The sequence below is a fragment of the Vanellus vanellus genome, assembly GCF_965231255.1.
Source record: "Vanellus vanellus genome assembly, chromosome: 3".
NCBI lineage: Eukaryota > Metazoa > Chordata > Aves > Charadriiformes > Charadriidae > Vanellus > Vanellus vanellus.
In genome coordinates, this window is record NC_138907.1 from 77,819,338 (window position 1) to 78,107,695 (window position 288,358).

At 39.7% G+C, this 288,358-nt stretch overlaps 5 protein-coding genes and 1 long non-coding RNA gene across 9 annotated transcripts; 4 read left to right on the plus strand and 2 right to left on the minus strand.

The window, feature by feature from the left end:
- Positions 1 to 5,539: 5,539 nt before the first annotated feature.
- FIG4 (FIG4 phosphoinositide 5-phosphatase) lies at positions 5,540 to 78,302 on the minus strand. Its single transcript, XM_082481325.1, has 23 exons — positions 78,122 to 78,302; positions 65,789 to 65,887; positions 64,267 to 64,390; positions 61,128 to 61,284; positions 59,756 to 59,806; positions 57,935 to 58,083; positions 56,623 to 56,751; positions 54,980 to 55,080; positions 52,826 to 52,988; positions 52,112 to 52,209; positions 49,665 to 49,798; positions 47,587 to 47,703; positions 46,056 to 46,101; positions 44,801 to 44,949; positions 41,029 to 41,195; positions 34,436 to 34,574; positions 31,583 to 31,641; positions 30,858 to 31,005; positions 29,908 to 29,991; positions 27,911 to 28,106; positions 24,293 to 24,375; positions 19,845 to 19,934; positions 5,540 to 6,027 (listed from the first exon to the last, which is right to left on the minus strand). Exons 1-23 carry the CDS (start codon positions 78,191 to 78,193, stop codon positions 5,850 to 5,852), a joined length of 2,733 nt encoding a protein of 910 aa, XP_082337451.1. The 5' UTR covers positions 78,194 to 78,302; the 3' UTR covers positions 5,540 to 5,849.
- A 1,742-nt stretch (positions 78,303 to 80,044) lies between these two features.
- On the plus strand, positions 80,045 to 158,772 carry AK9 (adenylate kinase 9; the record flags this gene model as incomplete). Its single annotated transcript, XM_082480732.1, has 37 exons — positions 80,045 to 80,161; positions 82,581 to 82,644; positions 86,015 to 86,067; positions 86,152 to 86,248; positions 91,138 to 91,250; positions 94,405 to 94,578; positions 95,283 to 95,408; positions 97,550 to 97,624; positions 99,080 to 99,178; positions 101,132 to 101,271; positions 101,352 to 101,532; positions 101,969 to 102,113; positions 104,872 to 104,991; positions 106,684 to 106,817; positions 107,479 to 107,635; positions 111,487 to 111,601; positions 112,035 to 112,099; positions 117,483 to 117,584; positions 127,088 to 127,294; positions 128,249 to 128,367; positions 129,359 to 129,571; positions 130,169 to 130,435; positions 135,035 to 135,153; positions 136,817 to 137,036; positions 140,382 to 140,444; positions 141,260 to 141,466; positions 143,582 to 143,800; positions 146,596 to 146,809; positions 147,762 to 147,963; positions 149,128 to 149,274; positions 150,887 to 151,107; positions 152,307 to 152,503; positions 153,031 to 153,200; positions 153,925 to 154,023; positions 154,105 to 154,207; positions 154,760 to 154,874; positions 158,410 to 158,772. 37 exons carry the CDS (start codon positions 80,045 to 80,047, stop codon positions 158,610 to 158,612), a joined length of 5,382 nt encoding a protein of 1,793 aa, XP_082336858.1. The 3' UTR covers positions 158,613 to 158,772.
- A 180-nt stretch (positions 158,773 to 158,952) lies between these two features.
- Positions 158,953 to 168,573, plus strand: ZBTB24 (zinc finger and BTB domain containing 24). 4 transcript variants are annotated; one of them, XR_014268968.1, is made up of 8 exons: positions 158,953 to 158,970; positions 160,807 to 161,806; positions 162,216 to 162,383; positions 162,515 to 162,598; positions 163,289 to 163,372; positions 164,337 to 164,437; positions 165,589 to 165,670; positions 166,662 to 166,679. XR_014268968.1 is itself a non-coding variant. In XM_082480964.1 (7 exons), exons 2-7 carry the CDS (start codon positions 160,834 to 160,836, stop codon positions 167,387 to 167,389), a joined length of 2,205 nt encoding a protein of 734 aa, XP_082337090.1. In that variant the 5' UTR covers positions 158,953 to 158,970; positions 160,807 to 160,833; the 3' UTR covers positions 167,390 to 168,573. The 4 variants fall into 4 exon arrangements, 2 of the variants coding, with proteins under 2 accessions (XP_082337090.1, XP_082337091.1); XR_014268969.1 differs by lacking the exon at positions 166,662 to 166,679 and adding an exon at positions 166,576 to 166,618; XM_082480964.1 differs by lacking the exon at positions 164,337 to 164,437 and having other exon boundaries at positions 166,576 to 168,573.
- A 12,308-nt stretch (positions 168,574 to 180,881) lies between these two features.
- On the plus strand, positions 180,882 to 197,765 carry PPIL6 (peptidylprolyl isomerase like 6; the record flags this gene model as incomplete). The annotated part of the gene is made up of 9 exons (XM_082480733.1): positions 180,882 to 180,968; positions 182,271 to 182,366; positions 182,812 to 183,000; positions 184,266 to 184,328; positions 184,497 to 184,644; positions 185,994 to 186,050; positions 187,256 to 187,398; positions 189,580 to 189,715; positions 197,578 to 197,765. The coding sequence occupies 9 exons, from the start codon at positions 180,882 to 180,884 to the stop codon at positions 197,763 to 197,765; spliced, it is 1,107 nt and encodes a 368-aa protein (XP_082336859.1).
- A 995-nt stretch (positions 197,766 to 198,760) lies between these two features.
- CD164 (CD164 molecule) lies at positions 198,761 to 210,589 on the plus strand. The gene is made up of 6 exons (XM_082480821.1): positions 198,761 to 198,913; positions 201,454 to 201,549; positions 203,002 to 203,073; positions 205,182 to 205,412; positions 206,440 to 206,520; positions 207,489 to 210,589. Exons 1-6 carry the CDS (start codon positions 198,817 to 198,819, stop codon positions 207,647 to 207,649), a joined length of 738 nt encoding a protein of 245 aa, XP_082336947.1. The 5' UTR covers positions 198,761 to 198,816; the 3' UTR covers positions 207,650 to 210,589.
- A 2,159-nt stretch (positions 210,590 to 212,748) lies between these two features.
- Positions 212,749 to 218,761, minus strand: LOC309670205. The gene is made up of 3 exons (XR_014268978.1): positions 218,663 to 218,761; positions 213,273 to 213,403; positions 212,749 to 212,930 (listed from the first exon to the last, which is right to left on the minus strand). It is a non-coding gene; the product is annotated as an uncharacterized lncRNA (long non-coding RNA).
- Positions 218,762 to 288,358: the final 69,597 nt, after the last annotated feature.

Below are 288,358 nucleotides of genomic sequence, written 5' to 3' on the forward strand. Positions count from 1 at the left end.
GCCCTCTGCATGCCTGAAGTGCTGAAGTCGAGGAAGAGGCACTGGGAAGGAATAGAGGCATCAGAACTGAAAGGAGAAAAACCCCTAAAGGACCTGAGCCAGGCTTGTCCCTGCAAAATCTCTCCCTGGGCATGGCAGTGAACTTTGACAGGTGCCAACACTAGCTTATTCAAACGGGCTGGATCCACTTCCTCACGAGTACGAGAAAAAAAAAATGCCTCCTTCCCCCTTGGATGACTCCAGGCAGTAGGTTGCAGAGTGCCGCCATAGCAAGACTAGAGACAATCAGAGGGGACCACTTTAAACGCTCTCTTCCTTTCTTAATCAGAGCAGCGCTTGACTTTCTCTAGAGGAAAAGATTTTAAGTGATGCCTACAATTTGTTCAAGCACTAACATCCTGTAGCCAAGCAGAGCACTTCTCAAGAATGTGTTCCTAAGACACAGAGAACCCAAGAGAGACAACGTGCATGTCTGTTGCCACCGCAGGAGGTGGGGAATTGGGCAGGGCAGACAATGGCACAGCCTGCATTGAAAAAGGAGGGACATGGGTTGCTGAAGAAAGCATTAAGGTTTTTCAATAAAAGGATGAAATTTACAGAGTTTTCCTTCAGGAAGTGAAAGCTCCAAAAGGATATGGATATAGTGGGCAAACTGCAACTTGTGGCGCAGTTCTGGGTAAGAGGAAGGATGCTAAACCACAGGTGGTGAAGATGAAAGGGGAAGGGAAATCAAACAAACTACCAAAAAAACAGAAAACAAAGAAGGAAAATAGGGTAACAAAAAATAACCCTTATCAAAAAAAAAAAAGTACCTGAGCTGTCAGGGAATACAAAGTAACAGCGCTCCTCAAGGCTTAGGGTTTTTGAGAGGACTCGGAGGTTGCAGCGTGAAGACTATCTGGTATGTGCTGCGTGCTAAAAATGGGAAGATGACCACAAATGCAATACTCCATGGCTATTGCAATGCCTAAAAACCACACTGGGCTTTAGTGCCAGCAGCACACCTACACCTACAATGGGAAAATGCAAATCATAGAATCATATAATGGATTAGGTTGGAAGGGACCTTGAAGATCATCTAGTTCCAAACCCCCTGCCACGGGCAGGGACACCTCCCACTAGATCACATTGCTCAAAGCCCCATCCAGCCTGGCCTTGAACATCTCCAGGGATGGGGCATCCACAACTTCCCTGGGCAATCTGTTCCAGTGCCTTACCACCCCCATAGTGAAAAATTTCTTCCTAATACCTATTCTAAATCTTCCCTCTTCCAGTTTGAAGCCATTCTCCCTCGTCCTATCACTACATGCCCTTGTAAGAAGTCCTTCCCCAGCTCTCCTGTAGGCCCCCTTTAGGTACTGGAAGGCTGCTATAAGGTCTCCCCAGAGTCTTCTCTTCTCCAGGCTGAACAACCCCAATTCTCTCAGCCTGTCTTCATAGGAGAGGTGCTCCAGCCCTCTGATCATCTTTGTGGCTCTCCTCTGGACCTGCTCCAATAGGTCTATGTCTTTCCTATGCTGGGTGCTCCAGAGCTGGAGGCAGTACTCTGGGTGGGGGTCTCGCAAAATGCACCACCAAAGATAGTTCATTACATGCTGCTTGCCTGTCCTACCTTTATTACACTGTCACTTTATTCTTCACAAATGAATAAATTCAAAAGAATTTATATATTACATTCAAACCTTGGGTCAGATACAGCAAAAAGCACTAATTGCTCCTCCAGAAATACTTCGTAACGTTAAACATTGTTTTTCATGCCTTTTCTCAGTCCTCTTTTACTTGAGTCTAGCAGACAGATTAGCAGCTGTGATGCTTTTCTTTGTAGCACATAGATTTAAGAACTCCAGTAGGGAACTGCCGAGTATCAGTATTTGCAAGGGTTGCAATTTCAATGTATGATTTTTGTCATTAATATTTTGTAACATATTGCACTAGATCCATATTACTTTTAAATCACCACCAAAAGTGACAACTTTAATTAGATTTCTCTAAATCTATAGAAGACAGAGGGAGGCATTTGGCAGCCAAGCACATTATATCTTTTCCATATCAGACTCCAGGTGAACAATCTGATTCAATCTATGCCAGAAAACGCAACAATACTTTATATGTAATTCCACACTAGCGCAACTGCCTTCAAACTGGAAGAAGGAAGATTTAGAATAGATATTAGGAAGAAATGTTTCACTATGGGGGTGGTGAGACACTGGAACGGGTTGCCCAGCGAAGTTGTGGATGCTCTATCCCTGGAGGTGTTCAAGGCCAGGCTGGATGGGGCTTTGAGCAATGTGATCTAGTGGGAGGTGTCCCTGCCCATTGCAGAGGGGTTGGAACTTGATAAACTTCAAGGTCCCTTTCAACCCAAACCATTCTATGATTCCATGCACAGTATTTTTTTTGTGTAATTATTCAAGGGGTACTGATAGGGTGAAACTCTCATGGAGGAGAGTTTCCTCTCACTTCTCCTGAGTGAAGCTGGTAAAACATGACTATTTGACAGAGCACATGCTTTGGAGTTTATATAAGTGAAGGCTGGCCTGAGTCTGTGAAAGCCAGCAGAACCTTCCCTGGATCCTGTGCAAAAATCTCAAAAAACTTAACACCCAAACAAAGACCTACCAGAAATACCATTCCAGAACTACGTCCAGCTCTCTCACTATCTCCCCTCTGGTAGCTGCAGCTAAGGATCCTATTTCAGGGTCACATCTGCATCTCTCTGGAAAGGAATGAGAGCGAGAGAACAAGGTCAGTGGGCTTTGCAAGTGGAAGCAAAACTCACAAGGAGAGGAAGCTACCAATGAAAGCGCTGGGGAATAACTGCTCCAAAGGGCACAAGTATCACTCTGAAGAGGGTCACAGAACAGAGCTCAAGCTGTTGGACGGGCACCAAAGAACCATCAGCTCAGAAATGATGGAGCCATAATCTGACATCTGTGCCTGTGAGTCCACAAAAAGAAGGACCCAAAGCCGTTATTTTCCAGGGGTACGTTTTAGTATTGTATTTCAGTGTAACCTTCAAACACACTGAAACAAACTAAATATATTTTGGAGGAAAACCAACACATTTCTCATAAATATTTTATTTGTCAATATAGTTTAATGTTAAAGATGATCATTAGCACTTCAGAGTCAAAGAGTACCATGTAAGTCTTCAGAGCCAACACAGCCCATTCTTTTCATGTTTATACTTATTTAACACACTTTTTCCTCAGCTTCTGAAAGGGAAATATAGGCATCTATTCAGAACTTCTAACACGGTTGAGAACTGAGCCGTATTATCAAAAGAACAGAATAAAGTAGGTAGATGCAGAGGCAGCATCTCCAGAGTCCTTTGTACAACTGAACTTGTTATATGGGTGATGAGCGTATTTTCTTTTTAAATTAACCCTTTACATACATTAGGCAGCGGTTCTATTCAGCCTGTTGAAAGTATCTCACTCAGTGTTAAGCTGGGAGTCTTGGTTTGTGTGTGTTATTTTTTTTTTAAACAAACAGTTGACTTTAGCACCCTGAAGTATTCTTAGCAGCTGTTAAGAGTACACTGATGGGAGATCATACAAGCTATCACCTGAATATTAATACCCAAGCATATGAAGTAATGGACATGGCTTAAACTCCCATAAGCAGAAGAAACAAGCAGCAGTTACACATACTAAAAGATTCAAGGGGACACCATGATAGGACTGTCATGGCACACATTTAGAGAGACACTGAAAAGCCTGGCATTGTATTACAGAGGATGGGCCGAGATGCCATTCATCTCTCAAAACTTCATAAAAATGAAACCCTTTAATCCTGTTTCCTGAAGAGTGCTTGAATCGCTGAAGCATGAACATATTTTCTCTTAGAGCTGTAAAATTATTACAGTTCCTGTATTTCACAACATTAGATGTTGAAAAAGAAAGCATCATCTTTTGCCTTATCTGTGGTTACGTGGTACACTTTCAAGAGCAACTTTTATGAATGACCAGTATCTACAAACAACAAAAGTATAAGGATTGTGATAGTCTAGGAAACATTCTTTGAAATAGTTTAAGTGCAGCAAGAAAAGCATGCGTTTGCCTCATTAGAATAAGGACTCCAGCTCTACACTTTTCCAAAGCAAGCATTTATTCCTTCCAATTATTTTTCATATTAGACAAAAGAATTCAGTATACTTTTTTCAAGAGAAAAAAAAAATGTTGACAGTTGCAATGAACTATTACCTAAAGTGACATTTCATTCTTGCATCTCCTAAAATACATTCATTTATCTCAAGCAGTATTAATCAATTAACAAAAGAGAATGGACACGAAAATTTTTCGGTAGCTTGAGGTACCATGTTCTCTCACTGACTGTGTACAAGTCACTCCCTGAAACACACTCACTTCTATCACAAGAAACTCCTATCTTTTCCCTTTATCCACTGCATCTTTTCTTTCATTGAATTACTGATGAAAGTGCAACTTACTGCATAAAATATGCAAACATATTCAGAATATGTTTGCAGCATGCAGCCAAGAATCTGGGGTAGCTGCCTGCAAGCCTTTACTACGAACAAAAACATGTTCTCTACATCTAGTACATGCAGTTGGCTGACATCCCTAAAACAGTTATTTAGTTATTCCAGAAAATCCTCAAATATGGTCTGTACAAGCTTACGGAATAACATGATTTGTCAAGGATGCTGCTGACACTGTCAATATTCTTCAAGGCAAAGGGCTACAAAGCAGTGTTGGGAATTTTAGCTTGTAATTGCAAATAATAGGCTTTCCCCTCCCCTCTTTTGTTTTTTAAATTTCAGAAGTGTTTTAATAACAAGCCCTAATTAAACAACCTATTTCAGATACCTGCTGCCTTTCCATTTCTTACTTAGCACTGGGCATGATAGATTCAGTCTTGCCTAACCCAAGGTTCCTCTTGCTTGACCTCTTCTGCTTCCTCTTGCATGACCACCCCAGCTGATCCAGCCTCTATACCTCACTTACCTATAGTGGTTTCTTGGGAAGCTGTAGGCTTGAACCTGAAAGCATCTTGCAGGAGCACACACATGGGGATGGAAAGAGTATGCCGCAAAAAGGGTAACACCCGTCATACAGAAAAACGACAGGATGGTTTTGCGCCCTCTAAGACTCTAATCCCAGTAAAGTGGAGCGCATCCCTTCATTTGCAGATGCAGTCAGTAAGTGGTTCACCTCAGATTCCTACTAGAAGCCCATGATAATTAGTGACAAGCCATTTTCACCCTGCATGTGGCACAGATTCTGTAGCTACTAGCATCAGCGAGATTAGTTTTGACACAAATTAGGGTTAAAAAGTTTGTTAGTCTAGAAGCAAGTTTTGATTTTGAAATAAGCCACACATTTTTTACTTTTGCTTAAGAAAGCAGTAAAGTACAAGCAGTCACTTTAGCACTCAATTGCTAAAAATCTCAAGAAATCTCAGAAAACATTTTGTTGTAAAAAAAGATTGATTGTTGTCATGGAGCAAAGAGGAAGAAAAGTATTATCTTCTTATTCTTATGTACAAATCACTTCAACTTTACTAGCAAAACATAACAATGTAAGAAATTAATATAAAACCGAGAGAAGCAATATTTTCTTTGCCGTGAATTGCTACATACTCTTCATTGACTGTAGGCACTCTTAGTCTCTTAAGATACACTTTCTCTTTCAGCTGAAGAGCAGATATTAAACCATTTTTTTTTTCCTGTAAAGCACAATACTGTAAATGTATAATAGTAAAGCATTATAAACAGAAATATTAGATAATAAATTTATTACTGCAAAATACCAAACTAGGTTTCCTTTCTAAAATTATTTTTATGACCTCTCAGTACAGTAGACTTGGCAGGAGAATCCAGTTTGTATTTACAGGTATCTGTTTCGAATGTACTCTCTGTACATGAGGAAGTCATCTCTTCCCAGTGGCTGTATGTTTCCTCTTCCAGCCTGAATGTGTGCATGAAAAATCTCTATTGATTTCTTATCAGCTTTTGGAGGCTGGACTTCATAAATATTGTCTTGAGAAAAGGATGAGATGGGTATTCTGGAAACAAACAAACAAACAAACACACAGAATATTTGGAACTTTAGGTAAAAATTTTCCACAGACAGAGAGGAATATTTCTTTTCCTTGAAATATACATCAGAGTCAATGAAAGGGCAACTTCCCACTAGATAATTCATTTACCTAGATTTTTATCACTACTGCAGACCTGATAAGACCCAGCTTTCCAAGTAGGGTAATTAGGTAAGTTGACACTAATCACATTACAGAATACTTTCTCACTTCCCTCCACTCTGTCCTCATTTCTTCATCCTTCCTCAGATCTGCCACGGTCAGTAAGTACGCAAGCTGAAACAGATCTGTGCCATGCATTATAGCAGATAACAAGAAAACTTTATTGAGCTCTCCACTTAGTAGCAATTATAACAAGCAAGTGGTTATACTCTGAACCAACACATAGAAAGGATTTATCAGATAAGAAATTTCCATCGAATTATCAGGAAACAGCCAGTTTATTACCAGCAACAGCACTCCATACACTGAGACAGCTAATATTTTATGAAAGTATTTTTTAAATAGCTTTGTACCATAAATGCTATCTTTGAATCCTAATACATAAACTTACTCATCTTATGAGAAAAACATGTAGTTCGAAAGTTTACAAGAACCTGAGTATGTCAGACCTTTTCTAAATACTGTTGTAAATCAGACTCACTCATAACAGTCTTTTTTCAATGGTGCCCAGTGATAGGACAAGAGGGAATGGGCACAAACCGGAACTTAGGAAGTTCCATCTAAACACGAGGAGGGACTTCTTTACTTTGAGGGTGGCAGAGCATTGGAACAGGCTGCCCAGAGAGGTGGTGGAGTCTCCCACTCTGGAGACATTCAAAACCCGCCTGGATGCCATCCTGAGCAACCTGCTGTAGGTGATCCCGCTCTGGCAGGGGGGTTGGACTAGATGATCTCCAGAGGTCCCTTTCAACCCTGACCATTCTGTGATTCTGTGATAAAGTAGAAACTGGTATTTTAACTGTAACTCTTGAAAACCTGTATAGCCAACAGGTGAAATAAAGCGATTGTTTCCCCCTATTCAGGGCTTGAGCTACCACATTTGGAGAACTGTGCCTCCAGTACATGATAGACAATTAAATACTTGGATGAGTTCAGCAAAGGTCACCAAGATGATTAGAGAGCTGGAGCACATGGCATACGAAGAGAGGCTGTAAGCACTGGGTTTGTCCAGCCCTGAGAAGAGAAGCTAAGGGCCACCTTCTTGCTGTCAGCAACTACCTAATGGGAGGGTATAGATAGCGTAAAGCCAGACTCTTCTTGGAGTGCATGATTAAAAGACAAATTTCAAAAAGGGAATACAAATTGCAACATGGAACCTTTTGATAAGATATAAGGGAACTTTTTTTCCACTGTGAGGGTGGTTTAACACTGGAATGGGTTGCTCAGAGAGGCTGTGGAACCTCCATCCTTAAGGACAATCAAAATGCAAGGGTACATAGCCCTGAGCAACCTCATCTAATTTGGTCCTCCTCTGAGCAGTGGACGAGATCAGATGACCTCCACGGTCCTTTCCAATTTATAATATTCTATGGTTCTAAGCCAAACACTTCAGTAGTAATGTGTTCTCCACAATCAACTGCAAGGTAGCAAGAGAACTATTTATACACAATACATAATAAATTAATAAACATTAAAAGTATTGTGTAGTAAATCACTTTCATTTTAAAGCACTTCAGCTATTGTGAAAACTGTATTCACAAATATACTATGTACATTTCCCAGCAGTATTTTACTAATTTATTTATAAAATATTCCCAGCACTGAACAGTATAGATGCTTAACCTGTATAATAGCAGATCAGTTTGGATTCCATAACAGAACATTCAAAGACTAACACGTTGCCACCTGAAGGTAACATATGCATTAACTTTTCCTGCTGTCAATACTATTTGATTTAGAGGAAATCAAAGTTTGAAATGAACTCTAGGGAAAAATGATCCGACAGAACTATAATTATCTAGAACAGTGGATGCAATGCATCTATAAATACTAAACCGGAGAAGTAAATTCTTTCTCAATTATGAAAAAAAAATGACATTAATGTTTTAAATAATTCTCTAAATCATCAGTTTCATACATTTTTAGCTCCTATGTCAGCTGGAAAAGCTAATTTACTTTCTAGCTAGCTACTAAAACACTGCTGCTTTATAAATACTCTCTATAAAAAAGCTGCCCAAGTATTCAGTACAACACAAAGATTTCATTTCTAGAGACTCACCTTCCTACCACCACATACACTGAACACTTCTCTAAATCAGATCTTTCCTTCTAGGTTGAACCAAAATTTCATGGGGCCAATTAGCCTGTCTCATGGAGTAGCTACCAGCAATTTTTGAGGGCAGATTATTAAAACAGAACAGGTACTTAACAATCCCTTCTCCAGTATATCCTCCTGTATTTGAGCAAATGGGATTTAGGATCTACCTCAGGAAAAATTTGAAACTATAGTACTGTTTCATGAAAAGTCATTTCCACAGGTTTCCACTGTTTTGTCTAGTATCTGATACTCATAGAATCCTGTGGGAATAAGTTCCGTTACTTGTGTCTGACGTGACATTCCATTCACTTGTAACCATGGGCCTTGGTTCCTCGTAATTCTTACACTGGGAGAAATGGTGAACAGTCATTCTGTTTGTCTCCTCCACATCACTATCATACAACCAAGTGTATTCCATCTCTCCTCATATGCTAGTTATTTTCTGATCAACCTTGTCACCTTAGTCTGCCATTTATGCAGAGTTCCAAGGTCTTCTCCTTCCTCTTAGATAATGCAGTGAGGACCAAAACTGTATTTAATACCTGAGATATTTTTAACTAGCTTTTCATTTGTCAGCTACTATTTCAGCTACTGAAGACAAATTTTCTAAATACTTTACATAATATTATATTGGAATAGTAGCCAGTGCCAGTGGCTGAAAAACAGTCAGAATGCCATTGTTAAATATTTTATGAGCACATGCACATATTTTTGGGCTTAAAACTTCCCAGGCAAGAAATTACAGCAGCAACTTACTGTCAAAGCTCACCATTTCCAAAAGCAAACATCAACCAGCCCAAATGCAATGAAGATTCGTAGACAGATATTAGCATCGCTGTCATATTCCACAGAAGCCACAGTCATGAGTCACTATCTGTGTGCTCTTCAAGAGACAAGAACTTTTTTTGTGTGTGTATAATCTCCTCTTTCAAAGGGAAAAAACAAGGAACAATGACTTTGAAGAACTGGAACACTCAAATGATGGCAGACCCCTTCTGTAGATGAAATGCAGTAATAATCTTGTAGATGCATTATGAGCATAAACTAATGTTTTTCACTGTCTCTAAACCAAAAAACTTGCTCCCTTATTTTGTAGTCTTTTATTTTATTAAAATATGTTGGATTTCGGATGTTTCATCATGTAATGGTTTGTTAGTTTTATAGAATGACTGCAATGTGTTATGTGATATAGTATGCCTAATATTCTACTACAACTGGAATATGGTATAAAAAGTAAAAAGATTTCAATATTAAAGTAATATTTTTCAATTTCATATTTAAATTTGTATTTTTCCATTTTACATAGCAATAAAGTCAGTTGATTATACTTTGACTGCAATGATAGAATTACTTATACAGGTATTTGAGACAATAAAATCACACTGTTTGGCTGTGTACTTAAAACCAAATTACATTTTACCAGGATGGAGACAGAATTTGCTAGGTTAGGTCATAGAAACATTTGGCCATTCTAGAATTAGAGAAAAAAGTAAAGCTAAAGTGAAGCCTTACTGCATAGAATACATCTTTAATTTTCCTTATTTTAGATGATATGACGATTTTTATGTTTCTCTTAAACAACACAAAACTCTTATTTCAAAGGAGTTGAAATTCTTCTGAAGACTTCAACCTGTGCTATTATGCTCTCACCAAATCAGTGTTTTATTTTAGTTTCTGTTGGTAAACTCTATGACTAATACCATGGAAATTCTGTCATACTTAACCTTTTCTTTCTTTTTTTTTTTTTGCCGAAAGAGTGATAGTTTCTTCTCATTATCACTATCAAATTCTTCTTAAAAAAATAAGCTGGGTCTTTTCAGACCTGGTACCAAACATTAGTCTATCTAAATTTATATCTAGATGCTTTAAAAGTAGATTGCTTTTCAAAGCACCCACAGCTTCTGCAGGTACTTACTTATCTAGTTTAAAGCATTCGAACTGAGACTCTAGCAATGGTATTTGACAGCAGCACACTGTACTAACTTACCAATGTTACTAACACCAAAAGATGTCGCTTACTCAAATGTAGCTGGCCTGTCTGGTCCGCTAGCAAGTGAACAATTAAGTAAAAAAACCAAAGCCGTAACACTAATTTGATCCCTTCTCTATTTATTGATTTGTTTCTAAAGACATGACATTTCTGAAGCACTAATGAGTCAAAAGTCATCTCCTAAGGCACGATGGAAATTGGACAGCAAAGTGTATTTAATTTTGAGCCTTTAGTAACAAAATCCCAATTTTCCACTTACTTGCTTCAACATGATAAAAATATATTGAAAGAACAGCATGCCAATTTTGATTAATAACCCTGTATTAAGCTGTAACTATTTGTAGAGTGCTTATATTATCCAGTCATTTAATTAAAGTCATTTCTCTAACACTATTCATGTAAAAATCTAATCTACTTAATAAGTTTACTATCTTACAACGGAGTCATGAAGGAGAGCATATTATTTATGACTTGGCTATCAGGTCTCCCTAGAGACCTGTAGCTCTATGGCCTCCCAATGAAAATTACATAGATAGGAACATAAACACCATGTGGTGAAGGACAGCACCCTTGACATGCAAAGTACAGTTATTTTCATCCCACCTGTGAACAGGCTTCATGGTGTTATGGTTTCACCAAAAGTAACATTCTGTCTACAGTAAAAGAAGATACAACTAAAATCTTCAGTTACAACAACTATGTTCCATACTTTGAAGGAAAAGCACATGGTGATGTGCTTAGCTCTCAGAAATACAGCAGTCACTAGAAAGCCACCACATTCATTTCAACATTGATTTCTTTCTCCTCAAGGCTCTAAAGTATATCTAAAGGAGACAAAATGTACTCTGTTGCCTTGTTTCAATCCTAAGCAAATACATCCGACCTACAAAACTCGAGCAAATCCAGAGTTTTTGTTTGGGCCTCCCGCCTCCCCCCCAGATGGCATCCCTTCAAATTGCTGGCCATCCTCTTGAAAGAGCCTTCAACAGAATTTTCCTTCTGTAACTTACACAGCTGACCAGCAGCAAAACCTGGACTGCATTCAGGACCCACAACAACTACCTGAAACTGCAATGGCATGTACAGTTTCAAAGGATAGAGAAAGAAGAGGCTCTCTTTACACAGGTATACATTTAAATGAGCATTTTACAATCCAAATTAGAAGGCGCTTCTCTACAGTGCAAATAGAGGGAATATGAGAGAAGGTCAGAACATCTGATACAGAAAGGTGATCTCTGAGGAAAGATAAATCTTAAGTAGGGATGATTCATGCTGACCACAAACTAATTCAAAATTTAACGACTGAACACACGAAGTAACCTAGGGGTAGTGCAGGACAAAAAAAAAAAAAAAAAAGTATCAGAAGAACTCACAAAAAAATAAAAGAAGGAATACTGTGTTTCTTTTTGGAAAGGAAAAGCTTAGACTTACTTTTTCAAATAGGATTACTTGAGGAAGACAGTTTTCTTAAATTGATGAACAGAAATTTATCAATTCACAGAGAAGACAGAGGGACAGGTTGAAGAAGGGTCCTGAGAATTTTCATTAACAATTCTAAAAGTAGATGAGCTAAGGTTGCATATAGTTTAGCACTCTTTGATTTTAGTTAGAGATTTAATACTACAAAATCCCAAATTCAACAAAACCATAATATACAATATAGAAATAATTAGATTTCCTGTCATATTTCACAGGAATGTTTTACAGTCACATTTTTAGAGGATATGATCTCAATGCTGCTGACGTTAGGATCAAAATGAGACTTCATAGGCCAAAGTGAGAAACATCAGCCCTCTAACCCCAAAATAAAATTAAAAATACCCCACAAGTTTCAAGCCATGGAACCTCTGAAGTATTTTAACAGTGATCACTATAGTAAAAGACACAATAGTTCTTTATTTAAAATTTGGAACAAGGCAAATTTAATAACAGAACATATTTTCACACATTAAAAAAAAAAAGAATTGAAGGCCAATTATAAAACTCAAAATGTTTTTTTTTCTAGTCTTGTGAGACTACTGCATTAGCCTTTAAATACATGACCCATGGAAACGCTAAACCAGGTAGACAGCAGATACAGACAAATTAAATTTTTATGTGTGTTGCAGTGACAACAAGGTCGCTGTCACGTCAGAATTGTACTGAACTTTTGTTTTATAGCTCAAAGTACTTTTTCAGGTTAAAAAAAAGCCCTTGGGTTTTGACAGATGATGGCTAAATTTCATCACAATTCACATATTCTGAAGGTATGCATGCCACTGTTAGAGGCTTTTTTTTGCATTAATGGACGGTATGAAATTTGAGATGTATAGTTTTGTTCAGGATTCAGTGTAGATAGGGAGGAAATATAGAGGTCAAGTGTGAACATTCAGGTAATTAAAATGTATTTATGGTTCTTAATTTGAAACAGACATCAATAACTGAATATTATTATCTAAATCAGTATGACGCATATGAATGCTAACAGTTTCATTGTTAAAATAACACAGAGCATTCAATTGACAACTCTACCAAAAATACCAGGCACATAAGCTTTTTCATCTGAAAAGTTCAGAGCTCAATATTGACAGAACAGATGAATGGGAAAAAGATAATTCTTCCTACATACATGGGGATCTGAAGCACAAGGAGTTCAAACCATTTTCCCAAGATCCCTGGAAGAAGCACATGCTCTGCTCCCCAGTCTGTCAAAAGGGTGCTATGCAAGATGACTGACCCCATCTAACAAATTGCCAGCAGACACATAAGAAAGTTTTGCTGCATTTCACCCTGTGGCTCTGCCTCTTCTGGGCTGACCCTGGTGATAACGGGGACCTTCACTGGTCTAAATAATCTTATTAATCTACCAGGAAACTATTTGCTTTTTTTGCTGAATTAGTTTGCTGCAGACTGATGAGCTGAACTGATTTATGGAGCACTGGAGAAAGTAGCAAAGCTTGAACAACTAACTGAAAAAGTATGTGATAAGGAAGGAGGGAAAGAGCAGGACCTCCCCCTCTTGGTGGCAACGAGCTGTTAGAATTGGCTCAGCTATTTTGCTAACTTCTCCCATCAAATCCAGTAATGCTGTTACTTAAACCATAATACCAAACCATTTCACCTGTCAAACTTCAGTACAGCATACCCCCTCTATGCCAGGGGGTGGGGGGGTGGAACTAGGTGATCTTCAATGTCCCCTCCAACCTAAACCATTCTATGATTCTATGATTTTATAAACCATCACAACATGGACTTACTTATTCCCTTCACACCCCAGCCAGCTCTTTTCTGGAGAGTCCTACAACTCCGATCATACTTTTTGCTTTTCCCCAGAGCCTTCCTGGTAGTATTCTTTTTGAGATGTGTGACTAAAAATGAACAGAGCATTCAAGCCCAAAATGACAAAATGATTCCTTTTATGTGGTGTTGATTCCCAATACTCTTTTGTCTTTTCTAGCCAACACGAAGTACCGAGTACTTTCAGGAAAGTGCCCACAGTGACTTTAAAACCACTTCTCCAGAATATAAAATGAAGATACTCTCAATAACAGTCAGCTTAGTCAAGCCATTTTGCAAGAGACAAACACACAGACAGTACCAAAGCCATTCAGAATCTCAATGAAGGGCAATCTTTCATCTTCAGACAGAACACAAAATCCAGGTAATTTATAAACAGCCTGAGCAGTAAATTTCAAGAGAATTCTCACAGGCAATAAATGCTGGAGAATCACAGAAGTGCTTTGTTTAAAATACTGTTAGTCAGAAAGAGGAAAGATTCAAATTAAGTGAGGAAGACTAATCCTTAAAGCTACTTTTAGAATACAAGAATAGTGAATATATGTGAGTCAAAAGAACAAGAGAAACTAAAGTTGTAACACAACTATATTGGATCAGTTAACCCAAAAGTGGTTAATTACCCTCATCTCTGCTCTGAATCAAGTGCTAATAGTGAGCTAATAGTGAGCTACATACTTTTATTTTATTTAGAGGTATACAGAGGTTTAGATCATACACGCTTCTTAAAATACAGCTGCTAAATATGAGATCTAGTACAAGGACATCTCAAAGTAAAATGAATCCAAATAATCACCAAACAGGAAAGGATTTCATCCATCATAGAGGCAAAGAGTTTTTAGTTAAGGAGGGAAGTAAGGTAGATGACTCCAAATTTAACAGAGATATTTACATCTCCAGGGACTTGAAGAAGTGCTTGTTTTAATTAAGAGGCACAGCTATCCTGTTTCCAAGAAAAGGAAGAAATAAAATGGGTTGTAGGTAAAACCACAGTATCTATTCAGATCCTTCTCTGGAGATTTCAAAGGGGAGACTACAGATAAAAAATCCTGCGGAAGATGCTGCTCTGACAAAGGGTTGTCTAGCAAGAAGAGCAGAATATGTGTTTGGTTATTTTTGAAGAAAAAGGAAACCCCGACTGTCATCTTATCAGTAGAAGACAGCAACTAGATAAGACACCTTTGTGATTAAGCTTAGTGTAAACAGATGACAGAATATAAACAATTTATTCACCTACATTTTCCATGAATATTCATACAATTCCATACTTTGTGAATAAATCCTTTCATTTAAGTTTATCTAACTTCTGATGTGAAGCAACATATTGGGGTGCATATTTGAAGCAGAGAGCATGCAAAAGAGCACTCTACTGTGAAACTATCAACACACTTGATAACTTGTAATTTCCACAAGTGAATTGTTGACTAATTATGGCGCCTTTTGATTCACTGTTTCCACAGCAGTGTCAAGAAACCATCTAGATATTTCGCATGGGCTTAATATGAAAAATAAATATACTTAACACTCTGAACATCCTTTATTCATTTACTTCTGCCTTTCAACATAAGGAACTCCCCAAGAACTCCTAAGATGTGAATACACAGAAAGATGTCAAGTTCAATACCGTTTACTTTAGTACAGTAATAAATGAGTGATAATGCCATGTTTACAAATATAAAGCTATTTTTTATCTAATCCTCTAAGAAATAGACCTTATGCTAACAAAGTCATATGGAAGTACGGAATGAACAACAGAATTGCTCTAAACTGAGGTAACAGCTTTCAAAAGTAACTAGGGTTGTAAAACACTTCATTAAAATTAGAAAATTTTCTGCTCTATTTTTACTTAGATATTTTATAGTGGTATTATAGATTATACTCCAGTAGAGCATTTAATTAACAAAAGTGTTGGTCTCTTCTCCCAAGTAACAAGTGATAGGACAACAGAAAACAGCCTCAAGTTGCACCAGGGGAGGTTTAGATTAGATATTAGGAAAAAATTCTGCACAGAAAGGGTTGTCAAGCATTGGAACAGGCTGCCCTGGGAAGTGGTGGAATCATCATCCCTGGAGGTATTTAAAAGATAGGTAGATGTGGTGCTGAGGGACGTGATTTAGTGGTCGTTTTGGCAGTGTTAGGTTGATGGTTGGACTCGATCTTAAAGGTCCTTTCCAACCTAGACAATTCTATGATTATAAAATATAGGGTGCTCCACTGTTCACTGAAATTTGTTTCATTACTTTTATCTTGGTGAGAAAATAATGTATACAATCTGCACATTATAAACACACAAACAAACAGTAAAAAAGCCCATATATAACTTGTACATAGCTGCTAACTTGTCGATAGATAGTTGCTACTCAATTTGAGTCATCTTTGATCAACACTTGGATGACAAGCAGAATCTAGGTAGTCTTGATTTAAAAAAAAAAATACAGATTTAACATCAAGGGAACTTTTGAAAACACAGACTATATTATATATTTCTTAAGACACAGCATGTGTTTCAAATATTTAAGGAGAACATAGCCCTGGATCATGCTGGTCCAGGTTCTCCTGCTTGAGCATCATTAGTGCCCTGCAAAACCGAAGAGGAGAGTAGATACTTATGTATGAATTAAAGTTGGTTCACAAGCATTGTTGCTATATTGCATAGGCCACAGTGGGCACGGGCACAGCACTCTTCTCCAAAAGTGCTGCAGTGACTCAAAACACTCGATTCCCTGTTTGGAAGGGAATCGAATTTCTCAAGAGTCCTAGATGCAAGAAGTACATTTGGAAAGTGATTGAGAGTAGATTTTTTCTACAGTATTATTTATACCATAACACAATGAGTACTAGGGAACTAAGAACAGGTGCACTGTGTCAGCCAACAGTAATTACACTACAGTACTCAAAGTCTCTCTTCACATACGTGATAATAGACTGTGCTAAAAGTAGTCCAGCTCTGTTTAGCTCTAACTAAAATTCTACCCTTTTTTCCTTCATGGAATTTCTATGAACAAGAAGGGGAACTTCAATATCCTGCCACATTCTCCGCTCCTCTTCATTATTATTTCACTTCATCACTGTAGTCCCTGTATAAGTATCCATTTTTGCTTCTAATCTATCCTTACAGTTTCTACATTTAAGCCAGAAGCTTCTCTTCAGTATTTCTACAATGCATATCTGAGTTCATAAATATCATTGAAGTGACATTGTAAAAATAAGAAATATTTCTTTCGATATTAGCTTTATGTATTTGCTAAAAATGGCCACAAGATTTAAGGTTGTGAGGTGTTTTCATTTGTTTTTTTTTTTTTTTAAGATTGAAAAAAGATGTAAAGAAAAAAAAAGATTTTATTGAAAAGTGTGGAAATAACAGCAACTAACCTAAGTCAAAATTGTATCTCACTGCTGATGAGAAACCAAAGTTTTAGATTGCGTACTTCATTTTACCATTAAAAGAAATGGGGTTTAATTGCATTTGTATCTAGAAGGAACCACTGGAGAATCAAATTTGCCAGATTTTTTTCACTTTAAAATGCACCTAACATCAAATAAATACAAGTTACCATAATTTTTCAATTTCTTTAGGTGCTCCTTGAGAAACAAGGAAATATACAGTCCAACAAGAGCAAGATGTGCCTCAGCTGCTGTAACTGCAAACCCTCTCTCAACCTAATCTTGAGTATAGTATGTTCGTGCTGTTTTATCTCAAAGAAGTTAGTGTATTCTCCAAGAAAATTCCTGATTCAGAGCAGCAATTCAAACTCATAAGAGAAAGCTTCCTTCTTTCAGAATTGAACAACATGCTTTAAAGAATAGCTACGGTTATGACTTTTCTTGAAAGAACAATCTATCATCATCCAAATAGTATTTAAATGTTTTTAAAAAGTTGCAAAACAAAAGCTGAAGAATTTTTTTAAAGCTGTATAAAGATATACTTGCAAGAAAAAAAAATACTGACTGTAAGATACCCTGTTTCCTCTCAGATCTGCACAGAATGGCATGCTTGGTAGAACTGGTAGAGAAAGATGATCTACATGACTTCAAGAGGAGGAGTGAGAGAAGGTAGAGAGTTGTGTGCTTTATGACTTTTACACTTCCACTATTCAGAAGCACATGGAAATTACACTTGGGAAAGGAGAAAAATGAACATCTGACTACCCAAACCCCGCCAGAATTATGTGTATAGACTCTCTTTACTGTATTCATTTTAAAGCAGCATAGCATGTGGAATAATTTACTCCACCTTAAGGGGGCAAGAAAAGAATGATTATCTCCTACACTGTCAAACATGCTGGGAGATTTTGCAATTACAAAAAAAGGAAATCACCTTTGTTGATAGTAAAAGTATTCCTATTATTATACATTAATTTCTTAATAACCATTTCCCTTTTATTATAAAACTACAGGCACATTTACCTACGAAGTATAAGCTTATTAATGATGAACCACGCATGGTGGTATCATCACTTCAAACGTATATAATACCAAATGACTAAGCACTGATATTAGGCAGTATTGTCACATATACAATATTAAATCTGTTTCATGTTATCCTGCTCCCTCAGCCCCACTGAGACACCCCCAGGCTCCATCCCTGCTTGGGTAAGACCTACGTTCAAGGTTCCCTCACTTGCCCAGCACAGAGGGGGTGGACTAGAGGCAGTGCAGAAAACAAAGCTGAGGCTTCTGTAAATCAATGGATTGCAGTAAAGGTCTCGCAGTCCTAGGAAGTGGCTGTGCTGTTGGGTAAGAGATCACATACCCCAGAGACAAAAGTAAATAAAAGCCTAACTTGGTGAAACTTTAAGCTGCCTACAGTACAGGAAGATGTCAACTGGGAAGATAGGACTTGATCATCTAAATCCTAAGACCCACTTCAATAATAGTATGGCGTTTGGATAATATCATAATATCTTTTTTTATATGAGTACTAGGAAATGATTCAAATGATCTAGCCCATCACTAGAGGCCATTCTTGCACAGCAACAATCAATCCATGATCACGAAAAGTTAAATTCCTTATTTTGGTATAAATTAAATATGTGCACCTATTGTCATTTAATGTTAGAGTTATTTTTCATATTAGTGGAAAGTTATTCCATTCACAACAGAATACATAGAACTTACTCCACATGGCAGATGGCCCTGGGGAGCAATCCTCCTACCATCCCACCACAACTGGCTCTGTTGAATATGGCTCCCACACTAATCTTTGGGGATTAAAGTATTCAAGAACTGTTTCTTTGACAGGAAGCGTTTGGAGCTTGATCTTTCCTTACAACCTACCATCACCTACTTACCTGTTTGGAACAAGATGCAAAAATTTCTATTGTAACAAATGAACTCACTGACAAATGCATACAACCAGTATGTAACAAAGACTGGACAACCAAAAAACCCAAGGAGATATTTCTGATGAAGACGTAGCAGACTTTAATTGTTAAAATAACATCTATGCAAGATTCAAGATGCTCTTTTCTTCAGTAAAAACACTCTGCATACCGATTAAAGCTAGCCTAGATCCTCTGACTTCACTAACACAAATGGACGAGTGCACAAAACAAAGCAGGAATCAATTCCCACTTTACCCTACTCTCTCCATCACTCACCAGAAATATAAAAATATAAAAATATCCCATTTGATCTCTCCAGACTCCTCAAATGTCCACTAAAACAAATACAGTGCACTTGTAGCCTTCTCAGAACAACTAAATTCAAGTAACTGCACGCTAAAGACTGAATTGCAACTTTGAATGTTTTTTTAATGAACAATACGCAAGTCAACCAATCCCTTTCAAACTACTGCTTTCAAAAGTAACCACAGGAAGAAGAAATTGCCATTTAAACTCAGTAGCTTCAGCACTTTGTGTTGTGATAACTCAGGATTGCTAAGAATTTTGAATACAAAAATCTTGGCATTTGAAAAACTAAAAACCCTCCAAACCAAAAACCAAACCAAACTAATAATAATAATAATAATAATAATAATAATAATAATAACAACAAACCACAAACCAAACAAGCAAAAAAAAACCCCAAACCTAGAAAAACCCACCAATCCCCCCAAACCACAAAAAATAAACCACAAAAAATACACTTTTTTTTTTAAGTTACAAGGGAGAAGTAGGAACCCAATTCTTCATGCTATGCAGTAAAAGCATCAGAAGTATGACTCTCAAACAATTTAACATCAAATTTACTTGATGATTTTTCAGGTCTAATGACAAAAGCAAAAACAGGGTAAAGGGAAAAAGAAAAAAAAATACTTACAAATTTATAACCCTATCCAAGTGGTGTTTTGAGCAGAATTGCTGGCTGCTCTTGTCTTGTTTATGCTGACTCTGTCCCAGCTGAACAAACCTGTGGAGAGCAGTAGATAGGAATATAAACCAAAGAAATACAAGAATTATCCCCCAAAAATTCAGCAAATGCAAGAAAATGAAAGAAAAAAAAATGAGTCTTTAAGTCATGTTATATGTCACTGATCATGATCTACCTATCTGGTAAACAAGAGGAATTTCTAAAACTTGACAGTAGGCGCATGTGAGAAGTCAGCAGGTCCTTTTAGCTTGAAGAAGATTTGGTGGATGTCACCTAGTATGTCATGGGATAGAAACAGGCCTCCTCTCCCACAAAACAGACAGCAACTTCCTATGTCTTTTTCAAAGAAGTCAGTCAGATGAATAGCTTATGGGAAAAATCAGCAGAAGAGCTAGAAAGTCTCTCAAGTTTCAGATTTAAGTCAGTCGTCAGCCACATTCAATCTACTTTATGCAGCTGAAATGCTGTTAGTCCAGATCACTTATTTACAAGCACAACCTTTTGGGAGAATTCTCCCATCTACAAATACTTGCTGGAAGACACTGGACGTGGAAAATACTGTGATGGCTTTTTTTCTTGGCAATGAATTGGAGCAAAATCGAAAAAAAATATAGTTAATCACTAATCTTATTCACTCAGTCTAACAGGAAAAGTCAGAGGGTTTCAAATATATGTATATGTAGTTATCTCACACTCAAACTCAATTTGATCATGTTCCAACGCATCTGTGCTACTGAAAACAGAAGTGTTGTGATTTAATACTTTAATTTTTTTGAGGTGGAGGGTTTTTCTTAATAGTTAGCTTCCATTTAGCTTAAAAATAGTCTTATTTGTCTATTTCAGAATTATTTACTACATTTTAACAGGGGACAATTAACAGTGCAAAAGCAATCACATGGAAGAGCATACAGAAGACAAAGGAACAATAAATTCCTAAACAACTTATTGTGGCTTTTATTTCTACTCCATTCAGATTTTATACTGTAGAAACAAAAGCCTCAGAAACATGTGACAACACTTTGGATGCTGAAGGAATAAATACTTACATTTCTAAGAGAATTATAAGTGGAAATAAAGAAAATTAAGATCTTCTAGTGCAGGAGCTTACCATTGAAATGAGCTTAAAAGAACAAATAAAGGCAAACTAAAGGTGTAAGTATTTTTATTAATTGCTTCAAATTATCCACTATTCTGAAACAAACAACGCCTAAATCAATACAAGCAAGTTACCAGACATCAATAAGATACCACGCACAGCTGATCTGCAGTATACATCTGCAAATTATTTGAGGAACCTCCTCTCCCTTCCAACCTCAACCAAACCGTGCTTCTGTGATTTCTGTTTTGATGACAATTAACTTAAGTTACCTCAGCCATCAGTGAAAATCGGCTGAACGCATTCAAATTACTTCTCATTTGCATATAGCCTTAATATAGATCAGTTGACATAAAGTGACTTAACCTGAGGTACTTTAAATCTGTGAGTGCCTGATGCTGATAAAGAAAAAAAAATACATAACGTGTCCAACGATGTCAAGTAGAGTCATGATCTTACATCTCCATTTCTTTATTACAATAATAGAAAAAGACTTGAAGTGAGAACTGTAATCATACTGTGAAATAAATTGCTGCTATTCTCAAACGATGTACATTGTAATAAAGGATGTCAGTAAAATCTATACTTTCCACATAAATCAGCACATCAGACCATAAATAGCACTATGTCTTGTTAGCTAAAAGAGGTATGGAATTTGTCATTGTTATATTTTTAAAACCTGCATTGCTTGAGGGAAATGAAATAAATGCAAGATATTTTTTTTTTGTCTTGTAAAGGATATTAATAGGGAGCTTCAAAGCCCCCATGGAGTTTACAGTGCTACTGTAAAAATAGATTAACATTCAGTCCAGTCTAAGAAATGATAAAATGGGAAGTAGCTCCAATTCCAGATTTTATGACAGAGTTGCTCATCTGCTCAAAGTGACTTGTTGTAGACACCAGCTCACAATGGGCCATTTCCAGAACAACAATAAATATCCAGTATACCAAAGGGGAATTGTCAAATTGGCATCCATTTTCTACTGGTTAAAATAAAGTACCAAAGTTAGAGGCATAGGTGAAGCTAAAAATTTCAGAAATAATGAGAAACATCCTCTTCAACCCTTTTCAAGAGTACTATCTTCAAACTAGGAAATAGGTAGACGTGGGAACTTCAAAGAACTAAAAAGTGGAAGCTACCCCTAAAGAAAAATTAACAGAAAAACCCTTTTAAATAAAAAGAAAAAAATAATGCTTTGAGAGGACTAATGAACTAAGGCAGGATTAATCATCACATATCACCACAGTGAATCAAAACTTCCCTCACAAATTGAAGAGGTTTCACATATAACTGCTATTACAAATTAGAAAATAAAAAACAAATGCACACAAGCCCATTTCAATGCATGCCTCACAGGTATTCACTTCAATATACACACAGTGCTTACCTGAGATGACATGCAGTTTTCTTACACCCCTTTGCTCAAACTCCAATAATTCTACATTCTAAGCAGGTATTTGAAAGATTGGCTTATGAAGCTAATGTAATTGATTTGCACTCCTGGTGTCTTGCATAAGCAATCGCTCTCTTGGCAACAGCACTATAAGTCTTTAAGAACTAAAAGGGTTTTCGATTTGGATCTAAATTTTTCCAACTGATCTCCAGTACTGAATTCCCATTATTCTGACTAGTTTTCGAAGAAAAAGATCGCAGTTTAGGAAAGAATCTCCTCCACCAGGGAACTAAGTAACTTTTCAGTTCAGTTCTAGTTCATCTATAACTGAAATTATTCTAGTTCGGTTTTGGTTTGAGTTAAGAAATTACTTTGAACCTTCTGAAATTTTGTGATTTAAGAAAAAAAAAAGATTTGAACCAGTTTATTTTTGTTTTCAGTGTTATTCTGTGACATTGAGGAGAGAATTTGAGAACAATAGCATAAGTACACATTTTTTAACAGCAGCAACACATAGCCAGAGCTCTATGCAGGGTTATGGCAACTCAGAAACAGCATTCCTGATACAATGGAGTCATTGCCTTTTGTTGTAGAAAGATACAATTAATTTGCTGATTGCTCTTGGGGAGCTAGCAGTTCATGGCTCCCGTGGAGTGGTGACAACTGTCTTGTACAGGATAAAGGCCAGGTTATCCTTGAATAAAAGCAGAAATTTTTGTGTAGTTGGAACCGGGAGGTGATACCTTGATGCTTGCCTACCAACTCCTACCTCCAACTGCTCACAGCAAGCCAGCAGCTCCAAGCTCCTGAGGAGAGCCTGCAGGTGCTGTGCAGCATGCTGCCTCGCATTGTAGCGGTTTACCTCAAAGGGCAGGATCTGAGTGGGAACTTGCCGGACCACCTAAGGAGCCCTATTTTGTCTTGCACCACGCTGTATCTTACTCATTTCCTGTGCGCATGGTTTGAATTCACAAACTCATTTATTAAGAACAAGCGGCTGTTCAAAACGCAGCATGTAAGAGCACATGACTACACACACTATGCTTAGTGCCGTGCACATGTATACACACACGTGCAAACCCACACCCCACAGATTTGCATGTCATTACTTCATGAAACTCTGATAACGGCAGGGGCCAAACTGACTTCTCCCTCTCCTGAAACTTACAGTACAAATATGCATCACCTAGATATCCATACTTCCATGGTGTGAACTATTCTGGCTGCTTTTCTCAACGTTTCTCCTCATAGCCTATACCGGATTTAGCAATGGTCTCAAGGTCTCCCTATAAAATCCCCAATTTTTTTTATTGCAAGCTCAAAAGGCCAAGATGTTTCGAGAAAAAGGCTGAATATTATTCAGAAAAATAATTTTCCTTGAACACCAAAAGTCACAAAACTATTTAAATTTGAGTAAAAGGTAAAATTTAACACATATCTATGAATAAAACATTATGTTAAAAAAGACTTAATTTCTGTGTTCCGTATGCATTTTTACAGAAGAGGCTATTGGCTATTTCACTTATGACTGATTTGAATTAGCATAATTCAACATTTGAAAAATGCAAAAATCACAGACTACATAGCTTAGAACCATGGAACCACTCCTAATATGGAATCTGCTTATTAATTTCTAGGACTATATTAAGTGACAAGAATTTCTATTGAAGTATTTTTCATTCAAGTTCCAGATTTTGCATTCAGAGATATCTGCATAACTTCCACTGAAATCAGAGTTGACACAGACATCCAAAACAAGCTTGACTTTAAAAAGAGAATAGTATGTATATCCAAATATCTCTAAGTTTTATAATTTAAAGCAGTTTAATCAAAGGCAGCACTTTGACAAGCTGTCTTTAACTAGCTCCAATTATCTTTTACTGATTACCACTGAAAATTTATCTCACCTAGCGTATATTGTGAGATCATCTTCCGAAGGAACATCTGAAAGATTGACTCCATACACATCTTTTGTTGATTGCACTACATTCTGGAACATAAAAAGACAGATTCAGACTGAGGATACAGTAACAACATCCAAAAAAAAGCTTGCTTTCAAGCAAGGAATTCTTTCTAAACTTGAAAATAATTTTCAAAGTGCAGGCAAAACCAAATAAGTTATAAATATAGAAATCATAGCCCATGCATGTTTTGGTTTTTTAATATTAAAATCATTTATTAAAAATATTCTTCAAGACATTTGTTCAAAAAGTAAAGTAAAGGATTCTTGAAAGATAACATGAGATAAAACCACATATTAGGAGAATAAATTATATTTATGGGACAATATAATGATGTAGACTTTAAGTTCTGTTCCGTGTTGAAATTTAATACAGAATAAATCATATTTGTTCAGAACATGCTCCCACATTTGCCTTCACATTTCCTGCTGTCAATTCTGAAATAATTACAAATGTCAGGTTGAACAAAACTATTTTTATTTTATATGTTACACAATCATGTCAGTCAACTATAACAATGCACATGTAATACTTCACTAACTATGTCTAATGATTCAGTGTTAAACTGAGGGGGTTTACTGACAAGACACGAGTGACTGCAAGTAAGTCAACTATAAAAATAGGTTTTTTTTAGTTCAAAAAGTCAAAGAAGAACTTCGGTAAGATAGTCCTGACCAGAAGCATTTTATTATTAACTTCTCTGAGACATGAATAGAAAGGACTAAGCTATTTGGGTTATGCCCCCCACCCCACAACGATGTAGTTTTTCTCTACTCTATGGTTCCTGATGTAAAAAATACCAAAATCCAAATCACTCACCAAACATCCAATCGTTCTGGAATAACAATATTTACTCAAGAATGCAACTAGAAATATAAGCTTACAAATATCAACTCTTCTACACAAAAAAAAACCAAACCCCACACTACTGTTTTTCACCCAAACTTCTAGTATTTTTGAACAATTCTAAACACAATCAATTTTCACAAATGAGAAAACAGTAAAGTGCAGAGTGACACTGATTAGAGTGTTAGTAAGTTGTCAGGTTAGCTAACAGAGACATAACATGGAATATTTGTAAGCTTAGGCTTATTTAAGTGCATTTTTCATTAACGTTTCTTTTTTAAGCTAAGGTTAACTTGAGAAAGATGAAAAAAAGTGTATCTGTAACATTTCTATGGTTTATTTAATGAACTAGATATATTATCACCATTTCCAGTCATAGTTTTTTTGTTTCTTGTTATGTTATTCAGTTTAGCCATGAAGTTCTGAAACCCTCCCTTACAGGCCTTCTTTTTAAACTTTTACCTACATGTGTAGACACAGCAAATAATTGCCATTGCCAGAAAAATAATTTAAAAACATTTCTTGAAAAGCCTATATTTGATCCTCTACTTTGCCTTGTAAGGGAAAAACACCACTTAACGAGCTAAATGAAGATCAGCTAGTCAACACGTGAAAATCTAATGTCTAACACAGTCTTTAAGATTACTGATTTTTATGTTTGGTTTCTGAACAGAAAGTTTCCATAAACATCATGCCCTCAAAAATCATGTATCTAAGAGAAGCTTTGTACTTTTGAAGAGAATAAACAAATTTATAATGGCAGGCAGGCTTTATCGATAACCCAAATGAAATGCTAACATAGCAATTCAGCATAACTGAATAGGTAATCCTTTTCAGCACTGCAATCTTAATAAGCAATGACACAAATTAACAACACAAATTATGACTAAAATCTGATGCATGAACTAATGTTAATAAAATGGAAAATATTTCTTCACATGCATTACTAAAAGAATCAGAATAGCTTACCCAATTGTAAGCCATTCAAATTCAATACTATCTTAAAGCATATTTTGTGTTTACATGCATCTTTCATTTAAGTATCTTAAAATTCTAAAAAAGCGATCTTAGGTCTGAGTGTTGAAGTATGTTCAACACACAGATGGAAAAACTGAAGTGAGGTAACTTATGCAATGGTGAGAATCAAGAATAAAATTTCAGGTTGGATTTCTGTTGTTAACGCTGTAGAAGCAATCTGACTTCCTGGAAAACAGGTACTCTATTAATCAGAGATAATGGAAAATTTTCAGATAAAATATCTTGCATAAACAGAAATAAATGCACTTGTACTGGCATAACAATTAATCCAAATTGTCCAAAATTAATACCACACAACTTCATAGTTATTTTATTGAAAATGCTTAAGGTTAGGAAGAAGACACTGTTGTACAGAAGGCTGAAAATCCATTCTCTGAGAACAAACAACCCCAGGCTAAAGACTGAACGGAATGAAAATCTGAATTGTAGCAGAAAAAAAGGGCAGTTTTATTCTCTGTTGCCTATCAGGCACTACATTTTATACTAAGGTCATAAATACTGAAGTTTCTTTAAAAGTGATAGTGCGTACAAGCACAACATTATAACCATTCAAATTAGCTGTGACAAAAAAAAACCAAACAAACCCCCTCAAACCTCCCAAAACAACATAAGCATTTTGCAAATTTGTATAATCTCCATTAGCATATCCTTTTGCTAAGACATTTTCAGTGGTACCCAAAATGGGTATCTATGAGAAAGATTTTGAAGAAGTGTTACATGAATTAATAAAATATGTATTTCCATAATACTTCATACAAATTAATATTTTCATTAAATTAGCACCATTCCAACAGAATTAGAGTTATGCTAGCAAAAAAAAAAAAAAAAAAGACTAGTAGCCCACAACTGAGATTACATGTTCTTTTCATACGACTGTGCATACATGATTTCATTATCATCCCGCCATTATCTTCAACCTTATTAGCAGTAACAGCATAGAACCAATGTGACAAAATTATCATGCACATTTTTGGAGTTAGTTACTTTTTTCCAATATCAGACCATATAATTATGAAACAGCAATTTAAAAATCTTCATACAAATCAGGTTGAAATTTAGCCAGATTGAACATTAATTTACAGTTATATCCACCTGAGCAAGTGGCATCATTCAGAAGGAATAGAATTGTAACTGAAAGAGGTGGTGCTCAGGACCTCAGATCCATACTACACGTCTTTCAGGGGAGTTGCTCCAGATTATTTCCCATGGACTAAATGTTGGTTAGGTAGGTAGATCAGGTACATTCCTGGAGAAGCACCTCCCAGGTTAGCTTCACCCAAAAGGAATCCCATTTGCACGCTGCAAGACCGCACCGTGATGCAAGCCAGAGCACGGTAAGGAGTGCACTACTGCTCTAAATTAACACACTAACATGGATATATTTTATGCTTGATATTATGGACTACACCTGACCTGAGTACCTTTCAAATGCCGTAGGTTTCCAACACTATTTTTCATTTTTTGAAAATGTTATCTTTCTCTTGTGTTTCACTATAACACGACAAGAATAATAGTGAAGTTTTACAATCAGTTCTGCTAGTACCTACACAAGGAGATCTTTTTCACTTAATTTCTCGGTGCTTTTCTTCTGACTGTTCTGTAACATTTACTGGTTGTTTTAAGGAAATGTGAATTTTAAATCCATCATTAGCCTTCTTGGCTACCACAGTAGTTTCTTACCTCTGTGATTTTTGTATTATCTCCTGTATCAGTCACCTTTACTGGAGTTGAACGCTGAGAAACAGCACCTTCATCTTCTTTGTCTGTCCCAGAATCATCTTCAGAACTACTTGACACCGCTTCCTCGCTTGGGGGTGGTGGAGCACTAGCCGCTGTCTTGCGCTGTAGCACGGTTTCTTCTCTATTACTTTTGTTCCTATTATGAAAAGCAGTGTGCATTTACAAAATCAGCAAGATATTAACAACAAGTATTTTAAATTCCTAATTTTTTTATTACAATCTTACTGGGGGAAATGAATTCTATTCTCTGGAACAACTTATTGCTCATCTTGTTAATCCCCCAAATTGATTTACTTTTCACCAATCTCTTCTTATTCCAGAGCACTTAAAGAAAGCTCACAGGATTATGCCAGCTTTTCTCCACCAATTCTCTGACTCTTTACTAAAATCCCTCCCTCAGACTGACTGAATGAAAAGGAATAAAAAATTCATTGAGACATATCATCTTTGGTTTTGATCTGGGAAAAAGTTTCACTTTCTGATTAACATTATCCTCTCCACTTTCTTATTCTTGGGCCCAAAAATCTTAATCATAATGTCACTTTTTTCTCCCTTCCTTTTCCATACCTCTCCTCTCAATTTAGTTCTTTAAACAGTAACATTTCTTTATGCAGCATGTATTTCTCACTCTAGAAATTCTAGTAAATATAACGAGGTGCTTTATTTGTAAGAATTCTACAAGATACAGCATCTATATTTTCATAGTGGGTTCATGCACAGTGGGTTTAACTGTACAAGCTCTGAAAGTTATACATTACTCTACCCATCAGAAATTGTACCACCCTTATGTCCCCTACTTCCTTTTCTACTGGCCATAGAAGGGTATGTGGTTGCAGTTTCCTCTCAGACATCATTACAACCTTTCAGGGAGTCTGGAGGAAGAGGGACTGGAAGGCAGGTAATGAATACATTTATAGGCAAATCAGTTCTGGAAAAGGGAAGCAACATCTCCTTGCTGAGGTGACTGTCCATACATACATTGCATGTGACTTACTGTAAAGGAAGGCCCTAAAGGAAGACAGCAGCATGCTAAAAGGCTTTGACAAGAGCACGCAGTTTGGTGCAAATGCTGTTTTGAGTTGCAGCTCTAGTGTTCTCATCAGCAAAGGCATGGAGGTCACCAGTATCATTTGAGCTCTAGTGGAGCACACCATGACTGTCAGAGAGTTCTGCCTTTTGCAGTCAAACTCATACAGCAATTTACCCCTGTGGTGAATTAGCTAACCTTTATATACTTCAGGTACACACATAAACAAGTTGGAGAGTCCTCCTAAAGGTTCTTGATCTGAGAGCATACCCCACCCCCAAGGACATGAATATATCAGAAGAATTCTTAGAGCTGGAACAAATGCCTTAGGGGGAAAAACAACACGGCTAAGTTTAATTTCTGACTTAGCGGAAACTGACATGTCCTTAGATCGAAATTTACAGAAAGTTATGAAGACATATTGTATTTTTTTAGAGAAAATTAAGGTTATCTTCCCTACTTTTCTAAATAAGGGGAAGGTCACAAGAAAAGCAGTCCTTTCTGAAAGCTGAAGAACGGAGCAAGTAGCCAAACACTGATACAAGTGACATCCCCACCCAATAATATATGCATTCCTGTCATCTCCAATAGAGAATACCGTTGCCACTAAGAGATGATCAAATTTTAACAACCTTCTAGATAAAATTTTCTCGTGGGTTTTACTCTGAGGAGCAGAAGAAAACAGAAAAGACTAAACAAGTTTGAGTAAAGAATTCCCAGTGTCAAATAAAAATCACAAATTAGATATGATTTTCAAAGTGTACATTTCTACAGTATAGGACCAATGATTTTTTTTTTATTTCCTACGTAACAGAGAATATGCTACACAAACATACAGATAGAGTTTATATATTTGCATTATAATTTCACTATTACTAAACCAGAACAAAATTTTGTATTTCAGACTTACCCCAACACTGACTTTCCAGTTTCATCAGGTTTACGAACAGTAAATGGACTTGGATCAATCCCCACATTCTTAGGCATAAAATCTCTGGCAAAACAGAAAGGAAAAACTGTTCATGAGCAAAGGTCAATGCATACATTTTTTTAATTTTCTGGAAGAATCACCTCTAACATCTACCTTTGAATAAAAAACCCCAACATTATAAAAAGAAACATCAAGTTTAACTTCATAATTACAAGTTAGTCATGTAAATATAACCCCCCTAGGTATATAAAAAGCTTTCAGTTGCATTATTTAGTTGCATATCACAGCTGCAAACGCTACCAGTTGCCAAAGAGGCGAGAGCAATTTGCTCCATTCCAGTGCTGAAGAAACCCTGTAACTCAGCTCCACTATTTTCAAAATGCTGCCAACACTCAAATTGGGTCAAAAAGCTACATGAAACATAATCGGCCTGGAAGTCTTTAGCTAAAGTGTGACTAAGATTATGCTTAGAATATCCAGCTGATTGCTGCCAACAAAAAAAAAAAAAAAAATTATCTGGCCAGCTGTGAGAACGTGATGAACTGAAGAAAACAACTGTAAAACAAAAGCAGAACAATTAAAGAACAACTGCTTTGAAGGTAGCCTCTGTGATCTAATGAGTCCACACAGAAAAGCCCATTTCTCAGCCTTCAAATGCCCAAACTTTTGGCACCCCGTAACAGAAAATAATTGGAAATTAAAGTGCTATCTTAACAGTTGGTTTTAGACTCACATTTCCATTTCATCATTGTGAATTAGTTTCTAGAAGTTTGCTAAATTTGAAGCCTAAAAAAACAAAGAAAACCACCAAACACCCCACAAAACCTATCATGTTACATAGATTTAACAAAATAAACCAAACGTACATTTAATTCACACCAAATCAACTTCCATTTAAGGATATACATTCCCAAAACATCCCAATATACCGTGTAGAATTGGTCATTGCCAAGCAGAAGGTCTCATCAAAACTGCTCAACTCATACGGCCGGAAAAACTCATTGTGGATATCAATTTCCTCTTCATACTTGTGGAATTTCTTCACTGTCAACTTGTGTCTGTTTTCAGCACATGTCACTGGGGAAAAGAAAAAAATTAATCTATTTAAACTAGTGAATCTGCATAATCTAAACACTAGCCTGCTTACCTAGCCACCCTACCAGGCATTTTTCTACAGCCATATCTCCTCTAAAACAAGAAGATATGATATGAAGATGATGCACCACACATCTTTAATAAATATGCATTATCAACCACCATAATTTGATTTCTCTTCATGATGACAATTCCTAATAAAGCATGCTCCACAGTGTTCTCTTCCCAGAGAAATGACACACTAGCTATACCCTGTCATCTGCAACAGGAATGTAACCACCAGTATAGACTACAAATGTATGTCAATAGGCAAGGAAAAAAAAGAAAAGAATTAAGTGTGCCTGACACATAAACATATGGAGGTCAGATTTTAGCCAATTAGGTATCTCTTGCATTGCAGCTGAAAAATCATAGCTCATTAGCAAGGGGGAAGTATTTCACAATCATTATGGAAACTTTTTTTTTTCAGATTTGGAATCTAAAACAGTTAAAAAGCATTTGCGACTAAAACTTCTTTTTCAAGATACTCTGTAAGGCAAGGAGCAAATATAGTTCCTACCTTCATCAAAAGGAAGAGGTAAATGCTTTAGCACACCTGTGGTCCACCAGAAGGTATAGCTGTACAGGAAAAACAGACACACAATTGATACTGATCTTCTATCCAGTGTAAACTTTTGCACATAACAGTTACTCAACCATACAGTCTCACTTCAGTAAACATTTCTTTATAATTCAAGTGTGGAAGAAAGTAAAGAATTCTCCTTCAATGTAGTATTTCAACAGGCCCCTACCCTACTACTTTGCTCTCGGGCCATGAAATGAAACTCAATACAGGTATAGAGGGAAGAGTGGTTTTGTTCCATTAAGCAAAATACATTTCAGGTGCCTACCTCTACAGTACTGAAAATTAAGGTCTCAGTACTTATAGAAGGTATTTATGTATTTCTCTTGTTCTGGTCTTTAAAAACGAAACAAAACAAAACATCAACCCACACCCACCACTTGTTATTCAGATCCTAAAATTTAGGAAAAGGGTATGAAGAAATGAAGGTCAACAATAATAAAATCGGAATATTGTCAAAACAGCTGACTTCTACACATAGAAATACATTTTGATGTGACAGCTGTCCTGTGTCTAAGAACTTTATGTTGGCATAGCTAACAGCAAAAACCAGGCCCTGCTGGAAGCTTATTCAGGATTTCTGAAAAACAAGAAAGCAAGCAACATTCATAAAATAAAGCATGTTTTATCTTTCATTCATGTTTACATATTGTTATTTTCTCTTCTCAAATATACTTTAATTTCTTCTCTAAATTGTTCTGATAGTTCCTTTAATTTAATTACTTGGGATGAAAAGACATTTATCCTCATCGATTTTTATTTCAAATATGTGTGTATTCACAGCACTGTAAGGGCTGTAATCGGAGTATTAATGCGGTTATCTCCCACTCATGTCAGTGTAGCCATCTGGAGCAGAAACAAGGGGTGTATTCCCATGCCCAGAGACAGATTAGTTAGTGGGACTTAGCAAATGGTGCAGAACAGGCAGGGCAACACACTTCAGTTCCAAGAACTATGTACGTCCTAGACAGAAAGGAATGAATTATGCCTGGCGGTCACGTCTCTTCTTGAAGTATCATTTCAGGCCATGCTAGCAAGCCATTTTCTCCAGTGCCTTCAGAAACTATGCAGACACACCCAGTTTTGCTGTTTGCATAAATGATAATAATGTGGCAACAGAAAATCTCCTTTTCTGTATTCACTGTCCTTTCAAGTGAATCACAAATTATATAATAGTATATATGAAACTCATTATGAAATCTCTTCTTTCTGATGGAGAGGCAAATACAATATAAGAAAAGCACAGACAGTCAAAAGAAGTTTCAATGACAGGAAACAACATCTTCCTTCTCTTCCTGTATTCTTGATTTCATTATGAGTTTTCATTATTGCCTTTGCTGCTATGCCCAAGGAATGCAAGAGAGGCACTGCACAGAGAGGCAGGAAGAAGTTATACAATGGATTTGTCCAATAGTTTGGTAGAAACAAAAAATTACTTGGAAGAGTTTTTTTTTCACCTAACTCCTTGTAACATGGAGGAATCATGTTGTTCACATGAGAAAAAGTCTTGGTTGTACGAGTGCTCAGAAGAAATTCTGGCCAGAATGAAAGGTAAAGATAATTAACAAGTAAATGAAGAACACCAACTTTTTCTTTTTTTTTTTTTTTAGTGTTCCACCTCATTTGAGAACACTATCTGTGACAAATAAGAGACAGTTGTCTAGTAGGGTGACAGATGAAAGACAGACTAAGACATTTGTATATTTGAAATATATCAGCTGAATTAATTTTTGACATACAATAATGTTCAGAATCAGTAGGCAATAAAATTAATGTTACATGTTTCATGTGTGCCTGCAGTAGCACTTGGTTGAATGGTTGATATGAGCTAGCATCAAGAGAAGCCTCAGGAGACAATACGAAAGGACTGAAATTTAGAAACAGTCACGTCACATGCCAGCTGCTATGACAGGTTAATGGAATAAACAGCCAATAGGGACTGAATACAGTGTTTTAAACACTTGCAATTTTCCCCAGACAAAAATCTACATGCAGCTATTCAGATCTACCATTTGTGATACTGAGCTTTAAGACCCAGAGAATGAACAGAAGATATAAACAGTGAAATTCCTAAAAGATATAATTTAGTTAACAAGTCTAATACTACCCTTATTATCAAAGTGGATTTTTTTTTCACACAAAGTATTTATAATCCTTAAGAAATTCATTCCACATTGTGAGAAACTATAAAATTACTTTAAAATTTTTATGCTCTGTTATTTCTATATATTACCGTTCAACTACAATGGAATGCAAGTGAAGACAAAGTATTCAAAATAGGCAAGACACGGCTGAAAGGAAAGTAGAAAATCATGGGCTTCTTGGCATGCACAGCTGCAGACTAAGTGCATTACACAAAAACATAAACAAATGTTATCCTTATCACCTGATCTCAAATATAGCACTGACTTAATAAATCTGACCATCAAAAATACACCTGCATACTGCTTAATGAGACAGTGGTAACCATACTTCAGTAACATAGTGAAGCATTTCACACTGCAAGCTAGTAGTTCATATGAAATGAAACATCTTTTTTCAGTACAACAGGAAAATAACATGCTAAAGCAAATCCTTCAAAATACCAACATCCAACAATTTTGGTAATCTCTTGAAGGTTTTGGTTTTGTTTGTGGTTTTGTTTTGGGTTTGTTTTTTTTTAAAGTTTTTGTAAAAACTTAAAGACAGTAATCTAGTTTTTGACAGGCTGCCAAATTATTTGGTTACCAGCATGCATTCTTTAAATTCATTAGAGCAATACCAAACGAAAAAAACAGAACAGCAAAATACCTTCTCCTGGTCTGTGACAGACTGAGGGTGTTCTTGTGATGCAAATAAAAATCAGTGGGAAGTTCCCAGAGATGAGGTTTTCCTTCTGTAGGCTTGAATACTGCCAGAAAGAGATTGATAGAATCTTGCCTGTCTGCATCTGTTAGACAAGAGGGACACTTAACACCAGGAACATTGCAGAGCTCAAGCCTATTCAGACATTTGCTTTTTACGTTTGCTCCTCATGGACAGAGTGTGTATGTCCTACGACTTCTACAGGGACCTCTGGGCTTCAACCACCGTAACGAAACTTCATTTAGCCCTGACCACCTGCCACACTGCAGTGCATGTGGGGCTGGTATCAGTGCTCCCCCCTCTTCTTGGCTTCTCTCACCAAGGAGCTGAGGCAGAAGCTCTGCTTAGCGGCTTTGCAGATCTCATGCTGCAGCTCTGTCTCCCACCTCTGCATACGTGCGTATGCACAAAGCATGTGCATGTATTTATCCATGTACCAGGGAATCTGACCTATTATGATGAATTGACTGCAGTCTAAATGACAGAAGAATGATGTGTCCATACAATACACAAGTTTCCCACAAGACACACAAATTATGAATTCTTTGGGTTTTTCTAGCCAAAATGTAATCAGTAAAATGCTTAAACTTCACAAACACTTTTTGGTAATTTGGACTTTTTTTCTTGTTGGCTTAAATCATCAGTTTCTCTTGCCATATTCTAAGCTTCATGAAACTGAATAAGGCAAGTGCTAAAATCCAGTAGTTACATACCACTGTCGAAGAAAAGCATGACAAGAAACGTTGTTGTTCACTTACATCTTTAAAATATCTCTGGCTACCTAGCTGCAGATGGGATGAGTTGCAACAGATATGAAGAAAAGCTGGAGTCAGATGAGGGCTTGGGGATGGTGAACCATGACATAGACAGCTTTGCAAGCAGAGTTGTAGGGGCAGAGGAAGGACCTTCAGATATGGGGGAATATGTGGAGAACTGAGCTCTTCTTGTGCACTGAGGAATTAGCACATGGAAAGCTCTCATCTCCACTCTTGTTTGCACTTCAGTAATCATCAGACAAGGAATAGTTCAGACTAGTTCAACAGATAGTGTTACTCCTTCAGTTGTCTCCACATTTCACAAAGAGTATTATGAGAGCTGAGTGTCCTTTTAGCAACACACTGCATCAAAAAGTCAAACTGAAGTCTTAAGCAGGAAAAAAAAAAAAAAAAAAGAAAAAAACAGAATCCACAAAGCAGTGGTATGACAGCAAGAACAAAGTTAGTTCCTGGCCACCACCAAAGTTTCAGTCAATGCCTCCTTCTCCCCAGAATTCAAGTCTCTTCCCTCTGTGCAACATATAGTATTTTTTTACAGGGAATTAAGACACACAAGCAGCTGACAAATGAAGTACTATGTAGAAATTTCGTGACAATAGGATTATAGAAAAGTATGGTACTTTACAGAAGTGTGCATATGTGGAGGTCGATATTTGGAAGTGAGATCTTCTGTATAAACAGTCACATGGTGTAATAGGGCAAAGCACCAGGAAAAGGGAAAGGCAGGCAAAACCTCATGATGTTACTTGGCTCCCTTTCCCTACTTAGAGGGTCTTTCATCTGCAATCTGTCTTTTTTCTTCCTTTTCTATCCACTCATACTCCCTCCAGATACTTCTACTATCCCATCAGAGCACTTGTCCAAAAAGATACTTATTTTACATTCTTTCTTGCTCCTCACCTTCCCAATTTTCTTAAGAGGATCAATGTATAAACACTAACTCTTCTACACAGTAATATTCAAAAGCATAGGCTGTTCAGCCTGGAGAAGAGAAGGCTCTGGGGAGATCTTATTGCGGCCTTCCAGTACCTAAAGGGGGCCTACAGGAGAGCTGGGGAAGAACTTTTTACTAGGGCATGTAGGGATAGGACGAGGGGGAATGGTTTTAAACTGGAAGAGGGCAGGTTTAGATTAAACGTTAGGAATAAATTTTTTACTTTGAGGGTTGTAAGGCACTGGAACAGATTGCCCAGAGAGGTTGCTGATGCCCCATCCCTGGAGGTGTTCAAGACCAGGCTAGACGTGGCCTTGGCCAACCTGGTCTAATGGGAGGTGTCCCTGCCTATGGCAGGGGGGTTGGAACTCGATGATCTTCAAGGTCCTTTCCAACCTAAACCATTCTATGATTCTATGATATGTAGGTCCTTATGGTTTGCAGACCATTTTGTTTCTGCAAAATAGTGTCACAGTTTAACCAAGACAGAAGGAGAGAATGCGGAAGGCCAGAAATAGTGCAAGAAAGCTATGCAAAATTCAGTAAAAAGGTCTGAAAAAAAAACAAAAACAAAAACAAAACCTTGTTGAGGACACTGAGAATTAAAGAGAAAGGAAAGGTCACAAGCAGTAACATGTATTCTTTCTTCCTTACAAGTCATTTAGTTAGTGGTTTAAAGAAAGTGCTGAACAAAACCCATGGAAACTCTCTAAGCAAAGAAACTGGAAGAGCCCTTAAGACAAAATTAGTTAACATGAGCAAACAGGTTAAAATTGGTGGTAACTTCTGAAAGCTAAAGGCAGAGATGAGCCTCCTTTGCTCATTTACCATTGTTTCACCTGCCAGGAACAGAAGGTATACTGAAACTGTTAACTAAATAATTGTAAAACAATTAGAGTAAAACAAGATAATTCAGTTAAACTATGTCACTACTTATATGACAGATGCTAAAATTAAATTAAATGAAATTTGTTCTGTGAAAAACAGCTTGAATTTAAACTCATACCAACTGAATTAACCAGGTCATTGTCTGAAACGGCCTGTAGTAGCAGTTCATTGAAGCATTCTTACCTTTCTTCCATAGCAAAACAATGACTGCTGTTAAACGTCACATTGCAAAAGGACTCAAGCTCTCTTTTGCACTTATTGTTTCAGTTGTGCAGTTGTGTTTTAAACTTAACAGAAATACAGGATATTTATCAGAAAATGTCTTTTTACTGTCTTACTTCTCAACTTGTAATTTAAAAGTAGGTAAAAAACTGTAACATTAAAGATTCGTTGTGCCTAAGTCTTCAAGTAGGTACAAACATGCAAGTGACTGGGGAAGCAGAGAGTTAACTTCAAAGGTGACAATCCTCCCCTTGCCTTACTTTAAGGGTTGAACAATTTTATGACTTAATTTTGAAGAAAAATAATGAAAGCTTTTGTCTTTCTTTGCAACACTGGCCAGGGAAAACAGGATATGGAGCTTTTTAGATCAATTTTCTTATCTAGACAGAAAAAAATCTCTCTTTTCAAAAATAAATAAGAAGGTCAATGCCCTGTGGAGCACAGACAAAAGAGCAAAGAGGTTTTCTCTCTACATCGTTAGCACTGATGTTATAATTATGCACAAGCAAGTAGAAAGACTGCACTGATTTTTCAAAAGATACTGCAATGTACGTGTATACTAGCACATTTTTAAGACCATTTGAGAAAACAGGAACTGAAGGGGCCATTTAATTGAATTAGCGTAGAACAATCTACCGCTCTCAATCTGAGTTTGCAACTGCACTACATGACAAATTACTAAATCATGAGAGATTCAACACAATTGGGACTGTAACGTCCCATGACTAAAAGGTTATAGTAATTAAGTTTACTTTCATACAACACTAAAAGGTAGTTTACTATGTCCAGTCCTGTTTGTGGATAAATAGATTATTCCAGATTCCAGAAGCTTATTATGCATGTTGTAACTCTAGCACTGAAGTCTGCAACGTCACATTACTTTCTAAAAGGCATAAAAGATAGAGGAATATTATTTGGAATACTATTTCCTAATTTCTTTGACAATCACAAGTGAAAGAAAAAATGCTAGAATTCAACTCATCACAATGCCTGCCAGAGAGGGTGTTGAAGGAACACTTAATTCTTAGGTGGATGATGATCTTTTTTTTGGTACAACTCATTTGCTTATAACCGGGGTACTTCAAACAGTTGACTTCCCAAACTACACTGCACCTTCTACTTTTTCCAAATGCTAGAATTAAAAACAGGTATGAAAGTAGTCAAAATTTTTGCCTAATCCTGTAAATTTTTTGCAAATTACCCTAAAAGTAATTGTCTCATGCTTTTAGGAGGAAACCTTGGTTTTCTTCTAAGCTTCAGTCTCTAACTTGATCCGGAGAACATTTTTTTAATTCTTCACTCTCCTATTATATAGGCAACATATTACAAATTTATAGGTACAGAATATCTATAGAAAAGCTAAGCTACTTATCATGAACCAGAGTGAAACTGCATTCCAAGTTATCTTTCTTACAAGTCCAAGTTTTATCTACTGGATCAGTATCTCCAGGCAAATCACCTAACTGATATATGTCTTTTTCTCATCTGTACAACTTAATTAGTAGTGATTATCCTAAGAGCTCTGAGGTCAACAGATGAAACCATTTTCTTAAAAGTATAAATTAATTTTAGTATGGTGTATTTTTTTTTATAATAGACAAAGAACAAGTGTGGCTAAGTGATTTACTTAGGAGGCACTGTTAGCAGGCCACTTGTTCTGAATATGCTACACAGTATGACTTCAAGCAAACACACTAAAATTTTCTGTGTCTGTTTACTACCAGTACATAAATTTCATAAGCATTAAAAAAAAGTTTCTCAAAATCAGAACCACAAGGAAATGCTGGCTCATGAATTGGCTAGCCCTCAGATTTTTATTTAACGATATATGATGGATAGTAACAATAAGTGCAGTACAGCAAATCAGAATCTTACTCTAAAAAGGCTTCCTTTGTCTCTGTTTTCTGAGAAAACTTCAAGAATAAAATGATCTCTCCAAATGTGTCACATTAACAGCCTTGCAGATGCCACTGAACAGGCAGTGTTGGACAGTGAACCTTTAAATTTCACTGAAACAAATCTTCTAAAATTTCATATTAAAAAGGCAGTAAATACAACATTGAATGCTATGTTTCAACAATGCCAACTTCAAACACAAGGAATGCATAAAGCATCAAAAATATTTGGCTCAAATGGGATCAAATACCAAAACCATATGTAAATTGCAGAAAGTGTGCAGCACCTTTATGAAAATTTCATTTTCCCTATTGACTTCAGTAAATACTAACATCTGTTTGTGCACTCAGCTACAAGTTTGCCCAGGTGACAAGATGGACTTTTTTCAATCAGTATTCTTTCTTCTTTTTGTAACATCTTTTCCAGAACAAATTATTTTATTACTGAAACACATGCATATCTTGACTCTCCTTGCAAGCAGACGACATCTCCAAATACAGATCTGGAACTTTGCTCAAGCTTCCACCTAACCTAAGTGGCTGGTATAACAGTGAACAGCTTCAGAGATTTGTTCCATCTTGTACTTATCAGTACAGGTGATACCGCAAGCTTGCTTCCTTTTGCACATAAGAATTGATGAAGCCATACCTTATTGCCACTGCAAACAACAAGAGACCATATCATTGAAACAAACAAGCTCTCTGTTTCTCATTTAATTTGGGAAAATATGATATACAAATTACATGAATTACATTCAGAAACAGTACTTTAAACACTGTGCTCTCACATCTTGTTACATGCACAGAATTGTCACTAACAAAAGCAATAACTTCAGCCAAAGAAACCAGAGATTACTTAAGTATTTCTAGCCAGTGTCCAACTCTCTGTTTTAAAATTCACATAGTGTCTAAATAATTGCAGTCTACTAGAAAAAAAAAAAAACCTGCAACTTCCTGCCCTGCCTATGCAGCTTCTGTGAAAAAGAGTAATAGAGGACTAACACAATATTTAGAACACAGTAGCACTCAACGTTTGTCACCCTGACATATCTTAGACTGTCCTTTGATCATTCTTTTAGATCTTTCTCCTGACTTCTAAAAACACTAAGCATTTTTTTCAGTTATTTTGCATAAGGTATGGCTCAGCATTTTTCAACGAGTTTTTTTTCTTAGCAATGTTGTCCAGAACAAAGCTTGTATCAGTGACTGATACGAGCTAGTAAAGGAGTAAGTTAGTATTTCACAACTTACTCACAAAATAGCTTATTTACTTGATGCACCTTGCTTTTTAGATTTAATTTTGTCTTTTCTACGACAGATTCAACAGTTAGTAGCTTCTATTCATGCAAGACAGTTACATGCATCAGAGATTGCTTTTTGTTTGAAGTCCCCAGGAACATCACAAGAAATACTCCACTTGAAGCCTTCTACTTGTGTTTAGATTTGCCATTTTCCTTCTATTTGTTGAAGCCATTCTGTTCATTACATTAACAGTGCTATTACAGCTATCTGCTTCTCTATTGACGTACAAATGTCACTGGCAGTTTCAGAGCTACATGTGTACATTTTCTAATAGTTCTTACTTCAGTTCACTAACTTTTATCAAATAAGTCTGCATGACACAACATGCATTTGCATAAGATATGAGATAAAGACTTCATCAAATCAGAATGCTCGTTTGATATCCATCAGATTTTACTGAATTATTTGGAAATTATAGTATAAAAGATCTCTGTCACAAGATCATAGTACTGATTATTGAAATATCAAAAGTAAGATGTTTTTCAAATAATGGCTTAAAAGAAAGGACTTAACTAAATTTACCTGAGAAAGCATTACTATAGTATCTTGAGAGTGTTTGCATAATATCTTTGGAATGCTGAGTCCATGGAGCTATCTTTCTATAGGTTTTCACTCTGTGGACAAGCTGAGAACCTCCGTATTGCAGAGAAAGCGTGTCTCCATGATCTTCATATAATTCTTCAAATAATCTGAAGAAGAAGAAGAATGTGACATCTATCAAACTGCTGAAAAGAGATTTTTAAGAGAAAAAATATAAAGTATTACACTAATAAAGATTTTCTGTTTAACAAGTAATGTTTTCTTCTCCTAAGTACAAGTATTCTATTAAAACATGCTTATTAACTTACGAACACTGAAATGTAAAGCTGTGTCTCTATTCTTTAGTCAGATAAACACGTGGGAATTTTATTCAGCTATAATAATTACTAAGAAGGATTAGACTGTAAGATTTTCACTAATTTACAATATATCAGAATGAATTCACACCACAGAACATGCACTTCTGTAGATTCAGGGAGATTAACACGTCCTACTAGCCCGTAGGGAGAATACAAACCATATACCTTCACAAACTAAGGTATTCTAAATACACTAAATGGGACAGAACATGCCAATATCTCAAGGTTATGTTTTCTGTCAAGTCCACTGGGAATGAAGTTAACATATCTTTCAAAAAATCTCCCTAGTTATTACAACAATGGCTCAAAGGTACAAAGAGAATAAACGTGACTTGTAAGAAGTGTGAAAGGTAGTCAGATATCATTTGCTGGGGCTGGAAAAACATGATGTAAGAAGGCAGAAAGAGTCAACTGCTAAGATGAACAAGGAGACCTGGCTAAAATCAATACTGTCCTCTAGCATCAAGTAGTTGACAGTAGACTCCAAGCTGAGAACAGTCCAAATAACAAAAATTATCAAGAAGCACCCCATCGATGACAAAAACAGGACAACAGTCTCAGAAAACAAGGCTATCCTAAGGAGATGACATCCAGTCTAAAAGATAACATTGAAAAGTGCTTCTCAGAAATGGAGACTGCAGCCTTGCTGGATGGAGCAAGACCAACAAGGACGACATCTTGCTAAAAGAGGCTGAAAGTGTAACTAAGAGGCAAAAACCCCCAAATAGAACAAAACTAAGCAAACAAACAAACAAAAAAAAAAAACACCACAAAAACCCCCAACCACTAAGCCCATGGAAATTTTTTTTACATCAGTAGATCAAGACACAGTAACTCAGGCATCTGCATGTGATGATACACCGTAATATCAGAGAAGAAGTCTTTAAGGAGTGGAGAGGAGAGTAGAAACGAACAAAACGAAACAACAGCAACACCACAACCACCATAAAAAAAAAAACAACAACAACAAAAGCATTCCTTTAAGAAAGCTTCCAACAAAGGGATAGTACTGCATAAGTAACCCAGCAACCATCTGACTGAAGTCCTCCTGAAAAGGTTCTGTATGAAGAACACTTATCTGAGCAGCAAATCTATTTCTGTAAAAACAAAATGGCTGTCCAGCAAATCTTCTGCCCAAGGTCAACTACAAAAAGCTCCATTAGGAAGAAACAGCTGCAGCAGTTTCTACAGCAGTTAATAATAACTTAAAAAAAACCCCAACCCACAAACAAACCAAACCAAAGCAAACCCCCCAAACCACTTGCCTCCACACAAATTGTTAAGAGTTCATGATACAACATATGAGAATCTTCTGTTTGCTTCTTTGGTTTTGTTATGTTTTTTTTTTTTAAAAAAAACAAGGGGAAATCCTGGTCAACTAAAAGCTAAAAAAATGGTTGAAGACAACAACTGGCAGGTAAAAGGATGATACCTCTCAGACATTTCCCAGTCAGCCGTGTGGGATTGATGAACAGAGTTGCAATGACCCTGCGATAAAGGTTCACAGAAAGAAGACAACTTTAAATTCATTAAGGGTGTTGATCCACTTGATTTGGAAAGGACTTGTAGAATTAAATTACCCTTCCACAGCCTCAAAATATTAAGCCTGCATTCAAACCAAGGCAAGACTTCTGTAGAGAGAAAAGCAGTTAACTACATATGATAAAATGAGTTGCTAATGTACACTTTGTCTAGGAAACGGCCTAGATAGGACAACAATTACACTAAAGGAATCACTAAGAAATATAGCTTGCAGAAATGGTCCTGTGCAATAAAGTCATTAAGATTATTCTTGCTAGACACAAAATTGAACTGTTCAAGATGCATGGTTTCTTCATCCTTCAGGATGGATAACTGAAATAAAATGCTGACTTCAGAAATTTAGTTCAATAGAAATTCTGGACTGTAGCCAGCCAGTGAAACTGTATGAGTAAAATCAGAAGTATAAGAAGGACAGTCAAAGAATGTGATGAAGAAAAGTTAGTATTTCAGACACATAAGCTAAATTAAGGAATACAGACCACTACAGATTACCTTTTTGGCCAATTAGAAGAGTGTAAATGAAGAGGCAAAGTATGCAGGAAGCAGATATTGGATGTGAGACAATGACAATGCAGGGAACAAGGATGCAGCAGGTCAAGTGAAAGACCACACAATGGAGAGACAGTATAGCACTTGCCTGTCTTCAGAATTTGTTGCATTGTGAAGCAGGAGTTTTTAATTATTCTGAATACAGTAAATCAGAAACAAGTCTTAACAGATGACAAAATCAGTTGCAGACAAGCATACATGTAGTGCAACAAGAAAGAAAAAAAAAAAAATTAAAATATGGCCAGATAAAAGCAACCTTTTATGCCAGACTAATAGCTACATTTCAGAGAAATAATGAGAAATGAAGTATCAGGAAAATCAGAGACAAAGCAACTACTATAATGGTAGTGAGCCAACGTGCTGCAAGCGAGATGGATTTTGTGGCACGTGTCTGGTGCCAGGAGCAGGCAAGTGCTCAAAGCTAATAGGAAAAAGGAGAAGAGCTGAAGGTACATCTCAAGTAAAGGGGTGGGGAGACCGAGTACTTTGTCTTTTTTGGAATACAGGTTATATCTCCACATTCTAAAACTAGCAAACCGCTAGTCAAAACCAGCAATGAAGCCCTAAGCTTCACAGTCACAACACATACAAGGAATAAGACCAAATCAACTCAAGGACTCTTACATTAATTTCTCAAGCATATTCACAATTTAAGTGGTTTAGTTGCCCCTAGCCCCCAGGGCATTTCAATTTAAACACTGGGTTTTCTTAAATGGTTTGAGGATGCTTGAATAAGTATCACTGATACTTGATCTGAGAGAACAACTTTGCTGAAAACTTTTCTTCAACAAATCAAAAGCACAACATTATTCCAAAGGAAAAGTAGGAAATAGCAAAGTAAGATGTACTTCTATACAAATATCAGTTTGGCACTCTGCATAAAAGCATGTACTTATTTCAGTTTTCTTTTTGTTTTCTTTTTTTTTTGTTTTTTTCCTTTTTTTTTTTTGCATTTTGCATCAAGCAAGCAAATGTAAAAGACTGGGGTGGAGGTTTTGTTACATTTATTTAAAAGGGAAACTCTTTGCTTTAAGTTTAGGCATTTAAAAAGAATGAAGTCAAGCAGTTAACTTGGAAGAAGCCTGATTAACATACTTTTCCAGAAGAACACATTTTCAGTGTGACTGGATTTTCTCAAGAAAATTTCAAGCACGGATGATTTTTCAAACTTACATGAATAAACATTATTAAATCATTCCAAAAGAAAGAATTGCACTCTTCTTCTATATAGACATACTTTTCCTAAATCTCTTGACGTTTTATTAAAAAATAAAACCATGACACGCTTTATTAATATATCTTACCTAACAGCATCTGTATCAAATTGTAAATTAGGTTTATCAATCAATCCCAACGAATAGAGCTGGTATGCCAAAGCACATTTTCCCACCATAAATTGGGCTGTGTTAGTGCGATCCAAACAGTCCACACAATTGGTTCGGAGAACTCCAGTCTAGTAAAGCAATCCAAATAAGAGACTTTTCTTAAAGAACAAATTACTACACTTATGATTTTTACTTTTTTCCCTACTATCCCAAGACTTGTCAAATCTCAAATACTGAATTTTATGTCAGTTCAGAAAAATTAAAGCAAATACATTTTTAAAAAATATTAAAAAGCCAATTATCTCTAGCAAGCTACATTAGACTGCTCTAAGTCTTACTTTCAAAATATTCTTTCTTCTGTCATCACAAAAACTTCATCTCTCCTTCAACTTACAAACAACCCTAAAGATTTACCTTAAAAAGAAAGTCTGTATTATTTCAGGGAAGATGATTTTATTTTCAAGTATGCTGTAAGTACTGCAAAAAACAATATCGACTCCGCTGTTTATCTGCTCTCAAGAAACATACCCCAGCGATTAGCTAGTAAAGGAATGGTCACATGCTTTCCAACGTGAACTGCAAAATTATGAATGGCAAGTCAAAAGCAACTAATGCTTCTTAAGAACACACCCTGTGTTCAGAGTATACAATCGTAACATTCAAGTATAAATTTGTTGCTCTATAATTTAGTCAGCACTTTTCTGACCTCAAAGAAAGCAGTGTTTCTAGGTTTACTTTCTTTTAGTGACAGAAATTAGAACAATGTACAGAATATTCAGCGGTGGTGAAAATGCTTTTAAAAACCCCATTTTAATGTGTATGAATATGTCACCAGACTTAAGCATGTTTCTTCCTCACCTCTCCTAACATTGTATTATGCCATTTGTTAAAATCCTGCTGCTGTTAGCTGTAGTGCTACCAGTACTGCTACACTGGTAGCGCTACAGACTTAGTAGTAATGGAAACTAGTTCAAAATGTGAGCATTTCTCAGACTAACTCCAGCAAAAATCGTTTCAACAACATACGGTTTTGTGGTACCTCCTAAGAACTTTAAGCCTTATTTCCCAACTGGGTTTCTGGGATGGACCACAATAATGCTGTTTACTATAAATATTAATTTAAGACCAATCTGTGAATCACCAACTGGATATTTAAGTAAAATGGTTCACTGGCCCTTTGCGAGTGCTGATCTACATCACTACAACTATGAATCAATGAAGTATATTTTAGTACCTGCAAGCGACCAGTGGAAACAACATAACCTCCCAGTTCGTTCCACCTGGAAGGGAAATAAAACAGAATTACTTACAGATCTTTAAAAATAAATAAAAAAAAAAACCAGATCATACCATGTATTGATCTGCTCAGTGAAAAAGGGTGACAATTAAAAACCTGACACAAAGCAAATTTTATATCCCTGAATAGCAGATAGCAGTGAAAGCTCTACGCAACAGTAAGATTTTGTATTTAAACCGCATTGCAAGAAAATCTGGCCTTAAAGGAGAAATATTCCAAATCTATACAAAATATTTCCTTTTCTCCACATAAAACAGAGTTAGGGCAACACAAGCATTGCTAGATTGGGTCCTGAATACACAAAAATTGCAATAGGTGCAATGCCAACAATTAGAAGGTAGAGGCATAACATACACTGTAGCACAAGCTGGTTGATTTAAATCTCGCCCTCATACTGATTCTAGGCATACAGGCTGAACACATAAATACGTATTGTCCAGGTCTTGCGATTCTATACAGGTCTCACCTGTACCCCAGAGCTAGAGAACACGAATAAGAAACTAATGACATTTTGAGGTAGAGGAGCAATTATGCTTGGTGCAAGTAACCCCTGAACTACTGAATACTTTTTAGTTAGTAGGGTTGCCCAACCTGACCAGAGCACTGCTATGGCAAGTCTATATACTACATTTGAGGGTCACTGGACTCTCTCTACAGAACACAGCATTATATGGACGTATTGATCTTGTTCATGCTAGTTTGCAGTCACCACGTTTGCTGCACTGCGGCCTAAGAGAGTTTTAGCTCAGACTGTTTCTACATGAATATAAGCTAAAAAGGCAAGGATGGTCTTAATGTAAAATATGAACGTCCATTTGAGTAGTGATGAATTAGGTGCCTAACATGGAAACTTGAACCAAAAACTCACTGAACTTTTAATGTGGAAGTTATTTTGCTTCTGAATTTTTAGGACTTGCTAGAATTCAGCTGAATAAATCACTGTCCTTTTGCAGCAGTCTGAGCAAATACAGTTTATTTAAAAAAAAAAAGCTTTGAATCTTGTATGTATGAATACCATGAAATCCATTGGAAAACACTGGACTTGGTAACATTTACATGATAGTTATCTTATTAGTCAGCCTCAAAAGAAGCCACTTATTAAATTCCAAATGGTGTTTGCTTAGTTAAATTTACCACCAAATTTAGGATTACTTTGGTTGAAGTGAAAAAAAGTCCCCAAAACTTTATATAAACACACATGGCATACGGATTACAAGTTACAAATAATAGTTCAAAGTAAGAATTCATTATAAGTAGAACAGCAGCAGCATAATTGTACTCTCTATAGATTTTTCAGTGTATTAGTATTTCTTAGCATGTCTCTTTTATCTATAACTTCATAATGCATTATATTTTTTCATATTAGTTTAAGCCTTAAAATGAGAAATAATGTATTAGAGACAGAAATTCCAGACAACTTTCCAAGGAACAGACGTTATTTATTAGGCATCAATTAAATTATACATACTTTTCATCTGGTCGCAAAATACTGCAGTAGGAATCAGGTCGATTTACAAAAAATCCAGTCTTCTTTACTACACTTTCTGCAATCACATTCAGTCTATCAAGGACATTGCAAAGTTTGCTGAGGGGAGAAAAAAAAAATTACACAGTCAAGATACATTAATACTAAAAAAAAATTCACTGTTTGGAAAGTCTTTTAAGAACAAAAATGATTTAAAGGAAAACTCACATCACAGCTTTATTTACTCAACAGTAATTATGTCTATAGTTTTCTTAGATTTTACAGACTTAGGAAACAGACACTGATGGTATCTGAGCAATTGTGTTTATTTATTAATAATACATGTTGCATAAACTAGAAGACTTAAAAAATCTAAAACTCCTTGACTTTTATATCACACTAATTTTCCTCTACCAAACTTTCTGTCTTTCACAAAATAAGAATGAGGCAGAAAAAGATATATGATTGTGCCAAGTCATATTCCCTCAATTTGTTTGCAAGACACTGTTCTGTTCAGTAACACTTGTTCTTGTGTGTGGCCTTCATGATGTCCTGCACCTCCTGCTCAGATCAGGGGATCCATCCATTCATTGTTGGGGACTTTAACTTCTGTTTACTTCTGTTTACCCATAATTTTATTTTCAAAGCTTTTATTACAGTGTTTACATTTCAACTAACAAAACCAATTATTTATTTTTTAAAGATTGCTTATACTGAGACGGAAGCAATATTTTGGAACATTTCCACTGGTACTACTTTCCAACAAACTTACTTCAAAACTACGTGTTAAAGCAAACACATTCTCAGTTTTCCTGAAATTGTCAATTCCTTAGACAGACATACACATTATCTTCCATTCTTAAATATCTCTTGCTTGCATAAACAATTAATCTTGTTCAAAGTCATGAGGTATTTTTCATATCTGCACTAGGGTTGATGGGTATATAAATATACCTCAAGTTTACAGCTAGAAGGGGAATCCTTTGATCCCATATAGGACAAACCACTAAGCTTCATCCGCATCACTCCATATGAAACCCAAGAACTTGCATCTAGCATATCTTCAAAAAGGAAATCTAGCCTTATATTGAGATTTGCTATTTAATCGTAACACGAACAACTGCACATACACCTAACTGTACACAATACCATTTTAGAATAAAAATGTAGTGTAAAAACACGTCAAATTTTAAAGTAACAATTTCACACCCACATGACCAACTATATCAGCCAACCTGTAATCTCAAATAGTGAATTAGGATTGTTTTCAAAGCCTTTTTCATAAAATTTTATGGACAAACATTAATTATATTCCTGCCCTTTGAACTATACCAGTTTTTCCGTTGCTACTGATATAGTAACGGATACCTGAAAGTTGATCCAACAATTGGCATTCTTCTAGAGTTTTTGGCATTATAAGACACAGTAGACATACGTCTGTCAGAGAACTTTACAACAGAGTTGTGTGTTACTTAAGAATAGCAACCTATACCTGTAGATTTAAAATGTTGGTGTCTCGTAAATATTTCCACATTTAGGAAAACATTCATCCTTTTCACACGGTACTAGTACAGCGTTCTACTGTCCAAAATTATAGAATAAAAAGTTACAGAATATATTTGCCTAAGATACATGCTTCTAATAATCTAAATATTTTATAACATTGAAATTAACGCCCTCACTTCCTTTTGGAAGAGGAAATGGAAAAGACTGATTGATATGAAACCCTTTGTTTTCCAAAATTTTGTAACTCAAGAAATTCAATGACTAAAATGGAACACCTGACAAAATGCAGTGTTTTGACTAATTCGAAATAAAACATGAATGTTGGTAGGGTTTTTCATAGCATTTCTCTAAAATTTTCCTTTGCAGAGAATTTCAAAGTTTTCTGGCCTTGCTCCACTTTGGTAAGAAACCATAGAAAATCCTTCAAAGAGCTGAGGTTTTATTCTGTCCATAGATCTTAATAAAATTCTCACTTCATTCCAAATCTACGTTCAACTGAAAAGGAAGATACTCAGTAGCATACAATTATTTGTATTGTGGCTAACAGCACTATTACAAAGACGGATCTTTTCTACCTTTTAGTGTATTTAGCCATATCCCAGGGTATATATATAATGGCATGCTCTGGGGGTAAAAACTGGTTGAGATATGTCACGGCAGCAACAAGTTCTTCACTAAGAATCCTTTCGTGCTTTCTTTTTTCACGTTCCTTTAGCAAGAAGAAAAGGAAGTTAACGTTACAATTTTCATTAACCAATCTATGTAACATGTACTTGTATAAATATACATGTATGTATATATAACAGAAATTAAAAGTGGAAGCTGTAACAACAGCAGGCAGTTCTTCATAACTAATACAATTAAATTAAGAGCAGAAGAGACAGAAAAATCTAAATGTTCTGGGTTTTAAACAATTGATCTGTATTAGGAGCAGAAGTCACCTATCTCAACTGTGCATAATCATTGGCTGAAAATGGAACCCCATAAGAGCAAAGAAGAGCACAAGGAAACAAAAGTGGTAATACAGAGGAAATGGACAAAGACAAAAGAGAAGGAAAAAGATAGGCAGAAAGGAAAGTATCCCATTCAATTCTGGGATACAAGAGGACCCAGGCAAGTTCTTCTCCATCACTGACAGGAGATGGGGAACAACAGCTTCCATCTCCCAGCCTTGCAATAATTTTTAAAAATGTGAATGATCTTGCCATTCTCCAAATATATATGTTTTGGCACTCTCTATATTAGTATTGCTTTCCTCTCAACTTCATCCAAACTAAAACTTATACTGAACTTATGTTATAGAAACTGCTTTAAATATGTAACAGCAGTCACAAATAAACAAGCCCAAAGGAAGCCTAATACATTCATTACTAGTTAACAAGTTTCTAGGATAGATAAAGGAGGATGTAGAATTATGTTTTATCAACATTTAAGAAATCAAATAATAAAAGTACTGGAGATAGAAACACTTAGCATTTGTGTATAAGCAACACCAACACCCAAAAAAAGGTGTTCAGGCTTGGGGGCTTTCCCTCCCTTTTTTTTTTTTTTTTTTTTTTTTTTTTTTTTTAAGCAGTACATGAAGTCAGAAAGGAACTGGAATTTTAGCATCTTATTGAGCACCTACAGAGAGGGGAAGAAAGAGGTGCCTTTTCAGCCACCGTATCAAAAACCCTGTGAATAAAAGCATATAATTCATGTGTCAAGGTTATGTGAGCCTAGACTCACATTATAACAATGGCTTTTGAAAGCTATGGCTGCAAGAGATATAATAATTTTCTTGTCAACAAATGCCATCCTAAGTTGATTCCACAGACTATTGGAGAGTTTTAAAAGCACTCCTACACAGGAAAGCTGCTAGAAATAGAAAATAGGTTATATAGTTGCCATTTATTACAACTGAAGAGTTTTAAAAGCCTTCGTCTATTATTTTCCTTATTTTTTCTATTAGGAAGAGATCCTACATGCACATAAAAGATCCTTCTTTTCTACTGACTACACATACAACATGATTTTTTTAAGACAAAAAAGAAATAAGATGCAATTCAAGCAAAACAAATCAATATATTAAACTCAAATGTGGAAACAGACACCACCACAGAAAATGACTGGATCAGAACAGAAAAAAAACCCAGCCAAAAAAAAAAAAAACCCAACACAAATACAAGATGTAATAACCAAAATTACAGTGCCACCCAGAATACGGGCTTTGTACCATAGCCTCTCACACAGCAGTGAACTGAATTACTGCAGCAATCATGAAGCTCCCCCTACTAGTCCAGCCCTGCTGCCAGTGGCACTGCCTGATAGCTAGCATCACATGCTTCAGTTTTCTCTCCTGCTCGTACTTCCATGATTCTACCAGACTGAGCAAACAACAGAAGACAAGTCTTTATCATAACATTTCAAATAACTCAGTCATCTATGTCAAGAAGCATACACATCTCACTTGGCATGGAACCATACTATTTTAGCATTTTTTAGTGCTAAATTAAATTTAGTAGTTAATTTATTTGGACTTACTCCTATCAGATTGAACATTAGGAAGAAGTTTTTCACTATAAGGGTGGTAAGGCACTGGAACAGGTTGCCCAGAGAGGTTGTTGAGGCCCCATCCCTGGAGGTGTTCAAGGACAGGCTGAACGTGGCGTTGGGCAACCTGGTCTAATGAGAGGTGTCCCTGCCTATGGCAGGGGGGTTGGAACTCGATGATCTTCAAGGTCCTTTCCAACCTAAACCATTCTATGATTCTATGATATCTAAAGGGTAGCAGCAAAAACCTGAAAACAACAACAGAAGGATGCTAGAAGTCTATCAACATGGAAAACTTCTTTTTTTTGAAGGCTGTAGTGGAAGCACTGAGAAAGTTATGTAGTATTCCATGTAGCATGAGATTTATGGAGAAAATATGCCATTTACAAGCTAGTATTACTTTAGAGCACAACCAAAATTAGAGATTGTACAGAACTAAGCATCATATTAAAAATTAGAAAACATATAGAACATATTCAAAATATTGTACCTTCACAAGATTCAAAATAATAATTGGAGAGCCAAATCTCTGAAGCATTTGGTCAAAGTGAAGAGCAGCGACATGTGCAAAAGGATCTGCTTGGTCCACTGCAACAAATACATATATTCAGGACTATATTAGGTGACCTGTAGTCATTTTTCCATTAAAAGTACTCTTCGCAAAACACATACTAATTCTCTAACAGTAATGATACAATTACATACTCCCCCCTCTTTTCATGCAAAACCTGTTAAAAAAAAAATCTTCCCTTTTCCAAATTGGAAGTGGCTTAACCAAACCTTTCACGAGATGCTTACAAAGTGCAATTATTCTGTCCCCACTAAATTTAGTCCAGATGTTTTCCACCATTTTCAATATGTTCAAAATTATATCCACAATACTAAGATAAACGTAGCTAACTTTGTATACAAAATAATAAGCACAAAGAAAGCAGACATCTTCAAACAGAAGTTTTTTGTATTCCATTTCTGAATGTGAAGTCTAAGATGGAGACTTTTTTCTTTTCCATTTCATGAAATGCAGCTTTTGATACGTTGAATAGTTGTATGCCACAATGTTTATTATGAAGAATGTTGGTTTACCTTAAATTATGCCTTCCCAAAGAACAAATGCATAGGCAATTTGTTCATTTTTGCAAATTTAGTTTTCACTTACTCTCTCAGAGGCAACCATAAACCACCACAAAGAATAATTTGTACATACACGTTATAGGTGGTTTAGGCATCATAGTTGAAATATCTTGAGACCAGTACAGAGGGACAGATCCTCGAACCTGAACATAGGAGGAATAACTTCCCGCAGAAAATGACATAACTGAAGCATCATAAAGTATTTGTTCAGTTTCCACTTCATTAGCAACATCTCCCTAAAACAAATAGAAATACACATGATGTAGACATGACACTTCAGAGCTGCATGCATTATAGAGAACTGATCATTACAGTGTACAATTAAATTGTAAACCACTAAATCATAGTAGTGAGAACACCACTGAAGGTTAAATTCCCGTGTGTCTCTAAATTTTATTATTAGATTTTTTTTTTTCCTCTAACTGTAAAAAAAAACCCACAAAACTGCTGGTTAAGACTTCTTATTTTAAGAACAGCTTTATTATCTGAATTAAAAAAGTTATGATGTGTGATAACTTTATCTAATACCATAATTTACAACCAAAGCTCTAACAACCCTCTAAAACATTTCAGTTCTCCAGTCACAGAATCATAGAATTGCTGAGGTTGGAAGGGACCTTTAAGATCAAGTCCAACCATTAATCTACCCTGACAAAACCACTTCTAAACCATGTCCCCAGGTACCACATCTACCCTTTTTGTAAACACCTCCAGGGATGGTGAACCCACCACCTCCCTGGGCAGCCTATTCCAATGTTTAATAACTCTTTCAGTGAAAAAATTCTTCCTAATATCCAATCTAAACCTCATCTGACATAGCTTGAACCCATTTCCTCTCGTCCTATCACTTGTCACCAGGGAGAAGAGGTCAGCCCCCACCTCTCTACAACCTCCTTTCAGGTAGTTGTAGAGAGTGATAAGGTGTCTCCCCAGCCTCCTTTGGGCTCCTCTGGAGACCAGGCTAAACAACCCCAGTTCCCTCAGTTGCTCCTCATAAGATTTGTCCTCCAGACCCCTCACCAGCTTTGTAGCCCTTCTCTGGACACGCTCCAACACCTCTATGTCCTTCTTGTAGTGAGGGGCCCAAAACTGAACACAGTACTTGAGGTGGGGTCACACCAGTGCCGAGTACAGGGGGATGATCACTACCCTAGTCCTGCTGGCCACACTATTCCTGATACAGGCTAGGATGCCATCGGCCTTCTTGGCCACCTGGGCACACTGCTGGCTCACGTTCAGCTGGCTGTCCACCAACACCCCCAGGTCCTTTTCCGCCGGGCAGCTTTCCAGCCACTCCGCCCCAAGCCTGTAGCACTGCATGGGGTTGTTATGACCCAAGTGCAGGACCCGGCCCTTGGCCTTGTTGAACCTCATACCATTGGCCTCGGCCCATCAATCCAGCCCGTCCAGATCCCTCTGCAGAGCCATCCTACCCTCAAGCAGATCAACATGCCCACCTAACTTAGTGTCATCTGCAAACTTACTGAGGGTGCATTCGATCCCCTCATCCAGATCATTGATAAAGTTATTAAAGAGAACTGGCCCCAGCACCGAGCCCTGGGGGACAACACTTGTGACGGGACACCAACTGGATTTAACTCCATTCACCACCACTCTCTGGGCACGGCCATCCAGCCAGTTTTTTACCCAGCGAAGAGTACACCTGACCAGGCCATGAACAGCCAGTTTCTACAGGAGAATGCTGTGGGAAATGGTGTCAAAAGCTTTGCAAAAATTCAGGTAAACAATACCCACAGCTTTTCCCTCATCCACTATGTGGGTCACCTTATCATAGAAGGAGATCAGGTTTGTCAGGCATGACCTGCCTTTCAACAAAGCCATGCTGACTGGGCCTCATCACCCTGTTCTCCTGCATGTGCTGTGTAATGGCACTGAGGATGATCTGTTCCATGACCTTCCCAGGTACCGAGGTCAGACTGACTGGCCGGTAGTTCCCTGGATCCTCCTTCCGGCCTTTCTTGTGGATGGGTGTCATGTTTGCCAACCTCTAGTCAGCTAGGACCTCCCTGGTTAGCCAGGACTGCTCATAAATGATGCAAAGTGGCCTGGTGAGCACTTCTGCCAGCTCCCTCAGTACCCTCAGGTGGATCCCATCGGGCCCCATAGATTTGTGCAGCTCCAGGTGTTGAAGCAGGTCCCTCACCATTTCCCCTTGGATTACAGAGGCTTCATTCTGCTCCCCATCCCTGTCTTCTAGTTCATTTACCTCACAGTTTGCTCCTCGTTTCAGAAAACGTGTTCCAGCAAATTTGCTTGATCTTCTGGCTATCAGAGTGACGTATATAGGGCGACCGTATATTAACAATTCTTGAAAGAGAAGTTAAGGCTTACAGGTCACATGCAATTTTTCATTCACTTACTTCATGCAAGCAAAAATAAATTCTAAAAAAGATATATGAAGGTGAAACATATGATTTACTAAAATCTCCTTAACAGTAATGAGTATTACTTCCAATTTTTTTTTTTTCAGCTGGGAGAGAGCATTGCTCTTTTCAACAATCATTTTGAAGAACTTTGAAAAGGGAATCTACATTACAATACATCAGCCGCTTTTCACAACATTCAGAAGAAAAGTATTTCTATTTTATGAAGTAACAATGGAGGTGAAATAGGTACAAGGTTCACCTTGGCCTGCAAATACTGCTTTTGTGAATACTAGAATTAAAGCCTGTGAGCTTCTATTTTCAGATCAGGTATATTAGTCACCTTCTAATTATTTGTCTGGAAAAGTAGATAAATTAGCAACTAATTAAGTAACACCAACTGAAAGCCAGAAGGAAACAGCTACGGATGCAGTGGTGGCCTTCTTTCAGGCTTTTTATTTTTCATTAAAAACAAAAAAGGTAGAATCAGATGTCTAGCATGACTATCACTGCTTCCTTAGCAGAAGGGAGGCACAAGAAAGAGGAAAGACGACATTTGCTCAAATACCTGCAAAGACTGTTGTCACTCACAAAGCAGCTTCAGGCATAATGCTGGTGGTCAGACACACAGCTACTACTTCGATTAAGTAAGACATCAGATGAAATAGTGTGATAAAAAAACAGATCTAGCTTTCTGTCTGGGGACCAAGCGAATGACTAGCAGCCTTACAATCATGATAAAACAAAATTAAACTTTGCAAACACACCACTAACCTTAACTTCATAATTGTATTTGCTTCCCCAGATATTTTACTGACAGGCTTTGGAACTAACATGCTACTGTTGATGATTAGCATATAGTGTCTCTGTAATATACAAAATTCTTATCAACTAAGATTTTGAGATGGCATTTCTTTGGAGCATGATATGCATTTGTTTTTTTCTCCTCTTACTACAATGTACACAGACCCATTTACTCATTTTAAACAATATATAGTCAGGAAAAAAGATTTTCAGATGTTCTAGTGTTTATTTATCTCTCTTCACACAGCAGGTATGAAGTTCTACCATCATCTTCAACAGAAACAGAATTTTCGCAAATCTCAGTTACTAAAAAAATGTATTAAAGGAGATTAGTATGACAACATATTTATGTCAGCAATTCAGTTCTGTTTAGTTTTTTTCCCCTTCCTCAAATATCAGTGAAAAGTACAGCTGAGTTGTAAAATCCTCTGAAGTTCTTTATTACTAAACCCCATCCTTATAAACTGCCTCACTGAGAATGCAGTCTACCCACGTCAAGATCCTCTTATAAGAACATAACCATATTTCCTGTTTAGCCTAGAAAAGTAATGAAAGTAAAAGCTAACAAATAATTCTAAAATTTAAAGTATTTACATGACCAGGAAATAATTCAACGTATTTCAACCCTTCAAACTTTTTATAAGTTGATAAACCAACATTGGCTACAACAGTAAAAGGATACTTGATTGCCCACAGAATCCATGAATAATATACAGCAGCCAGTCACGATGAACAGTATTTTTCACTGCCTCCAGAAGCTTGGCATTCCACACATACTTTTCGTAGGGCTTACTGCAAACCCCAAATACACCTAGGAAGTTGTTACAATGAAAATGCATAAGAAATTAAGAAACAAGCTTACCTGCACTGGACTGGTTTGAAATCCAGGTGACTGGACCTTTCTTTTGCTTTTCCCTTGACTGCAACTCAGCATATCATTTACTTGCATCCTTGAAGTTTGCCAAACAGGCAACTTCAGGCACAAGTTAAAGTTCAGCATTTACAGAGTTTTCCAATTTTTCTATGTTTGCCACTCGCTGTAGTATTTGAGTGACTTCATGCAGAAGTTTCTGATACTTCCAGAACTGAAAAGAGATCTCTGCATGGCAGAGGATTTGATAAAACAGGAAATAAATCAAGTTGCGAATTACAGTTAAAGCAAACCCATTCTCATAGGAGGACTTCATAAGCTTTTCAATTCTGGGTCACCTCTGGCATTACCTGTTAGTCTCTGGAAGATATTTCACGATTAAACAAGGAAAAAAGTGGTGTCATATGTACAATACTAAAAAGTTAAAAAAATTAAAATGTAATTCAAGCATCATATAATTAGTATAAGTCACGGGGCAATAAAACATTAAAAATAAATCAACTTCAGCAGAATGAAATACAATATTAAGATTTTTTTGGTTTGGTTTTTTTTTTGAAATATGAAGCAAGAGGGAGAGAAAATAGTTTTCCTGGCTGGCTGGCCATCTTTACACTCTTATGAACATGTTAGATCCAAAGTGAAGGCTGTGGTTTTCAACTGAAATCAATAACTTTTCTTAGACTTCCTGATAGAGCTTACTACAGCTAGTTGATACTAACTTCATACAAGTCGTCTATTGTCAATGTTTTCCAACTTGAAACAAAAAAGATTGAGTAGTACTTAATCAGTTATTGCTTCCCACTGTCTTTGTAATTCATTCCTATTGGGAGTCTTACAAGTCCATTGAAGAATCAATTGCTGAAAAATGTCAGCATGCGCAATTATCTCCCTGAGTTGCAATGTAAATTAACAAAACAATGATTAATCACCTCTAGAAATTGCATTGTTCAAAATCAAATGTCTGTAATTGGCACTTTATGTAATCTTTTATTAACTCATGACTGTTATAAGACTACTGATCAATAGAGAAGACCCAAGTGTTTCTAAAAGTAAGCTTAAGTAGAATATATTCTAAATATATTCATGACCAACAACATTAGTTTAATTAGGCATATTGGCTTACCACTTCCACCCTGTGTTGAAAGTCCTTCATCTTCAAATATATCAAAACTCTCTTGTCGGGTCTGAGTTGTTTCAGTTCTTAATGTCTCAAGTGGCATTCTCAGGACAGTAAGATTATACTGAAGGGAGTGAGACAGATCATAGCTGTAACTGATAGACAGTTATCCTTTATTAATAATTGTAGAAGCACAGGACTTTTCTGAAAGCCCTTACTCTCCATCTGTATTTATATTTAACACAGTACTATTTTATCCATTAAAAAAAAAGACGTTTAAACAAGATACACAGATTCTGATTCTGTAATGGGAAATTATACAAATGATTTCCAAAGGAAGTTTTACAAACATAGAAACTGTTTACAGTACAATAGCTGAAATATCCATATGCATAGACAACCTTATTTTTTCTGAGATTTAAGTAATACTCTCTAACTCAAATACTTTCTTATAACTAACTTGTAATTCTGTTCAGGATTTATATGAAAAACATGCAGAAAAACATGCTATGATTTCAGCCAATAACAATTTAAATTAAGTTGATAAATGTGTTTATCAGAGAGTCTGTAATAACCTTCTCCTTTCCCCTCTACACACAATCACAGAAAGAGTATACATTCATCATCTGCAAGCAAAAAAAAAACCCAGACAGTTGTATAATGTTAGGACCAGGAGACAAAGCATGGAAGAAAAACGCAGGCTTTACACTGTGAAAAACCTTTTACATGCAAAACCACAAAACACATAAAAATTTGGTACATTTTGTCTTCACAGATACAGTTGTGACAAAAAGCCTTTATTTTCCAAAAGGAAGTGTGTTCTAGACTGATATACCTTTTGGTACTTGCAAGGGGTTTTTTTTTGTTGTTTTTTAAGTCTTAATGTCTTCTAACTGCTACTGCCAGGTTTATCACCACATTTCCCTCATTTTGCTGCTGTCCCAAAAATCTCATGTGCAATAGTAGCTGGAACACAGAAGCTTGTCTCAGGTATGGCATTTATGAAGCAGTAAGCAAGAGAACTAGTAAGGCTTAGAATCATAGAATGGTTTGGGTTGGAAGGGACCTTAAAGATCATCTAGTTCCAACCCCCCTGCCATGGCCAGCGACACCTCCCACTAGACCAGGTTGCTCAAAGCCCCATCCAGCCTGGCCTTGAACACTTCCAGGGATGGGGCATCCACAACTTCTCCGACCAACCAGTTCCAGTATGTAACCACCCTCAGAGTAAAGAATTTCTTCCTAATATCTAATCTAAATCTACCCTCTCTCAGTTTAAAACCATTACCCCTTGTCCTATCACTATAGTTCCTAATAAGGACTCCCTCCTCATCTTTCCTGTAGGCCCCCTTTAGGTACTGGAAGGTTGCTATAAGCCCTGGAGGAGGTCCTATGAAAGATACACCCTACACAGGGTGTATCTTCGATGAGGATCTATTTCTGTACCTTTGTTTCTGAATCTAAGCAAAGTTTTATTTCAGGAAAATGAGACTGAGAAAGAAAAACTGACAGGGCAAGCAAACCCCCTGAAATATGCTACTTTTCCAAAGAAAGAACTTCTGCATAACCTTATATAGGTGAACAGTCAGTGGCAACAGTAATTTCAGTGTTGATGTTCTACCACATCACTAATATTTCTGCAGTTTTTCAACATCATAGATACTGCATTCCCAATCAACTTGAAGGAGGAAGCAGGTTCAAAAGACACAGGTGAAAATGGACAAGCAGTGTGATCACGTCTTATTTCCCCAAACACCAACCGAAAGCAGAATCTTAGAGCAAGTGTAAGTATACAATTTTTTAAAGGGATTAGTAACGAATACTTACCTAAAATAGAAGTTGCTAGAAAGGTCCACATTTTGAAAGATTCTCAGATACCTAGCAAAATAATTCAAGTTAAAGGGAAAGTTATCACTTCAACCAGACAGACCCCAAGAAGTGATTCAGAGGATCTCAGAAATTAAACTACGGATAAATATTGACTCTTGCCGTAAGTTCTCTAGCTATCTTACTGTAATTGTTTTGACAAGTAATTCCACTAGAATGTCAGCATCTGAGTCAAACACATCAAATAGCTTTTTTTTAATCCAGTGTCTACTTGTGAACATATTCTGTTTCTTTAGGCAGTTGTAGATACAGTTATAGTTCTATTTTCCACATATGTGGGTAAAATTCTCTAGGACTTACACAAGTAAATTCCCAACAGTACTATACTATAATTGAATATTCTCACAGTTATTCTCCAATAAAAGAACAAGAAAATACCTACTTCACTTGCAAATTCTCAGAAGAAACCATAACACTGTCTTTGAAAGATAAAATGGCTAACACCATAAATATATAGGTGTCATCCAAACCATGACAATAGGTCTGCTGCATTCTAAGAGGGGAGGCTGAAGTTTACAATCAGTCATATCTTAAAGTGAAAACTTTTTTAATGGTTATCATTGGCTTGATTTATTACTTGACATCAGTTTATCATAATCAATCACATCTTTTAGACTATTCATACTTGGTACAGACTGAAAAGCAGTTTATTGATATCATTTGCCTGGAATTTCATAGAAGTAGTTACCCATCCCTGAGAAAAACACCACCAGGATGCACTTCTACATTTCATACAAGATTCCCTGCTGATCCAAATTTCTTTCCTTAGAAAGAAGTCACAGAAAGAAAAAAAGAAAGAAAACTTACTGGTGGGTCAGTTTATCACCCTTTACAACACCAATATTCACAAAATTCTGACAGCACAGAATCACTAAATTAAATAATCTGCTCAGCACTTCTTGAAGGGCATAAAAGATGTCTTCAAGTGAGATTAACATGATGCTAGAGCTACTAAAGAGCAGTACCCCAATCAACATAAACCAGTATTAGCATTACTTTGCTCTTGTAAGAACAATGTTTATATTGGATGCTTCCTGGTGCACATTTACAAGGATATAGCTTTGACATGTAGATGACATGGAGATGTGGACAAAAAGCTCTGAAATACTGTAACAGTTCTATTTACCCTCCAGGTTAGAGGCCACAGAACTTGTGGCCCACTCGCTATTCTTCCAGGCTAATTTATCAACTAAGATAAAACAGCTTGAATGACATATTAACAAAAGGAATTCTATGGCTGAAATGTCTAGTTGCAGTTTACTATTGCTTGGAAAATATTAAAAAGTACACACTGTTTACCACCATTATTTACCTGGCTTCATCAGGATGAGTGACCCTCACAGAGTCATTTGGAATGTAGATCATATTTGTATCTTCTATTTTATATATTGCATGACCTCCAATATCTGCCATTTTTCTTCTTTTTGTTATTAACACAATGTAATAGCCTTCTAAAAACCTGACAAAACCTGTTAAAACAGCATTCAAATGCTATTAGTTGGGTGACTGTGTTTTATCAAACATATTTTAAAAAACAGTAACAATTGTTTCAAGACTTGATGGAATTTTTGCTTGTTCTTAATGTTATATGTATAATGTGTATATATGTACACATACACAAATATACATAGACAGAGTCTTACAATTCACCCCCAGTAAGTGTTAATCAGTGAAGTACATAGTTTTTACTTTTTTTCCCTTCCATTGTGCATATTTCTAATATTAGGTAGCAGAGTTAAGACACTGAAAATTCAGAATAAGTTGCTGTCTAAAGATACTTGTATTTGCTTTTTATAGGACTCTCATTGTTCAGAGTGAGACATACTCTAATTACTTCAGATACCAAAAGGTTAATTTTTCAGGGCAAGGAGGAATCCCAATCTCCAATTTTCTTTCCAGGTTTATGTATTCCCTGCTGAGGTGGGACACAGAACAGCAAAAGGAGTTGAGGGTACTACACCACCTTTGTGCTCTCTCTCCTTAACAGCAGGGAATTAAATTCCCCGAGTACAGCAGCATCTCCCCCAAACTAGCCATTCAGAGCATCAAGGGTAATCCTTTCTTTTTATTTCCTCTCTCAGATACCAACACTTGACCCTGCTGAAATCCAGAGGGCTAAGGAGGTAGAACAGGCGGCTTCTAAAGCTCCCACCCTCATTCCTTAATGCTACAGGGCATAGCCATGCTTCTTCACTGAGTTGTTTCTTTGTATGTCTCTTATTACTTATCACTAGGAAAAAGCATAACAAACCTTTAAATCCAACACAAATGTATAAATTAAAATTAAAATTAGAAATATGTAACCCCCCGAACACAAATTTGTTTCTACTACAGTATAGGCAGTGATACAGCAGTACTAAGTTTTAATAACTAATAAATTACATGAACTAGCTCTTGGAGGTAGCTGCTTTGATGGGTTGCTACTAACAAAGAGCATGAAATTCAGTCACTGCTGCACTGCCAACATATATATTAATATGGGGGGAAAAAACCCTCACAGTTCACATTTTTACTTGTATTTATAATCACTTCTTTTAGCTTTGCATTATAAATTAAAGAAGAAGGATGAGCAAAGCACACATTTTGCTCTCTGTCACTGCTGGAGGCTGCAATGTGATCGAATGAACTGCAATTCTTTTATTCTGCCTTATTAGCCCCCCTTGGAAAAACGCTCTCACCTGCACAAGGACAGGAGACCCTGCTGACAATAAGAAAGTCTTCCATTTGAAGCAGCCAGACTATTGAATTTCAGTTGTTAAATAGCAGTCAAAGTTCTTCCTGTATCCTCCAGGTACCAAAATTACTTACGCGAACAGTCTCTATCCTTTGAATTTCACCAAATGTTATACCAAAGTCTGATAAGAAACCCAGCCCTTCCCCTTGGCCTGGGTCTCTCCAAGGCCACGCGATTTCCACTTTTATAAACTATACAGTGAACCACAACTTGGCCTATCAGCCCCCTCATTTTGAGTGCACAGAAAGCACTGTCTCTGGTTAACAAAATACCCAGAGAATAGAACAAAGCTGTCCTTTCCCATTCTACAAAAAATAGCCCTGTCCTTCTGACCTGAGCCAGGAGGCAGAAATAAATGACCAGCTCCATTCCCTCAAATTACGTGTTTATACAGATATGATTAGAAAGGATCAAGATGGAAAACATCTAAAGCATATACTTTAAAAGTGCAAGACAATCTGAAGATCACTGAGAGAGCATGTTACTTCTAAAATACAATCTAGAAATCGTACACCATATCTGATAACCAATACATTTGTCTAGCTACGGAATAGAAACTCTCCTGTTATGAAGAGTACATACAAATGTACAATTGGGATGCAAAATTTTCATTGAACGCAACCACTTTCCAACCAAATATATTATCACATATTTAGATAATGAGCACTGATGGCTTGTGCAAAAAAAGTCAATGCTGCAAGACAGTTAGAAGCTTCTTTAGGCTTACCCATACTATTATTACTCTTAAATTAATAAGGAACATAAGCCTCACTTTAGGAATATCTGAAAAGTGGATCCATTGATAAGTTACAAAATGCTTCATGGGTAAAAAGAATATAGAATAAAGTTTGCTTAATCTGCCACTTTAGAGTAGGATACTAATAATACTTTTCTATGTTTTAGTTGTTATGCAAAAATTCAGGAGCATCTTTTAAAGTAATTGCATTTTCCACCTCCTCTGCAGCTTTGGATTTAGATGGTCAGGTGTATATTGATGCCAATAAAGCACAAAGTATTCTTGGGCTGTCAGAGCACACATTAACATTTACTTTGGAGACATCACCCATCAATATATCGATCTCAGTATCTGACAATAGGGAGGAAAGTAGTGACTTTCAGATGAAGTTAGAAGTTATTAAATCCTTGAAGCAATTCTCTAGGATTACGGTCATCTGATCAGCATTTAAAAATTCAGTTGACCTACTCGTCAGTTGTACTTTTTCAAACATGAAAAAGAAATATTTAAATGTGTCACTGCAAAAAAAGTTAACCAAAAAGAAAGTTAAGTCATCTTTCTGAATAATGTGTTATGAAGAAATACAACCTAATAAAGGATGTCAACTTCTGTTTTCTTTTAAAAAAGGCATCCTCTGAGCTCTGGAATTCAGGAGGCCAGATTCCACACAATTTGTATCCTATAATCAGTTGAGCTTGGAGAGATCACCAATCAAGCTTCTAGAGTTTGGGTATTTCCTAGATCTCTCCCTTGGTTACAGAAAGGAGACCAGCTACAGCACAATTCTCACCCCTGTACCGGCCACCTGTTTTCACAAAATACATATAAACTTATTTATCTTTGAGAATGAAATTTCCCTATCCTCTTCAGTTTAAAAAAAAATAAATAAAATCAAGCAGAGACAGCAAGATACACAGCGCAACATGGTAAGCCTTACCTCTTTAAGAAAGAAGATTTTATAAACCCAAACAAAACACTTACCTACTACTCCAAAAGCAGAGACAGCTCGAGATAACCCAGAGGAGCCCTTCTGCCCAATTTTTGTTCTGTTTCCCAGGTCTAAACGGCCAAGAAGTTCCCTCACCTCTTGCTGTGTATACACGTGCTTTAAAATAAAAAGTCACTTAAGTTACTGCTTTGGTAGTTAAGTGTTATTTCGTGTCAGGGAATAGTAGAATTTAATTAATATACAATAAACCAAAGTTCTGCTGTATGTTCTCTGTTTCCTGTTTCAGTCCTACCAACAGGTACAAGGTTTTTTTATGCACAAAATTCACCATTCACTGCAATAGAAATAGTTATGGTCACATGTGAATTCAAACATTTCTAAATTTCTAGATTTCAAACATTTCTAATTAGCTCGGGAAGGACTTTTTACTAGGGCATGTAGTGACAGGATGAGGGGGAATGGCTTTAAACTGGAAGAGGGCAGGTTTAGATTAAACATTAGGAAGAAGTTTTTCACTTTGAGGGTGGTAAGGCACTGGAACAGGTTGCCCAGAGAGGTTGTTGAGGCCCCATCCCTGGAGGTGTTCAAGGCCAGGCTGGACGTGGCCTTGGGCAACCTGGTCTAGTGAGAGGTGTCCCTGCCTATGGCAGGGGGGTTGGAACTCGATGATCTTCAAGGTTCTTTCCAACCTAAACCACTATATGATTCTATGATTCTAAATCTTAAGAATTAAGATTGTAAACCATAAACTTCCTGGAAAGGAATCAAGTCTTGTTCTACTACATACATTAAAACTCTTGTTGTTGCTGTTTATTTGGCTTCAGAGATGATAGATCAGAAACACTAAAAAATTGGCTAGATAGTAATTAAACATATTTTGCACTTAGAACAGCATAGCTGAACATAAGAAAACCATTGGGAGCATATACATAATAAACTGAAAAACTTGGGAAAATTTCATTAATGTGAATGTGCTGTTTGGAGATCTTGTGGCCACTCTCATACTGTAACTAGCCATTATCATGCTAATACTGTATGAATCTGACATACGAGGAGAGGCCGAGAGAATTGGAATTGATCAGCCTGCAGAAGAGAAAGTTCAGAGGGGATCCTATCAATGTGTATAAATACCTGGTAGAAGGAATAAAGAAGTCTGAAGCAGACTATTCTCAGTGGTATCCAATCAAAGGACAAGAGCAATGGGCACAAATTAAAATATAGGAAATTTCATTTGAACATAAGAAAAAGCTTTTTTTACTGTGCAGATGGTTGAACACTGGAACAGGTTACCCAGAGACGTGGTGTCTCCATCCATATCCAAAAGACAACTGGGCACGGCCCTGAGCAACCTGATTTATTTGACATTGCTCTGAGCATAGGCATAGGACTTGACAACCTCCAGGGATCCCCTCCAACCTCAATTGTTACATGACTCTATGATTCTGTAGGATAACTTTGTTGAAACAGATTAAATCTGTAATATTTAAATTCAGTTCAATATAGTCAGTATTATCTGGAATAACTGAAAAAAGCCCTAACTAGAGAGGCACTCACCTTATCATCAATTATAACCAAATCCTTTGGTTCAGTGCGATCTATTTTCAAAACACGGTATTTTGTTTCTGCAGGATTACTTCCAACAAGAAAATATCGCTACATTTAAAAAAAAAAAAGTCAGAATATTATACAGGATAAAGCTACCAAAGTCCATTGTAACATAAGACATCAACAATGCTATTTATATAGTTTCTAGACTAGATCCATTTCAACTAACATCAAATATCTAATACTCCATATAGACTGTTAATAAACTGGTTTAGACACCAGTACCTTAGGTAGGTATTTGTAGACAGTCAACCTTTACAACTTAAAGGACCTCATTCTCTCCATTGTATAAGGAGGAAAAAAATTAAAAAATTAAGAATGGTGAAAACCTGTTTAGAGAGGAAAAAATGCAACTTACACTAGGCACTGTCTCAACTATGCCCTGCCCTAGCCATTACTGTCTTCCCATTTGCTTTGTAAAATTTAGCAGAAACTTATACATATGAGTTTGTAACTTTTCATGATCTAAAACTACTGTTGCCATTGCTATTTCTGCCAACTAACATTCCCTACTCCATACTAAACAGAAAAAAATCAAAGTACTGGAAGTTTTCTTCATTTTTTATTCATATTTGTTACGATAAACTTCTCACCAATATTCTTCCACAACACTCAAGTTTAATGTTTAACCAGCTATTCTGGTTAAAAATATTAGTTTTTTTAAAAAGACTAGCTTTATTTCTCATTTAAAATATGAAAGAAAGACCACAGATAACCAAATGTGTCCATTTTGCATTTAAGGGAAACAAACTATAAATGAATTTTTACATTTAGAGGAATTAGCAGTAAGCACAGGTTGCAGGACTGACTTGCTATAAGTAGCTCTCATTTTACTAATTCATTTAATCAGTGTGGTGCTACCACACAGCAAGGTGTAACTCATTAATAATGCTCAGCCTAGTAGGAAAGCATGGCAAATTCATGTGGATCTATGCAGCCAGCTCTTAACTTTAAAAGTCACGTGGATTTAAGATGTGGGAGAAGAAATCAATAACAACATTCACACCAATCTCAGAATTTCATAATTTATACCAATTAGATGTTAAGAAACATCTTTAATGTCAAAATATTTAAGGTGAAAGAAGAACCTAAAGCCCTCTTCAGCTTCCTTGAAATCACAAAAACATCTAGATAGTCAGTAAGCTCTAAAAAAGAAAATAAAATATTTAAGAGCTATAAAAGGAAACCCTACCAACTCCCAGCTCCACCTTGTACACTGACATTACAGTGCTTACTGAGTGGCAAGTTTTGCTGTTTACTCTTAAATGCAAGCAAAGAAGTCCCTTCAAAGCCATATGCCATCGCGGCACTCCCTCACTGAAGCCTTTGAGGCAGTACTTTGGCACAGCAAACTGTTCCCTACTGTTTTTTTAGCAGGGATGTGCTGCTGTGCACAGCCCAGGCTCCCCAGCCTGCCCCCCTCAGAGTACTCTCCACAGGAAATCCCTTAGTGCCAAGATCTGCACTTCCCCAGAGGGAAATCATAATGACAGGGAGTGGGCCAGAGCCCCCACTGTGTGGCACTGAATGGCACAAAGGTGGAGGATGGAGCTCTTATGCTGATATCACCCACCAGCGAGAAACACCAAACCACTGAGACAGTCACTTGCTTAGACCATGCCACCGTCATGCCACCTTCTTCTTCACGTGGTAGAAAGTGAATGGGCAAAGGGAAATATCATATTCATTTTTAATACACAGATTATAAGTTAGTTTGCATTTTAATAGTGCTGCTTCTCTATTTCTAGAAAATTGTTATTACTTAAAGCTAAACAATTTTAAGTAGTCCATAATACTGCAATACAGCTAAGCGATCTCGCCCCACGTCCAGCTCATTAAATATGCATAATTTCTTCCCAAAGTAACACCTATGGTTACAGACAAATCATCCTGAATAAAAATAGAACAGTACAATTTTAAGATGCTTGTCCAAACAGCAGTTTGGACCAATGACCATATTTAAAACTGGAACATGGCACATGATACACAGGCAGGGGGGAGAGGGAGGGTGCGAAAAAAGAGCAAGAGAAAGAGAGAGAGAGATGGATATAGAGTTGCAAATGGTATTACTAAGGAAGTTCAGCTGGATATTTATCCATTTCCATTTTAAAAGACCTATAAAACATAAGGAAGTGCTATGAGGCATATATCACTCATGTCACCTTGGCAGCTGCTACAGTGAGCTATGCACAGCTAGAGTGCCAGCTTTAAACGCTGGTGCTGCTTAGAACAGCAGCAGTTAGATTCGATGAGATGTAATTGTATATGCAGACTATGGTAGCAACCACCATTATGAATGGTACTTAACAAGTTCTCTTTGAAGTCCTTTAAGGACTAATTTAGTTTTTTTTTTTTATCAAGTTAGAAAGCTAGGCCATCTAACATATTAAGGAAGGTCAGTTGGACATCAATGGACGCCACCTTCTCAGAAAGCCCAGCAGTGGGAAATCTCTATTTAGCAAACAGGAATCTTACCCACTGCATGCTAGAGGATAGTCTTGTGGAAGTAATAAAGGAGGAAACATGCAAAAACTTCTGAATTATGACTAGTCCTCAAATACTAGGAATCCAAAATTAGACTTCTACTTGGGAAGTTTTCAGGACCGGCTAACAATCAACAACCCCCAAATTACTCAAAAAACAGCATGATATGCCAGCTCATAGTAAACCTTTAAGATCTGAAATGAAAACAAAGATGATACGAAAACTAACAATGTAAAGATTTAACAAAAAAAAAAAGACATTTCAGCATTAGCTGCTTCTGCTACCTAATTTATGCATCAAATGAATAAATAAGCCTGTCTTACTGGATGATATGGAGCACAAATAAAACCATATCAGTGACGTACTGCAATTAAATTTGCCATCACACAAATACTAGGAAAGAATAAAGAAAACTACCAAATCAACACAACACTGAGCATGTAACATCAAACAAATTAATTTCGGAGGTTGTAATATAATTGAAAAATTAATCAAAGCTAAAATGCACTGTACTGTTTACAACTATTTTGATTAACAGAAATCATTACAGTAAAAGAAATGAGAATCCACATGTAAGCTACAGAAACCCTTCTGGGAGTTTCTATCCTTATTCTCTTATTATGTTTATTAATAAGTTGTACTGAATAAACTGAAGCATTTTTGCAAATGTCTCAAACAATTCCACTCTACAGCAAAGCCACTGCATTTAGATAAATGGACAACACTGACCAACAAAGTACTCTCTCAACAGAACAGTACACAAGGAGAAACTGCAGACTTCCTCATGCTACTCTGCCAAAGTCCTTCAACCATCACCTGAGATGAAATAATGCTTTTTCCAGGTTTAGTCTGTCCTTGAAACTTGTTAACAAGTGTACTTTACCAACCACGGCAGTGCACCATGTAGGTACTTGCCTATGGGATCTGGACTGAAGCTTAATTTATTGCACAATTATCACTAAGCAACCACAAGACAGGAACAGTCATTAGTCATTTCCGCCTGGGACTGAGTTTTAACCAAAGCAATCTAATTGAAGGTCTTTACACCCTCTTTTATCAATCTTTTGATTCAGTCAAACATATAAAAATAGCCTTTTCTAAAAGGAGTTTAAACAAAATAAAAAACTTCTTACTGCAAATTGTTGTTTATAATGGCAGGATAATATTTCTGAAATCAAACATTCTGCCCACAACTTTTTTTTTTCTTTAAGAAGATTACTTCTTAAAACTCCTGGTCTAAAACTATGATTTGCTTCTTTGTATAGACTAATTATCAGTAAGAAATGTTAGCACTGTAAAGAACTTATTTCACTCATCAGTTAAAAAGCAACATACAGCTTAATCAGCAGAAAAAAACCCCAAGATATTAAAATACACTAAAAGCTACTTGAAAAATACAGAGTGCACTACTAATACAGCCAATTTTTAAACCTGCAAATAGCATAAAGAAAACACTTAAGAACTTACACAAAATGCTTGCAAAACATACCCTCAATGGGTCTGTCTCAAACTACAAAACCCTAAGGAAGCATGGTAGGTTGACCTTGGGCAGCTGTCGGACCCCCACCCAGCCACTCTCTCACTCCCTCTCCTCAACAGGATAAGGGGAGAAAATAAGACGGAAAAGGTGATGGGTCGAGGTAAGGACAGGGAGATTGCTTAAAATTTACCGTCACAAGCAACACAGACTTGACTTGGGTGAAATGAATGTAATTTATTCACAACTAAAATAGGTTCCGAGAGCAAGAAACACAGATAAATTAAAATACCTCTCCCCCCAACCCTCCCTACTTCTCAGGCACAGCTCCACCTTCCCCCTGCCCAGAGCAGCGCAGGGGGGTGGGAAACAGGGGGTTTGCAGCCAGTTCCTGACAGTTCCTCTCTGCTGCTCCTTCCACCTCCAACTTTTGGCTGCTCCAGCGTGGGTCCCCTCCACAGGCTGCAGCTCCTTCAGGGAACATTCCCTCTGCTCCACCGTGGTCCCCCCCAGGGGCCGGGGGGGGGGGGGGGGGGTAAGGAGGGAGGAGGTGTCTCTGCTCCGGTGCCTGGAGCACCTCGTCCTCCACTGACCTCGGTCTCCGCAGGGCCCTTTCTCTCACATTTTTTTCTCACTCCTCTCTCTCACAGCTGCCACATAGCTTTTTTTTTTATTTTTATTACTCTTTCTCAAATACATTATTACAAAGGAGCCACCATCTTGGCTGCTGGGCTGTGGTGGGTCGGCTGGATCCGGCTGTGCCAGGCCCGGGGCAGCCCGGGCCTCTCCTCACAGAGGCCACTCCAGCAGCCCCCCAGCATCTGGGTGCCCGCAGCCAACATGGGAAGGTCATTTACGTGCCAGTCACGCTTTCTGTCAGACTAAAGAAACACACTGGGTTGCCAGGCGAGAAACCTTCATGCCAGTGTTGGCTTTGGATCGGCACGCTATTATCTCTGCTTTAATTCATGCTGAACTGGGCAGCGGAATGGTAGCTACCACCTGCCATCAAACCTCCACCCGCCTTCACAACAGGCATAAAGTTATGCAAGAAAAAGCCCCTTCCTCAAAATTTTTATGGTAGTTTTAATATGTGCTGAACTTGACTGTAGATGAGAAATCTTCAAGGCAAAGCCAAGATATTAAACAGGGTTAAAAGAGGTATAGGTTCAGCCTTTTTTCTCTATTACACCAAAGAAGGGGAGAAAAAGAATTACACCTGGATGTAAGGTACAGCAAAAACTCTACTTTGTTCTTTCTTTCTATAGAACCTAAGGCAACTCAGGGAATATCTGTCTTTCATCTCTCATAGAAACTGGCAGAATGACACGAAGAAAGGAAGAGATGATAAAGGGCAAAGAGAGGTACTTGAAAATAGCAAAAATTCAGTTGGCCTGTTGTCTGCTTCCCGTCATCTGTTGAAACTCTTCAAAAGAAGGTCTTTCAAGATGAGAAATTTTAGTAACACCAAGCACCACTCTCAGGACATGTAGGAATAGCTACCAACTCTGCATCCTTGGGGATGTGTGTAAACTCCTGTTTAGTATCTTTATTAATGATCTCAACAAGGGGACTGAGAACACCCTCAGTAAGTTTGCAGATGACACCAAGTTAGGTGGGAGTGTTGATCTGCTTGAGGGTAAGAGGGCTCTTCAGAGGGACCTGGACAGGCTGGATTGATGGGCTGAGGCCAATAGTATGAACTTCAACAAGGCCAAGTGCCGGGTCCTGCACTTGGGTCACAACAACCCCATGCAGCACTACAGGCTTGAGGAGGAGCGGCTGAAAAGCTGCCTGGCAGAAAAGGACCTGTGGGTGTTGATTGACAGGCAGCTCAACATGAGCCAGCAGTGTGCCCAGGTGGCCAACAGCATCCTGGCCTGTATCAGGAATAGTGTAGCCAGCAGGGCTAGACAAGTGATTGTCCCACTGTACTCATCACTGGTGAGGCCGCATCTTGAGTACTGTGTTCAGTTTTGGGCGCTGCAGTATAAGGACATTATGGTGCTGGAGAGGGTCCAGAGAAGGGCAACAAAGCTGGTGAAGGGTCTTGAGAATAAGTCTTATGAGGAGTGGCTAAGGGACTTGGGGTTGTTTAGTATGAAGAAAAAGAGGCTGAGGGGAGACCTTATTGCTCTCTACAACTACCTGAAAGGAGGTTGTAGCAAGGTGGATGTTGGTCTCTTCTCCCAAGTTACAAGCGATAGGACAAGAAGAAATGGTGTCAAGTTGTGCTAGGGGAGGTTTAGATTGGATATTAGGAAGAACTTCTACACTGTAACGGTTATCAAAGACTGGAACAGGCTGCCCAGGGAAGTGGTTGAATCACCATCCTTGGATGTATTTAAAAGCCGTCTAGATATGGTGCTCTGGGACATGGTTTAGAAGTGGGCCTGGTGGCGTTAGGTAACAGTTGGACTTGATGATCTTAAAGGCCTTTTCCAGCCATAACGATCCTATGATTCTATTCTACAGCACAGCACTCGGTAATTCCCTTTTGTCCCAGGGCAACAAAAGCTTCTTTGTCCCAAACAGTATTTTGCTCTTGCTGCTCCACTGAGGGGTTCCTCAGGATTCTCCCTTCTAATTTTCAGCTAAGCCTATTAATCATCAATCTATATTTTCCCTTATCCAAATATTTCTCCCCTCTTTAAGATCTCTTCTGCTGGAATACTTTCAGAAATGTAAGTAACTGGATGCCTTTTCAGCACTCACTTCAACAGGCTAAAGAAATCTTGCTGTCCCTTTGCTCCTCCCAATACATCTCTAGCATCTAGGTTACCGCAATAGACCTTCACTGGACCTGTTCCTGGTTGAATTCTTATCTCTTAAATGAACATGGACAGAAAGTGTACACAATATACTATACAAGATCTCATTATAGAGATACATTAGTATTTCTCATTAATGACCATGCCACAAAAGACCACATCTGCCTTCTTCAGAGTTGTACTTCACCAGCGGCTCAACCTCCCAACAAACTTTTATTGATGTGTAATCTATCCTAAGGTGCATGAAGTTTCATAGTATACCAGTCTATTTCAAATTATTTATCTACTCCTAAGGGCCGTCATAATTTCTTGCTATCTTGTGCACTGATTATCCTAATTATCGGCAATATTTCAAAACTCTAATCAGAGCTGACCCACGTTTTGGGCTAATAACGTTATTGAAAATAATGAAGTATATTAGTCCTAAAACTATTACTTGAAAAAAAAAAATCAACCCCATGAAATGATTCCTTGCTCACTTCACACTAAATTCTCTACTAACCTCCCTTCTTTCATTAGCAAAGCCAGATATTTCCCTTGTCGCACTGCACTCCTATAGAAGGTTTGGTTTAAATACATAAGGCCATCTAATTTTTATCTGAAGATGTGCAAAACAACCAGGTAAATCTGATAGCATCTTTCTAAGTCTAGACTGCATTTTATGTCATTTACCTCAATTTTCAATTACTTTCCTACAGAAAATTATGTACAGGACTTCAGAATGGATTAAAAATTCCGTTTGTCATGTTCTAGTCACATCACCATCTTTAACTTCAACAACTTGAAAATATTTACAGTCATTCCACTATTTAGTATGCCCACGTCTTCAAATTTGCGTGTTAAATATATTTAGTTTTATTTCTACCCGAACACTGATTGTTCCCTTTTTCATACCCTTATTCACGTTACTCATTTTATCCTCACCCCTCGTGCAGTACATTTGTACTCATAAAGTAAATTCTTACTTTAAACAAGGAAAAATACTCTTTTTAATTCTTTAATTTTAGGGCCATAACAAACTTCATTTTCAAAGTAAAAAATAGCAATAGAAAATGCCTATTTTATTCATCCTTCTGTTACTTTTAAATACCTCAATTTGTGATCATTTACCCACAACCGCCTCATCACAATTCCATCCAAAAAAGTGGATTCACAACAAAACCAGATCTATAAGAGTATATCTCTCCTGTAGATCTACCAACTACATGATGACACCCAGGACAACACAGGACAAAAGAAATAAAACATATGTCACCAAAATGACTTAGGCAGACATTTGAAGGCACACCTTTCGCATTCAGCGTGGTGCTACCACTTTTGAACTTTATTTTTGTTCTGCCTGAATAGCATATTCCCTTCAAAACTTGCAGTGTTTTTTATCACTGCTTTTCCACCAAGTATCTGCTGTACTCATAAATGGTCTCAGATCCCACATACACCTGTTGATTAAGTTTCTCTATTTTATTGCCCATATATCTGGCAGTATAACAATACATTTAAGATAGAACAGTGCTTTCCTGAGTTTCACAAAACTTCTCTTGTCCCAACTCCATCCTTTGCTCCATTATATCATTGCCATTCCTGGAATGCCATTACAGAGGGAATAGGACAGTCAGCCAACAGAGACTGTCTTCTGCTAATGAAACTATTCCTGACAGGCCAAATTACACAGCCACTTCTAGCTCAAAAATTATGATAGCTAATGGTTGCACAGTAAATTGTTCACTACTTTCAACATTTTATAAATGCGTCAGATAACCATATATATAAATCAGTGCACTTCATAATTCTGTAGCTTTTTCTGTGAAATCATCTTCCACATTAAAGTCTCTCCAATTTGATCACAGACTAACTTCAGCATTAAATAAGCAAACCTTGTTTTCATTAATATAAAAATGTTTAAATTATTTTTAAAAGAAATTTAATTTAAAAAAAAAAAAACAAACCCACATTGTTTTCCTCAGGGAAAAGGGCAGAAAGATCTACAGGTAATTATGCTAGTCACATTGCTTAATAAGCTTGTGCGAGTCATTTGGATACTGTGGAGATGGAGACTGTAGAAGAACCTGATTAGAATAAAATAATATTAATTAAGCCTGATAATATCCTGAAAGATAGGCAAGTGATATGCCTCTATAGAGATGGCACAAATTGTCTTATTCAATGTCACAGCACCTCAGGGGAATGACAATTTCCAATGAAATAACCTACAGCTTTCAGGTGGGCTTCATTTGGGGGATACACAGAAGTTTCATGTTCTCCTCAAGAAGAGAGAAAATATCTTTCATTTCTTATTCAGCATACTGCTGAAATATCTTTACTGCCCTCTGGTGTGCATTTCAGCAGTAAATATGTGCATAAAATGAAAGATAATTTGCATTGATTTGAATACAACTGTTTCAGTTCATTTTTCTGACTACTTCTAAACAAGCCCTCAACTTCCCAGGACAAACAGGAAATACAATTTACATCTCCGTGGTATTTATTGACCCAAAGCATCAGTTTAAAAAGGTAGGTCTCAGCAACTACCCTAAATATAAACATTAATAGAAAATATAGAATTTGTCTCTCTGTTGCTTCAATTGACACTGTGAATTCAGTTCTCCACACCTCTAGGAGTCTTTCCTGTTTGACTCCAATAACGCTACCAGAGCCTTCCCTGTTTGACTTGAATAATGCTACTGTATTCTTAAAAAAAAAAAAAAAATAAAAAAAAATCTCCCTAACCATTTCCACTTTCTCATGTATTTCATCTCTTCCTCCTTTAAGAAAGAGGGTTTTTTACAGGAATAAGCACTACAATCAGTGTAAACTCCACTGTGCCTCTCCCACTGCTGACAACTTAAGTCATCCCTTCCTTGCCCACTCAAGGTCTCCACAAGGAATCTTAGGATACAGTTTCATGTTACCCCACATCTGCTATAACTCCTGGTCCCACATGCCGACATTGATCTAGCAAGCCTATGGCCTTAGGAAAATCAGAAGAGTAACCTGAACCAGGAGAAAGCTAGTCAATTTTGTGTCTGGGTCATGCTTCCGTCATACCAGTGACTAACTGTCACAGCTGGTGACTGCATGATTGTGAGATTTTATGCAGAGGAGGCTGCACGAGGGGCACCTCAGGAAGAAGTGGGAACTTTTGCCAGCAGTCCAACATGACACTGAATCAGCTGTAACAGCAAATTTCCCTCTAAAATTCTCTGCAACTTGATCAAGTCTGAAGCTCCGTTTTGGGGTCCCCAGTACAAGACAGACATTGACATAGCAGAGTGAGTCCAGCAGAGAGCTACCAAGATGATCAGGACAGAGCACATGATGCACTGGGAGGGACTGAGAGAACTGGGTTTGTTCAGCCTTCAGAAAGCTTTGGCAGGACCTTACTGCTGTCACAGAATGGTCAGGGTTGGAAGGGACCTTCAGAGATCATCTAGTCCAACCCCCCTGCCAGAGCAGGGTCACCTACAGCAGGTTGCACAGGACAGCATCCAGGCGGGTTTTGAATGTCTCCAGAGTGGGAGGCTCCACAACCTCTCTGGGCAGCCTGTTTCAGTGCTCTGCCACCCTCAAAGTAAAGAAGTTCCTCTTCACGAACACTGGATGGACAAGATGCAACCAAGACAAGTTTGAACATGCAAAATTCTGACTTAATATAAGGAATTTCTTCGCCGCCCACTCCTCCTCGTTTGTTGGTGTTTGGTTTTTTTTTAAGCCATGAGGGTGGTCAAGCACTAGAACATGTCTGAAGAGGCTGTAGAATCTCCATACTTGGAAATATTCAAAACTTAGCTGGATACAGCCCTGACGTCATGCTTTCATTGAAGCTGCTTTGAACAGGGGGCTAGACTAGATGATCTCCAGAAATCCCTTCCAACCTACATGAATCTGTGATTATGAAGTGCATCAACTCTTTTCAAATAATTACTCCAAAATGACTCCTATGTCTTATTTCCTTTGGGAAAAAAAAAAGGACTAGAATTTGAATTTCAAAACTCAAAGAACTGCAACTCATGGTAGTATAGCATACTTTTATTTTTTAGTAAGAACATATAACCATATTCAGGGAAAACATTTACATCCCCCATGAGAAGTGACTGAATCAACAGCTTTGAGACACCATTAGTCAGCTGAGACGTTCCAAGTGACACGTGCTGATCCACAAACCACTGCCTCTCATGGCCGATCAAAGCCCTCTTGCCTCCCGGAGTTATCAGGACTGCTGGCTCTTCCTTCCCCCTGCTGAATTCTAAACACAGCAAAGCTTTCGGGCAAACCTGCCCATTCGGGCAGATACTTCCAGCTACCACCAGCCAGATGTGAAAGACTGGAGGCCAACTGGAGATGCCTAGAGAATTGTAGCTAGCTGACAGAACCCTAAAGCGTAATACTGTCTCTGTAAATAGCAGGTCGTCTCTCAGCAACTGAGCCTTAAAGCTCAGAGAAAATTAAGCTCGGTATCCACGCCTGCCAGTCACAAAAAGCCAAATCTCAGCTATCTGAAGAGCGGGCCAAGAACAACCAAATTCAGCAATTCAGGACCTGATCCAGCAATCATACTTCCCCATTGCCCTCCTCCCATATAGAAATGATTTAGCTGAAAATAAAACAACTAACAGTGTTTTCCAGCCATGCTGAGAAAGATGCATCAAGGCAACCATCAAAATTCCTTTAGGCATAGGTGAAAACAAGCAACATCCTGGAAAGCAAGAGGAATCTCAATTTTTCCATTTACTGGTACCAATAATTCTGCATGCTTTAATCTGCCATTTTGGTAGGTGTTCAAGAGGCTACACTGACTTCAGTGTAAAAACTGTCTTGCCGTGACCACTACAGGTAACAGCTGAAGTTAGAACTGGAGGTAATCGTTGCGCTTAGAGCCACAGTACCTCACTCTATCCAAAACCACCCCTAGTGAAAAAGTAACACACTATGAAAGAAGACAGAGACTACCCAAAGACATTTATTTAACTGGGATCTAAGAGATGATAACCTGAGGCAATACCACTGTGTTTATTTACACCAAGAATCGGATTCTGACACACACGTGGTGGCATGCTCATCACATGGCTAAGGAAGCTGTTACCACTCGAACCTCCAGCCGCCTTCACCCATGGCCGAGTACTGTAAAGAGCACATCCCTACAGATTCTGCAGCAGAATGTCAAGGAATGCTAAAAACCTTCAACAGCTTCCTTCCCGAGGTCAGGCTGAACACTCTGGGAGTTGCTCCACATTGAGAACTGAAACCTCTACGAAAAACTAAATAGCCAGGCAGGGGTGATAACCACTTCAGCCACCCTGTTTAAATTCTTAACTAAAAATCTTAATTCTGGACAGCTTCGGCTGTCCAGTTTTAATTCCCCACGGCCCAAGCCAGCACCGTGCGCCGGGCTGAGCGACAAGGGCCGCACAGAAAAAACAGCAGGTCGCTGCAGGAACACCACCACCACCAGCGCTGCGGGGCCTAAACCTCCCGGCCCCAGCTGCCACCAGGCGGGGCTCCTCCCGGTCCCCCGGGAGCGGCGGCGGGGTGGGGGGGGCAGACGCTACTTACAGCCCTGGTCTCGTACAGCACCAGCTTCTGCACGGAGCTGATCATGGGGACGGCGGCGGCTGCCGCCGGCATGGCGGCGGCGCAGGGCTCGGGCCTTGACGCGGCCCCAAGGAACGTCGGGGGCGGGGAGGGGGAAGGGGAAGGGGGGCTGCCCGCCCTCCAGCAGCTGAGGGAGGGAGAAGCCAAGATGCCGCCGGGCGGGGGGAGACACGCGACGGGGCTAGGGACCGAAGACCGAGAACCGGCCCCAACCACCCACTGCCGGGACGGGTGGAAGCCGGAAGTGCCGGCACGCCACTGCGCAGGCGCGCCCACGGGCGGCGAAGGGAGAGAGAGCGCTTGCGCCGCCGCCTACGGGGGCGGGGGAGCCGCTTCCCGCGTGGTCCCTCGGCAGAGCGGCTGTTGGCGCGGCGGGCACGGGCCGCCGGGGCAGGCGAGGTGAGGACGCCGGTGCCGGTGCCGGTGCCGGTGCCGGTGCCGGTGCCGGTGCCGGTGCCGGTGCCGTCAGCCGCCCCTCCCGCCGGCTGCTGGGTCAGCACCAGGAACAGCTCCGAAAACCCGTTCCCTCCACCGCCTTCATCCGCCTTCCGAGGGGGGCGGTGCTCTTCGGTTGCCCGGGTTACGGGGGTACACAAGCCGTTGGCGGAGGGGCGCGCGGTGGCCGTTGAGCCTTCATTGCCCCCGTCCTCCCGTCCCCCTGCACTCCGCTTGATGTAAGTGACACTCCCCACTGCCCCCCCCGCCCCGTCCCTGAGAGGCGCCGGCCGGGGGGGGGTCGCCTGGGCGCTGCCGGCCAGGGGAGTGCTGGAGGGGCCGGGGGGAAACAAAGGCCCCGCCAGTTCTTTGGTGAGGGTGGGGTGGGTCTGGTTTATTTCTTTGGCTCGGTTGAGGATGCTTATTGTAGTTAAGAAGTCGCCCTTTCATTGTAAAGGTTTGGAAACTAGTGAAACTGCCGGAAACGCCAGGTGAAGTTCAGCCAGCGAGTTCCCATGAGGGAAATGGCAGGCTCGTTTGTGTGTGGTGTTTTTTTAAATATTGAAATGCTGTCCTTTAGGTCGTATTCTGAAAGCATCAGAACGTTTTGGTTTGATGTTTGAAAACAAACTTTTTCAGATTTTCATCCCAAAGTATTTTTTTTTTAATTTAAAAATGACTGGGGAAAGAGGGGGTTGAGACTTCAGTGGCCCTCTAAAGAAAGCAAGGTTTTGTTTTGCTGTATTCAAACCATATTTCACCAAGCTCCTTGTGGTTTTGGACTCCATTTCTTTGAAAGGCCCACTCAAATTTTGCTCCAGCTTAGCTTAATTAGAAACTTGTTCACTTTGTTGCATAGCACTGGCTGTGCGATCTCTTGCAGTCCTGGAAGAGCTGAGATTTATGAGAGGACTACAGAACAGATCATGAGCCATGATTTAATTCTGCAAAACCTTATTCGTGTACATAGCTGTGAACACAGCAAGTAGTTCCATTGACCATGATGGGGCTCTCCTGTGTCTGAAGCTCACAAGTGAAGGTCTTAGCAGGGCCACGGTCCTTTTCAGGGACCAGAGAGAAGTTACAACTGTGTGGTAACTGCAAAAGGAAGGAAAAGGCAATGAAACAAATACATGCTGTTTAAAAAAGAGCAACAGGCAGTTTGAGAGTCAGGAAGAAGTCATTATCAACAACCATATAGTTGCAGCTGGGGATCAGGGGTGGTTCTGACAACCCCTTACTTTTCAGAAGCGACCCTTCTCTTAGTAATAGGTGTATTGTATATGTTTTCTAAATGCTTTTTCTTCTTATAATAGTTTTTCTAACAAAGCAATTTGCCTTGTATCACTTTATTATTCAGTTCCACTTTTAAGTATGTGTCATTTTACACATACGTAAGCTACTGTATTTTGTAACAAGCTTTCTTTTTCTCCCAGTCTTAGGTAGTATATGGCTTCACAAGAGGAAAACCAACCTCAGCCCTTTGCAGACATCTTCGATGAAGATGAAGCTGAAAAATCCTTTCTGTTGTCCAAGCCTACATGCTTAATAATCCTTGGAAAGCCAGTAAGATGTCTGATGGAAGTTTTTTCTTCAGATATTCTGCTAACAATTTTACTTTTCCTTTCAAAACATTAGTTTAGTAACACTGCCAAAAAGATCAAAGACCTACTTTTTTATCTTTTCCACTTTGCAAATCCTGCAGCGTGTGGTAAAGATCTCAATTAAATGAGCCATTTTTTGGCCTGAGTGACCATTCAATTACAATTAGAAGTGCTACTGTAATTAAAAGTCTTGTGCTGCTCAAAAAGTTTCTTCTCTTTTCACATTGGCAACTGCATTGTTTTTATGCTATTTCAGTATTCTAACTTTTAAAAAAACTTGACAGGTTAAAGACATAAATAGGCATAAAAAACCCATTCAGGTTAATGTACTGATTTACAGACATTAAATATTTTAATGAACTTAATGACGTAATTATATGTCATATATTTGGGAATAACTGAAATCCACCAAGGTGTTGGGAAATTTGTACTATATTTTAACTATAATTCAAGGTCTGTCTTTTTCTCAAATAATTTGTGGCCTCCTTTACTTAGGAAAATTTGATGTTTTGTAATTGTAGACTTCTCAGATTTCTTTTTCCCAAACGTAGGAGATTCCATGGGCAGTTTTACATTAGTGCCTTAGTTTGCTGAAGAGGGATCTTTTTTGGTGCAAGTTTGTCTTATGTCTATACTGAATCTGGTATGCACATAAACACAGCTCTGGTGCCCTGAAAGCTGCTTTTCTCTTGAACTTTGCAGTTGCCCATGAAAGGTGCCTTCAGAGCACCCCACTTCCAGTGTAAACACAAGGTCCTCTAGCAGCTTGCCCTCTGCATATGTGTGTGATTCTGTTAGGAACCACAACAGATCATGAAATGACTGTATGGAAATCAGCTTTGCATTGCCTAGCAGGTAGAGAGATAAATGGTGTGCACCTAGAACTGCAAACCAACCCAAACTTCAATGCCATTTGACCCACCCAATCAAGCCCCAAATCAATGCCATAGTGCTAAGTTTTCTTCCTTCAAAGACTTTCAAGACTTTCACCAGTCAGGCTGGAAGGCTCCCAGTCCCCAGTGTTTTCATAGGTCTGCATTCTTTCTTATTCCTTGGCTCCAGTTGCTGGGCAATGCTTGGCTGCAAATCTTTACCTCTGACCAAACTGAGAAAGGAGGCAGGGTGGTGTTTTGCAAGGGGATGAGATGCAAACATCACAGTGAGACTGTATACGGTGATAGCCAACAAGTCAATGCTGCCTTATGGTCAGCATGAGACTTGAAAGAGTGCATTCACCTCAGTAGAAAACTACAGGGGACTGGCTCACCTAGTTTTATAAAATTGTCCAATTTCTAACTTTATATGAACAAGGTAACCACATTTTTATAGACCAAACCAGCATAAAATACTCATTGAAAGACAATTAAAAAAAAAAGGAAATTATCTGAAACCATTGCCTTCAGTAAATGCTTGACATTAATACAAATTTTAATAAAGGTTTGAAATTGCACAGGCCTGGCCAAGAGGACAGGGAATTAAATATTCTATTTTTACGATAAGATCTTTTATTTATATGAGTGATGTGTAGAGCATCTATCTTATTTAAGATACTTCTTTTAAGCTAAAAGCATAGTGCCTTTAAAGCAAAATGAAATACATATATTCTCATCACATCTGTAAGATGTAAGGTATGACGGGCCTGGAGTGGTTGCTGATACACTGTTAACTGGAAGTGTGATTTATTTGTGGTTTTTTACTATTTTTTTAATCACAAAATTTATCTAGGGCAAACAGACTATAAAAAAAGTCTTCTTGTATGCCCTTGAAAAAAGGGCATAATCCCAAGGGTGGAAGATGGTGAGTTTTGCAAAATCCCATTCAGGTAGCTGTACTCTTAGAGGCCTCATTACTTTTGGTTATGTTGGTTCCTCAGGTTTCATGTAAGTGATAAAATAAATGTTTTGTCAGTATCTAAACCAGATTTGTGGACTAACAAGGGCAATTTTTATGTATGCATTCTTTTAGTCAAAGAATACTATCCCTATGTATCTCAGAAATGGCTGAGCAGGTTTGTGTCATAATTTGCTTTGAGACTGAAGATAACGAATTTTAGTCCTAAAGGATTTCTAATAGTAATTTATGTGCAAATCATAGCTGAGTTTTAGATAGAGTTACTTAGAAACAAAGCCAGTATAATTATTTTGGAAATAATTAACTGCAAAGGACAGTAACAGTATATTAGCAATGCTATGCTGTATAAAATAAAGGATGGTATTAAAAAGAGTGTTTGTGTTTGCCCGGTGCGTAACTCAGAGATCCTAATCATGTTGGTAGCTTTTAATTGTTTTTATCAGATGAAAATATATTCTTCATTGTGTAATATGTTTGAGGTTTTTTCCTTCTGCCTATTTTTCTTTTAAATGTGTATTTTTCATTTTAAGGGTTCTGGAAAGAAAACATTAGCTAGAAAACTAGCACAAATATGGAAATGCATTTTCATAGAAGGTAAGCATAAGCTATATTTGGAACATTGCATTGGCTTCATAATATCTTTTGGTTTAGAATAACTTCACTGTTCCCTGTAATTCAAAATGACCTTTCTGATGACAGTAAAGACTACTGGTAAGGACCAAGTAACCATTTTTGCCAGAAATGCAATTGCTGAAAACAGTTTTTTAGTTGTAGAGAGGCTTAGAAAATCACGTGTGGGGTTTTGGGATGTTTTTTGTTGTTGGTTTGTTGTTTGGGTTTTTTTTTTTTTGGTTTTTTTTTTTTCAGAAGGGCACATAAGTAACACATAATAATCAAGTTCTATTCCCGGTCCTTTAAGGTGACTCATGTGACCCTTCTTGTTCACGTGGAGGCAACTCATTCAACTCCAGAGAGCACATAGATTTTCCAATACAGGCCATGAAAAAATAGGAGGACCCTTCTGTTTATGCAGTGCCTAAAACAAGGCAGGGATGTACTCCAGGAAACAGAAGCATAGCTTTTATGTCAGTATTAGTAAGAATGGAAGGAATAGGAGCTGGCACTTTCAAATTTCTAAAACAAAAATATTTCATGGCTTATTTCAGATGAGGTAGTTAATTTCTCCCACCATGCCTTTACCAGAATTCAAGATATCGTTTCATTTTCTAAGCTATCCGGTTCCATTTCTGACAGTCCCTCTGATCAAAGATTTTTGAAGATCTGTAGAGTAAAATCCGTTGCTTACAATATTATCTTATTCCATGTCAACACATCACTAGAGGGTTTTTTCTAGTTTTGAGGCATCTCAGTAAGAAAGTATGTTCCTGCTAAAAATAATTAAGTCTCTGGCAGTTTTATTTTGTGCTAATTTTGTCAGCAGTAACTAAAGAAAATTTAAAATCTGTAATTATTATAAAGCCCTGGTAATATTTTTGTATCCATGACATTATAATTCACAAATCTTGATTCATTCACATAAGTTTTGTGAAAAAAGAAAACTCTTCCACCAGATTTGTCCTACCAGTTTGAAGGCTAATATAATCTTTTTAAGTAGAAGAAAAGAAAGCACATAATAGCTTTAACTATGAATTTCTTGAGTGCCTCTTTGGGGACACCAATTTATAAATCTGGTTTTATGGTATATATGTGTACAGTTGTTCTGATTATGAACTAACTCTTTATATATTAATCTTCATTTAATATAATAATAATATATATTAATCTTCATTTTATATATCAATCTTCATCTTTATATATTAATCTTCATTTTTTTCTTTAAAAGGCCCCCTAGTATTTTTTTATTGTTCTAATAAAACCCCCTAGTGGATGGTGTAACACCTCATATTCCTGTGAATACACAGACTTCTTTATCAACTGAAATATCTTTACCTTATTTTGAAGATTTGGAATTATAGTATGGTAAATTTCAGTTTTAATAAAGTGCTTTTTTGCTTTATGTAAATATAGAGTTTTTAATTCATAGGATTGTCTAACAAAAATTAATACCTGGTCTAAAACATGGATCAGACCAAAATAAGAAGGGGCCTTAGAAATGAACTTAAGCCAATCCACACTGTTTGAATGTATTTAAACCATTACTGACAAATGTCTATCAAATTTGTTAGATAGACAAACTAGGCAGTCTATCTCTGTAACACAGTCTTTTCCATTATAAATGACTGATGTAAATCTCACGGCGTTTTTCTGCCTTATTTCTAGTAGACTCAGAGAATTATTCTTTTCTTTCTTTCTATTCTATTTCTTTCTTTCTTTCTTTTCTATTAATTCTTCTCATGGTATTTCTTTTAATCTTCTTTTGTCTAGGGCACCCACATGTGTACACACAAACACATTCCTTCAACTTTTGTTAATAGTTTTTTTTCATTTTCCACATCAAAAAAAGAAAGAAACAAAGAAAATCACCATACAGAAACATGAATAATATAGCTCAGAAAGGATCTCCAGAGGTCATTGAGTCCAACCTTCCACTCAAAGCAGGGTCAATTAGAGAAGGTCGCTCAGGGCTCTGTCCAGTTGAGTCTGCAATACCTCCAAGGGTGGAGACTCCACCATCTCTCTGGGCAATATTTTCCGATGTTTGACCACCTTCATGGTGAAAAATTGCTTCCTAATTACCCCATTGGAATTTCTCATGTTCCTACTTGTGTCTGTTGCTTCCTGTCCTATCTGCACTTCTGTGAAGACAGTGGTTCTGTCTTTGTGCCTTCTCATTAAGTAGTTAGACAGCAATAAAAGCTGGCCTGTTTTTTCCAGGCTGAACAAGGCCGGTTCTTTTGGCTTCTCCTAGTACATTCAACACTTTTGATCATCTTGGTGCCCTCTACTAGACTCGCTCCAGTGTATCTATTCTGCCCTGTGGTATTTATTTTAAATATAATCAGAGAACTATTAGATAGGAAAGGTGTTCACAGACTTTTTAATTTGACATAATACTTTCTATCCGTTTACCGAATGAATTGCTCAATACTCATATATAAAACGGTGTCAGGGTACACGTAGAGCACTGATTTTCAGTTGCCTGTGTTGTTTGTTGCTACATTCCCTGTCTCAATTTGGACCCTTGGCAAATAATGCTCTCCCAAACACCCATTCATGGTATGAATGATAGTACATGTGACAGTCATTATTACTAGTAGGAGCAGTTTGAAAACAGCCACTGTGTTCTGGGGGAAAAGATTTTAGCTGCATAGGCATGAGCTACCTGGCTCCAGGATCTTTTCCTGGCCTGGTTTATTAATAAGATAGATCTAGCCTTAAGGGTCATTCTTGAAAACTTTCATGAGGGTCTGCTTATTTCAATGGCATAGAAGTGTGAGAGACTTCCAGGATCATTCTGCTGTGATGTCACTGTCAACAGAGACAGAGTTTGAATTTGATAATTAGACTATATAAGGAGTAGTTTTTTAAGGGCTTTTTAAAAAGCCCTTAATGCCCCTTTTTAAAAGCCCTTTAGACACCAACTGGTTTTGTGTATCTAAACAGTTCTTTTTCTAAAATTTACTTTTAAAATTTGGGAAGTGTTTGAGCTCAAATGCCCATCTCTGAATTACACAGCAGTAATGCTAATTTGATATAAATCAGTAGTTAAAATAATCATGCAAGGCTGCTGTTGTGCATTTGTCTGTAGTATATGTAGGGCTAAATTGTAGGGAAAAACATCTACCCAGACATTGCTAGAAGGCACCAAGTTCTGGATGGACAAAATATAATAATGGCCCTAAATACAATGGCTGTTCATTCAAAAATAGTCTGGATGCTTGGAGCACACATACATATTCATATGTGTGTGCGTGAATGTATGTATCCCTGCATATACACATCTGTATATAAACTATTTTTTATGAATTATTTTAATTTTATTCTGTCTGATGTGCTTTCTCAGCTTTGGAAGTAATTCAAACAAATATTCGTGAAGAAACAGACTATGGGCTTAAGGTAAAGGTCTAATCTTCTATTAAGTTTTGTCAGATTTTTGACAAATATATATTATATAAGTCTATGTTTTGCATTTTATCTTAGTGTCAAGAATTGCTTTTTAAAGGTCAAAGTATTTCTGAGGAACTGGTTACAGAAATGATTCTGAAAAAGATTGAGTCACCAGAAGTTGCTCATTACGGTAAGTATATTTATAGCCTAAAATTCTTAGAATGAGAGAGCTTTAGTTTTGACACACTTTGCATCCATTATTGCTCTAATATAATTAATTTGTATTAGAAAGTACCGTCTTTCCTTGTGCTCCTTAGGTTGTGGAATATCAGTGAACTGAGAGTGTACTTAGGGATTAATTTACCAATATGGGACATCAGAAAGTGTCATACCCATCTTATGTTGTGATAATTTTGAGAAAATTAATTTGCCCCAAATTTTAAGTGTTGCTATGAGTCTCATTTGACAATATTATCTGGTTAGAAAAGTTTTAGGATTTAAAATACAGATTTTTTTTTTTTTTTGCATGAATACTTCTGTAACAACAACAACAAAAAAAACCCACCAGCAAAAATATTTTAAACATTTAAAATAATGAAAAAAAAGGAAAACAGATTATTTAAAATAAAACAAATTACTTAATTATTTTTTTTTCCCCACAACATGGTTTATTCAATGATCCATAGAACCATAGAATGGCTTAGGTTGGAAAGGACCTTAAAGATCATCTAGTTCCAACCCCCCTGCCATGGGCAGGGACACCTTCCACTAGACCAGGTTACTCAAAGCCCCATCCAACCTGGCCTTGAGTGCTTCCAGGGATGGGGCATCCACAACTTCTCTGGGCAACTTGTTCCAGTGCCTCACCACCCTCATAGTGAAACATTTCTTCCTAATATCTAATCTAAATCTACCTTCTTCCAGTTTAAAACCATTACCCCTCATCCTTGTAAAAAGCCCCTCTCCAGCCGTCTTGTAGGAGCCCTTCAGATACTGGAAAGCTGCTATAAGGTCTCCCCAGAGCCTTCTCTTTTCCAATCTGAACAACCCAAACTCTCTCAGCCCGTCCTCATAGGAGAGGTGCTCCAGCCCTCTCATCATTTTCGTGGCCCTGCTCTGGACCTGCTCCAACAGGCCCATGTCCTTCTTATGTTGGGGACTCTAGAGCTGGATGCAGTACTCCAGGTGGGGTCTTGCAAGAGCAGAGTAGAGGGGCAGAATCACCTCCCTCAGCCTGCTGGCCACACTTCTTTTGATGCAGCCAAGGATGCAGTTGGCCTTCTGTGCTGCAAGCGCACATTGCTGGCTCATGTCGAGCTTCTCATCAACCAACACCCTCAAGTCCTTCTCCTCAGGGCTGCTCTCAATCCATTTTCTGCCCAGCCTCTATTTGTGCATGGGATTGCCCTGGCCCACGTGCAGGACCTTGCACTTGGCCTTGTTGAACTTCATGAGGTTCACACGGGTCCACCTCTCAAGCCTGTCAAGGTCCCTCTGGATGGCATACCTTCCCTCCAACATGTCGACCGCTCCACACAGCTTGGTGTCATCAGCAAACTTGCTGAGGGTTCACTCATTCCCAACATTCATGTTACCAACAAAGATATTAAATAGTACCGGTCCCAGTACCAACTCCTGAGGAACACCACTTTTCACTGCTTGCTGCTTGGGCATGGAGCTGTTGACTTTACATTTTGTCACTGAGAGTAAATTGGATGAGAATAGTATTGGTAGTGGTAATAATTCTTCTTTCTGAGGACAGATTATGTTAATTCAGGCTGTTAAGACTAGTGCTGTAGATCTTGCTAGAGTCTGAACCTGCTTTCCTGAAGTGAAAATAAATATAATGCTGAGTGGAAAGAAAGTAAAAGAAAATGTAGTTTCTTTTTCTGGTGCTGACTTTTATTTGAAATTCACATTATAGGAAAGAGACAGGTATAGTGCCAAGAAAATATTGAGTTTTTACTGCTCTGACAACTAGCGTGCTTCTATAAGATTTCAGTTGCAATACTTTTTGTTCCTTCTCTAGTCCAAGACTCAACAGTTTTGCAAAAGATGCAGCCTTACCTGGTGAGGCTTTTAAAACAGTAGGCAAAAGACAGAGAAATAAGGAAGAAAAAAAAAAAAAGGAGAGGATGAGAAAATAAAAATTTGAGGGAAGAAGTAGCAGCAGAAATGCCAGCCTCTTTGAGTCAGTTTGATGATGAACGACTAAGATGTGTGTATCACAGAGGACCACAGAGATCCTAGAGACTGTAAACATCACTATAAAGTTGACTAAAGTTTGGTTCTTGTAGCCAAGCCATTTTCTGTATAACAGAAAGTAGCAAGGAATAGAATAACCTACATCCTCGCTATTTTTCCTGCCTACTAGAACTCATCTCCAAAACCAACTTTTAATAAGTATTTTCTAGTTCTAATCACTTTTTATTTAGCAACTATTATCTTAATATAATCCATGGAAAACTTAAGTAGGCTTTCAGCAGGAACTTATCAGTCAATTTGCTATTAATTATTCATTAAAAATTTTAGAAAGTGTTGTGTGAAAGGCTGAGTTTTTTACTTTTAACGTTTGTTTATAACATCGTAAAATACAAATTTCTAAACAGTACACACAATGAGGAATTCTTTTCAGTTATATTCTTCTGACTTTAATAATAAACACATATTATGTTGGAGAATGATGTGTCAGAGATATTTAGAAGTGCTAATATTTAAAAATTGTAAGTTGCTAAAACCAGATTATTTTTCTTTTTTTTTTTTTTTACTTCTGAAAGAGGTCAGGTATGAAGCTTCTAAGCTATTCCTTGAAATAAACAGCATCTCTTTTTAAAATAACATATGCACTGGAAAATAACAAGCACACTTGGTTTTTAGGGTGTTGTAGGTAAGAAAATGTAGAATTATAATTTTTATGTAGCTGATGTGCTTGCTTTTTTTTTTTTTTTTTTAAATAGAACAAGAAAACAGCCAGAAGTTCATATCATGTTAACCTAAATAATATTTGCAAAGGAAAAAATCTATGTCATTATCACCGGGGAAAACTGCTCAATTAGCATGATTTAAATCAAATCAGGACCACAGTTGTTTATTGATTTATTAATGGCAAGTAATTAGCTGACAATCTGTGAACTGGTGATCAGTGAAAAGGTTCAGTATCAGACACACAAGAGACAAGCGACACAGCACTAGGCACTTGCCAAATATTAATAAACACCTGAAAATTTCTAAACGCTTTCCTAAAACTAATTCCGAAGAGGATACTAAAATTTGCATTGTTATGCATGCAAACCCTCTCTCAAAGATGGGTGGAAGTTAAAAGCACACATTCCCTTTTCTGAGAATGCATGTTCACCTATTTAAGCACACTTTCTGTTGGAAACGTGGGTGTTCTAGCTTTGTCTGTGCGTGCCTTTTCCTACATTCTGCTAATCCACGCACCAGTGAGAAGGCTTCCCATGAGCTCACATACGCACACGGCAGGTGTGGGCCGATATGTGTTTAAACCTGTTCCGTCAGTCCAGCAGTTGAAATGCAGGTTACTCGCAGCATTCAACAGGGAGGCTGCTCTGTCAGGCCTAGACAGAAGGTTGTAGAAGGTTTGCACATCAAACCTGATTTGGCTGCTGTTCTTTCACCTTGTTCTCTCTCTAAGGTCTCTTTTCCCCAGTCACAAATTTTAATGCTTCAAGATGGCTCCTTTTCTCCTCAAAAGTTTCTTGGTAATCCCCTGGTTACTATTTGATTGGGTTGATGGTTGCCTTAGGTAAACTTCATCGTTGTTAGTCTCCTCACAACATTACTGGTTTGAGGGGAAAACACCCTCTCAGAGAACAAACAGTTTGGGATAGTTTTTTCCCATGTTACTCTCCCATTCCTCTCACCTCAGCTGTTGTTATTCGGGATGTGTTGAAAAGCAGAGGCTGTGCAGACTCCCCATATCTCACTACCTGTTAGAATTCTCTGAAGGTATCAACAACTTAGAATGCAGGATTTTCGTTTCCTAGAGGCATGACTATATATTATGCTCTGTCTTGCTTATCCTCTTCTATAAATTTGCATCCATGGATAGTAGCTCCCCAAAGAAGGAGGAGTCTGCAGTCTTAATACCTCTTGCAAAGAGTGCTGCTATGTTTTTGTGCTCCATAGATTTGCATTTAAATGTTATCACATAAAATTCCAAGCATTTGGAGCATGCACCATTTCTCTAAGGGAATATTCTCGTTATTAGGCTAAAAAAATCCACCTCTTTCATATTTAGTCTCACATTCTGGCCTCGTCAATATTGAGTGCCTTGTTGTACAGTAGTTCTTACTGCACTGCATGCAACCATCAGTAGTTACAATACACTCCTAGAACGTGAAGCCACAAGTTCATTTGTGGGGCTGAGCAGTCTAATACTGGGAAAAAGGTATTATTACAACTCTGCTTGTCATATATAGTTGGTGTCTGTTTGCCAAAGAGAACTCAGCACTGCGAATCCCGAGTGAATGGGTGCTTGCCAAGTTAAGTGCCTCAGTACGCATAGCGTGTGCACAGTGCTCCTTTTGAGAGGATTTAGTATCCAGGAGCACTATGTATCCCAGAGAGTTGTTCAAGCTCCTTTTATTGCCCGTAGACGCGAAGACCTTTAAAGGTTCTATAAAAGGCCTAGACTCCTAGTTTAAATGCTTTGTATCATGTGGCTACGTTTTGCAATGCCTTTTACAAAGTCTTTTAATGGCAAAAATGGTCACTAAAAGCTTGTTACTTTTAGTCACTACGATGTCAGAGCTAGGCACGTGAAGCAGGTAGTCTGAGTATGATCTTTAATGTCTACGTATTTCTTGTATTTCTTAACTGAATTAACAAACTGTCCTGGTTTGAGAGTCCTGTATCAAGTTGAAACCAACACACTTTTTTGTCTGTATTTCACCTGAAGTAGACATGGGTGCACAATTTTTTTAATAGTGCTGTATCATGTACATGATTTAAAATTGTGCCAACAAAGAGATGTATTGTTTAAAGGAGACAAGTATAACTAGTCCTATATTTCAAATAACCTCCTAAAAGATATATTTAATAAAATGTATTTGGCAGGTTATGTTCTCAGTGGATTTCCTTCTCTCTCAGAGGAATACATGACTGTTTCACAGCAAATAGAGAAAATAAAGAATCTAAAATTAAAACCGGATTTCCTGATTAACATTAAGGTAATGTCACCTTCAGTAACTTGCTAGTCATTTTCCTAATTATTAGTAGACTCATATGCTGCATAAGTCAAATGATAATATTTTCCCCTGTGCATTTGAGTATAGTATTTATTGAGGTAAAGGAAATTGTTCTGGTTTATATTGGAATGGAATTAGGCTAGTTTGTTCCATTATAAGCTTCGCTCATGTAAAATAATGAACACCTAAAACTTCAGTAGCAGTTACAGTCTTTGCACCTCTACCAATTAGAAGATAGAGATTTTCAAGAAAACAAAACTTTGAATACATGATTATTAGGGGATTTTGGATACATCATGCCATTTTGCCATTCATGTATTTCAGGAAGAAACTTTTCATATATGGAAGTTAGAAAGCAAATTCTTTTTTCTTTTTTTACTCACTAATTGTGAAACTGCTTCTTAGTCATTATTAATTCATCTCATTTACAAATCTCAGTTTCTTCATGAGTAGTAATGTGACATACTAGTGCTTCACAAGAGTGACACTTATATAACCAGAGAAACTTAAATCATTGTTAGTGTAGGATTAAGAGGACTTTCTCAGTGTAACTTAAAATAATGGATTTGTTGGCTATGTCCATATTAGTAAATAAAATGAGGCAAGAGTGACTCTTCAGTCATCAGGCCAGCTGGTTTGGCAGAACACAGCTAACCTGTCTTGTCAGTCAGAATAGGGAGGTCATGTCCAAACTGCCCACTGGGAAAGGCCCTAGGCCTGTGCCATTCTCCAGGTTGTGCCCAGCTGTTATCGACCAGGGAGAATGCTAGCTGTCCCACACCAACTTTACCAGACTCCATGCAGACAAAATAACAGCATGTATAATCATGAATAAGGGTTCAGATCTTTCCTCTTGCAATGTTTTATTTATTATCATCTAGATTATTTCCATCTTTTACTCTGAATGTGCAGAATGAGCTGCCAAGGCAACTCTGAATAATCAGCTTCTGGTGTTGTGCTCCATTCTCATTGGGATTTTGATTCTAGTTGTCATATCTATGTGGTTTGTCAGATGCTAAGCTTCAGTGCATGGATGTAGTCTACCACTTTGCCAGATTTAAATCTGTGTTTGTTGTAATAACAAGGTTCTTCACATTCTGTACTTTTGAGACTTAATTTGTTTGACCATGCATAATGAAAATTTGCTAAAGCCTACCTTAAAACTATTTTATTTTGCTCATGGAAAAATCTTAAAACATCAGAGAAACATATTTTTGTGCTACTTTTCAGGAAGCTTTGATTTTTTCAGCTACAGAAAGTCAGTCTTTGTTTTAATACCAGATAGTGAGAAATCCCTGTTCTTGAGAATATATGTTGTATAGTATCATGCACAGCGGTACAAATAGAAGAGGGATACTAACTACAGTAGAAAGAAAACAGAATTCTTGACTTCATGTAGTTACATCATCTCCTCCTCTGGGAAGAAAAGTGAGACTGAATGCTCATTAAAAATCTTTGCCCCAAAGTCAAATGAATAATTTTGCCTTTGATTTCAGTGGGTTCAAGCTGTTTTCACAGATATGTCAGAATTGTAACCATTTTCAGTATATCAAAAAGAAATGAAGAAGGGAGATTCTAGATAACTCTGGGACTAATGAAATACTGCTATTAGCAGACCAATTTAGAGAAATCTTGTCTCTCCAAGAAAAAGGACAGAAGATGCACCTTTGAAGAAAGAACCATATTTGATCAAATTTCTCCTTCCCTATTTCAAAATGTGTTATGTCATATAGCAGTCTGTATGACTCACCATAGAATTATAGAAATATCCTATTTCCTATTTTCTTGAAGTATCGTAATACTTCAAGGGATACCTCAGGAAATGAGTGTAGTGTGCCTGTTGCTCGCAATGTGATTTCAAAAGATCTATATTTTCTGTAGAAATCAATTTTCCATTTCTGTAACAATTTGACCTTAACAACTATAATATTTTCTTGTTATCTCATGCTTTTCATATATGTTTGAAAGGTAGGCGTTAGTGATTTAGAAAGGAAGAATTATTATTTATTTTTTGTTGTGCTTCACCCCCAATTCCATAGTAGAATTTTAAGATAGCCATCTTAAGACCTGTTTGAGATCTGGGGACTCCAAGTGCATATTAATGCAAGTACAATTTAGGACGGGTCAGATAGAAGCATTATTAACTTTGATCATAGTGAGCAAACATTCAGACAGCATCTCCCCTTCTGCTTCCCTGTCCCCTGCCAAGTGGTTGCAGAGACCCAACCAGCTTTTGGTTTCAGAAAAAAAAAAAAGAAAAAGGTGAGGAAAAACAATCCTTTCAATGTTAGTGAAGTCAGGTATCCATCCCTGGAATGGATGAACTCCTTAAGTAGCTTGCTAACAGCCACAATTCTAAGGAGGAATCAAACAGTAAGTAATAGGACAATGTAGAAAGAAGGGTCTCAGTGGAACCTATACGAGTGACAAACCCAGTATTATCTTAGCTCAGAAGTGAAGGTGGGAACAATCATAGACTGTTAGCTTTTAGTGGAATGTTTTAGTTAAGATAAACTTGTTAGGCAGACCTTTCAAATCTTAAATATTAATAATTTTACCACCACAGACTACATCCAGATTTATCTGTGTTTAATACTAAACTAAATTTGTGTCTCCAGGGCTTTTTCTGGAAAGACTGTTGCTTAGTCTTCCAGAGCTCCAAACTGCTGAACTCCTTTAGCCTCTGACACAATGGCCACTATGCTTTTGGGTAATAGTGGAGCTCTGAGAGGTCAGAGGCACCTAGTAAAATTGACTTAATCTTGTTCAAGTCCAAACCACTTTGACATTAATTGCAAGAGCAATCACAAGCCTGTCTGCAAAATACTTTTATCCATAATTTACACCTACAGTTGTTATATCACAAGGTATAACTTGCATGGTAAAATGTGCTCAAGTAGTGGCTACACTCCTGGTCAAATGTCAAATGCTGGTGCGGAAAAACTATGCAAGTCTTTCTTTAATATTTGCTGCTTGTGAAAATTTTGTGTTTACTCAGAACGTTATTGGAGAAGTTGTTTATGAATCCAAATATTTGCCAAACAGACTCCTACCCCCCATTCTGCAGTTTCAGGAAAATAGTATTATTATAGCAGTACAATAAACACATGATTTCCTTTTAATTATTCCTTGCTAGTGTTCAGACTATGACTTATGCCAAAGAGTATCAGGACAAAGGCAACACCCTGATTCAGGGCAGGTATATCAGAGGAACCAGTGGGATCCTAATGTTATTGAAAAGCATAAGAAAGAGACAGAGCAGCATGAAGAAGAGAATGAAGAAGAAGATGAGGAGCAGGAAGAAGTAGAGGTAAATATTGCTAATTTCTAAAGAGTGCAAAGTATTATAATGTACTCTAGACAAAGGAGAATAAATTCCAAAATTCTGAAATATCACCATACTACATTATGAATTAATTTTGCTGAACGCTAATCTAATTCAGTTTATGTTCTACTTTAAGAGATGTGGAATAATACTTAAATGGTAGGTTTAAATGACAGCAAATGGTGATTATTCTATAGCTTAACATGGATTCCGTCTCTAACTCAGGATTAGAACTGTTTCTTTCTGTAAGTTAAAAGGGTGTATCAGGATAACAATCACTATATTGTCTGTTTCATGGTCTAAGCAAATAAGAGAGTTCTAAATTTTTGTTTATTGTAGCAAGTTTTACTAGCATTTGCAGCATACTTGCTTGTTTTCTGGTTTTGGTGTTAGACTACTGCAAATGCATTTTCTTTCTTTTTCATGAAGGTATTAATTTTGAATTCAGGTTGAATTTTTCTGGTTTATAATGCTGGCCAGAGACTTATCAATGCAAGTTCTAGGCACGTTCCTCTCAATTTGCAGAAACTATGCTTCATCGGGATAGAATCACGGTCAGCAATCGCTGGGCTAATACTCATTACAATACTCTGGGAAACTACTTTATTTACCTTTGAGTAAAGACAAAAATTAGTTTAGTACATTAGTTTATTTCTGTATCTTGAAATATTTAACTTTTCATTCTGCAGACTGCAGAAGATCCACTTACGATGTCAGAATTTTTGCATCAATTAGTACAGAGGCCTGAAGATATTCTTGAAAATGCAGAGGAAAGAGTTGGAACATATAAAGATATAATGCTTCATCCTTTAGAAGTAAGAAAAAGCAAAATATTATGATTATGCATAACAAAAGATTGTTTTAAATATCTTGCACTATTTTATTTTTATTTTTAGTTTGAAATTTATTGTATGGAGGTGGGTGCAAGGCACGCTACAATATATCCCGAAGTTTTGAAATTCATACTAAAGTCAATGATACAAAGTTGTCAGGTATTGTTTGTACTCTGTAGAGTAGAAGATAAAGTAATCTGCTTTGAGTTTTCAAAGTGAAACTATACCTGCCACCACAGACACTTCCTTAATCTAGGAAGTGAAATATTTGAAGAGCCCAGTGTATCATCGCTATTACCAGAGTCCGTTCTAGCATGCAATCTGATGAGAAATCTGCTCTTTGCATCCATTGCCTTCCACTCCAATAGATTCCCTTTCTTACCTGCTTCATTGCATGCAGATTTACATACGAAATAATTGGCCCATCAGTTTGCTTTATCACCTATTTAATTTCTGCAGCTGTGACATTGTTTTTTTTCTTTCCTTGTTGTGTTCAGGAAAGTTGGATTTACTATGTATATTCCCCACCCCCCGCAAAAGAAGAAAACAAAGCCCAGAACAGGTCCAAAGCAATAATTCTTTTTTCTTTTTTTTTTAATCTCCTGGTACAAGCAACTGGAAAAGCCTCATGTTTGCTGTGCCCTTGACAATTACTGATTATTTATGCCCTTCAATTTCCCTGTGGATTAACTAAACCTATAGATAAAATTGTGTAAAGATTGGTATAATGCTCTTTGCTAGAGTAACAAGCCTGCAAAGGGGAAAGCAGAAAATGTGATATCTTTAATCATTATACAGTCTCACATGGATTTCTCTTAAGCAAACTAATGGAAAGTTGTTTAGATTAAATTACTTCAGGATGTACACCAAGCTTCAACACCTTCAACATGTTCCACTAGTTGGTAGGTCTTACTTAGGCTTCACTAATCATGAATGTATTAGTGAATATACTTAGTGGTCCACTAAGTAAAAGAACATAGGGGTCTGTCGTTGGCCCAGGTAGAGGTTGAGATGATGAAATTGAAAAAAAAAAAAAGCTTATAAGATGTGCAGTTTGCACTGAACTGGGATAGCTAGATAGAAAGAACTTTGGAGAACGGATGGATTTCTTGGTAAGTTATTAGGCTGAAATTGAGTAAAAATAAGTGTGAAGTATTACAGTTAGGGAGGAAACCTAATGAACAACTACAACGTGAAATAATTGGCTAGACCTCAGTACTGCAGACAGTCTACAGTCTATGGGGTTTTAGTTAATCATAAACTGAGTCAATAAATGTGCTGCTATTGTATAAAAGCAAATATTATGGATGTACTAATAAGACCATTGTATATAAGAGAAACACAAACTGTTATCTTCTCTGTGGAAGAGTATTAGAAAGAAGTAATTAGTTATTATCTCTTTCTACCAAAGATAGGACAAGTAATTTACTTTATAGCATAGACGTCTTAGACTAGATGCAAGGAAATGAACTCTGACCATAACTGGAATAGAATACTTAGAAAGCTGTAAAGTCACTTACATTATGCTTCTTCAGAGCTGGGGTTAGAGCAACATCTGTCAGGAACAGAGCGAGTGTTCTCAATCCTCAGACAGAGACATTAACAACGGACATGGGGTATCTAATTTAGCCTAGTATCTTGTTTACTAATGGGAAAATTGAAATTGAAAATAAGAAAAATCAAATATATTGTTCAAATTTTACAGAAACTGAAAGTCAGGACCAAAATGAAAACGTTGGTCTCATGGCTGGTATTGCTAAGAAATCTGTTAATTGACATTGTCACCATTGTCCAGCAGAGAATTAAGATAGTTAGACAACTAGAAGTTGAATTCATACACAAATTATTACTAGATACTTTGTAGTGGTCTCGCATTTGAGCTAGCATATCTAATTTTTTTTCTGAACCCATTGTAATTCTGATTTTGGAATTCTCTTTGTATTTATCCACCAACAACTAAAAGTTTCCCTCCAGAAGATTTTATAAGTCATCAGTACAATGAATCTTGGTTTTGCTGAAATCCACAGGAGTCCAACCTTTGATATGTCTAGAAGCAGAATGACCTTCAATGTCATTATCTGGTTATCTATACTCAGTTGATGAGTATGTCTGTTCTTAAACAGGACTTGATGGCTGAACAAGATTATCAATATCTTATTGAACTGGATGGAAATCAGCAACCAGATGACCTCTTTGTAGTAAGCTATGCACCAACTTAGTTAACCTCCACTAGCAAATAATTTCTCAATTCTGTGGATTTTTTTTTAAGTAATGTGTTCGCAAAATTTTAAGTTCTGTATGAAACTCATTCAATTACTATTAGAAAACATGACCTTTGAAATGCTTACTTTTGCTGCTCTATTAAAACAATTATAAGATTCACTGCACCACCCCTAGGCTTACATATATGTTACATATTTTCAGGCAGGCTACAAACTCTTTTTTGTATATCTTTTTTTTGTATTGTATTCATCTGGTTTTAACCTCTTTATTTTCTGGATTAGCATAAAATATCATTATTAACATGACAACTTAAAACACTTTTGGTATTATGTATTTACAGAATTGGCTTATTTTGTTCTGATGTCTAAAAAGTTAACAGAATGTTTATGAGCTTTGTTATTGTTTTACAGTGTAATACAAGACACTTCATTCTTTTAACAATTCTGCTGAGTGCTTGTGTCTAGATTTTTAGGTCTTAACTTAGAAACTCATTCTCCCTATTAAAAAATGCAATGATAAAATTTGGAGATAAATAATCTTATCCTCTGCCTCAGAAATAAGAGTTGCTTTAAATCAGAACCTAATGTATGGGGTTGAAAATGAAGTGAGATTGTCTTTGACAATGTAGGGAATAAGCTGCTCCTGCAGTTTCCCCTCTGTTGTATGAAACAAATTGAATCAATTACAATTCTGTAAGTATTATTTAAATTTATGCTTAACTTTACTACCAAGAGTAGTCCTATGGAGAGAAAAAAAAACATTAATTTTGCAGAGTTGGAAGAAAAAAAATTTCCTCATTTACGATCTCTTTGTGAACATTGCAACAAAAGATTTATAGTAAAGGCAATCAAGCTGTATAATGATTCCAACCATTTTACCTACAAGTAAGGCAAAGACCTCTTATGAATCTTGTCTAAACATGATAAAATTTTCTTTTTCATTTAAAGAACACTTGCATTCAAGCAAGATTACATTCAGCAAATACTTCAATTAAACTTAATATCATCTGATTCTCGTTGGCAGACATCTGGTTTAAGTATCTTTTTAAATAAATTACGCAAAGCTGTATTACTTCCGAGTGTGCATAATCTCATCTCCTGAAGAGATTTTCCTCATTTTCAGATTGGAGCTATTCTGAGTACTTCCACTGCTTGGTGGGAAAGAATCCTTCACAGCCTATTCCTTAAGAAGGCTAGGGATTCACAACATAATGAGGAGAGGCTGTAGTTCAGCATTTTGCACTGCCTCTATCTACCAAATAGCTTGTTAAATCTCAACTCAATAACTAGCTTGACTCCAAGCTACAAACTTAGTGTATGTGTAGCCATTATATAAATAATAAGTTACAATTTCAAAGATACTTTGGGGATCCTTTCGGATCACATATGCAGTTCTGATTAGTACTAAGTCAAGAGTTATTTTCTCTTCAGTCACTGGTAGTTCGACTTCAATCTCTGGGTGTTCGAAATGGAGCTCCTATAACTAGACTTCAAAGTCAGCAAGAAGAAACGCTGGAGGGACTAGAAAATGTAAGTGTGCTTTTCTAAAATGTGATTAAATGTGATTAACTGTAATAATTATAAAAATATTTTTTATTTTCTTCTGTGAGCTTATAACATCTTTGTTTCACAGCAACCAGGTTTTTTAACCATGCAATAAGGCATTTTTTGAGCCTTGATTTTCCAGAAATGTGAATTTCTGATAATTCTGGGACTGAAATCCACTTAAAAGAGCATGAAAAGAAAAAAGTTTGTCATTAAAAAAAAAAAGTTAGGTGATTATAATAAAATTTTGGAAAAAAAAGTTTGTTTTAGCAATAAAGGAAGAATTAATTCCTTCCAGGAAAATAAAGAAATTTTAGCCAAAGGATAACAACCTCAGCAGCTGAATCTTAGCTCAGTCTTTACTCTCTTCCTGAACAAGAAACAGCATGCTAATACAAATTTAGCACCATCCTGCATAGCTGAAATCACATACATTTTATTTTCTGTAATTAAATAGAACATGACAAGTTAGTGCTGAATTGTTCTGAATCATGACAATTGTAATTTGTGTCCCTTAAAACTGAAAAACAGAAGTCTTTGCATAAATGTCTTCACCTATATTCACTTGCAGTCATCTTTCCTATTTCTTAAACAAAACTTTGACTATATGAATGGTACTGTAACTGGGAGAACCCACTATACATTTTCAGAGAAACACCCCACCCTTCACTTTTCTGTTTTCTCAGTCCCTGACAAATTCACAAGTGAAGAGGTCATCTATAAATTCACAAATGTCAGAGGTCATCTATATTTATTATTTAGTTAGTCTGTGTGTTTGTGTTAGTCTGTGTGTAAGCTTTTAGCATCCACAGTATTTGGGGCAATGAGTTCTGCAGCTTAACTGGACATTATATACAGAATTGTTTCCCTTTGTGTTGAACCTGCCACCTTTTAGCTCAGTGTCCTCTAGGTGTTGATATGCAAAAGTCAGTAACTAGTTTTGTTCTCTGTATCTGCCCTTTAATAGCTCATGATTTCAGACTTCTGTCCTGTTCTTACGCAGCTGTCTTGTTCCTGGACTGAAGAGTTCCAGTCTACTTAATATTATTTCTTCTTACATGAAATTCTTTTTATGTGATTAATCAGTCATACTACCTTTTTCTGAAATTTTTCCAATTGTACCGTATACTTTTTGAGATTAGGGTAGCAGAATTTACATAGCAGTAAAGATGACAGCAGGATTTATACAATAATAAAAAAAAAACCTTTATCTTCTATTCTGTCTTTGCTAAACATTCCTAACATTCAGGTTGGTTTCATGGCTGCTCTTGGGCACTGAGCAGATGTTTTCATGGATGCATGTATTCTATTCCTGGATGTCACTATTCCTGAGTAGTGACAGTCAATGACAACTCAGCATTTTCTGTGTAAAACTGCTATTTTAGTGTCTGGCTTCCTAGATTCAGTTCTTCACAGCCAGCACTTGTCTGTTTTAATCTGAATAATTTCAAGTCACCATAAACTTTAGGATTCACTCACTATTCACCATCTGTAAAAGGTCCACTAAACTCACTTATATCGCATGACATTTCTGCATACCTAAGACAGATATTTTGGCCTTGCTATTCCCCCACACAGATCGTGGTCCTTTCTTCATCACCTGTAGAAGAAATCTTGGCCATTTTCTGTCATCTTCAGTAAATGGCTGATTTGTACCTCTTTATCTTTTTAAACTTCTGAAAATAATAATAAAGGCTACGGGAACTTTATAAAGTACAATTTTTATTAAATAAAATCGAAAAGCTAAACAGTTTCTCTTTGAAATTGTCCCACAGTTCAGAAATATGGATTTTTTTTAAATATTCTAAAAAGTGTGATGTAGGTTTCTTTTTAGGTTTGCTTCTTTTCCAACAAAATATTTCAAAAAAGGCTAAGAACAAGTCATATGTAGCTTCAGACAAAAGTCACATATGCTGTTATTGCTGTTTTAATAAACAGGATGAACTTTTCCGGGTTCTATCATCTTACGAACTAATAGCACACAGATACCGATGGCGTAGAAGCAGGTGGGGGCAAGCATGTCCTGTGGCTCTAAAGGAAGGTGATATTGTAATGGGAAACCCAGACTTGGCTGTCAGGTTAGCAGAATTTGACACTTTATTTTTATTTGTTTTATAAGATAACTGTCTATATCTATTAGCTTCTTTTCCATTTTAAGTTTTCTAGGTAAAATGTACGTACTGTCATCCCCAGAGGCATTGAAAACATTTATGTTGAATCCACGGCCTTACCTGTTACCACCAATGCCACTTCCTCCTTGTAAAGTACTAGTATTTGGCCCTCCATTCTCTGGAAGAACAACTATTTGTAACCTAATTGCACACAAATATAAAGGAAAGGTAGGTTTATAAATGTCTTGTATAACAAGGGTATCAGCTGAGGCTTGGGAATCAGTTAAGCACATTCTTAATCCTGTTGGGTTATTAACATACAAATTACAGAGGAAACATAGTAATTTAGTGACATTCATTTATATAACAGTAGCTAATTTCTAAAATATTTTTATTTACCCTCTTATGTAAGACAAATATTTATGTGTCAGTTCTTTGTCTTAGCATAAGAATATTATGAATAACTTCTGTATCTAAGGTAATTAAATGTAAATGCAAATTAGAAATTATTTTTTCCACAAAGTAAGCCCCCTGAAATTGAATTATATGTAATTTTTTCTGAAATTTGCAGAGCTTTTCCAAATTCATTTCATTGTATAGAAGTCGGATCAGATGCTATATTTCTCTTCTGTGATATTTTTATTTTTTCAAATCATTTCACTAGGTTCTTGATATGGCCAAACTCATTCAACCCCATATGGAAGCATCACAAGAAGAAACCATTGAGCAACTGAGAAGGGATACAGTAGAAAAGGCTATCACAGCAGTAAAAAATAGGTTGGAATTAGAAAAACAGTCAAATGAATCAGGTGAATAAGGTGTTCCATGGTCTTTGAAGCTATCTTATTTGCTTTAGATTATTTAACTGAAGCAATTGCTATGACTTCAACTTATAAAATACTACAGAAGTTGTTACGGTTGTTGTGCATTAAATATGAACTAAAAGAACATGCAGTGAAGGGAATAGCTGAGTAGAATTCAGTATTTTTGATATTCTATATAAATCCTCTGAAGTTGAGTGCTGTCTGTTAGAAAGAGTTTTATGAGGAATTTTTGAAAGAAGTTCTGACTGATACCGGTTGGAAACTTTCCATTTGAATGACTTTCTGATAAGTTAAATCTCTGCAAAATTGAAATTTTCTTCAAGAGAGCAGCTTGTCAGCTGGACTGATGTGAACCCATAATCTACAGATTTTTCATGTTGGAGCATTCTTCCAAGTATGCTGTCTCAGATGGTACATTCACAAGACTTTCCACCTCTGGTCACATTTAGATTTCTTAAGCTGCCCAGGTTTTTGCAGCTTGATGAATTCAGAAAATATTTTGAAAAGGTGAAAATAACATGTTCTTTTAATATCTGTTAAACAAAATTTGGATTTTCTTTTTGCGGGAAATTTTGTGGGTTTTTTTCAAAATTACTGATTTTTAAATGAAAATTTTCCATTGGAGTTGCCCTTTCCAGTTACCTCTAGTTATGGTTCAAATGGACAATCAGACCATTTTGCCTTATTCAACTAAGCAAGGAATTACTGTATTTGACTTACTCATGAGTATCACAGAATCACGGAATTTTCAGAGTTGGAAGGGACCTCTAGAGATCATCTAGTCCAACTCCCCTGCTAAAGCAGGATTGCCGAGAGCACATTACTCAGGACTGCATCCAGGCGGGTCTTGAAAATCTCCAGAGAAGGGGACTCCACAACCTCCCTGGGCAGCCTGTGCCAGTGCTCTGTCACCCTCACAGTAAAGAAGTTTTTCCATGTATTTGAGCGGAACTTCCTGTGTTCTAACTTGTTCCCATTACCCCTCGTCCTGTCACTGGGAACCATTGAAAAGAGCCTGGCTCCATCCTCCTTCAACCCACCCTTTAGATACTTGTACGCCATAATAAGGTCTCCCCTCAGCCTTCTCTTCTCCAGGCTAAAGAGTCCCAGCTCTCTCAGCCTTTCCTCATAAGGGAGATGCTCCAATCCCTTAATCATCTTAGTTGCCCTTCGCTGGACTCGCTCCAGCAGTTCCCTGTCCCTCTTGAACTGGGGAGCCCAAAACTGGACACAGTATTCCAGTTGTGGCCTCACCAGTGCCGAGTAGAGGGGGAGAATGACCTCCCTCGATCTACTGGCCACACTCTTCCCTATGCAACCCAGGATTCCATTGGCCTTTTTGGCAACAAGGGCACATTGCTGGACCATGGATAATTTACTGTCTACTAGGACCCCCAGATCCTTCTCCTCAGAGCTACTTCCCAGCAGGTCCGCCCCTAACCTATACTGGTGCTTTGCATTCTTTCTCCCCAGGTGCAGGACCTTGCACTTGCTTTTGTAGAACCTCATTAGGTTCTTCTCTGCCCAGCTCTCCATCCTGTCCAGGTCATTCCTGTATATTCCTCTGGTGCTGCAAAACAGCTGACAGTAATACAAAACCCATTGGTGTTGCAGTAAGAATAATGGTGAACTATGACACCAAAATTGGAACTATTAAACAGTGTTATGTTCCAGAGTCCTGGCTCTGTAAATACTTTTGAGGAACGGTATGTGAAATGATATTAGGATTAATGAGAACTTAATCCTAATTAATAACCTTGGAGAGCTCAAACAATTTTATTACAAAACAGAACTACAAACAGATGAAGGATATAAATTGTCATAGAAAGTCAGAAAGCTTCATAGGGGAAATTAAATATTTTTGGAAGCTTGAATCTAGATCTAGAGGTAACTGTCCCAACTGTCCCAGAAAGTATTTCCTATTCCTAACATTTAGTTAATTACCCAGTAAATTCTGCCTTTTGAGAGAGTTACAGAGAATCACTAAAAATTATGCAAAAGATTGAGATAAGTTTAACTAGGTAAACGACCCCCTGACTGTCTGCAGGGTCTCTGTCTACTGTCAGGGTAGGTCAGGAGATTGAAGCAGTTGGTGCTAAGGACTCAATATCCATTTCATGCATGGAGGACTTTCAGACTAGCTGTATTGTGATCTCATGGGCTTAACACATAATGGTTTCAGCATAGTAAATGTGCATTTGGAAGGTATCAATTAGTTTGCATGTTCCAAGACTGCTTTGCCATGTGTACCAAAGCATGGGAAGGATCAGGAGATTCACATAAAACATATTCTTCTGATTCAAACTAAAAAGGTAACATATACATGCTCAGAGGGTCCCATTTTGTTTGTGTGTTCAAAAAGAACCACATTGTTCTGTTTGGGGGGAAAATAGGGGAGGGTATTAAATCTGTTGAACTGAAGAAGTGTTCAGGACTTGTGTATTTTTTAACTCTGTTCTGGCTTTTGTCATATTTCTGATCTCTTCTTTTAAGGGGAGAAACAGACATATAAAAACTGGTACTGCTAGAGAGCCATTTGTGTCTTGCCTTCACTAGGGCTGGAAAAGTGCTTGTGATTCCTAGGAGGTATGTTGGGGGATTCCACAGATTGGGAGGCTGTAGATGAAAAGCAGGCTGACATGTAGCTGGTTTAGTCAGATAGATTTTGTGGTGAAGTATTTGTATAAAAGGGTTTTCTACCAGTCTAGTTTTCTATGAATTTAATATGATTTCATAACTATAGGAGAACTGCAAGAAGATAGTAGTGTCAAAGAAGCAGATGATTCTGAAGAAACCACTAAAACCAAAGAGGGAATAAACTTGGACGAGGGGAGTACAATAAAATCTGCCATCATACAAAAAGGTAAAAAGTAAATCTTGGCTATTTTAAGCATGTCATTCCATGCCTTCAGTGTGTCTTGCAAATTAAAAAGTGAAAGATAATCTTTTTTTTTTCCTCATTTACACCTATAAGACTATTTTAATTTTTTTTTCTTTGCTGCTGGTACTGTTGTTTTGAGAAACCTAAAATGAAGTGGTTAATTTTGTCATTGAAAGATATTAACCCATTAATACCACATTAGTGCCCAGGGGAAAAAACTCACACTGACCTTTATAGGAACAAAGCGTGTGTTTGATGAAAAGTTTGGTATTTTCACTTCTGTATCTTTTTATAGCATAAAATTGTTTCAGAATTTTTTCATAGATAAGGCGAATAGGTGTTAAGTCACACAACAAAAAAATAAGCGAAGAGAGGATCTGAATTCAGGAGTGAGAGTTTTTTCCACTTGAATATGAGAGACTTGAAAGTATGGTAACTTTTAATTAACCTGTTGAAATATACTTAAATTAAATATGTCTGTAAGCCTGACATGGTTTACAAATAGTAGTATTTTTTTCATACAGAACAGACTGACCTTTCATCTCAACCAAGGAAGACAGACTATTAAGTAGATTCAATTAATGGACATTAATGAAATATATTTATAAGGATCTAAAGTGGAAGTGAAATAAATGTGGATTGTGAGAAATTTACAAATTTCCTTGTCTTTTTAAAGAAAAAAAAATTCCTTCAGCTATATTCTTCCTTTAATTTATGACGTTCTATACCAGCAAAAGATACTGAAGACAGCACTAGAGGAAGATCTATTTCTTGAACTGGAGAAGCAGAATATTATGTCTTTAGCTATGATAACTGTAAAGTCTGTTTGGGTTTAGGTTTGGGTTGCATTGATTTTTTTTTCAGAATGGAAACACTTACTAAGATATTGTCCCTTTCCCAGGGAGCTTGTAACTTGGCAAAAATAACCTGATAATGTATAAATTTGTGTATGTAAAAAGCATCAACACAATCAGTGAAAAATCTTGGCATAATTACAGAAAGTAAATACAGCATTTTTTCCAAATTATACTCTTCACATAGTGGATATTGTAGTTGCTTAAAACAGTCCTCCACCAAACTTTATCAAATTAGTATGTAAACTGTGAACTAATTCTGTGTAGCTTAAAAAATGTTTAAACAATTAGTCTGTTGTGTCAGCAATTACTAACAAAATATGGATTCAATATGAACATTTTGTGCATCTTAGGGAATGCAGGCTTCTTGACAATATACTGGCTTGATCTATGATTTGTATTGATTTTTAAATTAATCTGGTGAACCTTTTGATTTAGGAATCAAAGAGAAATCAAAGCAATTTTCTGCAGTTGCTGCAGGTGCCTGATTGTTCTAGTACACAACTGTAATTCCATTCATATTGAAATAATATTTCACTTACTGGTAGAAAATACTGTACAGTTAAAGAGGTCTGTTTTTTTTTAATGAGAGAGAAAACCAAGATCTTAAAACTTATCTTTATGAAATACCCTCTAAAACTGCATTCAGAAGAACTGGTATTTGGTCTTTTCTCAGTATGATTGTGTAATATTGCTTAAAATGACTACTGCACTGTAGTTATGAAGCAGCTGGATTTAATTGCCTAGCAGTTATTCCTCACCAGAGGAAATAAGTATTTCAGAATTTTTGTGAAGCACTTCAAAAAATCTATATTGTTAGGAATGTCAGAGATAACTGCTGACCACCCAGAAGTTCAAGCAATGGTAGAAGAAGCCATAAAAAGTGCATCAGTCTCTGAAGTTACCCTGGCACCTGAAATATATGCTGAAGTACTGGAAAGAGCTATTGCAGAGGTAAAACAAGTACTATGTAGGAAAGCACTTTTTTTCTAAGGGCAACCTGTAGCAGTTTTGACATTGTCAATATATGTTCTTAATTTTTCCATTTAAAAGATCGGTTTAGCTTATATCACATAGTCTGAAAGCTTACATAGGATTGACGAGAGACTGAGCAAGATCATGAAAGGCAAATCTATTGAGGACTACTACATATATAAATACAAATTATTTCTGTTTTGCAATGTACTTGGGCTACAAATTGTTAAAGGCTGGGAGCATTATCTGAGGAAAGTATCACTATATAGGCTTGCCCTAGTCTTATATTCTTAGTCACTGTTAAAGAGCTGAATACAAGTGTTTGAAAGCATATGAAGGTTTATACGAGAATCTTGAATTGTTTTAAATTTGTTCACTGGTTTGTAACTATTGAAACTAGAATCTAATTTCTTTATAGGCAACCTCAAAAAAACACTGGACATAAATCTCTCTTTGTTTAAAATATTTTTATTGCATTCAGACATAGAAAGTTAGAAACATCTTACTTTTTATTGACCTGAAATGACAATAGGGAAAAATAATAACATTTAGAAAATCATTTTGTATTGTGCAGTCTTTTTGAACAGCTCACAGACTATCGTAGTCTTTTTATGTTACTGAACCTGACGTTTTATAACAGCTTATGAAGAAGAACAAAGACAGGTTTCCTGGTGCTCCAGAAAAAGGAGGATGGGTAGTGGATAACTACCCTCTGTCAGTAGATCACTGGTCAGCTTTATCAGAAAAAGGACTTTTACCTGACACTGTTGTCTGTCTGAAGGATACAGAAAAAGATGGTTAGTAAATTCACACTAATGAAACTTAATCTTTTCTTTTTTTCTGTGTTGATATTTGTATTTAAAGCACACTGATAAGAAAAACTAGTAGTTATGTCCCATTTATAAAGTTTCAGGGGTCTAGAGACGGAAGAATCCAGAGAATCAACAAGAGTACCCCAAATTTCTTACAACTTAGATTAAGGGTATTACACAGAATTGAAACAGGAATGCATTACAAAAGCAGCAAAGAAAATTCCTCCTATTTATAATCCTACTTACAGTTTCCTCCTATTTACAATCAGCATTAAATACCACTGCGTTCTTACAGTTTCAGACTTTTGTATTCTGTGTCTGGCTGGCCACCAGCTTGTGGTGTGGCTCCTAGTCAAATTTCCCTGCCTGTGCATTGGTTTCTCCACTTGCAAAATCAGATTATACATATGAACATTCTCTGCCTGTATGCAGGTGTATCCTGCTCCCCATCCTAGGGTCAAAAAATGTTGAGCAACTTCTTATCCAGATTGATACAATTGCTTAGTACCCATGAATTCAGAGGAAGGGATTTTTACTTTATTGTTTCAAGCAGGAAGGAAAGTCGGTACCAGACATGAAAAACTGAACAGATTTATACACTGATAAAAGTTTTGCCTGCCAATGTTTGATCATTGTTCAAATCACCTGTTCAAATAGTCCATTATCAAAAGGTCTTTCAGTAGTAGAAACTTCCCTTCAGGAAAGGAATGATAGGTCTATTCATACTTAAGAAAGCTCAGTAACTGCTTGATATTAGAATCAGTCCAGAGAGGTTTTCAAACCCTTGTCCCTGAATATAAAAATCAATGTGAGCAAAAAAGGTTACACAGTTTACTCGGAACAGATTTTGTATTTAAAAAAAAAAAAAAAGCATTCCATAAGCATGCCATCTGATCTGCTAATCATCCTCACAACTCAACCACAGTACCTACAGTACTTAGTCACATAGCTTTGTGAAATTTCACACCACCTTAAACATCTTAATTAAAAGTCTTCTAATGTGGCTCAAACTCATATACAGACTAAACACAGACTGAACATTTATATGAGAAAGTTCTAGATCCAGTGTTTGTCAGAAAATCATATTTGCTGTTCCTACCATTCAAGAAGACCTCATCTCAGATACTTCCAGAAAGAACTTAAGGACAAATTGCATTTCCATGCCTCATCTTTCCTTCCTGGACATTTCAAGCATATTGAAATGCTCATTAACCTAGTTTCTGGGACACAATGCATTGTCCTTTCTTAAAACCACAAAAAGCACCTTATTCATGTAGTTGGCATGCAGTAATGTAATGTTAATACAGTGTACTAAATAACAAACTTCAGGAGTCAAGCTCTAGCCTTTTCTGTAGGGAGAGAACTGAGGTGGGAGAGATGCTTTCAGAATTATGTTAACTTTCCCTTCACTTCTCAGAATTTAACAAATTAGTGAATTAATTGGACAAAATAAAAGGTTGTCTCATCATAACTGAAAGGCTTTATTATAGATCAGACACTTTGGCAACAGATATTTCTTCATGGGAACCATGTTGAAAACTGGTCATTAGTAACTGCCCTGTTTTTTCTTTTGGGAAGGGAAGAACTTGTAAGTCCATAGCAGAAGCTTTCAAATTAAGATCTCTCTAGGGCATTCAAATTATGTGCTTCCTTCCTGCAAATGTACACCTTTCTGCCATTCCCACTAGTTCTCAAAACCTAGCTCTGAATTACTTGTTCTAATCTGAACTTTTGGTAGCCATCTCTTCCACGCAATCACCTTCTGTTTCTGTAGTCTGATAGGTGGCAGATTCTTTAAAGCACAAGTGTAAGGCTTTCCTAGAAGTTAGAGAGATCCTTCATGAAACTTAAATTTTCTGCTTACAACCTTGATGGTACCTCTGTTTGAACTAACACTGTTATAGTATTTATATCACATAGCAAAAAAAGACTGCTTTCTTAATTACAACCCATTTGGCCCTATGTACAAGTAGATTTCAGGCTTGAAATCCACCATTCCCATTTTTAATGTATTTGAGCTGATAATGAGTCTATATCCTAATTTTATCCCTGGAGCTGTATCAGGCTTTCATATGAATCAATGACTATTTTTCTTCAAAGTTTCATTCACTGGTGGGAGGAAATCAATTAACATACTTTAAATGATAAAGCATATATTTTTACTGTCTTAGCTTGAAACAAGTCGTGCAAATTGAACACAAGTCATACTTTTTGTAGCCTATGATAACAAATTGAAGTGAAATGTAATACTGGCACAGAGATTTTCTTAACAGACTTCCAGCTACATTAAAACAGGACAGTACAAGAACATTGTTCTTTCAACCAAGCTAGCTTATTTCTGGTTAATACCAGTAGCAGATATTCTCATGTCAGCCACTTAGGACTTTGCTAATTTATTATCCATTATTCTAAAGGCTTATAGGTCACTTGCTCAATTTGATCAAGTAATATTGGAATCCTTCATCAGATGAAACAATATTGAATCCTTTAAGTGAGGAGCACATGTGCCAGTACCCAAGGAAGAAAGAATTCTTCGTTATAGTATAGTAATTGTGATTCTTCTGGACATTCTGCATATAATAATTCTACAATTAAAGCTGCTTCAATTCAGATCAATATCATTTGGACTCTGAATAATGAAGTAAATTAATTCTGTTTGGCATTGCTGCTCTTTGTAATACTGTAAGAAAACACAAAGATGGGAAAGTGCATGCCTGGGCCACCAGGCAAAGCCATTGAAAACTCTCACAACTGTTTTGCAGAAGAATACTGAGACAGAATTATCTAAAAATGAGTTTACCAAGTACATTTTTAAAAAATTCCCTTCACTCACCCACCCTTTTTCAAAAACACATTTAATTGAAAGTGTTGGTTTGAAATATAAACCGTTCACACAAAATTATCATCTGCTTCAAATCAACACCAATGTTCCTAACAATAGAGTAACGTGTTTCTCACAGTTCAAATTTAGATAAAAATACATTTTATGTCAGTTAATGATAGTGATAATGTGAGATATCAGAGGAACAGGTATGAATCAAGTGAGCTGAAAGAGGCAAGATCATAACGTCTGCTATAATGTTTCGCTAAAAGTGTAGCTTTTTGCTTATGGATATATTTCCTTGAATTTAGCTATTTTGTTTCATTTTGTTCTTTTTATTTTTTTTATTTGGGCAATCATGTTTATTCTTTATTTGATTCCCATTAATTTCTATTCCTTAAATAATAATGTAGTTGTGGAGTTAACATTTTCACAGCATTTTGAGTCATTATTTTGCAAGCTATTCCCTGAACTAGTCTAAACTGGCATAACTCCACTGGTGGAAATGGATTTCAGCCACATAGCCATACATCATAAATCTATTTGCCAAAGCAAATAAGTCAGTAGGAATAAGTCAGTAGGAACAGCATATTCCTCATTTCTGTCAGCCAGCTGTAGTAGTATAGACATGTACATTCTTTATATTTTTATTTTAATGTTTTTTAATTTGTTTCTTCATAGTTTTCTTCATACACATGCAAACAAAAGAAATACCAGAGTAATGCATGACATACAGAAATATAAGACAAACCCTTTCAGTGCTGTCTCCCCTTATAGCCTTCATCATAACCTTCCCATATCCCAGACTCAGTTTATTACATGCTTGAAATGGAAAACAAAGCTCTAAAAACTTAGAAAGCAAGAGCATAATAACATTTCAGTGGTATATGTGCCTTTTCTTGGCTTTAAAAAGAAGTAAGAAAGTTGTCTATGATTTATTAAATAATTTTCCTAACTCAACTTTAGTTTTATACAGATGCATAGAACTCATTACTGTTGTATAACTGTACTGCAGGAGTCTGTATACTACGCAGGACATACTTAACAAATAGGGATGAAATTAATTCTAAGATTTTGAAAAGACTAACAGATGAAGCATTAGAAAAGAAAGAAGAAGAAGAAGCAGCAAGGTAAAATATTCCCAATATATGAATGTATAAAATAAGCACAAGAAAATTCTAGCCTTACTTTGTGTTAAAGGTTTCAGTGCATTTATCAACACAAATGTACTAAAAAAGTACACTAAGACTAGTTATGATGTATAGGAAATAATCTAATATGTGTTAACTTTGAGGAATATCTCATTTAGATCTGTAAATATGATAGCAGAAGATTCAATTACTAAATGCATTTTCATTAGCCTTTCATTAGTCCAGCCTTTTAATGCAATAGACAGTAACATTTTAGATGATAAAATATATTTGATTTTTATTTTGTACAATCCAAATTATATTTCAATTCCCAACAGTACATTTCCACATCTTTCCTTTACATTTAATATATCTGCAACTTGCTTCAGTAGTATTTATATATATCTTAAGATGAATAATCTTTTACTTACAGAAGAAAAGTGCAAGAAATACTGACATCAGAGGAAGAGCAATCTTTAGAGGCTGCTGAGGAGAGAGGTGAGAGTGTGTATCATTTGACTTCTATTTTACCTAATTATGTGTTTCAAATAATTTAGCAATTTCAGTTTTATGCAGATTTTACAGTTTTGATTTCCTTTTTATATTCAGCATCTAGAAAAATTATATTACTATCTGTGCTTCCTCACTGATTCAGGCGCTCATTTCTATGTGTCATTCTTAACGATTGTTACAGAATAGAGAAGTGTATTAAATCAGCCAGTACAGTTATGATTTTCAATAAATCCAAAGGACAGGACTCTTTATCTCCTCTAGAAAGTTTTCTAAGTGGGTTATTAACTGTATTGAAACCTCCTACTCATCAAAAAATATGTATCCCATCACAAGTTAGAAAACATGTTAGCCAATAGCTAATGAGAAAATCACAAAACTGGCTGATTTTCTGCTCTTCCTCCAAGAAGCTCAGCCTGAAGCAATTAAAGGGGATTGGAAATTATTTCAGGAGATGCTCTCTCAACATGCATTAAGAATTGCTGAATCTGGTAGGAACATATATTATAAATTGCTGAATACAATAGCCCAGCAGAGGTGAGGCTGCAGCAGCTCCATGGCCCCAGGACCGTGCAGTAATGTATCTGAGCATGTATTCCCATTTCCCCTTTCATCCTCTTCTTACTTTTTTATCCATGTTTGTTCCTCCCCAATCCACTTTGATCCCTCCTTCTCCTTCCCTTTGGTTCTTCTCAGAAATAATGTTATAAGTCTCTCACAATCCCAAACTGCTTTTCCTGGCATCCCTTAATGAATCTCATAAGTTGTAGGCAGTAATCCCCCTCGGACAAGGAGAGAGTCTCTGGTTGACTCATCTCAATAGATCTCACACCCAGACAATTTTTCATTATCCTCTTTTAATGACCCTGAGGGGAGCCAAGTCAAGGTTATATTTGTTCTTTTTAGGTTATTGGGGCTCCTCCACATGTCATTTTTCCTCTCCTCCTTTGTGCTTATGGAGATTAGCCTTTAATAACAACTTAACAACAAAAAATAACAGAATTATGTGTATTACATCAGGTTACCCCTGTAATAACAACGTTAATAAAGCATTTTGGGTAAAGACTTCCTTTGCTTCTTTATGTATTGACAAAACCACATATTATTTTTGTTTAGCCACTTTTCTGTAAAGATCCTACTTTCATATCAGAACTGTGCTATACTTTGTTTCCAGCAATGAAAACATAATTGTCCTGGGCAAGAGTGAATAATCTGTGAGGAGTGGGGTTTTAGGGGCAAGCCAACTGTCACAAATAGTCTGGATTTTTGCACCTCAGACAATTCTGTCAGTTGGGTTGAGGTTTAGAATTAATTCCAGTTCTTTTCAATGTTTTTAAACCTCAACAGTCAAAAAAGTTGCAGGGTTGTACTTCCCTCTTTACCTTCTTTAATCACTGCCTACTTTCTTAGAAGAATCTTGCTGTCTGATTTGGATTTGCCGTCAAGATGAAGTACCACGCATGGGTATCTGTCTCTACATTAAGAACAAGGTTGGGGACTTTATTTTCTTCCTCTGCTGTGGGACCTCAAGGTTTCTCCATCATAGCCTAAATGATCAGCTAAGGCTTGGAGATGAAATTAAAAATTGAAGTGCATGCATTCTCACTTTTTTTTTTCTCTCAGTAGTGGGGGCCTAGACTGCCATTACTGTCTTCCTTTCAAACATAACATAGTTTTCTGTAGAAAAATATGATGACCAATCTTAAGTTCTGTATTGTCAATATGTCTCGTGCTCATTTTTTCATTATGTAGTCTGGTGTTTATTTTACTTATATATAATAAGGTCTAAGTCATAAAGGTAGTATAAGATAGACTGAATATGATAACATGCTTTTAATTTTTAATTAGGTAACATTTCACCTACTCTGAAAAAATAATCTAGCTTTGTAGTGTTCATTAAATTACATATAAACTTTTAAAAAATCCTATATATAACTTTTTATAGTTTCTGATAAAACATATAGCACTTTTCAAAGTGAATGAATTCTAAAGTATTAAATATAAAGGGTTCTACACAGATACTCTTTCATCTCTGTCAAAGTTCAAAGTTCATCTTAGTTTTGAATATCTAACTCATTTTGGTCTGAGTACATCAAAACAACAATTATTAATGATAGAAGTAATAATATATACACACTTGTGCTCTTAACACGTGATAAGTCCTTGTTCAGAGAAAATAATGTTTTCCTTTTCCTACACCTACATTTGATTTCAATAATCAAATACTGACTCACCGAAACACTTGAGTCATGCTGCTCTTAGCCTGACATCTGTTTTATTTCACATGTAGTACCATCAGCACATTGACTGCAGCTTTTCTCCCATGTGACACGTCTTTACAAAAATAAAATTAATTATATGTTCACAGCCTCGGGGAGTTTTATATAGCAGTTATGGTATAAAAATGAAAACTCAAAAAAATACCGCACTGCCCCAATCATGCTCTTTTGATGTCTCATATAAATAAATGTGCATTTCAATAATTGCAATTTTTGTAACCTCAGCGGGAAATTGAAGTAACTGGGATTGCTTCAGGACTAAACATATTCAAATTTATAACATCATTTGTGTTTAAAAGGAAAAAATTGTTCCACTAACGAGTAAGGTACTTACATGTGTCTTAATGAGAGTGAAAGCAAATAGAGAAGGACACTTTGGGTAAATTTAACAAATGTATTTAAGTGAGTTAGGAAGCTAAGTTCAATGCTGAATATGTCTGTTGAAGCTACACAAAACAATTTATGTAGTAACTCTTGCCTGTAGTGTCTAGCTGAAAATTAGAGCCCCACATCTTTTTTAATGTCCCTTGACACAATTGTTCTGAGCTTAAATTATTTTCAGGAATTTCTTACTGCATTTAAGCATTTTTGCAGCAGCTTTGCATGTGTATGGATTTATTTATACTAGGAGACAGCTATATGACTTCATGAGAATATATTTCAGGTATCATAGAAGAGTTATACAGCTTCAGGTAGATCTGTGGATTCGTTCCAATCTTCCTGAGGTAAAACTTGGCATATTTCTTTCCTGCCACGTTTCAGCAATAAAATATCACATACAATTGATCTTATCCACTGAAGCAAACAGTTGTCATGGTTTAAGACTTTATGTTCTGTACTTTATTTGTCAGCCCTGCTTTTCTGCCAGAGATTACCCCCTTCATATAGCAGACTCGACTGAAGCACATGTATGCCTATGCCTCAGTCACTGTAGCTCAGGATGGTGTGTTAGTACAACCCTATCTTCACTGATACCTCTTCTGCTACTCTTGCAATTTAGGCAGAAGCTCTTGCAAGAAATCAATGGGTAGCTGGAGCTGATAATTCCAGCTGTTGCCTCCTGTGCTTGTCCTTCACCACTGTTAATATCAATATTTGTTATAACCTCTTTAATATTGATCCCAATCCCCCCCTTTCTCATATTACAAATGGTGGAGGGTTGAATCAATACCCATCTCTTTAGGTTTTATTTTATGTTCTTGCTTTTTTATTTTTATCAGTGTTAAATTCAGTAAGATATTTTAAACGACAACAAAAAATAAATAGAATAATAATAAAACCTGTACATGTTAGGATATTTCCTCTTTAGTCTTTGAAGATAAATGCTTTTTGGAATCAATTATAACATTTACCAGATAGTTGATGTGTGCTTAGCCCTACAGCCTCTCAATATATTTCCTTTGTTTTCTTGGCTGGCTTGCATCCTGATTTGTTGTTTTGTTTTTTTTTTCTGCCTCTAACTGGAAGCTTTTCAGTGAGAGAATTTGAACAAGGACATCTTATTAATCTGCAGACAAGGGATAGCAAATTACTTGTACAACAAACTTCAAAGCAAGCTGTAGTGATATTAACTTCACAGTTCGTTCAGTCTTTGAGCAAAGTTCCGTGATCTTCAAAGCCACTTTCTGCCCTCCTTCATAAGTCAGATATGATAATTATAATTCCTGTAATCACAGCATTTTAGGTAGAGACATTTCAGAAATTGAAAGAGAAAGGTTGTAAACAACTTTCTCAATTAGATCCCAAATACCTTCACTTCTAAATTCTTCTAGTCTCTCATTCAGAGAAACAAAGGCTAAGGGGTATTGCTTTAGTACAGCTATGCATTCCTTTGCAGAAAAAAAAGAAAACCTATGATAGAGCTAGCAGCCTCTCTGAAAGCTCTTATCACTTTCTGAACATCTATAAGAAAAAGGACATCTTAATTTACTTTGTTTAATGTCTGTGCATCTATCTTCCTTGACCCTATCCAGCACCAGTCTTGTAAATGAAATCTCTAAAATGTTTAAACACACTGTAAAAATTTAGACATGCTTAGCTTCTGTGCTATAGCTATTTTCCTTGAAGTCTCTAGGACTGTCTGTGATTAAGTTATGTATTCATGTGAGAATTTGCATGTTGACAGCCTTAACAAAGCATCTTCCATTTTGCATATTTTTCTGCATGTCATTTTTCCCTTTGTGTATATTACAGACTCCTGATTTATTTATTACAGAGCATCAAAACTCATTTTGCTTGACTGCATTCCTGTATATAACAAAAGGAAATAAAGGACAAGAATAAGTGAAGAATTTTCTCAGTTTGACACATGCTAAAAGTTGTGGATTTTCATCTGCTAACCATATAAGAAGATGATGCTTTTTTACGAGATGAAGTTTCCTGATTCTGCATAAATCAGAGATTCAATGTTTCCAACCTGTTTTTCATGTCGTTTGTGGTTTCTTTGCCAAAAAAGAGATATACATGAAAACAAATGCCATAATTTCAGATTTTAAAGTACACGCTTGTTTAATATGATTTGAGTTTTGGGTAATCATAATATGTTGAGAAGTACTAGTGGTGTCTTATTACTCTAACAATGGTCTTAGGACATAAGCAAAACAAGGCTTGTAGGAAAAAGTTATATACTTTATTGAACAACTGATATAGTTGGGAAAATTACACCAGCTTTCAGGTGCACAAGCTCTTCTTCAAGTCAGAAGCACTTTTGCCCAATAGAAGCTGTTCTGTAAAACACCAAGTGCGCTCTTTTGTAAGGTCTTATTTTTGAGCATAGTTTGAGCCCAGAACACATGTACTATAATGAATGAAAAATATTCTTACATAAAAGCACTGAAGAAAGTACTTCTCCGTTTTATTCAGTCATGCGGCATCTGATAGATGATCTGCCTTTCCTCACAGATCAAGTTGCTGATTTTATAATGTTTTGGTCAGTGTGCAATACCTGAACATTAAAATAACTAACTCCTTTTTTGCAGGGGATCAAATATAAGTTTTGCAGTGTGATCCAAAAATATCTTTATTTCTGTAGTGCCTCCATCACCCCTCGATGGGTTTGTTAAAGTTACTAATGGTTTTATTTCTGCCAGCAGAATTTGAGGACAATGTTAAGCAGCTTCCACCTGCAACGGAACAAATGCCCTGGAAACAGTCCAGTGACTCTGCAGTTTATAAAGAAGACTCGAAACCTACAGGTTGGCCTTGTAGCATATATAAACTCTCTTACTTGCTAGTATCAAGAATTGTATGTCTTCCTTTTCTGCGATACTTTTATATTGCAGAATAAATTTTATTTTATATTTTACTATATTTGAAAATTGGCTGTAAATATCATTCCTTAGCTTAACTCTTTTCTTTTAAAGAAGTTTATAATTGAATAGTCAGGTTCAAGTTATTTAAACACTTATAAAAGCAATTAAAGGCATGTTGTTATTTCCTGTTAAAAATAATGCACCAGGTATTTGGACTTTGAGAAACAACAAAACAACAAAATCCCACTATTGCCTCTACTGCCTAAACACCAAATTAATAAATATGTTCTGAGATCTATGGAAATAACAAATAAAGTGAGTGTTGCTGAAATTCCAGGTTGACATAGCCTCTTGTATTCGGAAATCCACATGCACTCTCTAAAGGATGAAGTGATAAGGAAGGGAAATCAGAGAAAAAAAGCTTTAGAAAGTCACTCGCGTGGATTGTGACCCCCCAAAAAAGAAAAAGTAGAAAGAAGAAAATACCAGGGGAAAAATAGGGAAAAATACCCCTGGGAAATAATCAAATTGCAGTATTTACAAACACCTGCATGTGATTTTAACAAACCCTTGTTCTACAGACCATTTTAAAATTAATAATATATCCACATTAATCAGAAATTTCTAGTCCGTTCCCTGTGGCAAGGGACGTTGGGAAAAATGGAAATGGATGAATTTTAAATTTGGATGTGAATGATCAAAATATGTCCTGTATTTTCCTCAGTCACCTATTGTCATACTAACAGCTTGCCGGATTTCACAGCGTTTTCTTCTTTTTGGTATAAAGTAAAATTCTGCAGCACATGGAACTCCAAAGAACCATATGCTAATGAAAAGATATATGAAATCCTATAGTAGTCTTCTCTCAAAAAACACGTTGAAGGCAACTCATCTTTAATGGAGATGGTCTGCTTTAGTTTATAAAATATAAATTTTAGCTTTTATCTACTAGAATTTTTAGAAGAGAACAAAATCCAACAGAAAACATTTTCTTTTAAATAGCAAGTTGTTAAGTATACATATTTTTATGGATTAGAAAGAATCAACTTAATCTGTAAAATGAACTGCTTTTTTTTTTTTCAAACACCATAAATTAGTACACTCAGTATGTTTGTCTACTAAGTACATTTCATTGTAATATGCTGAAAGTTATTTGGCAGCATATATTTATAAGTAATGAAAAGCCTGTATAAAAATTCTACATGGTCTGTTTCAAAAAGACAAATGAAAATATGTTCATAATGAAATACATATCAGTTCCAAGGAATGGAAGTGTCACTGTCACCCTACATTTTGCCTTTCTGTTTATTTTGATAGTTAACCCTAATGAAGAAGACATGCTGGCTTCTGGTGTTTCTGTCTCAGCTTTGGCAGGGTTTGAGAGGGGGGGAAAAAAGGATTTTTTTCATCTTTTTTGTTGCTGAATATGGACTGAGGGCAAAACAAGTCATATCTAATACTAGCAGAACACTGGGAAAAAGATTAATAAAGCCTTTCCTTCCCCAGCAACTCACTTGGAGAACGTGGGGGCAGAAAGCCTTTGAGGATTGTTTGTCTCTATGGTAACTATGCTCAGTAAAAGCAAAGAAGACACAGAGCAAAAGGATATGAGAGAATGCCATATAGGCATTCCCTGTGAAAGCTCCATATTTAGGGCTGGAGAGGATTGTTTCCTGTCACCTCTGCGATAAGGAAAAGAAATTAAGAACAGCACTGTTAGACAGCCACCTCCTCTGAAGAAAACTTGTTTGCATTTTTAGATACATTTATTTTTAAACCAATATACTTGAAAAGACAATTTATCTTGACTATGTTTCTTATTTCTTTTAAAATATCTTCTCACTGTAAATCACCTCTGCAAGCAGAATTATTATAACTTATATCTAATAGCAAAGGTACAGCTGCCTTACTTAAAAGTATTTTCAGTATTTTTGATCCCTGAGACGCAGTTTGAAACAAATCAAATGCCAGGGAAGCAACATTTCTGTCATAATAAGGTTCATACATCTGAACCAAAACCAAATAATGTTTGGGTTGTCCAATTTTTGTGTTGTCCCTTTTCCCTAGGAATGTAATCCTTTTTTCTTTTGTTACTTCTCCCCTCTTTCCAGCAGAAAGTTTCTCCAGGTCACTTAGGCCTGTGTAATCTATTTTAAAACTCCGTAACTATGCAATAATTGCTGCTAGCTAAGTTTCCTTAAGCAAGAAAACTCTCAGATAGAGGTAATCTGATGGAATTATATGCCTAGAGTAGAGAATCAAAGCTGGAACACATGCTGGACCATCATTTGCTAAATATGACCTATCAGGAGAGGTGTAACGTGAAATGTGAGTTGAGATTAAGGTTCATATGGGAAGCACTCTATTGACTGGATTTGTTACCATGTTCAGTCTTCTGTCTGTCTCAGATAATGTCAAACATTCATTTAAATCTATTATTCTGCCTGTATATTTCCAAAGACCTTCTCAGAACTGAGAGGTTTTTAAAAGGCAGGACTATAAAAGACAGTCTGTTGAAGGCTAGATCCAGAGAGCCCGCATTACCATCTTCCATACGTTATTTATTGCTTTGAATAGGGCTGTGGTTCACAAGGCAGCACATGTGATTTCTACAGTGTGAATGTGCCAGGGATAACACGTGCAAAAAGCAGTTAGTGTTACCTAGGTATTAATGTATCCTTTGCTTATTTTCTTAAAATCTTTGTTCCTAATGGGATCATCATTACATAATGCATTACAGCTGTCCAAATTTAAGCAGGTTTTACCTGGCTACATCTCTGTCGCATTCAGAATACATCACTGCACAATACAACATAATTAAAGGAAGGTATTTCCATGTTCCTATTTAGAATCATGGCAAGAGACGGAACTGTCATTGCAAGGGATAACTAATGTAATAATGTATATAGAATGAACGTGTAGTTTAGTAAAATATAAGTGTTTACAAACATTAACTATAACAATTAATTTCTAATTCAAGATCAGAGTATTTTAAATTTGCAAGGTGTTTCTGCTTAATAATATGCCCTTTTGCACTTTTGGTTTATGTTTAGACTAATAATCAGATCGAGGGAAGGTTAGCCACTGAGGTGTCAGTCTAATAGTTATAGTGTTCAAAGCTGTAAAAAGAAGAGGGGAAATGTATTAAGTATTCTTTGTTACAAAAGATCACAAAAATAGTTGCCAAAATGCTTATTTGTTAATCTATTATTTAAAAGTGGCTCAACTAAAATAAAGGTTTGCTGTTCATCTTGGGGACAGCATGTCAGGACACTGCGGGGGCCAACTGCTCCCAAAGGAAGAGGGAGCTGGGAGCAGAGTGTGGGGCCACCTGAATAGGGCCACAGCCCGTCCCACCACCCCAGCCAGGAGCAGGGCAGCTCTGGCCCTGGGCATCGGGCACCTCCCTGGGGACAGGAACAAGCAGAGGCTGGGCTGGGATGTTGGCCCATGGACAGGCAGGGCTGTGGGGAGCTGGGGACTGGCCCTGCTGTGGCATTGCTGGAGCAGGGGCTGATGGCCCTGGGGGGCTGACATGAGGTCCTGGGCCATGGGCAGGTGCGGGGAGCCCCAGGGGCCTGGGCAGGGACAGCCAGGTCTGGGGCTCCCCTCAGGTCCCTGAGCCAGCATATGAATTGCCATAGAGTGTGTGATTTATTTAAAATCTCAGTTTATCGTATATATAGTAGAGGTAAATGGAGGTGTTTGAAAGAATGAAAGTTTCAGCCTCATAAGTGGAAGAATAAAATTCTTAAAAGCACCTAAGTATCTAGAAATTTACTATATTTCTAGAGGACTACACATTAAGACCCAGATCCATAAGAAGATGTAGACATTGCAGTGCACAAAACTGCCATACTTTGAAGTGCCTGGCTTCATATATAGAATTAAGGGTTGTAGCAATAAGTGCAACAAGTAGTAAACTAGCAAGGGGACAACCTTCATGAGCCACGAAGGAATGTCAAAAGGAGGCATGTATTTGAAACCCTGCATCTTTTTAAATTTGGCCAATGACAAAAGAATTGGAGCTCCTAACCCTAGCTCTTTAGCATTTAAGTCACTGGAGGCAGGGCACTGGCTTGCTTTCTTCAGTGCCACTACTGTCTTCTAGACCTTTGATATAGTAGCTTCATAGGTAGCTTAGCCATTAAAGTCAGAAAAATTTCTTACATGTGTTTCTTGTCCTGCAGGTCCTTACATATTCCAGCTGCTATTGACACTTCCAGATGTTGCTTTAGTCGGTAGCACGTTAAGCAGCATATCTACTCTGACCATTATGTTAAGTCCTGTTTCACAGAATCACAGAATCATCAGAGTTGGAAGGGACCTCTAGAGATCATCTAGTCCAACTCCCCTGCTAAAGCAGGATTGCCTAGAGCACATTACTCAGGACTGCATCCAGGCGGGTCTTGAAAATCTCCAGGGAAGGGGACTCCACAACCTCCCTGGGCAGCCTGTTCCAGTGCTCTGTCACCCTCACCGTAAAGAACTGTTTCCGTGTATTTGAACGGAACTTCCTGTGTTCTACCTTGTGTCCGTTGCCCCTTGTCCTGTCACTTGGAACCATTGAAAAGAGCCTGGCTCCATCCTCCTTCAACCCACCCTTTAGATACTTGTATGCCATAATAAGGTCTCCCCTCAGCCTTCTCTTCTCCAGGCTAAAGAGTCCCAGCTCTCTCAGCCTTTCCTCATAAGGCAGATGCTCCAAGCCCTTAATCATCTTAGTTGCTCTTCGCTGGACTCGCTCCAGCAGTTCCCTGTCCCTCTTGAACTGGGGAGCCCAAAACTGGACACAGTATTCCAGTTGTGGCCTCACCAGTGCCGAGTAGAGGGGGAGAATGACCTCCCTCGACCTACTGGCCACACTCTTCCCTATGCAGCCCAGGATTCCATTGGCCTTTTTGGCGACGAGGGCACATTGCTGGGCCATGGATAATTTACTGTCTACCACAACCCCCAGATCCTTCTCCTCCAAGCTGCTTCCCAGCAGGTCCGCCCCTAACCTGTACTGGTGCCTAGCATTCTTTCTCCCCAGGTGCAGGACCTTGCACTTGCTTTTGTTGAACCTCATTAGGTTCTTCTCTGCCCAGCTCTCCAGTCTGTCCAGGTCACGCTGGATGGCAGCACGGCCCTCTGGGGTGTCAGCCACCCCACCCAGTTTGGTATCATCAGCAAACTTGCTGAGGATACACTCTGTCCCCTCATCCAGGTCATTAATGAATATATTGAACAAAATTGGACCAAGTATTGACCCCTGGGGGACACCACTGGTTACAGGCCTCCAACTAGACTCTGTGCCGCTGATCACAACCCTCTAAGTTCTGTCCCGCAGCCAACTCTCAATCCACCTCGCTGTCACCTCATCTAGCCCATACTTCCTCAGCTTCCTAATGAGGATGTTTTGGGAGACAGTGTCAAAAGCCTTGCTAAAGTCAAGGTAGATGACATCTACAACTCTCCCCTCATCCAGCCAACCAGTTATAACATCATAGAAAGCTATCAGATTGGTCAAGCATGATTTATCCTTGGTAAATCCATGTTGACCACTTCCAATAACTTCCTGTTCCTCAACGTGTTTGGAGATGACATCCAGAATGAGTCGCTCCAATACCTTCCCAGGGACAGAGGTTAGACTAACCGGTCTGTAGTTCCCTGGGTCCTCCTTCTTGCCTTTTTTGAAGATTGGAGTGATGTCGGCCTTCCTCCAGTCCTCAGGCACCTCTCCTGTTCTCCATGACCGTTCAAAGACGATGGAGAGTGGTCTAGCAATAACATCCGCCAGCTCTCTCAGCACTCGCGGATGCATGCCATCAGGGCCCATGGACTTGTGAATGTCCAGCTTGGCCAAGTGGTCTCTGACACGGTCCTCCTCAACTGAGGGAAAATCTTCCACTCTCCAGACCTTCCCCTTTGCCTTCAGAGTGTGGGATTCATGAGGGACAGCTTTAGCAGTGAAGACCGAAGAAAAGAAGGCATTCAGTAACTCTGCCTTCTCTGCGTCCTCCACCACTAGGGCACCTGTCTCATTCACCAGTGGGCCTACATTTTCCCTAGTCTTCCTTTTTCTATTGATATATTCAAAGAACCTTTTCTTATTGTCTTTAACTGCAGTGGCCAAGCTGAGTTCTGACTGAGCTTTGGCCCTTCTCATTTTCCCCCTACATAGCTTTGTTATATCTTGATAGTCCTCGTAAGTTGCCAACCCCCTTTTCCAGAGAATGTAAACTTTCCTTTTTTTTCTGAGGTCCAGCCAAAGTTCTCTATTTAGCCAGGCTGGTCGTCTTCCCCGTCTGCTCGTTTTTCGAGACAAGGGGATGGCCTTCTCCTGCGCTTTTAAGAGCACCTGCTTGAAGTATGCCCAGCCTTCCTGGGCACCTTTGCTCTTCAAAACTGCCTCCCAAGGGACACTCTCGACCATGCTCCTAAACAGGCTAAAGTCTGCCCTTCGGAAATCCAAGGTGGCAGTTCTGCTGGCTCCCCGCCTTACGTGATCAAGAATTGAAAATTCTATCATTTCGTGATCACTCTGCCCAAGGCGACCTCCAACCTTTACATCCCCCACAAGACCTTCTCTGTTAACAAACAGTAGGTCCAATAGTGCACTTCCCCTAGTTGATTCCTTCACCAGCTGTGTTAGGAAGTTGTCTTCCACACACTCCAGGAACCTCCATGACTGTTCCCTCTCTGCTGCATTGTATTTCCAGCAGACGTCTGGGAAGTTGAAGTCCCCCACAAGAACAAGGGCAGATGATCGTGAGACCTCTGCCAGCTGCTTATAGAATACTTCATCGGCTTCTACATCCTGATTAGGAGGTCTATAACAAACTCCCATCACGATGTCTGCCTTATTGGCCTTCCCCTTAATTCTTATCCATACACACTCAGTGTTGTCATCCACACTGTTAAGTTCCAGACAAATCTTTTTTGGCAGTTTCCTGCCAAATCTTACTGAAATCCACCTACATTGTACTTAGTAATAGAATATTTTGATCTGGCTCTATTTTGGAAAACTAAATGTGGCGTTTGTGAGTTTCTTCAACAATCAACAAGAGAAGATTGGGAGACATTCACTGCTGGGAGGAAATACGTTTTCTTAAAGAAGAAATTTGTAACAGGCAATCTAACTCTTCATAAGCAAGAAAAATTGTTTGGATTTTTCAGTTTGGGGCAAACTTAAAATGAACGTTACAGTCCTGCAGTTTCACATAGGGAGCACTGGCCTGCTTCATGCCAGGGAGTAACTGTAAACCACTGTCTTTTTAATGTTTTGGGGTTTTATATTTTTAAGAAAATGGTCAAAGCTTTTAACATACAAGGCATTAAGTAAGGCTTTCATTTTTAGTAATATCTCTCCTTTTTATGTGTAGGAAGTTATATAAGGAAAAATAGTAGTAATGGTCCCTTTTTGTAAAACTCAGTAAAAGTTCATTGGAATAGGCTGAACCTGTTGTTGCTTGTGTCAAAACCTGTTCCTGCTCTTTCAAAGTCAAAACAAGACAGAAACAAAAAGAGGAGGGGAAAATTATAGCAAAATAGAAAATCACTCCATCCACTGTTCAAGCTCTTTCTTGTGCCTTCATTTCTGGCAAGAGACAAACACAGCATACACTGTAAGTCCCAGCAAACTTACAGTAATACCACACCGTTTAAGTCATTGCTCTCAACTGCTTTTCTGTGTTAGCTGAAGGCACTGATGACAGACTTATTAAACAGAACACAAAAGATAAATTATAAGAAAAAGAAGACAATCAGGGTTGAAAATTATATGAGTGCAGGGAATGGGAATAGCAGCAACACCACCACATTGCTGCTGCCAGAGACTGTTCATGCTTTAGTAAGGACAAGGTGGTGATGGTGTCATCTAGGCACCTCTGTATCTTCTTCTTGCTGAGACAGAACTTTGTCTCAGGACTTTCAGGACTTAACAATGTCTAAATGGTTACTAATTGCAGCCCTAGGAACCAATTAATATTTTTCTCCTTTTCTGTTTATGTGTCAATATCAAGTTTTTCATTCACTATCTGATGTCAATATCAAGTTTTTAATTCCCTCTGGCTTTTTCAGCAAAATGGACGGTGGTAGAAGCAGCTGTCCCTTTTATATTTTCCTCACCAAGTATGTCAACACATTTGGTATGGTTTTGTCATGTTTACCATGAGTAGTAACTGTGAATTTCTTATATATATTAATGCATTCTTTAAATCTCTAACTTTTGTTTACTTTTAATGAGACAGTGTTAGGAGACAGGCCTGGACTTCTCTGGTCTTAAACAATTGACACTATAAATTTCTGCACAATGTACCTTAAGAGATTAAAGTCTTTTCTTTCCCTTACTCATTAAACAAGTTATTGTATGCAGACATGGTTTCATTAAAGCCAAAATTTTTGTGAGAGTTTCTCAGTTCAAGTATCCACAGAGGGAAGCCATGATATATTTTTTTTTAATTTTCATTTATTTATTCATTCATATTTGCTTTACTATTATTTTAAACATTTATATACTCCTTTTCCTGGAGTGTATTGACTGTCAGATGGGATTTACATTCAGTCTTTATTCTTGTATAACTATGGATGACTTCCAGCCTCCAGAGAAATGGGTTATGCTTTTGCATCTCGTTGCTGGTACTTCTTAGAATTACTACACACACACATAAATATATGGGTATTGCTTCATAGCACCAGTTTTGGGCTTCTGTAGGTCACAGGTATAACATGCCTTTGTCTGCAAAAGTAAGCATATTCTTAAGATCCCTGTAAATGTATACCTGAGAAAGTGCAGAGGGAAGAGCACACAAAGTCATGCTGCGAGAATAGGGTAAACCGAGGCTGCTGCTACTTGCCGGGACTGTGCCAATAGTGTAAGAGAAGCTGTTCCTGAGAATCCCATGAATAACACAGTGACTTTCAAGTATGATGCAATGCCCCGATTTTTTGGGAGGACCTTCAGCCTTCAACAGAGCATGAAGTTGCTTCTTCACACTGTATGCTAGTTTTCCTGCTCTTTATTTCTTCCTATACTGTCATGTTCCATATGAGGCATAACCATATGGATAACCTGTCAAAAACTGTTCATCATTAAATCATAATTTTAAAATTAATGTATATTCCTTATATTTATTTGCAGAAAGAGTCATTATATTTATTTGTGTGCTGATTTAAATAACTATGCAAATTTAGTTAAGTAATTTGACCTTCTTTATTTTCCTGGAGAATCATCAGTATATACTATATCAACATAATTAATTTAATGAATTTGGCATTTTCAAAGTGTCTTTGTAAACTAATAATATAATAATTCATAATTCCAGAGGGGGAGGGGGAAGCGGCATTAAAAATAATGCCACCATATTTGAGGAAAATAAAAATAATCCTAAAGCATAATGATAATTTTAAATGCAAAACCATTTTAGAGAAGCATTGCTTTCTATATACTATTTGATTTTCAGAAGTCATACTACCTGAGTTTGCAGAGGATGATTTTCCAGATATACCAGAAATGGAAATAATTAAAAGGAAGATTGAGCTTTTCATGCGTGATTGGCAAACAGTGGAGTCAGAAATCAAGCGGTCATCTCTAGTACAGGTTGTTGTTTTAGAGATTGCTGAGCAAACTCCAGAAAGTCTGCTTAATCAAACTGTGCTGGTTATGGAAAGTAAGTAATACTGTTTATGTGATTTACACTTAACCTACCAAGAGGGATTTTGGAGAGCTTGTATGATGAATATATTGGAGGGATAGGTTGTACTCAGTTCTGTGTTACTCACATGAAGTGGAAACGGGACATGCTGTGTTCTGTGGGTGAGCTGAAAAGCACACTAGCAGCCTTTAAGACATAGGAAGAGTGGGGAATATATCTATTTGAAAAATGTACAGATGGCTATACAAATATGTACATAATAGCTCCCTAAACATTCTAACAGCACATTTCCTCAGTTACTTGCTCTATCTGTTCATGTCAGGATACTGGTTTGAGAAATGGAGAGATAACAAATGTTCACTAATGTACAATATGCATTGAAGTCAATAAGATTTTCAGGGTGTGGAATAATCTAATCTACACACCTGCATAGATTGTGTTTCAAGACTGGATTTTTATAGTATTGATATTTTTTTGGCAAATTACCTTTCTCCACTTGTGTGCTCAAATCTCTAAGAATTTTGAGTACCGGATAAATAATATTAATACTACATTTTCCCTATAATTTCTACAATGCAAGTGTTTTAGTAAACAAAATATTTATTGTGCTAGCTTTACAATCAAATGAAATTCAACTGATTATTTTCCCCAATGAACAACAGGAAAAAAACTGTTGCAAACAGTACTGTCTGTGTGTGTTTATATAATACTTTTGTACTACAAGTTCCCATTTAAAATACCAATTTACTTCAACCAAAAAACAATGAGTACAGTTTCCATTTTTGGAGGAAGCAATATATTAATTCCTACATCCAGGGAGAACCTTTTGTTCTATGAGTAGGAGAAATGCAATATACAGTTGGCACGATTTACTTTCATGTATGTGCTTACACTTATGGACAAAGAGAATATATTATGGCATAACCAAATGAAATATATTGAAACATAAAAAAAATTTAACCTTTTCAGAACCTTTTAAATATCATGGTTGGGAATTATCTGCTGAAGACTTAGATGAAGAAGCAGAAGATCTGGCTGCTGAAGGGGAAGATGAAGAAGAAGTCAAAGAGGAAAATGAAGATGAAGAAGTAAGCGTGCTGGCTTTGTCTGTTAATGCTTTTATTTTAACTCATTTATATTCAGTTTGAACATAACCACAGAGAAGTCAGATTTCACACCTGGTTTTGTATGATCCAGTTTCAGCCTTCTTACAGAATATATATCAGCATATGCTTCAAGAGCGCTTTCATTGTATTCTTATGTTCTGGCTGATAGTAGTTTTATTCCAGCGAAAAGCATAAATACCCCATGCTAATAGAGAGAATGAACGTACTTACTTTTGCCAGATGTCAAAGAGGGGTTTTATTAAAGAAACAACTGTGAACTTAGATTTCTGTCAGCTAACAATGATTCTGTGAGCCATCATGTAAACATCAGAAGATGCAGAGTCCTAATGGGCAATCCTCTGTTTCATCTCAGCTATTGATAATTTTCAAACACCCACTTTAATGCAATTAGAGGTCTAGCTTCATGGGTTTTTTTACTTTCATCCTATATTGGAAGATGCCCACCCCCAAATTTAACAGTACAAGATATCCATATACTGTACTGGAGCAGTATTAAATAGGTTTTTTTAGAAATTAGTTTTATTGGATAAGTTATCTGACTTCATAATGCCAGTTCTCATTGCCTTTTCTGAAGAGGTCTACTTCTGCACATTTAGAAGCAACAGAAAGTGAGTTTCAAGAACATGGCTGGAAAAGATTTTATCATAGATACTTCTAGCTTAATTTTGGTCTTAAACAGCTAACTATGATATTATAATTTCAAATTTAAAATGGTCATTCTTCTCTCAATAATTGTCTTACTTGACTGGACATTTTATTTTCTGACTCTGAATCTAAAAAGTGTGTATATTCATAGACTTATATTCAGCTTACAAACTATCTTGTGAATACCATTTTCATTCAATGCTCAGTTGATGTATTTGACATTACCTAATTTGATCCACTTGATCTACTTAATCTAAGTGAAATACTGAATTCAAATAGTTTTTGAAAATTTTCATATTATTTTCAGGATGAAGAAAAAAATAAGGAAAAGAAAAGGCACATGGGAGACACAAAACACTTTTGTCCAGTCAGTCTGAAAGAGAACTTTGTCCTTCACCCAGGACTTGATGAACATGCAGCTAAATATCAAGAAAAGATTTATTATTTTTCAACTTCTGAGAACAAAGATAAATTTTTGAAGAACCCTGAGGAGTATGTGGCTCACAATGAACCAATACAAGTGAGAATCTTCAAAATTGTTTAAAGCAGATAGTAACACATTAAAATCACTATTTTCCATTCCTGTTTATTTGTTTATTATTGCTGATTTTTTTTTCTAGGTAACAATAAATATAACAGGCAAGTTCTTGAAATGAATAAAACACACTGTTTCCCTAGTGGCTTTTTAGCGTGCATTTAAATTAACACATTGAATTAGTGGTGCAAATAAAGCAGGAAAGAGAGGAAGATTATAAGGGTTTGCAATAATCATAAGATGTGATTACCAAATCACAAAAATTGGAGGTTTTATTACTATCTTTAAGTGAGGGTTTTTTTGTAAGTGGAAGAAGGGTAAAAGAAGGGAAGATTTACCAGAGTTGTCTAACGAAGTTTGATTTTTACCTACTGGCATTAACTGCCATAATGTTTTTGTTCAGTATTTCCAGAGAACAGGTAGTCTGTTTGGAACAGCAGTAGAAAGCTTGAAAAATTAAAATGCAAAATGATGTGACTGCTTTTGATGCAATTTTTATAATGATATTTTGGAAATGAAAAACAGTAGGCAATGCACTGTAGTCTCCAAGTTGTTATAAAATATTCCAATTCTTTCCTATAGGCTCCTCCTTTACGGGTGTGCTTACTTGGGACTCATGGAGCAGGTAAAACTACTTGTGCCCGACAGATAGCAGAGAAGTTAGGCATTTTCCATATTCAGTTTGAAGAATATCTACAGGAATTGATCTTACCCAAAACTAAAGAGAAAGTTGGGCCTGATTATGATGAAGAACCTGAAGAAGATTACAATAAAATGCTAATTCCATCACAGGAACTGAACGACTTCTCTCAGACAGTGACTAAAACTGAGATTGAAAAAAGCAAACAGGTAAGAATCTGATCGCTTTAATGTCCATACAAAAAATAACCATTTTCAGACCAGAATAGCAATTTCCTACAAAAGTTTAGCTTGATAAATATCACTTATGTTAAATTATTTTCTTGATGAAATGTGGAAACAATAGTTCTTTACAGTGTTTTCTTATGAATGACACAAATGTTCTTCAAAACATTTCTAAGAATTATGTATAGTTTTTTTCTAAACAGTAGAGATAGATGCTAAATGAGGCAAAGGAAGACAAACAGAGGAAGAAAAAATGAAGGTCAGAATAAAAACAGGAAGGTATGGCTTCCTTCAAGTATTAATAATATGTAGGTTCAGTCTTGTGCATACACTCCAGTTGCATGAAACGTTCACCAGCAGTGCTCTCTGCACTCTCTTGGGACAAAAGAGTAAAATGCCTCTACCAGCCCTTCAATGTGATCATAACTTGTCAAAAAATCAGAATTATTTCAGTGTTCATAACAGGATAAGCTAATATTTATTTAATACAATAGGTTCTGTAATCTGGATTGTAGTGTTGTTTTTGCCTATTGGCAGCAGAGTTTCAAACCAGAAAGACCTCTTAGGTAGCATAAAATATGCCTTGAAGGTAAAAAATTGTTTAAAATAGCTGGATATTCATGATACTGGTAAAATAATTAATGAATGACAGTTTTCAGAAAATTAGTTCTTTTTCTTAATCAGATTGAATACTGGTTGAAAATTGTTATAAATGCGCATTCTAAACCCCATCTCTTATGGGGTGTAATTTCCCCGAACAATAAACATTTACATTTTCTTTTATTAGACAGTGATATATTGGGAAAACCAGACAAGGTTTCAATGCAAATGAATTATTCATTAGACAACAATGGATATGATAAAAGCCTTTATTGTGTGGAGAAGTCTCAACACACAGGTGCACAGCAACTTTCAAAAAATGCGTAGTACAAAGACATTGAAAATCTACCTCCTAGGCAATACAAATAGGGATTTATCCAACTCTCAAAGCTTCAGGATGAAATAAGTTCCTGCGTCACATTCTAAGAGCCTTGGTTTTGTGCTCCTGATACCTGCTATGTTCCTTCAAGTCTGACCTCTGTGCCTGGGAAGGTCATGGGACAGATCATCCTCAGTGCCATAACATGGCACATGCAGGAGAACAGGGTGATCAGGCCCAGTCAGCATGGCTTTGTGAAAGGCAGGTCATACCTGACAAACCTGATCTCCTTCTATGATAAGGTGACCCACATAGTGGATGAGGGAAAAGCTGTGGGTATTGTTTACCTGAATTTTTGCAAAGCTTTTGATGCTGTTTCCCACAGCATTCTCCTGGAGAAACTGGCTGTTCATGGCCTGGACAGGTGTACTCTTCGCTGGGTAAAAAACTGGCTGGATGGCCGTGCCCAGAGAGTGGTGGTGAATGGAGTTAAATCCAGTTGGTGTCCGGACACAAGTGTTGTCCCCCAGGGCTCGGTGCTGGGGCCAGTTCTCTTTAATAACTTTATCAATGATCTGGATGAGGGGATCGAATGCACCCTCAGTAAGTTTGCAGATGACACTAAGCTAGGTGGGCATGTTGATCTCCTTAAGGGTAGGATGGCTCTGCAGAGGGATCTGGACAGGCTGGATTGATGGGCTGAGGCCAATGGTATGAGGTTCAACAAGGCCAAGTGCCGGGTCCTGCACTTGGGTCATAACAACCCCATGCAGTGCTACAGGCTTGGGGCGGAGTGGCTGGAAAGCTGCCCGGCAGAAAAGGACCTGGGGGTGTTGGTGGACAGCCAGCTGAACATGAGCCGGCAGTGTGCCCAGGTGGCCAAGAAGGCCAACAGCACCCTAGCCTGTATCAGGGACAGTGTGGTGAGCAGAACTAGGAAAGTGATTGTCCCCCTGTACTTGGCACTGGTGAGGCTGCACCTCGAACACTGTGTTCAGTTTTGGGCCCCTCACTACAAGAAAGACATAGAGGTGTTGGAGTGTGTCCAGAGAAGGGCAGCAAAGCTGGTGAGGGGTCTGGAGAACAAGTCTTATGAGGAGCAGCTGAGGGAACTGGGGTTGTTTAGCCTGGAGAAAAGGAGGCTGAGGGGAGACCTTATCACTCTCTACAACTACCTGAAAGGAGGTTGTCGAGACGTGGGGGTAGGTCTCTTCTCCCAAGTAACAAGTGATAGGACAAGAGAAAACAGCGTCAACTTGTGCCAGGGGAAGTTTAGATTGGATATTAGGAAAAAATTCTTCACAGAAAGGGTTATCAAACATTGGAATAGACTGCCCAGGGAAGCGGTGGAATCACCATGCTGGAGGTGTTTAGAAGATGGGTAGACGTGGTCTTAGGTTAATGGCTGGACTCAATGATCTTAAAGGTCCTTTCCAACCTAGATGATTCTATGATTCTAAAGAGTGGTACTACAACTCACAGCAGAATAGGATCAAATTTGGGATTGTTTATGGCATCTGAATATATCCAAGTCAATGGGGTGCATTCACATGTGCTGAGGAAACTGCCAAAGGTACACTCAAGGTCACTCTCTATTGTCTTGAAAAGCGGGAGAGGTCCCTGATAACCAGAAGGTAGTGTTCCTGACAAAATAATACAAGAGCAAGTAATATTGGAAACAAATGCTTCAACACAGACGGACTACAGATCAAAATCATGGATGTCAGAACAAAAATTCAGGTTTTCATCAATTAAATTTAACAGGAGGCTCTTTTGTCAAGTCAGTTTACAACTTGGTCATGACAGCCAAAATATGGCAAGTGTTCCTGGCACTGATGGTTATGGCTGGCTCTCTCAGCTTTATTTTTTTGGCATCAATACATGTCTTACGCTAAGGCACTTCTGTTAGTATTTTTCCCTCATCATCTTTTTATCTGCTGGTAAACAATCCTCTTCTACATTAGTATTTTTTTCTCGCATTTCTTGTAAAGTGCTTTATCTGATGGCATGACTGCACAGCTGATGCAACTGCAATTCAGTTTAGAAACCCATTCATTGGTCCATGCACAAAACTCTAGAGGATAATTTTCCAAGATTGTGGACTCCCTAAGCACTTCTCTGGGTATGACTACCATCAGACTGTCCAACTATCCTGTTTTTCACTGACCCACTACCTCTCGGAAATAATTTCATTTAATTTCATTTGTATTATTCTCTCTCACTTTGGCATGAGACACTAGAAGCGTATTTATCAAGCTTAAGGTAAAGGTCAGCTATACCATTCAAAGCAAAAATACTAAAGGCAAACAAAACATATCATGCAGTCTGGGAAGTTTAACAAAAAGATATCGTCCTGGTTGTTTTAGTATGTGTCAACAAAAGCCTTCACAGCATTGACAGGTCTGTAGGGCAACTTTGTCCTTTGAACCACTGCTATGCGGGGTATTCTCTTTTCTGTACCCAGAATATACATCTCGTGTTTCTTTTATCAGATACAAATGCAATTTCAACAGCTCATCTGAAGCGGTGGTGTCACTGATACACTTTGGTAGAGGTTTTACTGTTTTCTCCACTTTCACATATTTCTCTCAAGATGCCTCTGTGTTACAGGTCTGGCAATGACTTTGCCTTCTTAGGTATCCATTATGCCAGACTAACATCTTTTAATATATACACTGTGTCAGGCACTAGAGAAAATATTACTCACACACACACTACATTAGACTTGTGGCTTCCAGCATATTCTCAAGTTCTTTTGGCTACATTATCAAAATAGATGTCCTGTTTTCAGGGAAAAAAAAAAATCAACTAACTAGAAAATAATATACTTTTTTCTGTGAAGTTTACCACAAAAAATAAACACAGACGGACAGAAACAGTGGTATTTTCTGACTAATGTTGTCTTTTATCCGGTATACTTGTAAAAGCTGTGACTGATGCAAACTAATCCAGAATTACCAAGCTATATCCTCTTTTCATTCTTTTTTTACTGTAGTTTGTGTCAGGAAGCCTTTATATAAGTGCATCCACAGCCATATCAATCTCACAGTGTTATATATTCTGAAAAAACAGTTTTTCACAAGAATTTAACAGCTAGATTTGGTATTTGAATGGTCATAAATACTACCACTGCTCTGGAGAACAATGCTGTCTTTCTGATTTCTGGTCATGTACCAATACCCAGTAACCCTACATATCTTTCTTTGACATCTTTTTTTTAGATTGCATCAAAAGATAAAAACTTGCTTTTAAAAAGTAAAAAAACGTTCTAATGTAGAGCAGATGATAGTCTTCTGGTATGAGAACACGTATAACTAAGTGGAAAACTTCTTGTGGACAATTAGGAGAGGCTGTGATCTATTTCTATTTCTCTGAATGAGCATATGTATAATTAAATACTTAACAATTGTGCTTTGTTTTAGGTTTCATTAGAACTCATACGGAATTGGCCCAGCTCTAGGGAATTACCCAACCCCAAGCATGTGGAAAATATCCCCAAATGTATAATGTAGTACAGTGAAATGTGGCAAATGAGTTTAGTTTCTGCTGGTTTCAATCAAATGAAGGCAGTACCTTACTTACTCAAAAATAAATAAATTTGTCATGTAGATCTCTCTTTCTGTTACTTTTTTTCCTTTTTTTGGGTGGATTTTCTTCATATAAAGGAAGTGGAGTTAACTGATGAGGAAGAAGCAATCAAAGCAAATCTAATGGATAATGAGGCACTGCCTCCAGAAGTCCTTGATAACATTGTTCTTGACTGGTGGAGGAAAGAGCCATTCCGGTAACTGTAATTAGATTCTATTTCTTTAATTAATCTTAGGAAGTATATCATCCATTGTGTCCACAATTACAAGTAGCTGTTGCAGAGGTTATTTCAATGTTCTTGTACTTCTTATGAATTATGACGTATCTCTCAGTCTTGGTTATTTACTCTATTTTGATTGATATTTTGACAGTAATATAATGTCTTATGTGCTTTACACAGGACTGGACAAAAGTACTTGAACTGGATTATATCTCCTGAATAGCCGGATAGTTTTTGTGGGATTACAGGATAGATATGTAACTAAACTCTTAATGTTTTCATGTAATTAAAAAACATGGAGAGCTGGACTCCAGCTGTAACTATTGGTATCCATATATTGTAAATGTTGTGCAGAAAGCAAAGACAAAGTATCAATGGTCTCCAGAATAACACAGAATCAGATTATTTTGTGCATTCATCACAATCTGTACTCCAGTGATGTACCCACAACAGACATCCTTTCACATCTGAAAGTACATCCATAAGACTGTGATAAATGTGGATTATTGTTGCATAAATAAATAAGATCATCGACTTCTAGAAAGCAGACTAGCTTTTTAGGATGTAATTACAGCAGGGAAAATCCCTTTTTCCATGTCCTGTCTCTTCCATCCATTTCCGTCCAGATTATAGCTACTGGCAACTTGACCGTTAGGTTTCAATTCCCAACAGCACAAGAAATGCCTTAAAAAGAATAAACAAGATAATCAAATAAACTTTTGTCCTGTCAGCCCACAGATAGGGGACAACATTCTCTTAATGGTGTAAAAATAGGGAGCTCAGTTTCAGGAAAAAAAAATGCACCAAGACAAAAAATTACCCAGCATTACACATAATGTTGTGATGTTATATAAATTCAGTTTCATCAGGGACTATATAGCAGAAGAAAACCTTTATCCTGATATATATCATGATACCCTCCCCCCAGCATCCCCTAGCTTTTTCCCACAGCATCCAGAACCATCTGTTCTTCCATCCACTCCCACTCTTTGTAGCTTCTTTGGTTTTCTGCAGTTTTACAGTGTATCCTATTAAGGTCTCAAATAATAAAGAGAAATACTAACTTCTTATTAACACGACATTCAGCTTTGCAGAACTACTCATCTAATTTGATGAACTCCAACAAGCCATAGTTTTCCAGCTGTATCTGACCTGTTTTTAATATCTGCAGGAACGGAGATGTAGGTCAGGCTGAGTGGTAAAATTCTCATCCTATACTAGAGAAGAAACTGTCAGGCATTTCTGAAAAAAGAATTTTCAGGCAACAAGCTTTCTGTGATAGATGTTACCAAAGTATATGTGGGGCACCTTCTAGTTTTCTGACAGTAGTGGCTAAAAGTACTGGTTTTAGAATCACACAGGCAATACTGAGGAAACAATTTATTTTGGTTTATTTTAAAGTTATTTTAAAATAATAATCTCTGCACATTAAAACCTAAGAATACATAAATTTGTTAGCACACCAGTTAAAATACATAGTGAAGTATCAGTTTTACATTGTCAAAAGATAATACCTGAAAGTATTTTTTAAGTCTACTCTTAACATGTACATTAAATAAGGGAGGGTTGTTTTTTTTTCAAATTAATTGTATTTTCACTGTACTGCACTTTAATGATAAATATCTTATTTTGCAATTAGGTCCACAGGATTTATACTGGATGGTTTCCCTCGTACTTTACATGAAGCCCAGTATTTGTCAGAACAAGGACTCTGTCCTGATGTTGTGATTTATATTCAAGTAGAAGAAAGTGACATTCTTGACCGTCTTTTTCCTCCACGTCTGAAAAAGTGGAAAGAAAAACAGTATAAAAAAATGGAAAATAAGAAGAAACTGAAAGACCTGAAAGCAAAAATAAGGGTAAGTTTTCAGTCCTGTCTACGTTTTTTATGATTTCAGCAGCACAGGTCTGAACACAGATTCTAAAACTCCCAAAACAGGGAAGAGCATACAGAGAAACAGATATGGGAGCCAGGAGACACAGCCCCAGACATTCACAGCATTCCCAGATTTACCATAGGAACCTGAAAGAATTTAGGGCTCCTTTCTTCCTCTGTGCAATTAATTTGTGCAGGAGTTTAGATATCTTGCAGCCCAGGAAAAGCGACTGACAGAATGCCAGACATCTGGAAAGTACTGGGGAAAAGGCAACTAGATGGAGAGAGTGACTATGGTCATAAAAAAATCACATACACAGCTCAAGCACGCTATTGCCGTTGCATCCTGGTTTCCCTAAGCATGGGTTGCTGAGTTGATCTGCATCTCATAGAAACATAGAATGGTTTAGGTTGGAAAGGATCTTGAAGATCATTGAGTTCCAACTCCCCTGCCATAGGCAGGGACAACTCCCACTAGACCAGGTTGCCCAAGGCCATGTCCAGCCTGGCCTTGAACACCTCCAGGGATGAGGCCTCAACAACCTCTCTGGGCAACCTGTTCCAGGGCCTTACCACCTTCGAAGTGAAAAACTTCTTCCTAATGTTTAATCTGAACCTGCACTCTTCCAGTTTAAAGCCATTCTCCCTCATCCTATCCCTACATGCCCTAGTAAAAAGTCCTTCCCCAGCTCTTCTGTAGGCCCCCTTTAGGCAATGGAAGGCCGCAATAAGATCTCCCTGGAGCCTTCTCTTCTCCAGGCTGAACAGCCCCAACTCTCTCAGCCGCTCCTCATAGGAGAGGTGCTTCAGCCCTCGGGATCATCCTTGTGGCTCTCCTCTGGACCCACTCCAACAGGTCCATGTCCTTCTTATGTTGGGGACTCCAGAGATGGATGCAATACTCCAGGTGGGGTCTCACGAGAGTGGAGCAGAGGGGCAGAATCACCTCCTTTGACCTGCTGGCCACACTTCTTCTGATGCAGCCCAGGATACCGTTGGCCTTCTGGGCTGCAACTGCACATGTTGAGCTTCTCGTCAATCAGCACCCCCAGGTCCTTCTCCTCAGGTCTGCTCTCCAGCCATTCCCCATTGAGCCTGTATTTGTGCTTGGGATTGCCCTGACCCAGATGTAGGACCTTGCACTTGGCCTTGTTGAACTGCATGAGGTTGGCTTGGGCTCACCTCTCCAGCCTGCCCAGGTCCCTCTGGATGGCATCCCTCCCCTCCAGTGTGTCTACCTCACCAAACAGCTTGGTATCATCGTCAAACTTCCTAAGGGTGCACTCGACTTCACTGTCCATGTCGCCAACAAAGATGTTGAACAGTACAGGTCCCAGTACTGACCCCTGAGGAACACCACTCACTCGTCACTGCTCTCCACCTGGACATCAAGCCATTGACCGCAACTCTTTGAGTGCGACTGTCCAGCCAGTTCTTTATCCACCGAGTGGTCCATTTGTTGAATCCATGTCTCTTCAATTTAGAGACCAGGATATCGTGTGGGATGGTGACCTATCAACCCATCAACCTATCTCCCATAGGATGACTTCATAGGTACTCTATGATTTATGTGTCTGTGTTTCTAACTGATATTCTGCACAGAAATGTCATAGCACTAAGCCACATTCTCAGTGCTGCTGCAGCTGCACAGTCTCCTGTTTGAACAAAGCTGTGCCTACTGCTGAACAGGTTACAAGTTACCTGAAGTAACCTGAAACCTCTTTGCAGACATTTACAATCAGCACATGCAATATATTCAAGGTTTCTAACTTTCTATAAATGTGAGATAAAGTACTTTGCATGTACTATCAGAAAAGATCTGTGCATAAGTTACTGCAGAGCAGTTGACGCACTGGAAGTTAGTACAAGAGAATTTGGGACAAGGCTCATACAATACCAGAAAGTTTTCTGAACTGCTTGTGCCAGAGGTTGGCTCTGAGAATGCATATAATCTAGGAGAGTTACAGTGTTTTTTCAATTTAGTCCTTCCTGATGCAAATTGGAAATCTTGCTGGAAAAGGTGCATTCTAGAGACCAGCCTACGTTGCTGTTCTAAGCTCACCCTGTAAGCAGTTACTCTGATAATTCAAGTGCCAAATACTTGTGCTATGGATCCTAGGGTCCAACCTTTTAAAGAAGTTAGAATATGGCTCCTGATGACAAACAAAAATAACAGGTTCCTACTTAAAACACATACATGAAACAGTGATACAAAGTGATAAAGGCATTAAGAAGTAAGGAAAGATCAGAATCCGGATTTCCTGAATAACAGTAATTTGATATTGTTGCTTATGTGTATTGCAATATAGTTTTTAGTTGCACATCAAGTATTTTTCCACAGCATCCAGTTGGTGAGGAAGTCAGATGGTGCTATGAGAATGCTGTGTTGCTGGGTGTACTGTTACCCCTTCTTTTGTTATTAAAGCTGGAGGACACACAGAGAGTTTGGGAAAAGCTGACAGACCAGTTGAACGCTACTCTAGTTTCCTTCTCTGCTGAAAGAACCTGGCAACAGGATACTGAGAGCAATGAGTACACCTGCAGTGCTGTGTCATTCTGGAACAGCAGAATATAGTCACAAGAGTAGAGAAAATTAGTCCGTGTGAACTTTCTTGCTGCTCTGCTTAGAACGCCCTGGTATCCAGGCCACTTTGCTTGTAGTTAACATGGATTTCTAAAATTGCACTATTGCCTGCGTGTTGACATACTCAGTTTTTCTGATCTCAGTTCAGGTGACAGCATTACAGTGTGCAAGCAGCAATTACAGGTTGAATCCCCATCAACCCCACTGGCCTTAAGTAGAATGGTCCTGCGTATTACTTCTGAGTTAGGATTTAGCCATCAGGTATTTGACATGTATCTACTGAGTCAGTATGGGGGACTGTATTTCAAATGCTTGTAACTTGGTCAAAATTGGACAGTTTTAAACAGGCATAGGGAACAGAACACATTTAATACTATGATCAGTCACCCCTTTGCCAAATGGCAGAAATCACCTATAAATCTAGAAATTCTGTAGCTTTCCAATAAAAATACTATAATATTTTCAGTGTGATTAGAATCACAGGCTTTCCCCCCCCCGCCAATCTCAATCTCAGAAGTTGCGAAGTTCGTTTTACTAAAATTTACTTACATGTTCACTTAGTAGAGAGGTATAGCTAGTCTGCAAAATTTCAAGCTGCACAGATCTTTTAACGTTAGAAGCAACTAGAAAAAGAGTTTTAAGGTGAAAAGAACAACATTAATTCTAGGTCACATTACCAATACTCAGAGGAGAGCTTTTAATAGCAAATATCATTGTCTTCTTATATCTTTTTTTCACTAACAGGATGAGAGGATTGCTAGAAGAAGGGAAGAACTTTTAGCGGAACGAAAACAAAAGAAACAGGAGGTAAGAAAACAAGCTAATAAAAATAGTTTAAATATAATAGTTTGCATTCATATCTTAGAAATTTCTAGAGCTTTTAGTCAGAGTTTTCAGGGCAACGCAGAATAGTAAAAATGCAATAGCCATCAGAAACTTCTACGTTCAAAACTAATTTGGCATGAAGTTTAAATTGTTTTAGAAACTATTGACTCATGGACACTAAAAATAATTTAAAAAGAATTCTCAATGTGTGCTCAAATGCAGCAAAATACTTACGAATGTGTTTTATGTATCTAATTTGTAAACGTAAGAGTGGCCCCACTAGTTGCAATTAGGCATGTGTTTTAAGTATCCTGTCAAATCCATGGTTAACTCAGTTTAGGATTGTACCAGGATTTCTGCCCAAACTCAATTACATAGTATATTGATAAATGCATTAATGTACTACTTGACTGCTCATGAAACTGTCAATGACGCTTTCAACTAAGAAGCTTGTTTCTCATGAAGTCCTGTCAAACGACAATACTATATATGAAAAAAATACTCCTCTTATCAAAACTGCAGTGTAGCACTTCAGTTTTTTAAGCACTCTTGGAACTGGTACAATGCTTCACTGTGAAATACCTCTGTACTTTCTTCTGAAATATGATACTAGAATTTACTAGATTTTTGCTTACAACAAAGGATACCCCAAAATGAAGTTGTGTTGAATTAATTATTTTTCTAATTAAAAAAAAACAAAAACAAAAACAAAAACAAAAAACGAACAAGAATACCAAATGTTCCTTCAAAACATCTGTATCATAGACATGAAACAACAAAATACTTTACCTTTATAGGCTTTAGCAAATAAGGAGGATTATGAGGCCTTTGAGGAGGAAGATGAGAATGAAAATGAAGATGTTGAAGCTATACTTGAAGAAGAGTTTGTAGAAGAAGAAGAAGAAGAGGCTGAAGAAGAACAGGAGATTGATGCTGTTGACCGCATAAAAAATGAAATCGCAGAAAAGTTTGATTCAGAAACAGATGGTTTACAAGGTGTAGAGGTACCTAATCCACTGTTTATTTTGTTAAATTATGTGATTGCATGATGCAAGAAGAGTTTTCAGATTTATTTGAGTTGTCAAAGTCAAAAGTTATAGTGCTTAAACAATTGTGCTGCTGTAATCATGATCTGAATATGTAAGCAAGATGAAGGCTGTAGTGAGAAAGTATATACTTTAAAAAGTGTGTAATTTATCAGACTAATATTGTGGGGAAAAAGCAAAGGAAACTTCTGGGTAGGCCCACCCATTCTTGCTTGGGATCCTTATTTCCTTTTTGATAGGTCAGTTGATGCAGGCAACCAAACTAGAAAGTCATAAACACATGAACAGTATTTCAAATCATGTTAAGTTCTTATTAGACAACTCTATTTTTATATACAGTTCTTAGTAATGTAATTTTCTTGAAATTACCTATGCAATTATCTGTGGTGAGGTAACCTCATCTAACTTTCGATATCTGCAGCATTAATGCCCACGTCCAGGGCAGTAAGTAGATTGGTGCCATTTGTTCACTGTAAACTAAGTATCTTACCTCAGGAGGAAACTAATCATGATTTAGAAGAAACTTTATTCAGTGACTAGAGAGAAAGTTTACAGAAGTAGATAGTGAAGACATAGATGTAAGAATGAAATGCAAAATTAATCCTTTACCAACACCATGTGACTGATTCAAGGTTCACTTTAATTTAAAATTTAATGGATTAAATGTCAGATGGATCACTGCTAAACTGCTAACATTCTTTGCACTACAAGGAAGCATAAGCTGTGTGGAAAAGATTAATGTTTTGTGCTCAGAGATTCACCTGTCCATTAATTTTGGAAGAAGGTGAATTAAAAATACATTCAACTTTCAAAAGTGACTGTAAAATATCATAATTTTAGTGAACTATTCAATACATATAATCATGTATCCCAATGATAATCACAAAATAATTTTAGGGGTTCTGAATGAAGCTTGTTGCTAATTTCACTTTTCTGAGTATAAACTGAATTTGCAAAATAGAATTGGAAAGAATTTAGGATAAGGCCCACGAGAAACAATAAACAAGAAATCCTAATACCAGCCTTAACTCTTTATATGAACAAAACAATGTTTCATGTTAAAGCTAGTGAACTACTATAGTTCTTGGAGAATTTGTCATTTGGGAGCACATTGTTTGTTGCATTAGTAAACGGACAAAAAATTTGATCGGAAAAGGAACAAGCAATTAAGAGAGTCAGCAACTTGTTTTTCTTTCAAGAAGTACACAAATCTTAGTGACAGGAGAGGTGACTAGTGGTGTAGAGTTCATTATTATATTGAGTTCTGCTTATGACAGTAAGTGGAAAGGTCCAAGACTGTGGATCTATATAGATACTATATGTAAGTTGAGGAATTACACAGAAATAGCATCATATAATCAAATTACATATTGGGATAGATACTACTAATATCCCCCAGTTACAGCTTACTCAGTATTCTTCCCATTATTTTTTTAATTCCAAAAACATTTATGCCTTTATAAATAACTTACTATTTATGATTCATTATTCAAGACTCTTCTTTATCACTCTCTGATTCTTTAATTGTTGGTCCTCTGATGTTGTGGAATCATGGTCTTTTATGGAAAACTAAATGATGACATTAAAACCCAGTAACATTTGTAAAAGTATTAGATTGTAGAAAAAAACTCTGTAGAAAATGGATTTTTTTAATGTTTTAGTTGAATAAGCTGGGGAATAATAAGTCACCAGAGAGCAGAAATATTTTTAGAGAGTAACTAAACAAGCCATCCTAAATTGTTTGGAGTAGGGAAAGAATGATATTTGAGTCTTTTTTAATGAAAGGTACTTCTCAAGCTTTAGTTTTATCATAGTAGATTCCTCAAAGTTAACTGTCAGATCATCCTTTTTTTTTTTTTTTTTAAAATAGTGGGATACTTAATATAGCCTGGGTAATTTAAATTTCACTGGGGCAGGAAGACCAATTCTCATTGCAAATCAAATTTGGCTGATTTAGTGACAGAACATGCTCATGAAATCCTTGATTGTTCACAGAAAATCTAGCTGTCAGTCATTATTAAAAATCTGATCATGTTTATGAATCTAATATTTCATTATGTTTTCATTAACCAGGAAGAACTTGAAAAATTATTAATACCACAAATCAAGATCAATGGAGGACGGAAGCCTCGCATTGTATGCTACCAAATATATAGCAAGCTGAATTCTCTAATGGAAAATCGTGGAAGCATTTTTGAGAAATGTTACCCAATAAGTTTGCCACTTGCACATAAGATGCTAGTTTTCTCATATAAATTTCCAAGTTCTTTTGGTCAGTGGGATCCAATCAAGGTAATGTTCTTCAATAGCTGAAGAATCTTTTCAAGAAGTAATACTTTTAAAATATGTATTTCACATAAAAATATTATTGGACAGTAGCAACTAATACCAGAAATACTTAATGAAAACTACATCACTGAATCAAAACTACACCATTGAATCTACACACACTGAATCTAAGCGTTGATAATGAAAGGTGTGAGTCTTTTCAACGTTACAGCTAAATTAAGGCTGAGAGGTATTTAGTAACATCTCTTACGTTACCATTAGTGACACAATTAAATAGCACCGAATCAGAAATAAATGCCTAATTCTTAATGATCCACAAAATACAGGACAACAGAGAAGGTCTTAAAGCCTTCCAGAAGCAGTGAAAACAAACTGGAAGGATTTGGGTGTTGAATTTGTAAGAGGCCACACAAGTGGCCACCAACCCTAGAAGTGGCAAAAAAAAGTAAACCAACAAATGTTAAATGTACGTAATTCATCAGCAATAATCCTCTGTTGTCAAAATGTACAAATTTTGAAGAGCAACAAATCTAATTCCATAGTATTTTACTAGACATCTGAAAAGTCGAGGTCAGAAAGTACTCATGCCTATCCCGAAAAGTGGGCTGATACAGTTTTATAGGTAGTAAGTGAAATGTTAGCAGGAAATTTTTTTGTTTTAATGCTAGAAATAAAAGCAGGTTGGACTGTGAGTAAATCAGAAATAAAAAGGAGGATTTATTAAAAAAAAAAAAAAGCACAAACCCAAACACAACGAACACGATACAGAAAACGGGAAGTTCCTGAAGCAAACATGCTTGGGCCTTCATTTTACTATGCTAATTAATCAAGTAAGTTTTATTCCCTTTTGTATAGCCATTATGTTGGGTTTTTACCTGTTCCAGATCACATTTATCTTTCTTTCACCTTGGCAATCAGAATTGTATATAGATCAGCTCTTTTTGCAGCTTTATATAATCAAAATATTCACTTAAAATGTTTTAGGATCAGAATTGCTTTTCCCATGACTGCATTAAATCGGCATCTAATAATCTAGGGACATATTAATAGAAGTAGATATTTCTTCTGTCATTTCCAGTGACTGAACCCCAGCTTATACGTGAAATCCTTACTAGTCCCTACATGCTAGACATTGCACTTTGTCCTACTGAATTTCACTACATTTTTGTCATTCCATTTTACCAATTCATTCATTTATGCTGTATAGTATTTTTTTACCAACCAAAAAGTACAATTCAGTTAGAAGAAGGAAGTCATAGAAAGCTACTAGATAAAATCAGAGTGGTATGCTGACAGTGGAAATGTATGTGCTGACAATAATGAAAGGGAAATAGGATCATTTTGATGGTATTTTAGGATATAATAGAAATGATGAAATTGATTAAGGACCAGAGGCTTTTTTGTAGAAAGGTAGATAAGAGTATACACCAATTACTTTTAGATTAAATTGGGGAGGAAGGAAGTAGTTATGCAACTGATTAGATAAGCAGAGAATAAAAATGGTGAGTTCAGGGAGAAATGGGAGCAGATATACAGTAGAACAGACTCTTGAAATCTTATACATTCAGGGCAAGCACCCTGAAATGACTTAATGCAGGAACAGGAACCCAAGAATCAGACAAGGGTCTGGCAAGGTAATGCCATACAGTAGAAGAGTCTCATCTCTTATCTATATAGATCAACTTATCTATATATTTACTGACTCCTTCAAAGAATACTAATATGAGGTATGAGGTATGAACAAGAAGCCAAGTTGGCTCTTCCCCATTATTTCATGTGTATGCCTGTAACTACTGTTTTTTTCCTTAATGTGTTTCAATTTGCTCAATACGGGGTCACATTTACTAGACTATGTTTGCCACGATCCATCCTGGAGACCTTTTCAAAAAATGGTCACTTTCTCCAACTTTTTCTGTGGGAGGAAGGCCAATATGAGCAATAGGTTAAACATTAGTGAGTAATAATTTCACTTCTGAGTCCCTTTAGAACTGTAAGATGAATGGCAACTGGTCTTGGCAATTTTTTCTACAGATATCAACAGTTTGTTCTAAAACATCTTTTATTGGCACTTTCAGGCAGTTCCTCCAAGAAGGGCTGCAACAGGGACATTACTAAGCTCTTCTGTAGTGAACAGTGGTGCAAGGAATTCATTTAGCTTTTCTGCAACGACCATTTCTTCCACTAGTGCTCCTCTTACATCTCAATGATCCACTAACACTACAGACTTTCTAGTGGACTGTCTGATGTGTTTGAAAACATTTCATCAGCAGTGTATGTATTCTACCAAGAGCTTTTTTGGCTTGCCTTGTTGTGGTTTTACAATTCACCACAATGTAAGTATTGATATTCTGTTCTGTTTTCTTCATGTGTACATGACTTCTGCGGAATACAATATTCTCAGTGTATCTTCTACTGTCAGGCAGAGAAGTGGTTTTGATTCACAGAGGAATAAAATTATTTTCTTTATTCTTTGAAAATTAAAAAAGTACTGTTAGACTTTTTGACTACAGTCTTATGATGGACAGAAAGTGTTACGGTACCACCTACTGGAAACAGTGAATATTCTTTCTCTCTTCAATGTTTACTTCATCTTTTTGTACAAGAATTGCATACGTATGGAAGTTCCTCAGACTCGGACAATATATTACGCCCATATGTATGAATTTCAGAATGCTTTGATGGTTTGTTTCATACAGTTGGTACTCCTCTACCTGCCTATAAAGCCACTTTGGTAGCATGGAGGGAGAGGATGCTTTGTCAAACCTAATCAACTGCTTTCCATTTTATATATGCTACAGCTAAGCGAAGGAGATGTAATCAAACCACAACAAAGCCGTGAAAACACAGTCTTTCCTGTAATCCATCGACAATATATTTATTTCTTTTCAAGTAAAGAAAATAAAGAAACATTTATGAAAAATCCCATCAGATACATTCGTCAGCCAAAACCTAAACCAGCTGTGCCAGTTAAGATTGCAATCGTGGGACCTCCAAAATCTGGAAAGACTACAGGTAGGAGCCAGTATTATCTATAAAGCAAAACCTTATCTAATGACTGAAGCTGTATCTGTCATTACTGCTATTTAAAAATCATAAACCATTAATACTGTTGGTCTTCCTGCTTTTCTTGCTGGGCATAGAATTCTTTAGTTACATTCTCTAGTATCTCATTTTAGTCAGGTATTTATGCATTGTCCATCTGAATATTATCCCAGCTTCTTAAGAAGTTAGTGATCTGGACTGGCACTTAGAAAATACGGACTTATGCTATTTATACCGCTTGTATTATTTCTGATTATTTTCTAATTGTTTCTTATTTCTTACAGTCAATATGATCTAATGTAAAATGAAGAAATATTCCTAGGACCAAGGACCAGAACCCCAAACTCCACATTTCCCAGTCTGCTTCCAAACTTCTAGATTAAAAAAACAAGATTTTCATCTTTCTCCCCTCTCCTTCTTCCTCCATGACTCTTTCAATCCACAGGTCTCTGGCTTTAACTGGAGGAGAAAATTCAGCTTACACCATAGCTTAATGATTAGAATAGGGTGTTAGAAAAAGAAGAGATAGGTTCAAATTGTCTCATATTAAGGAGAAAATTTTAGCCATATTTCCTATTTCCTGGATAAATGATCTAACTGCTAGGTTGTTCTGTAAAAAAGGCAGCAGTGGAACCATATTTTCTAAGGTATTTTGTAATAATATTGACTATTGCTGATGAGGTTTGTGCTGAATTGAATGCTATTAGTGCACTGGGCGTGCTTTGCACACATGCAAAGGTTTGAGCCCTTTAGGGGCCTGAGCAGGGTTTTAGGTACCCACTTACCAAGATTATGCATTGGAAATGACCCAGGGAATGAGCTGAGCAGTTAGCTTCTAAGGCTGAGGACATACTTTAACAGACTGCTGGGTTGTGATGTTGCTTATGTAAAAGTTGTGTGTTGAAATCAAAATGTTTTGCAGTTGCCAAGAAATTTGCAAGTGTATATGGGTTACTGCGCCTCAGTATGGGAGATGCCATACGGCTAGTGTTAGACAATCAGCCAGAGAGTGAGTTGGCGCTTATGTTAAAGTGGCATCTTCACAAAGGACTGACCGTACCTGATGAACTGGCCATCCAGGCTCTAGATGTGGCTCTGATGAATCACGTGTGTAATACCACTGGGTAAGAGTCTTGTTTGGGTTTCAGGGTATTTTTCAAGACATGCCAGTCCCTTCATAGGCAGTGATTCCCATGTTATCACTATAAAACAAATTCACTAAAACACATCAGTGGTTTATGCATTAAGAAAATAATCCATAAAAAATGAGGTTCCTCGCATTACTCTGGGAAACCAGACTGAAGCATAATTTTCTGCAATTTTCAAGTAAGTATATTACAGTAAATCCAAGTAATTTGCTTTATGAAAGTTACTTTTTTTCAGTCAACAAGTCAGTATTTTCTATTACCTTTGAGCATTACAATTTTATGTCTCTTATACCAACTCCAGTACCAACTTGGACACATCTGATTCTCTTTGCTCATGCAGACTGGTTCAGTACTCAAGGGGTTTTCTGGCTTAACAACTAAAGTTATTAAGGAGGAACAAAAACCAGTCAGTCTTTCCATCTCATTCATATGTGATCCTGATTTCCTAGGCTTTTTCTCCACCACTGAAACACCTTCCAAACTGGACAGACTCAAAAAGCTTCATAATCATGATTTCATGACATTCAACTCTTCCCCCCAAAAAGGAGAACTGTTAGAAGGAAATGCAATTCTGGAATAATCTCTGAAAAATAATTTGAGCTTGAGATCACAATTCTTTCAACTTTTCTTTTATATTAAATACTGGAATATTGTTTCAGTACATTTTGCCCCAGTATCGCCTAATATGTGAAAAGCATTTCTTCTTCAATATGACTTAAAAAACTCTTCAAGTACTGCAAATTATTTTACTTTTCACTTTGAAAACTACTCCTCCCACTCCATATGGAAATTTCCCATAGTTAAAATTATGTTTCTGAATGATGATGTGTCAGAATTTTAAAGTCCACAATTTTTGTAAGTCAGATCCATCCATTTACATTCTTATACCTTTTGCCATTTGTGTATTTCCTTTACTCTTTATTATTTCTTATTCTATCATCTACTTGATTTTTAAAAAAATTTGATTGTAAATTCTTAGGAGTGAAGACTGTCTATCAAGTCAGGCAGCGATAGCTCTTCATGGCATGGCTGTAGACTTTTGTCTCTATTAAGAATGTAGTAGGAATACACATAGTCTTAATGGTTAATTAGAAACTGACTTCTTAGGAAAACTGTCTTTCTGTTTCTGTTTGTATGCAGAGTTGTAATTGATGGATATCCTGTAACAAGAAAACAAGTAAACCTCCTGGAATCAGCTAGGATAATTCCAGCGAAAATCTTTGAATTGGAAATGGATGCAAAGGAAGTGTTCAGAAGAGCGTTGTTGGATAAGGAAAGCACAAATAGGTAGTGATGCTCCCTGATAGCAGTATTTTTATCCACACACTGTTGTCATTTCTCTATTCATGTGCCTCAGTGCTGTACCCAGAGAGGCTGTATCTAAGCTGATGCACAACCCCAGCTGTCTCCAAACTCCACATATGAAAAGACATGGGCACCGGTCCGTCTACCTTCTAATGCTTTGACTTGCATAGACCAGAAATGGAGACATAAGGAATTTGTGGCATGCTCTGGCCAGATCCCCCAGTTGCATGACTGAGGCCACAGATGTGCAATGCTGTGTACCCACTGCTTAGCTTAACTGGTTTTAATGAAATTGTACATCAGAAATGTTACTAGTTCACTCTGCTGCTGAAGTTTATGATTCATCAGTTCAATTATTATCATCATAAGGGAAATGATACTTCATCTAATAAGCTCTCTTTTAAGTCTTAATTGGAGTTCTTTTTAAAAGCTGGAAACATAGTATATTTTAATAATGTATACAATTAATGAGTTGCTTATCTAAACCTTTCAATTCAGCTTGCTCTTTATTTTTCTAAGAAGATAAATATTCTGTTTAAAGAGCTTTTGGTTGTTTTTGAGGAAGAGCAGTACATAGTTTATAAATGGACAGAGAATTGAAAGGAACAGAACGTTCACCTTAAAATTAAATTGTGTAAGAACCTGGTTCTCATTAGAGGAAATGTTTCTAAGAAGTTCCAGATATCTTAGAGCATTATTGTATGTCTCTTTCATTTTGTCTCTTTCTTTTTATCAAGTAATCAGTACAATGCTTAATTGTTTACTGAAAGCCTAAAGACAATTTGCATTGCGAAAAATTAAATTAATGCTGTCTTTTTCAAAGTATTTACTTGAAACTTTTCATTTTAATTGCATTAAAATTATCATTTTAATGCATTTAAACTAATTTCATTTCATAGACTTAAACACAAATCAAATGTGCAATATCAGATATTTCTGAAAGGTACAACTTACAGAGAAATTAATCCTATCAAAACAGAAGTTTATCTTTTTTTTGGCATCATTTAAATTAAGAACAGGAACAGGAAATGCTTCTATGTTCTAGTCAAAATATCTCTTCTGGTCTTGCATAATATTTTTAGAGGTCAGATGGATTATTTTTATTTATGTATATGTACATATGACAGATGGTTTTCAAAATCTACCCAAGGATTATGGCTACATCTTGTTTTCTAACAAGAGCATAATTCAAAATTAAGCCTTTTTTTCAATAAACAATTTACTTCCATTTTAAAAGTCTCACAGCATTTTGTCTAGGGTACTATTTAATGGTGTATTGGTAGTGTGTGTTACTTAATATCTGCTGACACGTTCCAAATCCTTTACGAAATTATTGAGTTGTATATGGGACATAAATAGCAAAAGTTTTGTTCTTTGTTCCTGAACATAACTGTCTGATCATAAGTATGCTGCTTTTCATATGTAACTGGTAACATTCTTAATAAGAAAGTTGTATTTCTCAAATACGTTTTACAGTTTCAAATAAGCAAAATTTTTTAAAAAGGACTTAGTGAACTCTATGATTTACACCCGAAATTCAATTAAATGATCTTCAGACTTATATTGAACCAGTGTTATTTTTCACTGTTTTCAGACCTCCCTACCCCAAGCATGACAGCTCACAGATTCTAGCTATTAAAAATTCCTGCTATAAACAGCACATTGATGCAATTAGGACCTACTATAAGAAGGAGCATCAGAACTGGTGTGTGATTGATGCCTTTCGGAGCAAGTGGTGGATCTGGAACAAAGTACTGCAGGAAGTTCAAGTGGTTGTTAAAGAAATCCAGATATACCTGGAAAGAATAAGACAAGGTAAAAGAAAAACAAAGTTTCACAGAATAATATTTGTTTCTTTAAGAAGCTGCAATGTAATAAGTGCACTTCAATTTCAACTTGCTTTGGATGAAGCTAATTCTTGGGCACATGCATACCCTCGAATTCTTTGATGTCATCTGGAGAGATCTTGAAGACATCTCTTAAAGAGACCAAAGAAAAAACCAACCACAGGGCAGTCTGAGGCCATCCTCCAAAGAACAGGGTAACAGAATACAGCTGAAAGAAGTCAGAGGTGTCATGGTCTATGGCAGATTCCTCAACATTGGGTGATAAATCACAAAGGGTAGCCCAAAGTATACAAGGGGAACTATGACTTGCAGCTTCACTTAAGTGTGAAGCTTAAGAGGAAGAGGGAAGGAGAGGGAAAATGTTAATTTTAAGTTCCAAATTAAGGTTAAATATGCCATTTGACTTAATTTCTGTGCTGTGGGAGAAAAACCCCTTTAGTCTAAATTGGCACAGTTCCTACTTGAATTTTTGTGTGTCAGCATTGGTCAGGATTAAATGTGCCTTTTAAGCATGCCTGTACAGTTTAACTAGAATTCCTCTGAAGGGCAAATAGACTTCCTTATCTTATATCCACCTCTTGGTTTTAACTTTTACAGGTCTGTGGCTGCACCCTTCTCAAAATTGCAGTCATAAGCCAAAAAAAATTTAAAAGACATTTAAGTTTTTCACATCAAACTAGAAAAGCACAAAATCTAAATAGTTTGGGTTTTGTACAATATTTTATTCAAGATTTTGGATATATTTCATCAGACAGATTGCAGCATTTGCAAGACAGGGATGAATAAATAGTACTCTTTTTCACCGATGTAAAGAAATAAAATAATAGCTGAAATGTTCCTTAGCAACACAAATGAGTAAAACAATAAATCATAAATAAAACTGTCCTAGTGACTAATAAGTCAAGCATACAGAGTGTGCCACATCATTAATAATTATTATATTTCTTAAGTGCTAGAAAAATTTTATTAAAATTAATGGGTAAAATGGGTTGCAACTGCATTTTAATATCAATCTATAAAAATGCTATTTTAATTCTCATTATTTCCTATCATTTTCACATGATGAATTATAATGTCTTCTAAACTGTAACATTTCTGCATAGAAACGTTTCATGTTTCTATATCTTTCATTAATAAAACTTTATCATTAATTGCTTTTATTAACAGGAAAAGCAGCTGGCATTGCTGATTTATGCATCACTCCCAAAGAGCTGCAGTATCGGCTGGGGGAGTTTGGACAGTACTGTCCCGTCAGCCTTGCAGAAAAGGGTGAACTGGTTGACTGCTCTGTAACACCGTCATTGCAGTTTGCCGCAGAATTTCGAGGACACTATTACAAAATGGCTTCACAGGAAGAACTGGACGTAAGTGACAAAAAGCAGGTCAGGAGGGGATTATGGGAAGAGGGAACATTGCTAGTTAGATTCTTTGTTTCCAGACAGAAACAATCAATATGTAATCTGAACTAGACTGGTGGTGTTAGTATTCAAGCTTTTGTTCTGTATACTTCTGCTATCAAACATCAAGGCAAACAAAATGCAGCGGAGAATCCATTCAACCAAAGCTCCTCTTACAAACTGCCATAGATCAAACACTCATTTTAAAGCCAGCATTTCCTCCTTTCTCCATCTGTTTTGGGGAGACTGGGGATAGAGAGTGGCTAATGATAGCAATGGGTAGCGATGGATGGTGGGCGGATAGTGATGACTTCAATAGAGAGTGGGTTGGAAAAGAAATGACTTATGCAAGAGCAGCAGCAGCGCCAGCACACTAAGAGAGGTGTTGTAGAAGAAACAAGCACCCAAATTGCGTGAGCCAGTCCCCAGGTGTTTGACTAACAGTCTTACAGTGCTTCTTTCATTATAAAAACACTTAATTTCTTTTTCTACAGAAATTTTTGAGTAGACCAGAGGTTTATGTGCCGCCATTGGCACCTCACCCTCTCCCACTCCCAGATATGCTACCAAAGAAATTGACTGCAGCAGAAGTGAAGGCCTTATTCCCTATAAGTGCTGAAATGCAGGGATACTGCCCAGTCACTTACCTAGATGGAAAACAGAGGTACATCGCTGCAGTTTTCATTATCTGAATTACAGACTATATGTCCTATACTAACCATTAATGAGGAAATACTTTCAAAGTACCTTTTAATAGTGTTCAGGGTTTGGACAGGAAAAGCTATTACAATTCTCTACGTTGTGCCTGTGGCTTTAGAAATCAATGTAAACATTTTGAAACTCATATGGCTACATCTTCTACACTAATCTGTGTTGGTTTACTGTCTTTTGTGATGAAGACTGCTCAGATACAGTTTGAATTTTCTCTGTCATAAGCCTTCAAAAGCTCAAACAAATCTCACAAAACCTTAGTAGATGCAAAACTAGCTATTACAGTTTTCATAAGAGATCCATAAAGCTCCACCATAAAGTTCCACTGATTTCCTCAGTGTGCAGGAATTTCTCATCAAGATAGAACTGTACTAGTCAATTCTATGCTGTCCCTTCTTAATATCCTGAACAACTATGATTGCCATTTTAACTAGAGGAGCTCTAAAAAAGTTCCTTAATAAGCAGATTTTGAGGCAGAGACTCTCTCAGGTTTTGAGAGAGTAACTTGTAACTGTCAGTCACGTGGTAGAAACATGGATGGTCCAATTGCTACTTTTTTGTAGTTCCTACACTTGCTGAATTATCAGAAGGCTCCCAGTAGCTCATGAATTTACATCACACAAATGATGCTTTACATTTCTTGTGAATTAATAGACTTTCTCACTCTGTCTCTTCAGATATGAAGCTTTGGTGCCTGGCAACATCGAGTATGCAGCAAAATATCAAGATAAGCTATATATTTTTGAAAGTGAAGAAAAACTTCTGAAGTTTATGAGGTGAATATACCAACTGTACTTTAATCTTTAATCATGTCACGGTTTATGTATCTTGAAAGTCCTTACATTTTATCTGGTTAGGTTACCAGAGAAGTACTGGAATCTGAAGCTTCCACGTAAACTTCCTCCAAAAAAGGAGCCAATACTACTCACTGCACTTCCTTTGGCTGGATACCTTGAACAGGCCAGTTTTTACTTTTCTATTTCAACCCATGATTTTGCAATGTACAGTACATCCCACTCAGTTTATTTCATTTTTAATGCGAGTCTTATGTTTATTAATGGGATTATATTAAATTGAAAATCATGTACTTACAATTGAGAGGAATTTTTTAAAAGCTTTACAATAATAGGTATCAGTAGCATTAATGGAAAAAATACAAGCAACACCATCAGAGGGGAATAATAAACTACAATATTATAGGATGGATTTTCTGAATCTTGTTTATAAGATCTTGTAAGACTACATTTTGCTTTGATTTTTAACACCAAGATAGACACAAGCCTATCTCGAATCATTTAAGGGTAGTTGGTTACATTTTGAGGCATGAATATGAAATAAGAATGATTCATGGTCACTTCCCTCCCTATTTTATACTATTTGTTATCTTCTACAACTCACCAGCTTAGGTATCATCCTATATTGTTAGAATTGCATGACAACAGGATCAGGCTTTTAATATATTTTTGTTCTAGATTTTTGTAATGGTCTTATACAACTGTTTTCTTTCTTTAGGGAGTAGCAACTTCTCTAATAAAAGCTCTGAATGAAGTAGGCTGCTTAAAGCCAAAGTTTCCATTTCTAAGTGTGAAAAAAACTGCTCTGCTGTTTGTCGCCTGCCATTTAAAAGGTAGCGTATAAAATAATGTGCTATAAAAAGAATGAGTTATAGAACCACAGTAACTTATCTGATACAACATTGATAACCCAATTGTGTAGTTGTCTTATGTCCAACTTGGGAAAATACCATTATATACTGATTTAAGTACATACTGCCAAGTTTCTTGGAAATGTGTAAGGACCAGGGAGGAAAATAAGGTTAATACGACAGGTAGATAGGTAAGTGATCTCTCACAATTCAGGAGACTTTAATGACATTTTATCACCAACCACCTGATGGCCTTGAAAACATTTCTAACATGCACTGTTGGGGTATGTAAACAGAAAGCAAAATTTTATAATCTAGGTGGTATTACATTTTAAACTAGTCATAGACAACCTGAATTGTCTTAAAAAATGATTAAAATTACTGTAATAGAAGGCTGCTGAAATACTATGTGAGGAATGGTTTAGGTGCCTGAATGTTGCCTTTTTTTCAACTGTATCAGGTGGTCAAATATAACTTATTAACAAACCTTGCCTTACAGATAACCTGAAGACAACTTTCTCATCATACACACCTCCAACAACATATCAGCTAAATATGTAAATGAGAGGTCTAATTGTATTGAAAAACAGCTTAAGTGCACACAGAACACCTGTCATTTTCAAGAAAAGCCCTTCTTTTGCATGGGCTCAGTACCGATACACAGTACTAAAGAATAGATATGCAGTTTAAATTATATTTTTAAGTTTTTAGCACAGAGAAATTAGATGTTATTTATCAGTCTGCTTATTTGTGAAATTATTCGGGAAGATCTCAATATTAACATGATTCAGAGTATCAGTATGTTATTAACTTTTTTTTTTATTTAATCAACAGTCCAATTGATCGCTTTACTTTTCCATAACAAAGATAAACAATCCAAAATTAAAATCAGGTGGTTTGTACTCAGCCCACAAAATAATGATAAAGTAACACATCTCATGGAGCTACCTGGGGTTAGCACTACTCCTTCGCTGAGGAAAGCTGTTCAAGCTTGGTCTCCCGCATTCATATCTGCTATTTTTTAGAATTTTTCTTTGTTTGTTTTTTTGCAGTCCAAGATAGCAGTTGCAGCTAATAATCTTTAATAGTTTGCCATCAGCCTAAATAGTGCCAGCTTTCAGGATTCCAACAGCCTAATTTGCAGCTTTGCTGTAGCTTTGATCTGGTTTCCAGTACTACTGGAGATTTCTGGAGCCAGACTGTTCTGCCTTTTATCAGCCAACCTGTGAACTTTACCTTGCCTTTTCTTATTTTGAGTCTTTACTTATTATTTTAGATATTATCTGTATTATTTGTCTAAAGTTTTACACATGATATGTTTCCTCATGCAGTTTCCAGAGTCCTCCAGAATTTTCTTGGACTATCACAGATTTTTACTAGCATAGCTTTGTTAAGGAAGACCACTGAACAGTGTAGGCATGCGATAAGCCTCTGTATAAAAGCACAGTTCTTAAGCCAGCAAAACTGCTTTTATATTGTAGTTTGTTTCATCCACAAAGACTGTGTTCATTCTATTGTTAGCACAGCTTTGCTAACATAACAATGTCCACGCTAGGAATGCTTTGCTCATATATTGCATCATTAAATCATTATTAGCACTGGATGATGAACTGGAAAGGTTATGCAAGTGCACCAATCTCTTCTCTTCACGCAGTGACAAACGGTTTGACCGTAGGAATCCAGGAAAACAAGTTATCTTCTTCTAATACAGGGCAGAACTGCTTCCAACTTTAAGATACAGTATTCCAGTATACTGAAAAATCTCCTTTGCAAATACAGCATTATTTATTATTGTGTGTCTCTCCAGAGTAGTCACACTGTCCTTGATCAAAAACGTGATCGAAGTGCTTCAAGTTGTGGTCCCTTGGAAAATTTTTAAATCCTATTTCTGTCTGAAGTAAGACTTTCTTGTTTTTAACGTATGTCAGTCTCTAATCTCACATTTAAATAGGGGACAAGAAACAGTGGTTTAGTTGCTCCTGCAGCTTTTATGACGATACTGGATTGCTTTCAGTATCCAAGACAAGAAGGTACAGGTGATCAATCATAAATGCAGAGAGATTTATTCCTGCAAAAAAGAGCGGGAAACCATACATCACTAGAGTGATTCAGTGCCCTTCAAACTTGACTCCTGTAAGAGCTCTATGTACAACTCTGCTTGAAAAATCACTCAGAAGCTGTTAAATGCAGTTGTCTACAATTTAAAGCTAGTGGGGTGAAGTGTCTCATAGCATATTCTTCATACTGTCCAGTTTTTGTAATGAGATATAAAGTACCATTTACGGGAGAAAAATGGTTATGATTTGGCCATCTTAAATCACTCCTTCCCCTTTACCTCAGTCTAACAATTAAAATAAAGAATACTCTGAGGACTGGCACTCAATACTAAGGTACACCAAAATACAGCTTAGGGCAGAGAGGTAGGAAAGAGAAGAAACAAGACTATCTTCACTGTAAAGTTCTTGGCCCTGATGTTTCCTCCCTCCCCTGAAGTACAAGTCAGCTCTTGATTTTTTTATGGGCATTTAGATCAGAGTACAGTTGTGCCAGGGGCACAGCGGCCCCGTGCCAGCCACGCTGTGCATGGGCTGTCCCTGCGCAACGCCATCTCAGGGTACGTGCCACATCACCCACATCGGCCATTGCCTCACGGCTCCGAGGTATGGGAAGTTGGTGGTGCCTGAGCCTATGTTCCTTACTTGTTTACAAAGGTTATCATTACCCTTTTGGAGTTAGGAACTTCTGAACGACCAGACTTGATTTTTGCATTGGTTTTTGCATCAAAAAGGCCAATGGAATCCTGGGCTGCATAGGGAAGAGTGTGGCCAGTAGGTCGAGGGAGGTCATTCTCCCCCTCTACTCTGCACTGGTGAGGCCACAACTGGAATACTGTGTCCAGTTTTGGGCTCCCCAGTTCAAGAGGGACAGGGAACTGCTGGAGCGAGTCCAGCGAAGGGCAACTAAGATGATTAAGGGCTTGGAGCATCTGCCTTATGAGGAAAGGCTGAGAGAGCTGGGACTCTTTAGCCTGGAGAAGAGAAGGCTGAGGGGAGACCTTATTATGGCGTACAAGTATGTAAAGGGTGGGTTGAAGGAAGATGGAGCCAGGCTCTTTTCAATGGTTCCAAGTGACAGGACGGGGGGTAATGGGCACAAGTTAGAACACAGGAAGTTCCGTTCAAATACACGGAAACACTTCTTTTCGGTGAGGGTGACAGAGCACTGGCACAGGCTGCCCGGGGAGGTTGTGGAGTCCCCTTCCCTGGAGATTTTCAAGACCCGCCTGGATGCAGTCCTGAGTAATGTGCTCTAGGCAATCCTGCTTTGGCAGGGGAGTTGGACTAGATGATCTCTGGAGGTCCCTTCCAACTCTGATGATTCTGTGATTTGGTGTCAACGGGCACAGCCCATGGCAGGATGAAAACATCAGGTGTGGACTTGAGCCCTTTCACAATTTCTGTAATGTGGTTCCACGGAGTTAACCGGGGGCGCTAAGACACCGCTCCACTTCTTGCAGGCCACAACGCCAGGAGCTCGGAGCCGGCGCGGCAGGCCTACCAGAGGAAGCTGGGGCGCTTCATGGCGCACTGCCGGCTGCTCCCCTACCTGGGGGCGGCCATGGCGGGCCCGTACCGGGAGCCGCGGCACAGGCCCCTGGGCTTTGACGCCAGGCTGCGGGCTTTTCTGTCCCTGAAAGACGCCAGCCCCGGCTTGTGGTAGGGCGGGCGGCCAGTCTCCCTTCCTCCCTCTTTCCCCCTCATCTTTCCTTTGATTAACGCACGAAGCATCGCCCTCAGCCGCCCGCGTGGCCGGTGAGCAACGTCACCCTCTCCAGGACCGGTTTCTTCGGCACGAAATTTTAAAAATTAAAATCTTTTTGTCTCAAGTCACGCCTCGCTTAACACTTATTACGGCAGCCCACGCGTGCACCACCGCGCCGCTCCGGGAGGGGGGGCGGAGCAAGGAGGTGCGGCTGGCGCCGCGCGCTGCCCGCTACGTCAGGACGCAAGGCGCGCGGCTGCCTCCCGGGCCGGAAGTGCGGCGGCGGTTGCGCAGAGGGGGGCCTGGCGGCGGAGCGGTGAGTGCCGGGCGCCGCCGGGAGACACCCCCCTGTCCTCCCCCCCACCTCCGCCTTCCAACACCCACCCGCCGGCAGCAGCCGGGCTGGGGGAACCCGAGCCGGCGGCTCACCTCACGCGGGACAGACCCGCCCCGGCACCGCGGAGTTGGGCCGCGGGCGCCGCACCCTCCCCCGGCACTGCCGCGCCCCGCTGAGGGGACGAACGGCCTTCCCCAGGGGACGGCCAAAACCGCAAGCGCGGGGCTCCAGTGGGGCGCTGGGGGGAGGTCGGGAGGGGGATTTGCGGTGCCGCCAATCCCCACTCCGCGGGCCGCCTCCTGCCCACCCGCCCACCGCCCGCTCTCCGCGCCCGCAGCGAGCCGAGCGGGGCCTGCTCTCGCTGCTCCTGTCGAGGAGGAGTCGGGGCTATGCTCGGTCAGTCGTCGTCAGCCTCACCCCGCAAAACGCGTGTGTTGCTCGTGAGCCCTTCCACAGCTCGTGAGCAGGTGGACCGAGCGTGTTGGAGCACGCTGCTGGCAGCACGGGTGCCTTCCTCTTATTACACAGCCTTGTTCTAGAGCTAGTGGGTTTTTTAGCCGAGCATGGTGTTTTGGATTTTGCAGTCAAAATAGTGATGATGTAACCTCGTGATCGAATAACAAAGTCCTTAATGTGATTGGAACACCTACTGCCGGGGAATGCCTGCAGGCAGAGTTGGCAGCAGCTCTTCAGGAGTTCCTGTCGTCCCCTGTGGTTCAGACCTGCAGCCGTGCTCCAGCAACATCAGGCTCACATCCTCCAGAAATTAAGGTGCCCAGATACAGTTCATGCCAGAGCCAAATTGTGCGTGGTAGCTGAATAGGACTAAAGGATCACTTGTTGACTACCTCTGTAGCTCTTAGCTATCATCTGTATGAAGTCTGTGTTGTTTCTTAAGACATTCCTTCAGTAATCGGAACCATTGTGCTCACTGATTGCTATGTTTAAATATGTGTTTGTATTTAAAATGACAGCTTTGTATTTTACGGTGGCAGGTAGCTAATCTGTTTCACATTTGGCTCAGCTGATCCTCTTGGAATGACATTTTTGGCACATCTCTTGCATAGTATATTTTGGGTTCTTCTGAAATTGCTCGATTATATTGTTTTGCTAAGTTTTTCTGCATTTTTACAATTGAAGGAGCTTAGCAAGCCAGATGGGTGTTTAACAGTAAGCATTGTTGACCCTATTTTAGACAGAGCTCTTAGAAAAAGCTGCTTACTGCCCACCTCCATAGGCTGAAGCTTAGCAGGTAAGTGTTCTGAAAAAGAAATTTTCAGAAGGATAGAAATGGGTAAAAGAAGGCATGGAGTCTTGCCACACTGTTGCCAGTGAATTTTTATCATTGATTACAGGATTTCCTAGCCTTGTCCCTGAATAATCTGATATGTGGCATCTGCAGGGATGACACTGCAGTTGACCTTTTTTTCATTATTATTATTACTTGTTTCTACTTAGGAGTTGAGAACAAAGACTTCTTTTTATCCGATTGTTTTAGTTGTGAAAGCAGTTTTCAGAAGGGGTAGCCTTTTTTTTAGATGCTATACAGTTTGCAGTACATCAGAGATAAACAAGTGAAATAATAATTTCTTCTTATATCAGAATTACTGCCTATCTGTAGACATTTCGTAGGATTTAAAAACACTTTTTGAAGAAAATCAACATTAGTGTTGATTTTTTTAAAGAAAGTTCAGATGCTTCAGAATTGTTTCAGAAACTGTTGAACTCTGTTGCCTTATAAAGCAAATGATATTTAGTGTCTTATTATGCAGACTTCTAAAATATTTCTTAATTAAAGCTATTCTGTTCCTGTAGGCACCTCATTTCATATGCGCAGTAAAAATGGCAGAAACAGCTCCTGACGCTTCTGAGAAACTGGTTGTCATCCACTCCAAAGCTCACAAAGACACCATTCTAGCTAATTTTGAAGAACAGAGGAAGAAGGATTTTCTTTGTGACATTACCCTAATAGTGGAGAATGTGCAATTCAGAGCCCATAAAGCTTTGCTTGCTGCCAGCAGTGAGTACTTCTCAATGATGTTTGTAGATGAGGGTGAAATAGGGCAGTCGATTTACGTGTTGGAGGGAATGGTTGCAGACACCTTTGGAGCACTGCTAGAATTTATCTACACTGGTTGCCTCCGTGCCAGTGAAAAAAGCACAGAACAAATTCTGGCTACTGCGCAGCTGCTGAAAGTGACTGACTTGGTATGGGCCTGTACAGACTATCAGGCCAGCCGTAGCCCAAGTAATGCATTACCAGCTCCGTCTAACAGTGGAGCCTCTGTAGCCTTTATTGCAAGTGACAAGAAAAATGAAGATCCACCAAAGCGAAAACGAGGGCGACCGAGGAAAGTCAAGAATGTCCAAGAAGAAAAATCAGCCACAAATTCTGCTGAAGATGTGCAGCTGAGAGAGAACAACTCTGTGCAAAATAAGCAAAATTTTATGAAAAAAGACACCGCAGAAGAAGAAACAGTTATCAGCGAACAGGGTCCAGTGAGGAAAGATGCAGAAGAAGCTGAGCCTGCTTGTGGCTCAGAAGCTGCTGTCAATCTGTCAGCTGAGAAAGATGAGAATTATGATCCCAAATCTGAAGGCATACAAAGCACTCTTAGCCGTTATAGCAAACGTAGAATAAGGAGATCAATCAAACTAAAAGATTATAAACTTCTTGGTGATGAGGATGAAAAAGGATTGGCAAAGAGAACTGATGGAAAAAGAAAACGTGCAGGTTCTGAAGCTCGCTGTAAAGACTGTGGCAAAGTATTTAAATATAATCACTTCTTAGCTATTCATCAGCGGAGTCATACAGGTAGGCTTTAAGAGACTGCTGCTTTGGGGTTAGGGTTTAGTGACTTGTTGCTAAATGCGAGCTAGTTGTTGAAATGTGGGCTGTTGTGTGCAGTGAGAACTGCCCAAAATAGTATGCTGATCCAAATTATGTGCATTCACTGTTTTATTCTTGTCAGCAGATCTCATAGCCTTTATGCCTTACCTTGATTGCAGTTTAGTTAATCATTTCTCTGTTTAAACATTGAGTTATATGGCAATATTTAAAGAATTATTTTATTGCTATGTGAAGCTTGTCTCTTAATTCTCCTTATCACTATTCAAAAGTCATTTTTAGTAGCTACTACATTGCAATCCATCTCATTATCAGCTTAGAATATCTAGTGAGAATTAATGCATCTATGTTTACAAATGTCATCTTTTGCTTTTAGGGGAGCGCCCTTTTAAGTGCAGTGAGTGTGGCAAAGGCTTTTCCCAGAAGCATTCTCTTCAAGTCCATGAGCGGATGCATACTGGAGAACGGCCATACACGTGCACCGTCTGCAGTAAGGCTCTGACAACAAAGCATTCTCTTCTGGAGCATATGAGCCTACATACGGGTAAATATTTCAAGGCAAATGTAACCTCTCTCCCCAAGAATTTCTGCTGTCTCTTGTGTGTGTAGTTTTATTTATTTCCTTATGTTTGCTTTGAATGTGGCTAACATTTTAATAAGTGATTTTCTTTACAGGGCAGAAGGCTTTTACATGTGATCAGTGTGGGAAATACTTCAGCCAAAAGAGACAGCTCAAGAGCCACTACCGAGTACACACAGGTATAACAAGTTTGGGCTGAAGAGCTGGCTTACCGTCCATGCTGATTTGTCCTCCTAAAGATTGGCTAAAGCTGAAAATTCTTCTTCAGTGATGTATATAGTCTCTGCTACCCTGATGTGTGGTATCTTGATATAACAATGAATAGGGTGTGAAAGTCAAAATGGTGTATAATAAATGGAATTTTTAGAAAAATAATTAATCAAGAAGGAGTCTTATGATGATTAAAAATCAGTTATGCTGTATTTGCCATACAACTTGATTATTTTAGCCCTGCTATCTGTGTTACATGGAAACTAGGAATTGTATAAACAATTGTGTCCACTGCCTGTTGTGCAAATTGCCTTGTAGTTTCCCACTACTTTGGACTAGTAATGGCTCACAAGCTTTAAGAAGTGTCCTCACTTCTGGAGCACGATGGAGATTAAGCTACGCGCACAGGAAGTGGTGGAAAAAATCAGAATTTGCAGAGCTTCAAGAGAATGCATGTTTGGGGGGGAGCAGGTGTCAGTCCCCTCTTTTCACATGATAATATTAAATAGAGAAATAGGGAGGAGGCAGTGATTCACCTTTTGTTTTATCTCTATATTATTTCAAAGTGGTTATTTTACAGGAAAATGCTTTAACAAAGATCACTGAAGAGATACAGGGGATCACTTATGCACTGACACTTTTTTTATTATTGCGACAAGGCCATTCACTGCCGGAATGTAACCAGTGTCGTCGCAAATTCATGGATGCAGCTCAGTTAAAGAAACATCTAAGAACACATACAGGTAATATTGTATGTCATGTTTTTAGTTTGGGTTTTTTTTTGTTTTGTTTTGTTGGTTTTTTTTCTTGAAGTAATATAGACAAAACAATGTTAGGCAAATGACAATTGTCTCTGTGGGGTGAACTTCTGCTCTACTTATACATAATGATGCCTGTATTGCTAATGAAGGGATTTGACATGAAGAATGCAGGGGCACAAAAATCTTGTATTACAACAGTGCAGAAGTGGTGCCTGTTACAGGAAGAGCTTTTTTTTCCCCCCATTCTTATAAAGCCTGCTGTAGAAAAGGCCAGTTAGCTTTCCTGTGATAGAATCCTGGACTGGGAATTCAGTTTATCGGGAGAGGCGTATCCAGCATGCATGGGGCTTGAAGTAAGCTAAGTAGTAAGCTAAATGAGTTCAGCACCCCTGTCTGTGAGGGATGGGCGCTTATGAAAAATGCTGCTGACCAGAAAAATAATTATTTCCATTTATCTTTTGATTATGCTGTAATAAACCAGACGTTGGCAGGAGATGGACTGGGAGGAATGATTTAATGCAAGTGTGTCAGAGGGTGTTTTAAGAGATTTAGAGGGCAAGGTGATACTTGAAAGCTGGATAACAGGAATAAAAATGTTGATCTACCATCTTGTGATAACAAGACATAAGGTTCTTAAAATAGTTTCTTTGAAGGGTAAGTTCATGCAATAACTTGTAAATATTTTTTTTTTGTTCTAAAATAGCTATAAACAGTGGAAATTTTCTTCCCTAAGTTAATTTTTAAGTGTGTTGCCTGCGATTATAGTAAGGTATCCACAAGATTAAGTTATGTAGATCATTCATTTCCTTCTCTTTCTTAGTGAAAATAACACAGCTTTAAATTCCCTGGGAATTAATGAGGCCAGAACTTGTGCCTTTGGAATTTTTTGGTGTATCCAGAATACTGTTAACTTGTGATACTTATAAATACTGCATTTTCTGTTAAGGAGAACATTGTGTTTGTTAACACATGCAACAGTTTTGTATCTGAAGCTGATACAGCTCTATAATTGTAGTGGGAAATGAGAAGAGGAAGCATAGTAGCAAGGTAAGTTGCAAAAATAGATCAATTAAGATGAGTTCTAGCAGAAACTGGCTTGCAGTGTATTGTGCTTCCAGAAAAGACAGGCTGGATGCTAGTACTAACGATGCAGAAATAGCAATTACCTGTCCCATCTCAAAAGCAAGAAGTGAAATTCCAAGGAGTTTGGGGACAGATTTTAACATCGATATGACTGTTCTGCTTTGGCAGAAGAATGTCATAAGAGTACAGTCTACTTAGGAAGTTCTTCCTGTATTCAGTAGGACGCTGGGACTAGAAGACAAGAGGTCCCTTCTGACATATGTTTCTTCTTCTCTCATAATTTGCCCCTGCCTTCCGAAGCCATATGAAAGCTGCCAAGTGTTGCAGTTCTTTACTAAATGTGAAGTTTCCTTGTAAACTGGCTACAGCCCAATCCCCAGTTCAGTGTGCTTGGATGGTGTGAAGTACCACACTTCAGTATCCAAATTCACATGTCTAGTGTCTTAAAGAAGCTCAATGCAACAAGGATATATTATGGTCTGAATTAGGATTTGCTTTTGTTGGGTAGTATCTGTATCTTGTGAACCTTTTTGTTATTTAATTTGGCTCCTCTGCTTCTACTAAATTAGGCACAAGAATTCCAAATGCAGTAAAAAAAGCCGAACCCGCGATTTATTCAACCCACCATAATTTTTTTTCTTTGACTGGTGTTCCCAGGATATCATAGGCCTCAGAGGATGGAGCCTTATAGGAAGCCAGCCAACTTGTTAAGATAGGGGATTCACTTTTCAGGTTTGGAAACCCAGGCTTACTCATCTGCGTGGTGCTGCACACCAGCCTAGCATTAATGCCTACTGATTTAGGGTCAGCCTTTTTCAAACCTGTCTGTTCTGTGTAGAACACCTGCAACTGTATCTCAGGTACATTTTTGTTGCTGTGAGGGCTTGGATCACCCAATTCTTCAAAGGGGAGAAACATCAGAGATGTACGTTTATAATACTACACCCTCATTTAACTAGTGAGTTTATTCAGTTTCAGATATCTGTCCTGACCCATGGCAGAAGGATGAGGATTTGACATTACACACTTGATACTGTGTATGGTGAAATATAAAATGTTTAATGTATTGATGAGAAGTGCTATATAAAAAGTGATGTCAAATTTCTTTTTGACAGGTGAGAAGCCGTTTACTTGTGAAATTTGTGGCAAATCATTTACAGCTAAAAGTTCTCTTCAGACTCACATTAGAATTCACAGGTAGAGTATGTCTAATTAGAATTTACATTTTTAAAGACTGTAATGAAAATCTGATACCTGTATGTAGTGCAAGTTCAATTATAGAATGGTCAGGACTTGCTTGCATTTTGAATGGATGGTTAAAGATTGACATTTTTGTTTAATCTATTTTAAAGAATTAATTGGTAGTGGAAAGAACTGCACTGTTAAATACTAATGTGCCAAGAAATTGTAAGATTCTTCTTTTGTGTCTGTTTAATGGCAATATATTTACTGCTATATTATTTATATGAAAACTTTACTGTGAATTTTTGCTTGACAGTAGAACAGTAGCCATGGTGTAATACAGTTATTGGAGCATTGTCCTGTTTCCCTGTACTCTATCATGTCTCTTTAATAGCATTAGTTATCTTTTACCCATGTCAGTGTGATGTATTGCATAAAGGCATGTAGGATTTTAAATCATTGGAGAACTGTTGTGGGCCTTACATAAAAGAAAACATTTCCAGGAAAATTTCTCGTCCCTTTGAGTAAGGCAGTAAGTTAGGATCTGGACACTTCTTTTTGTTTTAAAGTCCACACTCTTAATAAACGTTCTTTAAATAGTCAGTGCTTACAGTTGTGCAAAGTTGTTGCATTCTTGTTGAGATCTAGCAGCATAGAATTTGTACCTCTGGTATTACGACAGGAGGGCGGTTATGTTATCTCTGTAGCTCTTGAGTGTGCACTAATGAAAGTACAGTTTGTGAAGTCAAATGGAAATAATTAGGAAGTCAAATAGAGAACATTTTTAACATCACTATTCTTAAGTGCTTATGATTTAGCAAAACAGAATAATTATTTCAGGTTTTTATTCTATGATAAGTTGCAGAAAGCAGCACTGTCAGAGTGAATATTTTAATGAGATCAGATACATTCTTTTGCAGAGGAGAAAAGCCATATTCTTGTGGTATATGCGGAAAATCCTTCTCTGATTCCAGTGCTAAGAGAAGACACTGTATCTTACACACAGGCAAAAAGCCTTTCTCCTGCCCAGAATGTAGTTTGCAGTTTGCTCGTCTGGACAACCTGAAGTCTCATTTGAAAATTCATAGCAAGGAAAAGCAGTTTCAGGAAGCCAGTGCTGCTCCGAGCACCAATGCTAATTCAGAAGAAATGAGAAACATTCTTCAGCTGCAGCAGTATCAGCTTGCCACCTCTGGAGGGCAGGAAATTCAACTACTGGTTACAGATGCAGTACATAATATAAACTTCATGCCTAGTCATAATCAAGGCATTAGTATTGTTACTGCAGAAAACGCCCCAAATATGACAACAGAGCAAGCTGCTAACCTCACGTTGCTTGCTCAGCCACCACAGCAGTTGCAAAACTTACTGCTTTCAGCTCAGCATGAGCAAGCGGAACAAGTCCAAAGTATCAATATGATTGCAAACCAAATAGAGACTGCCCAGCCTGAACAAATGCATGTCATCACTCTTTCCAAGGAAGCACTAGAACATCTCCATGCTCATCAAGGACAAAATGAAGAAATCCACTTAGCAGGTTCTTCACATCCAGCTCAGCACGTGCAGTTGACTCAGGAATCAAGTCAACAGTCTCACTCTAGCCAAGATGCTGTTCCTTCCCATCAAATCAGCGAAGAACAGAATCAAAGTGTACCTGTTTCTGAATCCCATCAGCAGTCTCTGTCAGTAAATGAGTCATCTCATGAGCATCATATTCAAGGACAGGCTTTCTGAAATGCTTATTTGTCATCAGAGGGCTAGGCTATAGCATGCTTCTCATCCAGGCAGTGATTACACATACTGCATTCTTTTTTTTCTGCAGCATAATCTGTCTGAAGATGCATTTCTTGGGGATTTTTGATGGGTGGCTTTCAGTTTTCTTAACCTTATTTATTTTAGACTTTTTTTATTTTTTCCAGATTGGTATTTCTCTACCACTTAGTCCATACCTCACAAGCGATTAATGTGGGGTTTTATGACTCATACGTGTCCATGCCTACTGAGGAGATATTTGTCCCCTTATTTGCATTTCTGTGTGACTCTCCAGAGGAGCGTACCTTGCTGGTAGAAGAACAGTGTTTAAGATGTTTGCTGATCAGAAAGTATGACTTCTCTGATGAAGTCAACATTACCTGAACTACTGTTAAGCTTAAGATAACCAGTACTTTTTGCAAAGCTAGCACCATATGTCTTACGTTTAATGAGCTTTCTCTCTGCAGGTTAATGTATAGTCTTCTATGTGATCATTCCCTTAAGTGCATTTTGATTTATTGACTACCAAATTTGTTTGGTTTGGGTTGAAATTGTTGCAGCCTTTGACTGGCCCTGGATCCACCCCTTCTGTTTACTGTATGCTGTACAAGTTTTGCTCCTTGGAAGTGTTTAAGCCATTGCACTTGGATAGTGGCAATGAGATGCGGTGGTTACTCTGGACAACTAAAAAGCCCAAATTCTGCTCTTTTAGTTCCATCACTCGCTCCCTGTGTGACTGTGGGCAAGGTAACTGACCTCTGTGCCTTAGTTTCATCATCTAGTAAGTGGGAATAGCATTCACACGCTCCGCCAAGCACTTTGAAGAGCTGTTGATGTTGAAGGCACTGTCTATTGAAGTGCAAAATGCTCTTCCTGACAGGACTCAGTCTAAGCTTAGGAGCCAGTGTATATTTAAAGTGTTATTTTTTGTACTTTTGAGCGCAGAACATAATGTTACTTTTAATATATGTAAAAGCTGGTAATTGTTTTTGTGGGGACTTGAACAATGAATAGAATCACTTCAGAGCATAACGAGCTATGTAAATGGGGCACATCGCGTTGAAGTTGTACAGCTATTTTTGCTGACTAGATTAAATATGTACAGATTGTTTTCAATGACTGACTGCTAACACAAAAGATTTGACATCTTAATAAAATGCTGTGCCAGAATACATGCTTTGCATTTTCAAGTTTGGCTACTGGTAACATCTCACATAGTGTACTAGTGTGGTAAAATCCAGATAAAATACCACTGGTACATAAAGTGACATGCTCAATCATCACTTCAGTTTTAAAATGTCATACTTGTAATTTACATTGATATTTTATGTTTTAACAAATGAAAAATGTAAAAATTAAGGAATCGGCAGGTGAATTTAAAAGCAAAACAAGAGAGCTATGTACTTGCTTGGTTTATAGGACTGCCCAGAGAGACTCACTGGCATAAAAGCCCAGTGTGTAGAATGATAGAATAATTTAAGGTGGAAGGGACTTTCAGAGGCCATCTGGTCCATCACCTTCCTCAAAGCAGGTGCACCTAGATCATGTCGCTGTTGTCTGGTTGAGTTTTGAATGCTTCCAGGGATGGAGATCCACAACCTCTCTAGGCCACCAGTTCCAGTGTTTCACCATATTCACAGTGGAAAAAAATGTTTCCTGTATTTAATTGGAATTTCCCGTGTTCCAGTTGTGTTCACTGCCTCTTGTCCTACCGCTGCGCCTCCAAGAAGTGTCTGGCTCTGTCTTCTCTGCACCCTCCCATTAGGTAGTTGAAGACAGCAGTGAGATCCTCCCAAAGCCTTCTCCTCTTTAAGGCCTGAACAAACCCAGCTCTCAACTTTTTCCATAATATGCTCCAGCTCTTTAGTCACCTTGGCAGCCTTCTGCTGCCCTCAGTCCAGTGTGTCAATTCTGGCTCCTTCTGGGGAGCCCAAATTCTGGACAACATTCCTTGTTTGAGTCCAGACTACTCAGCTGGCTCCTGACTGTGTGCTGCTGGGGTTTGGGTGAGTATCTCCATTTTGTCAAAGTACTAGATCAGTTTTTATATAAATGGATTGTGAAAAGGGTAGACAGTGGGAATAAATCAATGCCAAAAAAAAACGTCTGACAGCAAAACTCTAGGTAGGCTTTTCATCTTTGTTTTTTTATCTTGGAATGGAGAATTGCAGTTGGTATACTTCTGCCACCAGAAATACCCAGCATATTCTGCGTTTATACTTTGGGAGCTTGAGGTCTCGATGCTGCAAGAACAGATGAAAAAACACAAGTGAAGCTTGTTATGACATCTGTGAAAATCTTGCTGATTAATTGTATGCATTTAAGTTTACAGTAAATATTACGGAGATTTCATCCTAACAACTCTGATTTTCTCTGAAATATTGTAATGTGCAGCCATAATACTGTCTGGCCATAAGTTTACAGGAGCTTGCACTGAGATCCTTCTCTGCCATATACTTATGAATCCTGAAATGCTTGAAAGCTGGTTACAAGCTAAGTTCTAAGACTGCCAGTAAAATCACTTAAATACTTCCCTCTTTTTTGAACTTTGATTTGTTCATTGTGAAGTTCTTGCAGGATTCATTATGATGCTACAGTTACGCTTGAGCCACTATCACATAGTGATTGCTTGATGCTTTTGCTGTAACTAAAAAGAATCAGGTTTTGGGTTTGGAATTTTCTTACGCTTTTCTACCAAATTAACAGTGAAGAAAGGAGCTTCTGAGAATAATAGCACAGCAGTGACTCATCTTGCACCCTGTGTTGCTTAAGTTGTCAGCACACATTGTAGCTTGCACTTGAGAAGCTCACGTGGTTTCTCATACCACAAATGTTGCGTTTTTGACACCGTTTGCTTCCTTTCTAGTGAATGCATTTCTATTAAAGATGAAAATAAATCCCTCCTCTGTGTGTGCATTTTTGAGGCTGCAACTGAAGCCTAGGATTGCTTTGAATTTGAAAGGAAACCCCTTCAGCTTTGCTGTTTGGTCCAGCTGCCACTAAGAACTACTGAGCAAAAAAATGCACGCCTTAAAAACTTTGTTTCAAAGCAGCTCATAGAAGCATAGAATGGTTTAGGTTAGAAAGGACCTTGAAGATCAAGTTCCAAACCCCCTGCCATAGGCAGGGACACCTCCCACTAGACCAGGTTGCCTGGCCTTGAACACCTCCAGGGATGAGGCCTCAACGACCTCTGTGGGCAACCTGTTCCAGGGCCTTACCACCCTCAAAGTGAAAAACTTCTTCCTAATGTTTAATCTGAACCTGCACTCTTCCAGTTTAAAGCCATTCCTCCTCATCCTATCCCTACATGCCCTAGTAAAAAGTCCTTCCCCAGCTCTCCTGTAAGGCCCCCTTTAGGTACTGGAAGGCTGCAATAAGATCTCCCCGGAGCCTTCTCTTCTCCAGGCTGAACAGCCCCAACTCTCTCAGCCGCTCCTCATAGGAGAGGCGCTCCAGCCCTCGGATCATCCTTGTGGCTCTCCTCTGGACACGCTCCAACGGGTCCATGTCCTTCTTATGTTGGAGACTCCAGAGATGGATGCAATACTCCAGGTGGGGTCTCATGAGAGTGGAGCAGAGGGGCAGAATCACCTCCTTTGACCTGCTGGCCACACTTCTGATGCAGCCCAGGATATGGTTGGCTTTCTGAGCTGCGATCGCACATTGCTGGCTCATGTTGAGCTTCTCGTCAATCAGCACCCCCAGGTCCTTCTCCTCAGGTCTGCTCTCCAGCCATTCCCCATTGAGCCTGTATTTGTGCTTGGGATTGCCCCGACCCAGATGTAGGACCTTGCACTTGGCCTTGTTGAACTGCATGAGGTTGGCTTGGGCTCACCTCTCCAGCCTGCCCAGGTCCCTCTGGATGGCATCCCTCCCCTCCAGCCTGTCTGCCTCACCAAACAGCTTGGTATCATTGGAAAACTTCCTGAGGGTGCACTCGACCCCACTGTCCATGTCACCAACAAAGATATTGAACAGTACAGGTCCCAGTACTGACCCCTGAGGAACACCACTCGTCACTGCACTCCACCTGGACATCAAGCCATTGACCGCAACTCTTTGAGTGAGACCATCCAGCCAGTTCTTTATGCACTGAGTGGTCCATTTGTCAAATCCATGTCTCTTCAATTTAGAGACCAGGATATCATGTAGGACAGTGTGAAACGCTTTGCACAGGTCCAAGTAGATGACATCAGGTGGTCTTCCCTTGTCCATTGCTGCTGTAACCCCTTCGTAGAAGGCCACCAAATTTGTTAGGCATGACTTGCCCTTGGTGAAGCCATGCTGGCCGTCACCAATCACCTCCTTGTTTTCTATGTGCCTCAGCAGAGTTTCCAGGAGGATCTGCTGCATGATCTTGCCTCGCACAGAGGTGAGACTGACTGGCCTGTAGTTCCCTGGGTCTTCCTTGTTTCCCTTTTTGAAAATAGGGGTTATGTTTCCCCTTTTCCAGTTGGCAGGAACCTCACCAGACCGCCACGACTTCTCAAATATGATGGCTAGTGGCTTAGCACCTCATCTGCCAGTTCCTTCAGGACCCGCGGATGTATCTCATCAGGTCCCATGGACTTGTGCACCTTCAGTTTCCTCAGGTGGTCTCGCACTTGATCTTCACCTACAGTGGGCGGTTCTCCATTTTCCCAATCCTCGTCTTTGCATTCTGTGTCATGGGTAGTGTGGCTGCAGTCCTTGCCAGTGAAGACTGAGGCAAAAAAGTCATTGAGTACCTCAGCTCTGTCTCTGTCCCGGGTAACCAGTTCTTGCATTTCCTTCCGGAGAGGTCCCACAGTTTCCCTAGTCTTTCTTTTCTTGCTGACATACTTAAAGAAGGATTTTTTGTTTGTCTTAATGTCCTTGGCCAGATTTAGTTCTATCTGGGCTTTAGCTTGTCTAACCTGATCCCTGGCTGCTCAAACTATTCCTCTGTATTCCTCCCAGACTACCCGCCCCTCTTTCCACTCCCTATAGGCCTCCTTTTTCCTTTTGTTCATGTCCCGGAGCTCCTTGTTCATCCATGCAGGCCTCCTGGCTTTTCTGCCTGCCTTCCTCTTTGTAGGGATGCATCGCTCCTGAGCTTGGAGGAGGTGGTCCTTGAATATTAATGAACTTTCTTTGACCCCTCTTCCCTCCAGCTCTTCATCCCATGGCACCATACCAAGCAGATTCTTCAAGAGGCCAAAGTCAGCTCTCCCAAAGTCCAGGGTGGTCAGCCTGCTGCACACCTTCCTCGCTGCCTCGAGGATCTCAAACTTGACCATTTCATGGTCACTACAGCCCAGGCCACCCTTGAGTTTGACACTGTCTACCATCCCCTCCTTGTTGGTAAGAACAAGATCCAGCATAGCTCCTCTCCTTATTGGCTCCTCAACCACTTGGAGAAGGAAATTGTTGTCAATGCAATCCAAGAACCTCCTGGATTGCCTATGCCTGGCTGTGTTACCCTTCCAACAGATGTCGGGATGGTTGAAGTCACCCAAGAGAACCAGGGTCTGTGAATGTGATGCTGCCCCTAGCTGTCTATAGAGGGCTTCATCCACTCGGTCTTCTTGGTTGGGTGGCCTATAGCAGACCCCCAATGTAATGTCCCCTGCTCCCGATTTCCCTTTAATCCTGACCCATAGGCTCTCAGTTGGGTCTTTATCCATCCCTAGACTGAGCTCCATGCATTCCAGCTGCTCCTTGACATATAAGGCAACACCACCTCCTCATTTCCCTTGCCTGTCTCTCCTGAAGAGCCTGTAGCCTTCCATGGCAACGCTCCAGTCATAGGAGTCATCCCACCAAGTTTCTATGATGCCAATGAGATCATAGCTTTGGAGATGTGCACACATCTCTAGCTCCTCCTCTTTGTTCCCCATGCTACATGCATTTGCATAGAGGCACTTCAGCCGTGTCTTCGTTGAGGCTGACTTGGCTGGAGCAGCTGTAATTACTTTGCGCTGCTCTCCAGGCGGTACTCCTTTGCCATGTATTAACGGTGCCTCCCCATTGGCTCCTGTTGGTCCAGGAGCTCCTGGCTCATCTACATAAGACTTCGAGCATGCTGCAGCGTAGCCAGCACATTTTGGAGTGAATGGCTGCAGGCCCTCACCAGCACCCCGTTCCTCTATCCTTGGTACAACATCCCTTGGCTGGTCATGGGCAAACCCGATAATGCCCCCTTCCCCCATCGAATCTAGTTTAAAGCCCTGTTAATGAGCACTGCTAGTTTTTGGGCAAAAACCCTTCTCCCCCTTTGAGTGAGCCAGCCCCCATGTGCTGCCAGCAGGCCTGGTGCCGCATAGGCCACTCCATTGTTGAAAAACCCAAAATTGTGGCAGTGACACCAGCCACGGAGCCACGTATTAACAGACTGAGCTCGTCTGTTCCTTTCAATGTCATTGCCCACAACAGGAAGTAGGGATGTGTCCTGGTTTGAGGTAAAACAGAACCAATTTTGTTCACTAACTTCGCTTCTTAGCTGGGCCTCTTCTAACTACTGAAATTAACTGCGTATTGTGCAGACAATGTTCACTCTCTCAGAGTGATAAGATGAATTGTTTATAGCTGATGCCCAGGCATGGTATGCAGAGAGGCTCCTGCTTATACTTATTGCTATAACAGCCAAGGCCAACCAACTCTGTTATTTGCCCCGTCGGAGGGTCAGAAGCGGAAAAGCATAGTGGGGTCCCACCTGCGGGGAGGAGCGGACAGGACAGGTGACCCAAAACTGACCAACAGGGTATTCCATCCCATCTGCCTCATGCTCAGTATAAAAGCTGAGGGATCAAAGGGTCACTCTCTCTTTCTTCAATGGCCGACGTCTGAGGAGGACTCTGTTCGTCTGCCTGTGATCCCGATCCTGAATCCAGATCCGGAATCCAGTTCCCATCCGTCACTGAGTCCAGCCTGGGACTGCCCCAGTGCCAGCCGGTGATGTGATTGTCATCTCGGGAGCTTGATACGATTTTGTATATATTTTTCATTATTTCTTTTTATTTTATTATTAATATTTTATTAAAGTAGTTTAGTTTCTTCTAAACTCATAAGTCTCTTTTTCCTCCTCTGCCTCTCTCTTTGAACAGGGGTAGAGGGGAGCATCTGTTGGTCCCATCTGGGGTCCCTCAGGTCCCCAGTAGTGGATTTGGCCTAAACCACGACAGGATGAAAAAATAACCTGTGCTCCAGATCCCCGTAGTAACTGTCCCAAGGCCCTGATATCTCTTTTAATCATTTTTGCTCTTTGATTTGCACTTTTGTCACCCCCCACATGGAACAGGAGCAGTGGGTAGCAGTCCGAGGGCCGCACCAGGCTAGGGAGGCTCTTTGTGATGTCCCTAACCTGTGCCCCAGGGAGGCAGCAGACTTCCCTGAGAGTGGGGTCTACCCTACATATCGGGCCCTCTGTCCCCCTCAGAGCTGAGTCGCCCATGACTATAGCCCTCCTTTTCTTCCTTGTAGAGGTGGTCTTAATATGGTGAGTAGGCCTTCCCGGTCCTAGCAGCTCCTGTGATGTATTAGGACTGTCAGCCTTCTTGTCCTTAGGCTGTTCTACCACACCCAGGGCCTCATACCTGTTGTATAGTGGTACAAGGGGAGGGGAGGCAGGCAAGGAGGGGGGTCGCTTGCTGCCCCTACCACAGACTACTACTACTACACAGACTTTACAGTATCTTTACTCCTTAGCCAGTAAACACCTTAACTTCTCATTTTCTCATGTAGAGTAATCTTCTTAGCAAATCCATCTCACTGCTTGCTTTGTTAAAATAAGATTAGGATTTTGGACATAAATGCAGGAAAAGAACCATTTTTGTGAGTAGTTCACACCACTGTGTGTTTCTTATACACCATTTGTAAGTTACCCAGTGTATTGGAACTCTGAAGGGATTTTCCTATTCTTTTTTCAAATGCAGGTTTATGAAGCTTTGGCTTTTTCTGAAGACGTTGGCTGATTCTTCAGGTGAAAGTTGAAACAAGCTCATGAGGAGCAGAGCAAACACACTGTGTCAAGCAGGTATTTGAGTATTGTGTGTATGCTTACTCTGCCAGCTCTATTCATGGTTTAGCTGTAAGTAGCATTTCTTGACCTTGGCAATTTACAGTTTAAGAGAGTTTGCTGTTCTGTGCTTGGCAGCCAAGCTGCTGGCAGCATGGGTTAGACCAGTGGGCCTTTCAGTCCAGCATCTCATTTTTGACAAATGAATGTCAGAATATTTCATAAGCTGTGAAAGCAAATTATCCTGCCAGTAGGAAAAGATTCATCCCACCACGCGTCACTTTGCAAGGTGTTTTTTTTTCAATACTTGTTTTATGCTCTCTTTTCTGCTCAGAGGGACTAAAAAAGCACTATTAGGGGTTGTACAGCAACCTCTTGGCCTCTTAAGTGGAAGAGGAGGTGACTATCTCTCCAGGGACTCTTTCAAACTGAATGCATATTCACAGGCTCACGTTAGGAGTGCTGAGCCTGGCATCAATCTTGCCAGTCACTCAGGAAAGAGTTTGGCTTGTATCTCTATTTGCAAAAAGCTTGTTTTATTGTCTTAGCCGGTTAGTCATCACGATCAGGTTCATGGTTGGTGTTTGCTAAGACCTGTCCTCGTGTGCTGGTTTGGGTTTTTTTCACTCTTTTCCCACCTCACTGTAAATGAAAGCTAGCGTGGGATTCTTTCCTAATCATTGACCCAATGCCCATGTGAGCATAGCAGCCTGGTACCTTTTCTGTCTCCCCACATCTTCCACCTCTGCAGCAGACACTCTCACTGCCTCTGCAAGTGCTCACATCCAGGAGAAGCTGAGTCCAACTCGGGAGTGGCTGGGAGGAGACTGGTTTGCAAAGCAGGTGTGCCCCGGAGTCTGGCCAGCAGTCAAGAGCACTTCTGGGGTACTCTTATCTTCCCATGGTTGGAAGTCCATCTGCGCAGGCTTTTTCCCAATCTGCTCTATTGCGGGGTCTTTTTAAGAGTGGAGAAGGAACTGGCAATGCTGTATTTGCCATAGGTACGGTTTCAGGACCTCTTTTTTCTATTCATTAGAGGCATTTTGCTTTTTGCAGACCTGGAGTCCTGTGAGCTTGTCGTAGCTTGTCATCCTATATGCTCCATTCCTTTTCAGATCCTCCATAAAACATGGTGAACAATGAATGGTTTTCTACAATAGATGGACTGCTGTTCATCTCTGGCCCAAGCAATTCTTCCAGATGGAAAAAAATGTCCAGGCATATACTAGGTGAACCAGTATCTCAATGTAGTATGCTTACTGCTCATTTCGGACTAATATTTTAATTCTACCTAATTGAAAATGTATTTGGAATAGCCCGGTGCAGAGCTTTGCTTTAGTTAGCACCTCCCCACTCTGTTCTGCAGGTTTTTCTAACATCCACAGTTGTGGCTCATTGTCTGTCCATTCCTGAAGGGAACCGATTCTCACATGTGTTCATAGGTCTTCCCTTCAAACCACTGGATCCTCCATGCCCATGAAGGCAGTGTGCCCATGGCTATTACAGCAGTCACCTGGAGAACTTCAGGTTGTTGTGGATAGTCTGATTGGTGCATTATCATCTTCAAAAACAGGTTACCCTTTGGCTTTGCTTTAAATTTCTTGATAAAGCGATGTCATTTTCTGCCTTACATCTGGAAGAATAAACTTTTAGAGGTCTTCCTTCTTTTTGGAGCTGAATCTGTCCATTGTTCCCTGGCAGCAGGAAGACCTTTTTTGAAGTTTCCCACGTTGACTGCTTTGGCTGCTGAGTTTTCCCTGCATAGCATCTCTCAGAAAGGACTCGTGGCAGCCCAAGGGCCTGGTGTGACCCAGCAGTGTGGCCCTCCCCCTAGTCATCACAGCATGCTATGTAGTTTGGCAGCTTCAGCAGATAAGCTGTGTGCTGTTTCCTCTCCAGGTATTTGCTGTGAAGTTATTTGTTGTTTGCATCTTCAGTAAGCACAGTGTTTTTCTTTACGTGGCTTTCAGCAGGGCGATGCTGTAGTCATTTGACTCACCCTTCACCAATATGTCACTGGGTGACCCCTATCAGCTCTCCTGCCAGAGTACCTTCACATGGGGGATCTCTCTCTCAAGTGTTGGATTTGTTTAGTTAATCCAACCTGCCTTTCTATTCTCCTTCTCAGACTCTTTCAGATGCTATCTTTGTCTGAAAGGAACTGAAATGGCCACAGCCAAAGAGGTTTGGAGCGAAGAAATGCTCTGACAATCCCGCAGAAGCAAAACTATTGGGTCTTGTGTCAGGGCATGTGTGCACATTTCAAAGGACTTCATGTTTCCAAGAACATTAGCTGCCCAGCCTTCGAAAGGGTTTCAGTTTCATCATTTAAATGCACTGTACAACTTATTGTGCTTTCTTGTGCTTTCACCTCTCCTGTGAGGACAGGCTGAGAGAGTTGGGGTTGTTCAGCCTCGAGAAGAGAAAGCTCCGGGGAGACCTTCTAGCAGCCTTCCAGTACCTAAAGGGGGCCTACAGGAAAGACAGTGAGGGACTCTTTGTCAGGGACTGTGGCAATAGGATGAGGGGTAATGGTTTTAAACTGAAAGAGGGCAGATTTAGATTAGACATTAGGAAGAAATTCTTTACTGTGAGGGTGGTGAGACACTGGAACAGGTTGCCCAGAGAGGTGGTAAATGCCCCATCCCTGGAAACATTCAAGGTCAGGTTGGACGAGGCTTTGAGCAACTTGATCTAGTGGAAGGTGTCCCTGCTCATTGCAGGGGAGTTGGACTAGATGACCTCCAAACCAAATCCAGCGTGGCACTTCTACCACAGCTGGCAGAGCACACCAGTGCCAGCGAGCTCCCGTCTAACTCTTAACACCAGCAAGACGTTTATGCTCATCTAAGAAATATGAATAAGCTCACAGAAAAACATATTGTCATAAACAGGTAGCAGAAGGAGGCTAAAATGAATAATAATCATCCAGTTTAAGATTTTTATATATATATATAATTTTGATAATGGGCAACCTGTTGAATAGATTTTAGTGTACTTGAATTACAAAGTAATGTGAAAAGAAGGGGAGAAATAAAAGCCAGAACGGATAGAGACAGCAAGTAATCGGTGGCTCTTGGCTTGCTCTGTTTTTTTAAAAAGCCCATCATAAATTTGCAGAAGACAGTCCTGTACAGCTAGTGATATTGCTAGTTTGTTGGCTAATAATATTAAGCATTTTTTGGCTAATTGTTGCTTTTCTTTTTGACTTTGACTAGTAGTTGACTATTAGCAGCATGTTTATAGTTAATTCCCTTTCTTGCGCACAATGACAGTAAGAATTTCCATGCCTAGAAATTATCAGTAAAAAAAAAACCAGCTAAATATTTTTTTAAAAAAGAAAAGGGAATAACAGGAGCCAGTCATATGTATGTGCAGAATTAAATTTCAGGAGCAGAATTTGTGTGCAAATTTAAGCACATTTATGAAATGCAGATATCAATCTGTTTGTTGGGTTTTTTTAAATAATATGCAGTGGATTGCTGTGGTTTTAATACCTATATTTTGTAGTAAAAAAGGAAGAAAGAGGCATTTTAAAAGGCCAAATAAACTTCAGTTGTATTAACCTGTATCAAGCTAAAAATGTGGATGTAGAGAAAAATAGGTAGCAAAGAGAATATTTTCTGAAGTGTTACTGATTTTATATTTGACTCTGGGTATGCTGCTTCTCTTCTTGACTTTACATAAGGCTGCTATAGACATATATTTTTTTGGCTGTAGCAGAATCCATATGGTCTGGCTACAAAAATTAGGCTGTGCATGTCGCAACCTGCAGAGGCTCCGGCGGTGGTCAGAGGAGGGAAGGGGCTTCCCTTTGCATCGCCCGGTCACGGACTACAAACTGTAGCTGCAGTTTCACATGCTGCTTCACTGCGGTTAGCTGCCGTCACGCCTCAGCTTGTCGGCTGCCACCCAGCACCTGTTCGTAAATTCAAGCTGCCCTGGCTACCATAGGATTTTAATTTGTCCCCGTGGTCCAAACTGTTCCATCTCCCTCAATTTTCTGCATTTTTTTTCAGCAGGACAACCTCATAGCGTAAAATGATAACATCTTGTGCATGGGTCTTTCAGGCAAGGGGAGCAGCTGTGGTAGCTAAACCTTCAGAATCTGATTGTCTCCATGGTCTTTGATGACACGAGGATGGAGCTCTTCAAATCCGACATTGCTGCAAATCCCAACAAAATAGCTATGAAAACGTGAGCCTGATGAGTCGCGGTAAGGAACTATCACTGAGCCACACATGGCCAAGAGAAACTTCAGGGCTACATGGGGGAGCCCGTCTGCAACCTGTGATTTCTTTCTCAATCTGGATTTTTTACAGGCATGGGTAGTTCAGTAACACCTAGCTGAGAGGCTATAGGCTTTTTGGTTCCGACTCTGTGGTTATGTACAAATTTAGCAATTTTATAAAGCCATTTGGATATCGAATTGCAAAAAAAATAAAAAGGGTACACGTTGCTATTAAGACAAGAAATTAATATAACCTTTATTGTATTCAACATAGGTTTGTTCTGCAGAATATATTTCCCACATGAAAATCACAACTGTCTCCTCTGCAACAGGATTTTGACATGTTAAAGATGTGTTTTTCTAAAGATGTGTTTTTCCTGGGGATGGGATTGATTGTTCTGTTGCTCCGTGACATCATGAAAAATTGCGCAAACTTTTGATGTGACATACAGCTCAGTCTTGTCACTTCTCGCACCAGTGTCTCCTAAAATTCACCTTGCTCAGACATGAAAAGTGACCTGACCCAGCCTGTGCTGAACCTACAGCTGTCCCACAAAACTGTTTTTACACGCGCTGCATTCGCCAGAAGGGTGCAAAGCTGCCGCGGTGGCACAAAGCTTTGCTGCAGGAGCCACGACCCATCTGGAACTGCCCCGTCGATGTGACGTACCACTCTGCCCAGGCTGCCGGTGGGAATGATGTCTCAGCGGTGCCCGGTGAATACAGCTGCATCAAAAGGAGATGCAGACTTCACGCAGGGTATAATTAAGCTGTAAATCTCCTTGCCACGGGATTTTGTGGGTGCCGGATTTTTACATTTGTCTGAAAAGCAATGAAATTCACATGAAAAAGAGCCACCAAGGGGAATTAAACACAATAATACCTGGAAATCCTTGAGCAGAGGTTCAGTGGAGGCTGGGAGAGTAATGGGGAAGGACTGCTCTCGTGTTTGCTGCTTCTTACCACTTTTTGCTGGGCATCTGCTATTAGTGACCGTTGGCAACAGGATCATGATCCCGTACTGCTGGCATCTGTCATGAGCTCTGGAAAGAGTCCTCTGCTCTGCCACACGCTTTCTGTGTAACCTCCTTTTCCTTCCTTCAAGGGAAAACAGAAATCAGAGCATTTCCCATGCCCCAACACGGTTGAAGCCAGGCTTGGGAAGTGCTTAGAAACACAGAAGGGGGGGTGTGTGTGTTGGTGTCCAGCGTTGCCGTGGAGCCGGGCTCTGTTGACAGACTCAGACCCGTGGTGGCCAGGGTGTCATGGGCCCACGGCGGGTGCCAGTGGCAGTGACGGTGGTGGGGCTGCTCCGGGACCCAGCTTTCCACGTGGCCAAGTGCACGGCAGAGGTAACCCCCCGGCTTCAACCCCAGCACTGGGTCAGGAGCAGCGGGGAGCGGTGTGGGCTGGAAGGAAATAAGCAGAGGAATGCCTGCGCCTGGCAGCGGCTCTTAGGAAGAAAATATTTGGATTTTCAAGTCTCTGCTCTTCTTTTATGCTGCCAGGCGCAGGTGCAGGCGCCGAGGCTTTACAGGCTCCTGGCTTGGCACTTCTCGGGGTGGGGGGTCTCTACTGCACCATCCTTACCTCCTTGTTCCTACACCTCCAAGAAATTTTATAGCTGTGCAATGCTGTATAAGATTTTGGACATGCCAAAGCTCTGCTCGACTTGCTTGGCAGCTTATAAGCCCCTTAATGCAGCTCAGTTGGTGCAAACGAGAAATCAAAATGCTGCAAACATCATGGGGTCTTGCAGACTTTCTGTGAGCATCTAGACCATACAGTGGACATGCATCCCACTATGGGGGGCACAACCCTGACCTTCACAGCCGCCCTGCCCATAAGAGTTTATCTGCTGGGCTCGTTCTCCAGCATTACTTACAGCTGACGAAGATCTGCCGTCTATCAGCAGCTCTAAGGACAAGCCAAGCCCACAGCTGCAGGGGGAGGTGTGCCTCTTGGCTTTTTTCCATTTGTTTTTTTTTTCTCCAGCAACCCTCCACACAATATCAACAGGACCAACAGGGACCGTGAGCTGAACAGAAAGCCACTTCTTTGCTTTATTCCTTCTAAGGCCAGCTGGGCTGGCTATAAGCCACAGCTTGTGGCACCTGCGTGCCACAGCCCACATGGAGATGAGGCTAAGCTGATGGGCTGCAATGTCCCATATTTAAATAGTGGTGTGCTTCTGAGGTAATGGCACAAGAAACAGGGACTGGAAAATTTCACCTTGCAGTCTTCACCGAGTCCACTCTCCTGGGACAGCAAAGGACTGTGACTCCCTGTGTGTGCAAAACGCAGGCAAAAATGCAGCTGATGATGCTCAGCAACATCTTTGAATGTCTCACTGCTTATAGTCATCTCATGGCGGGGGAGTGACAGCATAATTCAATAATATTTGTGAAGCAGCCCTTCATATATATAAAAAAAAAGACACCCACTAGATCTGCAAACAGGGATTTAGAGCAATTTGAGTGTACTTCTGTAAGTGTCGGGAATTACACCAGAGGCACGAGGGGTGCAGTGCAACAGCTGGATTAGAACGTGGCTTAGGCTGTAGTTCATGAAGGAAATAATGCAATCTGTGATAGGATGGAGGGGGTATTAAACTGCTTGTAAGCAGGCTTTTTTTCCTTACCTTGAAAATCTAGGCTCTGAAGCTGAAGTTTCCAAGCAAGTTTGCAGATCCTGTAATACAGCCTTTAGTAGAATTTGCATGGCATGAATATCTACAGGAGAAGAAGAAGGTAACTCTCACTTCCTCAGGTTATTTCAGACACAAGTCCTCTCCCAGGGCTTCAGCATCTCCCAGCTCGGTGCCAGCCGCAGATTTCAGAAGTAAGCTTTTCCACCCCAATTTATTTAATGCCCTCTGAGGTCCTCAAGGCAGGATGGGGCTCTCCGGGTGCTTTTCTTGTTCGGTCTGACCTGCCCCTAAACTGACACCCAGGTGACTGTTGTCACGACCATGTCCCATAGCAGCAGGATCCAGACCTTTAAGGCACGTAGCTGCATTCAGCAATAGCACACCTCACTGAAAGCTGCTGCCCGACCCCTTCCCGTTGGTTGGATTTGTGGTTTGAAAAGTAAAAAGGCATAAAAATATCACAGGTGCAGTGCGTTATTACTGATCGCTTCTTCACTAAATGTGGAAATAATGCCTGGAGGCTTTGTTTTCCCTCTGAAATGCAGGAACTGAGAGGTGAGGTGTGGGCATATGCCTCCTCGGTGATGTGCTTCATTGATGGTCAGCTGCTGGGGGACGAGAAGGAGCTGCTCAAGTGGTCATACCATGAGTGGGACTATCGTGACTTTAAGCCCGAGGCACTTTACCAAGCAATTGCTGAGGATTTCTACAGCAAATATCTGAAAACCAGCCAGGCAAGTAGCACTGTTTTACGAAAGAGTACGAGGTCTGTAAGTGGCTGGAGAGGTGGTCAGATGAGAAACCTCATCGCTCTCTACAGCAACCTGAAAGGAGGTTGTAGCGAGGTGGGGGTTGGTCTCTTCTCCCAAGTAACAGGCGATAGGACAAGAGGAAACAGCCTCAGATTGCACCAGAGGAAGTTTAGACTGGATATTAGCAAAAACTGAAATGGTTGTCAAGCATTGGAACAGGCTGTCCAGGGAAGTGGTGGAGTCACCACCCCTGGAGGTATTTAAAAGATGGGTAGATGTGGTGCTGAGGGGCATGGTCTAGTGGTTGTTTTGGCAGTGTTAGGTTAATGGTTAGACTTGATGATCTTAAAGCTCTCTTCCAACCAGAAAGATTCCATGAAAGGGCAGGTACCACGAGGAGGAAGCAGAGTGAGAACAGCGGTGGCAGTTTCTTGGTTTCTGCCCTGTGATAGCAGAGCCAGAGCTGGGGATGGAGCAGCTGCCAGGGAGCATCCCCTGCCGAGGACGGCAGAGCCTCCGCACCTCTCAGCAGTCAGGAAGGGGCAAACACTAGCCCGGATGCCTGACATGTACTAACTCCTTCAGGGCTGAACAGACAACAGTGTATTGCCAACCATGATGCGACCGTGCTGCTCGAAAATCCCAAACTTTCCAGCCCTTGGGTAACAAAATTCTTGGGTACCCTTATTCTTAGGTACCAAAAGCCCAACTGCCAAAGCTCTCCTTTCCCAGCCAAGATCCCCTGAAATGCTGTGGTGGCATGAGGTGCGATGCTGCCGGCACCGACACAGTATTGAGAGCAGAGAAAAATAAAATGTCATACTAAAATGACTAATGTAGGAGATACAGTGTCAATAGTATGCAGATTTGAGGCTGATTGGGAAGAGCAAGAAATGTCCATTTAGGGGAAGTGGTCAATATTCCTGTGGATTTGTTTATTCCTGCCTGTATTGTATGGGCTGCAACAGGCGTGTAAATAAATGTAAGGGGAAGAAGCAGGTCCTGCCCAGTAGTTCGCTTTAACACACTGTTAGGGTTATTTCTGCCCAGAATGAAGTTAAACATCCTCTACTTTTTGTCGTTTATTTCAACAAAATAGTAGGAATGCCGTTGTGCGGTGTCGATCCCACGGACATTTTCTGAGCCCATTCGCACCAGGCAGCTGGACGCTGGCCTGCATTAGGAAGCGAGTGCAGCACAGAGAGCTGGCCTTTCCCTCACTGCATTTGCTTTTCTGCTTTAAACAGCACGTGTTTGTGTACCTGGAGATTGCCATTGAGGAACAGCCCGTCGGGAGGCTGCTCTTTGAGGTACGTTACAGAGGGGAAGAGCAAAAGCGAGGAACAAGAGCACCCAGCATGGTGCTTTCACCTGCCGGAGGAGTGGGGACAGAAATCTGGCCAGTGGACATCAGCTACGATTTTCACACGTTGTCAGCTATGAATTTCACACGTGTTTTCCTCTTCTCGCTTTTGCAGCTCTTTTCGGACTTGTGTCCCAGGACCTGTGAGAACTTCCGTGCCCTGTGTGCTGGGGGAGCAAAGTCTCCCCGCGATGGCCGAGAGCTCACCTACAAAAACTCCCTTTTTCATCGCCTCGTGAAGAACGGGTGGATCCAAGGAGGAGGTGCGTTTCTAGGTGTCCTCAGTAAATACGAGTTACAGCAGAAGTGGGGGTGGGATGATCTGCATGAATAACAGCCTTCATCCACAGAGATGTAGCTGAACTGCATGACAAAGCTAATGTCTCCAGGACAGGCTCTTAATTAATATATATATAAATATCAGAAAACATTTTCTCTTTTAGCCATCTCACTTTCTAAACATAGGATAAGTTTGGGTAATTCGTTCTTTTGATTATCGAAGACCTTTTCAAAAGCATTTAGGAAACTAATTGAAAGCATTAACTCTTTTGCATGAAGTTCTTTGGTAAGTAATTAGGAAACTAATTGGAAACATGAAAGCACTAAGAACATCCATAGGAAAACATATTACTTGTTTTACAGAGACATTAATTTACAGAGGCATTTAGCCAAATGTCAGAACCGTTCCAAACGTGCTGGTGAGTTGTTTGAATGCCAGTGCTATCCCTGGAGTTTGGCACTGAGGAGAAAGACACTACAAACAATGGGTCACACAGCTTGTCTGATGTCCCCAGGGAAGTCAAGATAGTCAGGTGTATCAGAAGGCATTTCCTTCATTATTCCCTTTTGGTCTATCATCCAACTTATTTATCTATATTTCTTACCTACATTTGCCTTGCCTGCTCCAAATGTGAGTGCTTAAATCCATTTTAGGTTTATACTTTGAAGATACACTTCCTACTTCCTGTGAATAACTATGCAGATATCTATGTAGTCCACAAAAGCAACCTAAAATAATAAGCCTGCTACTGTAGAGGACTAACCATAACCTGATTGGTGTAAGACAATGTCTAAATAAAGTAACAAAACCAGATTTCTTAAAAAAAAAAAATTAAAAACAGATGCATCAGACTTCTTTAGTGTCTCGCCCACCTGAAATCTGGTTCAATTGTTCCTTTCTTATCAAATCTCTTTTCTTACACAAGTTAGTGCTCTTAACTCACCATAATACCACAGCTGCATTTTCATCCTTTCTTCTTCTAAGTCTACTCCCTCCGACAGATGTCTTTCTCCAGGGTGCCCCTACCTTGGCTGGCCGCTGCCACCACAGGAGCTCTCCCAGCAGGAGATGCTGGACCTTCTCAGAGGGGCAGCAACTAAATACACCACGGGAAATAGTTCTCCATAGAGAGACCGTCTCTTGGGATGGAAGCAGAGCTCTTCCCAAAGGTCTGATAAAATTTTGGTAGTAAAACAGAAAGATGGATGCAGCTGTTCCCCCAGGCTGATGTGCAACCCACATCTCTGACCTTGGCTGAGCCACTCACTGACAACCCCCAATAACACCTGTGATAAACCTGGTCTCTGACGGTTACTTTTATCTACCCTGCAGACATCATAACTGGAAACGGAGATGAAGGAGAGTCAATTTATGGTCCCACCTTTGAAGGTATGGTTCCTCAGCTATCTCACTGTGCAAATGGCAAATATCTGCAAAAATCAAGTTGTTTACTTGATCTTATTCACAGAATAACCCAGGAATCTCCTTTCATCTCCCTAAAGCAAAAGGGTTTGCTTTTCAGTCAGAATTATTATCTGCTTGCATTAGTATGAGCGGACTGCTTTAGCGATGTCACTTTTTGATCTGTAACCTTGGCTCCCTCCTCTGATGTCCTCTGCCTGAGGCTCAGCTCCACCAGCCCCTTCTCCCTGCCTGAATGAGTGCTGATGGTCACCCACTCACCTACTTTCAACTGCTGACACTCACCTTTGTGGACAGGACCTTAGAAATGTAGAAGTGGATAAGCTACAGATCTCCAGGTACCCAATACCACTTGTTTAAATGCATTTAAAGCAATCATAGAAGCACAAAATCATAGAATCATAGAATAGTTTAGGTTGGAAGGGACCTTAAAGATCATCTAGTTCCACCCCCCCTGCCATGGGCAGGGACACCTCCCACTAGACTGGATTGCTCAAAGCCCCATCCAGCCTGGCCTTGAACACCTCCAGGGATGGGGCATCCACAACCTCCCTGGGCAATCTGTTCAAGTGCCTCAGCACCCTCACAGTTAAAAATTTCTTTCTGATATCTAATCTAAACCTGCCCTCTTCCAGTTTGAAGCCATTACCCCATTACATTACCCCATTACTTACTTCCATTACAATGGGAGTAAGTTGGCTTTAATTCTACATTTCCTGGACCTTGGGCAGCTTTTCAGGCTTGGGCACACAGCAGCATCGCTGCCAGCAGTTACGTGAGTCTGCAGATGTAAGGGCAGTTCCTTCTCAATCTTGCATAAACCCGTGAAAGTCGAGAAATGACAAACACAAGCTAAGTTTAACAAAAAACGTTCCCCCATACTGGCATAAAGTAATAAAATGTAAAGAGAAAAAGAACATTATAACATGCAATATTTAAGAAAAGCAACCCATATAATTGACATGGACGTTTGGGATCTTCTGTTTAGATTAAATGCTACCCATAAAGATGTTTTATGACAGTTAAAGCACTTTCAAAACTGATTTATGTTCCCTTATATAAAAGCTTTCCCACTGCCAATGGCGCAAATGAGATGACATTTGAGCAGGCTGGGCAGCAGCCAACAGTGAGATCAGAAAAGCCACCTGTAGCTGAAAACTTTCTTTCCCAAGAGGCTGAAGAGCCTGAACATGAGGAGAAGACTCTCTCACCTCAAGGCCCCGGGATGCACAGAGCAAAATCCGTCCGGAGGCACGTCACTAGCCCACTCTGCCCGGCCGAGTCACAGTGCTGGTGGGCAGGAAAGCTGCTGGATGTGGAAGCCCAGCGTGAGGGACTGTAAATGCTATGCCCTGCCTAGAGTGGGCAGGAAGGGACAAAAGTCACTTCTTTGATGCTGGAGCTCCTGAAAGAGCAGCAAGCTTAGATGCTCAGGACACATCTCAGAAAGGACATAAGCTGGTATAGGACACAACTAGGGCTGGCTCTTAAACAGTTTGCAAGTCACTGAGGATTTAAAAGTTTGTGAATCCTCTTTTCCAGCAATGCCGATAGATTTGTGCTAGTGCACATCTCACACCCTTCGTGCTTGCTATTTGGGTAGAAATCGTCCGTGGAGGAAAATGGGTTTGGAGGTGCATAGGTACCTCCACATACAGCAGAGCTATGGCCACACACGCACTGCCCAGGCTGCGGCATGAAGCTCCAGCCCAGCGCGCAGCGTTTCACTCCTGGCTCCATCCTCCTTCTCCTCCGGGCAGAGCGTGTGCTTTCCCTCTGCTACCCAGGAAAGAAACTGCCATGTCATATGGGAAAGTAACAATGTGTCAAAAATCACTTAAGTAATTTTAAGGTGGATTTAATTTCGAATCTGTCAACCTTGAAAGTGTCCCTGGAAGAGTTTTATTACCCACATTGCCCATACTCCACATGTTACTGTACTAATGGAGAGGACTGCTGATTCTTCCCCTCTCCCTTTTTAATTAAAAGTTGCTTTTCATCCCTGATAAAGGTGTTCACTTGGGTATACCTTTATATTTTAAGGCTTAGATTGCTTTCCCAGTACTTCCCACCAAACTATTTTACACTGAGGGCAGAGGACAAATATCTTCGATACCTGAAAAGGGTGAGAGATGCCTCTGTCAGCCAGTAACATTCTGGGAGACTGCGCTTGGCACATGTCTGGGCACTGCAACGCTTGCTGAAATTAATGGGACGCAACTGCATTTTACTGTAATGAGCTGAAAGGACTGAGGCAATTATAGAGAATCACTGGGACCGGAGCGTCATGTCATAGGACAAAGCATCCTACTCCAAAATTAGTCTGCTGAAGTAATTTTGCAAACCGCAAGGCAGCGGTCAGGGAGTAATTGTTCAGTTAAAAATTAATTACCATTTTTATGAATCAGTTTCTGAGAAGGGCACTCAGATGGACTAAAAAGAATTAAAAAAAAAAAAATCAGAGAACAGTAAGATCTAAATATTTCTACAGTTTCCTTCAAACTTGTTGAGAGCTCCATGGGGCATTTGACTGCTCAGTGTGCTCAGGTCAGAGATGGGTGACAGAGGAGGTCAGGATCAGCGCACTCCCTGCTCTCCAGCTCATATCCGGGCTCCTCTCCACAGAGAAGCAAACCCAAGCGTACCTAATGCCTATCCTTCCCCAGCCATCCCTCTTGAGAGCCATTTCTTCTCTCCCTCACCAGCACTTCCTCAGCTGGCATGGAAGATCCTCTTCACAGCTCCTATCACCTGCGTCCTCTCCTCACCCTGGCTGTTGAACAAAGCTTCTGCTCTGGGAGCACCCCGACCTCCTGAACTAAATAACTGCTCTCCATTTATCCAGCTCTGACATTTTATTTGGCTAAAGAAGTCTCCCGCTTGCCCTCCCGCAGGAGTTGCTGAGGGCTGGAAGCAGCCGGGCATCCCGCTCCCGCTGGGCACGTCCTGCCCCCACAGCCCTGTCTGTGCTCATGAGGGATCTTCTCCTCTTCACCACAGCCGGCGGCATGAGGGGAGGCAGAGCAGAGGCTGTGCTTGGAGCATCCACTCTGCCTCCTGCCTTCCTTGTCCGTACACTGGGAACAATCCCAAGAAGCTGCGGGGAAATGCCATGCTAAGTGTTCCAATCTCCTCTGGTGAAAGGCATTACAGACCAACAACGGGGAGCTGGAGGCATCATTGCTGCAGCTCTAATACTCAGAATTACCTAGACTGCTTTTTTATGGACATTTTTTCATTAGCTTCTTTACTGGCTTACACACTAGGCAGTAGTGGGAAGCTCTTTCTAGGAAGGTCATTGATTCAAACCAGACTTTGCTCACATGAGGCTCGCATGAGACTCGATGAGACCTTTAGGGGAAAAGGAGAAGGGAAAGGGAGAGCAGAGAACAAGGAAAGGGGAGCTTGCAAGAGCGGGCAGAAGGGAGCTGTAGGGTGAGTAGCAGCAAAAGGAGCAACACAACCGCGGTCTTTTATCCCCGAACTCTTTCCCTAGATGAAAGCTTCTCTGTCCATCACAAGGGAAGAGGGGTCCTTGGGATGGCCAACAAGGGCCGGCACAGCAATGGCTCGCAGTTCTACATCACCCTCCAGCCAGCTCCCTACCTGGACAAAAAATACGTGGCTTTCGGGTAGGTATGCACAGGCGTGCTGCCACTGCAGCACGTGGGAGGTCACCTTGGCCCCGCAGGACGTTGCAGGGTACCATAGGAAGCATCCATGAAATCCCTACAGCAGCTGCAATGCGGATGCCTCTGGCCAGGGGAAGGGTGGGTAAGTCAGTTTTGAAGTACCTAATGACACCCACACCTCCCTTTCTCTGTCCTGGCCTGGCTTTCTTAAGTTGAAAAACTCCATGGCAAAGCTGTTGGGGATGAAGGCTACAAACTGATGGCTGCATAGCTCAGTGCCAGCCAAAGGTGGGCCCTGATGGACAGGGGGGCATTGAGCAAAGCCTCCGGGCTCTGCTCTGCCCTCACAAGCTGAAAGAAGTTATTTTAGCAAATGTGTGCTGAGGGTTTGTTCTCGGGTAGGTCAACGTAGACAGATGGCGCTGTTAAGATTTTCAGGAATATAATAAGAAAGATTATTGCTCTGAGCAGTTTGCGTGATGTAAGAGAGTAAAATATATATGTATTACCACAGAGCAAGAAATTCGCAGCGCTGTTTCTATGTAACCACATCATGGAGAAAGACGGCATTTCTAAAGGAAGTGAAAAGCACAACTGTCTAACCTACAGAGAACAAACCAAAAGCGATTGCTGGATGGTGGCATTCACCTCGAGCTTCTGCCTTGCCACCGGCTCTGTGCAAACTGAAAGGTGTGAGACCCATGATCTTATAGCCACAGCCTCTTAAATCTGAGTGGGAGCTTAATCCTGAGGGAGCAAAAAGCCACCACAGTATACAAGGAGGACATCTGGGCACTTTCCTGATCTCCTCTGCTCGGTCCTTCTGACGTCCCCGCTTGGGCAAGGGCCACCTGCAGTGTCCTCCCCGCTTGGTACCTCTGTGCTGGATGGGGTGGGGTGGGGTGGGGTGGGATGGGATGGGGTGGGATATGGTCTGAAGCTTTCCAGAGCACTGCTGGCATCCATCACTGTGCATGGTGCCTGCAGGAGGCACAGCTTGTGCTCCCACACCATGGGAGCAGGACAAGCTGAAAATTGTCAAGAACTGGACTGTTTTCAGGATTCGGATTGGCGTTGTGAAGGAATTGAACGAAAGATACTTCTCAGGGAGTCATTTCTAATATTGTCACTTCTGACAGCGCATCTCTTGACTTCTTTCTCCTCAAAAGTAATGGCCATTTGTAGCCAGGGCACACAGTAAAACACTTATTTCTTTAAATAAATGTAGCTGCATAAAGCCATAGTATTTTCACCTCTCCTAAAATGCTAACGAGAGGCTACTTAACCAAGAACTGATGGCGTTTGCAGCTCCATTGTGAAGAATAACTTTTTAAAGAGCAGAGCAGGTGCAGCCTATTGAGAGGAAACCGGTGCCTGGGTTTCTTACAGCCCCGCACAAGCCAGAGGCTGTGGACGGAGGTGGATCATATGTGCACTTTCTCCCTCCCGTAGGCAACTGATCGAGGGCACGGAGGTCCTCCAGAGACTGGAAGCCGTACCTACATATAACGAAAGGCCTACGGTACCCTGCAAGATTATTAACTGTGGGACCTTCGAGCCGTGATCGCCAGCTGGTTTTCTTGCCCGCTGTAAAGTAGAGCACTATTTTCCGCTCAGCTTTTTACAGACCTGGATGACTTTCACTTCAGGCAAAAATAAAAGCACCTCTTGCACATGTGAATGGCTTGGGAACGTTCTTTTGGCTTAACAAAAAAAAAAAAAAAAAAAAAAAAAGAGTTCATAAGCTGTTTAAAAAGCACTTTTACAGGAGTATAGAAAAAGACTTGTGAACATATCTTAGTGCCAGTCTACAGTTGATGGGAAATGGTGTTAATACGATTATATAGTGACAAGCAGATATGATAAAATGCACATATGGCTAAAGCACAGGTGGACAGATGGATACACACCTCTAGGGATAAAGCTAGCTGTTCCTGGCTAAATTCTGCCTCTACCACAACCTCCCCAGCACAATTGCCCTGCCAGGTTTGCCCCATATATAGTCTGCACATGGTAACTCAGACATCTTAGAGGAAAGGAGAAAAAAACTGTTTGCAGGACTGCGGCCTCCCTGAATGTCATACATTTGATCCTGCACCGACTATAAACTAAAAGTAACGCCCTGGAAATCAGGTTGGGCTACATCAGGCCAAAACCAGGAAACAGCAGAGCAGGTGTAAGGTCCAAGTAATTATTTTTGGCAGATGGTCTCAAATAACAAGAATGTGACTATTGCTACTAAAACAGAGAAAAGTATTGTTTATAAAATTACTGCAAAACAGGAAATTTTAAGGATACATGCAGCTGCAAATATATAATACACAATGATTGCTAGTGTCCATGATTTCTTATGTGCAAGATCTCTCTGATGTGCAGTGCAGAGCTTGGGCATGGATGGCTTCGGTAGATGATGTCAGGTAAACATTAAAAGAATAGAAGATGTGTGGAAAATCGAAACGCAGCCTGGAAAGATAGGCCATAACCAAGTGCATTGGAAGTTCAAAGCAAAGAGCATTCATTTGTCCGGCTTGGACGCAGACAAAAGCCTAAACCAGCCCTGCGCTGCCAGGGCTACATGGACACCATTGGTGTACATACAGCTCTCTCGCTTCTCCTTCCAGCGCTGCAAAGAGCCCTGTGCTGAGCGACCTTTGCTCCTCAGCTCCGTACGAGCTGCTAAACCCCACAAAACAGCACCAGTGTGAGATGGGAAAGGCTGAATTAGAGAAGTATTAGAAGAGACCTAATTTTGCCCAAGCTTAAGCCCACAGATTTCATGAAAAGTAACAATCTTAAGTTTATTTGCTAAATGGGAATGAATTTAACAAAACAGCAAATGTTTAACTGCATGCCTGAAGTGAGCACAGACCGAGAGTGATCTCAACATGCTCTGAGTACAGAGATCGTCTTAATTTTAGCAAGGGGATTTAGGTTTTTCACATAATCACAGAATGGTAGGGGTTGGAAGGGACCTTCAGAGATCATCTAGTCCAACCCCCCTGCCAAAGCAGGTTCACCTACAGCAGGTTGCACAGGAACGCATCCAGGCGGGTTTTGAATGTTTTCAGAGTGGGAGGCTCCAAAACCTCTCTGGGCAGCCTGTTCCAGTGCTCTGCCACCCTCAAAGTAAAGAAGCTTTTTCTCATGTTGAGACATAATTTCCTGTGTTCCAGCTTGGGCCCGTTGCCCCTTGTCCTGTCGCCAAGCACCACTGAAAAGAGTCTGGCCCCATCCTCTTGACACCCACCCTTTAGATATTTATAAGCATAGATAAGATCCCCTCTCAGTCTTCTCCAGGCTATACAGACCCAGGGGTCTCAGCCTTTCCTCAAAAGAGAGGTGCTCCACTCCCTTGATCATCTTGGTAGCTCTCCACTGGACTCTCTCACTTCTTGAACTGGGGGGTGCAGAACTGGACACGGTGCTCCAGATGCGGCCTCACCGTGTCAGAGTAGAAGGGGAAGATGACCTCCCTCAACCTGCACCCCAGGATGCCATTGGCCTTCTCAGCCACAAGAGCACATTGCTGCCTTATGGTCAACATGGTCAACTGGGTCAACCCCAGGACTCCCAGGTCTCTCTCTGGAAAGCTGCTTTCCCGTAGGTCAGCCCCCAACCTGTACTGGTACATGGGGTTATTCCTCCCTGGGTGCAGTACCCTACTCTTACCCTTGTTGAACTTCATTAGGTTCCTCTCCACCCAACCCACCAGCCTGTCCAGGTCACGCTGAATGGCAGCACAGCCTTCTGGTGTGTCAGCCACTCCTCCCAGTTTAGTGTCATCAGCAAACTTGCTCAGGGTGCACTCTGTCCCCTCATCCAGGTCATTAATGAATATACTGAACAAAACTGACAAATTTCCTGACAAATTACTTTTCATAAGTAATAGAGACAATTGCTATGAAAGGATATGGCTTCAAAACTCAGTATCAGGATGGAGGTTAGCGGCTCTTATTTCTTGCAAGGATTTTAAATTGTATTCAAATGTTTAAAGATAAAAGTCAGAACAGTAATTTTAGTTCTGCAGGTTATAGAGGACAATGCTAAAGACCAATTAATTGATTTTTTTATTTGCTGTTGGCTTGGTCGCTCATAGGAGGTCTGCTCTGTAGTACAGCTGCACCCTGATTTCCCCAGTGTCCCCACAAGGGACCGAGCCAGAGCACAGCATGTGCTTTGAGTCCAAATGACCTGATCTGAGCAGCAGTCAGAGCTCAGAAACTCATGCTCTAGCAACAGGCAGTGTTCAGGATGCCTCAGGGCAGACAAATGCCTGATCATGTCAAGTATCAGAAAGCTGATCCTGTGCCAAAAGTCACAGAGCTGCTACCAAGTATGATGTCTGGATGTACAACAAACTGGGTGTTGTAGGCTCGGGATCTAGGAGAGCTGCACAGGGTGACCACGCAGGGGACAACTGGCTGAAGTTACACCACATGGAAAATGCTATAACGAGAAGAGGAGAGTACAACCAGGAAATATTTTGAATTTCAGGCATAATGATTCTTCAGGGAAGCCACAATTACTGTATTTGCATTGGTCATGACAGGACACTCTGCCAGAAAAAATGTGGTAAAATCTTTCATCCGGTATTAAGGAGGTCACCTAAAAGAAAGAGTGCCTCTGAGCTGGATATGCTTAAGGAGCCTAAGGCAATGAACAATGAAACAGGAAAGGAAGAATTGTCTCAACCCCAATCCAAAATTGTTTTGTGCCATATTTGCTTTTGTAACCTACATCTCTGATCAAGTCACTAGGAACACATTGCCTCTTCTGAGTGAGCCAGACCAGAGAAGTGGTGTGCACAAGCATCCAGAGGACACGCAAACCCAGAGGCAAGCCACAGGTTCTCCAAAGGTCCGGGAAATTCAGGGGCAGACAGGGAAGTGAAGACGTCCATTGCCAACTGTTGGTTTTGGAGAAGTTCCCTTCCCAGCAACCATATACAAAAACCCCCTTCTATAAAGGGCAGACAGCAACAACCTGCATCCTGAGAAAACTATTATCTTATGGGATTACACAGTGTTTTATTTATGTAATGTGTCACTGCTGTAGGAAAAATTGGTGTCTTTCAAGTTTTGCTTTATTAGAGTTTTATGCTGAGCTTCTTACTTCAGCAAAACACTCTCTTAGAAACTGCTCTAAATGAAAAGTGATGAAAGAAGCCCTCAGACTACATACAAAGATATTTTCTTCATACGGGTGTATGTGTTAAAAGGACAGTGTGCTAATCAGCCATGGACCATAGGCTCCAATCGTTACCCCTTCGAGCACTGAGCAAGTGCCTGTACCACGGCATGCGTGAGGGGGCACCAGACACAGCTCCACCTTGTTTGCTGCCAGGTGCCAATGTCTTCACCCAGAATTTCTGCTGGGGACAGACAGATGGGCACCATAAAGGCACACTTGGACATCACAGAGCACAGCATGTGCGACCCCATACGTGCCTTGGGGCTGTATCCAGCCCTGATCAGACACACCTCTAACAGTGGGATTTACCATCATACCCGTCTCACGATGCAAGGATTAACTAAGGTTACGAAGCTCTGAGCCCAGGAATTGATGTGTTATTTCTGAGCAATGACCAAGTTGGTGAATGGCACCAGAATCCAATAATACATCATTATGTAATGGTATGAAATCCCCCCAAAACCCTGTGGATGGTGTATTTCCCTTGTTAAAACACCCACCATGTATTTACATGCACATGCACTTCTCTTTCCATGCAGGTAAAATGACAATTTGGAAATGAACACAGATGTTTACAAACTGAACCAGATATATGTTCCCTTCGGTTTACCTACTAATTTTTTTTTCATTTATTGCTACCATCCCAAACTGCAGTGCCCTCCTCTGGAACCTCTTCAAAAGCCCCGTTATCACATCTTGCCCAGCATCAGTTGATACAACGCGATCTGCTGCAAATCCTGGGCATTTACTACATTTAAAATGTGCTTCCCTAAAATGGACATCTGCAGACCCTTAGGTTTTACCCACTTTTGCCATGGATTTTACATAAATTTCCAGTAATGCAGTGCTGGGAATTCCTTATAGATTCAAAACAGAGGTAAACGCCTTACTAACCACTAAGTATAGAACAGCGCAATGAAAAATGAATACGGTGATGAATGTGATATTTTAAATCCAAAACCAACAACCCAGACTGCCATGATCCTGCTGACTGTATGCTACACAGTCCCGAGATGCTGACTTTAAGAAAAAACAGACAAACCGCATTTATCATTCACTTGGATCCCCACCAGCCCCCAGGATTACACGACAGACATGTTTTCACTTGCTTGTGGAGACAAGCTGTAGCTGTAATTCTTGCCCTGCTGCTAATCTTAGTTCTGTTTTATTATCTACTCCATTTTCTCCCAGTTTTTCCATGTATACACACACAATGATTAGTCATGTCTTTTAGTATCACATTTAATACGTCCTATTTATTTTCCTTCTCAAAAGGAGAGATTTTTAGTGTGTAGTCCTCATGAAATGCAGACTGCAGCAACCATGACACTTCATGTGTCCAGTACATTAACTGAACTTCCACTGCATCCCTCATAAAACACTATGATAACTGCTGGAGATATATTTAATATCATAACTCTCAAGAACTGCAAAAATGAAAACCTGAGTTCAAATAATGCCACACATCCAGTGAAATCACAAGCAATCCTGTGAATCAGGATCCCAGTAGGAGACCCTTGTCCCAAAAGCACATAAAAATCTCTGCAGGCATGGCCAGGAGGGATGAGTGGAAGCCATAGGAAACTCCCATATTCAATGCTCACTGAAGTTTCAGTTATGTTGCTGTATGTATTTATGCAGCTCCTCAATTTATTTTACATGCTGCTTATTCAAAGTTACAACAGAAACATAGCATTTTAATAATGAATGTGAAAAACATTTCCTCTTATTAAAAAGCCAGCAACTTTAATCATACTGCAGGAATAACTGAACTATTTTACACTACCACTCCAGTAAAAAGTACATGCAGAGTGAAAGATAACTAAAGTGAGCATGTGACTTCAGTCACCTTATCACTTTTCAGAACTAAATTCAGATGTCACTGACATTTACATCCAACAAAACATACTGGGTCATTTCACTGCAGCTGCTACGAGTTTCCTCTTCATATCGCAAAATTTATTCCCTGCTGTTCTCTTTGCAGCTATTCTTTTATATTTTCACTCTAAGACTCCTTTGTGGAAAGGCAAAGCATTAGCCATCTTCCCCACTAGTGGAAGCATCACAATATATGATGGTACAGAAGCTTGTCAGAAAGCTCTATACCCAAATTATATATTACCAGCAGTCCTACAGACCTTTCCAGAGCTCACCCAGTAATCATGATAGGTAGCTTGTCTTAAAGTTTCTGATGTTGCATTGGGCTCTAGGCAATAAAACACCTTCAGGAAAGAAAGTAAAATGGGAGATTAAGCTAGAGATTTATTTGGCAGTCTCCTCTTTACTGCCCAAGTCTAGCTCATGTTTAGGCGAAACAGAAGAATTTTCCTGGTTATAACTCTTTGCTTTCATCTGTCCTTTCATTCTGATGGTGCCTTTCTCAAATCAGCACCATACCAAAATTTGCTTTATAGCGCTAGCCTGGCTTGTGTTGATTATAAGTGGGCATGAATGTTTGCCTTGGTTTCCCAACATCTGCCTGTGTTGGCATTGCACAAAATGTTGAGGCAGATTTACACAAACAAATTTTTATTTGCAGAGTCCACTGCTGATACTATACATTGACTCAAGTTGCCTTAGGGAAAAACAAAGGACAGAAAGCAAGACAGGGGGAAAAATAGACAGAGGGGGAACTCTCCTCTGTGATGTGATCCCAAAACATCCTTCCCCAGGCATTCTCTACAGCACAGCAGGAGGTGACAAGAGTGAAGAGGAAGGTGACAACTTTTACCATGCTTCCTCTCTAGTACTACAGACATTTACTTCATCGTGGAGTCCCAGTACGTTGTTCCCACCCAATGGCACTAGCCCTGACTGGAGCACAGATGGACAAAAACGCAGAAGTGTTGCACACTGGTAAGCTTCATGTGTGATTATTATTGAGTAGTATTTACTTCACCTAGTACTACGTACTATTCAGCAAGCTTAGTACTTCAGCTAAGGGGTGGGGAAAGAAGTGAACTGCACACCAGTGAAAATCGCTCCGAGAGAGAAATCCACAGCAAAAACCTGTACTGGAGTTGACAGAGGGACGAGCTGGTGCCGGAGGTGCCGTGAGTGCAGGGTAACAAGGCAGGAGCAGTTCTGCCTCGGCAACTTCAGGGAAGAGTCGGAGCAGCCCAGACAACGAGCTGCGACCTGCCAGCCAGGGCCGGGCTACAGAGCAACGAGCAGCCGGCCCCCGGCAACCCCCGAGTCAGGGGAAGCCAGCCATGGGCAATATGGAGGATCGCAAATCCCTCTGCCGTGAGAAATCCCAGCCTCCTCCCGCCCCACCAGACCAATCCCACCACGCCTTACAGCGGCCACAGCCAGCGGCCGTCCCACCACGGAGAGAGAGCCACCGCACCACAATCAACTCTCCCCAGACAGCTAGTATCTGCCGCCTGGGAAGACCTCGCTCCCCACCGCTCAACGCAACCCCCACAAAGAAACCACCCACCCACACAAAGCCCCCGGGGAGCGGGAGAGATAAGCCCTCACCAGCCACCCCTCCCCCGCTCCTCCCCTCACGCACGGCGCCTGCGCAGAGGAGGGAGGGACGGTCGGCCGCGCACTGTCCCCGCCCCCCGCCGCGCCCCCAGCCAATGAGCGGCCGCCGCTTTGCGGTCCCAGCAGAAAACGCTCCCTTGGGCCGGGGAAAGGGGAGGTGTGTGACCGTTCCATTATGCGGCGAAGGGGGGGGGGCGAGGAAGGCTGGACGGAACCACGCCAGCGTAGCGGTCGCTCCGGCCGGCCCGCGCGAGGGAGGGAGGGGGCGGGGCCAGCTCGAGACGGCGGCGTTCACGTGACGCCTAGGGGGGCGGAGCGACGGCGTCCAGAGGGTGCGCGGAGGCAGCGGGGCGAAGGGAAGTGCTGACGAGCGGGAGTTGTTGCTGCCGCCGCTCAGCTTACACCGCTGTACTGTCGCTATGGGTCGGACAGCCGCGCTCCCCCTCATCGCCCTCCGCTTGGCTTGCCTCTGCGGGCTGGCCGCGGTAGTCAGCGGCGACAACATCGCGACCGTTGGTGAGTGCCTCGCGTCCCCTTCCCCCTCCTCCCCCCCTAGTTGCTGACGGGGCAGTCCCTCCCGCGCTCGCGCCCCGCCCGTTGTCCGGCCTTGAGGGGGAACGGGGGCGGGCTCCGCACACCGAACCCGGCCGGGCGGCAGCTCCTCTGTGCCTGTCGGGGGTGGGGGGGTCACCACGATGCACCCCCCACACCCCCGGTAGGCATGGAGGGTCGCCCGCCCGGGCGGGGAGCCGCCCTGTGGTTCCTTCAGAGCTCGGCCGCCACGCAGCCCCTCAGCGCCTTGGCCGCAGCCCGCCGAGCTTTTCGCTGGCCTCTCCCTGGCTCTGTGTCTTTCTCGCTTTCGTTTTTCCCTTCGCTGTGGAGGTGGTTCGTTATCCTGGCGGTATTCGCCCTGTGGGTCCGTCTCACCTTTCGGGCTCTGCCAGCGATTTGCTCAAGCGTTTACGTGGCCGAGAGCCATATAACGTGCCGCATGCCCCAAAAAGCTAAGGAAAGAAGTTGTTCTGGAAGTATTTTAATGTTTTCTGGCCGCATTGCGTAATGGTGCTGGGTGCCGCTGTCCCGTAGCCTCTGCTTCAAGCCCTTCTCGAGTTCCTCTTCGGCACCACTGCTATCGACGACGTGATGTAGACCGATATCGGGCACCCTACCGGAACCGTGAGCTGCTTGAAGGCTGCCGAGAGTCAGAGGTTAACAACCTCTCCCGTGCAGCGGGAGAGGGCAGTGTTGGTCCAGCAGGACAGTCTTCTGTTAGTGTTTCCAGGTTTTCTCCTCAAGCATAAGTGGAATATCTTAATTTACTCTGCGTAAGAGCCTGTACAGCGGACAGGTTTATTTTGGGAGCAAACGTGAGCTTGCCCACACTTAAGAGCTGAGTTCGTGGTACCAGGGTAACTTTTTCAGTGAAGAGCAGGCATCTGCTGGTGGGGAGAGCTGGGGAGCTTGCTGTTACCCAGTTTAAAGGCCGTAAGAGAGCCTTTCACCGCAGGAGTAGCATTGGGAGAATATCTGACAGCCAGCCGCTGACTCTGAAGTTAACAGCTCGTTCTTGAAACCTTTTGCTGTGATAAAAACGTCTCCTGATCCTTTACTCTTGCAAATCTGTTCCTCCCCCATACTTGTCTGGGAAAGCTGTTTTGAAAGTAAGCTAAAAGTCCTAGTGCACCTCCTATTAGCTGACTGCACTGACTGTCCTCCTTTCTCCAGAGATGTACTGTGCTAATTTTTCTGTGTACCAATGAAGAATTTACAAAAGTGAATGTTGTTCATTCGTCAGAAGTGAGTTTTGTGCATGCTGTGGTCGTTCTTCAGTTGTATACCCAGAATAATAAATGACTTTTTTTCTTCCCTGAAACCTTTTATCCAGAAACCGTCATAGCTCTTGAAGTGGTTTAAGTGCTGTATTTCTGAAGGGAACAGGAAACAGTTGTATACATCACTGGTGCAAACTGACAAAGGTCTTTTAATATCTTCTTATGTTTCTTGAAAGTGAAGAAACAGCATCCGTATTTCTAGCCTGATCCTACCATAACCAAGAGAAAGGCTAGGTGGATTCGGGCTTAATTCAAATTATCAGAATACTGAAGTCAGGGAATGCATTTATAGCTGTTATCTTGAGATGTAAATTACCGTGCTGATTGCCAAAGATCTGTGAATAGCAGTGTTTCCTTCACTAGGGAGCAGAGTGGAGAAAAGTGAAAGGTCATCCAAAGGTGCCTGGAGTAGGTGGATATAATGTGAAATATGCTGGAGAATATGTAGCATAAGGAGTTGTGGGTTGTATGTGGGTTTTCTGAGTATGATGGCTGTATGAGTAAGTCTTAATTAAAACCAATGCAGTAAAATTGTAGATTGGGAGAAGATCTTATTTGATCCAGACAGTAGATGTGTTGTCATTGTGGTTTTAAGGCAAAAATGCTTGACCAAGATTGACGTAAAAAAGCAACTGGACTGGTTAGGTTGCTGGCTTCTGCTGTGATCAAAACATGAATAGATTGATTCCCCCCACCCCCGCTCTCCTCTATATGCATTTGTATTTAAGTCGTCTAGGTTTTTGTCTTTATTTCCCATATTTTGGTTGCTTTCTACTGTAGGGTTGTTTATAGATGGCTGTATTACCTAAAAGAAAAATATAATCAAAAGGAACAAAGCTCTTGCCATATGAGGTTTCATTGAACGTCTGCAAAATTAATTTGGTGGATTTTGGTAACTTCACTGGGGTAGTATATTCTCTATTATCTGAGTTTACTATAGTTAGAGGTTGCATGAAGCATAATCTTGGTGTACATGCAGGGTCTGGTTTTAGAGTATCAGTAATGTCTGGAGGGAAATGTTTGTGTCTCATCAAACGCAGTCTGAAGTTAAAACTTTTAGTTGCAGTTAGTTCAGTGAGAAGGATTGTGCCCTAACTTGGGAGATGTACATATCAGAAGGTATGGATCTAAGAGTTGTTTCAGTGGCTGAAGTTGCTCTTTTGACAGTGGTAATTTTGTCCTAATCAATGCTTTTTTTTTTTTTTTTTTTTTTTTTTCCCCCAGGCATCCCAGGCATTTGTGAAAGCCTTTCTGACTGCAGTTCGTGTATTGGTAATGGCACAAATGTAACAGGCTGCAAGTGGATCACATGTGATGAAAGTAAGGAGGACTACACAGTGCAGATCCTTACTATGCCATGCAGAACCTTAAACCTGACTAGACCTACTTCATCTATACTAATGTTCATTACACAAATATACTGTTCTGTCTGATAACCTAATGGAGCATTAACTCATAAGTTGTATGTGTTGCTAAACATTTTCAAGTTCCTATGTGGAGACAGCTGAATATATTCAAAATAATCCCAGATATTTAAGGCTTCTGATTTAAGTCTGTGCTTTTGATAAGCTAATGTTTCCCAGATGGTTCAGAATGTTTTTAGAACAAACTAGTCACTTGTGTTTGCTGTTAAGGAGTCGTCATGAGTAGATTCTGGCATGCCAGCACATCCCTGTGCTCCAGTCCATTTTGAGGTTTTGTTATAGACCTGGTCACAACTGAACTGAAGTACAATAAGGGAGAAGAGTCCATTAAAGAAGATTAGTTAAGAGTAGTGTTCCTAAAACTAAAAATTGCAACCCACTGAAGGGAACATGACAGAACCAAAGGAGCTTTAGCTGGTCTCATTCAGAGCTTTGTTTTTCCCATTGTAGGATAGTTGGATGTAAATACATTTAAGTGACCTCTGGTACTCGGTGCTGGAGGAGATGAAGTTGCTGTTAACGAAGTCATACAAAGACTACATAAGTAGTCATCGGGTGGGTTATTTGTACTTATGTAAGGTGGAAACAGAATAAGAAGAGAGAATTGCTTTACTGTAATAGTGATTTTGTAGCACTTGGTTGTAGATGACCAAGAAAAGTTATATATAAAGGCTAAGATGCTTTGAAACTAATGAAAAGAATTTTGGATGTAACTTGTCCAGTACATGAGTGTCCTTCAGGAAGCTCTTTTGCTGGATTCTGCATTGCTGTCTGACCAACAGGCACATACTACAAACACCCAAGAGATCTGTGTAACTTATTTGAGGGAGAGGTTGAAATCTGAGTTAAGGTGTGCAGGCAGAGAATAAGAAACAGATGCCTTCAACAATTTCAAGGCCAATGATCTGTTTCAAAAGCTGGAACTGAGTTTTGCTTGCATATAGGAATACTTTAAGACAATAGGATATTTTTTTTATGATGCCACCATAGAGACACAAAATGTTTAACTTGAAAAATGCCACAAATAGAAACTGTGTGTAATTTTATAGAGTATGAAGAAAAAAATAGAAAGCTCTACTGTTATTGCAAAATGGTACATAACAATGTTTAAGTATTGCCTAAATGTTGATTTGCATGGTACACTAACTGTAGTAAAAGAAAACACTAAAACTTTTGTAATTTCCAGTTATTGATATATTAGAAGTCCTGCATATTGCAGTGGTTTTAAAGTTATCCTGGCTAGAAGATGGTGTTTAGTTTGTCCTATGAACACTTTACTAGTATTTAGGAACATCTCAAATGCTTTAAAGTTCTGCTGCTGTAAATATTCTTGTCTCTTTTCTAACAGAAGACATGTGTGTAAATGAAACAGAAGTAGATGGGAAACTTGGCAGCTGTAAAACTGAAGAACAGTGTTCTTGTAAGTATTTAGATATTTGGCTTTCGTATTGTTTAACGTGAAGCAGTTGCATTTAAAACTCCTTCACCTGTTGACCTTTGTTAATATGCCTTCTACAATTTACATAAGCATGTGCAAGTATGTAAATAAGCCTTTTGCTTCCAGCTTAAACCTATGATAAGTGATACTAAAATACACAATTTTGTTGTGCATTCAGTTAGCTGCTTACTGTTGCTGTTTGAAGAAGCCTGACATATTGTACTAGACACACGCATCTGGCTACTGCCTTGCTTTCTTAGATTAAAATGGGTGACGTTTCATAGTAGATACAGCATATCCTAAGGAACTTGTCAGCATCCTCGAGACAGTAAGCTGTCCTATTCAGCAAAAAAAGATTTTCCTGCTAAGTCCATTGCTTCATCTGAGATGCAGTAAATAGGAAAAACTTAGAGGAACCTTCCAGTTTTAATTGTTAACTAGCATAGCTCTTCATGCAGTCCTGATGTGCAGGATCTGGGTTATAGAACTGTGTAAGGTAAATCGTTTATGCTTGGATTATGCTCAGTTGCATAGCTACTTCAGTCTTTATGCTTGCTGTGCAAAGCAGATTTGCAGGATATGAGTAATATAGATTAAATCTTGAATTTCACTTTTGTGGAAGCCTCCCTGCTTTAGTTTTCCTGAAAGCTGACAAAAAGTGGACTTTAAAATAGGATTTTCTGTTTTTAAGATCTAAAGCAGCAAATGAAAATTCTTAATACTCTTGTCTAGATGAGTTCAACAGTGCTGCTAAAGAGGCTGGCTCACAACAACATAAATGAAGCTTCCATGCTGCGATGGGCTATCTTGTGGTGGTGGCAGCCAGTCAGAAATAATTCTGCTTGACTTGGACTTTCTAAAATTGTAACAATCACTTCTTAATCAGGAGTGTTAAAAGTACCATTTTTCAGTACTTTCCAAAGAGAGTGTGCTGTTACAATGCCTTGTTTTATATTTAAGAGTAGAATTTCTACCATCTGTTCCTGTTAAGCTTATAGTGACATTATCAGGTTGTGTTTTAGCTTCTGCATATTCAAGGAAACTTAATTATTGTCACCTTCAGTAGAAGATCTCTGTTGGTGTGAGAGGAACCTGTATACCTTATCAGCTCTTACAGTGTCATGGCTCAGCAAGCACTACATTTGGGGACTGACATGGAAAGACATTAATGTGGACCTAAACTGACTTGATGCAAGTGGGACCTGAGAGAATGTAGATTCTGATATATCCAGCCTATCTCAGTAGAAACAGCTGGCTTTGGTTTCCCACCATGCTGAATTGTTTTGAGATGTATATAACCACATTTAAAGGACTCTAAGCATTAAAGGCTTCTGGACATAATGGTAATTGCATCAGGAAGCTTGCCGATGTATCAGTGTATGCTTAAGCAACACTTTATATCAGCTATCCATGTGTGATTAACTCAGTTAATACAGTAAGTTGCAGAAGGCTTCACAGTTATTGTTTTGGTTTTGTGTTGTGGTTTGTTTTTTTTTTTATTATTATTTTTTACAGCACATGCTGAAGCTGAGAGCACCTACAACCAGCAACAGCTCTCAGAGCAGAAAGCTTTAGCTAAAGTTTCAAATAGTTGAGGATGAGAATCAGCATTAAGGCAAAGGACTATATGCCTGGGACAAGTGCTAACGTTTGTGTGTTCAACTTGATAGATTCAATTTTAGTTGCAATGTGTTTGGGGAGCAGTACTGAATACCTAGCTTCCTGTTGTGTAAAGCATGCACAGTTAATGCTTGTACAATAGGACTCTCCTCCTTTCTGTTTGCTTTGAGGAGTCTTGAGTTGCCAGTTGAACACTGGCTTGATTGGGCTGCCTGTGACAAGGTTTTTCATGTATTCACTCGTGCAACTTTTGCTGTTAGTATGATGAATTGAACATTCAGCTGTTCTGCAATTTCAATCCAAAACTACAATGGAACTTGGTGCTATATGAATTCCCTAAAACTTACCCTGCTGCTGTTTTGTGTTTGTTTTTTTCAGGTTGTCTTTTTTGCTGTTGTTTTTTTTCTTGTGACATTAAAGAGATTGAAAATATTTAACGCTTTCTTTTTTTTTTTTTCTCTCTTTCATAGCCTTTGGAGTTGAGCTTTACAGTGCTACTACGTCACCTTCCAATGCTACTACTACGTCGTCTTCCAATGCTACTACTACGTCGTCTTCCAATGCTACTACTACGTCGTCTTCCAATGCTACTACTACGTCGTCTTCCAATGCTACTACTACGTCGTCTTCCAATGCTACTACTACGTCGTCTTCCAATGCTACCACAGCCAGTTCTGCTACCACAGCTCATACTACTATAGGTAATATAGCACCACTGAACACAGAACGGCAGTAAACGAGGAACTGGTGAATAAAATAAAGGATGAGGGCTTTTTAAAATGCTTCTTTCCAATATAATTAAGAATTGGATTAGTCACTTCCACTAATGGCTGCTTATGAGGTTGATTTTTTTTTTTTTTTTTTTTTTTGTTGCCCAGTTCAAAAATTTCTGTCCTTACATGTGCTGCCATCTCAACAGTGAAGTTCTTAAAACACACACACAAAAATATCTTGTCATTAAAAGCATCTGCTGCTGGGAGGTAACAAGTTGGTACTTGATTAGGCTCAGAACAGCCTGATGTACAGTAGGATGACGTTTAGCTTTGAGTAAACATACAAATGTTGGCACTTGTCCCAGGCATATAATGGAATACTGACTAATTTTTTAGTAATACTAATCTGGAGGGGGGGGGAGTGGTGCGGTCAGAGACCCAGTGTTCTGGCTTGATAAAGGAAGAGCTTTTAGGAGACAGTCTAGCTACAGGTGTTTGCTTATTCCAATTACGCCATTCACAGTTAGTGTTTTTGGGGTGGGGAGAAAGAAGTTTTGCTATCCTTTAAGTGTTTATCTCCTGTCTAGTGTTATTACATTAAGTACTTTCTTAATACAATAAGTACTAACTGATTCTAAGGGCTGTTTAATGAAAGTCCTTTGCCTTAATGCTGATTCTCAGTTGTCTTGAAGCAACTGTCTTGATTCTTGTTCAAATACCAGCATTTATGTTAGTGCTTGAAAGAAAAGTGGGTTTGTCTGAAGAATCACTGATCTGTGGAGAACCTTGAAATATTTGGCTAACAATGGTATGCAAGTTTTAAAAAAAGTTCTTATTGCAGAAACTTGGCTTAATGCCATGCAGCTGAACGTCTAAATTGTGTGGGGTACAGTCTCAGGTCAAAGCTTATCCTTGTTTAAGCAAAACAAGACAAATCTTTTACGTGAGAACTTCAGTGCTTGCAAACTTTGCTCTTGAAGCTCATGGTATGTACATACTGTCTTCTCTCAAACAGCTAACATCACCAATGTAACCACGCGTGCTCCTTTATCTACAACTGCCATAACTTCAGCCACCACAACAACCAGTATTCCAGGTAACTACTACTACTAGCATAATTAAAGCATAAAATATTTAGAAATTAGTGTAGCTTTAAAAGAGTTATCTTGATAGACTTACCAAATGACAACATTAAAGTAGTATTGGTCTATCTGCTGTTGTCGCTTCTAACTTTATGGCATATCTAACTTTGTTAAGGTGGTGTATGTATGTAGCAAGGTAATACCCTGAGAAACAGAGCTAGTTGGTGAGATATTAAAAGTCAGAAACACGTTGGTGAAACAAAATCAGCTGGCCGCTTTTAATAGTCTGGCTGAAGTTGCTTCTTAACTCACTTATCTTTGGGAGGTACTATTTTATTATTCACTTGCAGCATAATAATGGGATACATATTAAAAAAAAAATGGGCTACAGTGATAAGAATAAGCTGAAGTATTTTATTTCAGCGTCAGTCCTGAATAAGCTATTTCATGAAAAGTTGGTGTGAAGTAAAGCTCTTTAAAACTGACTGTCAGCAGATGGCTGTTACTTCCAGATTCATGTCTGTTGTGGCTTCAGCTGACTTCTTTAAGTGTAACTCTTGGGGTAAAGTACAGCAGACAGAAAATAATAATTTGACTTGAATTTAAGCAAAAAAAAAAATGGAGCAAGCAGCAGAAATTGGAAAATGTGTTTTGAATGTGAGCTTATCAATAATAAACTTCAATGTAAAGGAGGAAGGCTTTGGCTTTTTGAAGTACAAATAGTCCAGCTGGGACTTGCTCAGTATTGAAGTCCAGAGGAGTTTGGCTATAAATAGCTCTAGCCTTGTACAAACAGTATTTAATCAGAATTTCTGTATCACTGATCTAAATGCACACGCTGACATGTCCTTGCTTTTGATTATTTTTTTATTATTGGTGTTTGAATGTTTTGAGTGATCTTAATACAAGGAAGCCAATACTAAAATCTGTAAAACTATTGAGAGCATTGTGCACTTACAAACTCTATTGTGGTGTCTAACAGGTACAAATGCTACTGTGACGCCTGCACCTTCTTCACGCAAATCTACGTTTGATGCTGCGAGTTTCATAGGTGGAATTGTCCTTGTTCTGGGTCTGCAGGCTGTTGTTTTCTTTCTGTACAAATTCTGCAAGTCAAAAGACCGAAACTATCACACACTTTAGGACCTGCCACTTTATAATGGACTAGTAGCCCAACACGTGTAGTTCACTGAACCAAAATATTTTCTGTTGCTCATTGAAGACAGCGGTTCGTAATATCCTTTAAATCTCTAAAAGAAGACTTTAAAAGAATATTTTTGCAACATTATACTTGGCAAGAGGTGATATCAATCTCTTCAACAGGATTACTTGCAATATGCTGCATGGGTTCTAATGGCTGTCTTATTTTCCTTTAGTGGCTGCTGCTGTGGGACTTTTTTTTGATATGCCAAATGTAGACGTTCAGAGATTCTTATTCAGTGGCAACACTGTCTTGAGTAGACAATCTCATGATGACTTATTGTGAAGGCTAATTTAATCAACATTTGATACAGTATCCCTTCAGTTTTATCAAGATGTGAATTATTGGTGACTGACTTCAGGGAGTGAAATAGCGTTTATACTAGCTTGTGGCTCTTATAGTGTACTGCTAGAAAGATGAACAATTGTAGAAGTAGATAATGTCTTAACAGAATAACATAACCCATAAATTTTTTTACACAAGAATAAAGGTTGCCTGATAAAATACTGCATTCCAAACAGAAAACCTGTGCCCTTTCCAATTAATGTTGAGGATGGAGAGGGGATGTAGGGATAATCCTTTTAAAGGGGAAATGAAGATTAGTGCCTTAGAAGACTAAAAATCAGTAGGCTGCAGAAGCATCCCACCTGTCTCAAAGATAAATAAAACTATTAAGTACTAGCTTTGTATAGGGGAATGGAATACATGTGACTAGAGCATTCCAGTTGAAAGTGTTTTTACACTAAATAACTGTCCCTTATTGATCTTGTTTGAGGGTGAGGGAGCATGGTACAGTAATGTTCAGCTACAAACAAAAGCTTTAAGTTGTTTATCTTTTGTTCTGGCCTACAAAGACCAACCATAAAACTAGTGATAAAATTCAGTTCACTCCCTGTATAAAAAGGCAACAACTTACATTTATACTTGAAATACCAGTGTTTGGGAAATCCTGAGGTTTTCCTTATTCAAATGGTTCTTAAACTCCTTGCGATTAATTGCAGGGGGTAGGTATTGTTTTTTTTTCTTTTTTTACCCTTTTGTATGTCTGCTTGCTGAAGGAGCAATTAAGGGTAGTTCAGAGGATCTGCTCATTTGATCCTAGTCGGGATTGCTGTAGTTCTGGGACTGCCAGGGCTACATCTTTTTTTCTTTCCCCTGCCCCCTTCCTGGCATCAGGTTTGTGTTGCAGTGAACTGGTTAAGGAAATCTGTTCGGCCAAATAGTTTGTTTTCTTTCTTGGCTGGATCAGCCATGTGATCTGAGTATCAAAGGTACACATCATCTCCAATGTAGATTGACTTGAGCACCTGTGAAAATAAGCCCACAGGAAAAATGGAAGATAAAATCAAATGGTGGATGTAGCACATAATACATAGCTTTTGATTATATCCCTTGATCATCAAATTCAGGATAATCTGTAGTACTGTCTTACTAGCTCTGACTTGACTGGAATTTGGCACCTGGTGTGAAATCATAGCGTTAATGCAGATAATTGTCATGGCAGTGGAACTTAAGTATGAAGCAAATTAAGTGCACTTCAGTTGGAAACTTCAAGTGCAGTGTTGCTTTCTTGTGTTCTTCTAGTTTGAATGGCATTGTTTCCATTGTGCTGCATAGAAAACTCAAATTGCTACAAAATACAGAAGTTACTCACCAGTACTGTATCTTTGAGTCCATTAGCTTTTGGGTTTCTAAACAACTAAGACAATCAGCTCAGGTTTATTAAAAACAGCAGAGTGAGCAGCCAGTTTCCAGCAACAGTATGTGTGTGGGTTAGATGGTATATCCTTGGCCTTATTGTGAAATCACTTAATCTGTCCTTTTCCTATCTGGGAACTATTTTATTACATTTATTTGTTTAGAAAGATATCCATGAGCTTGTATTCTGTGCTTTGAAGTGAGCAAAACATTCTTCTAAAGTGTGAAAGACTTCTCCTTCAGCTCAGCAAAGCAAACTATATGCTAATATAACATTTTTTTGGCCTCAAAGGGCTATCTTTAGGGAAACTTGCAGAAAAGTGCTACAGAACACTTTAGAGCATGGAAAACCTTGCCACAAAAAAGTTGCTCTGAATAATGTTGCTAAAATGCATATTCATGAGCTATGCTGATCCTGATTTAGGTTGCTGATAAAATATGCTGGTAAAACAAGCTAAAAATAATTTTTGAAGTGCCTTAAAGCTGCTTAATCTTTTGCCTCAAATTTTGTTTAAGAGGGTAGAAGGGATACCTTGCCTTAGTTACTAAATTTTTTTTCTTGGTGCCAGCAATTGCTACTTTTGAAGACTTGGGAAACCCAGGATCTCTGACATGTAGAAATGCCAATCTGAAAAACCCAAGCTTGTACTATATTAATTTAGTCGTGTTCTGGAGGGCCTGCACTACACACCGCTTGCTTGTTAGCCTTGCCAACAAGGTATAATCCACAGTTTACAGAGTTGTGGCTCGGATTGTTTCCCTTTCAGTTGTTTGGGGGGAGGGGAGGCTGGGTTATATATGTTCACCATGTGCTTGGCTGCCTCACTATAGGAAGTAATTACTCCTTCATGAAATGGCAGTATCAGCCTATCTGTGCTGTGTACTAGCAAAAAACCTGAAGTAACAACTTGCAGTTTTTCTTGGCCTTGTGTTTTGAAGTGGAAGGTAGCTCATAGATCTCTAGTTGTATTTGCCCCTAAATCAATTTTAGGCACTGAACTGTAGTGACTCTTCAAGTTATCTGGCTTTTTCTTGAAGCCAACTTGTGCAAATATCAAGCTGTTATCTTATGAATGTTCTCTGCGAGTGTTGCTGTAAAGGTTTGTATTTTGTCTTCAGTGGAAGAAAACTGAAACAGTTGTAATTGCAAAACCAAATTGATAAATAAAATCTGTTGAATGGAATTCTACTTGTAAACTTTCTTTAATGCAAGCAATCCCCGAGGGGCCTATCTGCTGACAAGAGCTGTTTTCCATAGGGATTGAGAAACACTGTAGGGAGAGGGAGAATGAAAGTTTTAAAGAGTTAGCTCTCCTAAAGACAGTATTAACTTTGCTTTTAGTAGGTACAACAATACTGATTCAGATTCAGAATTGTCTCTAAAAGAATTCTTCTTTAGGTCATGTTTTCCATGTTTAACCCTGTTTTCCCCTTAAAACCAAAGAACAGCAGGGCATTTGTGAAGTGTTCCACTTGCAACAACCAACCTGTGAGGCTTAATGCTCCTCTTTCCAATAGCGAAGCACTGGATGTCAGCCTATAGGGTGGAAGAGGGACGGCAACCCCTACATTGTAACATCTTTTCACATTAAGATCTTTGACCTTCGTGAAAAAGGTATTGCTCTGAGCCTTAGTCACTTACTGATTGCAGGAGAAAGGATATTTGCTAGGGAATAAGTGTCAGTATGCTTGAACAAGAGAACAAAGGGTGTGCAATTCTGTAGTTGCAGACTGACTAAAATGGTAACCAGCTCTGAGTGAAGTAACCTCAGCAGTTTCACATCCTGATCTTGATGCTTTTGTGGGTAGTGAATGTGTCACTAGGTAGCATTGACATAACTCAGTCTCATATTATGGAAAATTGCAAAAATTTTAGTAGTGTTTGTGGAAAAGCTATATGGAAATGAAGGAAATAGAGAGCTTCCTGATGTGCTTAAAATTGCTGTGCCTTCCAGAAAATCATCCATTACTGCACACAGTCAAGGACTAAATTAAGTTTTTGTTGCAATGCTGCACTGAAAACCTATGCACAATTGTTTGTCTCCATAGTACCAATGTTGCGTTACTGCTGTTTTTTGAAGGTGGTCTTCTGTATGTATAGCATTCATTCAAAAATCATCTTTGAATTTTGCTGTATTATGTTGAGTAATACTTGAAGTGTTTTATCAAGAAGCTGTAATTAGCCTCAGACATAAGTGCTCCATACTTAAGATATTGTTCTACTTCCAAATTGGCATCTGGTTCTAGGAATGTGCTAGCATCACATTTGATGGCTTCTCTAGTGACAGCTGACTTTAGATAGTTATCAGTCACCTTTTCATTCATTTAAGGCATATCTTAAAAATAACTCATGTTATTTGATAACTGATTCCACAGCATTCTGAGTATATTGTGAGCTTGAATGAAATAAAGGGATGTCAGCCTTATTCTAGGAATCCTGTGTCTCAGAAATGCTGCAGTATTTAAACAGAAGTTAGAGTTCCTTTACTTGGTGTTTAATCAGTGCAATGCTGTTAAGGGTTGCCCAAATGTAATTCTAGGTCTCAATTATAAAACGAGTACTGAGGTATTTGATTATTCATGTTTCCAAGCCTCTGTGGGTGATGCCTGAAAGGCACACAGGTTGATACTGTAACTAATCAAACGCTGCAATATAATTTGACACGTCTCTGAAAGACAACTGAGTCCTTTATTGGTTAGGCTATAAAAGCAAGCTTTTTTCCATGCAAAATAAATACAGATAAATAATACAGCTTCCCCGCTCCTCCCCTGTTTTCCTCTAGTTAGTGTAGCATTGTGCAAAGAGCTGCCCTTCTTCCCCTTTCTAGGGGGAGGGGAGAGAAGGTGCTAGGGAAGGTGGAGATGCTAATGCGTTTGATGAGTCATCTTTAAACAGGCATGAAAGGTTAAGTGTACAGGCAGCAACCTCTGAGGGCGAGAGCACTGCATTGGGCAGGATGTGGTGTTCACAGGTTGCAATGGGAAAAGAGTTAAAAAAAAAAAACAAAACAAAAAAAAAAAAAAACACAACAACCAAACACCAGACCCAATGCTTTTGCTCTAAGCACTTAGCTATGCACTTTGCACTATTGTGTTCCAAAGTTACCACAATAAAAGGAAGCTTTTAGTTTTGAGTGATATCTTTGCCTTTCTGTACTGTGCTGCACTCTCTGGAAAGGGAGGACATGCAGTGCTGCTCTTGCTCAGAGGGATCTGCATCACCCAGTACCTAAAATGGATTAGCAGATTAACTGACTGCAGCTGGTACTGAACACTGCACCCAAATATGTTGAAGCACACATGCACTGGAGTATTACTGCCTCCCTTTGATTTGTATGTAAATTGTCCTCCTCTTATTTCAGTGTTGCCAGTTCAGGGGCATTTTCTAAAATGCCCTGGACTGATTTAGGTTTACTTCTGGACCAGCCTTTATTTCTGTAGCTGCATGAAGACAGTAGGAAGAGACTTTTCATTTAGGTGTGGAAATAGGCTATCTGCCATCCTCTCATTCCATCTGCTCGGCACCTGAAAGTATAAGTAACATATAAAAAGTGTCACCAACCATGGCATGATACAAAAGAGAGGAGAAAAAAAAAAAAAAGGAAAAATCTTTCCTGGGTCATTGCTAACTAAATACCTCCCTCCTGCCCCCTTTCCTTCATCAATTTTTGGAACATTCAGAACTTTTTTTTTCCCGTTTGCTAGCCTGGTCACCTTGCTCTTAAAGCTAAATCTTCAAAGGGATTTGACATCTTGTCCAGATGAAACCTGCCTGCCTATGTTTACAAATCACAGCTTGCAAACTGGCAAAGAAGTTACTCCGTTTTGCAACTCTTTCGGCTTATTACCAATGCCAGTGTTACTTACTGTCTTTGGTCTTTGAGTTTTTCCTCCTGTTCTGTTGCTGCTTCTTGGGTCAAAATTCAAAGGATGATGCTGGTAGTCCCTATGCTGAGTGAGTGATGAAAGCTTGTTGATGTGGATCTGGGCTGCAGAACCTGGAGTGTTATCAAAAACACAGATTTAAAGCAGAACTCGAGTAAATGCAAAAGCTGTTGTTTCTGACCTCTAAGCAGAATGTTAGGGTGGAAATTAAAAACAAAAAAACAAACAAACAAACAAACAAAAAAAAAAAACAAAACACAAAACACCACACCCAAAAAAATCCCCAAACAAGTTGTAAACACTCAGCATAGTACTAATAGATTGCTTAGCCTGGAAAGAGTGTTTTGTGAATGATTTTGACAAAGTAGAACAAAAACTGTTTACAGGTAGTTGCAACTATTTGCAAAAACTGTATGCAACTGTCTGCAATTTTCATAGTTCACCTCACACCGTTTTCATTCATAGTAATGAGTGTATCAGCACACATTTCTCCAGCAGGAGAAATCTCAGTGACACAGAAAATTCTTGCTACCCCAAGTCTGCTTCATTGTATGTGACTTTTCCCTACAACTCTCAAGATTAAAAGGGGGAGGGGGGGGGTGGAGAAGGTGTTAATGATCTGTTCCCAGTGACACTTAATGCCCTGGTGAATTCCAGTCCTCATCTTTGTAGATTTCTAAAAAGCAGAGATGCAGCCTCTTAATGCCAACCCTTCAACCACTAAAAAAATCCCCACTGAATCAAATGGCTTGCTATCAGCCATAATGTGATTTAACCCTGATTTGTATCTATGTACGATGTGGTGTTGCTATGCCACTTCTTAACCCTACGTTAACCTTTCCCACTAACTTTAGTTAAAAAGGTTGAGGGTATTTCTGCTGTGTAGCTGTAATCCTGCACTAATTGAGACAGTATTCTTCCTCCTTCTCAGATATGATCCCAGATGTTTCAGACCACGTTGGTTAGCTGTTTCTGGCATTATTTCAGGGTGCGTGTTCAAGGGACGCTGGTCAGGAGAGCAGCTGGCAGCCGCCCAGAGTGCACGACTATCTAGTCTGGTCAGACTGCATTCAGTGTCCATGTGTTCTGAAGCAGAGGTTTAAGAGGACTGACTACAAAAGCATCACACGAACCCAGAAAGAAGTGCCGCAACTGTTTTACATTACTGAGACGGGGCCATGGTCAGTGCATTTCAGAAGGAAGAAGACGAAGCTGTGAAGATGGAGGAGAAGGAATAGAGAAAAAGCTAGAGGATGTGGCTCAGGCTGCTGACCTACAGATTATTCTCACAACCTGCCCGAAGTTCTAGTCTACGTGGGCGATTCTTGGAGTTGACATGCCCCATTTCAAAGATGCCCTCACCTTTATGGTCAAAACAGGGCTACTGCAAGTAACAGTTACCACCCCTATAGACAAATAGGTCTGGCCAAATGCTATAGATCTGAAGTCCGGTTAGTGACAGCGCAACTCAGATTAATAGAAAAGACAAATGTTTACATGATGCAAGTGTGGATTGCCTTATGAGAAGTACTAGTATTAATGCATCAAAAATGATAGCTATTTATTACTGACTTATTACCTAGAAAACAACTTCTTATACTGGTTGTACTATGGGACAACAGCTCTGCAATCTTCCTTCTACCTTTTTGAAAGTAAAAAACAAACAAACAAAAAAAAAAACACAAAAAACCCCACAACAACAAAAAACCAAGCCACCACCAAACCTCACAACATCCATCTACTATTACAGACATAGGATTGAAAAAAAAAAATCACAAGTAAAAAGGTAGCTACAATACATTGCAGAGTTTTAACACATTTCAGAGCTCCTGTGTTGAGTATAGAGAAATCCAAGCTCCACAGCCAGTTTTTCCAGCTCTGCATCATGTTTAACAATGGTAACCCACTGCAGGAAAATAGAATAATAATTCATCTCCTTTCTGTCACAGCTGTTTTCCTTGTGCTCACTAGCATCAGTGTGACTTACAAATTCTGAACCAGCTTTTCCCCTAAACTCAATGGGTTTAAAGCCAGAGAAGCCAAATATATTTGTGCATTAAAGATCCGTCCCTGTTCTTTATTTCTCCATGTTTGGTTCATGTCTTGTGTTCAGCAGTGCGCTAATGAGCATTGATCAGTTTCCTTTGGCAGGAATAACTAACATTTTCCCGCAGAAGGAAACTATAATTAAATTTGTTGTACTTTATATTCTTCATGGCATAGAAATACACCTTGAAAGATCATTGGAGTTTTTTTCCTGTTTACTTAATTTGCTAGGAATTTAGGTATCACCCATCAATTTTTCTGCATGCATTTGTCAGACTGACAGTAGGGTTTTGATACTACAGAGGAAAGCAGCAACTTCAGGCAGGTAGGAGTAGAAATCCCTAATCAAGCTCTTTAAGCTACATGAATGATGTAAACATTACATTAAAAATTACCTAACAAACAGCTGAGAAGAAAGATTTTTGTTAAAGTTCCAGGTTAATTCAATTAAAGGGTGGAAAGCTCTTACTGCTGCTTTGAGATCCTCTAAAGACACCTGTAATCACAGGCGTGTATCTAACCGAACTACAAGGGTACAGCCTTGTTTGGCTGCCCCACACCATTTGTAGGTTGTTCCAAGACCAGAGCCACTACTGAAGCCTGATTTCCTACCACTTGGGATCCTTTGTTTCCTAATTGCCTCCTTCCCTAAATGCAGGTCCCCTCATATTTCCCATGGTATCCCTACAAAGCAAAAGATGACACAAGTTATGGTTTAATTGCCTCCTCCCCTAAATGCAGCTCCCCTCATATTTCCCATGGTATCCTTACAAAGCAAAAGACAACACAAGTTATGGTTTAAATTTATTAACTTGGGAGTCAGTGTTTCTTGTGCTGCCTGAGCAGCTACAGTGTAAAAAGGCATATGGCTTTTGAGTTCTCTGACTTTTCTTCAAGACTGCTTTAGGTCTTTCTCTTCTACCTAAATGCTTTCATTACAGAGGAGGTCTTCTCCTCTTTCATATTTGGCTTAAGTTGCCTATTGCCTTAAAGGTTAAGGAGGGATTCAGAGACACGGACACATAGCTCACAAGACTTATTTCCCCAAGAAAGTGGATTACAACACACAATCTATCTTTACCTGCAGTCGCATTCCTCTGGGAAACTGCAGCTTCCAGGTCATAAACTTGGCACTGCCGTTTATCAACATGCTGGAAGGCCTCCCGCTTTAAACTGCACTCTTGGGTTAACTGGCTTCTTATCTAAAAGATGGTAAAAGGATTGATGGCAGCAACAGAAATTCACCATCTTACAGCTCTGCCTCAAAGCAGGGGCCTAGATTAAAAGGCAAATCTGTTGTTGCCCTGTGCACTCTTGTGAATAAGAGGCCATCACTTCTTGCCGTTTAAAATAATCCATAATTACAGCTTTGCTAAACATATCCACAATCCCTCTGAATGCAAAATACAGCACAAATAGTACAAATTTACATTCTCATTATTGTTTAATAATTGCCTTTCAGGCATTGCTAGAGGAAGATAAAAACAATACAGAGGCCTTTTCTCACTGTTCTCTGCATGTAACCCTAATTAGACAAGACCCTACCTCCATTTCCAGGTCAGAAGTATGTGGGAAAAACAGCAGCTCTTCCCTCATCTCTCCCACAGCCTCTGTAATTTGCTAACTAACTTTAAATATAGAGTTTGTTGGTGTTAATGACCACATCGGTGCTAGCTGCAGCTGAGACAGGCAATAAAAGCCTGCGCGCCGCAGTTGCCATTTTCCTTCCTGCTCTCCTTAAAGGCCGATCCAGATGATGACATCTCTGATCTCCTGAAGAGCTATTTTGTAAACACAACAAAACAGTTCAGAGCCCCATCAAAGACAGATACCAATGAAATCAGTGGTCTTACATGTCTGCACCAACTGCTTTGGCTGTGTAAAAGTCTCTTGTATGATTTTGATTGGAAAACATGCCAACAACCTGAGAAATTATTCCCAGCAGGATGGCATTTGTCATCTTGATGCTGAAAAACAAACAGCCCCTGCTTTCACCTTGGTGCTTTAGAAGACTGAAGACGGACTATGTTTTGCTGGGTTTACAGGAGAGGCATTCAGATAGATACAGTTACAAAGCTTTTTTCTCTCTAGACCGAGAAAGCAAGGGCAAGGAGACTTCAGTGGCAGCAAAGTTGTCAGTTAGTAGATGGATTCATCTAGTTAAACTCTAATCAAGTGGTTTCCAAACACTATTTTGTTCTGCAGGGTACACTACAAAAGAAGCACTGCATATTTCACAGCCAAAAGCCCAGTCTACCAGCTGTGCTGAACCCCGAGACTGCATTTACTTGGCCAAATCAGTTTTTAAATTGAAGTAGTTAAATCCTTATTACAGGAAGATAATCTTAAGAGTGGATCTGGCTACTCAGTTACACTAAATGAATGATTAGCAATGCAGCAATGGATTTAAACTCAATGCATCAGTTCAGTACAACGGCATCAGTTTAGTGAAAACTAACGCCATTTCTGTGGCCAGACTTGATCAAAGCTGTTCCCTTCCCATTATATTCATTTGGTAGTCCAGAGTTTGGGAAACAGTGGTGTAAGGTATGTGAAACAGAGGTGAGAGCAGAGAGTTTATGTCAAATGCAGAGTATATAAAGCAAAAAGACAGCAGTTTGTCAGCTCTGCAGCACTGGTGTGGAAGCCCTGCCTGGGAAACGTCACAGGGAGAGCCAGGAAAGTGACAACCACTGCAGACTCAGGAACAGGGCCTCAGCAGGGAGGCAGAGGCCAAGCGAGGCTCCAGAGCTCCCCATTTAGTGTGGTGACAAGGATGGTGGTTCCAGCAGAGGCCAGAGGGCCCTGTCCCTCTCCAGGCACATCACTGGGAGACACCCCAACAGGGGATGCGTGGCTGGCCAAGGCTTCCAGAACCACTGAGCCCAGCCACCTGCTGTTCTAGCTGCTGTGCCCCCTGATCCCCCCAGGGGTGCAAGCACGTTCTGTCAAGCACCCACTCCCACCACACCAGCACCTTACACAAACCCTCAGGCAGTTTACCTCTAAAATAAGGAGAATAATACTCCCTTTCTAGAGCAAAGATAGCCAGGCTTAACAGGAAGGTTCTGAGAAGCACCAGAGACACAAGATGCCACCAAAAGGTGGACCATGACCCTAAGCCCCCAGCAGGCAGGGCCAGCACAGTACCAAGGCTCATGCTGCAAGATCCTTGTCCAGAGCACTTGGTGGGCTACAGTCAAACTCTGTAAAGTTCAGACACTTGAAAGGACATGCTCAGATGTGGTCAGACAGTCTTAAAACTTGAGACATCTCTCCAGAAAACACTATTGTTTCTATTTTTCAAGTCTGCATTAGGAGGTTACCTGTTGCATTTCTTTTTTGACCCCTTTTTGATGAAGACAGCATATTTTAGAAGATTTTTCAGCTTCCCTGGTTAAGCATTTCACACTCTGCTCTTTTTCTTCCATCTCTTCAAGCATTTTCTCTGTGTTTTCAGCTTTCATCACACTAAGTATTTGTTTCTTCTTGACTTCTTGTGTCTTCCTCTGTACTACTTCCAACAGCATTTGTTTCTACAACATGCAAACATGAAAGTTCCAGACTTGAATTACTTTCTTCCAGTTCCCGTACACAGCTTTTTAGATTTCCTTTTAAACCCTGATAACCAGTCCTCAGAGGTCATGCCCAGCTGAGCTGAATGAGGAGAGACCTGATCCCACATGGCTTGGTACCGAAGATAATGAAATGTTGGTAAATGAATCTGAATTATCCTACGATCTTATGAAAGAACCACAGTCAGACCTAAACCCAAAAGAAAATCTGGGTTGTGGGAACGGGGAGCACAAGGGAAGGGTAAGGGGGAGTGGGAACAGAATGCTGTATTCACATCCTTGCTTGTTAGAGAGAGAAGCCTCAAAACAACATTCATGTGTAGAACTCGTTCAATTGCAAATAAACAACAAGGCAGTTGCTTCCAATTTCCTCAGTCTGCTGTAATTTGCTTTCTGCAACCAGCCTCTGGTCTGCATGTGGAACTTGTTTTTAAAGCAACACATAAACAAGGAAAGAGAGGGGAAAAATGAGCACAGCTTTTTCAAACATTGCTGTTTATACTTGGTTTGTAGAGACAGGCAGAAGTACGGCTACATTTTAGAATCTGTACCATGATTGAGTGTGATGGTATTACAAGCGGTGTGTATCAGGTCAAACCCTCCTGTACAGTCAAGGATTGTCGAATCGAGTCTGCTGTTTGTAAACACCATCATCACAATCTGTACCAAGGAAAGAAATTAGTAAGAAGAGAAAGAACCAGAAGCTGGTGTCAGAAACCAAAGAAAAACAGCAACAACAACAAAAACAGCTGCTAGAAAGACAGTAGATGCAGTGGGTCTTTTGGAAGTAAATTGACAGCTTGTCAGTGAAGAAAACCAATTTATCAGCCAAAGACAACTCCATGCTGGTGAAAAATCTGAACACAAATAGCTAAAAGCAGTCACAGCCCAAAAGAGCTCCCACTTTTCATTAGGGAGCTCTCTAAGCCTTACTAAGGTTGGAGTTTCATAGATCAATCAGCTCAGAATGGAGCAATCAAGCCATCAGATGTGACTTTTTAATATCACATTTACCTCAATTACCCTTGTATTGGAATGAGCAAGTTGGTTTGACTAAACTGTATTTCCCAGAAAGGCATCTGGTCTTGACTTGAAGATACTCAGTCAGACATATTGTCATTTCCATGGTTAATCACATTTTGAAAACATTGTTTCTCATTTCTCATTTTCAGTCTGTCTGGCCTCAACTTGTAGGCACTGCCTCTTATTATACCTTTCCCTAAGAACCCTTTAATATCTGCTATTCTCTCCCAACAAAAATATCCGTAGACTGTAATCAACTCACTCTTCTTTTATCTAGGCTAAACAGATTGAACCTTGAGGGCCCTCTGCTTGAAAGCATGTTCTGCAGCTCCCAAATCATCTTCGTAACTCTTCTCTGCACTCTCATTTTTTTTTCATCTTTTTAAAGTAGTACACCCTGCAATCAGCAGCAGAATTTCAGTGTGTTGAGCTACAAACGCATTTTTAATATATCTATCTGCACTAATCCTCTTTTTATAAATTATAAGGTTGCAGCATCCATCCTTTCCAGTCCCACAGCACATGGCCAGCCATCTGCCTGTTACGATCCCTGTCCCGTCCAGGGACACATTCACCCTGTTCTGTAGGAGTCCTGCTTTCTTCTCGGTCTTCACCTACTCAGGCACTGCAATCCGTCTCGCAGAGATAACCAAGTTACCAAGCTATCTCTGATTCTGTACTCCTGCTCTGCTCACATCGTTATTCACTAAATGTGCCTTATCAAATCCACTAACATTCCTTCCCAAATATGTCATCAGTATATGTTATAATCTCTAATTTTATATTTATTTCCAAGCCACTGACAAAAATGTTGACTTCTGATAGTTCTGCTACCAAACCCTGTAGAAATCCATCAGAAACCATCTTCATTTAATGAAAATAGCACATCTTTACGTGTCAAAAAAATCAATCCATTTAGCTCTCAATCCATTTAGCATTTTTATTGATATTGTGTAGTACTAACTTTTAAAATACAAAAGTTATGTGCTGCTAACTCAAGTGTTACAAGGCCCTTCCAAATATGCATTACATCTCTAGCATTATGTTTATCTATCTAACTTGTAATCTTATCAGCAGAATGAAATGAGGTTGGTTTGACAAGACTTATTTTTCATACAATCCCGTTGCTTAAGTACATTGCAAGTGAAGGGTGTGCTTTTCAATTTGACTTTGAGGAATGGGCTATTTCAGCATGTGTAGCCATGTGTAGAAACGAAAGGGAGCTTGCTGGGGCGGTGATATAGCCATGAAGGTGTTCAGATGGGAGGAAAAAAACCCCAAACATGAAATGAATTTGTGCTGGATTTAATGACAACACCCCTGAACGTTTCCTTGAAATTTAATGATTTGGTAGAAGACTAATAACCTCAAGATCTGTAATTAATTTTTTTTTTTAATCTGGGGAATAAAATATTAACAGTGTCTTTTCCTCTACCAAAACATGCATCCAGCCCTGTTGATTGTGTGTATAAACATAGTACCTGTAGCTGCCATTTTGGTAAGTGACTCAAATTTTATCCAAGACGCTACAGTTTTTTCCCTAGATTTCTCTGCCTGCAATGGTCAAAACACTTAGATGAACAAGTTTCAATGACATAAAAAACACATCCAGCTTCAGTAACTGTATTATGTGGTTCGTTTTGAAACCATTTCTCTCCTAGAATAACAGTGGGCAAAATCCTCATTAAAGCAAGTGAGATGGAGAGGAGAATTCAACGCGTTACACTGATGAACGGGGACCTGTTGAATTCAGATACCTGTTTATGTAGCTGTTTCTTTAGCTTATCGTTGTCTGCTTGAGATTTTGCAAGAGCTTTCCTTACAGACGTGAGCTGACCCTGAAACGAAGTCACCTCTTGTTCTGCCATCATCTTAGCATTCAGACACTCTTCTTTGTTTTGAAGAGCTTCCTGTAAACAGAAAGTACATAACAGAAACAATGATGAGAGCAGTGATTTTCTCTCTTTTATATTGCAGTGGGTTTCCTGAAAGGTAAATCTCTCTGAGATTTTTAGTAAAGTGGGATTGAATTGTTCCTATCTTCTAATAAAGACTGGGCCTTTTTTAAGGCAAAGTGAGGAACAAGATGGACAAGAGGGGTCCTCTACAGGGGAAAACGTAAGCTAATCTTTCATATGGGTACAACTGCACATCCTGAATTATATTTACACGTCAACAATTCAAGTTCTTGTGTGCAAACAAGAGCAGTGCAAAACTTGATCTTTCTTATGCATTAGAAATACCTGTCCATCTACTAATCTGTTTATTCCTTCATTATCTCTAAAGTAAAAATGTGTGTGATGAAGTTTTTTCCTTCTGGGCAGAGTATTTTTGTTTGTTTTAAACACAAACATATATATGTATATACATATTACTATGTCAGGCATGGGTTTAGCAGCCCTCTCTCCTTTCCCAGACGTTTAAACTGGAAAAAGCAAGGTCCGTGATCCTCTGCACTTGGAGTGGAGGACAGTGAAATACAAGTTCTTAGAACTTTAGGATCATTCCAAAGTCAGACACAAGAAAGCTCTGTCTGAGCAAGATGAGCTAGTTTCTAATTTTAAAAAGCCAAATTTCCCCATTTATTTTTCTCAGCTTCAGACTTTTCTTTTAAAGCCTGTGATGATAGCTCTTATTTCTTATTTAAATCCACAAATTCGCAATAATTCAATCCGTCTTTGACTGATCTGTTTAATAAAATATTCTAACGATTTAGCATCTCGCTGATATAACTGAACTAAGTGTATGCACATCCAGTTTTATTTGGGTTTAAAATTAACAAGCACATAAAACCCATTTTGTTTTTTCACTCTTTTTAAGCTAACAAATATGATCCATTCTGCCTTTCCTTTGCTTGACATGTGCAGCTAATTAACCTATATAGCAATCAATAACCTGTTTGTTCCATTCTAATCAGCCTCATTTAAAGCAGTGAGGCACTTTTCTTTCCATCCATCTTCACTTTAGTTTAATTTAGTCATTTTTGTGCTTCATCTTGTATTTCTGTAATTAAATTTATAAACCTCATGCTGTGTTCTGCTTTGTTTAAGCAGATACCAATTAAAAAAAAAAAAAAAACCAAAACCAAAAAGCAACCAAAAAAAGCCTCAGCCACCTCCCAAGCTAGCAGTCCAGTTCATTTTCACTTCACATCTGCCTGTCTTCTTTTTCATAGGTTTTGGTCAGTTGTGAAATAGTTGATTTTGATACAGTGTCATAATTAGTCTTCTGAGTCAACAACAGAATTAGGAATACTAGAGGCTACACCCTAGGCTCTTACTTCAAGCAGGCATCAGGGATATGCTTCACACTCTTCACATTTGAAGACCGCTTATACCCATAATATAAAGGAGAAAAAAGTTGTGAATTTTTACCCCAAATCTGCAGTTACCATGAGATCTTATGGATTCAATGAGTAATAGCGAGCCTGCCCAATCTGACCGTTAGTTTTGCAGAAAATTAGACACTAAAACCAGATGAAATGGTAGGGAAATATCACCTTCTCAGCATCTCTAAGCTTTGCAGAGAGCTGTGCCTTCTCAGTGATTTGCTTCCAACAGCTCAGAGCCTTTAGCTTACAAACCAGCGTGCTTAGCCTGATATTTTCATCCCGCAAGAGCTGCAGCTGTTCCTGCTAAAGAAAATGTCAGTAAGAGTAGACCCGCAAAGATTACTTTCCCCAGGAAGAAATGCATGGTTTAGAAGTAAATACAATTGTAAAAGCATGCAACTATTTGTATTTCATTTCAATTTTCAAATGCTCAAACTTTGCAATTTGAAACAGTGCAGCATTTGGCAATAAATTTCTGTTACTGTGTCTCCAGGGAAACAGGAAAAGAGAACATTGCCCAGAAACTGGGAAAAAAATTGCAGAGATTTAGTCCAAAACAGCAAGTAGGTAAACCCCTCTGAAATGAAGCACTGTTAATGGTGATAAACACTGGTACGCCAAATGGGGGGTTTGTTTCATACCATATTCAGTAACCTGGTTCACCCTAATTGCAATGTCCTTAACAAGAATGAAATTAGTGGATTCATGAGAAGTATAGTCATCAGGTTTTCTTCTTCTTTCTTCAAAATCGCAGACTTCCTCCTGAAAACTGTTCTTAAGGCAGAGGAAAGTAATTTCATTATGCAAAAATTATAGAAACTAGGGTTACCGAGGACCACTGGAGGTCCTGGCCCTCCTGGCAGAGGTGTCTCTGCATGGAAGCTCTGCCATTCAATGCCAACTCATCTTCGTACCCTTTGTGTCCCGTATTAGTTTTATCTGCAGCCAGGCTTTGGCCTTCCCAATTTCGTCGCTATGGGTCTGAACTCTGATACTCTACCTTTGTTGCCTGTCCACGTTTGCACTACTTGCTCTTTCTGTATTTTAGTCCTTTAAGAAGCTCCTTGCTAACTCAAGCAAGGCCAAGTTTCTGCTAAACTCCCCGATCTTCTTGCATAACAGGGTAGTTGGTTTTGAAAACTCTTTAAACATCAACCAGCTTTCCTCAGCACGTTTCCCCTCTTGGCAGTTTCCCAGGGATTCTGCCTAGCAATTCCCTAAATAAGTCAGTCTGCTCTCCTGAAGTCCCAAGTCCTACCTCTGCAGCATAATTTTGCAACCTTTCTCCTGATCCTGAAATACTTTCATAGCCACTGCAGCTTCAGAAGACATACTTCTGGGATGATATTCACCATCAGTTTTTCTCTATTTGTGAGCAGCAGAAGTAGAGCTTTACCGTGGCTGGCTCCTCTAGCATTTGCATTTAGGGTATTATCACTAATGCTGTCTAGGAACCGCCTAGGCTTTCACAATGCTCTGTTCCCCTTCCATTAGATTTCCAGATAGATAAAACCTCCATGAACACCAAGGCCTCAAATCAAAACCACTTTTCTTAGCTCTCCACACAGTCCCATCCAATTCATCCTCTTGACCAGGTGGTCTGTAGCAGATCCCCACCACAGTCATTAACCATCACTAACGTTCCTCCCTTCTCTGACCTTGACTTATAGGCTTTCAGTAGTATATCTCCATGTTCATACAAGAGCTCTGTGTGGGCAATGACCTCCTTACACAGAGCGCAATTCTTGCTCCTCTTCCCTGCTGATCCTTCTTAAATGTCCCGTAACCACCCATGACCATAGTGTGCACCAGCCCGCCAAGTTTCCATGACTCTTCTCAAACCAGAGCCCTTTGACTACATATGAGCTCCCCACTCTCCTTGTTCATTGCCTCGGCACACTGTCCTTTCCAAGTGGGGATGTGGAAATCTCACTGCAGCCTTCTCACACACGGACCTCTTCCATTTCCCCTGGTTCTTCATTTACTTCTGGGTGTCCCTGTCCCCCAGGTACATTGGGGGTGTGGAAAGCCCTTCTCACTCTCTTGGCATTACAGTTATATCCTACTTTGCAAGCTTCTCTGCTCAAGAGATCTGCAGGCATATTTGCTTTAGACAGAAGTATTTAGCCATTATCTATTTGATCTCATTTGTATTCACTGATTGACTACCATAATTTTAGTACAAATTAAATTTTGCTGAGAAGGGATATGTTTGACTATGAAAGGGATTGATTTGGAAGTTGTAGTCTGGAAATTACTTTCAGGTTTTAGTTTTCCCAGAACATCAGTTTTAGGGGCACTTTTCCAAAACATAAAGCTGAATATATTTTTGTTTCTAAGTAACCCCAAGAGGAAAAAAAGATTCTGTCCCTGTTCTTTTACGTGACCGGTTTGCATGATAAGAAGATAAAACTCCCATCAACACATTTATCAGGGTCACTGATACATCATATTCTCTTTCCCCTATGCAAAAAAAGGGACAATGGCAACACATGACAATGCTGACATATGATTGAATGTGAGTTCACGTTTATACTTCTTCAGATCCAAGTTCAACCTCACTGTTCATCTGTGTAGAAAGCATGGTGTTAGTTTCACTCAGAATGGACTGACAGCAGAGTTCCTAAGTTTAGAACCAAATTCAGTTCAAATAGTTCAAATACTCACAGATATTCAGGGCCTAAGGGCTGGGCTTGGCCCAAAATTTCTGCATTTGGAGCATAAACACACAGTCAAAAATGATTGATTCATGACAGCCTGACAAATGAGTAGCCATCAACAGAGTCTACTAATGGACCACCTCCATGCTCTTCACCCAACCGATGTCCCAGAGAGAATGCAGTAACTTAAGCCATCTTCAGCAAGCTTAACCAGGATATTATCCTTGTGTTTGTTTACTGAGGCACATACGTATTTCCTTACTTTATACAAATGTTCTTTCAAGTCACCATTATTTTTAGTAGAGCCAAACTTTTCCTTCAGATCAATCATATTGTCAACTCCTTCTCTTCTCACTTCACTGATGATTTCAAACACTCGTTGCTCAATGCTAAGGCGATAGACATCCAACTTTCCCTGCAATTACAAACAGAACCCATAAGAGATGAAGTGTGCACATATGGGAAGGCAATATTCAGAAGATTTCAGCAGTCTCTCAACTACAACCAGATGGTCTTTCTCCATAATTATTTTCCTAGAATCAATGTATCAGGAAGTCAGAGCAATATTCTTGCATCCAGTCACTACAAGAAGTGGAATTTCAATTGCATCATTTGCAGGAAACCTATTGGCGATCCTGGGATGTATGTATTCAATGAAAGCAGCAGGACCATGGTGAAAAAAAAAAGGTTTTCCCGTGAAAACTGGACTCACCCTCAGCATTGTAAAAGAAATCACAGTATTCTTCAAATAGCTATTGCCCTGGCCACAGACATTAACGGGCTTGTGGACCATCAATCAAAACCCTGGGAATCTGATGCAGGTAGTTGCTCTATAATACACACGGTCACAATCAGGTTAGTTTTTACAGGCTAGACTGGGGTATCTTATTTTTGTAAGTAATGACGTACGTCGCTCCAAAGAAATCAGTGGACTACTAGAAAACAAAGGCATTGATAGAGCGGGCAATACAATTACACAGTGAACATAAAGTTTCAAACAAAAAGTAATGCAGAATATTACAAACTGAAGTATTATATCCAAAAAGTTCCCTCCACTGTAACTTCCATCACTCTCTTTACTGTGGTAGCTGTTCCATAGAGAATACGCCTCCTCTCTTGGAAAAGGTAAGCTATTTTTCTACCAGACGTTTTTACAAGATGCTTCTCGCAGCAGGAGATAAATGATTCACCAATTCATCCACCTGGCACACTGCAGCAATTTATTCCTTTGAGTGCTACACTTGTTGGTAAATTATACAGCAGCACAAAAGCGACCGATTGAGTATCCCCTCATATTCTGTACTTACTTTTAGATGGACACAAGTCACAAATAGGTTCCGCACTAATGATTCATATTCATCCCGTACTTCTTTTCTAATCTTCTCTTTGAGACCAAGATTTTCTTCCTCTAAGACAGCGAGCTGGGATCTGAGAGCAGTTATTTCCATAATCATCCCATGGTACAGCCCCAGTATCTGTCACAGCAGAGAAAGTGAATGAGCAAAGCTAGGGATGAGCAAACACCATAGTCTAGGAGTAAACGATCCAGAGCTCTGAATATGTTGCATGAAACCTAATTAAGTAGAGCAAGAATATCTTCCTAACTGAGAGGCCTGATGAAAATAATCCATTGATGATATGGAATAATCCACTTTGTACATCTCTGTTGGTTTTAGAAACATTTCTTCCCTGGAAACAGTAGGAAGAATTGTGACAGTTGATGACCAATATTTGAAGGGGGCAAATGCACAAGTTTCATATATAACCTTAAAAAGTCTGTTTCTGGTCATCAGGAAAGAAACATCTCCTCGCTACTAGGTATGAGAACCGACAGAAGGAAATATGTGCAGAGGACAGAGGAGCAGCAGGATTAAGGAGCAGGATTAGGGAATCTGATTTTAGGAGAAGATCCTGTGCGTAGCTCTGCTATGTCGGTGAGCCTGGCCTCCCACAGCATCATCTCCCCTGCCTCCAGAGAGAAAGTCAAAAGAGTTGTGAGCAGGATTCGTTCAGTAAGCTATGAAGTAATGCATTTATCAGAGCAAATATGCTGTCTGCTGATAAGGTTGTACATACAGACCATTTAATATATGATAAAAACAATTATGTGTTCCATTTGTTGATATTTGACAATATCAATTTGTTGATATTTGACAAGACCCTCGGAAAGGGGGCACAGGTTGGCACAAATAGGAAGGTACATGATAGAACTTAAAAATATTTAAATGGCAGAATTTAAATTTCACATAGGTAGGTCGTTGCTAGGTATAAATGTTTGGTCATTTTCCTACCGCTGAACAGCATTTGCAACCAGAAGAACACAATGGAGGAAAGCTAAAAGTCATTCTTAGCATATTACGTTATTCAGATAAGAAGTAGGCACAACTACAGACTGTAGGCGCAGCCAACAGCACAGTCTGCTTTCAAGGTTGCCTGGCACCTCCGCATGCCAGAGCTAAGTAGTAAATGCTAATAACTTCACTGGATTCTTGCTGAAATTTTCTGTATAATTTTTTTTCTTTTTTTGTCTTACAGCAAACATTACTGAGAGACTTCTGAAAATGAATGTTGGGAAAAATACATATATTTTAGCCCCGCTGAAAAATTCTGGTGATCTAGCACTAGTTTTCCTCTGTTTGGGTTGTCTTTTTTGTAAAACCAGCAAAAAGTTGGTCAAATCCTAGGATTTTGTTGGAGGAAAAAAAACAACCCACGTCATTCATGTATGTTCCTCGTGGACTTTTTAGTTTTTAAACTATCTGCCATCCCGTTTTGGTTGATCCATGGTTTCTAACACCTCCACTGAGCAATTGAGCTTGCTCTTCGGACTTGCAATAGCGTCTGTTAATTGCTTTAGGCTAGTGAGAAGTGGCACTGGGAGTGGGAAGTCTCTCCCGAGGTTGAAGCAGAGCCCAGTGACAGTAGGCAGCTGCCCAGGGTGGCCAGTCACAAGGGATGAGCTGTGTTGTACTCAAGGGAAGTGGCAGATGAGACAGGGGTTTGGCGGCGATGGGCTAGTAAAGTGGAGGGGGGGAGAGACTCCACTGCCCGCAGGCTCCAGGAAAGTCCTGCTAATTCCTCCTGTATCTTTTCCCCCCAGCTGAAACCTCACACGTGTTTTTCATTTTCTCTCTCACTCCAGCCTTCCTAAACATGTGGACAGGACAGTGAAATCAGGGAAGAATGGGAAGAATCTTGTCTTGCTGACAAGAAAGGACAGAAAAGGATATAGGCGCATAAAACTGGAAAAATCATGGGAAAGTGAGGCAAGAAACTGATAAGAAGCCCAGAGAAGAAAACCGGAATCCTGTAGTCAGTGATGAGGACAGATGAGAAAAAGAGCTCAAGAATGAAATCTAAAATGCAGATGTTCCAACACTGCTGTGCAAACATCCCTGAAACCCAAGCAGTCTTCTCCATAGCGTAGGTTTCTGTAGAAGCTGACAAGCCTCCAGCACTGGAGTTTGTGTTGATGGTGCCAAGCCTCCAAGTCAGCTGACAGATTACATGGATATTACATGATTCCACAAGACGCCATTTCTGATTTATTGGCTGGGTTACTTCTTAAAAAAATTCCACCCACACATACGAGCTATCCTAAAAAAACACAGCTGAAGCTGCAAAGTCAAATACTCAGAACTTAAGAGGAGTTGGTTGTGCAGTCACGATGTAGCATACCTGGTATCTATATGACGGTACAGCCTATGTGCCTGACCCACTTCTATCTCCTATCTCACTCAATGATTGAATTGACCTGGGAAAAGGCCTTGTGTAGGGAGATCCATCAGTAGAAATTTAAGTTAGAAGGTTACCAGTATATCGTCCATTGTGAACATGAACCACAAGACCCACAGGTTGCTACCTTTTCCTTCAGGTTATCTTTGTTTTACAAGTCCTTCTGGCATGACTTCTGGCATTGAGTGCAGAAACAGCAGACTCAGAGCTGCCCTACCTTTCTTCTCAAAGACTACCACCGTGTGTCTGCACAGTGGCACTCTGTCCCAAATGAGACCACTAAGTACTGCCATCATCACCAACCTGTGTCAGAGCCATATCGCTTTGGTTGCCACCTTCTTCCACTGCCTGCAGCTCCTGAAGCAAAGCACAAAGATGCACGGTGACTACACTTTTGTAGCCCAACTCTACTTCAATAACTTCCCAGCCTGACAGCTTGCCTTTGTTTTTTACTTAGCAACTGTCTCCTGCCCAGAGAAACCACCTTCCCCTCTTCTCAAAGAGTAGAATCAATGTTCTGACCATACTTGTTCTTTTTGGTAAAGTAGACGGTGCTGCTGCTGGAGAATATTTTCATAAAACATGGAGTAGGTCTCAAAGTTGCTGCGCTCTCTGGCCATGATGTCACAGCCCAGTACTGTGAGACACTGTTGTAAATGGCTTTTTTTAAAAGTAACCTAGGAAAACAAAATCAGAAACCTTGCAGGTCACCTGGGTCGTAACAGCTGCTATGTACAGCATACGTCAAAATGAAACATGGTCACCTTATTGTAAATTAAATGCTTCTGCGATATCAAAATGAAGCAAAAATAAAATTATTCAATGTAAATGCTTTTGCCCAATCTGCAGTTTCACTGAACTGACGGAAAACAGATTTGTCATCTTTTGACTGGTTCTAGCTGCAACTATATAACATACTTTTTTCCATCTGAAGCTGAAAGAGAATTTTTAGTAGAGAAATTAAATCACCAGCTCAGCAACTGCCTGGATTGCAGTTGGGTCCCAACATCCCTTCTCTGAAAAAAACACGTTTTGTGTTTTTTAACCAGAAGTGGTCATATTTTCATAAAAATTTTCTTTAAATTTTGCTGAAAAAAACCCAAATCCAAACCTAAAAGTGCTTCCTAACATCATGCTGGCCCTCTGATTTAGCAATGACTCAGGAAGAAGAGTTCCCACTCCTGAATCTGTGAATAAAGTCCTGCAATCCTGCATTGCAGTTGTATATAAACCTCCAGCCCTAACTCATCTTCCCATTATTACAGTCCTGAGAGCTGAAATAAACCTGTCAGAAGGCAGTAGGGCAATACACAAGTTTGCTGCCAACACCGCTGTTACAAACCACCATAATCTGAATCTAAGCTCATAAGTTTAAGAAATGTGTTTCTCTTTCAGGTCACTGATTAACAAGAGCTTTAATAAATAAAGCTGTAAACATGATCTAGCTGTTGCTTAGATAGAAATGCAGAATATGTACCTCTGTATCTGATTCTTGGTAGTTTTCCATCAGCCTTTGAACAAATGTTTCAACTATCTGTGGTCGTACAACTGAGAAATTTTCTTGCATTACCCTGTGTTTCCAGAGCTCTGCAGGAACAGAGGGACAAAAAAAAAACCCCAACCAAACAAGAGAATAAAACCACACGTCAGTGGGTATCACTGTCACAAAATATTGATCCTTCAGTAATCCCTGGGATTTGACACTGGGTATGCTTTATAGCTTAGGGTTTCTCAGCTTTCCTAAAATGTTTACAACAAAAAGTAAACGTCATTGCAAACAGATTGCAAAGCCTGTGTTGAGCAGCAATATAAAATTCGTTCTGGTATCAAAGCCAAAATGCAATTTCATTATGGACCAGTTCTGTCGATAATGACCTGGCCCACAATTGTGTATTGGAGTTTTCTGTAAATATTGAGGGAAGAATACGGCTTGTGTGTGAAATTGAACATTTCTGTGTACTAATTATTGCTGCCTGCAACCACAACCAGGGGGAGTAGGGCACATTTTTCTTCCCTTTTATTTCCACTTTATCTTTGTTTTACTATTTGTGCCTGTGAATACCCAAGTTGCCCAGATCCATGCAGTAATTGTACCAAGTAAACATACTAACAAGTCTGGCATTTAAATTGCGCTGCTAGGCCTAAAATATTAACGTTCCAACACGGAGGAGTAGAGAAGTTATTTTCTACATTTTTTTCAGGCTGCCTGCAAACTCCAGAATAATTAGTGTTCAGCCTTGTTTGCACAATTGTTTTTGCCATGATTATGGCTAAACATTCACTTCATAAAGAGAAAGTCAACTTTTAGATTTAGGGAATTTGTTGAACAGACACAATAACCAGGTCCGTCCAGAAAGGCGTATGGTATCTCAGTATACAATTCTTCACAGCTTCCTGCTAGATGTATTTCTGGAATTTCTCACAATGGTCTCTCCAAAAGACAAGAGTTTCCTGAGGGTAAGCCATCTTTCATCAGTGATATCTTCCCCACGGTTCAGCTGGTCCCTGGCCTCCAAATTGGTGCACGGGGAAGTGGGGAGCTGAGACCAAATGTGCTCTCCTGTTCACACACAGGACAACTCTTTGCTGCCTTTATGCACTGAGGCTACTCTTCCCACTCAGGACGGGGGCTCCTGAATTTCCCAGGAAAGGTATTTTAATTCTCCTTACCAGTGGGGAGACTGGTCTCTTGTCTGGCTCTTTCAGATATCACTAGAGTCATCTCCTGGTTAATTTTCTTCTGCACATCATGGATCATGTGGATTTCTAGGCTTTCCAGAAGCTTTTGAAGCTAGAATCAAGTTTAATACTTAGCTTTTACTAAATCTCTATACTGCTTATAAAACAACTTGCCAACTAGTAAAAACTAGTGGACTAAACCAAATCAATTCTCTTTCCATTCTTCTCTAAAATACAGTAGTTTCACGTACAAGCATCAAGGTTAATATCATTTGAGGGTGACTGTGAGCCAAGTGCTGTGCCACAAATACTCCGGAGAGAGGCAAGTTCCCCTGTTGCTTTGGGCTGTCCCAGGACCCACACCGGGCTCCATGCAGCAGAGGTGCCATTTGCAGACCCTCCCGGGTCACCCACATCTGCCTGACTTCCCCCCATGACAGCCTCCACAGGCCTCCGCTGGACTTAATTTATCAGAAATTGCAAGAAAACTTGACACTGTGTGGGCCCCACAATGGCCACTAATTGGCCTCCCCTTACCTGGCACACTTTCATTTCGATTTCTGATGGTCCTCTGGATGGAAGCATATGCTGAGTGTTCGCAATGGGTTCTCCAAACTCCTCCTCTGTGCCCATTTGTCTGACTATGGCTTTCATGGCCGGGTACAGGATAGCTGCACTAGAATCACCAAAACATGGGTATTTCACACATTGTCTCTCAAAATTACAGTGTTTGCATTTGCTGACCTTGGACCTTAACGTTCCTTTTTTTTTCCCTCTGCCCCTGTTCCTAACCCACACAGAATATGATGAAGGTTCAGCTCACTGCATTAGCCCCACTTGACCTACAAGCGGGGCACGGCAGTCTCTTCTTCACTGGTCCTGTCTTATTACATAGTTCAGTAATTTCTCCAAGTTTATAATAATACAAAACTAAAACAGAGGGGAAGGAACAAGAGTCTGACCAGGTAAAGCAGGGAAATCTGGTCACCAGTAAGAACTTGTCTACCACCGTCATTCAAATAGACCAAGAAATTCCCACCACCTCCTCTCTCTGCACTCCTTCGTATCTGATCATGGATTTGCGAAGTGCGTCTGAGTGCTAAGTGCCGAGGCAGACACAAACTTTGCACTTAGAAGCAGTGGAGCCAGTAGCAAAGTATATATACCTCGTTACATTTTATTGCTTTAATCACGCTGCCTTTTAAACCCTTGATGGCGTGACACAAAGGTTAGCACAGAGCTCAGAGAGGGAAGTAGGGAGCTCTCATCTGTGGAAGGGAAAGGGTGGAGGCATGGAGGAGGGAAACACAGTGAGATTTTTGGGTGCAGTATGTCCCTGGTGCTTTAGAACAGTCCCATCCTTACTGCAGGCAGATCTCCTGTTAGGAAAGAGCTGTTACGGGTGCCACTACAGAATCTCCTCCTGCTCAAAGACCGGTGTAAGCAGAGCCAGGGGCAGGGAGCTCACCTATGCTCCCAGGAGGCCATAACTGCTAAGCCTGATCTGGGGTATCACCATGATAAAGCTCAGGGTGATGGGAAACACTGAGTCTGGGGCTCTCCTGCAGCTGCCCAGCCCCATGGGTGGAAGCATAGGCTGTTGCTGGCTCTGCATGGAGAACTTGCGTCCCTGACTCCCAGCCCTCCTGCAACCCAGTCCCACTCTGCCCTGGAGCTCCTGCCTTGGCAGAGTTTATAAATTAGTTAGAGACAAAGACGGTGAGCCCCCAGCATTGGACTGTGCTCCCTCCGATCTGGTGGTAATGCGTGAGAGGTAACACCAGCGTACAGATAAATGGAGACCAAAATCGAGCAAATCTGATACCAGCTCTTTACACACACACATTTTCTGTGACGGATTCAGACTGGCCAATCTAAAATGCCTTGGCCCTGTAGGGACAGGCCCACTGAGCATTGCTTCTGCCGTGCTCTGTTGCATGACAACAGTGTTTTCCAGTGCCTTCATGCACAGATTTCACCCTTACTGTGTCATCTTGCTCTTTCACTTCCTTTCTTGTGGTTTCCGGGGACAGGACTTTTTAACAAGTCATGTTCCATTTTCTGCTTTCAGAAGGGCCTCTCTGATGGAAATCTTCCAATTTTTTATTCTTGACTGCTCAAAGTTGAGCCAAGTAGGAGGTTCAAGAAGAATTCTGCTACAGTTCATCTAACAGGCTTCCAAAATTTCCATTTATTCAAGTACTGTATTTAACATTGTTTATGAAGCCTGAAATACAGAGGCGGGTCACACGACTGAGAAGAATGCACTCGGAAAATGTCATCAGCAAACAGTCTGAATAGACATTGAGAGAGGGGAAAAAACAACCGTACTGGAACAAAGAAACAAAAGGTAGTTCTCAAGCCTTTAGAGAAAAGTGAAAGTACCAGGTTAATTATGAGCAAAAATAAAGGTAGGTAGAAATAAAATTTAAAAAAAGGAAAAGGAAAGTGAAAGAGGGGGACAGGAGGAAAATGGATGGAGAAGGCAGAGACTTTTCTCATTTTTCATCTTTTCAGTCACTCTGGAATATTCTTGCATCCAAGGTAACTTACCCATATTGCTCACAAAATTCTTTGTAGAGAGGAACTGTATTGATATCCTCAGTCCTCAGCTTCAGCCGGCCCCATTCTGCCTTTAATATTTCTAGTTGCTTCCACAGTATCAGAAAAGATCTCAGCAAGTTACATGATACGAGTGGATCATGATGCCTCAGCAAAAGTTTGCACGTCTTTTTGCTGTTCTGCAACCAGTTAGCACTTGAGTCAATCATTTCTGCCAAATTCTGCTGGAAGTCACAGGGAAATGTTTTGTTTCAAAAAGCTATGACAAGCTTTCCATGTGCTTTTCTTTGTTTAATGCAATATACAGCGGGACATGACATGTGACAGGCTATTGTGGAATCAGAACCTGCAATGGACCCTTACAGCAGTGTCCTTCAGAACATGGCACAGGGAAAAGCCAGGCTAGTTTTGATTACAGTGAGTACGTACAGCAGAGATGAGGATAAAATTGCGCAGATGTTAAATCCTTTGTTTTATTGCTGCTTTCCTCAAGCGGATCGCTTCAACAGCAGCACTCTCTGCTTGGTCTCTAACTAAAATACTGCTACAGAAATCAAGCTATTCGCTCAGATCTTGAAGGACGCAAACCTTAAAATAACTAAATTTGTCCTTTCCATCCATTTTACCTTGCAAATCAATCTGTCTATCTGTTTTCCATCACAAACAGTTTGAATCTCTCCCCATTCCTTGAAACAAATCTTTGTGTAGTTTCTGGCAGGCCTTAGGTGCCCCTAATCACCATTCCTCACACACACAACCACAATGCAAGTACTCAGGGAAGTACAGCCTGAAAGCACCTGGCCTCTCCTTGGCTAGATTTGGTTTTGGATAGTGGCCACGCTGTTCCTTTCCCCTTTGCACTGAGTAGCTCTTGATAAAGAAAGAGCTGGACCTTTGGTGGGGTGTGGGGAGAAGTCAGCACAGGCTCTGTTTTCTCCAGAAGTCTGGTGATACCAACAGGCCCTCAAGGGGCATCTGTCACTAGGGATCTTGGGATCTGTCTAGGGATCTTGGGATCTCTCTAGGGCTTCTCTCGAGAGCACTCAGGATTTATAGGAGACAGCATTGTTCCCTTTACTTCTTACCAGATGGCCAGGAGTAGGTGAGGTTATTACAGCATACCTCAGGTCTAGGTCGCTCATGTTCACAGAGATTTGGTTGCAAAAACTAACGGGAGTCCTATACAGAAGCTGTCCAGTCCCAAACAAACTGAGTTGTCAGAGGTACCTGCTTGCTCTTAGCTAATGAGGCTTGACAGCCAGCGTGATCTTCCAGAGCACAGCCGTAGCTGTTCTGCAGTACATCCTCCATTAGAAACTGCATGGCCACCAGCTCCCCATGAGCAACTCGTCGTTCTGCATCGCTCAGGCTGCACAGGCACAGCTGGAGAGGAAGGGAGAGTCTCTGAAGGTCTGCTGTGCAGAGCTTAACCAGTAACAGAAAATCTCAGATAACTGTCAGCACAGGGGGGTTGTGCTATAAACACAAATGGATTTCAAGCTTTTAGCACCCTGGTCCTAAAACACATATGCCCATGGATAAAAATTATTTGATTCTCTAGTTCTAGAACACTAGGAAAATGATAAGTATAGATTCATTATCAATAGAAATGCTCTGCTCTGCTTGGAGAAAGATCAAATGTGATTTAATTGGTAAAACGGGCCTTTGGATGGGAAAGGGGGAGATCTCTTTTGTTCACTTCTGTTCTTCAGAAAACAAGGACAGGAAACGAGATAGTTTTAGTTTGTTTTCCTCCTGCATCATAGATTCATCTTGTCTTTATTTCTTTGGACATAAGCACAAGGCTGCTGTCTCACTGTACCTGCATGTTGTAATTTATATTAATTGCATTGTTGATAGTGACTGGAAACAATCCTCCATCCATTAGGAATGTCCTCCAAGGAAAATGCATAAGTGTCTAAAAGAACAGAGATGGCTGTTTGTAAATAAGAACAACATTCAATTAGTTATGAGAGTCCTATCTAATTTGATCAGGAAAAGGCAACTCAGAGGCCAAGCTGCTATTTGATATGTGATACACTCTTCTCTGACTTTGAAAGTAGACCATGTACTAGAAAATAGAGAAGCATCTAGTATTGCTCCTTGGGAAAGAAGCAATAAGATTCATTCCAGAATACATTTCCTACCAAGAGGCTGTGCTACTGCTTTTGCCTCCACAGAAAAGCTCCCACGTCCTTACTTACCCACTGCCAATCATTTATTGCTGGTCCCATCTCAGAAGCCTCAGGACATCTTGTTCATCAAAGATGTCCAGATTTTGCACACCAGTACAAATCCTGCTTCTCAGTTATGCTAAGGAGATTCCTATGTGTCATTGTCACCTGAATCAAGGCAGGGGTGGCAGAAAATTGTATTCCTATAATTCATTATTTGGGAAAGACATTATTAAATGTGAAACAATAGTATCTGGTATTGGATAATTAGCAGGATGGATGAAAATGAGGAAACGTGAAGTTAGAATGATTATTTAAAACTGCCTATTACCTTGGAACATGCTAATATCACCAGCCAGACTCATCTTTACTTCTTTTGACATTACACAAGCTTTCTTTGCCAGTGTCCTTCAAGGTGCCTCTTTAGCACACACATATCTAGTTCAACATTACATAGCTCGCTGTGACCCTATAGCTAAGAAACCAGTAGCCCTAAATATCTTGCACTCTGCCATGACAGACACGTTGGGCAATTAAAATTGCTACCAGGTGATGAGAGAGCTCAGAAGGGTAATCACCAAAACTGAAAGTCAGCAGAAACACCAACATCTACCATACAGAACAATTCCATTTTGGTGACATCACTGTGATTACAATCCATCTCAAATTTTTATTACTGACTTCTGTAGAGAATGTTTTCTAGAATTCCTAATGGTGACTCAAAGTTAATAAGCTGTGATCATGGGATTTTTTTTTAATTAGCTATTAGTGGTTAGGTTCTTTGCACCATGGTAGGGAAGGAGCGCACCAGCAAGAACCGCAGAGGACTTTGTTCTCCAGGGAGCTCGGTGCAAATAGAGGAAGAGAGCCTCAGAGGGTGTGCTTTACTCACCCCGCAGTTTTGAGGATCCAGAAGCTGTGGGAGCCTTAGCTGTGAAGCAAATGCACTCTGAATTGCAAAGTTACTCAATGGAGGCAGCGCGTGGTATATCCTGTCTGTAACACTCTGGTAGGCTGAAACATTTCCCGAGGACAAAAATGTCTCTCTGCAAAGGAACCAAAATGGTTGTATTAAAAAGAAGTAAGATGACTTCAAAAATCCCCAAATGCTCTATCACAAAATTAACTGCTCCTCATTATAACCCAACACGACAGCGAGTGATAAGGATAACAGCAGATATGACAATAAAAACAAATGTTAATCAAGTAGATGAAAGTGCATCTGACTGGGGACATTTACAGCAAAATACATGCCTATGCTTATTGAAAGGGATGCTCGGACAGCAAACAGACTGGATAGTAATCCAGGAGCTCTACTACCTCCTATTCCTGATATTAGGATAATTTCCTATACAAAGTGGGAGAGTTACCAAAGGTTTTCAAAAGTGCTTGTGCAGCTTTGGAACCTAAATTATAGGATACTTGGAGTCCAGAGCTAGGTTTAGCAACAACACTCCCCACGGATTTTCATGAGACCTGGTCTCACCCAGCACATGTCGGGCCACGCAGACACGCCAGAGCCCAGCTGAGCAGCAGGAGCGCAGAGTGCTATTCCAACAGGGGTGTACGACACTTCTGGGACCCAGCTGGCTCCTCGTGCTTGGATTGCATTGTGCTGAGCAATCCCACACATAAAGCTACTTTTTACTACACTGTATGCATCACGTAAATATGTTGCTCAACCAAACTTAGACACGACTTTGTCATTTCATTGCAGTCTCTTTGTCACCGTCAGTTCTCCTGGACTTCATTCACATGCTTTTAAAACAAAGAGGCCCCAATCAACTGGTTCTTGCAATATAAGGAGCAACTTAGTCTGCAACTTTTTCTGTAGCTGCACATCCTCCTTTGAATGGCAACTCTAGGGCAGGGATCTTGTTCTTCTGTTTTTGTCAAACACTCACAAGCGCTTCTAAAAATGACACACTGTTTGTGTCAGTTGCAGGACTAACAAAGGAATTACAGGGACAAATAACAGCTTCTGGGATCAAACTTGGCAGAGAAGTTCAGAAGAGATTAAATGTGATTTAGTGTCACAGCACAAGCCTTGGCATGGAGAAAATGGAAACTAATTGCACTGGCAATAAGGAACAAGAAAGATGAAGCATCTGATACACTGCTTTTCTCCTTACTTCCTGTTAACACATAGTTCCTTGTCCAAGGAAAAAGTTGCCCTCACCAATTGTCCCTACAGTATTTTAATCAGGAAAACGCAGAAATAAAAGCGCAAGGTAGTTTTATCTTCTTGTGAGTCTCCAGAAAAAATCTTTAGTCTACAAATCCGTACAATTACAGGCCCACTGGATAGCACAAGAGTGGTCATACTGGGACAGAGCAAAGGTCCATCCAGAGTCCTGTCTCCCACAATGATCAAAAGGGGATTCATGAGAAGATTACAAAAATCTCCAGAACAAATGTATGCTGATATTTCCCACAGATATTCTCATGGCCTCCAAGAATTTGTAGCTCAGGCATTTGCTCAGCCAGAGGTGATTGCTAAATGTTTAATAACCTTTGGTAGATTTGTCTTCCATGAGCCTGTGTAGTCTCCTCCGAGTCCTATGAAGTTTTACCACCCACCGCTTCCTGCAGCAAGCAATCCCACAGCCAAATTACAAACCGTGTGCAAGAACCACCTTTTTTGTGTTGCTTTGAGCCACCTACCTGCTGTTCACCTGGGATGCACCTTATGCTCAAAAAAAAAGTGAGCAGCCACTCCTTGTTTATCCCTTGCCTTTGACTGATGGTTTTACAGAGCTCTTCCCCAGCTGTGCTACTTGTTCCACCCAGCAGCCTTTCATCATCTATGTGGCTCCTTTGGGAACCTGTCTTAGTTCTCTGTCCTTCCTCAGGTGGGTACCAGAACTGCATAGGCTCATCAACACAGATTTATTCAGTGTTGTAGTGGTATTTTTATTTTTGCTGTCCTAAAAGGAATCAATTTGCCGTTTTGGGGTGGGTTTTTTTTACCTCTACTGAGCTGAAATTTTGACAGAATTATTTGTCACAACTCTGAGATTTCATTACTGCATGGTAATGGTCAAGTCAGAGGCTGTCATTTTATACATTGGGATTGTTTTTTTTCCCAAGTGCACCATTTTACCGACACACTGAACTCCATCTGCTGATTTATTTTGCAGTCACTGTTTTGCAAGGTCCTTCTCCAGCCTGCCCTTGCCCTTGGTATCCTCCTGAGTGTCTCGGTATCATGTACACACTGTACCACCCCAGCTTCAGTCCCATTTCCATATCGTCTATGAGCACCTGAACAGCCCAGAAGAAAGCTCAAACTCCTGTGGGAAGCCACTGGTAACCTCTCTTATCCACTGAAAAAGTTGCCCATTCACAGTCTTCTCCTTCCTAGATCTTAACAAATTATTTACAAATGTGACCATCTCGTCACATATCCAGTGGCTGCTCAGACTCCTTAAGAGCCTCTGTTGAGGCTATTAAAGTTTTCAGGGAATCCAGAGAAACTGTATCAACCCTTTACCCATGTTTGTTAACCTTGCTTCAGTTGAGCAAGAAGCTACACACCACAGCTCACACTTTGGCTTCTGTAAAAAAAAAATAATAAAAAATCCTTGAGTTCTTTCAGAATTCTTGAACATTGTCTGGTCTTGGCAACTTGTTCATCTTCCTTTCAGTCTGCTTGTTCCACAACTTTCCCTGGCAACACTTCCACTTGGAGCAGCTCCTCTCATGCATCTCCCATAAAGAAAGGTTTTGTTGTGGGAACCTCCTCAAGTTCTTCCCCAGGGAATGCAGAAACAAACAAATCACTTTTTAAAACGTGTGCTATTGACTTATCTTCACTGAACACTCCTCATCACCTACTGGCCCTACAGACTCTCTGGCAGGTTGCCTGCTCCTGGTATATTTTAAACAAGATTTATTATTAGTCTTGACGCCTTCGGCAAAATTGTTCCTTAAAATCTTTGCTGGGCTCTCTTGAATCCTTTTACATTTATCCTGTCACAGTTTACAGTCTTTTCCGTTTTCTTCATTTGAATGAAAGTTCAGCTTTTTGAAGGATTGCCTTCTTGCTTTAATAATCTGTTTAATCCTGCTGTTTAGCCATGCCAGCATCCTCTTACCCTTTCTTAAGTCTTTCTTCACATGTGGTATGCATCTCTTGAGTGCCTCCAGTATGTTCCCAAAAAGTCTCCATGGCATCTGCAAGGATTTAACTCCCCTAGCTAATATGTCTAGGGTTTTTTTTCAGCAAGTATTCTCATTTTTATGTAGTTTCCCATTTTGAAGCTGAGCTCAGCTATGGTGATATTTATCTGGCTTCTGCTGTTCCTTCAAGGATGTTTTATGCAAGCACATCATGGCTGCTCTTAGACACCAGATCTTTAACTGCAGCATCTTGAACTCAGTCCTGCGTGTTACTCAAAAGCAAGTCCAGGAGTTGTTTCTCTTCTGGTGGACTCCATGGCCTGCCTGCCCCACGCAGGCTACACCTACTGATCTAGTCTTGCATCATGCCACCACATGGCATCTACAGAGAGTTGAAATTTCTTTCACTTTTGCACGTCCTGCCCTTGGTTTGGTTCTGCCAAGGTTATTCCATTGGGTACATTCAAACCACTCTGTGACCGTAACTGACAGACAACATATGGGAGGAGAGCAGGGAGAAAAGGAAGACCTTTTAGAAAGTCCTAAAAAGTATGTCTTAGGTTTCTGTGATGGGGTAAATAACAACGTTTTAGAGGAGAGTAAACCTAGATCTTGGTATAAGCAGGTAAGTCATGTACCTGCTTATTAAGCAGTCTTTGATAGAGGAAAATATAAAATTAAATGTAGATCCAGCAGGAAAACAAGAACATGAACTCGTAAGTCTACCTCTGTAGCAGCTCCCAACATTCCTGATTTAGTAAACTATGAATCACAACATAGAGGTGATATAATGCTCAGATAATAGGACAACTGCACTCTGACATGGTCTGTTGAGATCCCTCAATGAAGCATGTAAGGACTCTCACCACTTGTAGTTAAAGGAAAATTGGTACTTTTAGTGAAAGGAAAATTTCTACACTTACAGGGCACATTTCACGATCTTGGAGCAGATACCAGAGTCAAAATTTAAATTAATCATTCCTACATTTTTTTATTTCTTTATGAACAAAAAAAAGCCTCTTTATAAAGAAAGGTGCCAGCCCCATCCCTAACAAGCTGTAATTCCTACCGTAGTCGATGCCTGATTGCTGCATCAAACTGTAGAAAGATCACTTCTCTGTGAGCGCCCAGCAGCTGGGCTACTTCGCTGGGATCCAGTGGATTCTGCAGGCTGTCGATCATTTTCTGTATCTCTTGAAGTTCAGTCCCTGGAGTCCCAAAAACAGTGAGTTTATCAGATAAGGTCTCAGGAGATGCAGGTAAAAATCTCTCAGTTCAGCAAACTCTTTTTTCCTCCAGGAGTTTTGTACTTGACGACTTTATTCATTTTTCCTCTTTCCCCTTGGAGGCAGAAGAAGAATGTGTTTATATCCCCCTCAAGACTACAAAACCAGGCTTTAAGAAGAGAGATTATGGCAGGTGGAGAATTATGAGGATGTAGTAAGGTCAGGGAGGAAAAAATATAGCAATGAAAACTTACAAGCATCTCAAAGGAATGGTTCTTTTATTATACTTTTCCATTAAAAAATCAATTATTATAAAATACCAACAAGGACAACGGTATGTCTTTCTAATTTCCGTATCTGGTGGGACTGGATGATCGTTGTAGGTCCCTTCCAACTAAAAATATTGAGATTAAATTTGTCAGACAGGAGCAGAATCAGGTCCTGAGATGGCATTTTACTTACTCCAAAGACCTAAACTAGTTATTACCTGGTAGGGAACAACAGGGACAAGTTCTCTAACTGCTTTCAATAAAATACTCCTGGGGCTCAATTCTGCAAGCTAATGAATATTTTTCTGCTGAAGCTCTAAAGTTTTTTTATTCCCTTTAAGCTTAGCCAAAAACTTCTCAAAGCAATGGGTCCCTACAAGTCATTACCCTTACAAGAGCACCTGCTCTTACTTGGTGTTTGTAGGAAATGTGTGCACAGGGCTTGACTGCCTCCCAAGACACGCAGAAGTGATTTAACTTGGAAGCACCTGTTATAGAAACCCAATGTTCTCTCTGTCGGGCTGCAGGGGCTGACATCATTTAAAGATGTTAAACGGTCTGATCTGGGGGAGAGGGAAATTATTCCTCAGCAGCAGCAACAAAAACAACCTCTTGGTCAGGAGCAATGGAGTTAAAATGTCTGTGCAAAATGCGTTACAGAGACAGCAGAGTACTGAGGACTCCATCTTGTCTGTATTTTCTGCTTTAAGACCGTGGTAGCACATTAGATATGTCTGAAATTGAAATACATTGCACATAATATTCCTCCTACATCTGGTTATGTGGTTTCTCGCTGATCACTGAGCTGAGTCTTCTTGATTGTTTCAAAGCTCATTAAACATGCTAATTTACATGAGCTTTCTCAGTCATATACAAATGAAGTTACTAATACGCACTTGATGGTACAATGAGTGCACGCCACAGAACAAGGAATGCTTTTTGTTAGAGAAAATAAACCCACTTCAAAATCAAACATTCACAAGCACAGTATTAAAATAAAAGCTATAACAAGTATTTATGATTCACTGAGTCCTTTCTTCCCTTCCAAAATGAAATTTCAAGGAGAAATATTCAGAACTGATCATAAAAATCTTACATGAAAAGATACATACATAAGGGATAAAATCTGAAGACATTAAAAGACAAAGCTAGTCTTTTATATATTTTTCCAAGTCTTGAAGAATTTAATATTTTTACCCAATTGCCATAATCAATTTTTCATTTTTAAAAGATGCCAGGACCGAAGGGAAGCTGTGCAGATATAAAGTTTTTACTCCTGACGTGCATCTGAGCAGCGTTGAATGTACATATATATAAAAACATGGGCATTTCTAGGTGGCATGAAAACAGTCCGGCCATGCAGCACACCCACCCACAGAGGAGGAGGTATGCATAACGTCATGTTTTGAAACTCCAGCTCACTATACTGCAGGAATAATTTGGCTTCAAAGCCAAGAGCACTTCAACACTTGGGACAGGATTATCTCATATGACTTTGGTTGCCTAACTATCAGGCACCAAGTTTAATTGGGCTCCTGCAATCTTAGGCACTTCTAAAGAGGGTTTCATCCCACTTTGAACATATAGCTTGGGATAAGCAACTCCTCTGAAGATGTCTTTGTAACAGTGTCCAGAGAAGGTGTCCAGTGACAGCAGAGGTACCTAAGTAGCGCTTAGATACCAGTAGCTATATACCTAAATGCTAGTCACTAAAGGTAGACACATCCACTCCTGCAGAACAGTTTAACGTGAACAGCAGGTCAAAGCCATTAGGTGAACCAGTACTATTTCTGTACAAATACATGTTCATGTAGGACAACACACACCTCAGCTATTTCACCCTTTGGAAAAAGAATCAAGTGACAGATTTACTAGACTAACCAAAGCCTGCCTTTTTTAATCTTCCGGCAAAGATAAAATCATCATGGGCTGACCAGATGGCTTAACAGACACTTGCTAGAGGCGGAAGAGCAATTTTTGGACCATGTTCTCTGTTCCCTGCCGGAGCAGACCTCCTGAGCCCGGTAGGTATGTTGCTTTTCTGTGAGATTGCGACAGATCTGTGATGCTGTGGGCATGGTCCCGAAACCCAACAGTCTTCCATCAGTAAGATAGAGCAGGAAAAATAAAAAAATAAGACTGGAATTTAATCGTGACTTTTTTCTTCAGTTAACATCAATCGCATCTTCATGCTCCCTTTGTCCCTTTCTCACCGCCAGCATTTCACGTTTTGCACCTGGAACCATCTGCCTATAGCATACACTACTTGTTACTTACCAATCCTGTCAGTCCCTCCCCAGTCTGGGGTCAGAGGCTCTGGGTTTAAGGCACAAAAGCAGTTTGGGGAATTTCCTAATTGAGCAAAAGCCAGGAGATACGAAACCACGTCGTGAAACGCACCAATAATTTCTAGGCTTAAGTGGAGAGCTCTGAGCGCAGCCTGCAGACAAGACAAATGCACAAAGAAAACTGTTCAGATGATCATCCCCAAGCAAACACACCAAAGTAGCAAATATTTTTGCCTCCAGGGCCACAACTGCTCCCGGGCACCAAATGAGACCTCCCCGGGATGGCACCGGGGCTCCCAGAGCAAGGTCAAGCCCTGGATTTCATTCAGCCTCAAGATACAACTCCCAGCTGTCACCATCCCATCTGGTGTCACAGCTTCTGGTTTAGAAACTGCTTCCCCGGTCTCTCTTAAAACCATTTTTTCTCAGTGTTTATATCTATCCAAACAGATAGACATGGCCAGGAGGCCTTCCCCTCACAGTCCTTCCACCCTGCGCTACACCAGCTCCAGCTGCGGCGCTGCCAGGCCCACCCCAGGTACCCCCTCCCTCCTGTCCCCTCTCCTCCTCATTTCAGCAGAAATAAGTCAGAGGACATAAAGGTCCCAGCCTCCCACTCCTGTGTACGCAGGGACAGGGACAACTCTTGATAAACTGGTGGGGCTGGGAACGCTTTCACAAATAGGGAAAGGCAACACACATGGCTGGGGTTTGGTTTAATTACTTTTGATCTTTAAAGATCTTTAGATTTTTAACTAAAGGATCCTTCCTTTCCCTTTGCTGTTGTTTCTAGCTCTGAACGCGGAGGACCAATGCTCTCTCCATTCCGACAGGCACTCCGTCGACACTTCATCACTGGCACATGCTAGCTGCATCCAGATTAAAACCACTGATGTTTATTTCCACATCTCCAATGACAAGAAAAACTGTAATGCACGTGAAAAGATGTGTGTGGCCTACTGCCCAGAACAAAATATTTTCTAGCATTAGCAAATACTGACCTTCTCTGGAAGCATTTTGAACATGATCAACACTTCAGTAGGGTGAGGGATGAACCACAAGTTAAGGAAGGTGTGTCCATCTGGAGACAGCAAAGAGCACGGTCGAGGACAGAAGGATCTGAATTATTGAAAAGAAAGTGAGAAGTGTTTAGCATTTTGAGGCTTCTTTCTGCTTGTCACTTCCCAGAATTATTTTTTTTATTTTTTTTTAAGTTTGATAAAACTGTTCCTTGGACATAGGATTTGCCTTTAAGATTTGGAGCAAGTGTATTTTAGACATAACACAATTTAGCTTTGATGTGTAGAATACAAGGTAAAGGTTTAACCTCCAAAATCTGCTGAATGTGAGAGAAATTTGAAAGCAACTTTCTTAAAGCATCTGATTTATAAAGCAGGGATGTGAGCTGATGTGCTGAGGGCATTCAGGGTGTCTTCCTCTGGGAACATGCTTTTGCTGGCTAGAACAGGAGACAAGCAGGGCAAAGCAGCAAGCAGGCATTAAAAATATATACCATTATTTTAAAATATGATACGCAATTACTAGTAGGCAGCTCACTTTTTTTTTTTTGCCAGAAGATATGAAAATACAACATTTATTACATGAATAATGTATTTTTCTGGTTTTATATACAATGTGCCATTTCTTGTTTTCACATACATGAAGATGAAGTACAATACTCAGCTAGTACTTTCTGAAATGAGATATAAATCTAGCTTGGAGATTAAGTTCAGCTCTTTCTGAAGTAAGTTTTGCAGGGTTTATAATCTTTTTCTTTCCCTCTGTCTGAAAAAAACTCAAGGCTGAATGCAAAAAATAGACCTTTGGTTTGGCTGGGATGGAGTAATGAAAGGTTAAATACTCTGTTGTAAGCACGGAAATTATGTTTGGGCAGGGTTTGTTTAACCAGCTGTGCCCTAGTAACTTTTGCACAAGAATGATAAGCACAAATTGTACCTAAGGAAACCAGAAAAGTGACGCTTTTCAGGGTGAGATTAGTATTCACACTCTCTGTTTCCTCTGCTTTACGTCACAGCTCGTAAACGGTACCAGCAGGGAGAGAGCAAAGAGGGCAACCAGGGTTTCCTCCAAAGGCAGAAGCGTGCACACTCTCCAGATGTGCTTATTCCGGCCGAAGAGGACTGTGGGCAGCCGGGCACAGATGCTGTACTTCCCCACCTCACCACGGGACGTTAAGGGTGGCTTTTTCATAGCTGTGTTTGCAAAGGAGTCCCACACTGTGTCACCCTGCTATGATGTGGCACCTAACTTCTTCAGGAAGAAGAAAAGGACAGTCCACTGCATCCAGATAAGCCCAGGTGCTGCCCACCCCAGCAACACATGAACAGTTTGCAGTGCCATCTCCCAAGAAACAGCTAAAACACAGTTTAATCCCAAATAAAACAGATTCTCTACCTTGTGTAAAAAAAAGAAACCTAAAACCTCCCCAAACATCCCAGAGATGCTATGTCATGCTCACAGAGTGACTAGTACTTTTAAAACATGTATGGCTAAGAGCTACGACCTAGTTTCATATGCCAAGTCTGGGAACAAAGGAAAACCTGGGGGAAGGGAAGAACAGGATGGCACCACCGCACAGAAACCACAGCCCTACATTTTCCTCTTTCTTCCTTGCTTCTAACATTTCCTTTTGAGATGGCAGTTGCTGCAGGAATCGTTTACTATCTTATGTAAGATAACATTTCTGCTGCACCCGAGTGCCTCTGCCTTTTTCTAAGGGATACTGCTAGAAAGGTAAGCCAGCAAGGGTGGGCGCAGGGTACGTATCCACAGCCTTCCCTTCATCCTGCTGCGCCTGGACTCTATATAACATAAAGACAGCAAAATCAGGAAGGACAAGAGGTTCATCTGACCGAATGCAGATGCTGACAGTATGAGCACCTCCCTTGAGCTGCTGGAGAGAGAGATGCACTTCCAGGACACAACTCATCTCATCCTAAAGCAGGAATCTGAAATGGGTTATCCCTTTGAAGCACCTGTTGATCATCAGGGCATCCTAGTCAGATACAAGCCTCTAAAGTTAGGTGGGCTGTTCTCAAACATTTCCTATTGATGTTAATGAATTATAGGCTTATGGAAATACATATATATATTTGCAGAAAGCTCTCATTATAACTGTTCCCATTCTCATTTCTTCTGCTCCTCCCCCAGAGTCTCTTTCTTCCTTTCTTCTTTATTCCATGTTATTTTTCCTCTTTTTCCCCCTCTCCACTCCACACTTTTTCCTCCCTGTATTTCCTCCGCTGTAACTAACCACCTTCCCCCTGTCCACCACATACACTGTTTCTTCCACCCAGCTGCAGGTCCTTCTCAGAGAGAGGGAGGGACAAAGAAGGCAGGACCTGCTCACCTCCCAAGTGCTTGGCAGCCACAAATGCATGCAACAAGATTAGTTCAGAAGATAAGCAAGCAATTGAATTAGTGTCCTTCTATAACCCTCTAAATGCAGGTGAGATGGAAGCTAAATTTTGCTTTCATCATAATTGACAGTTGCTGTCTACAAGGTGCTTCTTAGCTTCAGTTGAACAACAACAAAAAATGAAACTTGAACTGGTAACAACTGATAAAGCGGGGACAAAAAAAAGGGCAGAGGGACTGAAAGGGCAGGAGCCATTTTTAATTAAAGCCTTTTCTCCAGCTCCCTGGGGCTCCCTTTCTGGCATGAACGCCAGGGACAGGTCAACGCAGATGCAAAGGGAGTGCTGCTGCTCACTGCTGGCCGGACACCTTCACATCTGCCTCCGTCCAGTAGATAAGATTTGCTCCCGGTTTCCTTTGCGTATCAAACACAGAGAAGCAGCACGGTATAGCGAGCGATATGAAAGTGACTGTGGCTGGGCTACAAGCTGCTGGAGAGACACAGGCGATCGTCGAAGCACAGAAGGAGAAAAGGCAACCTCAGAAAGTTCAGGGCTATTTAAAAAATAAAAGGGCATACATATGTATACATGCTTATTTTCTAGGCTGTTTCATTGTTTCAGATCTTTCATTTTAAAGTGCAAAAGGACAACATGTAACTGCTTATAAGTTAATATGCTTATATTAGCATTTTGGAAGTGTAATAGTATAGCGCTATAAAGTATTATAGGGTATTGAAATATTTCCTTACTGTTGAAAAGTTACAGGTCTAAAAGGCACACACCAATATCTGATTCGGGTGCACAATGCTAGGATTTGCTGATCTGTATGTTGAATACCCCAACAGAGGCAATGGTCTGCAAGACCTCCTCTGTCACAAGACAGATACTCCTGAAACGCATCATGGCTTTATTCTTTGCTTGATGTCCCCATGACACCAAGAGTAGGAGGTGGTGCATAGCATGAACGGCAGAAGCGTAGGTTCTGCAGCTGAACTCAGCTCCTCTGGGCGAATAAATCATGTTTGACTTAGTCCTTGCTAATAAACTAGGATGGTAACCAAAACAGTTGCTATGACAAGTAACTACTTTTGGTCCTAACTCCTAACGAGTTCAGTGCAGAAGATGGGCACTACGTGACCCACAAACCCCAAGACTGAAAGAATCTGGGGTGGAGGATAGCTTCAGCTTGAAACGTTAAGTCTACCAAAATATTTTGCTCTAGAATTACTATTCTCTCTTCTGTTACTGTGTCCAGAGAAGGCTCCTTCTAAAGCTAAGACCAAATGTGTTACGGATGGCCTGCGTACAACTTCTTATGATAATATGCAAAATATTATAGAGCTTAAAATCTTCTCAGGGCATCTGAGATGGCAGTACAAAATACAGTGCCTTAGACAACACCCAATAAAAGCAGGTAGACAAAGGAAGAAAAACGGCCCGTGCCGTGGGCCTGTGATGGAGTTACTCCCCAGTGACTACCAGCAAGATAAAAGCTAGCCCAAGACCGGTGCAGCTCCATAAGCCTGCAGCTGGCAGGCAGTTAACCAACAGGGAAGGGGTGACAATCACCCTCTCAAGTGTCTTGTTAAAGCACATTTTATGATTTGAGCTTGTAACCACACTCCCGACCTTTGTTATTGGAACTACAGCTTTTGCCTGAACCTTAACGAGTGGGGGGTTTATGTTTGCTGCTGAGCCTCCCTATTGCTGGGGAACAAGAGCAAAACCAGTGTGCTGGGTGACTACTTTCACGTCTAAAACCATCTGCCTGCTGCTGCTAACACGGGGAGCCCAGGCACTTACAGAGAGTTAGCAGAAGGGCTCGCCTTGCAAGCCACAAGTTTTGAGGAAGGAGATCCTTGTGACATGGTCAAAAAAATCTCCTTTCCGAAAGGAGCAGATGATACAGGGTCACCCCCTAGTCTGTTGTGTGCTCTTCCTCTCCTTTCCTAACTTCTGATGAGTCATATGCCTACAACTTATTAACAGGTTTTGTTTAAATCTTAAATAAATAAAATTTAAAGGGCAAGACAACCCTCACTACCTAGGCTTAATCATTAAAGCAGAGATTTACATCCTGAAAATGAGATTATCTATTTCTTCTCCCTTTACATGCAGCGTTGGGATTAGAAGCACATTTCTGAAGTTTTCCTTCTTTGTATGCCAGCTTTTGCAGGTGACTCTGACTACACACATTCTACATCCATTGACATTGCCTGAAGACTGCCAGAACACACTGCTCAGAGCACTTTCAGAATATCATTCCCCTTACAAATATGTATTCACCTTTTCTTGGTAATACACTCAGACTGAGGACTTTGGCCCCCAGGAACACGCTTGCAAACATGATACAAACCTGGGATCAGCTGCAAGGTTTTTCTTTAAATCTTGGTGCTCTTTTTTCCCTTGAGGTAGTCCAATTATGAAGTACTTGTCTCTGATGACAGGGAAATCATCTAAGAGGCTTCTTAGGCTATTGTAGTACCCAATGAGCTGACCTCTCAGGGCATGCTGGGACACACGCTGATTCAGCCTAAAAAAGTATAATTAAAATATGTAGTGTTGTGCAGGGCGTCATCTGTTCAGATAAGCTCTACCTTTGTTGAGCTTAATCTCTTTCTGTATGGACATCTTTGGCATCTTCTACAGAAAAATTTACAAGCTCTGATTCTTCTGTAGTGTAACAACCAGCAGGATAAAAATTGTGAAAGCAGCATTTAAGAACCAAGGTAAATTTTAGATTTAATGCTTTTCACCACACAGATGTCTTTACAGTGCCTTAGAAATATCTGCAGGTTAATACAGCAACCACTTCGTGGGAGCTATTGATACTCAGGTTACAATAAGGAAGCAGAAGCAGGAAAGAGCTAAGTGAGATGACGAGTTAACTGCAGAACTGGGAATGAGACAGTGTGACCCTGAGTCAGATTTCGTCACTGAGCTGTGCTGAAACTCCACTGGCTGCAAGCTGCCTCCAGACCTCTCGGTCCGGCCTTACCTACTCACCCGATAAGCTGTATCTGCATTAAAGGTAGTCTGCATCTGCAGCATGACACAAACCTACATCATTCGCAAAACGCGGCTTACTGAAACAGCTGCCCTACTTGCAGCTTGCTCCTTGCCACGCTCTTTCCCGAGGCTGCTGGGATGCACCTCGGCATAGCTGGGCATATGAGGAGAAGACAGACCTGGGTGCTGGCCACGTGCCAGCTTCTCGCCCAGGCTTTTGACGGAGCGGATCTGGAACATACAGCTCTCAGGTGGCTTCATGACAGGCTACGCACTCCAGTAGAAAGGTAATGCATAAGCTAGACTAGTGCAGTAAATCAGGTACGGTCTCTTTCTCAGTGAAAATAGATAAGAAATACCTAATTTCCTGATTTTTTTTTTCCCTTCTTTATTGGCACATGAGCTCAATCTCATAATATTGTCTGCAGGGCAAAGGTCCCAGAAACAAACTTATCTGGTAATAAAAACCATTAAATACTGAACATCGACATATGAACACAGGATTTAAAAAAAAAAAAAAGTCCAACTCTGTTTGAACCTCTGGTTTCTCCCAAGTTGTCTTACAAACTAGTTTGAATTCACAGAAAAGTACCTCCCGCTCATTCATTCTCTGATCTACTGCACACTATTTCCACTACAATTTATTGCTCATGTCAATGATGTTTATCTGGTATTTCTGCTGAAATACCAAAAAAGCGTTGGTGTTGTGTGCCTCTACTTAACATCCCATCGTCAATCCTTCCTCCTCGTAAAGAAACCAAGTGGCATATTTCCTATTCATCTACAGAATCACAGAATCACAGAATTTCCTAGACTGGAAAAGACCTGTAAGATCATCTAGTCCAATCATTAACCTAACACTGACAAGCCCACCACTAAACCATGTCCCTGAGTGCTATATCTACACAAACCTTAAATACCTCCAGGGATGGGGACTCCACCACCGCCCTGGGTAATGCGTTCCAATGCCTGATGACCCTTTCAGTAAAGAAATTTTTCCTAATATCCAATCTAAACTTCCCTTGGCCACATCCAGCAACATGGCTTGTACTGCCTGTAGAGCTATCCTACTAAACCACTGAAAATGTTCTTTTCTCAGCTTGAAAAATGGCTTACAGGTATAGTCATAATAATCTGAATAGGAAGTCCGTAAATTCATATTATCCACATGAAAAAGATGTCCTCAGAACAAGTTATTTTGAAAACATGATGTGTTTGTAGGGAAATGATCTATATTACAGATCTATATTACACATATATTAGACATACAGTAAATGTCTGTATCAGATATACTTACTTATGGCAATATTCAACAATAATGTCTCCTTTGAGTTTTAGAACTTCATCCTATAATAAGACAATATTTTCTTCTTAGTAGCATGCATGTAGGACTTACATGTACTGTGAATCTAACAAAACCAAAACACTCGTAACATCTTCTATTAATATGATTTTTAAAACCCTACCAGGTTATGTACAGTATTACAAACATCTAAACTATGAAATGCCAAAACTTTAAGGAGGAAAAACATCAATAAAGATTTCAACCAGTATGCCAGACCCAGTAGACAGTTAAGGAAGTCTTGTAAATAAATTCAGAATTATTTTATTCAAGTCTGGTTTGTATAATTTTGTTCACAAATTCTGTAATATTTCCTAAACAAGTCTTCAGCTAGCAGTTATTTCTTCATACACTCAGCTTACTGAGCTGGCAAGAAGCTTATGAGTACATTAAACTAAATAATTTATGCTAGTTCAAAAAGAGAATAGCCATTAAGTTTTTGTGTAGAAGGAGTTTGATTTTACTACCTGGTAAATTCTTAAAGGCCATGCCTAACTTGTAAGCATAAGATTCAGTATAAGATACAGAAGTTTAATACAGGATCCATGCTCTCACCTTTAGAGGCTGAATAAAGAGGAATTTCCAAAAGGCAAAATCTATACCCAGCACGATATCTTTAAAATTATTGTCTTTTATAACTGTCACATATTCTTCTAAAATTAAAACAATAATAAAACCACTAGAAATATTTATTAAGAGAGCCTTCCTCACATAGTGTCCATCTCTAGCTAGGACCACTGTTGGATGCTTCATATATAAAAGCCCAAAACAGTTCTGCACCTATCAGCACAACTATAGCCAGAATTTATCTCCTTACCTAGGCTGGAAATGGTTTAGGATGTTCGTTAACATCCATAACCTTTAGTTAGCCACGTGTCTGCAGACTGCTGCTGCTTTCCATGCACCTGTCCACCATCAGCCTTTCAGCCGTGCCCATGGGAGACCACGGGGAGACGGCGCAGTGAAAGAAGGTTCACTTGAGTCTCCCACCATTGCCGGTGGAGCTGGGCCACAATCTGCAGCCCTGCTGCTGACCTGCACACCCTGGCCACGTTCCAACCTCCTCCCCTCCACTGAGGTTTCCTCACCTGCCACCAGCTTACCTTTCTCCCTGCAGTAACCACAGAGTAGGTATAACACTAACTCAAAGCTTCCACTTCGCCTATATGCCAAAACCCAACAGTCCCTCTTGAAAAGGCTGAGGAGCCTCCTGATGTACTTACAGGGTTTTGCAGCCTGCTGCCCAGCGCCTCTCTCTTTTGGGTGAAAGCGTTCAGCATCCTATCTCGGGGTCCCCGCTTCTCCAGCTGAATGGAAATGAAAGCTTCTGGAGGCCTAATGAGGGGAAAAAAAGCATGGGAGCTGAGAAGAGTCACCTCTCAAAAGGCAAACCGATAACTTCCTTCTGAACCACTCCAATAAATTCTTTAGATTAGATACAGCTTCTCCAACAACATTAATTTTACTCATTCCTTATCTACAACAGGTACAAATATACTGGGTCTTGTGGATTAGCTACCAGAAATGAGATGAGCTCTGGGGAAAGTCTCCCAGTCTACATATTTTTCATTTTGGTGCAAGTGAAATAAATGATGAAAGAAATAGTGACAGACTAAAAAAAAAATAAAGTAGCTTCTCATACTGGCATTAAGGTAGTAACGGGAACCGTGAAGCTGCCTGGGCTAAGGTGGACATGTTGAATGCTTTTTTATTTGTACCTTCAAACCACAGGTTGTTCAATTAGCACAGAGTTTTCAGTGCTTGACTTCCAGCTGATCGACACTGAATAATATAAAACATTGCTCTAACTGTGTCTTGCCAGTACCCTGTTAGTACACAGTGCCCCGTGTAAGAGCTAAGACATCGGGCTGAGGAGCTAGTAGGTGGGCATATGAGCACCGAGACCAAGCTCTGTTCTACAGGAGGAGCAAAGTCATATTTAATGGCCTTATCCAGGCCCACCGATGCTTAGAAACTCCTTTGAGGTATCTGGATTCCCTGCTTTAATTAACAGGTTATCTCCACGGGGTTTGATGTGAAGCCAGAGTATGGCAAGACAACCACAGCGCTCAGATCACCAATTCACACCAAGAAACACGGCGTCTGGGAACACGCCCTTACGATCAAGAGCCCTTCACTATGGATTTTCACAGCAGAGGCCCAGTGCAATGTAAAGCAGGTAGTGCTTGGGATTCACACGTGTGCCAGACCGACAGCTACCCGGTGGAGGGGGCCTGGCCAGTGTGTAACAAATACCTTTTAGTGGTACAGAGTAAACCTGGAGAACGCCCAGGAGAAAATGAAGTGGCCGGTGTGGTTGCTTGCAGCAGCTGATCCTCTGTTTCACTTCCAGACACTGAATTTCTTCCACTTGCTGAACTGCTCCGACTTGTTAGACTTACATTTCCCTCCTAAAATATCAGGATTATCAATTCTGTGCCTGCTCTCATAAAGACTGGCAGCTCTTCCTACTAAATCAGTGCAGATTTGCAATTCTGTATGCTTTCATTTACCCTAGCTTTATGATGCCATAATTCACGAGGATCATTGAAAGTCACAGAAAAAAAACATCCCTCATTGAGCACAGGCATAATGAAACTGTAGCAGCAGCAGTGTCAGAGGCAGTACCCGGTTTATAAATCAGACAACATTCTCTACATTCAATCAACTGTAAATAAAATATGAATATTCCCAGATATTCACACTTTCAAATATGTACAAATAATTGTATATGTAGATCACTTGTGAAAATCAGTTTGCCTCCCCACAAACAAAAAACTACACTCATCCCTCCACATCACCTATTTAAGTCCCAGTGGCTCCTGGTATGAAGGAACCTCAGAAATTTCTGCATATTTATATAAAAATAATCCTGATTTCCAAGTAGGAACAAGCGGTACTTTTCCGAGTTCTTGAAGTCGTACTTCAAAAGTGGCACAGGCACTTTGAAGTCCAAGGGAGCTTAAAAAGCACACTAATTCCCCTGCAAACCAAGGAGAGCTATTATCTTTTGTGTATAGTGGGAAAGATAAAGACCAAAATGGGGAGAAAAAGCCACATTTTTAGAGTTGAGTTCCTTCTCCCAGCTAAGTACTAGCTTGGCTTGGGTTAGTGCCAGCTTGCAGAGGGATCTACCAAAGAACACCTTTGCTCTGTTGTAGTAGAAAATGGACTTAGTGCCCAGAGAACTATTCTTCCTGCTTGGCTGAGCACTGGGAACATCCAACATGTATTAAAAAAACAGCGGTCACCAACTACCTTAGAATTAAACGGGCAGACTTGAGCAGTGTCTTTGTTCCTGAGAAATGTTTCAGCCTATAAACAAAGTCAGTATAGGAGAGCTGGGCACTGAGGTTAACAATACATGGGAGCTTCCCATTCTGAAGGTCCTAGACCAGTATCACACAGGCTGGTCTGCATGAGAGCTAATTGTGCAGTGAGACTGGATTGGTTAAGCCTGTGCCCTTCATGGAACAGCCCGTGGGTCTTGGCTATCAACCAACCAGACCACGGCGGGTGTTGCAGAGCACACAGCTCCCTTGGCATCACACAACCAGCTCTCCTTCACATGGGCTGAAGGGAGATGCCATGAGCCTTGGCCTGTGTTGGGCGGGCAACCATACCACTCACGGCACTGGTGTGTCCCTCGGTGCACATACAGCCCATGACATCCTGCGACCATCTCCCTGTCCTATGTAAGAAGGTCATACAAGATTTTTTTCCAATTTTACATGTTAATCTGGAATAACAGATGCATGACCTCCTATCACTGCCTCTGTTGGTTGTATTAATTGTCCTCTGTCTGTGAGTTTGGTTAGTCAGCTAATACCCACTGACTGTAAATCAGCAAAAACTGATCCAGAATGGATGCAGCACCCATTAAATGATTTACAGAGAGAAGACATCTGAAAACGAAAAATACAGTCACTGCCATTTGGTGGAAAAGAAACTATTCAGCATTTAGACAGTAAAAGAGCTTCAAATGTGTGGAATATCAATTCTTTTCAACTGGGGGATGAAGACCTATTCCCAGAGTAAGACTACTCATGGTTATCAGCAGGACACACAACTCCAGCACTTTGTATGGCAGCACGGAGGATCGATTTGGGAAAGAAACAGAGGTTGCTCAGTTCCACTGAGGATTTCAGTGCTGCAGGATCTGATGATAAATGAAGACAGGGAATCTCAGACTTCTCAGTGAGAGGGAGTGGAAACCAGCCTCTGGGACGAACTAGACCATGGCCAGCCCTGGGAGGCTGCACACCTGGCCATCCAGCTGCCAACGTCTGGGTACCCACCAACTGGGTGCAGACCGCAGCAGCTCCCTGGGACTTGGCCCATGCGTTGCCAAAAGTTGCGTGAGATCAGTGCTGCGAAGGGTTCCCGCTCAACAGCCTGCAGGCAGCTCTTTTTCTTGGTGGGCCGTCAGGATATGTTTGTTTGGTCCAACGGATCTCAGCTGTACAGTGCAGAATCACTGTCCTGCTCGTGTTGGGACAGGATGCAAACCATGCAGCAGTGAAACAAGTTTGTTCTGGTGCAGCTGACAGTCTCTGAGGTGAGTGTTGGCCCTAAGACCTCCCTTACATTCACCTCCAGTGTAAGGAAAGGAAGTGTTTAGGACACTGCTCTAGGAACAGCAGTTCATGCTCAGAAGCTTGCAAGTCACAGCTGCATAAGACATCTTTTCTCTCCTCCAAGTGACACTGCATCTCCAAGTGACCCAAAATGAGACAACAGGGAGTCACGATAACGTCTTATTTTTCATTTTTAACTCAGAAAGAGACTGGTGTCACACAGGAAATGTTTTAGCCTCATTCCGTTAGCTGGTTCGACCCATCTTTAGCAACTTTTGAACCCTCTGACTAATTTTAAATACATTTGGCATAAGAACAGAGGTCTCAAGGGTATGAAGCTCCTTCCAGTTTTGCAAAATCAGCATTCAGCTGGTGAGGACAGCCCCCTGCTCAGGGAAAAGGCAAGGAGAGTTTGACCCCTAGCTATCTTGCTCGGCTTGCTTATCTCCCAGGAGGCAGCGGCCAGCTGGGCTCCCAGCACTACAACCAGGCAGTCAGCACACACGCGGCTACGAACCTGCCGCAAAACACAGTGCTTCTTGCCCAGCTAGATGGCAAAACACGGGCACTTCCCATACACAGGAATGAGCTGAGGATACTGCCTGGTGGCAAGGGACCAAGCGTGGGGAGCATCGGGGATGCAAGAGGGGGCTGAGGGGGGATGGACGGGGTGTCCTAATGAACATGGAAAGAGATGTCAATATAAGCACACAGAAGGCAAGACAAGATCCCTAAGGAATCTCTATTTGCTTATAAATTCAAAATTGCATACAAGGTCACTTAGCTCATCACTGTAATGCAGCTGCCTCTGGAAGAGACAACAAGAGCTGCATAAGAAAATGCAACACAGAGCCCTACAACAATTTAGCATGTATGAAGCAAGGGCAGCTCCTGAGCACCAGATCATAAACACAGGATGGGAGAAAAAAAAAAGCAGCCAAATATAAGATGAGGAACAGTAATGGCTTGGTGACCCTGGCAGGTAGCTTTTGAAGCAATATTGTGACATTAGGCTGACATGAATGTTTCCCATTGGAAATAGTGTTGGCCATACTTCTGTTTTCAGAAGACAGGACAAACGAAAGCAGCAGGAACTGATGGTTTCGCCATCCCAGAAGAATGCATATTTCAAGGTCAGGTTGTGATTGCTAGCCTTAATGTATACCACAGGCTATAAGATTTCACCCATGCCTTTTGAGCCCAATTCATCTCCAACCTCTTTCAGTCCTCTCTTGAGGTATATTTTTAGCTATGCTTCATCACTTACCCAACTAATAGACTTTAAATAAATCACTGAAGTGACACCATTTATTTTTATGTCATATGCTAATACACAATCACTGCGGTTCCTGCAGTCATCAGTGATGATGTTCCAAGTATTGCACAGGACGGCCACCCAATTGATTATAAGCAGAATTAACAGACGCCCTCCTTGGGCTAAGCTTGACAAACCCCATTATTACCAGTGCAATGTGAAGAAGAAGATGCTGCTAACCTTGATGTCCAGGGTACGAGGAGGCTGGACCAAGTAACAAAAGGAGGCTTGCTGAACAGCCGCCAAAAGAGCATTCTTCTGAATGACCTGACAGGCCAGGATAAGTTGCATGTTCCTTATTCCAGATGGACACAAGAGCTAAGAAGAGAGAAAACAACGCGTCAGGCATTTCCCCTGCCATTTAAAAGACAGGTTACTTTACAGACATTGGTCTTTGTCTTGTAGTACTTCAGCAGCTTAATTTAATGAAAAGAGGGGCAAGAGAGAGCATTCTATTATATTTGTATATGTTGTTATCATTGAAACTTGACTAAAAGTAGAGAGAGATCAAGGAAACACTTCATTCATTTGTATTTAGTGAGTTGTATTCTCAGCTCTACTCTGTAGAGCAGGGCAGTGCCAGACAGTGCGGCCAAGTGCAAACAAGCTGGGAAAGGAGTACACACCAAATAAAACATATTTGTTTCTCCTTGGCAAATTTTTAATCACACATGCCACCCTGCTGCAAAGTACAGGTCATGACTGAGTCGGTGGCAAGAAGGAGACTTTGCAGAGAGCTTTAAAGAAGAAATCTCCGTGGCCTGGCAGTCTGTGATATTGTTTTTACACACTTGTAGAAAGAGGAAAGGACTAAGTCCGCAAAATAGCATTGAAGACTAAGGTTGGGGGGTTTTTATTACAGAACTCTCTACACCAAATGTTATCACTATGTGTGCATACAGCCACACACAGGCATCCTGCTTTATTTAACGAAGTTCCTCAGACTAAACTCTGCTGACTTAATGAGTTTCCCTCCAGTAAGGATTCCTGGATTAGGCCACATTAACAATTAAATTTTCAGTGCAATTTCATGAAATTAATTATAAAACAGTAGACTAAATCATATTAACACTCAGAGGAAGACAAACAGTAGAGAGGTTTATAGTGTATAGTAAACACACGACTGAGGTCCTTATATACTCCAGCAAAAAAATAATAACATAATACACATTCTTTCCTTATTCTGCAAATTAAATCATTCACCTGCATAACACCATCTCTTGTACGGAAACTAAACTTTCCAATATGACTGTCGATTTCTTGAATGCTTAATGGTAAGCTAGATGGAATATATCTGCAATAAAAGCAAAATTATCTATAAATGTGGAGTATGGCACAGAAAGGAGCCAAACTGAGGATGAAAGGAAAATAGTGATAAATTCAGAAATACTTTTCATTCCATTCCACCTTTAAATGTAGAACACATAATGGAATTAGTCACTCTAGTCCCTAATTTAGTGATACTAGGACATTGCTTTAGTTTTCAGAAGTAGTTTTGAAAGAAAAAATAATGTATCCCATGATGTTTTGTGGTTGACTTTACATTGACTTATTAGCTCCTTCTAGATGAGCTTGGTCTAAACCAGTGAAAAATCTGCTTGTTTAGTTTAATCATGCCTTGTTTCCAGTATTGGTTCCTAATGTGGGTTTTTTTTGTGCTGCTGTACTGTCTTCTGAGCTCTGATATCCATCACTGCCCCAATTCAATTAGGAGCTGAAGTTTCATTCCAGGCTGCTTGCAATTGCTAAGCTTGTTTGGAACAGCCCAATTTGCACAGCAGGGTAGAGTGTGTGCAAGGGAATAGGATACAAACGACAGCACGGGACTGCAAGTGGTATATGTACAGGTCGGAAGGGAGCCCTGCCGCCTGTGTCAGCCATAGGGAACGACTGGCAGGATGCCCTCCCTGAATATAGTAAGATAATTCACAGGTTGTTTCCTTTCTTCCTCCTAAACACATGAAGAGCGGTTGAAGGAGCTGGGACTGTTTAGTTTGAGGAGGAGGAGGCTGAGAGGAGACCTCATCACTCTCTACAACTATTTGAAAGGACACTGTAGAGAGGTTGGTGCTGGTCTCTTCTCACAGGTAATTAATGACAGAACAAGAGGGAATGGCTTCAAGCTCCAACAGGGTAGATTTAGACTGAACATTAGGAAAGAATTTTTCACAGAAAGAGTGGTCGGGCATTGGAATAGACTGCCCAGGGAGGTGGTTGAGTCACCATCCCTGGATGTGTTTAAGAGACGTTTAGATGTGGTGTTGGGGGATATGGTGTAGGGGAGAACTTTGTAGAGTAGGGTAGGTGGTTGGACTCAATGATCCCAAGGGTCTCTTCCAACCTAGACAATTCTATGATTAAACCTTGATCTAAACTACACACAAAGTGGTGTGTTTACGTGTGTGTACATAAGCACGTATTTACCAACCCTTCAAAGAGTAAATCAAGGCAACTGTAAAATCTGCTTGTTCCAATCACTTTCCCCAGGGGAAAAGGGAAGATAAGAAATACCCTTTTTGCTGTGCAGAGATTGGGTCTAGTAATCACTGAGTTGAAAAACAAAAACCAGACATCACTTCATGAAGTGCAGCCTAACTCTAGGAGAATAAGCTTTCTTCATGTTCAGAATAAGGACTTTATTCACAACAGTTTCTGAGGTCCCATTTTGCTACTACGGGGTTTGGGGCAATCACTTTCAGGCCAGCCCTGTTAGGCATCCCTCACTTCGAAAGAAAATGCACTTTATTCCCAAAATTGCCCGCGTTCCACACAAATTCAGTGTCTCTTCACTTTCACTGCTCAACAGTTTTAAATTAGCATTATTCAGTCCCAGACTCTATACAAAAAGGAAACAAATCATGCAGCATTTTACATTTTCTGCCTGAATTATTTTATGTATTCTACACACTGAAGTTTTTGTGGCTTATATGTGAGCCTAAGCAGATAAAAGGCTTGACCCCATCCAATCTAAAGAGATTATGCCCTGTGAAACTCAAAAAAGTTCAGTCTACCTGTCAACACAGCTGTCATCTTCCAAGAGAGACGTAATGTATATTGGTGGGAGGTGGTCTGCTTTCTCCCTGTGAGATGCAGATTCGAAGAGCACGGGCCTCAGATACAAATGGTACTCCCCAAAACCTGCTTCCATTGCAAAAGCCTTATATAACCTAGAAACAAAACCACATGGATGCATTTGAAAAATTAACTTTCTTCCTGCCGTAACCAGCGCATACCTAGAAACCCACACCCATCAGATTCATTTCAATGATCCATCTGCATTCAACTTAAAACATTTCTTGGCAGCTGGAATAGTATGATGGATATGAAGCAAACAAGTGTTGTACCCAGATAGCTGATGGTTGCTTAGTGTCGCCCGTTCAATTGACACAGACAGCACTTACAAACAAAGGACAATAGCAAGTCTACAATGTCACAAGGGCAAATCAAGGGAAAGATGCTAACTGTTCCTAGTTAGAAAGGACTGCATAATATTATTTTAGACTAGAAACTAGGAAGAGGACTGACTACCAGAGAGGAAGCTTCAAAAGACAAGCAGAGCTCATACACATTATCACTATCAAAACAGTGAGTTCATAACTAAAGAAACACTTATTCTAGAAGCCCCCAGTATTACACAACCCTAATACAACGTCCCTAATATAAAAAATTGTGAGTGCAGTCCATCAGCAGACAGTAAACACACAGTTGAGATGCAACCACTAGCTCAGGAAAGCTCTAAAGCACCAAGCGTCAGAAGTTGGGCACTGTCCTGCTTTTTGTATTCCCTCCCTATGGATCCATCCCTGCACTCTTTCAGAGGCAAAACCACAGAAACACTGATCTGGCCTGTGATGCGTCTTCTCATGTAGTTTAAGAAGAAGGTAAAAAGCAAGACTTTGACTTTTTGATGCAGACTACAAAGAAATAAGATACTCCCTTGCTTCCACCTAACATCTAAGGCAGGTGTTTTATCAGTCAAGAAATCAGGTCACAGAGAAGCTATGCCGTGAGAACGTGATAAAAACACAAATAGGAACTAGAAGATTTAGTTCTTTAAAATCACGTAGCATTCCCTGCCTGCAAAGTAAGGGAAAGAAAAGGGGAGGAGACAAAATAATATATGAAAGACACCATGAGCATCAATCAATAATCATATGGAGCACAGCCAAAATCAACTCTAAGGTCTTAAAACAGAGCTCTATGTAATTATTATAAAGGTTGCTCTTTTAGTTGACCGGTATAGACATATGAATAGTCTGTACAGAACAGACATCAGCACACAAATCACCTTATTAGTACTGTGCAAAGGGGGAAAAATAGAGAAAAAGAAAAGATATTAAAAAGGTGACTATGTCAAACAAAAACAGAAAGAGGCAAAATTCCGACTACAGCTGCACTGTCTAGCTCTACTATTCTACCAAAGGATATCCCTTTTCATGAGATGGTAGAAGATGAATACTGAGCAATAGAGAAGCGACACGGGCTGTAAGGAACAGCACACACAATGTAAACGAGGACCGTTAGATGTTTCCGTTCCACTCTGGGAATGGAAAGACAAGCAAGTAATGGGAGTTATTCTGGCAGGTCCCCCCAAAAAATCTGATAGAAGCTATGCTATCAGGTAGAGGAATCCACAAATGTAGGTGTACTCACTTCATTTCACTCTGCAGAGAAGGAAAAAAGATTACTAACCTTTCTGATGTTTCAGTGTGAATCTGAGTCTCTAACAGTATATATTATAATGAACCGTGAATGCCATCACATCAAAAGAAGATACAAAAATAGCCCCTCAAAACGTCACGTTGAAGAAACGATATACGTTTATACTGGTATTTAGACTGACTTAACCATCTTCTATTAAATGAAAATAATGTTATGCTTACTTGTCCTTACATGCACATCGTGAAGTTTTACTTTTTGTCACAACTTTCCTCTGAATTCCCATCCTTTACTGGAAAAATGACAATCTGTTGTTACTTTTCAGGGATTTCTAAGTATGTCACCTCAGGTAAGTACGTCCTCTTAGAGCTGGTCCCAAAAGAAATGCAGCCATGTGACCATCCAGTCTGCTCATCTGTCTCCTCTGGACAATCAGTCGGTGAAAATTAATGAAATCTGACACAGAGACAGGGCTTTCAAGATATTAAGTTCCTACGAGTGTCATGAAAAAAGGTGATTGGATATTGATTTTTCAGCTAAGTGAAAAGTTGCAGTGTAACCTTACCCCTTATAAATTACCAGAAAAGGTAAGTATGTATGTGTATCAGTGAAGGAACACAGAGATAACTCAAACAGCAGAAGTTTAACTAGAACCTCTAAATTTTCAAGAAGAAAGCTAGAGAAAGGGTTAAGAAGAAGAAATAACCTCGACTGGAATGTCATCTATCCAACACACACAACTTTGCTATTGCAAGCAATGACATCTCACAAATCCTTTTCATAAATTAATCAAGTGCCATTTTAAAACTTAGTTTTCTACCCTTTGCTCTTTCCCTTCCAGAACTTTGTTGTCTGATTCTTAGAAATCCTCTTTTAATTTCCAGCTTAAATTTATTCACAGTGATTAGATCCATTTGTTCTGCTGCCAAAATTGACCTTTAGCTTAAATAGCTCCCCTCCGTTCCTAGTGCTTATCTTCCTGGTGTATTTATAGAGAACAATCTTATCTTCTCTCAGCCTTCATTTTCCTAGGATAAACAAGCCAAGATATTTCATTTGCTTTTGTAAAATGCATTCTCTATTTTCCCTCAGCATGCTATTAGGTCATCTTTGCTCCCATTCCAATCTGAATTTATCTTGCCTGAACACAAATCTCCAAATTATACTTAATAATCCAGGTGAGACCTCACCACAATCATGTACACAGCATCAATTCTCCCTCTCTCTACTGTTAATAAAATGCATTGCCTGATTCACAGTAGGATATCGCAGTTGCAATATGTTGGCAGCTTACAATCATCCAATGGCCAGCTCTACACCCAGTTCTTTCTCCTCCTCTGTCGCTTCCAACTAATAAGCTCAAAGTTCACTGGAGAATTTCCTATTATTATGTGCAACCTTAAGCTTTGTGTTATTGATGCTTATCTCCTTTTGGCTACTTCAGTCCTTAGAACCGTGAGTTCTTCCTGTAAGGTATTCCATTTATTTTCCATATCAGTTTTATCTGCCAGCACTACAATGTCCTGATTTTAATAACACCCTCTTATGTTTTCTACTGAGATCATTAATAAAAATGTCAAGTAATATGGAGCTGAACAATAGGAACTTCACCAATAACCTGCCTCCGAGCCAGTAGTTCAACACTATCCTTTGTAGTTTCCCCATTAGCTCGGTCCTTATCTTCTTCGTCTTCCTGTATGAATTGTCATCTTCTCCAGCTGATAACTCCCTAAATGCATGACACTGACTTCCCTTGTGTAGATTATTCCATTATCATTGTAAGCATCAGCATAGCCAGAACAATTGTTATGCTTTCCTACCTCTGGTGGTGAGCAAAGTTTGAACTTCTTGTGTGCCTTATATTGCACTAGTCTTCATAAGAAGGCAGTTAAAATAATAAGCTGTGCAAAACTCTGCAGAAGGCGGCATCTTTATGTTCCTTCAATCAGTGAATTCCTCCTGCTCCTCCTCCTTTTGACAAAATTTTGGTATTTTCACTGGGAAAAGGCCTCTGGTGTTAAGCTTTGAGGAGCAGCGTGGCCTCAACTTTTGAAACTAATGAACATCTGGAAACCCCAGGTAGACTCCATCTCCATGTAACAAGCAAACATATCTCCCACAACACAAATGTAGGCACTGTCCCTCTCTCTGTGTTTTTTTCCAAATATAGTAGGTGGTCTATTAAAAAGAAGCTACTTTTTCCCTACAAACCACGCTTCTCTGAGGTCACCACAGCTAAAGCAGCACTACTGACCCACTAACCTGGCCAACAGTGCACTCTCTGTTGACACCTCTATGAGCCGATGGCGGAGCGTGGCAAGCTCCAGGAGCATGGAGAAGGAATCCAGGATAAAGAGCTGTTTTTCTCTGCTGGTCTTTTTTTCTTCGTCTGCTCCTTCCTCTAATAGTGACAGAGCAATCTCTTGCACCAGCGCAGGGTCTTCCATCAATACCTCGGCAAATAACTGCAAGGAAAGGGGGAAGGAAAAAAAGGAAAACCCAAAAATCATTTACATATATATGACAAAGGTCTTTGAATACTTTAGGGGACTGTTCTGCTTTTTCTTTTTCTGAAGTAAATCATGACTGGATTTGCTTCTGACTTGCAACCTGTGCAAGGTCAAAATTGTGCCCACCCTGACCCATCCTGACCCCTAAAAATACACTGGCTTTTTGCCACTTGCTTCAAAGGTAAAGACACTGAATCTATAAACCTAGCTTTACTCAACAAAGTTTAATTTATTTATTTTTTATATCTAACACAATATATTTGCCTTTTTTATTATAAACCAAATTCAGAAGGCTTTCAGATGTATATACCTCTCTAAAGCAGGGGCTCTGTAACTTGGTTCACTTATTACTAGCTGAGGCTATTCCTCCTCTAAAGAGCGTGCAGATCCCAGCACACGTGCCACTGTATGTATGATGCTCCCAAAATGGGGACAACAAACTCATGTGGTCAGCTAATGCAGCAGAGATGGACCCCTTTTCTACTGGGACGGTGGAAGCCTCCAAAAGAGCAGATATCCCAGGAAAGGAAAATGGTCAAAAGCTGCGTGTTGGTAACGCGGAGAGCTGGAAAGAAGACAATGGTCCATTGGCTGTTGTCCTGTGGAAGCAGTGTGGAGGAGAAGATGCTCTTTGTCTGTAGGTGTCACAACTTGTACAGCTGTGCCACCCTATTCATGTCAGATAGGACTGATGTGGCCACTGCTATGGCTTCACACTTTGCTGCTCATGACCAATGAATCACAGATCATGAGGAAATCTGAACCCAGCCACGCAGTTATTAGTAATAAAAGTCTCGATTTCAACACTTGCCATTCAATACACCTTCGCAGCTATACCAAAAAAAAAAAAAAAATTTAAAAAGACAACACCCCAAGCTTAAGTGTCAGAAGTTGAGCAACTTTATTTTGTCCCTCTTCCCCAAAGCTTTACAATACACTTTTGTAATTCTATGTCTCTGGATGGGTGGGACAGGACAACCCATCTTTATATGCTTCTTCACAGAGCTGCTAGAAGGAGAATAGCATCTTCCTTATTTCCAAAGAGGACAAGAAAAGAGTTAACAGGTTTAGACTGTAGCAAGGCACATCTGTGCTAGACTTAAAGGAGAACTTGCTAAAGGTGAAGCTGGTGAAGCACTACAACAAACTGCTTGAAAAAGTCTACCACATGAAATGTTTAAGAACGGGACAGCTGTTTATCTTATGGGAATTATATAAGTATAGCTGATCCTGACTCGGGGTGAGCAAGAAAGATCTCATAGTTTCCCAGGGATCATTTGATTGTGTAATCCCAGAATTCACTTTTTTTTTTTAATACAGCCTCCCTGCTGTTTCTACACAGAAAAAGCACCTGTTCCCAGGCTGGCAGCATCTGTACCTTGCCCCTGGGTAATTTGTTTATTCTGAAGTTGAAAGATGCTTAGGCTGTCAGATGGGGAATAAAAACTGGGTCTTGTAAAACCATCCTTAGTGAAGGGTTGGAAAAACATGAACGAATGAGGTCCTGGGTCACAAAAGGAGCTCCCAGGAAGGACAGAAATGTTGACTTTAGCACACCAGCTCATAAAGAAAAACAATATGCGATCATGTAAAGACTGCATCATCATGCCTATGCAAAAGGAAACCAAATTAAATCTGCTCTGGCAAAGGTAAATTTCCTAAAATTTAAATGCTAGCCTTTTACAGCCTTAGCGTCTTCTAAACATTGCCTCCTTGCGTGTGTTTGGCTCATCTGCAGCTTCTGTTGGAGGAAAAGGAATGGGCAAGAAGTAAACACAACAAATCCCCTCCCTTTCTCCCTTGGCAACAGCAGTGTAGTAACTTTAAGATCCATCACAGAACTCTGCCACTGACTTCTAGGATTTAAAACTGAAAAAGCAAATAATCGTTTGTGGTCTGCTGTGGACAACAGCGTAGTGGGCCACTGCCAGTGGATTCTATTGCCAGCAGAGAGATGCTGGGTAAGTAATTCTCGGGTTTTGCTCCAGGCCAGGGAGGGGAGCATCCCAGGTGGCTGTGCCCTTCTGCCTTCAGTTTGCCTTTATACTTTTGTACCCATCACCGTCTTTGCAAGCTCTTCGTCTAACTAGTTCTGTCTCCACGCCTCAAACTTTTAATTTTCAGCCCCACTCCCTTGATTAGCAAGCCCTGCTATCACTGGTTTTGGGCAGCCCAGGCCAATCTTCCCCTGCCTCCTTGCCCCAGCCCAAATTGCAGTGCACTTTTTTCCCCATACCTTTTCCTTCCAGAAGGAAGGAACCCACTGAATCTCAGTCCTAGTCTCTGTCTCCCAGCTTTTCATCTACCTCAATCTCCATTCCCATTTACTGGCTGCCACCCCACTTACCAAGCCAGCTGCATTTTCTCTGCGCTCCTGCCCAGCTCCTGCTCCACTAACAGAGCTGCCGCGTCTCCCCTGCGATCTGCTCAGCCAGCTTCCCCCGCTGCTTCCAGTGAAGGCAACACGAGTGACAGCACAGGCTAACAGCTCCTCGTACTCGCTTTCAATGCTCAGACCCAAATCAAACATGGATTGCTTAGACCAGAGGTATTATTGCAGGGACAGTGGGAAGTCCTGATTTGCCTCAGGTGACAGATATACCAGGGCACACAGAAACTTCAGATAATGTCCTCCTACTGAACACAGAATCGTAGAATCATAGAACTGTTTAGGTTGGAAAAGACCTTTAAGATCATCGAGTCCAACCATTAACCTAGCACTGCCAAGTCCACCACTAAACCATGTTCCTAAGCACCACATCTACACATTTTTTAAACACCTGAAATAACATATTTTATTTTAGTTTATGCTGGCCAAACTTGGCAGGAATGAAAGCATAGCATATCACTACCTAGTGAGCCTCCCCAATCTTGAAATGTATGCTCTAAAGCATAGCTGTATCACAACCTTGTAGAGAAAACAGATAACATAATTTATTTTCCATTTCTTGCTCTCAGCAAAAACTAAGCTGACTAATTAAAAAAAAAAATTCAACATGATAGAGACATCCAGCATCAATAATTTCATTCACAATAATTAGCATTTATCAAAATTATAACCAACTAAATTCAGAGTCCTACACCAGGAAATGGTGGACATTATAGTAATAACCGGCTCCACCTATAACAATATTTGCTTTAATGTCCAGTCTTTTTCTTTTTTTGCAGACTGTACACACACACAAAGAGAAAACCTGGAGACTTACCATGATTTCATGTCAGTTTAAGTTTGTGTATTTTCCTTCTCATTAAGCTGAGTGTTCCCACTTTATACTGGCATGAGATCAAGAATTCTACCTTTCTCTGCTCGTTTACAGAAAAAAAATCTTGTTTTAAAGGTGGATGGAATGGACCTTCATCAATCTTAAGCAAATAACTGAATTATGAATCACATAGCTAGAACTTTAACTAGTAAGTGTAAATGAACTAGCAAGATCGCACTCTTGGGCATTCTGCTTTAAGGAGTCATTACTAACTTAAAAATGGAACTTACATCTTTTTGAATCTGAGAGTTGTAAAAAGTTTCTGGTTTTTCCATAGTTAGCCACTCATCAACTACTAGCTGAAGTACTTGTTTTTCTAGATTACTTGCTTTGCTGGCTGTTTTTGGTCTGCAGATGCTGTAGAATTCTTGGTAGATATACTCAAGAGCTTTGGGGACCAAGCACACCAGACCAAGAGAAGGGTGAAACTCCAGCAAATAAATGTTCTTCAAAGTAGGACTTTAAAAAAACAGAAACAGAGAAAGAACAAATAGCTCTCAAATAAGGCCTTTATACATTGTGTATATAAAGAAACCTTGCAATTGCTTAATTTGCAGGAACAAATTGCAGTGGCTTTACTGCACATTAGAAATCAATCATCAAATCTGAAAATAGATCTGAAGCCTTAATAAACGTAATTATGTTGGAACACATCTAAGTAGTCTCATTTGCTAATGAAAACAGAAAATGTTTAAAATTATCTTTCGTTAGCTGACATGTTTTATTAACCGCATTTTCACGACTATTATGCCCGCCCATTAAAACTGTCTGCACTTGAAAATAAGCCCTCAGATAACCAATACAAAACCAAAACGTGTGTTGGGGGAGGAATGTAAACCCTTCACATAACCCGCAGTGCTGCACAGCTGCAGGATGGAGAACATGTGGCAGGTCTGTACTGAGGGCAATATGTGGATTCCACGTGTGAAAACAGAGTACAGACGCATCCAACCTGACAGTTGTGCTGGAAAGAGTAATAGGCTGTGGCCAAAGGGCAGTGAAAGTTGTGAAGCCAGCTTGGGATACTGATGCAGCAAGTCTAAAGCAAGGCTAACCTCAGTATCCACTTTCATCACTGCTGTGATGGGATCCATGGGAATATTAATGGATCCATGGGAATATTAATGTCCCAGGGCGCCGCAAGATGCAATTATCAAATCCATTGTCATGAAGGGGCAGCGTAAAGGTGATGGGGGAGGAATCACTTTTCTCCTTTGAATGTTTTTCTGGCTATCTAAATAGCATGAGACTGCATACCATGAGACACTGATCTGTTGCTTGATTCACCTTAAGACTGTCATTTTTTCAAATAGTCTTATTTTCAGGTGCTGGATCCCAAATTTTTACAATCAATCACAGAAACTAGAAGAGAAAGAGGTACTGTCCAGAAAAATAAAACTGTATAATTACTCACCGGCTGGTGTTAAGAGAGATAAGCTGCTTAGTAATTACATTATAAGGAAGCCCAAATTCACCAATGCCGCCTCTCTGACCTTCTCGCCAAATCTTGTGCAGGTATTCCCTCTGGGCATCTATCTAAAACTCAGCAGTAAACACACGTGACATTAGCCAATAAAATTCACACATAGCTAGAAATCAAGGCAAAACCAACTATTCTTCATTTAAACATAAGCTGCAAAAATTTCTATTTATATGTATATAAAAATTTCCAGGTCAATTATATACGTAACCACTCTAGATTAATTATTCCTGCTAAAATTATTTTGAATCTTTCATATTCCTTCAGAACAAATTGGAACTCCAATGATGCTGACAAGGTTGTATTTTTATTGCAAGCAATATGGTAGCATTAGTGGCAACAGCAGCACAACAGTAGCCTCTCGTACCAAACCCCAAATTTCCGTTTGCGGATTAAAAGCCAAGTTACAAAGGTTAGCTAATTAAACTTCCCAACTTGCAGCCTCGGAAATCAAAGCTCAGAGAAAGGAAATGTCTTGTGGCAGGATACAGAGGAAAGCTGAGGCAGACTTTTAAATCAGAGGAAAAATGTGAAGATTTCAAATGTGCTTTCATTATTAGCACAGGAATTCACAGCTAATTGAAATATACCACTTTTCAAAGTGCACTTTAAAGTACAAGCTTTGTTTATATTCTTTTTAAAGTCTCTTCTTTCCTGCTATAAACAGAACTAGTTCCTTATCCACTGCATTACAGAAAAAATATAGATTATAATTTTATTTAGCTTCCACCCTTCTCAACTATTATTTCTAATTGTCTCAAACAGTAGCAGACGTGGCTTTAACATGACATACGAAGCTCTGCAATCTTTCCATCATTTTCTTTCTGATATTGATGAAATGGTAGCTTTCTGCTCTTGAGCCTCAGGCCTTCAATTTACCAAGTATCCACAGACTTCATTATTAAATTAGTATTGACCCATCTTAACACTGTAAACCCATGTAGGCTATAAGCAAAGCTTCCCATTCTCGATTTCACCTCCTACTTCCCCAAGCTGGATATACTGTAAATTCAACTTACTTGTTGGTTTACTATGTCCCTCAGCAGCTGGAGGTGAAGTTGTAAACAGATGCATTCATCTTTGTAGGTGTTGACAAAATATTCAAGCTTGAGATCAAACCGTGGACGTTTATGCATGACGTCAATTATCGCCTGGGCCAAAGCAAATCTTTCCTCTGGGTCCAGAGCATGTTGGTAAGCTTCAAAGTAAACATCTAGAAGCTGAAGAGATATTCAGAAGCATGTTTAGAAATGTTTATTCACCCGAATATTCATTCTTTGTTGGGGAGAGATTTCTGAACGTGGAGTTTGCCACCTGTATCAAACCAACAGTGACCCAGTACGGCATCTTGTTTCCGGTACAGGATATTAATCGATGCTTCATCAGAAGGCTCAACAACAGAACACAGAACAAACCGACCATATGAGAAATTTTTTCCAAATCTTGCCCAGTTAACAGTTGTCTTTTTTTTCCACTGAAGCATGAAGATTTTTATTCTGCACATTTTTCCCTTCAAAACTAGACAATGTACTTACTACTTTAAAAACACCTACTTCTTTCCACTCTAATCCGTTCTCTGTTTCTTTTCCAACACACATACTGATTTTGTATCTTTGAAAAACTCCATTTGCCCCAACCTGAAACCTGCAGACTCATCCAAAAGTCTCCGTTATCTCATTTGGCAATGACTGTCACAGTTACCTTATATTTTTTGGACAAAGACCAAATTAATTGAAGATGTAATTAAAGATGTACAAAGGCACATGCCCTCTTCAGGCTCCTCTATCAAGAACAGTTGTAAAGTTTTATTTAAATAAAAATTTTAATTACACAGAACCACAACTTAGAACATAAAAAGAAATGTGCCAAACACGACAGCATGTGAACTCTCAAGGTGACGTAGTACTTTTTGGTCAGATGGCAATTAGGTGATTGAAAATATGAACATCCAGTGCTCTTGCTTCTGGACAAATCGCTCATGTCGATATGAAATAATTTTGCATTGCCATGCAAGTAGAAAAACATCCATGCTGCTTTCCATACTGAGACCAGAAGACTGTGGAAGGGGAAGATGCAGGAGGGCTTAGGAGGTAACTTGGTAGCTGAGAATTCAGATTTCAATGGAAACAGTCGAGTTCTCTGATTAAGACCTGTCTGAACTGAAGTCTTCTGGAGGAAGCAAAGACAGTGCTTGAGCAACAGGCCATAAGCAAGTTTTATATTGGCTAAGCTAAGCTGTCTCAGCTGCTGGACAAAGGGCTATTGTTTCCTCATTCAGAAAGAACTCTGTCCCAGCTGGAAACAAAGCTAGCGAGAACCACTTCCATTTCGTTTCAGTTAAAAGCCAAAGACCTCCAGCAACAGCACATCTGTACATTTAATCCTGCCTTGGGAGTTGGGTTGTGAGAGCAGATCAAGAATATACTCTTTGAGGGTTTTGGAAGAGAATTAGGGCATTGTTGCTGTACACTTTTCATTCTTCTCTACTGGGAGCTCTTCTTCCCAAAAGAAAGCAAGTTCCCTTATATGGAAGGCCTGTGATAAAAATAAAAGGTGGAGCCACAGAGGTAGCATGATCATACAGCAGTGGAAAGAGAAGTCTATTGGGATGAGAACAGAAACTCTGTGAACTAGGCAATTAGGCAGTATTTTATATAGCTCTGTAACACAAAGCCCCTCTATGAAAACAGGAGAGTGGCCTTAGGAGATTTCCTAAACTACATACAACTATTTTAGTTTAAAAGGTTTTCTATTTATAGCCTCTTCAGTGGTACGCAGGAGATGCCCTAACACCCTCTAGCATTCCTATTTTGAGAGCTGCCCTGTGTTACTCCAGGACTGAGAACAAAACATTTCAAGTGTGTGAAGGCAACCTCAATTAGTGCCATTTCTCCCTGCTTTGGAAGTGGACTATCTGCTCCTTTCCACTTCCTGACACTCACAGCATTGTCCTTGGGACTGGTGAGTCCCACAGGCAGAAATATGCTTCCAAGCTCCTCTGGGTCCCTTCCTCTGAACTTGTGTACTTTTCATTGTTCAAGACTGAAGTCTTTGGGCAGAAACCCTGTAGGATTTCATATCCCATGGCAAAATACAGACTTGTGACTAGATTCAGAGAGGGGAAGGGGAAAGCCTGCAGGATATACATCAGCCCTTGTGAATGGCAAAAATACGAATCACTTAATACACATTTTTAGTGTTGGTTTGTTGGGTTTTTTTAACTCCATACTAAATAGAATCATAGAATCATAGAATCATAGAATCAGTGAGGTTGGAAGGGACCTTTAAGATCATCAAGTCCAACCATTAACCTACCCTGATAAAAACACCACCACTTCTAAACCATGTCCCTAAGCACCTCACCTACCCTTTTCTTAAACACCTCCAGGGATGGTGAATCCACCACCTCTCTGGGCAGCTTATTCCAATGTTTAATAACCCTTTCAGTGAAAAAATGCTTCCTAATATCCAATCTAAACCTGCCCTGACATAACTTGAACCCATTTCCTCTTGTCCTATCACTTGTCGCCAGGGAGAAGAGGTCAGCTCCCATCTCTCTAAAACCTCCTTTCAGGTAGTTGTAGAGGGTGATAAGGTCTCCCCTCAGCCTCCTCTTCTCCAGGCTAAACAACCCCAGATCCCTCAGTCGTTCCTCATAAGGTTTGTCCTCCAAATAAAGGCATTTTTTGCTCAAACAGAACCATAGAATCATAGAATGGTTTGGGTTGGAAGGGACCTTAAAGATCATCTTGTTCCAACCCCCCTGCCATGGCCAGGGACACATTCCACTAGACCAGGTTGCTCAAAGCCCCATCCAGCCTGGCCTTGAACACTTCCAGGGATGGGGCCTCCACAACTTCCCTGGCCAACCTGTTCCAGTGTCTCACCACCCTCACAGAAAATAATTTCTTCCTAATGTCTAATCTAAATCTACCTTCTTTCAGTTTAAAACCATTACCTCTCACCCTATCACTCCACTCCCTGATAAAGAGTCCCTCCCCATCTTTCCTGTAGGCTCTCTCTAGTTACGGGAAGGCTGCTATAAGGTCTCCCTGAAGCCTTCTCTTCTCCAGGCTGAACAACCCCAACTCTCTCAGCCTGTCTTCATAGGAGAGGTGCTCCAGCCCTCTGATCACCTTCGTGGGCCTCCTCTGGACTCACTCCAACAGGTCCATGTCCTTCTTATGTTGAAGGCTCCAGAGCTGGACGCAGTACTCCAGGGGGGGGTCTCACGAGAGTGGAGTAGAGTTAAATAGATTAACTCACAAAGAAGAAATAAATATATAATATATATGGAATCATATATCTGGGTTTTATTAATAAATGGATTAATTTTTTTTATGCTGTAACATACAAAATATCTCTCTGGTTCCTTTTGACAAAGGGTAATCCAAATGATTGGTCTACCCAGCTGCAGACTGAGTCTCTTTACCCTGTGCTTCACAAAGATGCAATGATTACAATTCTAATGACAGCCATAAAAAGTTCCCTGCACCCTGTCCAGAAAGCAGGGACAGCCAGGACCACAGGAATAATTTGCTTCTTGGACTTCCTGGTGGCCCAGGCTCCTCCAGGCTGGACCTGATTCTTTCTAGTCTACATGTACTCCATTCCCTGGCATGCAAACAGTGGAAGAAACCACTGGTCTTGTCCTTCCCAATCATCTTTTCCAGTGGTGTATGGCTCTCCCTAAGACCTTGCAGAAGTGCTCCCAGCCCCTGGCACAGCAGTTACAGATGCTGCTGTCTGACAGCAAGAGCTGCTCCCTTGTTGCAAAAGCCATTAAATGTGGTCCTTTGGACCCAACTCACAGCCCCCAGCAGCTTCAACTCTCTTCACCCATCCTGGCACCAGGCTCCCAAAGCATCTGAAACCCATACCACCACCCATGGTTGCTGGATATGACATCCATGTGTATACACAAAGGGAAATGCAGTTGAAAGGGAACCTTACACAACTTGAAGTGAACAGATTGCAAATCACTGTTTTCAGACCAAGAAAAGCTTCTGTACCTGGCATTTTTTTTCCAAGAAAGCAGTTTCACAGGTCCAGAGGTCAAGCAGCACAGCACATCGATCCACAGAGGCATGTGCCCAGCCAAGGATGTTGCTGCCACTGAATTGCTCACAAGTTACATCACCTAAGACAAAAAAATTAAGTAGAAAACAAGCAGATGCCAGTATCAGAGGGATTTCCACACGCCTAGAGTCCCAGAGCTTGTGGTAATTCTTTTTATTTATAGCACAGGCTTGTGGGTTTTGCTTGCCAGGGAACCCAGGCCAGAAAAATATTTCAAGTCCCATAAGCTTTGGAGGGCCCCAGAGTATTCTGCAAGGCAAAGAACAAGCACACCAGGCATTTGGTTTAAACATATCTCTTCCATTATCTTTTAACAAATATTCCTTGAGAGGCTGGAGTTCAAAAGATCCACGTTAAGAAATAAAGCCAGAGAAAGCACAAGAAAACTAAGGGAAGAAAGTGAAGAGAAGATGCTTAATTTTTCACAGCACCAAATTGTGTTGGGATCTCCTCACCTTCATTCTCAGACCAAAGAAAAGCAGCACAGACTACTCAAAGATAAATTTTACAAAGAGATATAGCAGGGCAGAATGCTGACCCAAGGGAGGGTGTTCTTTTCAAAAGGCTTGCTATTAGAAAAGACAGTCTTCATACTTTTAAAATGACTACAAAGAAAGGAAAAAAAAAATCAGTACAAATGTTTCTACACAAGCAGCCTGTGAGAAACCCTTGAAGAAATCTTGCTTTTGGTTTCTTGGTTGTGATACTATCTAAATTAGAGCTAATTTTGACAAAAAATGATAAATCAAGTAGAGTGAATCGGAAATGTTTAGACCTGCAGAGTTAAAAATCAGCCATGGGGTACATAGAAGAGGCTTCAGCAGCTACTCTCAGCTCCAGACTTTAAGTGTCTTATTTTTCAAAAGCTGAACAAAAGAGTCATTTGAAGTCCACGATCACTGGAGAAGTCAGCATTAAAAGTGTTTGGGTCCACGGCACACAGAAAGAGACCATAACAAGAAGGAGCATAAGGAATTAGGACAGGTTGTACATGATCATCCTCAAGTGTACCGTGTGAGGGTGATAATGAAGTGACCTATAAACACAAGAACTGCTCTACCAGACTCATTCAGTAGTCTGCCTCCTGTAATGACAGAGTCACAGAATGGCTGAGGTTGGAAGGCATCTCTGGAGGTCATCTAGCCAAACCTCCTGCTCCCAAGCAGGGTCACATAGGGTAGTTTGCCCAGGACGGCATCCAGTCAGATTTTTAGTGTCTCCACATTTAAATATCTCCCAGCAACATGTGCCAGTGTTTGATCACCTTCACAGTAAAAAAAAAAAGTGTTTTCTTGTGTTCAGATGGAATTTCGTGTGTTTCAACTTGTGCCCAGTGCCTCTGGTCCTGTCAGTGGGGACGGCTGAGAAGAGTCTGGCTCCCTCTTCTTCATTCCCTCCCAACAGGTATTTATACACACTGATTAGGTCTCTCCTGAACTTTCTCCAGGCAGAACAGTCCCAGCTTTCTCAGCCTGTCCTCATATGAAAGATGCTCCAGAAAAATATCCGCAATGAAGACCTTCAGGTGACTTCAAAGGAGGTCCTAGCAGGCATTTAGGCATTCACAGGTTTGTAAAAGTTTTTGCTCATCTTAATCCTCATCTCTGCCCTGCATTCACTGTCAGAACATTCAATTTTAGGGAAGCACACAAAAGTATCAAAAACATTATCCTATCAATACAGAAAGTAATTCCAGTGATTTAAGAGATATTTTGTGCAATTGTCTGAATATCATACATGTTTGTGCCATTTATTCACTGTTTTCTATTGGCCTTCCCCCCATACTTTCTACAATTACAAGTTTTTTCCTCCTCTCTATTCTAGAAGTACAGCTGCTCTTTTTAGTCTACCTCAACTCAATTCTTACGATAAAAAAAAAAAAAACAGCAGGAAAAAACGAACTCAAGAACATCAAATATTTTGCAGCTTCTTATTTACAACTGAGAAAAGTTTAAAAGTGGTGAGAGGTAAATTTAGTTCTGCAGAAAAGCAATCGAATACATTAGTTAAAAGACATTCAGAAACTATTAACAATTTTCTTTTCCTGCCTTGAAGATGTGCTTGCTCCTTATATTACTTAACTACATCAGTAAATGTCCCTTCTGTGTTATTTTCCCCTCCAGGATGACTTTGATGTCTATGACCCTGAGTAAGTGCAAAACTGTGACATTAACAACATGTGACAAGCAATTCCACATGCTCAGTTAGGTCTTTGTAACACATTCATCACCTAGCTAACTAGGATAGAATAAAGAAAGGTCCCAAAAATCCAGTCAGCATTTGGTCTTGCAGAAGTACAGCAACAATGCAAGAAGCCATAGGATCGGCCTACTTTGAAAACAGCAAACCAAATTATCACAGGTCTTTTGGACCTGTAGATACCTTACTTTTCTCTTTCTCGATGTACTGGCTGGCCACAAGCAGCAGCTGGTTCTCAAGCTCCTTCAGGTCCTCTAAAGCCACATCGTATACTATGTAAAACCCTCGCTGGTCCTGTGTGTGAATATATCCATCTTCATTAGTGTGGAAGTCGTCATGGTTTTCCACCTCTGCAAACTCCATGAACTGGGCGCTGTGGACCTATGCCATGAAAAACAGACACAGAGATACAAGCAGCTCTGCAAGGATTGCAATTCTGTATAATCAACAGATCTAAGGGTGGACCTGGCCTAGGAACACGAGGAACATGGTATTTTGCCACTAGCAAAGAACAATATTGCCAAGATATTATTTTTTACAGGTAACACCTACACTATGGCTTCATTTATACTATCATGGAGTAAGACAAACTGTATGAAATTACTATTGTGCCTAGTTTTTCCTTCGGGCATATAAATCTACAAAAAGCACCACCGAGGCACCAAAACTGAATTAATTTAATTTAGCTCAAATTTGGCAAAAAGTCTCTTAAATTCTGATATTAAAATATGATGTCAACATATTTTTTAAAACCTTCTTGGGTAAGTTACACTTGCAAGATTTGGAGATAAGCTCACACGCACAAAGACTTTAGCACTAATTAAAAGGAACACCCATTGACTGGTGTCCCAAATTGCTACGACATCAGCAATTGTTCAATAGAATAGTCTAACAATGACCTTATTTTTCTAAAAAAACATCAGCATCTGTAAAAGAGAATCATCTACCCTGGCAGTGAGTCACTAGTTAGCTTGGAAACACCCCAGGCAAGAATCCAGTACTGCAGTCAGCAGAAGTGGCGTTGGCTTTCAAAATATTCTGTTTCTTGACTCGGAGTGCCACAAAGGGAATTACATACATCTACCTCTTGGTGTATAATTACAGAAGTTAAACTCCCAGTGTAAATAAGCACTTGGTATAGGGATATAGCCATAGAAACCTTTAAAAATGGTTCTTCTTGTAAGAAGCTAGCCAGCAAATATAAGCTTCGCATTTCCCACTGTTTGTTTTTACTATTTCCTGGTATGTAGTGCACTTTTGTTCTCACTTTAGTGCCAAATAATGGTGCACAAAGTATTGGGACTTCCTCCTTTCACTGGCTCTCCTAATATCTGCCTTTACAAGATCCCCAGTGCTACCCAAACTTTACCTGCTAGCACCTGAATGTCTCAAAGGAAAGGAAAAGGTCTTTGGTTTAGTCAATGGAAATCTTAATCAAATTTAAACGTACTGGGAAGAACAGCTTGCCAGCTTCACAGCTCTATCTTGGATCAGATTTCATTCTTTACCATAAAGTTAATGAGGCAGCCCTGCAAAATGTATGCATTATTTGAACATAATGTCAGATCAGCCTAGTCGGGTTCCTTTCTTTTTTTCAATACAGCGTTCTGCACTCTCTGTTCTTTCCTTATTCTTCTGAACAGACTATTTGTTTCACCGCTCTTAGCGATGTGGTGCAGAATTGGCTAAAGGTTAAATCAAAGCCCTTTATAGAAGAATTAAATTCAACTTGATTTAGGTAAATAACTGAGCGAATACTGGACTGACTTCACCATAGCAGGTAGAAGGGACTTTTAGTTGTGTTTTTAAACAGCCTTATGGAGAACATTCATTGAAATATCTCCGCTTCCAAGCTCTTCTTTTTTTTTTTCTGATGATTCCTGCTCTGTCCCACTCCTAATAAACTCAGTCAAGACTACTGCATTCTGTAGAAGGCCATGTGACTACAAAACCGGAGAGTTCTTACAAAACAAAACCGAAAAAACATTCAGACTTCCTCCCTGTTGTGCTTCTTTTGGGAGTCCTATTTTAAAGAGACTACCCAAGCCTTCTAAATACTACTTATGCCGATAAAAAACATTAATACCCAGTTATATGTCTATAGCAACAAATCAAGTAACTGGATATTTATGTGCGATGTTTTTTGCCTGCGGGTTTTTGCTTTCCTTGTTTAGCTCTGCTCAGGTTTACTGGGGCTTGACAAATCCCTTTTGAGATACAAAGCAACAGTTATGCACCTACATATATTTTATCTACCTTATTCCAAGCTGAATCTCAGCAGGGGACAGGAAAGAGTTTTAATTTAATGTAATGTATTGTTTTGCAGGGCCTTCTGTCATTGGAACTCACACTTCTGATGATCTCCATCCCAAGCAGTCTGCTAGGAAGTGTGCAACACTGCCTCTGGATCTCAGTTTCGGATACATTGCCAACTGAGCCGTCACACGGGCTCACAGCTTGCAGCGCGGAGGGATTCATAACACAGGTACACCTCCAATTTTGGGCATAGAGTAGATGCTAAAAGTGTTTTAAAAACAATGCTACGTGCTTTGGGTTTATAGCACATGCCAGAGAGTATGTTAGATAGGTCTCAATTAGTTTGCCAGTAAAATGGCTTTATTATTGTTTCGTTCTTCAGAGACAGTCTGTGCAGTATATTTAAAAAAAAAAGAAACACATTAGAAACTGTTGTTAAGGAAATACTGTTGGCCCTGCTTGTAAATTTCTTGCCAATCAAACTGTAATAGGATTAGTAAATATTTATCTAAGCTTTAGTTGAAGTTCAAGCCTATATATATCCGTATCCATGTATTAGTTCAGGGGAAGGAGAGGCCACTGTGAAATAACGTCTCTCTCATTGCTTGGGGCTCTCTGAAGTATTTCACAGCTGATCTCCAGATCAGAGAGCGCTTAGATGGAAGGTCAGGCTTGATCTTTGCATCATTTCTTCTATGACAGAAAAAAAGGGAATGAACATAAATGTATATTACACAGAGTTCAGAAGGAGAGTTTGTCACAACGCCTGCTTCCCAGAAAACTGACACCTCCCATCGGAAGACACGAGTTTTTAAATTACTTTTTCTGACTTGAAAATTCGAAGATGCTGGACCACCCAGTTCAACATTTCTTATGGGGAAAATCACATTTTTCTAGTTCCGAGTAACTCTTCATTTAGGAATTTTAATCGATTAGATTTTTAAAGGATAAATGTGGCCATATCAGAAATAAAACTAAAGATACCTTAAAAATATCACCAACTCCATGTCCTCCCCACGCATTTCACATTTCAAAGAGGCTTAGATTTTTTTATGTTTAGAGACATAAAGTTTTATTCTGATTTTTTTATTTGGGGGGAGGGGGGTTGAAGTCTTAATATAAGCAAGAAACGGTGGCAGGAGGCCTGCTTCCTTTTTGATTCTAGCCACAATTCTTCTATGAAGTGGCTTGTGTGTTTGGTTCTGTGTGTTTCTACAGAAAAACAAAACAAAACCAAACCCAGACAAACAGGTTTTCAGCACATGACAAATAAATGTGAGAGCTCAAAATGTTGAAAAAACTCCTATTAAAATATTACTGTGCTTCTTCAGGCTTTCTACATGAGAACTTTGGGATGAGTGTTAGGTAGCAGAGCCGCAAGGAAATTATACAGCTCAAAAGACAAAACACTATATGACATCTAAACCACTAATCTCAGCATGATGGATTGATTCTGTTCAGTATATTTTACAAAAAAAGTTGGGGAAAACAAAGTTTGATAAGCCTTAGGAATTTAATTTGAATTATTATTTTTCCCATCTGTGAAGCTAAGTGTACTAATGATATCACTTCAGCCACGTGCCCTCATACAAGGCTAAAAACGAGTAAGTCCTAAACTCTACCTAAATCTAAAGGATACATTTTAGAAGTCATTAGGAGTTACTCAAACAAGAATTTCCATAAATTGCAAAATGCCTCAGATTTCTCAGGAACACGTATTCTGTGTGATAATCCTAGACTTAAAAAGGTCCTAGTTTAAGCACAGCCAACAGCACCGGTCTAAGTAGATGTTTATCTGGCAGATAGTATTGACATTATACTTCTGTGTGTCTGAAGTTTCTCAGAGGTTTGCTCAGACGGCTGGTAGATACAGGTGTTTCTCTGTTAGGTGTAAGGTGAGACACGTGGTTCTGAGGAACAAGCTACACTGAATCCCTCAGGCGATTCAGCAATTGATCTCAACATAGCTTGCATGGAAGAGAGAACTGGGTTAGGTACTCCTGTCGAAGCACACGTTTTTGGAGACAAAAGGCTGAGTGGTACCTCACCTTGTAGTCTGCTGGCGTGTAGTGAACATATGGCTGTGAACCCAGGCCACCAAAAGCACCAGTGCCTCCTTTGGCAGCACTGACCCAAGAGGTGTCTTCTGCACTGGGAATTAGGTGACCAGCCTTGAAGGAGAGGCCGGAGGTACTGATGGTCAAGCTTCTCTCCACGGACCTGAAGTAGTTAAGGATCCCCAGGCACAGTCGCTGAAACAAACCAGAGCAAACACACAGTTGCATCTTCAGTTGGATGACAGCTCCCCTCTTAAAAAAGTTAACTCCGATCTCTGCAGATTTTATGTTGAGTTTTTTTACCTTTAGCTCCCGGAGTCTCAGGTGACGTAAGAAAAGAAGGGACAAGTAGGCTCCTCTCCTCACCACATGCTCCCGGTGGGCAGTCATGTCCTCTTCTAATCCTAGCAGCCGCAAGCTGCCCGTGTAACCATACCTTTTTTCCAGACAGGAAAAACGTAATTACATTTTTGCTACTCAAGGAGACTTCTAAACCTTTCTGAAGTAGGCAGCTTTGCCATGTCTGTTGTCTAAAAGAAGGCTGCTACTGCCTACGGGACTGACTGTCATGGAAACCTGTCATATGGAATAATGGAAAAGGATGACACTACTGCTTCTGTCAGAGAAACAGTAGGTTGATACCAATTTTTCTTCCTTCTTTCAGTTGTTTTTTTTTTTTTTTTTTAAATATATACACACATATATATACACATAAACAATTTTTTACCCTCTTTCATTCTTCTTTCCGAAGGATGCCGCAGGCTTACTGGAGCTGATATTTCCTACATCCTCCCCACTGTGAGCCACAGCTGTGTTATTATCCTCAGTAGTTAGTTCCTAGTTCCAACACACGTAGTTAAAAATTGGTGTGGTACATTTGCATATGATTCTTATTTGACAGCTTTATGTATAGGGGAAGGGGAAAGGGGAAAGGGGAAAGGGGGAAGGGGGAAGGGGGAAGGGGGAAGGGGGAAGGGAAGGGAAGGGGGAAGGGGGGGAAGGGGGGGGAAGGGAAGGGAAGGGAAGGGAAGGGAAGGGAAGGGAAGGGAAGGGAAGGGAAGGGAAGGGAAGGGAAGGGAAGGGAAGGGAAGGGAAGGGAAGGGAAGGGAAGGGAAGGGAAGGGAAGGGAAGGGAAGGGAAGGGAAGGGAAGGGAAGGGAAGGGAAGGGAAGGGAAGGGAAGGGAAGGGAAGGGAAGGGAAGGGAAGGGAAGGGAAGGGAAGGGAAGGGAAGGGAAGGGAAGGGAAGGGAAGGGAAGGGAAGGGAAGGGAAGGGAAGGGAAGGGAAGGGAAGGGAAGGGAAGGGAAGGGAAGGGAAGGGAAGGGAAGGGAAGGGAAGGGAAGGGAAGGGAAGGGAAGGGAAGGGAAGGGAAGGGAAGGGAAGGGAAGGGAAGGGAAGGGAAGGGAAGGGAAGGGAAGGGAAGGGAAGGGAAGGGAAGGGAAGGGAAGGGAAGGGAAGGGAAGGGAAGGAAGTTCCATACTGGATGAAATTCATAATCCAGCCATCAGTGAAATTATCATGGCATATAACTCTGCAGTATTTGATTGCTTTCCAGTCCTTAGTGTTTTATCCTTATAAAGACCCCAAGCTGTATGAAAGAGCTACAGCTTTTCCAAAGACAATATAAGGCAAGGGTCAGATCAAGGAAATTTTCCAAAGAAATTCAGAAAACCTGGTTCATCAAAACCACAACCCAGTTATGGCTAGTGATATGTCTGACCTCCTAGCCCATCCTTTTTCCTCCTGCTATAAAAGAAAAACTGATTTCTGGGCTTCAGCAGATCATAGGCTGAGCATGGGGCAAAATCATAGTGTGGCAACAAAGTAGTAACATCAGACTCGGCTGTAGAAGTTTTACTCTGATGTATACACAACAACCCAAACACAAGCATGTATTACATGTTCTAGCTACCATTCTGTAAAATTAAATTCAATACTTGTATTTTTTTCTCACTCCTTTCCAGCACACTCAACAATGTAGTACACAGAGCAGCAGAAGAGCAGCAAGCAGGAAAACAGCTATACCTGCCTTGTTACCAGCTCCATCAAGGCTTTCTTGCATGCATCACATGAGTGAAATTAAACTGGCATTAGTACCAGTGTAAATGAGAGGATCACTATGAGTCACACAGTATTTATTAATTGTGGAAAATTATGGACAGTGATTTACTAGGCGCGATTTTAATTTCTCAAACAATCAAGTATATGAGAAAAATTTGTCCTCTTAACCCACTTCTCTACCCCAATTTATTTTACCACTTCATCTGAACTTGGATGGCATAAGTTGGAATTCTTTTAAGTGTGTTAAGGGGGTTACAGCATCGATTTTGGCATTGTTTTTTTCTGATTAGAGAAAATTCTATTAATGTATCTTCACAAATTGGTGCTTGTCAAATTTATCTTGCTCAGCATGAGACATCCTAACAAAGTTACTCATAGAAGTGACGCAGATAAACTCAGGACTATGTTGGCTGTTCTATAAATTTGCAAGTTGACATGAGTATATTGTCTCCAAAAATTCCTTCAAGCCGTACAAATCTTGATGTCAAACTGTCAAACAGTGAATTGTTTACATAATCCTTGCAATGACAGATTATCTGTTAACTGATATCTCTGTCCTTACTAAGCACGATCATCCTCACTCATCCTGTCCTCATTGACTCCAAAGGTCTAATTTCTTAAATTTTAGAAAAACTAGGTCCTTTGATCTCTATAACTTAAAATAATGTGAGGTCAAATAGAATTGAAATATATTTTCCCCAATCAGCAGCATTAATTGTACGTCTCAAATATCACAATAAGTATGTGGACTAAGCATGGGATGAAGCATTTCCACTAAAAATTTCCACTTTAAAAAGACAGTGCTGTCTGAAAAATGCCAGCAAAATGAGGAAAAATGTAGCAGCTGAATTTTTGTTTTAAAAACACTGAGATGTGGACAGAGCTTCTTTTGTGAAATGTCTAATTCTAGCTTTGCTACACCATCAGGACTAGACTGTTTCAAAATTAGGTTGATTAATCTAATGCTGCTGAGATAAGTCATGTCCCTTGCATTGTCCCCACATAGGTACCCTTCCCCAACCCAGTCATGGACTCAGTGCACTCAATCAAAGACGTACAGTGCAATCATGTTTTTCTTACTTTTTTTTCATTAATCATCATGTAGCTTGCATGAGTCAATCCAATGTTTACTTATCCTGAAGTTTTCATTAAGTAATCAAATATTTCCTGGTCAGCATCAGCCTGAGGTAGGAAGAACTGGACGTTTTTTAACGTGGGAGATTTTCCTGACAGCAAAATGCAGATTTATTTTTGAACACAGAGTTGGTATCAGGCTTAGGGCTGAATAATCAGCAGGAAAGAGGGAATGGGGAGAGGCTAAACACTGTCTCTCTCCCCCTGTTCCATTTCCCCTGCTCCTTCATCACTCGCAGCCCCGTTTGGTCCTGGCCAAGAGCAGGGGTGCAAGAACTTCTCATTAACATTGGGGCTGCTTCCATCCCCAGTAGCTGAGACTTTTCCTTCCTCTTTAAAAAACAACAGCAGAGCAAGGATATTGTTTAGTCCTTTCTTAACTTGCCACCAGGGCCCACTGGTGTGGGCAGGTGGGCACGGGTACAGTGAGCCAAATGAAGCACAGAAACTTCTGGGATGCAACAGTTCTGTGTATAATGCTTTGATGCTTGTCAAAGCAGCAGCTGTGAACAAGTTCTGAGTCAGAAGGACAACAAAGAACTAGGGAATCAAAGTCCATCTTCATCAAAGGGACACCTTCAAATTCAGAGGATTAGTCACAGAGCTTGCCACGTCAGGCATGGCACAGTTACTACAAATTCCCCAGATACCAGCGAGGTAGGTCCTGCTTCTCATTCGCTACCCCGCCAGCTAGGCTGTTTCTGGTATTTTTTTCTCCTTTTCAAAACTTGAAGATCTCTCACAGCTTCTGCTCTCACATCTTCTGAACCTCCGTGAGGCCATGCCCACAAATGCCACTTCCTCCCCGAGAGGAGGAACTTGCTATCACACCTGCCCCTGCACAAAGCAGCCATCTACTGTCAGGTCCACAGGTGCTCAGCTGCTGGATAGCCTCCAGCAACCAGGATATGCCACTGTCCTTCTTTCCCTCTCCTATGTACACACATGCTAACCCATTCCCTAATCCCACACTCTCCAGTAAATACTAGGGCAGACTTCTATCTCTTGCAGCCAAATTCACACCCCAGCTCTGCTACAGGCACGTATGCACGTTATTTTTAGGTAGGTGTGACCTTGTGCTTCTTTTGCTATGACTGGACTGGTGGTTGCACAGCAACTAGTGAGCCCCAAGGAGGAGAGGACATCATGTATGCGGCTTGGGCATGCAACCGTACATTGCAGCTGGGCAGGTCCTGTTTAGCAGCAGTAACAGGAGACTGAATTTTGAAAAAGAGGAACATTGGTATCTGAACAGAAATCTGTTAGAGAAGCCCTCTATCAGAGCTGAAAAATGTCTGCTAGACATGTTAATTGACCATTATTCATCATTTCCCCTTCTAAGTACCTGGTGGAGCTCATAGATCTCCTTCCAGATGTGATCGTAGTTCTGCTGTCCTGAGGCATGAGCAGAAGTGGCAGAACTTGACCGCACACGATGTGGTTCAAACACCGCTGCTGCATGTTCCTGGAGACCCTCCATCACCCTCTCCATGTCCGAGACCTTGTTTCAAACCACACCAAATACAGACAAAAGATTCACAAGGCAAAACGAGTCAGCGTGCCAGCCCCCATCCCGCAGTGAGCCGGGGTCAGTTCAGAGCACCTAGTGAGGGACCTTCTGCAGCACTGCTCGTTAGTGCTTCTCCTTTATTTGGGAAAGTTGTCTGCTGCGCCTTCTCCAAGGTGAAAATGCAGAAGCAGATTTGCCTGGCACAGCGTCCAGAGGGAACGCACCAGAGAAGAAAGATGCAAAAGCACTTTTTTTCTAACTGAGATTTATGGAGGGGAGGGACTACTGGGTAATCCCTCTCTCCCTTCCTGTTACCCCTCACCCTTTAGGAGGTGTACATGTTTCTTGACCAAAACCAAACATATCGTATTTGGTGACCAAGCCACTATGGAAAAAAAACAAGAAGAATTATCTTTCTTTCATTGTCATTCAGTGAGCTGAAGAGCCATTTTAACTTTTGTTAGTGGTGATGACAGCCTTTGCTTAAGCTTTCCAGAAAAATTACATGCTGTGGCAAGGTTTGAAAGAATGGTTTCTTTGTGAAATATCTGGAATGGGTAAAAGTTCTGAAAACAGGGATCATAAAAGAAAGCTTATTTCAGTCCTATTTTTTTAAAAAAGACCATAAATGGCTAATCTTTCTAAAAGTATCATCAAAATCAAATCCATTCAATTATTTAAAATATTGTAAAGCCAACTTCAGCTGCAAAGTCCCCATGTCCACTTTCTGATTTCTGCACTTTGAAAAGAGTTCTCTCTCAAATGCTTTGTGAGACCCACGAAAGTAAATAATGAATGTTAAATAGGAACCAGGGAGACTAAATATATACAGAGTACTGCCAAAAAAACAGGTTCAACAAAATTAGTAATAGTAAAAAAGAAATTTTTAAAAAACATCTAATCTTGCAGTACTTTTTTTAATTGCCACTTATATCAGAATTACAATTTGAAGAACACGGTCATGCTTCAGCAATTATTGGCATCAGTAAAATTCTGCTGATATGAATTCTAGCAAAGCATTGACAGGAATTCTAAGGGGATTAAGATCAGGAGTTTTATAGGACTCATCTTTATCATCTGTTTTTAACAAAGACGCTGAAAAGTCAAGATAAATGGAACCTTGCTTAACACAGTAAGGAAAAAAAATCATTAAAAAGGGAAGAGGGCAGGGGAGCAAGCAGCCTTTAATAAAAACATAAATTAAATATAAAACTCTATTGAAATTATTTTTCTATTCATTTCCCATGTATTTCCTTCATTCACTTTCTTACTTGTTGGGAGTTAACACCTGATCCATTACCGCTTCTCTACTAAACACCATTACTATCCGGCGTTCCACTGTCAAGCACCTTCGTTCCCTTAGAGTTAAATTTATTTTCAGGCTTGTTAGACACTGGAACACAAAATCAGAAGTCAGGCAGGGGGAAGAGGCTTGGGGAAGGTGAGCAGGGCAGGAAGCCAGGAGCCTCCACGTTCCCTTTCCCAAGCCATAGGGTAGCTTGCTCCAGCACAGCCTTATCATCCTCATGCCTTCAGCCCAACCGAAGGT

Excerpts from the sequence above, each read along its gene's own strand:
- ZBTB24 (XM_082480964.1), top strand. The coding sequence starts at position 160,834 with ATGGCAGAAACAGCTCCTGACGCTTCTGAGAAACTGGTTGTCATCCAC. Across the intron at positions 161,807-162,215 it reads TCATCAGCGGAGTCATACAG|GGGAGCGCCCTTTTAAGTGC; the intron begins GTAGGCTTTAAG and ends TTTTGCTTTTAG. Across the intron at positions 163,373-165,588 it reads ACATCTAAGAACACATACAG|GTGAGAAGCCGTTTACTTGT; the intron begins GTAATATTGTAT and ends TCTTTTTGACAG.
- CD164 (XM_082480821.1), top strand. The coding sequence starts at position 198,817 with ATGGGTCGGACAGCCGCGCTCCCCCTCATCGCCCTCCGCTTGGCTTGC. Across the intron at positions 198,914-201,453 it reads CGACAACATCGCGACCGTTG|GCATCCCAGGCATTTGTGAA; the intron begins GTGAGTGCCTCG and ends TTTTTCCCCCAG. Across the intron at positions 206,521-207,488 it reads CACAACAACCAGTATTCCAG|GTACAAATGCTACTGTGACG; the intron begins GTAACTACTACT and ends GGTGTCTAACAG.
- FIG4 (XM_082481325.1), bottom strand. The coding sequence starts at position 78,193 with ATGCCGGCGGCAGCCGCCGCCGTCCCCATGATCAGCTCCGTGCAGAAG. Across the intron at positions 58,084-59,755 it reads TCTAGCAACTTCTATTTTAG|TTACAGCTATGATCTGTCTC; the intron begins GTAAGTATTCGT and ends ACTGTCTATCAG. Across the intron at positions 56,752-57,934 it reads TTCAACACAGGGTGGAAGTG|GTGTATTTGGGGTTTGCAGT; the intron begins GTAAGCCAATAT and ends ACAACTTCCTAG.